The 237,370-nt window shown below is 41.0% G+C and overlaps 8 protein-coding genes and 2 long non-coding RNA genes across 20 annotated transcripts; 4 read left to right on the top strand and 6 right to left on the bottom strand.

Moving 5' to 3' along the window:
- Positions 1-445: 445 nt before the first annotated feature.
- LOC145455129 (EF-hand calcium-binding domain-containing protein 9-like) lies at positions 446-2,939 on the bottom strand. Its single transcript, XM_080333089.1, has 4 exons — positions 2,619-2,939; positions 2,395-2,543; positions 1,821-1,997; positions 446-690 (listed from the first exon to the last, which is right to left on the bottom strand). The coding sequence occupies exons 1-4, from the start codon at positions 2,749-2,751 to the stop codon at positions 562-564; spliced, it is 588 nt and encodes a 195-aa protein (XP_080189215.1). The 5' UTR covers positions 2,752-2,939; the 3' UTR covers positions 446-561.
- Positions 2,940-5,766: 2,827 nt separating this feature from the next.
- On the top strand, positions 5,767-26,009 carry LOC145455102 (uncharacterized). Of its 3 annotated transcripts, XM_080333055.1 has the most exons (19): positions 5,771-6,050; positions 6,670-7,195; positions 8,242-8,282; positions 9,187-9,308; positions 9,679-9,809; positions 10,371-10,527; positions 11,222-11,365; positions 13,044-13,202; positions 15,549-15,701; positions 15,844-16,025; positions 16,692-16,880; positions 17,726-17,915; positions 18,047-18,169; positions 18,878-19,087; positions 22,259-22,859; positions 23,581-23,675; positions 24,205-24,353; positions 24,412-24,463; positions 24,864-26,009. In XM_080333055.1, the coding sequence occupies exons 1-19, from the start codon at positions 5,987-5,989 to the stop codon at positions 24,903-24,905; spliced, it is 3,330 nt and encodes a 1,109-aa protein (XP_080189181.1). In that variant the 5' UTR covers positions 5,771-5,986; the 3' UTR covers positions 24,906-26,009. The 3 variants fall into 3 exon arrangements, with proteins under 3 accessions (XP_080189179.1, XP_080189180.1, XP_080189181.1); XM_080333053.1 differs by lacking the exons at positions 22,259-22,859; positions 23,581-23,675; positions 24,205-24,353; positions 24,412-24,463; positions 24,864-26,009 and adding an exon at positions 19,667-21,509 and having other exon boundaries at positions 5,767-6,050; XM_080333054.1 differs by lacking the exons at positions 18,047-18,169; positions 22,259-22,859; positions 23,581-23,675; ... (1 more) ...; positions 24,412-24,463; positions 24,864-26,009 and adding an exon at positions 19,667-21,509 and having other exon boundaries at positions 5,768-6,050.
- Positions 17,216-204,338, top strand: LOC145455100 (insulin-like growth factor 1 receptor). 3 transcript variants are annotated; one of them, XM_080333051.1, is made up of 31 exons: positions 17,216-17,231; positions 146,007-146,542; positions 149,484-149,607; positions 151,502-151,667; positions 155,614-155,721; positions 167,497-167,632; positions 179,102-179,271; positions 181,449-181,641; positions 182,948-183,052; positions 183,980-184,121; positions 186,189-186,403; positions 187,081-187,225; positions 187,872-187,925; positions 188,505-188,701; positions 190,527-190,697; positions 192,194-192,270; positions 192,335-192,441; positions 192,514-192,582; positions 192,652-192,716; positions 194,089-194,188; positions 194,250-194,436; positions 195,446-195,532; positions 195,896-196,188; positions 197,092-197,239; positions 197,624-197,718; positions 197,797-197,962; positions 198,978-199,200; positions 200,548-200,755; positions 200,912-201,049; positions 201,380-201,646; positions 202,225-204,338. In XM_080333051.1, the coding sequence occupies exons 2-31, from the start codon at positions 146,131-146,133 to the stop codon at positions 202,793-202,795; spliced, it is 5,139 nt and encodes a 1,712-aa protein (XP_080189177.1). In that variant the 5' UTR covers positions 17,216-17,231; positions 146,007-146,130; the 3' UTR covers positions 202,796-204,338. The 3 variants fall into 3 exon arrangements, with proteins under 3 accessions (XP_080189177.1, XP_080189176.1, XP_080189178.1); XM_080333050.1 differs by having other exon boundaries at positions 192,649-192,716; XM_080333052.1 differs by lacking the exons at positions 17,216-17,231; positions 146,007-146,542; positions 149,484-149,607; positions 151,502-151,667; positions 155,614-155,721 and adding an exon at positions 158,141-160,318 and having other exon boundaries at positions 192,649-192,716.
- On the top strand, positions 26,939-28,841 carry LOC145455122 (uncharacterized). The gene is made up of 2 exons (XM_080333081.1): positions 26,939-27,822; positions 28,335-28,841. The coding sequence occupies exons 1-2, from the start codon at positions 27,358-27,360 to the stop codon at positions 28,797-28,799; spliced, it is 930 nt and encodes a 309-aa protein (XP_080189207.1). The 5' UTR covers positions 26,939-27,357; the 3' UTR covers positions 28,800-28,841.
- On the bottom strand, positions 32,821-92,390 carry LOC145455837 (insulin receptor-related protein-like). 2 transcript variants are annotated; one of them, XM_080333854.1, is made up of 30 exons: positions 91,248-92,388; positions 89,982-90,105; positions 89,753-89,918; positions 87,434-87,538; positions 77,056-77,206; positions 52,629-52,801; positions 50,640-50,799; positions 50,466-50,567; positions 49,336-49,477; positions 48,739-48,941; positions 48,363-48,495; positions 47,633-47,686; positions 46,502-46,746; positions 46,005-46,175; positions 44,762-44,847; positions 44,540-44,649; positions 44,328-44,387; positions 43,886-43,944; positions 43,706-43,820; positions 42,707-42,947; positions 42,312-42,401; positions 41,561-41,699; positions 41,285-41,435; positions 40,792-40,936; positions 40,257-40,351; positions 40,022-40,187; positions 38,246-38,465; positions 37,515-37,722; positions 36,519-36,659; positions 32,821-35,665 (listed from the first exon to the last, which is right to left on the bottom strand). In XM_080333854.1, exons 1-30 carry the CDS (start codon positions 91,546-91,548, stop codon positions 35,038-35,040), a joined length of 4,884 nt encoding a protein of 1,627 aa, XP_080189980.1. In that variant the 5' UTR covers positions 91,549-92,388; the 3' UTR covers positions 32,821-35,037. The 2 variants fall into 2 exon arrangements, with proteins under 2 accessions (XP_080189980.1, XP_080189981.1); XM_080333855.1 differs by lacking the exons at positions 40,792-40,936; positions 41,285-41,435; positions 41,561-41,699 and having other exon boundaries at positions 91,248-92,390.
- On the bottom strand, positions 58,785-73,107 carry LOC145455839 (uncharacterized). Its single transcript, XR_013920431.1, has 2 exons — positions 61,803-73,107; positions 58,785-61,641 (listed from the first exon to the last, which is right to left on the bottom strand). It is a non-coding gene; the product is annotated as an uncharacterized LOC145455839 (long non-coding RNA).
- Positions 77,646-87,427, bottom strand: LOC145455838 (uncharacterized). The gene is made up of 2 exons (XR_013920430.1): positions 87,173-87,427; positions 77,646-79,876 (listed from the first exon to the last, which is right to left on the bottom strand). It is a non-coding gene; the product is annotated as an uncharacterized LOC145455838 (long non-coding RNA).
- LOC145455127 (large ribosomal subunit protein eL6-like) lies at positions 117,207-231,449 on the top strand. Of its 3 annotated transcripts, none has more exons than XM_080333087.1 (5): positions 117,207-117,211; positions 228,557-228,766; positions 230,170-230,362; positions 230,757-230,941; positions 231,264-231,449. In XM_080333087.1, exons 2-5 carry the CDS (start codon positions 228,572-228,574, stop codon positions 231,414-231,416), a joined length of 726 nt encoding a protein of 241 aa, XP_080189213.1. In that variant the 5' UTR covers positions 117,207-117,211; positions 228,557-228,571; the 3' UTR covers positions 231,417-231,449. The 3 variants fall into 3 exon arrangements, with proteins under 3 accessions (XP_080189213.1, XP_080189212.1, XP_080189211.1); XM_080333086.1 differs by lacking the exon at positions 117,207-117,211 and adding an exon at positions 144,550-144,554; XM_080333085.1 differs by lacking the exon at positions 117,207-117,211 and adding an exon at positions 228,274-228,374.
- LOC145455695 (TRAF3-interacting protein 1-like) lies at positions 127,078-143,029 on the bottom strand. 4 transcript variants are annotated; one of them, XM_080333676.1, is made up of 17 exons: positions 142,796-143,029; positions 138,407-138,475; positions 137,891-138,052; positions 137,731-137,828; positions 137,283-137,328; positions 135,730-135,811; positions 134,915-135,021; positions 133,849-134,028; positions 131,912-131,986; positions 131,421-131,532; positions 130,981-131,020; positions 130,649-130,738; positions 130,430-130,571; positions 129,288-129,437; positions 129,067-129,204; positions 128,414-128,499; positions 127,078-127,380 (listed from the first exon to the last, which is right to left on the bottom strand). In XM_080333676.1, exons 1-17 carry the CDS (start codon positions 142,916-142,918, stop codon positions 127,221-127,223), a joined length of 1,860 nt encoding a protein of 619 aa, XP_080189802.1. In that variant the 5' UTR covers positions 142,919-143,029; the 3' UTR covers positions 127,078-127,220. The 4 variants fall into 4 exon arrangements, with proteins under 4 accessions (XP_080189802.1, XP_080189803.1, XP_080189804.1 ...); XM_080333677.1 differs by having other exon boundaries at positions 135,736-135,811; XM_080333678.1 differs by lacking the exon at positions 133,849-134,028.
- Positions 209,553-217,635, bottom strand: LOC145455126 (aquaporin-1-like). The gene is made up of 6 exons (XM_080333084.1): positions 217,441-217,635; positions 216,880-217,053; positions 216,690-216,814; positions 210,840-211,004; positions 210,693-210,773; positions 209,553-210,366 (listed from the first exon to the last, which is right to left on the bottom strand). Exons 1-6 carry the CDS (start codon positions 217,517-217,519, stop codon positions 210,178-210,180), a joined length of 813 nt encoding a protein of 270 aa, XP_080189210.1. The 5' UTR covers positions 217,520-217,635; the 3' UTR covers positions 209,553-210,177.
- Positions 231,450-237,370: the final 5,921 nt, after the last annotated feature.

Raw genomic sequence — 237,370 nt, 5'->3', positions numbered from 1 at the left:
TCTTGTTTAAAACAAGTTTTATTATTGTTTTTTTTCCTAGCCATTACGTCAGAAATCTTTGATTGTGACGTCATCGCGGCTCGATATCGACAATTCAACACATAGGATTAAAATGGCTCCTTGCACGAAAAAGGCTTCCGACCCTGTCATAAACGGCGACGAATAAAAACTTCAACCCGGACTGCATCGATATGTATAGCATTTTTACGGTCCGCCGTCATCATCCTCAGAACACCCATTCCGTACCAATGATCTATATCTGCTTGCTATAACTGTTGAAACGACGACGATTTCGAGGATTACAACTATTCCATATCGTATACGTCGAGTCGTCGACAATATCGACTGCAAATTGTCCGTAGGCACCAACTTAAAACTTGGCCGCGGCCCGGTTGATAATACATGATAACTCATTGGTGTTAGAACGTGTAAGAAATGAACTCCATAAATCAGTGTTTGCTTTATTGGTTGGTTTCATGATCTTCACGCATATGTAAATGAACGTATGTCCGCCGGAATGTTGGCTTCACAATTTTTGCTGGCGTGATAGAAGGGCGCGCATCACGCATTCGTTACTTCGTGAGAAGCATCGCTATTACGTAGCAGTTTCGCTCTCTTCTTCGTTTCCAACTCCTTCTGTTTGTCGATACATGCCATGGCAAACATTTTGAATTCCTTGTAATCCAACTCCTGCAAATGGGCGAAACACGAAATCGTGAATAATGTAGTCATTGATGTGATGCAAGTGAACTATTATAACGTGCAGAGGCTGCTAAATCCTAATCTAAATGAACTTGGTAAATAATTGCGATTTCCTGCAATGCCGAAAGCACTTTACAAAGAAGTAGAAATCAAAGCATTGGGAAAGTAATCAAGCAGATTGTGACCATGTGGAGCAGACATGTCATTCGACCCATGATAATTGAGAAATGCATCGTTGTGATCAACACAGAACGACCAACGGTGTTTGAATCAATCAATCAATCAATCAATCAGTTTTACTAATATTTTCATCATTTCAAAACACCACAAAACTGCGATACAATGAAATGATAGGAAGGTGTCGAAACGACTTGGAGTAGTCAGACACACACCTTTGCCTAGGCGAAGTGAAGAAGAGACATGTACAGTATTGCACACTGAATAAAAAGTAAAGCAGAGAACATGAAAGGCAAGCGACATGATGAGATGAATTGGCTATAAATACGAAACGATATTATCAAACCTTGATGCCCATTTTACCCTACTATCACCTAGCCTTAACGAAGACTCCGTTCACAAAATTCATCCGAATCTACCGCAAAACAATTTTCCACCTAATGAAATTTTAAAACATAAAATGTAAAACTAATAAACAGTGGTAGTGGAAGGAGAAAGAGCACTTATGTACATTTATTGGAAAATAGACAAAATCTACCAGAGTACTCAAAATACTGTGATTTCTGACAAGTAACTGTGCTATTGGGTAGATAATATTGCCAATGACATCATGTTCTTATTTCGTGAGGTCAAAGTACAGGCAATGTCACCATTTCAGTCTCTGTATCACACGATGAGGTAATTATAGAAGTACACTTAATCGATCTGGGAGTAGTCGTGCCACAATATTAGACAAAAATGGCGCGTTTATAAGAATTGATGCAAACTCAAAGCTGCTATTTTGTTCTTATAGCAATTTACATCAGATTACATCGCGTCCGAGCACAGCACTATCATCATGTACGCTCTCTAACAGACCAATCACTTGACATATTTTTCGCAATTCGATAATACATGTCATTATAGTGAACAACATAAAATGCACCAATGTAAACACGCACCTCGTCTCCGGAAACGTCGAACTCGAAAAATATGTCTCGCACGGACTGATCCCTAAGATTGAACAGAAATCCGAAGTGTCCGAATTCCTCGGCCGATATCGTCCCCCCACCGTCCTCGTCCATCATTTCGAATACAAGTTTCAAGTGCCGGAACATAAACTGTTGTTCAACTTGATCCTAGAGCAGACGAGGTGTTGGATGACAGCTGTTAGCGTAGTTGCTGTTGCTCTGTATTTATGGTGTTTCGAGATGGTCATTTCCAGCAGGACGATATTCTTATTTGTGATTTCGGATATCCCGCCTTATAACACGGCCCACTTTCGTTGTAAGCGTTTGAAAGACACCCCTCATGGAAATCGAATCGCGATATCGGGCCTATAAGGTGAAGCTCCAACATTTACTTGTTAATGTTGGATCGACCTCGAAGGAACCTGCAACCCTGGGGCGTTGGCAACGCCGCGTTGCTGCAGTGGGACGTAGCACTACGCTACTCGCGAGCGGTCACAAGTTAGGCTATAGTAGTTTTCAAAGACAAGATATCCTCAAGCTCATATGCGATTTTCTTCTTACTTACCTTTAGTGCAATAAAAATGCACACAAGCAAGTAAAAATCTTTGAATTGAATGTACCCGGTGGCTTCCTGATCCAGCATGTCCAAAACGAGGAATATCTGTCGTTTATTCAAATTGGTCACATGCCTCATAAATTGGTAAAATTGGATATCTAAATGCAATAAACAAAGTACAGTTCTCTCGTTTTGCGTGATTGCTGGCCTAAGTGGTCGGACGATATATTCACCATTCAACTTTCCAAGTCCGTGAACATCCAGCGCATTGAAGTATTCAAGGATAAGTCGTGTGTTCTTTACGGTTAGGAGACTAAAAGACCGATCTAAATGCAAAAATTCCAGCACCTGAGATTTCACTTTCATATTCACTGACAATAATTTTTATCATAATCTGATAGCCGAAAAAATGATTAATGATTTTCGTCGCTTCAATGACGTCATAATGCTCGGAGGTGTGCTATCATTTCGTAAAATGTTACGTTGGGATGTTGTTTACATATTAATGAATTAATCACTTATGTATGGACCTAAAGCGCCAGTTTCGCCCGTTCATTACACTTGCGGCAAATCTTCACCGGTATATTGCTCAATATTGGTTTGATTGGTATTTATAACACCCGTGAGATTGGTTTTCAATTCGATTCCTCCCAAAGTCGTTTCGACTCAGCATTACTCGCCGTTTCGCAATGTCTCGGTTGTACCGTACGAACGTAGTCACATACAAATAGATGTTCATTGTTCAGATTTGAACCTTCTTCACATCTCGTGAGAGTGGAGTATCAGTATTATTTGGAGAATTTTACGTTATATATTTAAAAAATACAACAAAACGTGGTATTTTTTATGTGCATGTGTATTTTGTGTAAGTCAGGGGTGTCAAACTCAAATTACGTAACGGGCCGCATTCAAGCCTTCAAATCGCCCTCGGGCCGGATCAATCAACTGATTTCAGAATGTTACCCCGTGTCCAATGCTCCCTCTAAGCTACGCGTGCACTGTTGACAAAATCTTCGCGCACAATAAAATCTGTGTTGCGCACAACAAAAATCCACCTGTGACTCGAAAAATAATGATCGCTATCAAGTTTTGCAGAAAACGTATTAAAATGTGAGTCCGACGCAGCGAACGTCAGAGCTTCGTCAAATTCGGGGTAATCGGGAGTCAAGTCAAAGTGATAACCTTTTTTTAGTCAACTCATTGTCCTGTGTTTCGGATCTTAAAATGTTACGCACTGTTGTCTAAGGCACCGCACATTGAGTTAGTGAGTGCGCGCAGACTCGTTAAAAATTAAAGGGAACATTGCTCGTGTCCGCTTGTTTTTCACTTGGATACTTTATTATCAAGCATATATCGATAATACACGGATCATAGGGGTTCTATTCCAGCAAGTCGCAACACCTTTATTCGCCAACAAATGTATTGGCAAAATATGATGACGAATATTCCGGTTGAATAAATAGTTAAGAGCCGATGAAACAGTGGCGCTAACGACGATATAGGTTGGCATATTTCTATGCTACCTTTGTTGCAGTCGTAATCTGCCGCTAGCCCCGCGTATGCGCTTTGAGGAATACAAGATGTTTAACTGTAAACGCCGGCGTAGGAATCTAGCTAGGTTATTATTATTATTAAATCACAAAGCCGGTTTCTCTTCCCAGGTCCCGGGACCTATTGGACGGAAGGGACACGGCAGTTCGATCATATATATTTGAATTATATATTTGCGTAACCAATATATTTTCATTTTAAATTGTATGGAACGGTTCCGCATCGGCGTCTTTTCTTTTGCGAATATAGCTACTTTCTGATCCATTTTTCCATAAAAGTCTGAACCCAGTGTGCACTTTTTGCCTGCTGGAATCCAGTGTTGGGATCAAGTCACTACCTTCGAGTCACGAGTCATTTCGAGTCATTGCACATTTTGACTCGAGTCAAGTCAAGTCAATCGATTTTCAAAGGTGACTCGAGTCAAGTCAAGTCACTCGATTTTTGGAGGTGACTCGAGTCAAGTCACGAGTCAAGTCACAATTCAAGTCAAGTTGCCTTTTCGAAGTACGTATGAGGCATGATTACGTCATTCCAATTTGCTAGCCGTCTGAAATACAGTTTGAGTGGGCAATGGTCATTGATTCCGAACCGATGAACGAATATAGAGTTAAATATACAACACGCAAGAAGGTGCTGCATCGCTCCCATATACGTAGAACTGGTAAACTAATTGCATAGCCTTAGTTTATAGATACAAGCCAAAATAGAGAATCGAGAATCGAATTGATAAGATGCAATGCATTACCCATTTACAAATAGATATGATGCCAGTCGAGCCTGCGCCAATGGTTGAGGACTATATAAACTATATTCGACTTCAATTTCAATAAAACAAGAGGTTTGGTTAAGGTAAGAACAGAAATAGAGATTTTGCTATTCTATTACTTTACTACTAGAGTAAGCTTCGATCACTTCGTTTGCGGTCAACTTATTTGTGAGAGATAAATCGAGGCTCAGTGAAACGCACGGTCATTGAATGATTGGTCGCTCTCACGGGTTACACAAGGGTTTCGCGAACAATCCGAACATATGCAAGATACAGTGATTTTTAAAATCGACACCGATTCTACTTGATGACTTGAAATTGACTCGTGAATTTTGCTCCGAGTCACGAGTCAATCCACATTTCTGATACGCCGAGTCAAGTCAAGTCAAGTCATTTTAGCAAAGTGACTCGAGTCAAGTCAAGTCATGCGAAAAAGGTGACTCGAGTCATCCCAACACTGCTGGAATCAGAGAGATTGAAATCACAACGCCGTAGTCGGGTGGTTATAATGTGGCCTATGAACATAAACATGCTCGGCATTTGCTGTCTTGAGGGAATATTTAATGAAAGTAGGCTATTTCCTGCAAAAAATCTCAACATTTGTTACAAATGTGCTGGATAATACAAGAACTTTTCAATCTACTCAGAATTACTTCACGGGCCTGATGAAATCGTCTGGCGGGACGTATGATTGACACCCCTGGTCTAAGTCAAACATTTTTGAGGTTTCATTTGGCTACTATAGATAACTCAACGACAACTTACCAATACGGAAGACGGGACTGGCATCATCCAGTCGTCGAAGTTGGGCGTATATTGGCCCACGCTTAGGCTATCCCTTGTTATTCCCAATATGAAACAGAAATTCCAATTACTCTGAATGTCTTTTCGGCGCCACTGGGGAATTCTCGCGGCGCCTAGTTGGGAACCGTTTAATTTTATCTGATTCACTTGATGTGCTGAAGAGCGACGTATCAAATTACAGTTTCCAGGCGACACGACGCTATTTTCACGCATCAATGAATTTTCAATGATACTGCTTGTAGATGTAGATATAAAGAAGAAGTGGCGCTGTTAGCAAAAGAGTAATGGTTTGGCAAAGAAACTGTGCAACGACTGGTCTGTTTCCCACCTCATCCTGCAAAGTGGTGGAATTTACGACTCTTTGTTTATAGATAATAATAATTATTGCTATGACCAACCGGTACTCCTAGAGTTACAGATTTATGTGTCTTTGGGAATTCTTGACAAATATTTGGCTAAGAACCGGAACATTCAATCACAATGCCTGTGTATCAGTGGGATGGTAGCAACTGCTACGAGAGAAATTCAGATAGCGAGAATGAAGGTAAGAAATTTAAATCCCCATTGTAGTCTGAGATATGTTTATTAAAGCTGTCCAGTAGCCTACTCGTTAGGATTGTGAACTTGCAGTTTGTGAGTGAGAGTTGGGTAAATGTCAAAACGAGGTTCGTAACTGGTTATTTAAAGCTTGCAGTTCATTGCACTCGTTTTTTACGCTTCACAGTACTTTCCAGGTACTTTACAAGGGATGCATTAAGTCAAGTAACTTGCTGTAAACATATCCAGAACAGCAAATCATTTATGCTACCGCAACTCTTGATAAGCAGCACATTAATTTATATTTGCAATGAATGAAGTCCTGAGAGAAATTAAATAGGTATGGTACGAAGTCGTGCCTAGTGAGAACCGGGCCAGGGGGGTAGCCTATCGTGTATTTTCAATTTTTTCTGTCCAAATTTAATCTGGCCCGTGTTTGTTGAGTCGACACCATATTGACGTGTTATAAAACGCTCTCAAGTGCAACAGAAAGGCGAGAATCCAGTGGATTTTAATACTTTACCATGTCAGAAAAATTGAATGGACTCCAGCGATGCAGCTGCATAGTTTGTTACTTTTTCGTAGTGAGTACACCTTGAGCTTTAAATTTTCTCTTTTACACTCAGATGAAAACGAGGACGATACTGATAGCGATGGCGAGAAATCGGACGTCGAGGAAGACTTAAACGAGGAGGATTCCGACGACGGAAACACAATAGAAGAAGAAGACATTTGCCTCATATCCGCAGTCAACTCCTCGAGCAGTGTCATGGGAGACCTTTTCAATTCCGACATAAAAACGCAAAGCTCCGCGTTCAAAACGGCTAAAGAAGCAAACTTCGACACGAGTCGCAATAACCCGGTGTCAAACTCGACGTCAATGTCGAGCGCTACATCTTTTCCGTCAAAATTAAAATTAAACGACTACGTTGCTAACCCCGGTGAGGCAGACGCCGGCAGCGACAAGACTTTGCAGCCAGGAGACGCGGACGGAGGTGTGTCCACCACGTCTAATCTGTGTCCCGCGATGAGTTCATTAACGTTGGGCGAGAATGACGAGGAGACCTTGGGCGCCGATGGACAGATGGCGGACGACGCCGTGTCGGTAACTTGCTCGAGTCCGTCAAAAAAGAAGAAAAAGAAAAAGAAAAGGTATGTTTTTTATTCAAACGAGCAACTTGGAAGTGTTTAGGAAAACAAAATTGAAGGAGCGGTAAAATTTTAAAAATCAACGCCGTCGTTCCATGTAACATTTACATCAATGGTTGTTAAACTGTAGTATGCGTACGCAACAGGGTTGTAACCAATTGACAAAGTCGAGTCGTTTTCAATTCACCACCGAGTCAAGTCCGAGTCCAAGTCATGGATGAAAGGTTGAGTACGAGTCACAGTGTTGTGACTTTAGTCCGAGTCCGAGTCATTGTGTTCATTTTCGAGTTCAATCTTCTTCAACTCAGTTTTTTACAACTCTGGATGATAGGCTACTGATTAGGGTACCCCGCATTCATAATTATACTAATTTTCCACACGTTGCACAGTTTCTGGCCTTATTTTACAAACAGGAAATACCAATGATGGGATATCTTTGCTGTTCTTCTAAGTTACAACAAAATGTCTGTGTTGGTCGTTCGAGTCTCGAGTCATGCGAAATGACTCGAGTACACGTGGAGTCCAGTCATTTTCCATATTTTAAAGAGTCAATTCGAGTCACCAACAAATCGTGACTCGGGTCGGAATCGAGTCGAGTCATGCCTGAGTCATTACAGCCCTGGTACGCGAGAGCTTTATAAGTGCTACACGAAGAGTGTCCGTTTTGTAATTATATTTAGTTTACAATTTGCTGTCCTTTCAAGTAGCTGTAAATGCACGATTAAATAATTTAATTCAGCTGTGCAGCGGTTTCACATTGGTATTATCACTTTACAGCAGATTCACAACATTTATTGTATTAAATAGTGTTTCCTTGCTCTTTATTGGTGTTGATGTGTTATAGTAATAAGCCACCAGTTAGTATATCAATGGCTTCAAATGCTCGACAATCTTATGTCGCCTACACTACAGATAGATTCCTTAACGCCAGATGAAAAATGTCAACTAATTTCATGCTAATACATGTGAAAAGAGGCCGTGAATCCCACTACGAGATACTGTATCTTTGTCTCATAATTTGTATGCAACTGTTGTGATTACCATCACAGGTGGATTGGAATTTGTACGACAAATTGCAAATATGAAAGCGGTGAGTTGATCGTACTTTTTTGTGATATAATCTGCAATGATTCATACCACTCTATCCGTGCCAACTGCAACAAAAGCTTATCATGACAACCCATATGCCGTGTAGAAATTCATCAGTACCATTACCCCCGTTCGGTGCTAGGAATGTATTGTCAATTATTGTGTGGTTACAGCTTATCATTGTTCTTGTATTATTATGACACCTTGCAGTGTTTAATCGTGTGACGGACCACCAACCACCACCATCACATGGTTTGTTAATGGTTATGCTTCCAGCAAGAAAATGTTTTTGCTATTCAATTTAATTAGCATATGATGTAGGTCAGGGTATATGCTTTAGCCATTTAATATTCAGGGATCATTAGTAAAGTTCACGTGTTTTCCTTGGTTTCCCAGTGCATACACATTTAATTTGGAATACAGCAACCTAATTGGGGTAAATCCCTCACGATTAGCAGCAGGGGTGCTGTGACATAATGACAGAAGAAGACTTATTAAGTGAGTCATTAATTAAGAGAGAATTGATAGAAAGTTGAAGCAAGGTACTTGAGTCATAAGTTCATAACAATTGACATTCCGATTGACGTCACTGCAGAAATCTTCAAGGTATTATCATTTCTTAAAAGTCCTGCTGAGGAGAATATGAGATGTCTCATCATATTGTCCACAGAAGTACTTTACGTTAACTTGATACAAAGAAATGACCGTTAAGGCAGTTCACATTCGAATTTCGCAAAAATATGTTTTTATGATATTTCCTCGGGGTTCCTTGAGTCCAGTTGACTTGCACATGTTTTGGTTTACCCGAATTAAAGAGTGATGCCATTTCTTATCACTGCAGCATTTCATCAACAACGATAATGTACGTTTTGGCACTGGTTTATGAGTTTTACATATTATTTCAGTGAGAAGAGTTAGCCGGCGGTTTGGAATGCGTGAAGTAGCCGAGGATAGCGATGATTGGACCGTTTACTGGACCGATTATTCCGTATCTCTCGAAAGAGTCATGGAGATGAAACGGTTTCAAGTAAAATGAGCTGTTTCTTCGTTACAATACTCTATGCGTGTAATGCATAATTCATTATGTCTTACCCTTTGCTTAATTAGGGGTGATTTTCAGTGAATAATGGTTTACTTATGCTACTGGTGTGCTTGTGGGTTAGAATAACTCTGCATAAACGACATAGTAGGGTACACTACTGATATTTTATAGAATATGATATCACACTTTCACTGCCCATTGTAGTTGCTGGATAACAAAGATGTCTTTTTTTCCTTCCATGCCCCTTCCAGTCAACCTGACAATTTTACACCCTAACAAATGACTATTCATAGGAATTTGCATATAAATATAATGAAAACAGAGTGATACCATTGAATATTTGTTTTGTTTGCAGAAAATCAATCATTTTCCGGGAATGAACGAAATATGCAGAAAAGATCTCTTGGCGAGGAATCTAAATCGACTTTACAAACTCTTCCCGAAAGACTATTGTTTGTTTCCAAAGTCATGGTCGTTACCAGCTGAGTACGTATTTGCTTAATTGCTCGTAGATAATAATAAATCTGTAATCAGGGATGTTCCACATAGCCCTGTTAATATCATACAACATTTTACTGATGTGTTTCCGTTACACACAAGTGCAATTGAACACTGCTCAAAGCCATCTATCTATCATCTCCACAGGTAGACCTATGTGACCACAATTCAAAGTTGAAAGCCTATAAAAACTGTTATTGCTATAACAATTTACCTCATCCCAGGAAATGCAGTCTTACGATGTTTAAACTTGTTTAATGATAGCTTTGATGGTCCTGTTTTGGAACCTGGTTTCTATTAAAAGAAACACTGCAATATATTCTAACACTCCCTTTAAATGGCATTCAGCTCTCTGGTAGATGAACTTATACTAGTACCGTACAGTTTATTGGCAGTTCCACTATCAAACTTTTTTACGCTCCACTAAAAACATCAACAAAGTAAAGTTCCATGATTCATAAAATGTTGGCATGCGTAGACTTGATATTGCAGCGTAACATTTCGAAAAATTTGTGTAATCTGCTGAAACTCTCACGATTCTTCAAACAGCTACAGCGATTTTCAAGCGTATTGCCGAAGCAAGAAGAACAAAACCTACATATGCAAACCGGAAAGCGGATGTCAAGGCAAAGGAATTTTTATTACGCGAAATCCCAAGGATATCAAACCTGGAGAGCATATGATTTGTCAGCAGTATCTTACAAAGGTTCATTTACTAATAATTGTGGACTGCGACTGTGCATAATGTAAATAACGAGACAAAAATGCATGTTATCAGACTTTTGGCGGTGTGTTCAATCATTATTTTATGCTGTATTATTTATTGGACTCGCGATATCCCAATGTCAAATTTAATGTTGATCGATTCAAGCGCTTTGAGCAATTCGGTAGTAGGCCTATGTGGTACATGCTGAAGTAAGATTCCAAGGTCACAATCCCTTTCAACTTTGGGTTGAAATCACATTTACTAGCAATAGAAATTTTGACGTGGAAAAAACACACTTTTTCATAGTGTCACAGTCTTGTGGTGTTTTGAAATGATGAAATTTCAATGATAAACTGAACTGAACAATAATAATTCCAGATAAAGATACATACAGTAGTAATGGATCAATATGTCACCTGCAATGTGAGGCCTGGGCCTTGCATAGTTCTTATGTTTGGCACTGATTGAAAAAATCTACGACGTCCTTGATCTACACAAATCCATTTTTCAGTGATGTTTTTGCATTGAATTTGATATGGTGACAGCGTTTATCGTCCTTTCGATGCCAATCTATTTGTATCAACGCATCTTCCGAAGGAATCTCTAGACGAGATATTGAACCGTCGTTTGACTCCATGTGTAAATGGATTGTGACCTGTTTCATATATTTGATGTGTGATACATTTCCATTCAGTGTTTCACGATTGATAATTACAAGTTTGATTTGCGAATATACGTCCTTGTAACGTCGTGCGATCCGTTCCGGATATTCGTATACAAAGAAGGACTCGCCCGGTTCGCCACGAAGAAATACCAGGAGCCAAATAATCATAATATGGTATGAAATTGAGTTTGAATATTTCACAAATCGCCACTGCGCTCAATACTCACTTCATCTTCTCAATATGTGCTTTTGTATAATATGTTTTGTGGCACTTGTTTTTCAAGTAGTGTGTATTTGATAGCTCTGATGTTTGGAGGACTTATCTTTTATTTGACAAAAGTTGTTTCGTTTTGGCTTCATTAGTGCTGAGTCCTTCAAGAATACCTTTCTTCTATATTATATATTGATATAGATGTAGTTATATATCGTAGCGCTGAACTCATTTTTGTTCTTTCATTTGGTAGAATCAGTTCAAAATGCAGGCTTCTTTAGTTTCTGCAGTGTACGGTACATCGGTTGAGTGCATAAAAGAGAAGTGTGAGATAGGCCGCAAGGTATCTTGGGTACTTTTGTCGTGCTATCCATGATTTAGGTTTGATAGGCTTACTCTTAAATCTTCATGGCTAATGCTTGGATGAATTAGTTAGTTAGATTCACTTTTAATATGACAATGGCCAATGTGTGGTTGTGTCTGTTAATTTTGCGCACTAAACTTTGTGTGAACATTATCTCTATTTCGTTTAATCGCTAATGCTGTATTCTTATGAAATTGGACATGGACATTGGACATATATTATTACATTGAGCAGTATTTTTACAAAACATTTCATTACGCCTACATTTGTGATTTATAGAAATATTTCCACCCAATTATCTGAGCAATCATATTTCCAATACACACAATCCAACTGTAAATTAATCTCACTTCCATATATATCTAGGCAACGATATACAGTGGAGATTTAATAACTCGCAGATGTTTAAATACTCCTTTAAATCGTAAATCAAGCTTCTATTTAGATGTTGATGACATGGTTCATGTGTGGCAAGATCAACATTGACTTTACATGTTACAATTCTGCTGTCAATAGATTTACGATACGAGCCAATATTAGATATCGACACATAAAGTTTTTTTGGGCAATATCAGTATAATAGTAGGTATATTGTCATCAATATTGGTTGATATTCTCTTAAAATGTATGATTAAATACAATGAAGATATTGACGCAGAAGGGTCATCAATCTTGTAGTGACTAAGACGCTATCTGTATGTAGATTTATATTTCCAAGTAAGATTTACATTTTAAGATTTACTGTTAATGAAACACCCTGTTATGCTGATTGTAACCCTTATTACATATCCTAGTAGCTATGGCACGAATGTCAGGGCATTTAAAATATATGACGTGAGAGTACCATTGTTAAAATATACATTTTCTGCCATAACACAAATATGCAGCTGTGAATTGGCCATTACAAAGGCAATTGTACAATAGGTATATTTTGTTTTCCGTCACGAACAGCTTGAAAATCTCTCATATTTTTTCTAGACTAGCAACAATATGGTGGCAAACTTTGGAATGAATCGCACATGACATGCTAGCTGCTTAAATATTTAACTGTGATTTAAGCATTCGACTACTGTGGTGTATACAGAGAAGTAGGCTACAGTATTAGCACATAAGTTCAGGTAATAGTAAGGTCAATGATTCCCTGTTTTGTTCAGTTCGGTGCTTTGTTGTTTTATGCGATTTATATACTCAGTTGGCTGTAAAAGCCTATTTTTATGGACACAAACACCACTGGGTTATTTACCATCAACTGATCCTAGCTTTTTTTTCTTCTGCAGGATGAAGTATGCATGCACCTCACTAATTATGCCATCAACAAAAACAGCGAAGACTTTATCCGAGACGACGACACGGGAAGCAAACGCAAGCTAGCGTCAATCAATCAGTGGTTAGAAGATCATGGATATGACACCGTGAAAATGTGGGCCAATATCGAGGTGAATTTTTTGTTTCATACTGGAGCCCGGTTTTTTTGTGAAAATATGATTTCATTAATGTGCTTGTTGCGTTAGTGCGGGTAAGATTTTGGATTTTCAGCGGCTTGCTGACACGTCCTTGTACTGACTGTCATAGCCCATCAAATTTCTGCGATGGTTTTATTATCTGATGTAAATTTTACGTATTCTCCACGACAACATCTTTTTAGCATCACACTAGTAAATTTTAATCCTGGGTAAAATTGGATTAAGTGACTCCACCCATAGTCATATCAATCACCCCCTGTCCGACCCCTTAAGTTCCTTTTGTTATTAATTTCATGATTTAATTTTCTTCTTGTTTGGATGCAACAATCAAAATATACCTACTCTCTACAATGATACAGTCGAAGAAGGATATGATGGGAAATTCTATCAGTATTTATTATATAATATTTTCAAATCCAAAATTTTATATTCCAAGAACTTCACTTGTACGGGTTAGAATTAGCCAAATTTGTAATGCATCACTTTTCTAGACAACCAAACAATTTTATGGGGTAGCCGGTGAAATTTGAAAAATATTTATTTTAATTTAATACATACAAAACTTTGAGCCAAATTTGGTGTGCAGCGTTTTTTTATCAATTTTATCAAGTAGTCAGTCAAATTTGGAAACTTATTTTGGAACAGCCCAATTCTCTTTCAGTCAACCTTTTTCAACTGCAGCATTCTTAAAACTCTCATTGTATCCCTTTCTAGTCATTAGAATTAGTTTCCAATGAAAGAAGAGTGCATTACGGGTGCTAGCAGCGGTACAGTCACCTATACATACTTATTGGAGAGGGGGACTGATTCACTGTGATGAATATATACCATGACTTCATTGTATTGTTAGAATTACAATGACGTGTCAATGTTCTAATCATGAAATTTTGTTTGGACAAAGTCGCATTTGCAGCTGTTTTGGTCTCGTATAATTTCGAGTGTTTGAGTCCTCCCATTTCACAATTAGGAACCATTGGCATCCTTGCAGTTCTGCATTCCCGTTTCACTGTCAATTCAAGGACTTTGCCCGGTCTCCGGTCTGTAACATATAATATCGGTGATATGTAAAGGAGGACGATAATAGGAACCATTCATATAAAATGTTATTGTTTGGTAATCTAATACGCTAAACCGTTATAGTATAACACAGGATCTGAATCGCTTCCGTGTTGATTTCGCCCACTGCGGAACTTAATGAAGTTTGTATTGTCAGTCATCTCCCATGTCAAATTGTAATCATATGTGGTGAGTTCCGACGACGTAATAACTTTAATTGATTGTATGAGTAATTGGAATATCTTTTTGTGGCGCAGGCCTACTGCCGTTATGGTAGATACTTGGCTTGAATAGGATTGGTTATCTAATCACAAGCGCACTGTCAAGTGCCTCTGGATTCGGTCTCGCCCTTGACTAGAGTCAAGTTTGCCTTGGTACACGTGATACCGATGTCGTACGTTTTACAAGATTCAAGAAGAAAAGTGCCTTTATCTTTTCTTCAAAGTAGCCCGAGGTCATATCCAGTTGAAATGTGTGTATCTGAAGCGATCTCTGTGTATCTATGAAATTGCTTTCTCATCAATCCGGATATAATCCAATTGGACTTTATTTGCGCATGTGGGTTGATACATTAACGTGTAGATTTTCTACCATAGTGTGTGAACGCCAACACAACGTTATTTTAACAACACCTTTCAAGTTAACTTTTGGCGCCAAAGTCAATATGGGGGAATATCATTGATCTCGCGTTCGTGACGTAAATCCAAGTGAACACATTACTCTGAACGTGTCCTCGTTGAAAGTACACAATAGCTCTTTACAAACCAGATCTGTTATTCTTTCAAGAAAGATCTTATGCTTACATACATAGTGTTTTGCAGCTTTGAAGCTGCTCTAGTGATCCGCCCCTAGCTGCTTTCATGTATGTGTTGAGGGTTGTGGGGTCAATCTATCTCATTATAATTACCGGTATGTCAAGAAAGAGACACTTCAATATACATCACATAGTCCACGAAAGAATGCGCTTTCTAGTAATACCAACCATAGTCACTCCCTTTTATGCAGCATTGTATGCATACGTGTATGATGTATATTCCCTCCTCAACATACGAATATCATTAATTTTGTGTAGGCATACTGCATTTGGTGAAACTAGAACCGAATGCTTATAACAAGCAGACATTCGCAGATACTAATATACTGCTTGTGTAGTAGAAAAGCTTTGAAAATATTTCAATGCTGTCAACTTTTTTATGAAGCAACTCGGAAGGGCTGCTCTAGCTAGTTGATGACATAGCAAATTCGAATGCTTTGTTTTTGCAGGATGTAATTATAAAGACTCTGATATCGGCTCATCCCATTCTGAAGCACAACTACAGAACATGCTTCCCAAACCATCTCAAAGGGAGTGCTTGTTTCGAAATACTCGGGTTTGATGTTATGCTGGACAAGAAGTTGAAGGCATGGATTTTGGAGGTATGAATAACACGTCACTATTATAGTCAAAGGTTAAGCACATGTGACTTGAATAAACCTTAAACTTCTCCATTATCCAAATTTGCCAATGGCACCATATATCAGATATAGAGCGATAATGATATTCTCCGCTTTCTTCCAGGTTAATCACTCGCCGTCCTTCCATACCGACGCAAAACTGGACAAAGAAGTCAAAGAAGGTCTGCTGTACGATACCTTCAACCTTCTTGATTTGAGATCGATCGACCGGAGAAAGTGCCTCGAGGAGGATCGGAAAAGAGTGAAGGAGCGATTGCTTGCGAAACCAAAATCCAGAGAATCCAAGTATGGCTCACGATCATTTATCAGCTTGTAAGATTAGCATTTGGCGGAACAGTGTAACTCTTCCCTCTGATTGTTGGAATTTAGGATAGTATTCTTAGGATTTCTGGCTCTTCTGAATATCATATTTTCTTTTAAATTTCGAATCATTGAGATGCGATCCGTGCTTAAGATCTATTCCTAAAGTCTCATTTGGGATTGTACCGCGCCGGAGTGAACTTTGAGTAAAGTTACCGACTGGTGTAGACTGAAATGGGCAAATCGTACAGACGCCCGCCTAGTATGGATTACAGAAAATTTGTCTCTTGAGAAGGCAGAAATTTGAGTTTGATCATATTTTTCTGTAATATTCGGGACGATCAACGTCGTCAATTCGACCTACTCACCTAATCAGCATGTTATGGACATATGAATCCCTGTATTATGATTAAAATTGGGCCTCACGTCCTGACTGAGAATTTGGTAGTGAATTTGAACGAGATTTTCAGCAGCTAATTTCCGCGCAATCCAAATCCGTTTGCGTATAATTGGCGTCATCCTAGGCGCGACTCACCGGCGTCTTACTGATACCAAAATCGATACCGATGTACCTGTTCCGCTGTCACCTCAGATAGAGCTCCCATCCGTTAAAATCATCGCACAACATCGATCGTGTATTTGTATTTCCAGACTCGAAGAGCTAAAGACGAGTCAAGCTCAATTTTCCGAAATGATCACAAAATACGAAGACGAACACATGGGCGGATTCAGGAGGATATACCCTGTCGACGGCTCGGAAAAATACGACAAGTACTTCGAAAACAGCTGTTCGTTGTTCCAGACGACGGCGGCTTCAAAGGCCAGAGAAGAAGCAGCCAAGTAAGACAATGGCGTTGAAACGTAAAATTCCACAATCACCCGTGATTGTTTTTTGTAAGATTTAAACACTTTGGTTGAATATGAACGAATGTACGGCAATGTACGTTTTGTATTATGTATCGGGAATAATATGTACGAGATTACGTCTGTATGTGAATTTTCCTACCAGTAGCCTACTTATCTATGTACTGGCATATAAAGTTCTGTACAGTTCTGTCTGCACAGCAGACATGGTGCTATCCCTAAATCTCTAGTTCACTTAGTTTGACTTTACTGATGTTCGAATTGGACGTGTTAACGAAAAACACTGTTAATGATATCTAAATAATTGTAGCATTTGGTTGTATTAAGGTAATTACGGTACGTGTCATGGACATAAACGAGAACTCGAACAGCCATTCAGTGAACAGATAATGGTTATAAGATGCTTGTAAATGAAATATGACGCACATCTAATCGTGCAGTATAAGTTCTTAGATTTGACTCAACACCCTGGGTGGCTTGAAGGACATATAAAGAATTCTATTCGATAGCCAGTCTCATTGTAGATTTATTTGGCCTTTGAACAGCCCGTATAATCATTTGTTTTACGATGTTCAGTTTTGCAGAACACTAACAGGTAGGCTACAAATATGATTTCCACCAAAGTCGCTGTGTTATATTTACACTTAGCTTTTCACTGATGCCTCACATTTCAAGCCTACAAACTATATGCTGTCGAATTTCGCAGCAAAATCAGTTGTACTTCAAGCGAGAACATTTCGAAATTATGGCATGGAGTATATGCGCCGCCTCTGATTCGGGAATGTAGTATTGTTGACATCGCCCTCGTCTGTATACTCCAGGGCTCAGAGAGAAGAGATTCGAATCAAACAAGAAAAAAGAGAAGCGATGTTGAAAGGCCGGCCCTACCGGCCCGAAACTAAAAAAGAAGCAGGCGAAGCAGGGGGTGATAAGAAACGGCGTGGTATGCCGGGGATGGTTCCGTTTCGACACCGACCGGTTACGCGGCGCCTGACCACTGGCCAAAAAGAGGTTCGGGATATTTTCCAACCGCTCACGGCTGACGTGTTGCGAACGAACTAACCTCGATTTGTGTGTTTAAGTAACAAACACAGGCGTTCCCTGCTAATCGCTTGCTATCAGATAGTATTCGTTTGTGACAGGCCTCGGAAAGTTATTCCGGTTACCGATTTCTACAGAGGATGTCCAACTCCAACTTGGCAAAAACACCAGACCCGGATGTGTCGCCGGAAAACGATTGTGACGTCACAGGCGACCGCGAAACCGTAACCGATCTCTCAATACATTTGACACCGAATCTGTCATATAATTCTTTCTTAAAACTCACACGACACGCTTGCGAATTACGCACTCTTTTCTGGCACCTTGATTTCAACACTCTGCTATCGACATTTACAGCACGAACTTATGTTTATGTCTACAATCTCGTGGTCGCCTTAGGAACGCTACGAATCGCATTACCTTCGCCAGAGTTGGTCAAATATAAAATTTTCTTTTTCAAATTATCTTGGAATTATAATTATAGCCATACAGGTTAGAATTAGAATTCCTGAATTCGCAAAAACCTGAAAATTTATTGACAAGTTGGGAGAAACATCACTAAAATCAAGTTAAATTCAGAGCCTGGCTCGTTTCGCACTATACTGTTCACCTGTAGCATTTTCAGGAAAACCAGATATTAGATAGAAATTATAGCATGGATTACTTCACAAATTAGATAAGCGGCACTTCGCTCTAATTTAATCTAATGAGACAATTAGAATTATTGCAGTTGTCCAAGTCCGACCTTCACAGTGTTGCCCTAAAACTCACCTTTGTTGCATTCTAATCAACACTGAGAACGCACAGCGGTTTGCTTCACAACTATATTAGCTTTAATTTTGCATGCGTCACTTTACAATTTTACATCCTGTGAAGCTAATTGCCTCACAGTATCACGACATCTCATAATATCCCGTTTCTTCAATTTCCAGCTCCGGATGTTATCTCCGGACGACGATCTGCCTCCGCTCGACACGAGCAAGCCGCTCGACATCTCGGAAGACGAGGAGCTGGAGCGAATCAGCGCGCTACTGCAGCGGGACAGCCTCGTGAGGAGTCTGGGCATCGTGGAACAGGTCCACCGCCTGTTGCACAGCACGCCGGGAACAACCGGGCTGGTCAAGACCATGGTGCCTCACGGGGTAAGGAAATGTAGTGAATATAACTGGATCAGGGGTATCTGGACTATATATATAGATATCCATGTACTTGAGCCCGGTATACATCAGCTAGTTGACTATTGCTAGCCGACTTCACTTAGCATCGTGATAAATCGCGGTATAATGAAGAATATGACGTCATATTATGTGTTTCGTCACATGGTGTCATTACTAATACGAGAGCCAAGTTTGATAGGTGGCATAATAATAGATATATTCGGTCAGGGTAAGAAACTACACTAGGCCCCATAACCCTACTATGCATGTTATGGGGTTGTGTTCTCTTACATTTTGCACCTTGTGAAAGGCAATTTTCTGGTACCCGCATTACGATGTGGATTGACCTTGGTAGTTTGAGCCAGAGTTGAAAATGTTACGTAGAAAGTACTGTGTTCATATAAGGAAATATGTCAGTATAGCAAGTCAGATCCGGTGACAGAGCAACTTCATTTAGAGCTAGCACAGGAAAGAATATTCAGTATACCCGTGGCCTCGTTTGTATTTTGAGATGAATTTCCAACCGCAGTATGCATTAAACATTACCCCGTTACTAATTTTCAGGCCAGCTGGTACCAGGCCGCGTTGCACGGTGACTCGCTGAACTACGGCGGGCTGTCACACCGCGGAAACTTCACAAGCTATCTGTCGAGGCCCGTGGGCTCGCCGATATTCGACTTTTACCAGGGTCAGAGAAATTTAGAGAGGCCCAAGCAGCAGTACATATCAGGACCGGGGGTGTCGTCAGGCGATTTGAGGCTAGAGATATCAGCTCACAGCACAACGCAGAACTGCAATTCAGGGCTTAGAGTGTGGAGGCTAGGCTCGAAAGCGAGCAACGATCAGCGTACCCGTAAAAACCCTTACTTATTGAGAGGCAGCGGCGCGTCCGACGGGTTATTTTGTATGATGATACCTAGCGCCGCTAGGAATATCAACGGAGGCAGCAGGCAGAGCGCTTCCAGGTCGCAGAACGGATTCGGTAGGCTCTTAGGGCAGAGTTACGCGCCTTTGCCGCCAACCAAACCGCCGTCCGCGCACAAACTACCTCGCTCGCAAGTCAGCTTTCAATGGAACAACGGGCCTCCGAGAAGCACAGACGGTGACGCTGTCTCGAATTCTTCATCACTCAATTATATCCATCCCCAAACCGCTTCCAGTTCTGTCAAAGTTAACATCAACCGATGGCACAGGCCTACCAGTAAACCAAGCAAATCGATATCAAAATACAACTCCATCTGGCCTGTGCGAGAGAGTAGAAACCCTCTCACCGCTCCTTATCACAAATCCGAATCGGCAAAACCGCTGAAAAGACCAGGGGTTACCCGTAAGGTACTGCCGATACCGTGTCATCAGCGGCTCGACGCTTCTAACAACCCGTCGTTCGCGTCGCTCCCGTCGACTAGCTCCATAAATCTCTGCCCGAGACCACACTCTGCCACGAATCTCGAAATTCAAGCGCAGATCATGTCCGGCAAGAAGTCAGGCGCGTCTTCTGAGCCAGCCACGGTGCGAAAACCACCTCCAGGCAGCTGCACCAGCCAGGATATCATAGACGCGACGGTCTTGATAAGAAACAACCACAGGCTGGTGCAAAACAGCCTAGCGACTCACCCGCCATCGCGTAACGAGCCTTCTGAGGCAGACTCGTGCAAGTCAGAAGGTCCTCAGAACAAGACGGATCCGGATTGCGCTTTGTATCCGAGTTCCTCGTCGAGAACGCAGGATAAACCGAAGACTAGAGACACAGTGACCGTTGGTCGGCATCGCCTTAGACACGGCAGCGTAGCCGGTTTCACAACTCCAAGCTTAGTGACAGTTGGCACGCAACAACTGCCTGTAGCCATGTCGCGTATCAGGCGAGCGATGCCGCGTCCGCCGAAAGTAAACGGGAAGCGACCGGTTAGGACATATAACAGAGCAGTTAGAAGACACGAAAGTGCCGATCCTGCTCAAAACAGGCACCCTCAACCGGAAAACAGAACTCAAACGCGCGGACGATCGAATGCTGACTTCTCTATTCACAATCGCGGGTAACGGCTACCGATGCGCATGCGCGAACTGGTCCCGTGCGAAAGGTCGGAAATGTCACTTCGCGAACTTTACAACGCAGTGAAGCATTGACGGAATCCCAGCGGGAGATTGGGGAATCCTCATTTTGCGGAGTGTTACGTCACTTTTTGAAGCTTTTGCTTTTACCTCCATCTTTTGCACCCGTGTACCCTAATTTGACGTCGGCCCGTAGATATTTCGTACCGTCGAAATACATATGCGCGATTTGGATTTTCCTCTCTTACTGGGCAACTGATCTTTTAAAAATTACGCCGGTATCTCTATTGTTTCATTTATGTTCCATTGGCGATGTTCCTTATTTCAATGCGTAAAATATGAAATAATATTACGCGTAGCCTATATCATAAACGATTGAGAACCCAGTTTATAGTCAGGGCTGGCTGATAAATTATTAGCAGGTTCCGAGACCTCTGCAAGTTCAGCGAAGAGCAAGTGTGTATCTAGGTGATTATCGTGACACATGCAACGGAAGAATTGGATATGTAGCGAAGCGATAATTGGTTGAAAATCCATATCAAAATGAATACTCTAGTAGTCAGGCTCGTCGAAGGGCAGCAATATATCATTTCCGCGTTACCTTATCAGTTATCATCAGTCATCAAGTATAAAGATCAGTCATGGTAGTTGCTCATATTATTCATCAAGACGGGAATAAGTCGAGTGGCACAAGCGACTCTTCAGTAACATCTAGCTATTAAACGGAATAATCCACTTCTTTCTTGAATTCAATTAATCAATTAAAAGGTAATTTTGTCAGCCTGATCTATAATTGGCTTGCAACTATGTAATAGGTGTGTACTCGGTGATTCAATACCTTCATTTCGTACACTGTGATGACTTATCTATAGATTCGTTTATGGATTCTGTTGTGTCGGAACATCGCAAGATTCCGACAGTATAGCGAACATGTAGAAAGGGTGGGTGAATTCAGATCATCCTCGGCGTGCAATAGCAATAAAATACTTGAATTTCCACTTGTGAAAATAAAGGTTTCTTTAGTAATGTGCCGTTTGCTGCGATCATCTCTCCGAGATTTATTAAGGTAATGTGATAACTCAACAAAATCCATTTGCTCCGTTTCAGGATTTTGATGGAGTGCCGCGTCTCAACGGCATAGCTATACCCGGACTCCTCATGAACACCGCGTTGCGGGTGCAACCGCATCCTCCGGCCATGACAAGCGCTGGCGTTCGCCATAACGGCAATTCATCATACGGAATGATCACCATGACCCAATATCAAGCCAACTCACATCTCAACCCAACCCGTCAAAGAGTTTTAGGACAGCTGAATAACGTACCCGCCAGCTCGTCAGCTAACAACCATGGGCATTTATACTCCATAACCAGCCTAGCTACGAACAGCAATAACAGAAATACACGGTATTTGACTGTTGGCGGGTACGGGCAAAACTCAAATGGCTACTTCGGCAAATCAAAAGCTGGTATCAGTAAAGGATACGTGATACCAGATGGACAGATCAATCTGGCAAACCATAATATTATGTCGAGAAATGTCGGCAACCCCGTGAACGGTCACAATCACTCTAACCTACCGGCCACTAAATTCGCATACCGACAAAAACACGACGGTACGGTCGAATGGCGCTTGGACAATTCCGGAGTCACTGTGCAAGACAAGCGAAGGATATTCAGTGCTGGTGCTCGAAATCGGGAAAATTCAGGTATCATATATTATGTATTTCTAATTACAGTACATATAGCAGGATTGGCGTTTATCATACTGTGAGTAAGGTAAATGAATATAGGATTGTGTGACAGCCGGTCAGTAACGAAGAACGTTTACCATTCCGGAGTAATATAGCTAATAGGTTTGGCCCACTTCCGCTACGAACTTACTGGAAATGTATTTAGACTGCTGCCACTTCTGCTCCCAGTGTGATTAAAGCCGAAATAATTACTTTTATACCTGGAATTTTGTCATGTCAGGTCATGCATCACTTTTATCTCTGAAATTGTCATAACAACATCGTAGTGACATAAAACTTCGAAAATAATGCAGAAAAAAAAATGTGACGACGTTATAGCCATTCCGCGTTAGTCAGTAAGATGCATCTTGCAACTTCTCGTACCGGTCTATACTTGTTCAAACTTCTGTATTTACGATTGAGAACTTGTTTTTTCTGCTTTAATGCTTGAAGTAGGTTTGACATGTTCTGAAAAATGTCACTTCTAGTTGCATAATTGAGTAGAGATATACGGTAATGCCACTGTTTGTACTCGAGTATCATCAACCAGTACTTTAACCACCCCTGGATACTGCCGATAGGTATAAACGTCACTTTTTGGATAAAAAGTCATGCGCGGTGCACCTACAAATAGAATTGTAATTCTATACCATTGAAACGCCAATTATACTATTGGATATCGATACTCCGTTTCTAGCAACAAGAGGCAATACGACGCATCCCAATTCGGGCTTGGAACGACAGGCGACCTTCGCCACCGGTGATAATCCTACTGCCAACGGAGTGATAAAGGTAAATAAGCACCACGTTAAACATTCTCTCATTCAGGTAGACATATGAGATATTGAAGTGCGTCAATTACAGATTGTTAGCCTGTTGTGAACAATAAACACGATACGTTATTGGATAAGTTGGGTGTTTTCAAATTTTGACCGCTTTCGGCCCACACTTCATGTTGCGCGCGATATCTCCATCCAATAAGAAACCCAATAGCATAATGAGTATGTGGCTTGACTATTTATAAAAAATGATCTGTTCCAGCACTTGTTTTCGATGTACGAGCCCACCGCCACAAATTTCTGATGTCTACCTATCCCGACGCTCCGATAAGTTACAATGCGTATACAAATGTATCTTGTCACGTGTCGCAGTACTGTTGGTTTATTATCCCGACTCTCATATCCTTGCTCGTGATCAAATCGCATTGAAATTAACCTCATATTCTGTCTAGTGTCAGCATCAAATATATATTTCGAGCCAACCATGTTGGTCAATCCCATTTGACATAATTATTTATGTTCTCTTGTATACGTCGATTCAGGTGGCCAACAGCGACCTCAACTTGTCTGTGGTCTCTGGGCCTGCACCAGTGGCTCATCGGTCCGAATTCTTAGGAGGTGTTTTGGAAAAGGCCACTGTGATACCGCCGGGCAGTCGAAGTAATCTTGACAGCCCGATTCCGTCGCTGAGGTGAGTTTGCTTGTCGCGGAATCCCAGGATATCTTTCCTGAACCCTCTTCATTTGCAGGTCCACGAAGTCGGAAAGAATTCGCGGGGCTACTAATACGCTAAGAATCAAGGTACGCAGTTGATATTATCCTATTATAAAAGCGTACCAGAGTATATCTTTGTTGTACTTATTTTGTTTCTTCCTGTAATTTAGTGTACAATTCACTATTCATATCAATTTATATATTTAATAGATTTAATACTGAAGTTCTGTACCTCCAAGAGTCCCTTCCTGTAATAGCCTAGCCCTATAGATACAATTTTCAAAAGCGTCCTTGCATTTGCCATGTAGCTAGGCTAATCGCCAGACTATCGTAACACCCAAGACTAATGCGCGAAATGATGTTATTTTATTCACAATGAGCGAATTTAATCAACCGAATCTGAATCTTGATTCAGTATGATAATATTCTAAATTTGCACACCCTATGGAACACACGCTTCATATCATATGCGTACTTTATGTTGCAGCAAATCGAGTTACGCGAGAACCGTGCTACGGTCTTGAGCTGACGGGATATCGGAAGAACTCATATGCTCGCAGACTGATCCGTGGATTCATGGAGATTATATAAATGCGTCACAAGAGTCGGGATCACATCCACGCACTGCTGAAGTAGATACATTTTAAGCTAGTGCTCCGGATAATCTTCCGGCGTCATTATCTATGTGTTGCGAAGTGATATTCCCGCGCTTCTAGTGCAAATAAGTTGTAGGCGCGGAGAGATATCATCTTCCGCGCGACTTTATGAGGATTCCAGACATACGTTTATGACAAAACAGGATCCATCGCATTCTCCGGTTTCCGTTAGCTCGTATATCTTTTTCAAAGACGCCTTTCATGTACAGCGACGACATTCTTCGCAGTTATCTCATTCAGTGCCAAAATCAGTTGCTTCTCGGCTTATTTTTTTTTGGTATAAACAGCAACGCGGACGAATTGCATTATTGCCACCCGGATCTACTTTGAGATCGGATCAGATCTTATCTGAAATATACGATGTCATCGTGCGTAGGCTGGATAATGATTTCCTTTTATCGCTTTTAGTAACATATTTGAATATTCAATTTACGCTATCGCCGTGGAAAGCGGAAGCATGACGAACTAATTGCTGCGAATCCGATTACAAATTCGAAACCAAATCGCTTGTGATTCATTTCCCGGAATATTTCATCACCTGTTCGGCCAGTCTGCTGTGCTATCACTTTATATTAAATGTTTGCGACTTTATTATGACGCAGCGTGATTGAACTTAAGAGATCGCATCGAAAGACCCCCTCGCTTTGTCGATCTCCCTTGCATGCCGCAATGTTACCATTACCGAACAAAATCAGCGAGAGCATCAATATTTTTGTAATACTAACTCGACTTCTTTAAATTCACTGTGCGAACAGTCGGCGGAAGATATTTCTCATAAAATGTTGTCGACCGCTTCTTGCATTTTGAGATTATATTGTCTTTTGTGACTTCAGGCCTATACTGTGATGTTTACATATAGTTTCATGAAATATTTTCCGTTTCTCATTGCTATTTATGAGTCTAGACGTGTTTCAGTGTTTCGCGCTTCATGTAGAACGGCGTAATTTCAATTGCGAAATAAAGATTCCGTGATTCTAGCATGTGACCCGCACATTGTGCAGACAAGGAGTGTTGATTAGCAATTTAGCATCGTGGATTATAGAGTACGGTGGGCCGTGCTCCAAGTCGACAGATCAGGAAACAAACTAAAGAATATCGGCCAGGTGTAAAATACTGACCAGTGACCATCAATGTCGAGACGCCATGAATTATAAAACAACAACTTATATCATGCAAATTTCACGATGAGTTCAATGGTGAACGTGTACTTATATAATATATACGCAAGCAGGCGGAGGAAGGGTTTGCCTGCGTCAATTCAAAATAGGCTCGGAGGTTCTTGAGATTGGTACACCGAACATGTGATCAACAATCCGCTAAAATATTTCATTTCAGGGTCAGAGGTGATTCTCATACCTGATATTCATAATTATCTCTCTATGACATGTGTGTACCCTGTACAGTACATAAGTGCCTTGCATCAATATGTTCCACTTACAGAACAGTGCACAAATCTGATATAACTGAATGTAGGTCTCGTAGCAAAATTTTATACTTCGCGAGATTGCCTTTGTAATCTGTATCTATTTGTTTACGTTTAGTCCTATATTGTTATGTGTAGTGTGCACAGGCCAACGATCAGTAGTATTACGCTAAATTGTCTCTATATACGATCATTACGATGATCACAGGTCAATGGGGTGCTGCCTAATATCACTGGCCTAAAGAATAAAAGTGTTTCGTGGAGTGGACCATTCACAGTACTCTCAACGTACATTGCAATGTCCTCAATTGGCACCGTATTTGTTGCAATGGGTTTTCCTTGGTTTTGCTCCTCGGGTGAAAGACGAATTGCAGCTCTGACCATATTGGCGTTTTGTGCATAGCCCACGGCCACAAATGATACTTGCGCATTTGCGCAAAAAGTATAATCGCTACAAACGACCGAATTAAATTGCAGTTCAACCTTTGCGAGTCTATTTTTATTGGTGCACGATGAAGTGCTCGGAACTACAAAGGATGCAGAATTCAGGACTCGAATGTTACTGATAGCACAGAGGATTGTTTGGGGCGGGGTATCCGTAATCAATACAACAAAAAAGGCGACAGCTGTTGGATTTACTCAACGGCCGGTTCATATTTTAGTCTACAAGCATTTTTCTTTAGATACTGTAGCTAGGATGATTGAAAAAGTAGACATATGAAGGTGGCCATTATAATACCTATAGCTAGCACTTCACGGCGAGCGAAATCTGTAGAGTAATCCGCAAAGAAGTATCCATGCTGTACTACCTTTGATACCTTGAATTGAGATTGTACGATTGGAGGAGCCAACTACATATTGTTACATCAACCGATCTCGCACCTTCGAACTTGGAAAACGGTATGGAAACGATAAAGTGGCATTCATTTCTGTTGACCGGCGTGTTTCTTCTTCATGTGATCACTCCGGCGGCCTTTTCTGAAAAAATATCATATTTTGAATCGACGTCGGTGAGCCGGCTACTATGGAGTCGAATAGGCACAGTATGCATGAAGAGAAATCTGACTTTGAGCTACCGTATCGTGTACAACGCAGACCGAGGCTGCTGTCCAAAACTACTGCTTTATAGCGATCGACAATATCAAACGCTGGTTTACCAAGAAACTATCGACATGTTCAATGCAAAATCGCGCATAGGATTCGCGAAGACAGGTGAACGAAAGAAAAATTATTCTGCAATTGACATCATTAAAAGGTTGCACGATACTGAAGATGATCTCATGAGCAGAGCGCAAACTAAATTGGAGCGGACATACTCGTGTGCTCAAGTTAAGAAGAGTCGTATGCAAGTGCTCGACGAGTCTCAGGTAAATAGGTAGGTCTCTTTTATTCATGTAGGAAACTGGGTACGTTGTCAGTTACGATACGAAACTGCTGCTATAGTAACAAGACCAGCAAATGTCCATCTGATGGCTATCATTCATGGCACTTAATAAGAAGGTAACAAATCATAAAGACTTCCTGATATCATTGCTATCGGATTAATTTGCGCCTTCATGCGGGTTTGACAACATAGCTTATCCCTGCAATTATGGGATCGCCGCTACAATGATTATGAAGTGAAGTCAATTTATATACAGCTCTACTGCAACTATAATCGCCAATCAAGCTAAACGCGGCAGATATATTCTACCTCTTGTAGGAATGATGGTCATGTAACTTGATGAAAGCAGTTCCTCAACTGCATGATTGCGACCGCAAATTTGCTTATTCTGACTGAACAATGAGTGAACATGAACATGAGCATGAGCAATGAGCATATCAACAGGCTTCGTGAAACTCATAATACAGTGTTGGAAAAATGACCTGTACCTTTCAGGTGGTGAAGCTGTGTCAAAAAGGATCGATAACGATTGGAAATAATGGCAAGTCCTATAAAATGTGCGAAGGCAATATCAAACTAATGGAAAAAGTGTCTCTTCCGAACATGACTCTGACTGAATCTTGGTACGGTGGGGAGGCAGATCCTAAAACAGACAGAAACCCAGAAGAAAGCACATGGGTTGAAAACACGTGGCACATAGTGTTAACGAATTGTCCCAGCAACGGACCGCTGCAAATATCTTATGATATCGCAATTGATTCCATCGACAACCTCGGCAAGTCGGAAACAGGCATGGCATATCGTGACCCGTCATTGGAAAGCAGGTGCCCAACGATCATGCTTCCATATCAATTATCTTCAATAAAAGAGACGAGCAGAGGTGCCCGACAGTATGCGCAAGAATATGGAATATTTTGTTTGTGTCTTCTTTGTTATGGCGTCATTTTTTCGATCATATGATTACAATATCGAATTACCAAAATATAACCGCAGTAACACTCAGATTCGCACCATCGCGACGCGAGAAGAGATGCACTGCCAATAACTTGACAGGGCAGGTATTGCGAGTATGGTGTGAACGTGAGGTTCACGTTCGCGTTCTGTGTGTGAACCTCAGAAATTTAGAGGTTCACGTTCACAAACGAACCTTGGTAGGTTCTGCACTGTGAAACTTTTCATATATTACAATTTTCCACGTCATTATAACATTGTTGGTTAAAATCCATAGCATTTCAACTGCGGGCCACTCTATGCATGATGCTGGCAGCATGAAAGAATCAACACTAAACGAGCATGCACCTTGACCATCACAAAGATTTTACTTCCTTTGTTACAAAAGTTTGCTCTAAATATCCAGTTTTCCGTTTGTAAATATCTAGTGACTCTCTGCTGTGAGCTTGACCAGCAATCACATAATATCAAGAGCGGAATACGCAACAGTATAGTCAGCGAATGATGCTTATTCAACCAATCAGTGAAATTCATATAAAAGAATACATCGTTGTTCTGTCAAAATCTAGCAGGCGTACGGGGACCATCTTGATTTGATGTGTTTATTGTATCATAAAAGACAAATCTGTGTGATTGGGGTGTTAGCTACACCTGTATAACTTGTTAATGCGATAATGTCGGTAGCAAGTATAGAAACCCTTTTACACTCTGCTCAATAACAATGTAGCAATACTCTGGTCTGACCTCGACCGTTAAGGCGTAAGCTTATATTCCCTTTCCAGTCTTCGTCGAAATTGTTGGCAAAGCGACGGAAGGTATTGATTTTATGGGATTATTATATCATTTAATTGCTCCAGCAGTTGATATATAATAAGCGACGCTTAAAAGTCAGTATGCACTTCAGCATTGTGGCATAATGTGACCCGAGTCGTCGCTAGGTATCCTGTTGTACATTAATGATAGGGTTACCATATTTTAGAAAACTGAAAATAGGACACTTTTTCAGAATTGCAAAACCGGAGAAGAATTCTAAAAAAACGGTAAATTTTTCTCACTTTGTGGTCGGTTGACTAAAAAAAAGGCCAACTTTCCGCCAAGCTCCCGAAATACCCGCCGGAGCGTCACTTCGGTGCTGATTTACGCATTTCAGTCGCATTTTGCTATAAATATGACCTACATTCTCAAAAAAGAGGACACTTTAAAAAAAGTCAACAAAGAGGACAAATCCTCTTAAAAGAGGACGTATAGTAATTCTCTAATTAATAGATATATATCACTTCACTGAAATGTAGGGTTGGAATTAGAAAAATGACGTCACGTGACGTCATGAGGTTCACGTTCGCGTTCACACGAACCTGAACCTTTCTGAGGTTCACACCATCCCTAGTATAGAGTTCAACGACCTAATATTAGGTACATAATACAGGCCTGCATTCCAAAATCACGCCATACTAGGCTCGCATATCGAGTACGCCGGTCCGGTTTTCCACGAACAGCTTCCGTTGGGTTAACCTTTTTAACAAAATTTTGTCAACTTCCGCGTCAGTTCTAGAAAAAGCCTGTTTGAACGTGTACTTTGTGGCGAATTGACCTTTTAAGTCGTCTCCATATATTCGCCTATCACTCAAATCAAAAAGACGGCCGATTGCGAAAAAGAGGCCGTTCGGTTCGGTTTATTAGCAATTTTATCAGTTCAATACGCCACAAAATTTGGGATATATTGAAAAGATAGGAAGGTATCGAGATGACTTGGGAGTAGTCTTTGAAATCAGACACCCACGCCAATTCGGGCGAACATTTTTGTTTTATTGAAAATATAAGACAAACCCTCTTACAAGGGCATTTGGTATCCCTAACTAACTACGTGGTCCACCTTTCACTACAACGTGATGGGTCCATGTTCCGTCGCGTGCGACGGTATCGGACGAGGATAGCAAAATACCAGAGGTGGTCAGTAACGAAGTACTTCTACTTTTTAGAAGTACTCAAGTAGTTTTCCTCTACTTCTGGTACTTACTCAAGTAGATCTGATTTTCGCTACTTCTACTTCTACTTCGTAATATTTTGTGATCTACTTACTTACTTTTCGCTATTTTCAGTTTGTCAAGTAGAAGTAGTTCAATCTTTCAATCAGGAAGATAACCTGAGAAATTTCGTGGCTGTTTTCACGTATCAGTATCAACATTTAATTGTTATAAAGCCAAGAATTTTCGTCGCGCTTCGCGCGCAGTGGATACGGATTGTCCGGTATGATTCCACGAAAGTATCGGTGAATATAATTTAGGTGGCGAGTTGGCGTGGTTCCGTTCACACCACATTGTCGCCCTTCGCCCATATGAAATAATTCATCACAGTATATATGGCTCATAATAACGTTCGAAACTGATGTTACTTGTCATATCGTAATCTAGCATGTCCGTCCATGGCGTGTCCTAATCTGGAATAGTGGTCTCCGACTTTTTTTTTAGTTTTAGAGCTGTTTTAGCGTACCACCTTTGAAAAATTTCTGGACTAAAGGTATGAAATACATGTTCCGCTTTCAGAAGCAGTATTTATATTTCACTTTTAATTCCCAGTAACATAACATAACATAACATGGTTGGGTTATATTTTTATCTGAACAAGTCACACACAATGTACAATGCGATAAGACACAATGCGATGTCATGAACAGATAGGAGGGTGTAGAACGACACGCATCAGTAGCGATCCTTTACTCTAACATCCACCTCGGCCTAGGTGCCCGATGTCACAGTTCTTTTTCGATGTTGATCGATTTTGAAGCCGCGGCCCTTTCCACTAGTTTTTTTCCATTCTTTGTGAGTGCTTTCTTTCGTCGGGTCTTTTTTCAGGGCTTTTTTGTCGCCGTAAGAACGGCAACGGCAGGGGAAGAGGAGCCCAGATAAACCTCCGACGGGAATCGAGCGCGGTTTGCCTGCGTGCTGGGCGCTTATCGTAACCACTACACTATCTCCCCTGCTATCTCCCAGTATCATATACTTTGAGTTATAATTAATATCAGCTCTGTCTGGATAACATACATGTTGAAGTATAAAAGCAAGTGTATTATAATGCCTTTAATTTTCGGAAATAAAGCTACACGATATGGCATTTTTACGGTCCACCATATTTTCTATTAACATTTACTAATCGCGCGAAGTGTTTCCACCGTATCCTATATCACTTCTCCGTATTGCTCTTCGACTAAACTATGGGCCTTATAATATGGGGGATGGTGCCGTACCAAGCTATTTTATAAAACGTGCTGTTCGAGAAAACAGAGGATTAGTATCGCATTTCCATATCAATACTATCATTTTCATCCCATGATGTTGACGAATGATTATGCTATCGAAAATTGGATACCTGCTGGTATGCATCAATATGAATCAAGCTCGTCACCTTTCGCATAGCTCAATTTGCACCTTTTTACAATCCATGTGAACGAATTAGGATCGTCTTCACAACTACTTACTTACTTGAGTACTTTTAAAGTCAGTAAATTCTACTTCTACTTCAAGTAGTTTAGGTTGCTTACGGAAGAAGTACTTCTACTCGTACTTGAGTAGATTTTTTCGTCGCTACTTCTACTTCTACTTGAGTAGCTTTCTTGACTACTTTGACCACCTCTGCAAAATACCACCAATCTCACAACCTCATCTACTGCATTCACCCGCCGCAGAGTTTCCAGTTTTGAACCGAGCATAACGCTACTTGATGACCTCTTCGCTGCCTTGGTAACCTAACGAGGCTCAGCCTGGAAGCTAGCAAAGACAGCAATCGCTTTCGTCAGACCCAAATATAAAACTAGTTATAGATATCCCAGAATCAACACGCGATTTCGCCCATCCAAGTCTGCTAATATGATTTGCTGACATGACTTTTAAATCACTAATGTCTGTAACGTGACCACTGACCACCTGAAATATGTGCTCGTAAACCACACTACCCCTAACGTAGTTAACACGTAGTTAACCAGGCCCAGAAAATCGTAGCTACTCCGTCAATCAACAGTCAAAACCAAACGCAATCACGCCGCATTCGTCGTGTATTAAAGTTTACAATACGAAGGTAAGCGACCAATACAACTAAAGAGAGAAAGGAAGAAAAGCATCAGATTAAAACACATAACATAGATAAAACATGAAGCGGACATGACCGAAAAAAAGATATCACCAGAGCCTCGAAACGCGGCCCCGAGTCACGGAAGTCCCCAGGACCAGCTGCTTACGTCACATTCTGTGTTTCACGGAGTTTTGAGCACCAAACGAAGCACCGTTTTGTGAGACTTCAAACAAAATCAGATAATAGAATTTTTTTCGGTGTTACGCGACAGAATGAACTACAGACGCAGATTTTGGTTGCTTTATTGGGTTTGGACCATACTTGGACAACTAGAACATTTTCAGCTTTTCAGAATTAGATTAGAATCAGAATTACTGAATTCGAAAAAACTTGGAAGAAATACAACAGAAATTAAGGTCAGTTCATAATAAATCAGAATTCATTCTTATATAAATGAGAATGGCAAACGGCAAAAAATTAAATTACTGGGCATTTCCCCCTAATTAGTGTAATTGATATTAAAAGCATCTAGCCGTCCAAGTGTGGCCATTGGGTCGGGACCGTATTATCGAGATCACCTCCTACAGCACGGATGAAGAAATGAAAATAATAGTGAGCAGCATATTCGATGTAAAAAAAAAAGTGGAAATTTGACGATAGCAGCCTCGAAAGGAATCCCACACGAGGGTTAGTTACCGCGGTTGGTAACAGCTGTTCAGTGCTGGCGTGAGATTGGATGAGTGTGTCAACAACGTGGCCGAGCCCACTAATCCATCGATAGTTTTGTAGTTACAAAATAGAAAGCGGTAATTAAAATAAATATAATAAAAACAATAAGGAAAATGAGCAACCGAAACCGAATAAAGTGTCTCAAACACATTCCGACGAATGTCAGCAAACGTTCCGCTACGAAAATAAAAATACGTATCTTAGCGACGCAGAAGACGGGGCTGGTTTGCGTTACCGCGTAACGCGCAATTGTATCGCCGACGCGATTCGGCAAGTTTTTAAAAGCGGGATCATATCTGAGATGATGGCATCACGTTTGAATTCAACACCGATTTACAATTCAATCGCGATACAATTAACAGAATGAAACTGAAATTTACAATGATCAAAACGCGTTTGAGTTGTATGCAGACAAATACTGTCACGCGAATAATAATAATCGGGGCGTTCCAAACGATAAACACGGCACCGTGTACGATTAGAAATGAACCAAGGGATTATAATGGAGGCCATGGGTGAGAGAAAGCCGTGCACACACACGTCACAAGGCAGCGTAAAAAATGGCGCCAAAACGAGCTTAAAGAAAAATAATCGAGGGAACTTTTCGAAACAGTATGAAACCATCGGAACGGAAAACGCTAAAAAGGAGGCCCTTTTCGGTAAGGCGTGGCAGAGTAAGTGTGAGAGAATGCTGTCGGCGAAATTTGCATGCATGCATCGACCAGGCGTTTCACAGAATGCGATCAACAGTAGGCCGTCGTCTTAGTCGGAGGAATTTAAATAAAGTAGAATTTTGCTTGTGGAATTATACGCACCGGTAAAGGCGCATCCATAGTTTACAGTCACACCAAAAATGCGTCATCGTTATTTAAGGGGCTGAACATAATTAGTGATAGTCAGACATTCGACTCGAAGATAAATACTCAATACCGAATCAAATCACCTATGTACTTAGATTTTGCCCAGCATCAGTCATTTAGAGCAGTGTATCGCCGCCAGAGACACGCAACAGCCTAAAAAACGAGCCGATATTGCCATTTTCAAACTATTCCACGGGAACTGTACAGTGTACACCGTACAAGCCCATAGCGTGCCAAAGGCTCTCGTCTTGTGGTCGATACTCCGTAATGAAAAGAAAAAGTGCATGCGATCCGGGATGACTGGCCCATGGGGCTTGTAGCCTTGATGAGGTAGGGCCCGCAGAATACAATTCGGCCAGGCCGTAAAGTAATGGTAGTCAACCCGCCGGGAGGAAGTGTATAACTGTTTATGCAATACGTTTTTTCGCGAGGTAAACCACACGGTTCCAGGGCGGGGCTCCTGTAACTTGTCACATGACAAAGTCAACCCGTGTATCACCACCTTCCGGCGCGGGTAGAGATATGAATAGCACAGTGTGTTCCCATCGCCTTCAAAAACAAATAATTTACCGGGAACACCAGCCTGAACAGGGTCAGCACGTGGTCGACGCCGTGTGCAGCACATGACCCGTGTCCCGCCTGTCGAATGGCAGCAATCCGTGGGACTCGGTGGGCGTGGACGCGCTACTGTGCGACGTAGAGTTGTCGCACATGTTCTCCCCTAGCCCAGACTCGAGATCGTACTCGTAAGACTTGGATTTCCGCCGCCCGGCACGATTCTTGTGCCTGACCGGGGCAGCATCCCGTTCGCTTCTCACAAAAGTCCCAGAGTCTCTAGCGCTGACATACCCGCCTCTTGACAAGCTCTCATCAGACTCATTTTCATAGGAGCTATCGCTGCCGTATTCATTCTCTCTCGAAGACCGGGACAGCCCCGGTAGTGGAGACCGGGGTGCAGTGGTCGACATTGTGTTCATGGACCTCTCGTCGTTGCACGGGGCCTCGGCGCTCTCCCGTTCGAGCGGGATCAGGGGCCGGGTCTCTGGCGTGCCGGGCTGGTGATTTGAGTTTTGGTTTCGGTAATAGTCGTTGCCGTTGATGCCGATGCCGTTGGGCTGGGACGGTATTGGGGATGTCCCTGGGTCGTCGCACGCGTATGATGCGTCCATGTGTTCCGAGTAGGTATGTCCCGTCTGCATCGGCGGGTGGCTGCGGATCGGACTGCAAATGAAAATTGATTTTAACTGAGTATTCTGCGGACTAGTTTTCTGGGATCCAAAAAAAGCCATTGACGATCTTGGTGTTTTTAGTTCAAGGTCATCGAAATTTTGTCTATATCGCAGGAATAGGACGTTATAAATTTTTGTCCTTGATGTTTTTGCGGCATATACACTGGCTCATGATACACACACACTACACACACACGATCTGTACATATGCATACCATGTGCCGTTGGACGAGGAAGGTGCAGATATAGCCTTGTAAGGCTTATAACTCTTGCACCGCCCCTCCATGCTATCCTGACAATGCAGAGCGCTAAGCGGTGTACCCACGGAAACCAATCATATCTTTGGTCTGACCCAGTCAGGGATTTCAAACACATGACCTACCGATCAAGAAGCCGGACGCTCCACTACGCTATCTTGCATCAACTTAACTCAGAGAAAAGTAATTAGAGCGAATAATATAATGACTTTCATTTTGCTATCATCGCTCAGTATGCAAAATTAGTATTTCAGCATCACGAGCTGTTGACTGTTGAAGCAAAAACGACTTCAGTCAGCAAAACAAGTGGACTAAATCTACTTGAGTAGTATGTAAACTTACAAGCGCTTTGTTACTGATGACCTCTAGCTTTTAAGGGGGGATAGGATATCCCAGGCTTGATAAGTTTTGGAGCCACTGCTCTGAATATATGCAAATACTACTCTCTACTCTACAAAAACCAAGCTTCAAGAACAGTCGAGGCGGAAACAGTTTATAACCGTAACCGCTCAAGTAAGCAGTACAAGGAGACAAAATCTACTAGAGAACTTAACTCAATCAGAACAAGAAAAGCGCAGTGCTACGTACAATTGATCTTCGTTTCCATAGTAGCTGATTTCCAGGAATTGGTTGTTGACTTCACCTTCACGCAGCAGCAAGTTCACCAGCTCCCGAAATTCCGGCCTCATTCTCGGATTGTACTCCCAGCATATCTTCATGAGGTCGTACCTGCGGATAGAACGGCACAATTGAAATCGCGACTGCATGTTTTGTTGACGGGGGCTCTCGGTTGTAGACTGCGTTTAATCACACAAACTGAACTGATTATGTTGTATCTGTACGTGTACAGGTTACACTGTGTATCACGTTTTTATGAAAGTTTTCTTAATGATGTTATAGTCTTGCTAATTTGGGACGCTGAATCGCTATCGTCGATCATTTATTCATAGGCCCGTAGCTATGGGACGGCGATAGGGTCAGGGCTAAGCTATACTTTATATACAGACTTGACAGTAAACTAACTAACGGTTTTTCGAGTAGTTCTAGTTCCAGTTGCGAATTTTGAAAAGCGAGTAGTTCTGGTTCTAGTTGTAGTTGCGGATTTTGAAAGTGAGTATTCAAAGTTCTAGTTGTAGTTTTTAAAAATGTGTATTAAAAGTTGTAAAAGCATTTGCAGATTTTGAAAAGTGAGTATTTAAAGTTTTAGTTGAAGTTGCGGAAAGCGAGTAGTTCTAGTTCTAGATGCAGATTTTTAAAAGTCAGTAATTAAAGTTGTAGTTGTTGCGGATTGAAAAAAGTGAGGAGTTCTAGTTATGAATACACCAGTTTTTACAAGTCTGTTTGTATCGAACAAATAGGAGCTTTGGGCTGTGTTTATTCATGCACATGGAAATTGATCATGTTGTATCTGCAGAGGTTATTTAAATGCGGATCAATAAATCGACGCGAAATTAGGGCTGAGCATAACCAAAACACTCAGGTGCTTGATTTCGCCTGGGCCAACGCAACACGCGTGGATTCAAGTTCGAAATTAATATCATGGGACGGGGTCTATCTGTAACGATGAGTATCGACGCGACTCACAATTTAGACGGGCAATCTTTTGGCTTCTCCATGTACCCTCCGTCGATGACGAATCTCGTGACCTCGTCGTGCTGCTTGCCTTGGTAAGGCTGTTGCGCCAAGGTCGCAATCTCCCAGACGACAATGCCGTACGACCAGACGTCGGACCTCGAGTTGAACACCCCGTCTTTCAGCGACTCCGGCGCCATCCAGCGAATCGGAAGAAAACCTGCAAGATTTTTCGAAAATTAGGTAATCGGCCGACAGCGATTACGCCCCAGGTTCTTCAAGAACTGTTGTTCCCCACGTTCGGAATTCAAAAACTATAATTCCCTTTGCGCCAATTTCAAATAAATAAAAAATTCAACGAAAAACATCGGAAGCAGCACGCAGAGTTGATCATTGACCAAGTCCTACCTTTCCAGAGCATTAAAGCTGATTTTGCCGAATTGTTATGGTGTTTGACTACTTTCACCTGACAGTCTACAATTTTTGGGGGCAGAACTAGAGTTAGCGATTCAAGTTGTGGACTCTTTTCTATTTCTCCTCAAGCACTGATGATGAATACTCGAAAATTGAATAACATATTCGTAAGAATAATTTCGGATGAACTCGTTAGGGGTAATCGTCAGCAACTAGTAGATAATTCGGCTTTATTTCACTATAAATATACTATTCAACTGTTTATTGAAGTTCTGTACTTCCGAGAAGCTCTTCAAATACTCTGGAAGCATGCAACAAACCGGTCTCACCTCTGCTTTCCTTCCTGTAGTAGTCACATTCGTAGACCTCGCGCGCCAGCCCAAAGTCTCCGATTTTCACCGTCCCCGCGTCGTTGACCAGACAGTTTCTCGCGGCCAAGTCGCGGTGGATGAACTTACGATCGGACAGGTACAGCATGCCGTCCGCCACTTCCGTGGCCATTTGCAGTTTCGTTTGTAAGCTCAGCGGGTCCACCACGACAGGCTTGCCCTGCGATTACAGACGGGCGAAAAGGTTTACGGTGGAAATTTGACTTGAAAACCGCGGTTTTGGGCTCGGAGAGATAAAGGTGCTTCATCCCGCTTCTCAAATTGTTACGGGTGTGGCTGTCTTTTAATGCCGGAACTAATTTGGTAGTCGATATCGAGCCATGGCAACTTCATGTTCTTTCGATTATAATTAAATTTATCATATTTGGCACGTAACAATTTCTAGACCAGTGCTCTTCAACCTTTTTCGACATGGTACACCCTTTTAACGTTTGCTCAAAACTCGTACACCCCTGCTCATTAGAGGTCTTCAAAAATGACTTTTTTTCTGAAATCATACTGGCTACTTGATAAAATTGTTAGGTTAACTAACTTAAGCCTACACACCAAATTTGGTTCAATTCCAACCAGTAGCCGCCTTGCTACGGGAGAAGAAAGTTTCTATTTATTATATAAAGATAAATAACGAAAAATTTGAAATTTTTCTGTTCACCCCATGAAAGTATTAATTTGTCTATAAAAACGATGTTCCTCAAATTTGGTTCAATTCAGACCAGTAGAAGCAGAGTTATTGCCGTCAAAAAATTTGGATTTGAATAAAATAGTATTTGGTCACAGAGTCTATTCGCAGCCAGTTAGGCCCCCCGCCACGCAAATTGGAATTTATTTCATGTCAGAGCAAAAACAGCATGACATTACGAACGATAATCAACCTAAATGTAACAGTATTGGGGAGAGAGTAGGTAAAGCTACTGCTGCAGAAGCGGTAATTGAGATCAGCGCTGATAGCGGGCGCACCAGCCTACTGCGTATCAAGCCTCTCCCACACCACACACAGTCGATAATAGCACATGGGCTGCAAGAGATGTCAGTAACCTTAGATCGTATGCCGCAATACACAGTCTATTATCGCTAATTTACATCACTAATAACAAAATACTGAATTGCAAATGTATGGCGAAATATTGGACATACCATTGGCATTTTAAAACAAAAGGGTTTCGATTTCAACATGGAAACTGTTTCGACCCTGGCTGGCTACGTCACTTCGCTGCATTGCGGTATATATTAACGTCGGGTAGGAAGTACAGATTCAAAAAGTCCGAGGTACCGCGGCGGTTTCCTCAAAAAATCACTAAAAGACAAATGACTAGCGGAACACATGTTTGTTAACTGCATACTATCCAACACCAAACGGAACCATTGGTCTATTGCCGACGGCTAAATGAATAGAAGAAATATTTGCTTATGACATCACAATCAAGCGGTGTAAAGTATTACACTTGAGATAACATCGTACCATATTGCTCATTAACCTGTGCGTCAACCTGTACTGACCCATAAACCTGCCTTTGTGATAGCTAGCCATCGGCTCATTGTAATTCCGATCTGGTACACCCCTGTACACCCCATCCGAGTGGTACACCCTTTGCAAATTCTGGTACACCCTAGGGTGTACGACAACCCCGGTTGAAGAGCACCGTTCTAGACTAGTGGTTCTCAACCCCCAAAACCCACCCCCACGCAACAGAAATCGCAAAAGCGACTCAAAATTACCTCGACGTCCTCGCGTTGCAACCGAAGATAAGTCTTCAAGTCCCCGTTAGCCATAAACTCCATAAGCACCATCGGGTTGGGCACCTGGGACACGACACCCAGCAAGCGGACGACGTGACTGACCTCAAAAGCCTTCATCATGTCGGCTTCTTTCAAAAAGTCGCATCTGGCAGGAGAAAGGGGAGAAATTAGCTGGCGCGAAACAGCGGTGATATCGCTGGGCCGCTACACCCACCTCATATTCATGCTGGCGCCGTCGTGCAGCTGCTTGATGGCCACCCTCGTTTTTGTCTCTCCTTTCACGACACCTTTAGCGATTCCGACAAATACCTGGAATTCATGTTATTTTCAGCCACTGCACAAGACTGGAGAGCAGAATTAGACAAATCGATAATTATATGATTTGATACAAACTAAACTCTATTTTGGTCGTGTTTCTTTCTAATTCAGAAATCAGTTCAAGTTCAAAGTTTTTGCGAATTCAAATTCTAAAAGGTGAAAATTTTCTAGACGTGTAACTACGCCAGACATGGGCGTAGTGTCTTCATTATTCACGTCGAGCAGTGTGCTGCATGACCATCGCCAACCAACATTTCATGTGAACATGTCAAAATCTACAGAAAGTACCCTCGCGATTTTCACCATTTACACAGGCCACCGGTTAAAGTTCCATGGGGAGCAGCCGTCGGCTATGCTCATGGGGAACGTCTCTCACTGTCGACAAGGAAGCACACTAGACCCGGCTACGACGAAACAACGTCGCAGGTTACCTTGCCGAAAGCTCCGTGTCCGATTTCCTCCAGGACGTTCACGTTTTCGACCAGGACCTCGTACTCGTCTGGCTCGTACTTGTAGAAGGAGTAGTCTGGGTTTTTGTCCCCGGGGTAATCGTTGCCAGGGTGTTCTCTCTTTTGCCTGCGAAATCACAAAGTAATAATTTGTTTCACGGCTCGTGATGGCGTACTGCAACAGCAACAATCCGCGATTGTGATCCAATGAAGGTTAATACCGTGTGTGTATATCATGCCATACCATGTCGCATATAGCCCGCGTATGTACGCCAGTCACACACGCACATTACTAGAGAACGTTCATTTTACAAAGCTACCTTGCTAATTTCCGAATAAACTACACATGTCTGAGTAATATCTGGATTGCAGACCTCTCGAGACCTCAGGAAAACAGTATTCTCAAATTAAGTAGCCTTGACAGCTACTATATTATGTTAGCTCTACTTCTGCAGAAAACAACTGAAGTACATACCTGAACCGGACGTAGAACAATATGCAGACCACCGCCACTATGATCACTATTCCCAGTATCGACGCGACAGTGATGGTGATACGGTAGTTGTTTCGTCTCAACTCGAGGTCGGTAACTTCGAAATAGAACGAATGCGATGTGAGGCCGTCTCCTGCAAAAGAGATTTCAATTTTAAACATTGTTAACAATGTAGTACCAGTAGCAGTACCAGGCGCAAAAGCACGAGAATGACAAATGTCTAAGTAGCCACTTGCAATTGGGTAGAAATTTACAGACCTGCGAGCGACACGGGAGTAATCGTTCCTGTGTATTCGCCGCTCGGCAAGTCTTTGGGGGCCGCCAACACTTTCGACACTTTCTTGTCCTTGTCGGCCGTCGTGTTGACGTGAACGCAGAGCGTCTCCAAAACGTTGCTCTGTATCGACGAAAAAAATTGGGAGTCAATGCCGTGCAGAGAGATGCGTATCAATAATGCCAGGGAAATAGAAAAGTCAACACTTTGAAAACGACCGTTTCGTTGAAATAGAGACAAATGAGCACAATGACTTGAGTACCCAAATCCGAATCGTGCGTGTGTGTTGTGTGTTATGTGTGGTGTTATGTGTTGTGTTTCGTTTTGTGTTGTGCTATGTGTTGTGTTATGTTATGTGTTGTGTTTGTTATGTGTTGTAATGATTCAAGTCGAGTCGAGAGAGATATTTTCGAGTGCTGAGGGTATACACCTCTTTCCACTAATAGTTATATAGCAACAAGATCAGTCGTGTCACAGCATCTCAAACACAGCACAAAGCTAGGCACGAAAGTGAAAAATACATTTCCGTGAAGTCCTGATCGAGCCGCAACATTGTCAAAAAGTGCAATGAAATAAGTAGTACTTATTAAGTACGGTAGGAAATCTACCTGTTTATCTTTAACGCTATGCGTGACCGGCAAATTTTCTTTGCAGGCGCAAAAAGGAAAATATTTACACTTCTTGAATCATCCATACTGTCATCAAACTCGACTCGAAGCCGAACAAGGAACAAACCTCTTTGTCGCTGCTTTTTATTTCGATTTGAAAGTTTTTGATGTAAGCGTTCGGATCTGGAGGCATGTCCCACTCCAGCGCCACTTTGTCCTAGAAACAGAGGAAGATGTCACACTCAGCGATTCCATATCAGGGTCTTGGAAAAGTCCATTGCAGCCAGACTCGCTAGTGGCACTCGTAAATACTGGCATGAGCCATATTGACGCAATATAATCACAAAAACATAGGGCGATAGCTCAAGTTAAGAAAGCCCTTCTTCCAAAGGGTTTCCTATCACATTTACTCTCCGCAACAAAGCAAGATACAGATGTGCCTAAAGTAGCCAGCGTTGCTACTCTAGTAGAAGTAGAAGCAACGACGTAAATTTCAATGGGTATAAAAGCTTGGCGTCTCACATCGTTGTATCCCCTTTCCTTCCGCAAGACTCTCACGTCACCCGGTATTTTATCTTTGCTTTTGTCCGGCGCCGTACGTCGCATCACCATCGCTTCGATACTGCATGCCGTGTAGCTCCCATTTTTCTCTTGGCCTTTTGGTATTTCCTTGATCGGAAATGTCAGGTCCGTCCTAGACTTGGGGTCGGATGCGTGATTGCAGGCGTACACCTGGATGCTGTACTCCGAGAAATGGTGGAGCCTGAAATGCGATGGCGACATTCGGTCAAAATTTATCTCTTTTTGACAATGAAAATTTCGTATTTGAACGATGTATTCATATCAACATAATCCTGAAATTTCACACCGGTGACATCATATTTGATGATACAATCGTCCATATACATTATACCACGTTCTTTCCGATTCTCTACTAGTTGACGATTACCCCTGACGAGTGTCAGTGTCATGTTTATTTCAATATGAATATATTATTCAATTGAATATTGAAACTGCACATTCAAGAGTCGCTTCAATTGAAAATTAATGTAAAACCCAAGGGCTACATTTACGTCGAAAAAAAATCAGTTTGATGCCCCAAAGTAACTGAAATCATAAAATAGTCCTCCATAAGAATTGTCTCATTAGTTAATGGGCACAATGGGTCTGGTAATTTCCGAAGCATATACCGCGGGGGGTCTTTAACCGGGGTTCACAGACTAGTTTTAAGGGGTCTGTGCCAAGCCAATGTTGAGAGTACAATTATAAATTATAACACCATACCTTGTTATTTATAAGATATGTCCTCAGTTTTGACTTGATGTAATCGTGATGAGGGCTTATTTATTTTTTAGATAAATCCACACATTTTTACTCAAAGTTCAATAACTGCCACGCAACCACCCAAAACAATTTAGTGGTCCACGCTATAGAGAATTCAATAACCCCTGGCTAATGTCTCAAGTTTTAATTCGCCACGCCGCTTGAAAAATTTCAAGACATAACTTGAATATAACCTACCCTGTCAACGTGGCGGTCTGGCCCGATACAACCATGCGGTATTTGGGGTACTCTTTCACCACGGGCACCGACGCGTCACTTTCATTACCGGGAGGTGCGTCTGTCGCAACTGAATCTAAAAACATGATATCATAATGATACGATTCCAGCTATTTTTCTAGCAGTCCAGACTTGACTCACCTGTGGAATTTGCCTCGATGGAATAATTTGAAGGTCGCTCGTACAAGGACCTCTTTTTTCTGTAACAAAGCACGGTGTCGATGACGAGACGGTTTTATGAGGAAATTGAAAAACAATTCATTCATTTCATGTAATGAACTTGTCTTATACACATGGTATGTCATACCGTCCTTATTTCTTAAGATTTGTCCGTATTCTGAATGGTGATGTATGTCTTCTAAAACTACGTTCTCTTTATTTTATAAAATTCGTCTTTATTCAGTCATGAGTTTTTTCTTTTTTATTGAGCAACATACATAACGTTCCATTCGGCGGAAACGTTAGAATTATGCGTCTGAAATTTCTTTTGTTTTCAAGCCTCTGAATGTCCAGTGTAACACGGATTAAGTGAAAGAAGATCTCGCATACCTGAAAGGCACGTTAACTTGGATGGATAACTTACCTAGCGATATTGCCTTCCATGATTGGTCCGTCGTCATAAAAATCAATAGTTTCCGGGTCACTGAATACAGAAGGGATCAAATGACACGATTCATTATCAAAGACGGACCAGGATATCAACGCCGACAACAGATTTTGAGAATATCGTCAGAAAAAGGGACAAATAACGTTGTTGTAAATTTCAATGTGGGCCAGCCACTAGATTGTACTTACGGTCGGAAAAGGTGGTCCTGCAGAAAATTCTCAAACATGGTCGATTCCTTCGCGTGCTCCACCTTGTTTTCGAGCGGCACCTTGGCTTCGCAGTCGCAAGTCTTCGGACACTAGACAAAAACATTCGTTCGCCAATCAATTATTTAACAGGGAAATTTGCGCGATCTTTTCCGTACTTATTTCGAAATTCTAGAAACCACAACGCGATTTTAAACAACCGACCTGTTTTTCGTCGTCCAAAGCCGGCGTGCTGACGGTAGGCTTTACGGTGGCCGGGTTATGCTCCATCTCTACGCTGGGGGCGATACCTGCAGAGTTAACGTACCACGTTACACAGATTCCCAATCGTGTAGTCTTAGGGTTACAGGTGAATTCAACACTTGGTCAATTCAGGATTAGAAACGTAACACTGTTATTATTATGTAAGAGATGCACCGATATTGTATTAATAACTTCACACAAATTCATGTTTCATCGAATAGGCTAGGAACGTGAAATTGTGATATACGGCACCAAGTGAATTTGGCCTTGGAAATACAATCACCATTATTATATGGAAAAGAAGTAACAATATTGTCTAAACAATTTGTAAAATGATTGTCTCGTTGAATATGAATGTGAAATAAAACATTATTATTACAGAAGTGATGAATTCAAAAATAAATGTTGCACTAAATATAAGCGAGAACTATTATTATGCAAGCAATCTTGGGTTGACTTTTACTTTCAAACTGTACTGGCTACTTGATAAAATGGTTAGGTTACCTAAAAGAATGCTGCACAGCAATTTTGGCTCAAGTTCAACCTATTGTGGCCTTGCTACAGGACAAAAAGTTTTGGATTTATTTAATAAAAACGAATGTAATTTTTTTTTCAAATTCTACCGGTTTCCCATGAAATTGTTACATTGTCTGAAACAAACGATGCACAACGAGTTTGACTCGATTCGAACCAGTAGAAACAGAGTTGTCGATGTTCAAAATTTGAGATTTCAAATCATAGTATTTACGGTGGGCCGAACTGAAGAATTTGCCACCGTAAATACCGTACCATTTTATTCAAATCCAAATTTTTCAACTACAATAACTCCGCTTCCACTGGTTGGAATTGAGCCAAATTTGGTGAGCATTTGAGCATTGTTTCTATAGACAACCTAACAATTTCATGGGGCGAACAAAAATTTTTGAAATTTATCTCCAAATAAATAACTATCGGTTGGAAATGAACCAAATTTAGTGTGCAGCCTTTAATTAAGTAACCTATCAATTTTATCAAGTAGCCAGTACAATTTGAGAAAAAAGATCATTTTAGGACATCCCTACTGGGTATGTACGTATTGATGAATTCAGGTTAGGAGGCAGGGTTGTGTTAGGATAACAAATTTGGGTCCGTTGACTGCTGAATCACCAAAGTGATAATTCAAAATGCAGGATTCACTAGTGACCAGTCCTTGTCAGCAAATTACCTCTCCGACAGGTGTCCGAGGACCGTACGTTATCCAGCTCTTCGTGCTGCCGCTGCCACTCGATGATGTAATGCGTGATGTTGCCGTTGGGCGTCGCTGGCAAATCCCACTTCAAGTCGATCGTGGAATTGCTGGAGCCGGTAACTCTCAGAGACATCGGACTGGACGGCCCTGCGAAGGAACGCGATGTAAATTTCTACTCGATCACAATTAGGAGTAGCAAAATGCCAAAATGAAGAATGAAGATTTCCGAAACCAAGTTTTTTCATTCCCATAACGAAGTTTAAAAATTCCCAAAATGAATATGAATGAAAATTTGAAATGACATAACTACGAGGTGCAATTTTCGAAAATCTATCCAGTCTCTGAGATACGGGGGATGTATCGCCCCGTTGTCACGACAATTCCACTCAGGCGGGATTACGAAGGAAATCTTACGAAATACCGAATACAGACAGAATATAGAATACAGTTCCGCCAACATTCGAGAAACTTACGCGCTGGATTGGTCTTGAAATATTCAATCGCCGATATGGCGCCCGCGCGAGACGTGGTGTAGGCCCGCACGTAGTAAGCGTACTGCGTGAAGGCCTTCAACGCCGGCAGCAGCAAGTTGGAATCGGTGACGGGGCCGTCGAAGTCCAGAGTGAAGTTGCCCGTGAAGTTTGCGGCCTCAAAATCCTCCAGAGAAAAGTAACGCGGCGTCTTGCGAGACGTCTTGAGCAGCTCTATTACTGTCCAGCTAGACCAAGTAGCGAGGAATATTTAACACAGGGCTTCTTAACCCAAAAATCGTTGTGCGGACCTCCTAACCACGAAATTCGGGAAGCTGATGACTAAAAACTATCTATTATTATTAGTGTTCGTATTGACCGTGTGGCTATCGTGAGCTGCGGAAAATAAGGGACATAAGCATGGCTGCCTTAAACACCTTATTTCTAGGATCTGTTCTTATTTGTAAGGCGATGTCTTATAAAACTATATTGCCCTTTATTTCTGAGATTTGTGATTTCATTTGACTCGAGTCCTTAGTTCATCTTTATTTTTGGGAACGAGGTTGTGATTAGTAAAAGTGAAAGTGAAAACCTTTTTCTTTATTAGTTTACAAATTAACAATGCTTTGCAGTCAGGCTACTGGGAGTTTCTGGCGTAAGGACAGATCTCATAAGCAGATTAAATAGGTAGTTTTATAGATTTCAACATTGGCCTTCGCTGTTGTATCCCTTAAAACTAGTCTGCAGACCCACAAGGGGTTTCATATTTCCGATTCTAAATCTTGTAGACCGGTGGTTTTTAAACTGGAATCATCGAGCTAGTTTTAGGGGGTCTGTGAAACAGCAATGTTGAAATGCCTCAAAAAACTACACAGCTAGCCTGTCCTTCGACAGTGAACGTCATCACGTAGCTTTTCAGGCATCAAACAGCCTAAATAGAGACTAGGGTAAAATGATGACCTATTTTTAGTCGTTAAGCAGCGTTTTAGCCATTAACTTCCTGAATCTTGGGGGTACATGCAGTTGCCAAAAAAAAAGGAAATTAGGCATCCCGAAAACCATATTGCTCCCGCGTGCAACGCGGTTGGTAGCAGACATGAAAGCACAATTCGCAAGACGGCTGCCGCCCCTCACCTGTTCAATCGGCAAGCATCAACTCCGTCGTACATCTCCGCGTCTTTCTCCGGCCTGCAAATAAAAGATCGAAACTTGCTATCGTCACAGCAATCTCGAAAAGTTTCAATTCCCCATAATTCCGAGGCCGCTATCTTCGCCCAAACCGTGAGAATATTCCCGACAAAGCCTACCATCGACACAACTCCCGTGTTACTCGGAATATCTTCCATCTCAACAATAATCAATATGGCCGCGAAAAGGTGCACCGACACGCCTACCGCAAGCCCGCACCACGCCGGGTTCACGCCCGCTGATTTGCATTGATGGAAAGCGAATTAATTTATGCACAGACAAGGAGTTATGGACTCGAATAAGGCTAACGGAAGAGACATAAAAGACAACACTTACATTACCGCCATTTGAAATTTCTAACGCATAACGCCAAAGCGGTCAGTGTTTACCCTCAGTTACACGCCCCCAAAATGCGTCTGTGCACGCTAATGACAAACATAATTTAATCACAGGAGTGTTGCAACATGCGTTCACGATAATTTCACTCTAAAAGGCAATGCAAACTTGCTCCAAAACTAATTTCTACTATTTAAAGAGTGCAAAAAAACGCTTCAGAAGTAGAGAAAGTCTGCAAAACCTACTTGAGTGTCTCAAAAAAGTAGAAGTAGACCTACTTCATAACTGACCACCCCAGCATAATATGCAGTTTTTGATCAATTAACTGTAAATTGCTTACGATTCTTGGTAATAGACTTGATAGCCGATCAAAGTCCTGTCGTCTCTCGGAGTATAATTTTCCCATCTCACGATCGCAAAAGGCTTGGTGGAGTAGATCTCCACTCCGAGGAGCTTGATGGGCACAATGTCGCCTGCAACAACATGCGCAATGTAAGAAAAAGAGTGACGTTCGCGAGGGTTCGATGTAGCAATCATGGGGGTACATTTGAGCCTGGACATGATCTTCGATGAGCTGCAAGTAATTTTATACCCCGGTTGGACAAGCCTGTTAAGACGCAGTATAGTAAGAAAAAATCAGCGGCACGCAATCTGAAAAAACTTGGGGAAAAATTCGAAAAAAATTAAAAAACTAGGACCACACAATTTAATCTCACATGTTCCCTTGTCGCCGTTTGTGACGTTGCTGATGTCCATCGCGTCCTCCTTGTCGGGGGTCAGGCGTTCCAAGCCCGAAATGACGCTGCGGCACAGCTTGGGGTTGAAGTGGAAGAAGGCTTTACCGCGCTCTATCGTCAGATCGCTCATGTTCCACAGCTCCTTCAGGTTCTGATTCTCCAGGAAGTAGACGCTGAACACTCTGCGACATGGGGGGTCGGATTTTGAATTCAGACCATCAAAGCGGCCCGGACTTTTCGTCACTAGTAAATTTCTCTACTTGAGCACGTTGAAAAAGTTGAAGTACTTCATTACTGATCACTAGGGCAAGTCTTTGCAACTTTTTCTACAACTTCCGGCAGCTTCCTAAATACTCGGAAGTTATGTAGTATGGTGTTTGAAGCCGTTTGGTGGAATCTTATATAGCAACTTTTCTTCGTCTTTTCATGCAACTTTTTGCAAGTTTTTTTTCTCGATGCAATGTGCAATTTGTGAAAATTAAAGCCCTTGCCCTACAGATCACCTCCAGCAAGTACTGAATAAGGGATGACCTAATTTACCAAAGATAACTAGAAATTGAAGAAAACGTGTCTCACTCGTCCTGCATGTTGTCGCCGGTGATTCGTTTCAAATTTTTCAGAAACGACATCGTCACCAACGGAAACGACTGCCGAACGGAAATGGAACCCACGACCTCCAGATCCTTGAGCACCGAATCCAACCTTTCCACCACGTCGGCTGAAAGAAAGAGATCACGTTTTGCTAGAAAGAAACGTACAAACTATTGCAAGGGATTACACGGTATAGCGAGACAACACATCCTTACTACTTTATGCATTGTTAGGAAACCAAACTGCACTATGTCACAAACCGGCACACTATCAATACACAATAAGTGGTGCATACGGTGTAGATAACACAATTTTTAGTTCCTCAAAACAAGACCTACCCACTTTTGAGCCTCATTAGGACATAGGTCAGTTTGGTTCACAAATAGTTCTAAACTAAGAAGCATTTTCTCGAACATGATTCTTCTTCAAAACTGCTAATAATTGCATCAAACATGTAGTTTGACGAGATTTCATGACACAAAAGAGTGAAACTGAAACTACAATAGACCCATTCACAGTATATCGACCCATTCACGCACCGGAGACTGACGGAAAATCATCTTCAAGTAACGCTCGGATTCACTTGTAAAGATTCTAATTCAAGTTTGGCAACGCTAATCAAATACCCGTCTCACACCGATTCCGTAGTATGCAAATATAATCTCCCTGGGCGGATAGCAGTAGAAACATAAGCTTACACGTTTACACAAGCATAAAGATAACCCATTCACGATTAATACGGCTGTCTTGTACAGGATAGTGCCATCTGCAATACCCTTATTTCTAAGTCCGAGATCATAGCGAAAATTTACTGACGCAACACAGAGTAAACTTATAAACACGGCATACTACGACATTACACACCAGATACTTAACTGTATAGTCCATAGTATTAGGATTAACACAAAAATCCTCAGCTCAGCATATAACAGAATAACAGGATAATAAGTATGAGAAAGCATAACTTCTATTTCTAGCGTTACATAAGGATAAGATGTAGATCGATTTTGTGAGAAAAATTCGATCTTTTACAACGTACACGGACGCCTCACTAATATTTGTGGGGCAGAGTGCATTGAAAACGCAAACCAGTCACAGATATAAAACCAACTCACATCCGCCATTGATGGAGATGGTCAACATCCCGCTTATGGAACGACAGCCGTCCACTTGATGCAGGGACTCCAGCTTGTCGATTGTATAATCGCCGAAGCAGTCTGCAAGATCGTTCATTTGAAAATATTAATCCCGGATTTTTCAGGATTCCTTTTAGAATGTTCGAAACCCACCTTCTCCGCAGTCCTCCGTGGGACATTTGGTGCATATTCGGCGACAGTCGGTGAAGTTGACTTGAAAGCCGCTCGGGCACATGTCGACGCACGTGCCGTTGTAGAAGTTCCAGTCCAGTTTCTGACATTCCTCGCTTTCGATGCAAAGCCAGCCGTGGATCTGAATGAGGTTATCGACACACGATGACTACCTTTGCGTAAGGATCCCTTGCCGACTTCAGCTATCTCAAATACACACCACAAGGCTCCGAGTCACTAGTCAATCTCACTTTTATAGTTTCAACACCGAGTCAAGTCCGAGTCTAAGTCAGCGAGCAGAGGGTCAAGTCCGAGTCATGGTATTATTATTCGAGTCTGGGTCAAATTAATTGTGTTGACTGCTCAGTTTTCAGTTAAAGTCTTGTTAAACCCACTTTTTATAACTCCGTTTGGTTATATCGAATGGTTCGCATTTTTAATATACTAATTTTCCTCACTTTTAGCAGTTTCTGGTCGCATTCTCAATTACCAGTACCAATACAAAATCCTAATAGATGGTTACTTTATTATTATTCAAAATTGCAATGAAATGTCGGTCTTGGTCGTCTGAGTCTCTCGAGTCATATGACTTGGTTCGAGTCGTGCGTAATGACTCTAGTCCAAGTCGAGTCAATACACAGATTGACTCGAGTCGAGTCATTTCTGTATTTTGAGAAAACGACTCGAGTCAGGTCGAGTCACCAGAAAATCTTGACTCGAGACGAGTCATTACAACAACATTAACAACAACGTGACATAAGAAGCTTGGAACTACACCTCAAAAAACGAAAATTCAATCCCTGGCGACTCCCACTCTATTAGTCACGCCCCCTCCATCTGTCAGTACACTGTTTCGCTTAGACAAGGCCGAGATAAAACACCGAGATAAAACACCCGTTTCAAACAGTCAAACCACAGAAAGGCAGATTTTAATCCCGACTAATGGACCTTTCAGCCATGTTCACCGTTCAAAAACCCACGTAACTTGTTTAGAATCTAAAATGAAGCACTCAGCGTCTGTAGTAATAGCACGGAAAGGTGTACTACCGCACACAACAAAGTATTAAAGAGTGCATTCTTGAATTAAAATACGTCGCGACTATGATGCTAACCTAAATCCGCGAATGTTAACAATAACTATGCCTGTATTGATAGACAGCAAATAATCTTTGTACTTAATTTGTGACAAATCGATTCGTGATCATCATCGCGACATTACACTTGTTCATCGGTATATTGGTAAACAACATTGATAACGCAATCAGGAAGCGTTACACCCCTAGTTATACCATCAAAGGAGATCGAGTGCCCTGAGTAGCAGCGTAAATAGAAACGTTACCACACTCGAAACGAGCGGGCCCGTTAAAAAACAATGGTGCGCTCCTAGAGCTTCAAGTAGCGCCGTTGAAAAGAGTGGCGACGTCGAAAGTTTTACTTTTGTTTGCGGCGTTAAACTCGTCGTCCAACTGTCGTTAAATGTTTTCAAATATTGACCGTGAAAAAACATGGTCGCACCACTTCAAGCGCGTAACATCTGTTCATGCAATGCAGGTAGCTGCAGGGGACACACAAATAACTGTTTGGTAAACATTCAACAGCTCGTCAAAGTCCATGTAGATCGGCGACGCAATCAATGGAACGGATGCAGGGTTGTAACCAAGTCACAAGGTTCTGAGTCACAAGTCAATTACACTTTTATAGTTTTGACTCGAGTCAAGGCGAGTCATTTTCAATTCACCAACGAGTCCAAGTCATAGTGTTTTGACTCGAGTCCAAGTCATTGTGTTGACTGTTCAGTTCTGAGTTAATGTCACGTGAAACCCACTTTTTTATCCACTTAAAAACTTGAGAAAACTTTGAGGTGTTTCAAGGGCTCCAAAGCGTTTGCAAATGGAGAATTACCTTCATAAATTTTCCAATAAATGTCAAGTTAAAATTATGATTAAATCGGACACTAGTGGCATATCTTACCAGATATTTGCCTTTGGGACATTCGCTGAGACAGGTATTGTTGTAATACTTGTCTTTACACGCTAAGCAGGCGGAGGCATTGTTGGGACTCGTGCAGCCGGCCATGCACTGCTTGTGACAAGTACATTGGTAGTTTGTATCACATGCATCTGGACAGTTCGCAGGACACAGTTCTGTAAACAAGAGGAAAGTTGTTATTACATGACATAAAATAGTCAATAGTCTTGCAAAGCTTGAGATCAATATTGAAAACAATTCCATCATTCGAGAAAAATTTTCAGCCTAATTTTCATTAGATAGGAAAAGATGCAGCCACTGTCAAACAATCATGAGGTAGGTAGAGTGCATAAAATTTCATTTCCTAGAAACTGTCAAGACAGCACAGCAAGAGTAGAATTATCTGTTGCTACTCCACTGCTGTTCAAATTAATCCCTCATAGAATTACTTCCGGCAGTACCCAGGCACTTTTTGTGCATTCAGCGTTAATAAGTTCGCGATAAACCCCGCCGCCAGGTAACTAGCGCTGTATCATAACGTTTAAATGTAAGCGCATAAAGCTTTTTCTATGATCTTGTATGCCTCAATAAAATGAAAATATACCAACAAAAAGCAGGTAGCTCAGGAAGTGTGACAGCACAGATAGAACAGCAGACTTGGCGGAGTTCAAGAGCATATTAAATAGTACCATTGTGAAAGTGGCGAATTGAGACCTGTTTGTCGATCATGAAACACTAATTTAGCCGCATGTAAACCTTCCAAATGCTATCATAACAATAAAAGCAGACAAGAGAATCGAAGAGAGGATACAAAAGCGCTTAGCTCAGACGGAATCGTCTGGCGGTCAAGTTTCTGTTTTACCAGACCTGAACGCCCAAGTACTACCGAGAGCGAGAGTGCACGCTCAGCTGATTAAACACTGCGCGCGCTCGCCATAACGTCGAATTCCATATGAAAGCTGTTCGTTCACGCGCGGACTGGAGATGGATTATTCACTTCTGAGAACAGCCGCCGAGGCATCTACACGACACCGCTTCTTCCTGACTCGAAGGAAACCATATAGAGGCGTGTCAACACGCCTACATTAGGCAGGTGGAGGTGTGATGCTTACTGTGTCGTGCTAGTGGACAATGATGACACAGTATCGTCTGCTGAACGCATCATTAATTTACAACTGTGGAACAGCACATAACAGACTGCTGAAGCGCTGATTTTCGGCGGTGCTGACAATCTAGCTCAGGCGTGAGTTAGTTATAAAGGGATGTCGTTACCGCGTTAAAACAGACTAGCCGAACCGGAAAAAGTAAACTCTGAGTATTGACGCACTGCGCGTATTGTGGTACCTGCAACAAATCCGAATCATTCAGGCCCCGATACAATATTTCCGAAAGCTGAACAACGCGACACGAACGAGTCGATCGAAATTAACGTACAGAACTTACATACTATTGAATGATATATTCATTGTTCATATCGAAATATACAGGAATATTTACGGCTGACACTCGTCAGGGGTGATCGCAAGTCGTAAGCAACTAGCAGAAAATTTGGAAGAACTTTATACACGGTGCTTTTTACTTTGGCCCTGTCGAGTGTCCGCCGAAAATAGCAGGGTTTATTTCAATATGAATATATTGTTCAATTGTAACTTAACATTTCCCCACGTTGCAAAGCGCGCAACACATAACGGACTGAATGTCCTCGCTTTAACCTCGACCAGACATTGACGTAAGCGACACAAATGAGTCTTTGTTTTGCAAAGTCTTATTTTTGAATACTAATCGCCCGCGCGGATGTGCGTTTCGTCGTCCAGTGAATATTGGTTTATAGAGAATTGAGGCCGCTTTGTAACGCTCTATAATCGGGTCACTGACTGGTTTGTGAACAGTGAATATCCGAGTAATCGTGACTTACAAAGTACTTCTGTATCTGTATTGCATTTACAATTGATCAATGAGCAAAATACCGTACGTAAAATTGTACACGCAGTCGCTACACGAAAAAACTACGCAGTCACAACCCTGATGCCGTGACAAGCATAAGCGCAAATAATTGCCCGTTAGCCGGTGATTCCCGCGACCGCTGTGCGCCGTCTACGTTAAATCCGGCCCGTAATTCCGAAACACTCCAGGGAATCCGGGCGGGGAAGGCTTCCCAAAATCGATAACATATCTCCGTATTTATTACATCCTATTAATCGCGCTAACTTATCCCGCCTGCTCCATGCATAATGCAAGCGCGGGCGTTACGAAAATACATCGCGCAAAAACCCTACAAGCGGTGACGTAATCTTGGAATATAGAGGGTGACGCGCGCTTTAACCTGCATAATATCGATATTTACGTAACGCTTAAAAACGGTCTCCTTTTGGGGTGCGCGGAAAAAAAGGAGGATTTGCTATCATTTATCACATCACATGATATGGAAAGTGTCACGCGACCAAATGCGCATGCGCACACCGCCGTACAACTGAGCCTTGTTTCTTACATAACGGCGCCCTAGTAAATTTGCTCAGCGCAAAATATTTTTTTGATACCACAGGCCACAGGGGTTGATCCAGTTCATACTACGGGGTTGGTACGCACTTGACTTCGTGGTTCTACTTCTTTGCAAATTATTAAGAAATTGTCTGCCAGCCTGCCTGTCCGATATTCGGTGATGTAAAATATTCCCCATCAACATTTCTGTTATGAAATTATAGGCGTTCCAATATCCGTTGGGACGTCGGGAACATGTAGTAGTATTAAACTAATCATACTTTATAAGAGCATACGTAATCGTTGTATTAAATCAGAGTATGATTTGAAACGATTCCCTTAAGTTCCACTAAAAAGTGACTACTAATGAGTGTCAGCCGAAACTATTCAGGCATATTCCAATATGAATATATTATACAATTGTATATTGAAGTTCCGTACCACGTCTAGAGTCACAACGGAAGGCTGCATCGACCGGCATCCGGATCCGAGCCTCGAATCCGGAAATCCCCAGTTTACAAGCGGTAATTTTCCGTCCCAGCACAATCGCGGCCCCTAACCCAACAAACGCTATTCCGGCCGTCGGCTAAAGCGTGTAAACACGGCACGCAGGATGCTATCGGCATCTCCTGTGGGCGGCGCGTTATTAAAAAACACCATACGCCAATTGTTAAGCAAACAAGCCCGGCCGTGTGACGAATCCACAAAGCAAATATTTTCGACGCGAGACACTTTCGGAGAATCTTAACCCTCGGCGGGCGCGCACATATCGGCAGGGTGATTGATTGAGCCGCGCTGTTATCGCGGACTTATAACCGAAACCGCGCGGAAAAAGGCGGGCTAAGTGCCGGAATGCGGAAATCGAAATGTGCAAAAACAGCGGAGTACGCTTCGGCCAAATGAGACCGCGGTGTTGAGTCCGTCCGCCGCGATAGGGCGCTCTCGTAAGGGGCGCCCTACGCGTGAATATTCGAATGAGTAAGAGTCGAATATGAAGCGGTTATTATGCGCCAAAACGTGCAGTTCTGAGCGTACCTTTTGCTGAATGGAAAATCAGTGACTTTGGTTTTAAATTCCGGTTATTTGCAACCAGATTTGGTCAGTAACGAAGTCTTTACCTTTTAGAAGCAGTAGATATTGCGCACTTGCACTACTTAAACTCACTAGAGTGGCTATGATTTTAGAGCGTTAACTTTTACTTCCTCTAAACCAGCGTCTCCCAACCCTTATCAAGCTCGACATAAATTTTCGACCCCCCATATTTACGGATCCGACAGAGAGGTCACATAAACGGGAAAATGATTCACCCAACTCTGATCGCTGGTGAAATGACCGAAAAAGAAAACGGTTTCTGCGTCTACTTTCCGTTGAGTTGACTTTTTTTTAGTCAACTATCGCGTCATACGCAGAATAAGCCGTCTTCGCGGCTATATACTAGACGTTCATTTTCGCCTCCTTTTACCTTAAAATAGATATCACCCACGTGGTGGACCGCTGTGCTAAACAGTTATCAGTTTTATAAGCAAAACTAGGCTTAGAATTATGATTTTTTACTCGCTTGGAGATCGAGTAGAAATTTACAAAGCCATTTCTACTCCTACGAAATTTAAGTAAATTAAAAAAAAGTTATTGGCGGATAACTACACCTACAAATACGGATTCAACAATACATCAGACCGGTCTCATCCCATAAGCGTGTGTGGCGCAACCACGTATAGAGCACGGCCGGCTCGCGTGGACCCTGCCTGTCAATTTACGTTGAAACCGGGAGTGTCGAGACGGCGCTGTTCCCGGAATTGAATTGTTAACCGGTTTACTCTCAACAACTCCTCAAGTTTCGTAAGTATTTATGCAACAAACGCGATTCAAATTCATCGTCAGCGCATTATTATGATTACCAACGAATAACATCGCAATCACAGATCGCTGCTCTGCCAATTTGGCATTGCAAAGATAACCGACACGTCATCTCGTGATGTACAGAAATTACTGCGCTATCGAGCAGCTGGCAAACACAACAACTACGTCAAGTATCGCCAAAGCGGTTTGGTACGCCACACAACTTTTGCACAGACACAATACTCGCAAATACTGATAACGACGGTGCGTTGGTTTGCGGCCCTTGACCGCAAAATACTAGAAATCACCGAATTATACGAAAACTATCTTGCAGTTATGTGTCATAACGTGGCGTATACGGCTGACTTCGTCAACGATAGTAAGTAATATTAAAACAGATAGAAATAGCTGGGAAAAAAGTTCTCCCGTCTATTGACAGCAGAATCACCAGTTTATTTATCACGATATGCGAATCAATGCATTTGGCGTAGGAAAAAATGTCAGCTGGGATATTGCAATTAGATTGACAGACATACTGGACAATGGACTGGAGATTCATATAACTATCAGTTCGTACAAAGGCTTGATGTGTGATTTGTAAATTTCACTCTGCATCGCAGTGTCGAGTAATTATCGCCGTTGCAAGCTGCTGTGATCAACGAATATCGGCCATTTTCCTAATAGAATAACACCGATTAATTGGAAAAGGCGCGCTAGCCACCATATCCCGCACATTATGACAACACAAGGGGTCACATTGGAGCCGTCGTCATTATTTGCAAAACTTTCTATTCTCAGAATCGCGCAAGGAATTCCCGTATCTGCTCGAAATTCCAGATGCCTGCCCCGTCGGCTTTCGTGTCATTGAAGTATCATCCCCTTCGCTCGTCGCCAGGCAACGAGCCAGCGGCCGGATGTGTCGGAGCCGTGAGTCATACCCGAGCTATCTCGTCCGAGATAAACAACCTAGCTAGATATGCCATTCCACTGCCATTAAAGGCGCGCTATTTACGCTCCGGCCGTGACACGGCCGGAGAGAGAGCGTAACAGTGCGCAGGAGAAATCAAAACCGCCTTGCAACGACGCGCAGAGCACCCGCGATGCATGCAAGCGAATCGCAGAATGCTGCCATTTTGCGGTACAGTGAAAAAGGAAACTCTATCCTTGCAATGGTCATACTTTCACAACTAGATAATTCGAACTAATCAGACCAAAATGCTGGCAATTTGATTCTAACATAATTTGTGAAATGTTAATGACTAAAGACTAATTCTAATCTAACCCCATTTCCGGTTTACGTGAAAATGCTACACGGGAACTGTATAGTGCAAAACGAACCAAGCTTGGCGTATATACCTTAGCCATTTTTATGCCTACTATAATGAACTCTAATTTGGTATGAGCTGAACTGTATTTTTGTTGTGTCTCTCTACAAGGCTATTTCTGCACCTTCCTTGCCCAGCTGCATCTGTTCATATCTTGTGTAGGTATATCATGCGTTGCTAGGCTTCATGAGCCGGTGTGTTTGGCAAAAAAAAAAAAACAAGGACAAAAAACGTCCGATTCCTATTCTAAATTTCCTATTCGGAATTTAAACCAAATTCGAAGTTTTTGCAAACTCATAATTATAATTCAATCAGGAAAAACTGCGTAGCTAAAATCCCAATTATAATGGAATTTCGAAACGCTGAAAATCTCAAAGTCCTTCGTGCAACTAAGGTAATGGTCGCCGGGAAACTCCCGAATCGCTACAGCGGAAATCGTGATCCGCGCTACAGCGAGTGTTTACGAACAACGGCTCCGGTCACTTGGGTCTGATTCGCGGGCGCAGTTGTTTTTCTCGGTGTTTGGTTGCTTATTGGGCTCGGTTACAATGTTTGCGTGGCAGAGAGCGCACTTTGAACGGCATAGCGCGCCGTTTCAAAGGAGCACAAACGATACGCGCAACAGCGTCCACCGCAGACCCATCTACGTCGAAGAACACATCACTAACCAACAGAGGTGGTCACTGGTCAGTGACAAAGTACTCCTTACTTTTCCGGCGCATTCAAGTAGGCTCTCACTACTTGCACCAAAGTGGTTATAATATCACACTACTTTGATTTTCATGTAACAGTCTTCTTCAAAAAACAAAGCATAAAAACTTTTTCACTAATGAAGTCTACTCATCTTTTCTGGTCGGGGTCACATGATTTCGATACTTAGCTACGTGTGTACTCGAAATATCTCTGTCAACATAAAAGCGTCTCAGACAGCTATAAATAACTCCACGGCCAGCAACACAACAATTCCGCCAGATAACCGATTGAAAAGATTCGCGCGTACGAACCGCATTCGCAGTTTAAACGCGCCCCGGAATGTTACCAGGTCGCCGAAGTGCAAAACAAGTCACACCCGAACATCCGCACGCAGGTAAACGAACCTTCCGCTATAAATAGAAGCCGCACAATAACTCCAGCAGCGTAAACAGCCTGAGACACCAGAAAGAACCCTTTATGGTACGCTAGCAAACACGGTGACATGCGTTTGTCGCTAGCGGGTCAGCGAGTCGCGTACTTCCGTTCAAATTCACGTTACGCACAAAGGGAACACGCGGGCAATCCCAACATTGAGCTCATCCCATCAATCACGGCGAACGCGGGCTGCTACCGGGGCCTGCTTCTCGCGCTGCCGGCGTGACCCCCTGCGCTGCGGGCTATCGATCGTCTCATCCGTCAAATGGACTGGACAGAGGCCGAATCGAGCGGGGATTACATAATAGGAGAGACAAAGCAAATGGGTAGGTGTTGATAACGCCGGACAGTCTTGTGCGTAGAGTCGTACAGTACATTGCAGATACTACTGGTTTTCCAAAACCCGCATCTTATACTAGAACTGGAACTACAAATTTTTCGAAACTCACAACGTGAATAAGACCTAGAACCAACGACCTTCAGTATAGCCGCAACTAAAAAACTAAAACACAACTAATTAGATTCAGTTCCGAAGCAACTCATCCATTTTATTGGGCTAAAGATATTGGAGATAGAATAAGGATTTTCGTAACGAAGGTGTTACGACTTTCAAATGCGACGCCCAAAATACACCCCGCGCAAGCGGAGGCTACGCCACTGCTAGTAGCGAGGACTCCTAGCTAGCGATTGTTGCGCGAACATCACACGACAGAACACCTGTATCCCGAATCACGCCAAACGACGACACGTGTTTCTAGTTGTTCTGCGACAGATGGTTTTTTTAAATGCGCAAATAGAACTAATAGCACTCACTCTTCAAAATCCGCCAGTAGAACTAGAACTACTCCGTAGTTGGTTGGCTATCAACTAGTTCGGACAAGTCTGGCAGGGGTATCGGAAAGCCGTACTCGGCTTTATTGGTGGCGCGAGTGCGGTTACTGATTGCTCGCTCTCAAACTTTATACGCTGATATTGCGACAAATATCTTTCTACTCTTACGAGGATTTGAATTTTTATATTTTTAAAACTCGCGTTGTTAAGTCGTACTTTGACTAGATTATTTTTCGTCTGAAAACCATATCTCACGGCCACTCTCGATAAGAGGAACGCGGAAAGTTCACCCACTCTCGACGGAAGTTGTTGCGAAGGCTATTAGGTTCTGTATCGCAAATCGGACGTGAAAAGTCCAATTCCAATGACTTACTGCATATATTCGAGCAGCGACAACATGTTTCACATCAACGCAAAGAATCATTCAAAATTTGATTGTTTTACGACCGGTTCTCCTTACAAAGAGGCCTTTAGAAAGACGGAACTTCAATATTGCACCAAACTATATGTCTATATTGCCCAATTTATTTCACTCGATTCTTTTTTAGGAGCAAACGTCAGTAAATTCGATCAACCAAATTCGAAATGTTAAACCAATTGTTTTGTTGTTAAGTATATATAGACGAATTTGCATCTTTTATACCGTAACCGAGCGCTGTTATCTGCCGTTCGCAACTCTGCGTACTTGTTTTTATTATTGAATAGTATATTCATATTGAAATGTACCCGAATATATTCGGCTGACACTCGTCATGGGTAATTGTCAGCAATTAGTGTCAGCCGAAAATATTCGTGTTCATTACAGTCTGAGTGAATATACTATGTAATTTTATATTGGCGTTCTGTACCTCCGAGAAGCCCTTGTTTTCATGACTTCACAACAACATTCTTTCGATATTTCGAATTTGGTTGACCGCATTCACTGACGTTCGCTCCTGATGAGAGTCGGCAATAAATTGGCACTATATGAAGATGAACAACTGTCATTTGTTGCAATATTGACGTTCTAATGTAACCAAAAACGCTTTCTTTGACAACATATACCACGGCCGCTAAGAAGTTGCAATAACAGAAAGTTTGCATGAATAGAACAGGAAGAAGGAATAGGCAACCGGAACACAGCAAGCGCGCAATACAGAACAACTGTTTTGATAAACACAATCTTGCGTCACAGCGCAGCGTATCGCGTGGTCCGGACTTCCAGTCGCACATTCGGATCCGGAAAAACCGCGCGCTTACGTCACCCGGTGACGGATCAAAACATCCGAGCCATTCATTTCGTTCACCTTTCGATCGGGGGCGTGAGCGTGGGTGGGCGGGCGGTGCCTGGCAAAATCTTGACGATTTCGTGAGAATCTATAAGCCAGCACGCGTGAGTCACCGCTGAAAAATTTCACCTATATACCAATGAAGAGCTTCTTGGAGGTACAGAACTTCAATATACAATTAAATAGTATATTCATATTGAAATGAACCCGAATATTTTCGGCTGACACTCGTCAGGGGTAATCGTCAGCAACTAGTAGAGAATTGGAAAGAACATTGTATATCAACAATCGTATCACAAAATTTACACAAAACCGGCGCGTGGAAAGCGGACAGCGATATAGAACAAGGCCGAAATGGCGAGATCGTGCCGACACTGTTTTATTGCTTTTTCACCGAAATCGAACGCTCTTACGCCCGAGCTAGGGCTGGGAAAAGAAAAAAAATCATTGCAATCCACGGAAGATAATATCGAAACTTCATTGGGCCCAGCCCCAGATTCGAATTATAGTCCAACGCTCGACTCGAAGAGTAGCAATCGATTTTGCGCATCCCAATACGCGGTGCGTCCGAGTTTGAGACTGCAGTTGCTGATGACATCTCACACGGCGCGTATTCGTCGCAAACGAGGCGCGCGTGACGAATATCGATTGCGCTGCGTAAGTCTCCTTTAGAAAGTATGATCAATTCAGGATTCGGTCAGGTCATGAGGGCACGTTGCTGAATATCAACAACGTTTTTGAAGTTACGAGCGTCGGGGCTTTTCAAGTCAGGCCAAAACTACTCAAGCCTAGAATAAGAATTGGAAAAATTGTGAAAGGTACTAGGAAATGTAAGCAAAGCGCGCATTTCTCCATAAGTTCATAAACTAAATTAAACAAAATCTAGGAAATATTTTTACCTTTTTGACTTCAAAAAGCTTCTTGGAGGTACAGAACTTCAATATACAATTGAATGTTATATTCATATTGGAATGAACCCGAATATTTTCGGCTGACACTCGCCAGGGGTAATCGTCTGCAACTTACAGAGAATTGGAAAATTATTGTATATCAACAATCGTATCACAAAATATGACGTCACCAGCATGAAATGAAATCTCAAATAAGAGCGCGTTCAATGTACTATTTTACGATGGTACACGAACTCCTTTTGTAGACAAAGCTTAGGCTGATGTCTTTTGATCAAGGTCGACTCCAATGCACACAGATGATGTGCAATGTTATTTCCAATTCTCTACTAGTTGCTGACGATTACCCCTGACGAGTGTCAGCCGAAAATATTCGGGTTCATTTCAATATGAATATACTTTTTGACTTCATAATACCAAAACCAACACCTAGTAGAGAGTATGGCAAGGTGTTCCATAAATTTTGAATCTGATCCACCGTATTGGTGATGGTGAAGTTCGCTAATGATGAGAGTCAGTCGAGTAGCTTTTCCTATATTTATTATCAACATGAGCAATTTTTTCTGTAAATCTCAAGTTCTGTACCCTGATAGGAATGTTTAAACTAAATAATATACGCCGGTACGCGATATTGATACTCGATGTTAACGACTTGGAACCAACGGCTGCACGACAAAGTGGGTGTGACCCGCGCATAAATGTTGCGAATCCTTCACTCGACAAAATAGCATCAAATGTCCGACTGAATAAACAGACACCTATCACAAAGCTGTAAGATGAGCAGCGAAGATGGCCGAAACGCCACAGGAGCAAGACAGCCACTTTACCGCCTGGCTCAAGTAGCCCTCGTTTGCTCATTGGTAGTTACAATGGCGCTTCAAGTGTTACAGGCGTTGTTATTGCGCTACTGAGATCCGTCGTATATTTGCATGTTATATGACAACCATCCTGCTCCGCGCACTGGTCAGCGATCAGCAGGACAGCCCCGCATACCACAAGTACTTGGTGGTCTAACCCGGTTTGAACCCGTATCCCTGATGTTGAAATGCCAAACCAGATTCACAACATACACTGTCGGCTACTTCCGTACTCGATTCGGATCAATAATTTCCGGATATTTCAAGATGCACAACGCTGAGAAAATATCAGGAAGCCTGCCGAAACTCATGCAGAAAATAACAATCGCGTGGGCTGAGCGCAAATTGCCGAAATTCCCTGCCGGGTGGGAAGAAAAATCGCGCGGATTCCCGCTACAAAATGGCAGACAATAATACATAATTGATCTCGGTCGAATCCGTCGCTTGTACATGACTCAATACATTATCAGCACGGGTAAATATTCGCTTTCAGCTTCTTCCGATACGCTCGGGGATCAAAACAACTTACGTCACCGCCTGCGAGCAGCGCGATTGGTCGGCGATAACTGCCAGTGCTGTGCCGTCGCTTTACAGACAACGCTATGGTAAAACCGGGATAGTTTTAGATATCCCTGGGTGAAAAAAGCAATTGGTTCGCATCAAGGCTGATCAGAGCAGCGCTAAGGAATGACAGACTTTTCAAATAACAGTTTCTGTTACGTAATGCCCCCAAAACATATTCCCAATACTTTTTGTTGTGTCTCGTGCATGCTGATTATACAAAATTCACCGACATATTCCACTGATATCGTCCGTACTGATGAGTGATGATTGACGAAAGTGATGATGATTAGTAGGTTTTTCGTAGTTATGATCAACATCTTATTATGGCATATTAAATCGAACGAATTTTGGGTGACGATCATAGACAACATAGCAACTGCATAAGTTCACAGTATCTCTCAGTTCGTTCGGTAATAATATGTCCTTTTCGGAGGCCGAATATAGTACGTATTTATAACTTTTGTTAGTTCGCAAGGCGTACCTTGGGACATCGCCACGTCAAACGTCGTGAGTCACGGAATGAAAACGATACATATCAGAGATAACAATTCCGCGAAACAGCCTTCAAAGCCATTGCGATCCTGACATTACAGTGATTCACTAATAGGCGACAACAGATAGTCGCTCCAAAAGGCGCGCGCCAACGGCATCAGACTTTGCGAAACGACTCGAGATCAAATTAAACGTGACGTCACTATATAACATTAGCTCTCTCTAGTTTGTTGGGAGGTAAAATTTCAAAACAAAATTTTGTAACTGTTACACAGTCTGTGTATATCAGAAATTTAATTCTAGTAGATTTTCATGGATGCATGTGACATCGAAGTATAGATGCACTAACATACCCCAAGCCCTCAACCCCTGGGTCATTTCACCAAAGGCTTTTGCAATGTGTTACGTAATAACGGTAAACGAATGATTTTATCAAATCCATGTGGATCCAGACGAATAGCCACTGTCAACCAGTAAGAACTCCTCTACGTGGACAAAGAAGTCTATATTACATCACAGTGCCGCAAAGTACGCTATAAATAAGTTTAGAATCTTATCTGATTGACGGACAAGCCTTCAACTCATTGCATTTTGCAATTGTGATATACAATTAAAATATATTTAACGGACCGGTAGGAAATTGGAAGCGGGCCGGCATTTGACTGCCACTAATGCATCGAAACCTGCAATCCCAAGACTGGTACTGCGCAAATGTCGAACTGTCAAGTTGCGAAATTGCGATTTTCGCGCGCGTACCCCAGCTACGAGCCCGGTGCCTGGCACGGGCACAATTAAATTTTCGCTAACATCGAATTTAAAATTTTCGCCAGCCCGTTGCCGCACTGGTGAACGTTTCAACCGCCCGAGCAAACAAAACGATAATAGGCAATCCGTGACTCATTCAAATTCCAGTACAAAGGAACCGATCTGACAGTGTATTACTGTAATGACCGAACGCGATTTACAACAACAAAATCAGAAGGTCTGGGAGCGAGTTTGTCGCGGCGATCATCTCTATTGCAAGCGACGGAACTGAACAAAATCGCCAGACAATGTAGATATTGGAAATGGAAAGTTAGAAACCATCAAAAAAATGCATAGTACATCTAGATCATTCTTTCAAGAAACAAGTTCAAACATTACACGATGTCTTTAGTGCTGCCATGCGGTTTACCCCACGTTAAAACATGCAAAAAACGGTTTAAATCGAGAAAACAATCGAGTTACTCCATCCCAATTCATCGCAGCGGTAAGCAATTTCGCATAAGAGGGAGTAGCCTCCGATCAATATGACGTCATAACGGGACGGCGGATTAATGAATCACGCGGGCGACGGGAATTTCCAAAGCTTCAAGTCAGGATATCTCGAAATGCGGTCAGGTGACTAACTCGTATGGCGCAAGACTTGCATGTTTCATCAACGAGGGGGCTGTACCTTCTCCCACCGCGGCAGCGTGAATCAGGGGTCAGATAAAAAGCAGCCTTATGGCAGTTTTTCTTTCAATATATCAAGCAAGGGGTAATTGAGTATAAGGATGTTAATCACATCCTTGTCCTAAATACTTACATTTTCTATATCGATAACCTTATTGGGAGTGTGAGCTAATCATAGCAGCGGACCAGCGGTGTTAGCGTATTACCATCGCGATTTGAAAATGATCACTTATGAATGAACAATGAACATAAGCAAATTTTTGAACCAAATTAATATTTTACGGCGGCTAAGCACTTAGTTACTGAACAGTGAACACCCCCCCCCCCCCCCCCCCCGCTTATAGGTCACTTTTTCGGTGATCAAACTGCGCCACTTAAGCACACTAAACAGGCCCCGACGCCTTAACACGCGAATAGGAACTTCAACAGAGTCACTCGAACAAACCATTTGCGGAATTCCTAACATTGTCATTTCAAGCCGCGTTCGACAAGTCCAATCGGCGGAGACGTGCCTATGCGCGTATCGAGAGCCTGGCGAAAACATCGGCCAGATAAAATCAATCATGATTACGGAACCGCATACTCGGAATCGCTGGAATGCTTCGGCGCGGAAAAACAAGATTTTAGCTGGATAGATCTCGATACCAAAGGCAAAACGCGATGACATCGCACACTAAACTTTGAGTTTAGAAGGCCGTGTCGAAATGCTTTCGGTACACTATTGCAAAAAGCCACCGGAAGCAAACAAGTGAATCGAAAGTAAGCTTGATTTACGCGGAAAAACAAGGGTTATGTGGGTGGTGCACGGAGCCGGAACATAACACCGCGCGATAAACATATCAGAGAGGAGCCGGTATCTGGCTTCGAAAAAAATGAAGATTTTGACATGGAGTCGCAGGTGAATCTCAAATCCGGACAAGATATTTCCGAGTTAAAAATGCAAAATTCGTTTCTCTCTGATGCATATGGATCTGTTCGGCCCATTCACCGAAGGCCATGGCCGTGGATAAGCCTAATTTCGTACCATCAAGTGCCGATCACCGGCTTTGGCTTACAGCGAACGACATCGTAATCATCTCGACGCCTCGTTATTATGACGTCACACCGGAACCATAACTCCGATTCGTCACCGCTTTGAGTCATAAGAACTCCTCGCTGCCTGGCGAACAATAATCCCACGAACGCTGACGCAGGCAAACTAGGTGTTAACGCAAACGATCTTGACCGGTGCTCTCGGTCGAGACGGCTTCGTAAATATTGACGCTGCTGCGACACGAAGCCGGTGTGCCGACATCTTCCGAAACGGATTTGGTGCCTAATTTCGCTACAATCATCGTTTTTGAACGCGCCAGACGCTAGGCCGCCTTGCAGTAGGTCAGCAGCTTCGAGACTGCGACCAATACCGATCGATACCGGCGTAGCTTATGCACAAAGAGCGGCGTGACCCACCGGTTCAGTTCACGCGAACCGGCCAAGTCCAACGCCATCGTGTTTTTAGCCTCGAATGACACGCCTACCATGTAGCCTACTACAGATCCAAAATTACAAGCCGTCACTTTTAATACGGGTTTACGAGCGAGCGTGAAAAATCGGCGGGCTTTCCACGCGCTGTTTGGGCTTGACCTAGCGAAGTTCAAGAATGAAAATTTCCTTGCCATACGTCAAGAAAAACAATTCCTTGTTGTGTAGCCTCCGGTACTGCGGTTCGGAGCGATGGGATGATGTCAACACGCTTAGACAGTGTATCGTTCGGAAGACAAAGCTTGATATAAACTAGATGAACCCGCCTTCGAAAATATAGGAATATCGCAACGGCAGATCGGCAAAATTAACGGACACGAGATTATATCGCTCCAAAATAACACGCTTAGTCTCACCGGGACCAGTTTGGAATCACCGGTCCCCGACCGCGTCTTTGAAGCGAAATATAACGATGAAGCGAAATCGGCGTGCAGAAATGTTCTCAAAACTCCAAATACGTATTCCATCGGTGCTCACTGCTCAAGTCGAAGTAATAAAGGAACTGTGCTCTGTGCATCAGGCATTCAGAAAATTATGGCATTTATTTTTATGTGCTACATACGGTCTGTGGACATGAGCAACGAGCATATGAAATAGCAGCATGCATACGTCACTTGATCACGTGAGTTAAAGTCAGGGTTACGTTTAGGGTTGGGTTAGGGTTTGGGTAAGGCTAAATTTTGGGGTTAGGATCGGCGTTAGGGATAGTTGTGGGGTTATAAAGGCACATGCTTAGTTGCCGCATGCTAAAGTGCCGATGCTCAAATGTAGGATCCCTCGTAAGTTCGTTGATTATTATCACATACAAAGTTGATAACATCTAATTTACGTAAACAGCGATCAAGATGGAGTCTGAATTATCACGTAACGTTGCGTTGGCGTGCGGTCGGAATGTCGAAAAACAGCGCGACAATTTCGTAATAACATTGCGATCTAATCGCAACGAACACATTTGCATGCCGTCTCTTCAAAACCAACTGTATCGGAGAAATCCGACGTGGAGCGGCTATTCAAAAAACGGAGTTTCCGATAAAAATCGCGACGCTAACGCGCGACCCGCAGCGCAGACGCACGCGCGACGTAAGCAGCTTAACAACGCGTCAGCTACCGGATACGGCTTACACAAACCACATTCTAATCAAGGATGTTCCCGATTAAGGTTCGCGGCTTGCGCCTGACTCTGCGGGATTTCACCGCCGTGTTTACATCCATAACTTCCACAGAATAGTAACGATCTGCGTTAATACTGGAAACAGAAAGCCTGTTATTATCGTGTCATACTAATCGGATGTGCGGAGTCATTCATCAAAGCGCGAATCCGCAAGATTTGTTATGTGTTGGTGAAAGGGAAGCCGCGAAATGAAAGCCCGCTTAGAACGCGACGCATAATCAAGAAAGCTCCGCATTAATTTCGGCAGTAAATCGGAGGAGGTGTGTGACCTTTCGCAATTGCAAGATGTATCTTTGCGACGAAAGCAAAATGACTAATGACAGTATAGGAATGAGGTACGATCTTCGAGAATATATATTCAGTTGCTGTGATACTGGGACTCTTCGGTTCTTATGACAATTGCTGTAATAAATGTGATGCAAACTCTCCACAAAACTATTTTCTCTTTTTCAAAATCCAACGCGTAAAATGTAAAAAGTCCTGCATTAAAAGCTACTCGAGTAGAAGTTGAATTAGTCTAAAAATACACCACTTGGGTATGTGGTGTAAGTCGCCAAAACATACGTGAGTACTCCGAAAAGTTGAAGTACATCGTTACTGATATCGACAGGTGACCACATGTGGGAATTAAGAACGAAATTTGTTAGCAAGCTCTATGCTCCGACATTTCTCCTACAAAGGAGAATCGCAATCAAGTAATCGACCTCAATTCACAGCGGTCAAGAGCGAAAGTCCTATCTTATTATATTCTCTTCGCGTTCCCATTTCTGCGATTATAAGCGGGTTTAATACTGTCACGGTCTAGCGATTTCCCAAGAGCGAACAAAGACCTTGCTATGCTCGCGTTCTTGTGAACGATGTATCGGCGAAGACGCAAGGACGGGTCAACAACAAGCAAACGGTCCGGTCACTCGGATTGATCTTTGTTTTGGTTGAAATGTGAAAAACAGATGCGAAACGGGGGTCACGGCCTTTGATTTATCGCTTGATTTATCTAGCGATTCGCCTCCATTGCGAGAGTTCGTTGGCCGTGACTTGTGACCAAAGACATTTCGCAGCCGGTACGTTGGTTCATTTACATATTGCCTGTATTGTGATTCGGCGGACTTGAACGGTTGTAAAAACGGGCGGCGCGTCACGGAACAAAAGAAAGCCTGTCGTTACGTTGATAGCAGTGTTGCCAATTGGCACATTTGGGTGTAAGACTGTGACATTTTTTCAAGCTGTCTGGCACCGTAATTTGAAGTTTGGCACTTTCCGCATGGTTTTACTAGCACAATGAGAGCCTGTTTTCATTATATTCTGGTCGAGTAGAAAGGGCTTATAGAAGTAGGCTACCGTACAGAAAGTCTCTCTTAGTTCATCCCCGTAATGCTCGGGAGAAATGGGAACTCGGCCTGCCTCAACCCAATCAACACACACACAGAGAACATTTACAAATTATTGAATTCTCCCCGAGACAAACGCGAGCTTTTCTAGAAGCCCATTCTAGCGCAATTGAACTGTTAGAACTCATTCTTCTTTATATATAGGGACATTCCGAGTATATACAGTAATTCAGTACTATTTCACTCAATTTGGCACTAGTTTACAAAATATTTGGCACCCAGAGCATTTCATTAGCAGGCGAACTTGGTTGATAGTCGACACATGCAATGCACCCAATACCAGCCTCTGTTTCGCGATGTGCAACTGGGTTATCAATTTCTACCAACTCGTCGATGGCATCAAATTCCAAACAACTGCGCGCGCGTCACCCATCATAAATATCAACGTCTGACGTCAGCCGCCAGTACGCCAGCGCAGCATTCCCCGCAGATGGCCGACACCCTCGCCAATACACAAAGTTCATCATCTCTTACAGTGGGCGCGATTTCTTTAATGAGTCGAGGGATATTCAATAAAATCCCAATCATCATTTACCAATCAAAGCGGATTGAAGGCGACCGTGGCCTTTGACATTGTCAGTTACCGTAGTTAAAACTCAATGCCTTGCGGCGTATAGGGTTGCGCACCCTGCATCCCGGTGGCAGCAATTACCCGGCTCCCACAGGAACGGCTTGCAAATAGGCGCGATAAATATACCCTACTACACGCGCGGCGGTGGTCTCGGAATCTTTACGGCGGAAATCAGAAACCCTTCTTTACGCGGTTACAGCAGTCAACGAACATAGTCATCTGTTACAGTAATTAGGTGTTACGAATGGCAAGACAGCTTCGCTTGGCGCTTCTTGGCCGCACACACAGGTTTTCGGTATTGATTCTATCCGGATAAAAACCGGAGATAGCGATATCGGACCGTTCGGACCACATTCGTACAAGAAAAGGTGCGTTTCATATGATATCAAAAACTAGTACACCATTGCGATGTCAAACAGCATGACTGGTACAGACGGATAGGCAAACAAGATTTTCCGGATCCGGACGTATGAAACCGTTAGCCACAAACTCTGCCGGTCTCACGCGTTTCGCGATACCGCGAGTATCCACTGTGTAGTGTGTACCCTCGAAAGGTGATGCATTGGATTTTAATCTTGGGCGATGGGAATGTCTATTGTCCATCCCAACGGATGGCTCATAAACAATCGCCCCGATTCCTGCTGTTCGCAGCAAGCGACCGAATCGAAACTCGACACGGGCCGGCTCACGGGCGCAACATTGGCCGGCCTTTCAAGGCCACGCCAGTACGAAGCGCATTCCACCAGTTGATCACAAAAACGGTAGTGACCAAATGAAGGCGAGCCGGTCGAGAGACGAATCAAATTAAGCGTGGCATTCCAGACTTTCACCCGCTGCACCACCGAACAAGTGTGAAGTTATTTCGCGAATGTGGACAAAAACTCGACACTCAACGCACACAAAGGCAGTTGTGCGACCCAATGCGTACGCAATGCGAATTTCGGATGCTGGGAGAGTCTATTCCTGTTTTCTTACAGTGGATGAGCGAGACAAGGAGCTATTATGCGTTAATGTAATCTATTACCATTACCCCGTGTTGTACGTACAATCGTACATACTTATACGGACTTTCAACGCTCAATATCGCGACACGATTCAAACAGAGGTTGAGCCAGTTGGAATCCGCGAACGTGCGATGATACACCCAAAATATTCCCTGGAAGGCGTGTTCGCCAGACGCGGAGATGCGTATTTCCTGATTCACACCCTGGCGCGGCCATTAAATTCCAATTTTCGGTCCAAATTATAATCGAACTGCGTCATCTCTATATCTCAGATTGGAGCGCAACAGTGGCAACACTCATCACAAGTCAATATGTGCTTGATAATTTTCAGGGACGGGCACACCAGGGGTTGAAATTACGACGATGCGACTCTGGTCCTACACTATGACCTGATTCAAGTCGAAAATGTACCATGAAATATGTTGCCAAATGCACAAGAAGCCACCATAAGAATAGTGAAAATGAGAGAGTGCAATTCGGGATTCGCCATTGAATATTGAAGCAAATACGAGGCGTTAATATATTTCCCCGAGAGACGGTAACATAGATCATGTTCCAAACACAATTCTCGAAAAAAATCAAAAACAAAGATTACATTATTTAGGATAGGGCAGTGCAAACGCAGGTTCAATCAATACGGACACCTTGGCGAAAAGTCAATACCGTAAACAATACGGGCGCTGCAGAACAACACCAGAAGGAACTCCACAATACAAATTTCCAATTTGTAACCATTAGCACCCACGCGTACGGTTCTCACCCAGAATCGCCACATTTCAACACCGCTCATTACCGTTGTTTGATAAGTCAATATCGAAAAATTCACAACTACGGCAGCCATTCACATCGCAATAAATATCATTGTCGCATGATTTCGAATGCGCCGAAACCAAAAGCAGACTACGACAACCGTTTTCCGTTGTGTATATCACGCGCAAGGAAAATGATTGGACAAGTCAGTCACCCAGCGTCACAAGCGATCCGACATTCCCGGTCTGTGTGTTTTGCGACTGTTATATTTTGACGCTCTGCCGTGAACCCAAACAAACGACGGAGCTAGGAGCGGTTTTCGAGGAAACGCTTCCAATCCATTTCGTCTGCTGACTCACGCAGTCTGGCAGAAATTAAGATCCCATTTAGTCCGCGGAGACGCATCTGTCGCGAGATCCAGTGCCGGCGACAGAGGCTAATGTCATTAATTCGAGAATGCGCCAGCTGGTTTGCCGTCGGTGGTATCACGGCCAGGGTCGGGCAAAATCGAGGAGCTGAATGATTCTCACTCAGTATGAGATTATAACCGTGTATTAGGGGTCTTCAAAAATGAATTTTTTTTCTCAAATCGTATTGGCTACTTGATAAAATTGTTAGGTTACCTAATTTAAGCCTACACACCAAATTTGGTTCAATTCCAACCAGTAGCCGCATTGCTGCAGGAGAAGAAAGTTTCTATTTATCATATAAAAATAAAAAATAAAAAATTTGAAAATTTTCTGTTTACCCCATTAAAGTGTTAGGTTGTCTATAGAAACGATGTTCACAAAATTTGGTTCAATTCCAACTAGTGGAAGCGGAGTTATGGCCGTCGAAAAATTTGGATTGTGAATAAAATAGTATTTACGGTGACCAATTCTTTAATTATTTATTGCAGTGGTGATCACCGTAAATACTATTTTATTGAAATCCAAATTTTTCGACGGCCATAACTCCGCTCCCACTAGTTGGAATTGAACCAAATTTGGTGACCATCGTTTCTATAGACAGCCTAAAACATACATGGGGGTGAACAGAAAATTTTGAAAAATTTTTTAAATAATTTTTATATAAGAAATACAAACTTTGTTCTCCTGTAGCAATGCGGCTACTCGTTGGAATTGAACCAAATTTGGCGTGTAGGCTTAAATTAGGTAACCTAACAATTTTATCAAGTAGCCAGTACGATTTGAGAAAAAAAAGTCCTTTTTGAAGACCCCTATTGTGTATGGATGATTTTGAGAAGTTCAAATATGCATCTGTTATCGACAACAGACAAAATAAGCCCGGTTACACGCGACATTAAAGACAATTTCGTACTCTTTCGACCATACCTATCGCATTGCGCGTAGCGAGAATGCCGCGGATGTGGATTGATCGCTAATTCACAGAAATGACGTTTGCATTAAGGCGCGTTGTTTTGCGCTACATGTCCCGGATGCAGTGTTGCAACCAATCCAGATTCCACGGCTTGGGAGGAAAACACTGAAACTTAAACCCTGGTTGATATTGTGTAACTCTTACTGGCAGTGGCCCGAATCACAGCTCGGAACGGAGAATAATGCGAAACGGTGCGAGTTGAGTATACAATACAATACACCCATCGTCGCATGGGCTGATGGCAGGCAGGCTGGGAGATCACGAGGTCATCTCGATTCTCGAATGCCAGTGGACAAATGGACATCGGTCCCATAGAGCGGCACGCCGACACAAAAAACATCCGCTCTTGTCAAAAAACGGGCATAATCACCGGATACCGTATCGTGTCGCACAATGGAAAGGCGCTTTTGTGCTGCCCGTTCCGAATCGTAATCTGACACGCAAAAAAACAAGTTACATCCCAGCCGGGGAACCATCTATTCCGCGTAGTGTCGACGAAGCACGCCAATCATGTGATGCGACCACTACAGACTACTGAAGACACGAAATTCCAGGCGTATATGGACGAACAATGCGCGTCCGCTAGGAATGCGGATGCGTTTGGAAAGCTTCAATTCAACGCATAGCAGCATTAACTGGAATCCGCGAAACGCCGAAACATAACCGTGGGATCGTTACCTAACGGATACATTATATCTCGCTTAAACACACCGCCCCGACAAATTAGGCAAAACCAGAAACTGATATAGATATTATAACAGCGCGCCTCGGGAGATACGCTTTTCGCGAACCGGGACGCGCGCCAATTCCGGCAAACGCACCAGCTCGAGGCAGTGTTTTCAGACTTATTAGCGTAAATTGATCCCGCCCGACCGCGCTGCGCCGCTTTGAGCATAGCGCCGCCTCGCCACAATTAGCAGAAATGGCAGTTAGATCGCGCGCCGAAAACGGTATTTCGGCCTGGAATCTCGAAACCGGGATTACGTCAGCGGCCGCTAAACTCCGCGGTAATTGCGACTCTGTTGGAAAAGTGGGCGAAGTCTCATATACGGCAAACAAAACACTACGCGCATAGCTCCGGACGCAATGGCCCTTTGTAGCCCACGGGAGAAATGTATCAGACGCCAAGATTGGATTATTTTCAATGCCGTATTAACATAACCATTCTACCAACGGAGGTACGGGATAGCCTATTTGGACAATCGGCACGCCATAACGCCCGTGAATTTATTTCTAACACTTGACTACGCCATCCACAATAGCTCACTTGTGACCTACATACTACGTTGAGACGTACGTCATTTCGATGCGGACTGATTCCAACAACGCGTAGCGGCTTATAAGAGCAAACACGGCTCAGGCACGCATTCCCGGTACATGTTCATCGTTCACTGTTCACAGAGGATTACGGAAACACAACAAATATAACGGATGCTGTACCACATTGTGTACCACCAAGTACGACAACTGAAACAGACGTTGGTGAGCGTAATTATATCGCAACCATGTTTTGGCGCGATACTATGCATACATCAATATATGGTACAGATTTACGGGTTTGCGAAGAAATGTAATGTTTACCGCTATTATGTCCAATTCACTACGCATTAGAAACGTAAAACGCTTCAATTCACGTAACTTAGGGCCAGGATTTTGCGAACGACGTATGTAATGTTACGTCACAGATCCATGAACACTACGAAACTCGCATCTCTGTTACGCCCCGAAGCTCGCTGCGAAGCCGTCGAAATAACAGCAATAACACCAATGCAGAATTATAAAGAGCTAGGGATTTTCACTACTGGGAAATAGCCAACCCTGATGATCAAGGGCCTGGCGCTGGCATACATCCGCTGATTAGACTGGTATTTTGCAAGCTTCGCACTCCAGTAATAACCGAAAAACACCGAATTCTCCGGCGTGACCATGAAATAGACGACCGAATCACGGAATAACCGAACAAACCGCGAAATTTGCACAATAAGATTTCGTTAAGAGGGAAAGTTGAAACCCGGCCGCTTCAGCGACGAACACTTGACGAAGGCGCGCTAATTTTCCGTAACAGTTATTCGCCCTCAACAAGAGCGACTAAAAAGGCATGCATGGGACACGTAACCTAATTGTGAGCGTATACACTAGGTACATCCACATCATGCGCGCATGTGTGTACAAGTACACGTATGTGTATCAGTGGATGGCGTTGCTGAACTACACGAGCTGTATGATTAGACTTTGATAAATCTTACACCTGATGAGCGTAAAAAACTCCTAATATGGACAATTGGACAAGCTTATGGCAAAAACGTCGAATTTTTGGTGATACGCGAAGCAGTTACTAGAATCCAAAGTTGTCATAATAATTTTGCAACCGAAACCGGCTACCGAACACATTGAGGGGGCCAGCGAAAGCATTAAAGGAACACTATCACTACACAATGCTGTCACAGCAATCGAAACCGAAATTCCCATGTTCCTCGGATAAACTAACATTAGTGAGACTTTTTTCAATGCCTGTAATTACAACTTAATGACTTCGCGCCAAAAGCACGAGTGCGCGAAACGGTAAGGTCGGGTCAGCGGCAGCACCCCACCGTTTGGCGAATTCAAAGTATTTACGATGGCACGCAAATAACCTTTTTACGGTCGGGCACGTGATGTTTTTCACGGAAATCACAAACAGACTGTAAAAACATTGACGGACTCGAAATATTACCAAAGTCAAACAAGCCGCGGCGGACTTTGATAGGGTTCGCGAAGGGGATCAAGCCGCGCTTTTGAAATACAAGCTTGAATCATACACCCTAGGACCGGAATGAGATACAGAATCAAGCGTAAATGTGGCTTGCCTCCGGCTATGAGCGGGGATGGTGTAATTCAATAGGTGTGATCACACATAGGACAACTATTATTGATAAGCGCAGCTCATAAATACAAAATCCTCATAAAGTAACCACGCCACCATAACCAAACCAACTGTTCCGGTATCAATATTATTGAAATTCGTTCAGCGGTGGATAGTAGAATACCTAATTTTACGAACAATGACATTAACGTCTCTCGAAATGTCACCACGTCTCAATATTTCGTGAGGACAGTGCTCTCAGATATTTACTGTTTTCCACTGACTAACACAATGGTTCCTCTGTATTCATAAGCATCACCACTGCGAAACAGGATGCAACAAAGGTAGATTTTGCGGGGTTACACAAGTTCGGAAAATGACATTATTGTGACCTAGGTGAATCAAAATACACAGATAGGATCCTGCATAAACCAATAAACCCTATGTGTATTGTGTGTGCACTATACAATGTACAATTGTACACTGTGCACAAGTTGTTTTGTTTCTATCCTTCCATGATATACATTAGTTTACGTAAGAGGTCATAACAGTCAGCTTGTTAAGAATTATGAATCAAACATTTCTTACTGATTTTGCAAGGAGTAATCAATGGTGACAGAGCAGCACATAATTTTCGACAGTTTCATAACAATTCTCTAGGGCGCACTCGAACTCTTACTTTTCTGACAAGCTTTTAAGCCCCAGCATAGCTGTCCGTTGCCTCTTTCGGCATCATCGCACTGACTGTCTTCTCCGCACTGGTCCACACATTCAGGCGACTTTCGATTTTTATCCATGTAGACATTTTCTTCAATTTGAGGGTTCGAATACTGAAAAAGGGTAGCAGGTTACACGGCGCAATACCAGCAAGAAAATAGGGGTACTTAAAAAGTCCGAGGCTGAACATAAACTTATACCGGTAGTTAATTGCTGAGTATATTTCAAATTAGTAAATGACTCGGGCTCATAACCTCCGTAATGACACAGGCAAATTTCAGATGGGCTCTCAGTAATTACAAGTGCCACTTGAAGTAATATGGCATAAACTCGCGCAATTTCATACCACAAAGAATAACTCTCTAGAGTTTCTCTCTTGCAACGTGACTGGTGACTTCACAGGGAACATTGTCGGTGTTATTGATGCAATGGAAAGAGTGTTGATATGGAAATAATATTAGTAAAGAGACGACGATATTACGAAAATGTTTTCGTGCGATTGCGATGACGATAAAATGCCTTTGGCATTCAGTTCATAGAGTATTTTTAGGCGACGACCTGAATAATATTGATAAAATCTATAACTGGAAAATTGTGGGTTTATCAAAAACATACAGACTAAATTTCAGAGTTTACCAGGAAGATGAAAGTCACCATGAAGAAATGATAGGTTGCCTATAGCAGAACACATACAGTTGTGAACAGCATTGGCAGGCATAGTACTTTGAATATTAATTCGGTTGAACTATGCCGACTCCACTTGCGGCATGCACGTGTTCAAGAGGTTCTGAAACTGTTTACGTTTCTACTTCTATAACATACTCTGTTCAAAGATCTTCAAGTTCACGTCACATTTAATGTGGATTGTCAAGCAAGAAGTTTTGAGATGTGTTATCAGTAGGGCCATTTAAAGTCATTAAAGTCATATTTTTTTCTATGCATCAGTAAGTCGTGAAATCAATTTTAACGCGAAAACCACGTCCCTATGGGGTATATTAAGAAAGTTATAAAGTCATATAAAGTCATATTTTTCCTGGTTAGGTCATATTTGAGTTATAAAGTCATATTGTAGTATACTTTAAACAAAAAGTGCCAATTTAAGCGGTGAAGCAATTAAGCACTAAGAAAGTAAGGTAATTTCTGATTGAACGAAGGCAAGCTGCAAGGTTAGCCTACATAACACTTCAGTCACAGACCTATGAGGTCACACATTGCATTGTGTTGCTACACAATCTGTTTTACTTCTGTGCACTGAAATAGGACGTCATTGGAAGTTCAGTCAGTGGGTAGGCAGGCTAAAAAAGCTCTATTTTGGTCTACTTATATACAAATACATTTGGATATGAATAAACTAGTATTTACGGTGGGCACCACTATAATAAATAATTGAAGAATTGGTCACCGAGATATGCCTCCACTACAACAATATTTCAAACTTGATACTGAAAATGGAAAGTTGTACGTACACCATCAGAGAGGCTAATGCTGATCTAAATGCCCTTGATTTCAGAAAAGATCCGCTTGAGCTCAAAAATTACATTAAGAAGCGATTGGACAAAAACGATGTGAAACAAATTATGGAGCTAGAAAGGCAAGACATTTCACCAGCGCTGAATGAAAAACTGCAGAAGTGTCAACCCACATCAGCGTCTGTGGAGCGCTCATTTTCCTTACTAAAGTCATTTTTACGTCCAAATAGTCACTTTAAAGACTCCAACATTCCACACTACATGAAACTGTACAACAACAGTGGTTTAAAATAAAAATGGATGCGTATTACTGTTATGTTGTGTATGTTTTACTCGTCAGTTCCATGAGTGACGTTGGATACATGTAAAAATACACTATTTTCACATAAAGTCATATAAAGTCATATTTTCCATAAAATAAAGTCATATAATTGATTTTTTACGGTCATATAAAAATGGCCATAGTTATCAGCGTTTGAATAAAATGGCAAAAATTCAAAATCTAGAGCTGCCGGACCAGGACTATTAAATTTGTATCCACGCCATTTCGCAGTGCCAATATTGGCCACCCTGTGTCAGCTCAACAGGATTTGGTAATCTTCAAGAATTGTCGCCTGTCGAGTTTTTTAAACTAAATCTAGTCATGTCATAAAATTATCAAGTTATCAAATCCATTTCTACAGATTCAGTTTTCCCTTCTTCTGCTTGTATGAAATTTTAACAGTGACGCAATCCATAATATTTCACTTCACAGTTTGGGTGGTACCACTACCACACAATGTTTTAGTACGTGGTTTAAGTGTCTTATACGTCTCGAGTGTAATTGACGTAATTGACATTCTCATTTCCAAGACTGCAACTTGACAAAAATTAGTAATTACATCTCTGTTATGACTTTAAACTTAACCAAAGCACTCGCACTAGTTTGCAGCATGAGCCATAAATATTACTAACACAAGCAGGTGTGGAGCTAACTTGAAGTCTGGGAGGTACTATTGTGGAGGATTATCAATTCAAAAGTCACATCAGGAACCGGCTACAATGCTACATAAATTGATGATTTTGACAAGTTTAAAACAAGAGAGCACAAAATAGCGGTGTGTTGATATGAGTCATGTTGTACAAATCAGATTCGCAAAGGCGTCATCGTAGAAGTGGGCACAAAAAAAGGATGCCGTTGGCTGACAAGTCTGTGCATAACAGGTGACTCAGTATTGTTCGTCATATAATACAATAGAGGAGTACCACCACAGTGGGCTTCTCGCATGATAATTAGAAAGCTGCTATTCCGAAATGGTGCTTTTATGTGGGTGCCTTTATTTTGTACATGCAAGCTAATGAAAAGCTAATGCAGCTAATTAAGCTAAGGAAAAGCTAATTAAGCTAATGAAAGGCTAATTAAGCTAATGAAAAGCTAAGTAAGCTAATGAAAAGCTAATGAAAAGCTAATTAAGCTAATGAAAAAGTAAGCTAATGAAAAGTAAGCTAATGAAAAGCTAATGAAGCTAATTAAGCTAATGAAAAGCTAAGTAAGCTAATGAAAAGCTAATGAAAAGCTAATTAAGCTAATGAAAAAGTAAGCTAATGAAAAGTAAGCTAATGAAAAGCTAATGAAGCTAATTAAGCTAATGAAAAGCTAATGAAAAGCTAATGAAAAGCTAAGTAAGCTAATGAAAAGCTAATGAAAAGCTAATTAAGCTAATGAAAAAGTAAGCTAATGAAAAGTAAGCTAACGAAAAGCTAATGAAACCAGCTAATGTAAAAATGAAGCCAATGAAGCAATGAAGTAAGTCCAGATTAGTATTTTGCTCATATGATTCTGGATGTATCAAATCCGAAATTTTAAATCCAAGTTTAGAATCTGGATATTCGATTCTCAATAGGGATTTTTGAATTATGATTGCAATAGTGCCAATTCAGACCTAACTGCACCCTGCAAACCGGAAGATTTGACGGCACCGACAGGTTTGTTTTGGGGTGTTCATGGTGTGTCTCGACTACTATGGTCATGGTCATGGTCATTTACACCAGGCAATTTTCTACATTTTTATTCCGTAGCGGCCGACTTGTACAACGGCCCACATTCTTGGCTTTTATAAGACACCGCTTACACGGATGAGATGGCACCTAGGTCCTAGGTAGGAATTCTGGAGCCGACCTCGGTCGGACTCGAACCCACAACCCATTGGTGTTGCAGCTGTGGATTATACCACTACGTTATCTCGCCACTACATACAGCGGTGATCTCTGACGAAGTTTTTCTGCCTACTCGGTGCTAAAGTGCCAGCATGCCTAACATGATAATGTGGCCGGTTATGTTCGCAAACTGAATTTGATAGCGTGAACGAACATGAACATTGAACATCAACGACGTTTCAAAGGGAGTTCATTTCTTGATGGTAATTAGTTAGGAAGGCAAGGAGGATTTGAAAACAGCATTGTCTCACAAGCTCCAGCATGCCTGCTATCAATCAACGCATCATACAAAACTGGATTAACCCGTTTCGGAACGCGATATGTCTGGTAAACCGAATTCGCGAGGATATTGGTTGCGGGCTTGACAGTAATTTTTATTTTACAAATAAACTTCACATCATGATCGACAGATTATAATTTAGATTATTGATCGTTTTCTTTAGAACTGAATCATTCTGCGCATAATTTCAAAATTGGGAAGACTTCTTTTTCGTTACCTTTGCGAAACCTAAATGACGTACTAGTGAGACATCGGCACCATTGTCATCCTGATAATGAGCAATGAGTAAACTAAAGTTGAAAACGTCCGGATATGTACTACTTTGTAATTGCATATATTTGCTGCGCTGAATTGGGATATTCACGTATCATTTCTGCTTTATAATATTTCACAGGGAGGGGCAAGGTATAGCCTATCGACTAGCGAGTCGTAACGCATTCACGCTCGTGATCTTTTATTATAATATCCGACAAGAATAATGCTTAACTAGCGCGGAATATACTTGACTAGTTCCGCTTTAGTTCGCTTGAATATAGCCTATTCACAGCTCCGCAGCTGCAAAACGAATTGGTTGGGGGTTCGAATCAGGCCCAAGTCGGTTCCAGTATTCCTACCCAAGTGTTTCTGGTTTAGGGTGTGGGCTTGTACTGCTCGTACGATCCGCGTAGACGGTGTCTTGCAAAGGCCCCGACCCATAATAGTCGGTGGATCAGGAACCGTAATAACGAATACCAGCCTGGTGTAAAATGACCAATGACCATCCTATAGTTGTAGAAACACCATTAATACCAACCTACTACGTTAGTGTGACCACTGATAAGTGTGACTAATTGTCTCTAACATTAATTTTGTAATTCACATATCGATACATTTGTACGTGTACTTGAGGTAGAGTTGCAACGTCACCACGTCACCACAGAGTTAACATGTGTTTATCAAAGAACCTGATTGTGACGTCCCCTCGCTTCAGAAATTGTGCAAAATTTGCAACTTTCCCCGCGCGGCAGCGCTCGTAGCAATCCCATTGGGGTCATCATTTGAGGTAGCGAAGGACAGTGGAAAGGATAGCAATTCTCATTGTTTTTTCCGCAACAACGTTGCGTTTTCGTCTTGGATTATGTCTCATCCTTGTACTGTTTGCGGACTTGATTGTTTAAAGTCCGACGAGTACGTCGAATGCTACGAATGCAACAGATACTCTCACTGTTCTTGTGCGAAGATCGGTAGCTTCAATGAGCGGAAAATCCAGATTTTCATATGTCGTTGTTGCATATTCTTCGAAGGTGAATTCAATTATGAGTGGGCATTGCAACATATTAGAGCAAATCCGGAACATTGTACAGCTATAAAACGGATTCTTCGTTTGTATAAAGTACTCGAGCCTGATCGGAGCATGCCAAATGAGGCAGCAGTAGTGGATGAGGTTTCACTTATGATTTTGAAGCAGTTTCATTATATCATCACCACGGATCACACGGCCTTGCGAGTTGATGGCGATGGGAATTGTTTTTACCGCGCAATGTCGCTTGCCTTATACGGCACTGCGAAACACCACTTGCGCTTGAGGCTTCTGACCGCGCTCGAAATTATTGAGCATCCGAAATATTATGACGAAGACGCAGAGGGATTTGTTGACCTTATAGCTGACGTTAGAATTGTGTCATCGCCTTATGCCAGTCTGGTACAAAAAGCAAGCATTCCGGGGCATTGGTCCGGGTGTCCGGACAATACCGAGAAAACCATTACCGAGAATGCCATTACCGAGAATGTACACCACCGAGAATGGACATTACCGAGAATGGACACCACAGAGAATGGACATTACCGAGAATGGACACCACCGAGAATGGACATTACCGAGAATGCAATATATGCAATGCAGGCATGTTATGCATATGCACAGGTCGTGTGAGTGCATCACGGCGTTGCCTCATTCGGTATCGATGCACAGGTATGAATTTCTCGGCAACGTCAGTCCCAGTAAGCTATATTCTTGACATTGGCCATTCTCGGTAATGTCCATTCTCGGTGGTGTCTATTCTCGGTAATGACCATTCTCGGTAATGTCCATTCTCGGTAATGTCCATTCTCGGTAATGGCATTCTCGGTAATGTCCATTCTAGGTAATGGTTTTCTCGGTATTGGTATAGAACCTTGGTCCGAGATGATGCATATTTACGCATTGAGTGCCGCCCTTGGCTCCGCGATTCGCTCATATTATCCGTCAACATTGGCAAATGAATACCTGACAGAACCGTTCACGCGCAAATGTTGCGGCCGGGGTGTGTCGAAATTTGCCATACCAGTTGCGACTCTGATGTGGACACAAACTACCGTGCCCACGACAAGCAATCCATTTCGACCGAATCACTTCGTGCCAATCATCAAAATCACCGATCTGATTTCAAGTGATCCAAATAGTTTATGCGAATCAAAACTGAAATCGGAGGATCAGAAAAGCGACATTGATAAGCCGAATGTACGCGAAAAAGACGACATTGACAAGCCGAATATACGCGAACAAGACGACTTCAAAACGTTTCATAAGAGCGAACTTGGCGATGTGAATGCTAATAAACAACAGCATTCGCTCCTAGAAAGCAGTATCCTAAGTGAAGATTCGCCTATTGACCAAATGAATGGGGAACAGATGAATTCTGAAATAGGAGAAGTTGCTGACGGAGACAAAACCAAATCAGTTCTACCTAACCTGAACAATGAGCTGAACAATGAAACGAAGCTGCCCTTTAACGAGTTTTTGAAAATTGAGGATGTGGTGAAAAAAATTATGGATTGTAAAAACGCCCTTTCGAAGATTCCTCCAGGACGGAAAGACAATTGTTACATTATCGTTGATTTTAAAACAAACATACTTCGAAAGGCTGCTAAAATTCATCGCATATTTTATGATGACATGGGAGCTTGGACGAAAACCAAGCAAACATATTCATATTACTTGAAGACCGAGGACCGACTCAGGTATGTATACAAGCCGCGGTGCCACAGGGGTGCTATTTGTACCCTAAAAATGAAGGAGTACTTGCCGTTATCACCGCAGCCTTCTCCAGGTGACGTACTCATGGTTGGGCGATACTACGCTAAATCAAAGAACAACCCTGGTTACGAAAAACGTATAAGCTGGATTGAAAGCGGACCATCGGATCCATGTAATGTGTGTATCGTGGAGTACAAGGGTATATCTGGGGACTGCAGTCCACACGGAAACAGCTCTGTGAACTTTCAAAATTACATCCGCACTCCGCCCAGCACTATTGAGAAGATAAAGGAAAAGGTTACATACGGGACAGGAAAGCGAGTTTACGTTGATCTTCAAAATGATTCCGAAAGTATTTCGCAAATGCCTCGGAATATAAGTCAGATCCACCACACTAAGCACCGGGAAAAAGTAAGCAAAGAAGGGCACAGTAGCCTGTCGCGAGACTGTTATGCAGACGAACTTTTGGATGTCATAAACATGATGCACACGGAAAAATTTGTGAGAAGAGTCATCCATTCTCCAGCAAAAGCATCCAGCATAATTGTATACACCGATGATCAAATAACAGATCTTAAAAAGATGTGTTGTACTGGAAAAACTGTACTTGGAATTGACAAGACATACAACCTAGGCAATGTGTACGCTACTGTAGCAGTTTTCAAAAACGTGAAGATGATTAGCACCAGAACGCAGGAAAATCCGATTTTCATTGGTCCCATATATCTCCACCATAGGTCAGATAGAGGGACATTTAACGACTTCTTCAGTCATCTTAGCTCCGTTATAGGAGGTACTTTCGATCACCTTGTCGTGGGGACAGACGACGAAATTGCACTACACTCAGCAATAGAAAATTCGTTCAAAAACTGCAAGCACGTTCTCTGTGTCAATCATTTAAAGACAAATTTGGTCGACAAACTTCAGCACGGCATCGGTGCAAGCAAGCATTTGAGAAAAAGTCTGGTGAATCAAGTCTTCAATCTGTTGGATAGCAAGGACGAAATTGAATTTAATCGAAGAGAAGAAGACCTACTCACTAGGTGCCATAGCATATGCCCAATGCTGGTCACATACTTACAAAATAGATTGCTACCGTTGTTGCGAAAAAAGGTCTGGCAAATGCGTAGCTTTATCGGCGCCGAGCACAAATGGTTCACCAATAACAACTGCGAGAGCATGAACCATGTTCTCAAGCGATTGACAGATTGGAAAAAGAAAAAGTTACCAGATCTAATTAATCTACTCAAATCAGCGATCACTTCACAATACTTGGATGTACGAAAGAGTATCACAGGCCGTGGTACTTTTACCCTTGCTGAGAATTGTAAAAAGTATTTGGTATCTCCTTGGGATTGGGACGACATGCCAAAAGACGAGCAAGACCGTTCATTTCAGCAGTTAATGAATTTTCCCGCCCCGACAGCCTGTAAGCTGCCTAAATCATTATCACTCTCCACTGATGGGCAATTGATGGCGCATAATCCTTCGAAACGAAGTGGCAGCAAGCCAGGAGGAACTAAATGCAAAAGAAAAGTTCGTTGAGCTGTAACTAAAGAAAATCAAGTTCATAAATGCACTGTACATTTGCAGCAATTGTGCCTATACTGCCAGCATGAACAATTGAACATATACAACATGTACAACATTTTCTGTCTGCAAGTACTGAAATCCCTGTCCATATTGGCGTATTTCCTTTCGTTGTCGTAATTTTCTGCAAGTGAATGCTCAGTTTCGTTTTATATGTTGCTATATTTTTCAATACAGTGTTACGCTTGCTCGTGTTTCAAAACTGAAAATTATCACCCAATGACATGAACAGCAAGGATGAGATGGCGTATTTCGGTTTCTCCCGAATGTGAGGTTGCCTCAACGAACCGGTGATCCGCTAAATGAGTTGACAGATTTTTTCACGACGGATTCCTTTTCTGTCGTTATCGTACCTTTTTAACCAGACTGGATATCGGCACTGATGTTACGCGCCTGCGGCTATGGGTTGTCGGGACAGCTATCGTTTGGTAGAGTACAGGTTTAACCAGAGCAAACAGTTCGCAGGAGAGAAAAAGTTCTATAACTGGTCTAGTTAAGCAATGTAGGGTCAATATATTTTGTAAAGAGAAAGCTACGTTTTCATTGGCACAATGTTCAACCTAAAATCGGCGATGTGTAGTGGTTCCAAATATAATAATTTTCATAGTCATTGGGAACGATAAAGTAGCAACATTTTCATAGTCGTAAATGAGTATATCACGAGTATTTTCAATAATATCGCGAGATAGTACTCGCAGCATAGTTTATTTATAAACGAGGCTGGCATTGATGTCGGTTAATAATTATTATTTCAAAGATACCAATTCAGCGTCAATCAACAAACGCACACATTTAGCAATTGCAATCAGCGAAGTTTTTCGATGCGTGGTGTTCAATTAGCTTCCTTGTTACATTAGCTTCATTAGTTTTTCATTACCTTGTTTCATTAGATTTTGATTAGCTTACTTTTCATTACCTTAATTGCTTTTAATTAGCTTCATTAGCTTTTCATTAGCTTACTTTTCATTAGCTTACTTTTTCATTAGCGTAATTAGCTTTTCATTAGCTTAATTAGCTTAATTAGCTTTTCATTAGCTTACTTTTCATTAGCTTACTTTTTCATTAGCTTAATTAGCTTTTCATTAGCTTAATTAGCTTCATTAGCTTTTCATTAGCTTACTTTTCATTAGCTTACTTTTTCATTAGCTTAATTAGCTTTTCATTAGCTTACTTAGCTTTTCATTAGCTTAATTAGCTTCATTAGCTTTTCATTAGCTTACTTTTCATTAGCTTACTTTTTCATTAGCTTAATTAGCTTTCAATTAGCTTTTCATTAGCTTACTTAGCTTTTCATTAGCTTAATTAGCTTTTCATTAGCTTTTCATTAGCTTAATTAGCTTCATTAGCTTTTCATTAGCTTACTTTTCATTAGCTTACTTTTTCATTAGCTTAATTAGCTTTTCATTAGCTTTTCATTAGCTTACTTAGCTTTTCATTAGCTTAATTAGCCTTTCATTAGCTTAATTAGCTTTTCCTTAGCTTAATTAGCTGCATTAGCTTTTCATTAGCTTGCATGTACAAAATAAAGGCACCCCTTTTATGTACCCACAAAACTAAGACTACCGCATATTTACACACAATATCAAGTGTAATATATATTAAAAACATGACATATTGACAAGATGTTTAGCATAACATATTACTGGTTGTTTAATAATCACCACCAAGTAACAATCAACAAGGCTTGATATATCATCACGAAGTCACAACATCTGTCCTGCATTTCATGTTGTCTATCAACACTCTAGGAGAGTAAACGCTGACGTAAACGCATTTCGAAGGCGTAAATTGCACTCGACTGAAATCTTACCGCTCCAAGTCTTTTCCAATCGATCGTGTCTAAGTAACAAAGCATTGGATTTTTCTCTATTCTTACGCCGCCCTTGTTTATTAACCGCAGATTCTGCAGGCCAACCTGTTGCAAATAAAAGGACATTTCATTATCGGTCAGAGGGGTTATACGATGGTGCCACCGATAAATTGTCAAATTGTAACCAGCAAGCGGCAAACCCGCTAACAAAGCAATCCATACTAACTTGCCTATTAGCAAATGGCACGTTCTAATGTGATCAAGATTTTCATATTTAAGTTAATCGTGGAAATGAAAGACTATTACATTCAGTAACTGCAAATATGGTGTGCTAATCCAAAATATATCAATCCTCTCAAAATACACTGGAATTTTTTATCACAAGTTGGTTAAATTTAGGTTAACATATTAGAAGCAAAGCATGTTTTGTGATATTTTTGTGATATTTAGAAGAAAAAGGACTGTGAAAATCATCAGGAGTTGATAGTTAATTTGAGAGAGAAAAAACATCATCCAGCAGTTCACATTTCCAACAAATAACAACAGCGCTCTATATAAATGCTCATAAATAATTGATGATCGCGCAGAGTAGACACCAGGTTATTCCAAGAATCCAGCTTCTACTATTACATGGACCTGGAGGGGCTTCCTTTGTTTTAATATCAGCCAACACACACCCTTCCCATAGTATGCCTTTTATTCTTTGTTCTTGGCGTTTTTTGTGCTGATGCTAATCGGGTGAAATGGGTTGAGGTAACTAAGAAAACAGCATTCCCACAGCATGAACCACTGAGGGGAATACATTCCAAATACGATTACAAATTAAAGCAGTTAGCTTCTTGGCAATAGCGTGCTTCATGCCAACTTAAGAATAGGAAATGTGTTTGCTCTTGACAAATGCCAGTGAATGGGTGTGTTATGTTCTAAGACAGATATGTCTTGAAAAGAAGGAGAAAGGTCATGTTTTGTCCTAAAGAATGAGTATGGTTCTGCTTCAAATTAAAATATTCACATATCAAGTAAAATAGATAAGCTTATGCAGATGATATGAGTTTTTCACGAATTGAGCGTGCTCAGACTTATAGAAAATATACCAATGACTATCATACCTCACATAAAAAATGCCTTGTTATCCCACACTTGATACAAGGTATGCCAGACAGGCACTGCAATTAAGCCATTATGTGCTACAATAACACTTTAAGTCAATGATAATGACTCCGCATGTAGGAATTTAGACACCAAAATTGCATGTGATCGACCAAAAGTCAGTTTGACCAACCAAGTTCGGAGAAAGTCACACCTACATGTAACATTGCTCTGACAAAGTCAATGTACAAGCCCCAATTGGTAGTCAACAGCCATTCACACAAGATGATATGCTCTTCTTAATGCCAATTTCTATCAGAGATTTCCTGAATGCATGCTGACTAGATATTTTTATCAGAATTGCAATTGGAGCATTTTCAGTTTTGTTCACGTTCTCTATAATCCCAAATTCCCAATTCTTTTGCATAAGTGGTCGAAAATCTATACCAAAATAAAGGTGATGGAGCAAATGTATACTGACTCATCTTGAAAGGTGTCGAATATGATAGATTGCTGGCGCCATATAGAAAGTAACTAGTACCTGATGTTTGGCAAACAGATATCCACAAATGATGCCACAAAACTATAAGAATATTATGTAGGCATGGTTACATGTGATAACTGGTCAGAAACAATAATTTACTCGTGTCAACAGTTCCTAGATAACAACATTCCATGGTTGCTTCTGGTGGGTGAAATTATACATAAGCTTTTAATCATCACAAGGAGAAAATGACCGATACAGAAATCACTGAGATGTATTTATATTCATTAACCGAATTATCCCAATTGAAGAGAGGCTCCAACTTAAAAATGCGCTATACAAATTAGTATACCAGGTATCATGCCAGAATCGCGAAGACCAGGGCTGTGGAGTCAGTTCACTTTATCGCTAACTTCGACTCCTAATATTTTGTTCACATAATTGCTTCTCAAAACTTTATATCAATTCGCTCCGAAAATGTCACATTTTCTTCAAACCAATTGAACAATCGCGTTCATAATTACGATGGTGAGCAAATGACAATTCCTAAATTTTCACAGTGCAATAGCAATTAATTTGGAGATATATTTCTTTGCTTATCTATAATCAGGATGCAGAAATTTTATAACAGTCACCAGTAAATGATTCATTGCAACATTTATGCCTCCCAAACTGCATAGCTATATAGGAAAAGCGTTGACTAAAATCAAAAGATGCATCACTGCCATTAACAACTATTTCCATACCTCAACCATGTGGAAGTTCTCATAAAGAACTAGAGAGTAGCCACGAAATGTCTCCAGTCCTCCAATGACGGCAAGGTTGGGAAACATATATCTCAAAGTCTTCAAATTGCGCACACGGTATATAAGAAGATAATGAGTGATATATCGAAGCTTTGGAAATCTATATCTGGAGAACGGAGATTTTACAAGTTGGTCGGAAACGTTCTCTTGCAAACTGATAAAAACTTACTTTACTAGATCTTTCTCAGTCAAGTCGTGCATGAACACAATATGGACAAATCCGTTTACAATCGTGCAATTCTCAAGGTCTTTCAATGCATCAGCGGAATTCCTGGCCTCAATGATGTTGCAAACTAGGGAGGAAAGCAATAATGATTGATTGCAACATAAAACAAAAATTGGAGGCAAAGGATTGCCATTTGCAATCCATAATCATAGTATCATCAACCAGGGTTGCAGTAGTCTTCTGCCGGTAAGCACATATACAATAGGGGTGATCAAAAATTACTTTTTTTATCAAATTGTACTGGCTACTTGATATAATTGTTAGGTTTCCTAACTTAAGCCAGCACATCAAATTTGGTTCAATTCCAACGAGTAGCCGCATTGCTACAGGAGATGAAAGTTTGTATATTACATAAAAATTGTTGAAAAAAATTTTCTGTTCACCCCCATGAAAGTGTTAGGCTGTCTATAGAAACGATGTTTAGCAAATTTGATCCAATTCCAACCAGTGGAAGCGGAGTTATTGTCGTCGAAAAATTTGGATTCCAATAAAATAGTATTTACGGTGGGCACAACTATGATAAATAATTAAAGAATTGGTCACCGTAAATACTATTTCATTAAAATCCAAATTTTTCGACGGCAATAACTCCACTTCCACTAGTTGGAATTGAGTCAAATTTGGTGAACATTGTTTCTATAAGCAATCTAACACTTTGATGGGGTGAACAGAAAATTTTGAACTTTTTTTTTTATAAATTTTTATATAATAAATACAAACTTTCTTTTCCTGTAGCAATGCGGCTACTGGTTGGAGTTGAACCAAATTTGGTATGTAGGCCTAAATTAGGTAACCTAACAATTTTATCAAGTAGCCAGTACAATTTAAGAAAGAAAGTCATTTTTGAACACCCCTAATATACAATGATCTTCTGAACCAAGCATATCAGCTGAGACCAGATTGTTGTGATCAATGATCATGATCATCAACGCAATCCAAGATAAGACTGCAATCTAAGGACCTGTACCTACAATGAACAAACGATTCCATAATTTAAAAGGGTATTGCCATTAGATCAAATCGAGTTCAGATGTTTTTGATGAAATAAAACCAATAGCCTATTTATATTTCGAGTCTATCATGTATCTAACATAAAAACACAAAGCAAATTCCAAGTAGGGCCTACTATCACAACGGTAAGTTACAAAACATGGCATACGTTTGCAACACATTAACACTTAAAATCATGTAAAAATGAATACACCATACCTGGACCAGTATAAGACTCGTAGAAAATATCCTGCAGTTGGTATTTTAAACTCGGCGGGCAGTCATCATTATGATAATCAAAGTATTCATCCGTGCTTGAATTCCCAATGTCATTGTTGCCAGGGTCGAAATCCTCCTGGCTCGAAGATGGTGAAGCTGGTACACTCCTTTTGACATGTGTATGCGATAGTTCCGCAGTTTCATGCAATTCCTTGAGCTTATCCGTGAATGTTGAACATACATCATGCTTGAAGCACACAAGCACAATGCATATTGATATGATAGCCGATGTTCGTCCCATTGCTATACTTTAGAAGCTTTGTCTTCGCGTTGAACTGTATCCACAATAGCTTTCTGTTCTTCCAACTAGCCTACTGCAATCCAGCATGCTATGCCATTGCAAGGCATATATCAGACATCTCCTTATAAATATATATGTCTTCCTGAATGACTCAAGTTCGATACAGTAATGCTGTAATGATACTGTAACAAAAAAATGAACTGCTGCATATCGCAATATTTGTGAAATTGAAAGTGCTGACCCACTGCAAGCTTTAATAGGGCCCCTGGCATTTCAATAGGAAAACATATTTCAACCAACTTTTTGGGCTAAAGAGCAAACGGAAAAATTGACATTAAGAGCTACCGTAGCCTACATGAAATCCTCATTTCTGTCACATCTTGCAATTTCCAACAATAACAGTAACAGTAACTATATCATATGGCATTTGGGTTAAGTCTTGTAGTATAGTTGCAAATGCCTAGCTAATCCAAGTCAGGCGGATTAAATCGAGTAATCCGTTCAAAGTCGGTAGATCGAACAGTATTTAGCCTGCATTTTAAACAATCGTCTGAGTAAAATTCTCATCGTAGATACTGTTCTACAATAGCTAAAAAATAGCGGAAAATGATATGGATAATGCCGATAGTAAAATTGATCGAACAAGCATTCAAGGCGAAAGTAATACGCCTACGCTGTGAGAACAGCCATTCCGCACCGTCTGCACCTTCAAACGTTTCTACCCTTGACACTTTGAGGCTTCGCCATCATTTCTAAGCGATGACGTCATACTGGAATGGGCAGCTACGAGCACCACACGACTGCATGTGACAAAACTCCACTTCGCAAGAACTAACCTAACCTTACTCCGAGATTTACTCACTACCAAGCAGCGAGCGCTTACAACAACAAGCAAGACACAGTGCGAGTGGGCAAACTCTCTTTTTCTCTTCAAATAGAAAAAACGAACACGCGCGAATCAAAACAACCGCTGATAACGAGAGTAAAGCCGAGACCGTCGTGTACAGAAAGAGGTTGTGCTCGTGCCATCTTGTGTACCAGCGGCTCTGTAAAGGTTATAGCGACAGTGGGCGCTCTGTCATGGCGTGATATTTTGTTTTGTCTGTGTATAGATAACTAACCTGAGTAACCTCCGTAGGTTAGTTATCTATAGTCTGTGAGTGGTCGAGTTCCTCTGACCGTCATCAGCAGCAAAATGTTTTCCATGTAACCGGACCGGACGTATAGGAATCTTTCCTTTCCATCTGCCAAAGCTAGACTATGGCTACCATATTCGAGAATAAATTCGAGTATAAATATTTCCAAAATTTTCTTCTTATTATGGGGGATGCTAAGTGTAGGCTACTTGAAGTAGAAGTAAAATATGACAGCATTAATGAGTATTCAAGGAACTCATTTGAAAGATGTAAAATATTGGTAAAACTGGCCTAGAAAGCATAAAATACTTGAGTTATAATTACTTAAATAAAACAGAACCTACTTGATTCATTAATGTATTAATATGTTTCTCGATTCAAAACACCACAACTTTGCGATCAAACGAAAACCGGGTTAGGGTTGCATTTAAAACAATAAGCAATTTAAAACAAACATTTTTGTTTTGTTTTTTTAGCCATGACGTCACGGATATTTAATTGTGACTTCATAGTGGATTGACATTGACAATTGAATATATAGGGTAAATATGGCTCCTCGACGAAACGCGCTTGCGAACACTATTATAAACAGACCATTCAGTTTTCCATTAACAGACCAAAAATATCTTTAACCAGGACTACATCGGTATGCAGCATTTCTACGGTCGGCAGTCTTCATCATCAGAATACGTATTCCATACCCAGGGCCGTAACAGCACTTCGTCAGCCCCCCCCCCCCAAAAAAAAAACCTTGGTCTTGGGCCCCCCATAGGGTTATAGGCCGAACTTCTGGGGGGCTTCGCCCCCCAGACCCCCCTCCGGCGATACCCTGTTTACCGCTATTTGTCATATTGTTGGGAGTTTGTTTAGTGAATCAGCTTTTGACGCCGAAGCGCGCGAAGCGCGGAAAGTTTCTAGAATTCATGATTGAATCGGTCAGTATGATCGGGAATTGCATATATATTGTTATCAATTTTTATCTACTCTCTGCTCACGTAATCAGATTTGCCGGTAGAGCTGAGTGAGGTGTGTTTCAAAAGGTAGGACGACTCAATAATAATTAAACATCTTGGGGCGTATACCCATTGGCAGGAACGAAACAGTACCTCGTCGGGCCCCAAAAAATGTAGGTCTTGGGCTCCCATAGGGTGTAAAACGAGCCCCCCATCACGTTGTTCGCGTTTGTCACGAAATCATCTGTACTGTATTGTTAGGCAGCGCGAAGTGCGAAAATTTTCGATCATTTATGATAAAATCGGTCAATCAGATCGGCGATTGCATATATATTATGCTATCAATCTATTGTCCTCTCTACTCACGTAATTAGATTCACCGGTAGAGCCGAGTGAAGTGTCTTGAAAACGGGCGGGCCCGTAAATAATAATTAAACATCTTCGGCGGGCGGACCCGTTGATATGACTTCGTTACATGATGTTATTTCGTGACTTCCAGTCTGCTACAACAAAAAATATAGAATCGCCCGAACGTGAGCTTCTAAACTAAGAGACGCACACGATTTCAAATTGGTATTTCTTCACTGGCATAAATTTTTTCCCAGCGGGATGGTATTTGTCTTGTGAGGTTCAGATTGCAAAGACAGCAACATTCGGCGCCAGTCACTTAGGCGCCTATGGACAATTAAACCTATATGTATTTTGTATATATAACGAAGTCTTCGGTCAGCATAAGGGCATAGACCTTTTCGGCCAAGGTTTTCTCGCTGCCGATCGTTCTGGCACACTTCTTGGAGTCGCATGTTATATGGCCCAAAACTTGATTGTATGTCTTGGTGGGTCGTGGAGCGGTAATGGCCCAATACCCAATAATAAAGACAAATGGCCCCTTTCGAGCTCGCCCCCCCCCCCCCCCCCCATTGGGGGGTTTGGGGTGCGGCAGTTACGGTGCTGCCCATACCAATGATCTCTATCTGCAATCTGCAACTGTTTAACCGACGACGATTTCGAGAGTTCCAGCCACCCCGCATCGTATACATCGACTATATTGAGTGCAAATCGTCCGTAGGCTCATACTACATGTTTTTTGGGAGTATTGACACAAATATTGCATAATTAGACAAGGTTTGAAAAAAAAAATTTAAAGGGCAATTGTTTAAAACATTGATTGAAACATGTCTTGAACAAAATGTTTAAAACACCTTTTGTTTTAAATGCAACCCTAATGCCATTTGTAACCAGATTTGGAAATATTACGCAACATCATCGCCTGATTTGTACGTCTGATGTATGATACTCGATTTGAAATTGGATATCCGATTCCGAAACCCACCTCCGGACAGGGAACAAGATATTTTGAAAGTCTTTTCGATATTATATGCAACCGATATCGATCGTGACGTAGCGACCGTGTCCTCCGTTCAAAACACCACGAGATTGTGAAATGATGTGATGATAATGACTTCGAGTGGAAACTACATGGAATAGTCTTTAAGCTTCATATTGCATCCTAGTCAATCAAGGTACACAACATACAACACGTCGCGTACGCTCATCGGTGATATACCATTTACATTTTTTTTTCAGTCTCGTTTGCTGTTCAGCTTTTTCGTCACCAAGTGCGTACTAAATATGCAGCATACTGAATGCACCCCTTTAAATGTCGTCAGAGTAACATAATAACAATTATATTTAGATCATTTGTGACTGAAGGCTGTGACTTGGACTGGACTCCCGCGACGATTCGACCCTTAATTTTTCTTCGAAATTTGGAGTAAGACTGACTCGATGACAAAAATAAAATGACTCGATTTTAGTCAAATGTTGAAATCACGTATAACTTTTGACTCGGAACCTGATGACTTATGGTTATACAACCCAGATCTCAAGCAACCGTTGCGCAACGTTTTTGACAAGTAGATATTAGGGTTGTCCAAAATTTGGAAAATCTAAAAAAAGATGCGTATCCATGTCTCATTCTGTAGAGTGTAGATTATTGATAAAAAACGTCAATGAGCCTGCAATAAGCTTACAGGAAAGTCGTTAACATTTGTCTAAATGCGTTTGAAAGTAGCTGCCATGGAGTGGGCGTGTTTGCGACCATAGAACGGCGAGAAGACTAGTAATCACGAAATCACGTCTCTTGATTGGTTAATCAGCTATGCTTCAATGATCACGACCACGGCGGCTTGCTGATTATGTGCTTCTACTAGTTCAAGAAGTACGCTAACGGCAATGATGATTCTGTAAGCGCATTGTGCGTTGGTGATTAAGTACTAAAATGAGACACTTGGTCATTGAATTTTTAGTGTTGAAACTAGATAACGATAGGTTCAGAACAACAATACCCTCCTTCAGGCATGACAGAGGAGAAACAGCGAATGCTTGTGAACTTATAGATCCCAGAAATACCTATCTGATATGATTGCGATTACGCCAAGTGGTCCTGCCTTTCTGGGTGCAGTGCAGGTAAAGTATATTAGTTATCGCCAAACTGGTACAGCACACCATGTGAGATGGATTCTGGACACAATCCCGTATGCTTTGAAGATATATGGGCCGACCAGGTAGCTTACATTGGGACTCTAAAGAAATGTAACTACCGCACCGCTTCAATACATTCTTTTTTACGTCCATGTTTGGTTTGATTCAAGCATTAGTCGTGATGCAGCCGGTAATGATCTAAGATTCATTATGGACACGCTAAACAATGCAAGCGAACAGTCTTTTTGCTGGTCCTACCTGCATAGTTTATGCTTGCCTTTAGACCTTTTTCCGGGGCATCATTGAGGACTTAGACAGCACTCGCGGGTATGATTCATTATGCTGCAAGAATGTGAGTGAAGTGCCAAGCATAAATGGCTGATTCATCCAACCCGTACAGCTTTTAAGACTTCAACTATATAGGCTACCACGACAAGATAAGATCAGACACAGCAGTGTCAATGCCAAGTTTTATATTTGTATTCAATCATGGAACATCCCCTCTGAAACTAGAAGTTCGTTCGCCACTTGCATAAGCGCCTTTGCAATATTTGTTCTCGTGTTTTTGTGCTTTCCCTCGATGAAAACAAGGCATACAGGCTACAACGGTTGCCTTCACAATAAGCCATCAAGTCATGTATTTAAAGTTTTTGTGAAGCAGCTGCTCTTTGCTCATCATGTATTTCGTCACTCAACATGTTCCGAATTATTCTTAAATCATTATCTGCGGACCAACCTATAATGCGCTTACAGAATCACCGCCGTTAGCCGACTCCTTGACCAGCTGATCAGCAAGCAGCCACCGTCGTGGTCATTGAAGCATAGCAGATTAGCTAATCAAGCGCCGTGATTTCGTGATTACTAGTCTGCTTGCCGTTCTATGGTCGCTGACACGCCCACTTTACGGCAGCTACTTTCAAACGCATTTAGACAAATGTTAACGACTTTCCTGTGAGCGTATTGCAGGTTCATTGACGTTTTTTAATCTATAATCTATAAAATGAGACATGGATACGCATAAATTTTGAGATTTTCCAAATGATGGACAACCCTTTGAATACGCAAAACGCGACCCGCTTTTTTGGTATAGTTGCATCACCGTCTCACTGAGAAATAGTAACGATCGTTCGTTCATTTTGAAATTTCGTAAGTTAAAAACGCCACAAGAATGCGATAAAATGAAAGTTATATCTAGGGCGATTTTATTACTTAAAAACGGAAGATTTTGACTTAAAAAATCAAAATTTTGACCTAACGTATGCAAATTAGGTGTTTTCCCAAATAATGTTAGAATTGTACAACTTATCTTCATTTCTGGTTGGAACTGTCTGTCCTTAGGAAGTAGTTTGGACTGAAAAAAATTCTTTTTTTTGCCTCAAAAACTGACAAATTTTTACATGAAAAAAATTATTTTAATGAAATCTGGCCCTATGAAGAATTCCAGTAGTTACATTACGCACAATGCGAGAAATAATTTAAAAAAAATTGTAGTACAGCGAAAGATACTTTCCTACATTCTCGGGTAAAGAGTGTCTGTCCTTACTAAGTATAGCTTGCCAAGAATGGAGAAAGAACGTTCAACAGCAGCAGTTGTTGGCTGGTGACAAACCATATTACTTGATTCTGACAATGGTGTCTGTTGGCGCAGAATTTCACCCTTCAGTGAGTTCGCCATACACCACTGCTTCTTTATTGTGACGCATGAATGGTTTATTGTATTTCACAACTACCTACACGTGCTTGATTCATTTGGAACAGCGCGCTGTGCTGAAAGGAGTGATATTTGATGTGTATTAGTTACGGCCATATTGTTGTAGTTAGGGTTATATTTGGCTTTGATGTGTATTTAATTGTCGTATTTGATTGTATTAAGAATCTGGTATAAGTAATTCGGTCAGTTGTTTTATCGCTGGGAATTTGTATCATCAAAAAACCGTACTTCATCCAAGAAGACGCGTGCTTGACTTACAACCGAAGCGCAGACAGCTGACGGTGCAACGTGGTCGTGTACCCAGAATAGGCTTCAATTTCTGCGGTTACAGTGTCTGCGTCATAATTTTTCATAATGCGCTTCTTGATATAAGAACCAATGCCCAGTGCCCACGCAGTCTCGCTTCAGATATTGCGGTACGTTGAGCATAACACCATGTCAACCTATTTGTTTCATTTCAATGTTTATGACTCACAATGATTGAATAGTATATTCATATTGAAATGAACCCGAATATTCAGGGCTGACACTCGTCAGGGGTAATCGTCAGCAACTAGTAGAGAACTGGAAAGAACATTGTATATCAACAATCGTATCACAATGAGCAGACAATGGGACGTCTACAACGGCAGGCTTATAAACAGTGTTGCCATACCGTCCTTATTTCTAAGATTTGTATTTATTTTGAAGGGCCACGTCTTAGAAAACTCAACGCTCCTTATTTCTAAGAAATGTCCTTATTTTCGACTTGCGTCCTTATTTTCAACCACTACAGAACTTCGACCGTTTGCCTCTGGTATCTGTGTTGCATAATATTCTCAAATTTGCTTTTGCGTTGAGATGACGTCATAAATGAAAGGAACTCTCGTGACGTACACACACACCACAAGATTTGTCTTCTAAGTGGTGAGATAGTTAGGGCAGTGAGTGGTAGTATAGCAGTTTCGCCTGTACCAAGCTGCCGCAGCGGACGTCATATTCGAAGTAAACAGCAGTACCAGGTTCCTGCTGTGTGGTCTACAGTAGAATAAGCTCAAGCTGTGGCCTGTGGGGAAGGCAGCATTTATTGCGTAGTGAAGAAAGGCGCAGTGCAGTCGACGCATTGGTTAAAAAGTAGCAACGCTATAATTCATTGATAAATTTATCTAAATTACATTGCACTTGCGCATATAGTTTTAGCTACTAATAAGGCGAAATCTGATTAGTTACAATAAGCAGGCGTAAAAACGTTTTTCGAGACGAAAATGAGAGAGAATTCGAAGGTATCTACCGAAGCTCAACAAATGACTTTGTCTAAACTTGGTGTACGACCTTTTTCTATCTTGGTTGACGTCTCTAACCACAACGAGGTGAAGAAGTTTGGATTATCACCGTATGGGGAGTCCCTAGAGGCCTAGACCAACGTTTTTCTTTTTTTTTTGGGGGGGGGGGGGTTGACGAAGTGCTGTTTCGGACCTGAGTAAAGGTAAACCTAGACCTGAGATCTCGTGAGATCCATGAAGCACTTTCTAATAACAAGGAGTTGCTGGACCAGATTGTTTCTGGCTAAAATTATGGAATGTGACATCCCGCGGCTCGTATAAATACAAAGTATATTTACAAAAACGCCTTTTCATGCTAATCTGATTTATCGACTGTCCTTATTTCTGGCTCCATGTCGATGGCAACCCTGCCTATAAAGTAGGCTACAAGCTGTAAAACGTCAAATGATAAGTTCACCGACAGTGCAAAATCTACGATACAAACGAAATGCAGGCTGCAAAAACGTTTTAACTTTGTAAACAATTTTGACATTTTTTGACCAAACGCTACAATTTTGACCTAATTTTAATTTTTTTTGACATGTCAAAAAAATCGCCCTAGTAACATCCTATCTATATAGGAAGGTGCCGAAACGACTTGGAGTAGTCTTTTATATCATTGACACCCTGTTGGCCTGAAAATAAGAACCATACACAGTTGCACACGGAAGGAAAAGTACCACAAGATAGCATGAGAAGGACAATAAACGAAGAAAATGAGATTGCATACGTCGATGGGCGAAGAGATATGCCAGAGAGTGGTCTCGTATACTAGAGCAGTGCTCGTCGACATTTTTTGGTGCGTGGGTGAGCCCTTGCAGTTGTTGTGGCGAATTCATGCACCCTCGGTTCGGTTCGGTTTATCAGCAATTTGTATCAGTTCAATACACCACAAAAACTGCGATACAAGGAAAAGATAGGAAGGTGTCGAAGCGACTTGGAGTAGTCTTGGGAATCGAACACCCACCTTGGCCTAGGGCCTAGGCGATGTAAAGAGGAGGCATGCACACTTTGCACAGTGCACACTGAATGAAAAGAAAAAGAAGATAGTATAGAAAAAAAGCAAGAGACAAAAATAGGGCGGTATGTCGCGGATGGCGAGATCGATAGGTCAGACCGTGTTCCGGTAATCTTGAGGGCGGACTTATATAGCATTCATTAAGTAGAAATTGCTTGTATTTCGACTTGAATATGGACATAGGCTACTCGTCGACTGACGGATGGCCGTTGGATACTGTTCCACACGTCAGGTCCGGCATATTTGATAGAGCGATGATCTTTTCGGTCGATCATATGATATTTGGACGACGTGGACGCGCGTGTGTTGTACCTGTGCGCTTTTGATTCCGAGGTAAAGAAGTCTGGCCTCTGGCCTGATGTATAGGCTACTTAGATTACAAGCATTTCGCCCTAGGTTGAAAACAAATGCTTTGTATGATAAGTTTCGAAGTACGTCATGCACACTTGTACCTATCTCTTCGTACTGGTGCGCCGCATGAATATTTTGGTGCATCATACACACCAGTTGAAGAGAGCACAGCCCGATTGATCGATGAGGGATAATTGGATTTTTTTTACATACAAAACGGAAGATTTTGACCTCACGTATGCAAATTGTGTGTTTTATTCGCACATGTTAAAATTGTTCCACTTATCTTCATTTCGGGCTGGAATTGTCTGTCCTTACGATGTATAGGTTTGCCTGGAAAAAAGTTTTCGACTAAAAAACTGACCAATTGTTACATGAAAAAACTTGTATTTTACCGAAATCTGGCCCTATGACGAATTCCAGTAGTTACATCACGTATTATGGTAGAAATAATTTGAATTTGTTGTAGTACAACGAAAGATACTTTGCTACATTCTCAGGTAGAAAGTGTCTGTCCTTACTAAGTAGCTTGCCAAGATTGGGGAAAGAACGTTCAACAGCGGCAGTTGTTGGCTGACAACACTGATGTGCGACACTGCTGGGGACACAGCGTGTTGCTTCATTCTGACAATGTTGTCTACTCTACATCACATTTTTCATAATGCGCTTCTTGATATAAGAACCATGCAATGCCCAAGCAGTCTTGCTTCTGTTAGGATATTGCGGTGTTGACCACCACATAACACCATGTCAACCTATTTGTTTCATTTGACCGCTTATGATTCACAATGAGCAGACAATGGGCCGTCTACAACGGTAGGCCTATAAAGTAGGCTACCAGCTGTAAAATATCAAATGATAAGTTCACCGACAGTGCAACTTCTACGATAGAAATGAAATGCAGGGGAAATGCAAATTTGCCTTCGTACTTGTAAACAATTTCGACAATTTTTTACCTAACGATGCAATATTGACATGTCAAAAAAATCGCGCTAAATCGGACCCCACAAAACGCCACCGTTAATAGCTTAATAAAAATCGTGGAAAATCATCATCGTCATTGGTTTATTAGCAATTTTATCAGTTCAATACCACGCTCAATGTACCGCTTACTTTAACCAATTTACTTACTATGCCGCAATTATTTACGCCGGTCGCCGAGTTTATTATTGCATGTAACTTGTATATATAGTTTGAAAGTTTATATAGTTTGAAAGTTTATATAGTTTGAAACTTATTATAAGCCCATGTCCCAGAGCACCAAAACTCGATCCTTGATAACATATTTTGTCCGTGGTGCACAAGGGCGGAAACGGCGACACGCGCCACTTAAAACTCATCATTAATAATAATAATAATAATAATAATAATCAGTTCCATACACCTAGGCTTACCATATTTTGGAAATGTAAAAAGAGGACACTTTTTCAGAAATTTCAGACATGCAAAACTGGAGAAGAATTCTCAAAAACCGGTAAATTTTTCCCATCCCACCTCGTGATCGGTTGACTAAAAAAAAAAAAAGGTCATCACTTCCGCTCAGAGCTCAAAATAACGTTTTTCTCTCTACATTGCCAGGTGGATGACTAAAAAAAAAAAAAAGTCTTCTTTTCGCTCAGAGCTTAAATCACCACTTTTCCCTCCGAAATACCCGCCGGAGCTTCACTTCTGCGCTAATTTACGGCATATCACTCGCGATTTCCTCTAAATCTGACCTAAATTTTCAAAAAAGAGGACAAAAGGGCGTCCTCCGAGGACACTTTCAAAAAAGAGGACAAATCCTCTTAAAAGAGGACGTATGGTAAGCCTAAATACACCACAAAAATGCGATACAATGAAATGAAAGGAAGATGTTGAAGCGACTAAGAGTAGTCTATGGAATCAGACTAGGAATCACACCTTGGCCTAGGCCAGGGGTCACCAACACGCGGCCCGCGGGCCGCATGCGGCCCACGAGGTCATGTTTTGCGGCCCGCGGCTTGATTTGGAGAAATTTTGAAAGAACGCTCAGTAAACCATGCCGAAATTGATTTCAGTTTAAACATATTGTTGTTGTTGTTCAAAGTAAGCCATTCTACTGTGCCCAATATCACTATATTCCTTCGGTTCTGCATGGTATTATCATTCTATAGAGGATTAATTTGCTGCTATGAATGGGCATATTGTCTTGGCGTACAATGGCCCACCACTGCCAAGACCGGGAGGCTTGATAACCGACTTCGGGCTCACCAAGACAGCATGCTTTACGAGGAGATAGTAGGCTACCTTGCTTATAACTACTGTAACCCCAATATCGATTATTTAATCCTAGGGCGGCCAATCTGCGGCAGTAGAAGAAAAATTATGCGGCCGTTGACACTCAATTCAATCAGGATGAGTTGGCGGCTGTTAATATTATGCAAATTGAATTTACGAATTGACTCCCACATTAATGAGAGGTTTGAATTATTCTTGAAATTTTCTTCGCGCAACGTGCGCTTCAATGCGAGTTGATTTTAGATTTGAATACAGCAGTGTCCTTTGTAATCTGAGTCCCACAGTACATATGCGAACAGCAGAAAATGATGCGCCCCATAAAGAAATACCAATTTTTAATCGTATTGTCCTCATCCCGAATTAATTTTTTTTTTCTGGTTGTCTTGCGTTTGGGCGAATTCAATATACTTTCCCTATAACGACAATTCTAATGGGAGGTCAAGAAATAACTGCATGCAGCATAGGGCACTAATGAGAATTGACCCACCCAAAGATGTTGACCCAAAGTTTTTGAAGACGCCACCTGCATAATATCTACCGGTGAATATGATCACATGGGCCGAGAAAGGACGAATATTTGATAGTAATATGTGAAACTATACTAATATTTAATGACGAAATTCCCTCATGAACGTGAAAAATTTTTCGCGCTTGGGGCGACTACGGTACGAATCCCTATCAGTAGTGTGGGTTGAATCGTTTGGTACGCACCAATCACAGAAGGCCACGTCGCCTTAATTGCCACGCCTACATTGCCACATCATCCGCCCATTGCCGCACCTATAGGACGCCCCCTTGCCACATCATCCACCCATTGCCGCACCTATAGCATGCCCATTGCCACATCATCAGCCACACCCATTGCCACATCATCTGCTACGTCATCAGCCATGCCCATTGAACACATTTCTGTGAATGTGAATTTGAATTCAATTGATTGATGTGCGTATTTATATCTGCAATAACACATCGCTAACGGAAACCAGTTATTGTCATGATAACCAAAAACTATGATGTATATGCATGGCTGTATTCGCCAGATATATATTATCATTATGTGTATTTAGGACTTTGTATTTTCACGGATAATATGAGCAACGCTGAACTAGGTGTGGTTTTATGATGATATATCAAAATTCTACACATCAACACTAACTACTTAATATAAAATGCGATTTTGAGCGCAGCGACTTGATAATATTAATCCCTACGCTTCTGATGCATGATTTTTTGTGATAAGGACCTAGGTAACATTCAGAGTCTGCAACGATTGCTTGGATATACATTATAGCAATACCCCACTAAACTATGGGCGGTTATATTACTCTATTGGTCAGAGATAACTCATCCGTCCATATTTTTAAACTTGATTTATGTATCCAAGTTACGGTCTCTGCAGCCTCCACATTTTACGACTTATTTTCATTAGACGCAGGCAAGCGATTCTCAAGTTCAGAGCTACGGAAACAAATCACTAGCATGTGCGCGTTCCGAATAGTCTTGTATAATTTTCTAAAGTCGTAACAGCTTAGTAGCATATACGCGAATCCCAAGTCGAAAATAATCGAACGAACTATAGCCGCAGGCGTGCGATTCGCAGGGCTTTAATTTTACAAACACTTTCGATGCCTGTACGCGAACCCCAGCGTTATAACGATTAGGTCTAATTAGCGCGTTCTAAAGCCGTAAATTTAGTCAACATCATTGGGATAGCCATGATTTAAAGATGGTGATCGAGTGTGACAATAGCACTCGTCAAGGTTAGACAAACATAACCTTAAACTACTCTCTACTTCACAAAATATAAAGTTATAAAAGTACGCAAATTTCTATGAAAACCCGTTAAATAGAAGTAAAATTAGCCTAGAAACATAACTACTTACTGAAAAATCGTTACGTAGAAGTGGAGTTAGTCGACGAACATAACCACTAACTTTGAAATCTCTACTTGTACTTGTATTCGAGCAGAATTGCGACCGATGCATTAATGACTTTAATACTATGTACGTTGAATTATCCACACCTATGAGTCGAAATGTTGTTAAGTAACTCATGTTTTCAACATAACCTAAACGCAAAGTTGACGAATTTCCATGTTGATCAAATACCACAAACTTTTCTTGCTTTCTGAGTTGGTAACTAAGCGCATCACAGAATTTACCCAAAAAAGTCGGTACTCCGAAAATTTTGTAAAGTAGAGCTTTTGGCGTTGGACTTAAGTTCCAATGAACAAGTGTTCGCGTAGGTTCGAGGTCTGAATGAGTCTTTTAAAGTAGATAGAAACGAAAAAACTAATCGAAAAAATTTACGAAATTTTGATGCGGCATATTTAGGTTTTTTAAAAATAAATACGACTCGAAATATTGTTAACTAACTTATGTTTTCGACATAAGATATGCGTGAAGTGTACAAATTTCGATGTTGCGCAAATACCACAAACTTTGCTTGCTTTCAGAGCTGACAACTAAATGCAAGATAGACTTTACGCAAAAAACTTATACTTGAGCACTACGAAATGTACAAGTACTTTACCTTTACACGACGTTTTTTGTAAAATGAATACTAATTTTATTAAAAAATAAAAAATAGCGAAAAACTACATTTTATCCCGGAACGCAACATGAGAAATCGTTTCGATAATATCCAACATGCTGGTTCACTTCGAGGGTAATTTGTAAAACTCAAATATTGCAAGGTAGGACTTCGCAAATTTTCGATTTATTTTTGCTATTTTTAAATTTCGTTAGTTCTCCGCCTTCAAATATCATCCAATTTCGCGTAGGCTATGCATACAAATGAGGAACGTTACATCAATGCGTATTAACTAGTTGTATTATGTAGCTTGTAATTCATGCAAGTAAGTCGGACAAATTCGTCGCATGAACACGACTCTAATGGACATAAAGAAATGAAAATTTTGTAAAGTAGATATTTTTCGGTATGCTAAATTCGGATACGCGGTGCTAGTCTTCTTGACCGCATGAAAAAGGATGTTTAGCTTCAACCTCAACGCATTAGCACACCGAATTTAAATATAGGAGATTAATAATATACAGTAGCTCCAATTTTAATGAAAAAATAAAAAAGCGCGAAAAAATTGCATTTATCCTGGAACGCACCAAGAAAAACCGTCTGAATTTGTAAAGTAGTTAGAAAACTACACTATTCCGCTACACTAAAGACTTTGACAATCCGGATTTTGTATGGTGTATACTAATTTTACATTGCGGAGTATTCATTATTATGTAGCTTGTACCTCATGCAAGTAAGTCGGACAAATTCGTCGCATGGACACTACTCTAATGGACATAACGAAATGAAAATTTTGTCAAGTAGATCTTTTTCAGTATGCTAAATTTGATGTTGTTCCATACCGAATAGCACTCGTCAAGGTTATACAAGCATAACCCTGGTTTCAACACTTTTACAGCGATTCTTCTTGCTTCCTATAACATCTCACTCGAAGCCCTCGTTATTAGACTATGATCTCAGCCTGAGCTATGTCTTGAAGCCTACGGGACTCTGCAAATTGTTTCGATTTATTCTGCTCGTTTTAATTTAAGGAAGCCCATTTCACTTAATGTATCGATGCCTACGGTACTCTACAAAATTTTCTGATTAATTCTCCCTATGTTAATTTACCATAAGAAAGACAATTTGACTTCTAACGTCCGAAATACTTGTTCGCTTGAGCTAAGCCGCAGCGCCTGGAGTGGAATTTCATAGTTCTTGTAAAAAGTTGTTTGTACACAATATATGTTTAAGGTAAGTCCTACTCATTCATGATTTCGTCCGAGTTTGTATTTTAGTAGTATATACTAATTTACGATGTCGCGTTTGTAACTTATGCAAGTACAGGAATATCATAGTTCTTGAACCGTGCTCAATGCTTAATAGACCATTTTTGCTATTTTTCATCGCCATAAGTCATTCTGGACCGCGTAAACGCATTGTACGATATAGATGAAACTTATGCAAATTCTAGGATCCTCATTTTCAAAGTAGCTTAGATCTCGAAATAAGCTCTGACTCGCTATATTCGCCTCATAGCATGGAATTATCACGAGTATTACCTTCGATCACTGAAGAAAAGGATGAAATACTTTAAGTAGTTCTTAACAGTTTCGGAATATAAACTAATCGAAAAATTCGGTAATCAATTTCGCTTAGGCTATGCATACAAATGAGGAAAGTTACATCAACGCGTGTTAACTAGTTGTATCGAGTTATCGAATGATTTTTTCCTTACATCAAAATAACTAAAATGTGTAACTACATTAAAAACGTATCTGAATGAGCTCCAGGGCATTGCGATTATGCAGCATACCAAATTGCATCACACATTTCATGATGGAACAACTTTAAAACTAACGCAGTTCTATAGCAACTTTTGCCTAAATCTGTTTTCGGTAGCGTGTACATATACATAGACAGCTTTAATAACAGAATTACCATGCTAATATGTGACTCCTCACCTTGAAACTTGGTACGTAGTTGTAGGACATTGTGTTTATGCAGCATACCAAATTTCCTCATGCATTTCATAATGGAACAACTTTAAAACTATCGCGGCTCTACATCGACTTTTTGCGTACATCTGTCTTGCGGGAGCGTATAGCACGTACCTATACATACTCAACTTTAATAACGGAATTACCATGCTTAACATTGCATCCCAACTCTAAACTTGATACGTAGTTGTAGGACATTATGGCAATGCACCATGCTAAATTTCATCACACATCTAATGATGGAACACCTTTAAAACTAACGCAGTCGAATACCGACTTTTACGCATATCTGTTTTGCGTGAACATAGCATATACCTATCCATATTCAATTTTAATAGCAGAATTACCGTGTTAAACATTGAATTCCCACCGTGGAAGTTGGTACGCGGTTATAGGACATTATAACAATGCACCATACGAAATCCCATCACACATTTCATGATGGAACAACTTTAAAACTAACGCGGCTCTACATCGACTTTTTGCGTACATCTGTTTTGCGGGAGCGTATAGCACGTACCTATACATAGTCAACTTTAATAACGGAATTATCATGCTTAACATTGAATCCCAAGTCCAAACTTGATACGTAGTTGTAGGATATTATGGCAATGCACCATGCTAAATTTCATCACACATCTAATGATGGAACACCTTTAAAACTAACGCAGTCGAATACCGACTTTTACGCATATCTGTTTTGCGTGGACATAGCATATACCTTTACATAGTCAATTTTAATAGCAGAATTACCGTGTTAAACATTGAATTCCTACCTTGGAAGTTGGTACGCGGTTATAGGACATTATAACAATGCACCATACCAAATCCCATCACACATTTCATGATGGAACAACTTTAAAACTAACGCGGCTCTACATTGACTTTTTGCGTATACATCTGTTTTGCGAGGGCGCATAGCACGTACCCATACATAGCCAACTTTAATAACGGAATTACCATGCTTAACATTGAATCCCAACTCTAAACTTGATACGTAGTTGTAGGACATTATGACAATGCACCATGTCAAATTTTTTTAAGCATTTCATGATTGAACAACTTTAAAACTAACGCAGTTCCATACCGACTTTTGCGGGAGCGTATCACGTACCTGCATACTCAACTATAATAACGGAATTACCGAGCTAACCATTGAATGTGCAACTTGAAGATTGGTTCACAGGTGTAGGACATTATGACAATGGAACATATCAAATTTCATCGCACATTTCATGGTATCACCTTGACAAGTGCTATTATCAAAAACTGCTTTTGCTAAACTCTCACACTTTCACTAAACTTCTACACTGAATCTTGTAAAGTAGATAGAAAAGGAAAACTATTAACATAAGGTAAGTGAGAAGCACGCAAATTTCGATGGCATACAAATGTCACAAACTGCGCTAACTTCCAGAGTTGTTAAGTATAGTACTCGTACTTCTTGAGAATACCCAAGTAGGTTTTTTGCCTACATGCACCAAATACTCTCAAGTCCTTATGATATTGGAGTACATCAACTTCATGATAGCTAGAGTATTAAACAGAAATAGACCTAGAGTACTAACGTTTTACTTACTCGGAAATGACTACTTCTACCTTATTTTAAAGGATACCTCGTTCGAAGCGAAATTTTATGTGGTTTTTGGATAATATCCAAGATGTAGGCTCACTTTAAAGGGTACATCGTAAAACTCAGATATTGCGCAGTGAGAGTTCGCAAATTCTCGAAGTATTTTTGTTATTTTTATTGCGATAAGTCATTCTGCAGCGCGAAAATGCGTCGTAGGATATAGATGAAACTAGCAACACTCATCAAGACCGCTGAAAACAGTACATTTCAACATTTAGTAGCAGTAAATTTCTAATAAAGTACAAGAAGTGATGATTTCCGAGTGAGTTAAAAAGTAAGTATTGCAGGTATAGTTTTCCTGAAAACCGAATACTCTGAAATAGAAGTAGATGCAGTGTAAATAGTTAATCACTTGATTAAGTATAGTGCAAGCAGATAAAACCTATACTTGAGTACTACAAAATGCACGAGTACTTCGCTATCGACTCACTCCACGTAATAAGTGACTACGGTTTAAGACTGCTTTTACCGATACTCGTCAGTTTCAGTTTTAGATAGAATTCGGAAACCAAATAATTTCATAAACACAAGCTACTTAAATGAATTTACTCGAATGTATTATGCCGCGCTGATAAGATTAATTATAATATACTTATCATGTTACAGCGATTTTTCTAGCGTAGAAAATCTTCAAAATGTAGTAAGCAGGCCAATATGAAGATATTCGTTGAGCTGAATAAACATAAAAATACTCTAGACTACTTTATCGGTACTTTACAGTTTCAGTTTTAGATAAAATTTGTCCCTTTCACCTATAATTACAACTCCTCACTATCTAAACATGTTTAGAATATATTATTTGCGATGATACGAACCCGTAAAGTACTCAAGTAGCTTTTCGTAGGATATAGATGAAACTGACACCGCTCACCAAGACCACTGGTCCACTGAAAAAAGTACATTGTAGCAGTAAAGTCCTACTAAAGTACAAGAAGTAATGATTTCCGAGTGAGTTAAAAAGTAAGTATTGAAGGTATAGTTTGGTCAAAACCTAAAAACTCTGAAATAGAAGTAGATTCAGTGTAAATAGTTAATCACTTCATTAAGTATAGCGCAAGCAGGCCAAACCTATACTTGAGTACTCCAAAATGTACAAGTACTTCGCTATGTTCTCCCTCCTCGTAAAAAGTGACTAGGTTTTAGAGTACTTTATCGGTACTTGACAGTTTCAGTTTTAGATAAAATTTGGTAAGACTTTAAATTTTAAAGTAGTTTGAGCTTACGTTTGTATCACCTTGACAAGTAACATTATCAGACATGAAAATGATACTATCACCTAATACAGAAGTTAACACACGTCCATGTGCTTCGGAATTCACGAGAAATTGCTTACTAAGAGAAGTATATTCTTGTATACACAATAGTGGAGAGAATATTTAAAATGTAGTAAGCAGGCCGATGGGTATTCTTTGAGTTGTATAAGCATAAAAAACATTCCCGCGCGCGTGTCTTAGTATTAGGTGGTATAGGGTTAGGAAGAATTAGGTTAAGGAGCGCGCGGGAATGTTTTTTATGCTTATACAACTCAAAGAATACCCATCGGCCTGCTTACTACATTTTAAATATTCTCTCCACTATTGTGTATACAAGAATATACTTCTCTTAGTAAGCAATTTCTCGTGAATTCCGAAGCACATGGACGTGTGTTAACTTCTGTATTAGGTGATAGTATCATTTTCATGTCTGATAATGTTACTTGTCAAGGTGATACAAACGTAAGCTCAAACTACTTTAAAATTTAAAGTCTTACCAAATTTTATCTAAAACTGAAACTGTCAAGTACCGATAAAGTACTCCAAAACCTAGTCACTTTTTACGAGGAGGGAGAACATAGCGAAGTACTTGTACATTTTGGAGTACTCAAGTATAGGTTTGGCCTGCTTGCGCTATACTTAATGAAGTGATTAACTATTTACACTGCATCTACTTCTATTTCAGAGTTTTTAGGTTTTGACCAAACTATACCTTCAATACTTACTTTTTAACTCACTCGGAAATCATTACTTCTTGTACTTTAGTAGGACTTTACTGCTACAATGTACTTTTTTCAGTGGACCAGTGGTCTTGGTGAGCGGTGTCAGTTTCATCTATATCCTACGAAAAGCTACTTGAGTACTTTACGGGTTCGTATCATCGCAAATAATATATTCTAAACATGTTTAGATAGTGAGGAGTTGTAATTATAGGTGAAAGGGACAAATTCTATCTAAAACTGAAACTGTAAAGTACCGATAAAGTAGTCTAGAGTATTTTTATGTTTATTCAGCTCAACGAATATCTTCATATTGGCCTGCTTACTACATTTTAAAGATTTTCTACGCTAGAAAAATCGCTGTAACATGATAAGTATATTATAATTAATCTTATCAGCGCGGCATAATACATTCGAGTAAATTCATTTAAGTAGCTTATGTTTATGAAATTATTTGGTTTCCGAATTCTATCTAAAACTGAAACTGACGAGTATCGGTAAAAGCAGTCTTAAACCGTAGTCACTTATTACGTGGAGTGAGTCGATAGCGAAGTACTCGTGCATTTTGTAGTACTCAAGTATAGGTTTTATCGGCTTGCACTATACTTAATCAAGTGATTAACTATTTACACTGCATCTACTTCTATTTCAGAGTATTCGGTTTTCAGGAAAACTATACCTGCAATACTTACTTTTTAACTCACTCGGAAATCATCACTTCTTGTACTTTATTAGAAATTTACTGCTACTAAATGTTGAAATGTACTGTTTTCAGCGGTCTTGATGAGTGTTGCTAGTTTCATCTATATCCTACGACGCATTTCGCGCTGCAGAATGACTTATCGCAATAAAAATAACAAAAATACTTCGAGAATTTGCGAACTCTCACTGCGCAATATCTGAGTTTTACGATGTACCCTTTAAAGTGAGCCTACATCTTGGATATTATCCAAAAACCACATAAAATTTCGCTTCGAACGAGGTATCCTTTAAAATAAGGTAGAAGTAGTCATTTCCGAGTAAGTAAAACGTTAGTACTCTAGGTCTATTTCTGTTTAATACTCTAGCTATCATGAAGTTGATGTACTCCAATATCATAAGGACTTGAGAGTATTTGGTGCATGTAGGCAAAAAACCTACTTGGGTATTCTCAAGAAGTACGAGTACTATACTTAACAACTCTGGAAGTTAGCGCAGTTTGTGACATTTGTATGCCATCGAAATTTGCGTGCTTCTCACTTACCTTATGTTAATAGTTTTCCTTTTCTATCTACGTTACAAGATTCAGTGTAGAAGTTTAGTGAAAGTGTGAGAGTTTAGCGAAAGCAGTTTTTGATAATAGCACTTGTCAAGGTGATACCATGAAATGTGCGATGAAATTTGATATGTTCCATTGTCATAATGTCCTACACCTGTGAACCAATCTTCAAGTTGCACATTCAATGGTTAGCTCGGTAATTCCGTTATTATAGTTGAGTATGCAGGTACGTGATACGCTCCCGCAAAAGTCGGTATGGAACTGCGTTAGTTTTAAAGTTGTTCAATCATGAAATGCTTAAAAAAATTTGACATGGTGCATTGTCATAATGTCCTACAACTACGTATCAAGTTTAGAGTTGGGATTCAATGTTAAGCATGGTAATTCCGTTATTAAAGTTGGCTATGTATGGGTACGTGCTATACGCCCTCGCAAAACAGATGTACGCAAAAAGTCAATGTAGAGCCGCGTTAGTTTTAAAGTTGTTCCATCATGAAATGTGTGATGGGATTTGGTATGGTGCATTGTTATAATGTCCTATAACCGCGTACCAACTTCCAAGGTAGGAATTCAATGTTTAGCACGGTAATTCTGCTATTAAAATTGACTATGTATAGGTATATGCTATGTCCACGCAAAACAGATATGCGTAAAAGTCGGTATTCGACTGCGTTAGTTTTAAAGGTGTTCCATCATTAGATGTGTGATGAAATTTAGCATGGTGCATTGCCATAATATCCTACAACTACGTATCAAGTTTGGACTTGGGATTCAATGTTAAGCATGGTAATTCCGTTATTAAAGTTGAGTATGTATAGGTACGTGCTATACGCTCCCGCAAGACAGATGTACGCAAAAAGTCGATGTAGAGCCGCGATAGTTTTAAAGTTGTTCCATTATGAAATGCATGAGGAAATTTGGTATGCTGCATAAACACAATGTCCCACAACTACGTACCAAGTTTCAAGGTGAGGAGTCACATATTAGCATGGTAATTCTGTTATTAAAGCTGTCTATGTATATGTACACGCTACCGAAAATAGATTTAGGCAAAAGTTGCTATAGAACTGCGTTAGTTTTAAAGTTGTTCCATCATGAAATGTGTGATGCAATTTGGTATGCTGCATAATCGCAATGCCCTGGAGCTCATTTAGATACGTTTTTAATGTAGTTACACATTTTAGTTATTTTGATGTAAGGAAAAAATCATTCGATAACTCGATACAACTAGTTAACACGCGTTGATGTAACTTTCCTCATTTGTATGCATAGCCTAAGCGAAATTGATTACCGAATTTTTCGATTAGTTTATATTCCGAAACTGTTAAGTACTACTTAAAGTATTTCATCCTTTTCTTCAGTGATCGAAGGTAATACTCGTGATAATTCCATGCTATGAGGCGAATAGCGAGTCAGAGCTTATTTCGAGATCTAAGCTACTTTGAAAATGAGGATCCTAGAATTTGCATAAGTTTCATCTATATCGTACAATGCGTTTACGCGGTCCAGAATGACTTATGGCGATGAAAAATAGCAAAAATGGTCTATTAAGCATTGAGCACGGTTCAAGAACTATGTTATTCCTGTACTTGCATAAGTTACAAACGCGACATCGTAAATTAGTATATGCTACTAAAATACAAACTCGGACGAAATCATGAATGAGTAGGACTTACCTTAAACATATATTGTGTACAAACAACTTTTTACAAGAACTATGAAATTCCACTCCAGGCGCTGCGGCTTAGCTCAAGCGAACAAGTATTTCGGACTTTAGAAGTCAAATTGTCTTTCTTATGGTAAATTAACATAGGGAGAATTAATCAGAAAATTTTGTAGAGTACCGTAGGCATCGATACATTAAGTGAAATGGGCTTCCTTAAATTAAAACGAGCAGAATAAATCGAAACAATTTGCAGAGTCCCGTAGGCTTCAAGACATAGCTCAGGCTGAGATCATAGTCTAGTAACGAGGGCTTCGAGTGGGATGTTATAGGAAGCAAGAAGAATCGCTGTAAAAGTGTTGAAACCAGGGTTATGCTTGTATAACCTTGACGAGTGCTATTCGGTATGGAACAACATCAAATTTAGCATACTGAAAAAGATCTACTTGACAAAATTTTCATTTCGTTATGTCCATTAGAGTAGTGTTCATGCGACGAATTTGTCCGACTTACTTGCATGAGGTACAAGCTACATAATAATGAATATTCCGCAATGTAAAATTAGTATACACCATACAAAATCCGGATTGTCAAAGTCTTTAGTGTAGCGGAATAGTGTAGTTTTCTAACTACTTTACAAATTCAGACGGTTTTTCTTGGTGCGTTCCAGGATAAATGCAATTTTTTCGCGCTTTTTTATTTTTTCATTAAAATTGGAGCTACTGTATATTATTAATCGCCTATATTTAAATTCGGTGTGCTAATGCGTTGAGATTGAAGCTAAACATCCTTTTTCATGCGGTCAAGAAGACTAGCACCGCGTATCCGAATTTAGCATACCGAAAAATATCTACTTTACAAAATTTTCATTTCTTTATGTCCATTAGAGTCGTGTTCATGCGACGAATTTGTCCGACTTACTTGCATGAATTACAAGCTACATAATACAACTAGTTAACACGCATTGATGTAACGTTCCTCATTTGTATGCATAGCCTACGCGAAATTGGATGATATTTTAAGGCGGAGAACTAACGAAATTTAAAAATAGCAAAAATAAATCGAAAATTTGCGAAGTCCTACCTTGCAATATTTGAGTTTTACAAATTACCCTCGAAGTGAACCAGCATGTTGGATATTATCGAAACGATTTCTCATGTTGCGTTCCGGGATAAAATGTAGTTTTTCGCTCTTTTTTATTTTTTATTAAAATTAGTATTCATTTTACAAAAAACGTCGTGTAAAGGTAAAGTACTTGTACATTTCGTAGTGCTCAAGTATAAGTTTTTTGCGTAAAGTCTATCTTGCATTTAGTTGTCAGCTCTGAAAGCAAGCAAAGTTTGTGGTATTTGCGCAACATCGAAATTTGTACACTTCACGCTTATCTTATGTCGAAAACATAAGTTAGTTAACAATATTTCGAGTCGTATTTATTTTTAAAAAACCTAAATATGCCGCATCAAAACTTCGTAAATTTTTTCGATTAGTTTTTTCGTTTCTATCTACTTTAAAAGACTCATTCAGACCTCGAACCTACGCGAACACTTGTTCATTGGAACTTAAGTCCAACGCCAAAAGCTCTACTTTACAAAATTTTCGGAGTACCGACTTTTTTGGGTAAATTCTGTGATGCGCTTAGTTACCAACTCAGAAAGCAAGAAAAGTTTGTGGTATTTGATCAACATGGAAATTCGTCAACTTTGCGTTTAGGTTATGTTGAAAACATGAGTTACTTAACAACATTTCGACTCATAGGTGTGGATAATTCAACGTACATAGTATTAAAGTCATTAATGCATCGGTCGCAATTCTGCTCGAATACAAGTACAAGTAGAGATTTCAAAGTTAGTGGTTATGTTCGTTGACTAACTCCACTTCTACGTAACGATTTTTCAGTAAGTAGTTATGTTTCTAGGCTAATTTTACTTCTATTTAACGGGTTTTCATAGAAATTTGCGTACTTTTATAACTTTATATTTTGTGAAGTAGAGAGTAGTTTAAGGTTATGTTTGTCTAACCTTGACGAGTGCTATTGTCACACTCGATCACCATCTTTAAATCATGGCTATCCCAATGATCTTGACTAAATTTACGGCTTTAGAACGCGCTAATTAGACCTAATCGTTATAACGCTGGGGTTCGCGTACAGGCATCGAAAGTGTTTGTAAAATTAAAGCCCTGCGAATCGCACGCCTGCGGCTATAGTTCGTTCGATTATTTTCGACTTGGGATTCGCGTATATGCTACTAAGCTGTTTCGACTTTAGAAAATTATACAAGACTATTCGGAACGCGCACATGCTAGTGATTTGTTTCCGTAGCTCTGAACTTGAGAATCGCTTGCCTGCGTCTAATGAAAATAAGTCGTAAAATGTGGAGGCTGCAGAGACCGTAACTTGGATACATAAATCAAGTTTAAAAATATGGACGGATGAGTTATCTCTGACCAATAGAGTAATATAACCGCCCATAGTTTAGTGGGGTATTGCTATAATGTATATCCAAACAATCGTTGCAGACTCTGAATGTTACCTAGGTCCTTATCACAAAAAATCGTGCATCAGAAGCGTAGGGATTAATATTATCAAGTCGCTGCGCTCAAAATCGCATTTTATATTAAGTAATTAGTGTTGATGTGTAGAATTTTGATATATCATCATAAAACCACACCTAGTTCAGCGTTGCTCATATTATCCGTGAAAATACAAAGTCCTAAATACACATAATGATAATATATATCTGGCGAATACAGCCATGCATATACATCATAGTTTTTGGTTATCATGACAATAACTGGTTTCCGTTAGCGAAGTGTTATTGCAGATATAAATACGCACATAAATCAATTGAATTCAAATTCACATTCACAGAAATGTGTTCAATGGGCATGGCTGATGACGTAGCAGATGATGTGGCAATGGGTGTGGCTGATGATGTGGCAATGGGCATGCTATAGGTGCGGCAATGGGTGGATGATGTGGCAAGGGGGCGTCCTATAGGTGCGGCAATGGGCGGATGATGTGGCAATGCAGGCGTGGCAATTAAGGCGACGTGGCCTTCTGTGATTGGTGCGTACCAAACGATTCAACCCACACTACTCCTATCGCTCTTCGCAACATGACTATATTCACGATCTCGGTGCCCATAGTAAGCCGTCATGAGTAAATAGATTTGTCCGGGGTGTACCAGCAATGGACATGGTGACTTTAACGTGGATATTTGGCCCCAGTTTGTTTATTACCACTTATGTACCGAAATGCAGCCGCGGGCTACATGAGTAATCAAAATGCGCCGTGAACAGCAGAAAGGTTGGCCACCCCTGATTTAGTTGCTACAGAGTGTTGTCAAGTATCGTGCGCAGCTCATAGTTGAAAACATAATGAAATTGATGAGCATGATATTTTTTGTTGTATTAGTGTTTGTTCAATAAAATATAATTCATTTTGTGGTGGCTATGCCCAATGTAAGAGAGCCCAGCATTGTACTTACGTGGAGTTATCATACGTGGTTATTAAGCTGCGTTGGCTATGTTGATCTCGATATTGAAGTCATGCGGCCCGCGGCCTCTAGGAATTTTGAGTTGGCGACCTCTGGCCTAGGCGATGTAAAGAGGAGGCATGCACACTGAATGAAAGTAAAGAAGATAGTATAGAAAAAGTAAGCGACAAGAAATAGGGCGGCATGTCATGGGAAGCGAGATCAGTCGTGGTCCGGTAATCTTTAAGGTGGACTGTATTTATTTAGTAGTAATTGTTGTATTTCGACTTGAATGTGGACATGCTCGTCGACTGCCGGATGGCCGGCGGGATACTGTTTCACACATCAGGTCCGGCATATTTGATAGAGCGATGATATTTTCGGTCAATCATATGATATTTGGACGACGTGGACGCGCGTGTGTTGTACTTGTGCGCTTTTGATTCCGAGGTAAAGAAGTCATTGAAATATTCGCGGCAACGACCGCAGTGAAACTGATACATAAACTTGGCGATTTCTAGTTTCCGCATGTTTTCTATGTTTAAGACGCCGAATCTCTTCAGCAGCGACTTGTTGGATGGGCAGCCAGGCCCTAGCTATGATTCGGAGTACTTTATGCTGTAGTTTTTGCAGTGGCTTGAGTGCAGTTTTACTGGCAGCCCCCCAGCAGAGGATGCCATAATGTAACTTCGATTGGATTAAGGATTTAAAGAGTATCAGAAGAACCCATGCTGGCATGAAGCGCCTAAGGCTGTAGAACAGGCCGCACTTTGGTGATAATTTAGTTAGTTTCTAGGGACTGAATATGACTCTTCCAGGACATGTTCGAGTCCAGTAAAACCTCGAGATATTTGGCATTATCTGTGTTGGAAACGGGCTGACCAGTGATATTAACGGTTAGGTTATTTTTTGAATTCACTGTCAGCAATTGGGATTTCGAGGCGTTTATGCAAAGGTTGTTCTGGGCCGTCCACTCATGGACTTTAGGCATTTGGTCACCAGTCAGGGCATCCAGCTCTGTCGTCGAAGATGCGGAAGAGAGGAGGTGAGTATCATCAGCGAACAGTGTGGTGTTCAATGAGGAGGTTTCAAAAATGTCGTTGACATATAAGGTGAAGAGGATCGGTCCAAGTACTGAGCCTTACGGTACACCACAGGTCACCAGGTGAGGAGAGGACAAGGTGTTTGAGATCGCAACCATTTGTTGACGTCCAGTGAGGTAACTTTTCATGAGCTCAAGTTGTGGGCCCCGAAGTCCGTAGCGCGCCAATTTCGAGATGAGAATTTTATGATCTATACAGTCAAACGCTTTTTTTAGATCGAGAAAAATGCTACATCCCACATTTCGCTTCTTTGAGATATCGTAATACTGTTCGGCCACTGTTAGGAGGGCCTGTGCGGTTTGGTGTTTGTTTCGGAAGCAAAATTGTTGAGGGGAAATGATAGACATTTTGGCGAGGAATGAGGACAGGCGGGAGAGGAGCAACTTTTCGAATACAACCCCGATGCATGGGAGAACGGATATCGGACGGTAGTTGGTGACATTAGTTCTATCCCCAGCTTTGTGTACAGGGATCACTCTGGCTTTTTTTTTGATAGCTTGGGTAGACTCCATTTTCTATCATGAAGTCGAAAAAATGGGCCATATATTGACCGATATGCAGGCTTATCATTTTTAAAAACCATGATGGGATTTGGTCATAGCCGACGGCCTTGTGCGATTTCAGTTTGTGGATGGCTACTTCTACTTCGTATTTGGTCGTAGGTTCAAGCACAATCGATTAGGATATCGACCTCACCTCTGACCTGGCCGACACAGGTTTTGTAATAGAAGAGGCAATATTAGGGCCTACGTTACAAAAATATTCATTGAAGTGATTCGCGATGGCCGCCGGGTCTGAAAGTTTGTTTCCGGTATCCGAATTCACAATTTCCGAAACAGACTTATGGCCTTTTTTCCGATGTAGGAGAGAGTTAAGTCCTGACCATGTTTTTCGAGTGTCCTTTTTGTGTCTGTTGAAAAATCTCTCATTGTACTTTGCTTTTGCCTTTCTGACTAATCATGTCACAAATATTCATGTGCAAAGTCAGTGTATATACATTATGCATGTCCCAATGAATTCTGTTCCTTCAATATGAGACTCGAGATCAAATTTATTAAACGTCGCTAAACCGGAAAGTCATTTTGCAGGCCACAAACATTCGAAACTTGACCTTTCTCCACCGGCCACAAAGTATTCTTATGCGGGCCGCACCTTCCACGCTTCTGATGTAAGCACCAAACCAAATCGACCATTTTGCCATGTTCTATAATTATGCTACCCTCTACATATATAAGCAGGGTTGCCATCGACATGGAGCCCGACATAAGGACAGTCGATAAATCAGATTAGCATGAAAAGGCGTTTTTGAAAATATACTTTGTATTTATACGAGCCGCGGGATGTCACATTCCATAATTTTAGCCAGAAACAATCTGCTCCAGCAACTCCTTGTTATTAGAACGTGCTTCATAGATCTCACGAGTTCTCAGGTCTAGGTTTACCTTTACTTAGGTCCGAAACAGCACTTCGTCAACCCCCCCCCAAAAAAAAATAAAAATAAAAGAAAAACGTTGGTCTAGGGCAGAGGTCTCAAACACGCGGCCCGCCAGAGCATTTTGTGCGGCCCGCGACGACATTTTAGATTTTTAATAATTTGAAAATATTTTAGTTTCACATATATCTTTTCAGGTTATAAAGTCAAAATCCCCTCTTAAATTGCCCCGAAAGCCTGAAACTATTCATCAAACTTCACTATCACATCAATTGCAAACGCTACCATGCAGTGGAAGATTCACTATTTCGCAGAGGTGGTCAGTAACGAAGTACTTCTACTTTTTCGAAGTACTCAAGTAGTTTTCCTCTACTTCTGTTACTTACTCAAGTAGATATAATCTTCGCTACTTCTACTTCGTAATATTTTGTGATCTACTTACTTACTTCTCGCTATTTTCAGTTTGTCAAGTAGAAGTAGTGCAACCCTCCAATTAGAAAGAGAAACTGGGGAATTCTCGGGCTGTTTTCACGGAGTTTTAACTTTCAATTTTGGGAAAATTTAAGTCAAACCTAGAATTTCCGTCGCGCTTCACATCAACTAGATATAGAATTACAAATATGTTTTCACGAAAGTGAATATTATTTAGGTTGCAGATTGCATTGCACCGCATTGTCGCCCATATGACATATTTCATCACAGTAAATATGGCCCATCATAACCTTTGGTACAACCGTTTCGCAATCTAGCATTTAAACATCATATCGTAATCTAGCAGCCCCTGGCGTGTCCTAATCTGGAGAAGTGGGCTCTGACTTTTTAAGCGTTAGATCTGTTTTAGCAGACCGCTGTTAAAACTGTCTCGATAAAACAAATAGTATGCATTTTCCAATTTTATGATGTAGTATTGGTAGTTCTCGTTCAATTCGAGGTATAATTAATTGGAGTTCTAATTAGTTATATTTCTTTTGTCTGGAGAACATACATGTTTAAGTTTAAAAAAAAAGTGTAGCATCGCCGTCTACTTTCCTAAAATACAATTACACTATATGACATTTTACCTTACGCCATACTTTTTTTTTTATCATCGTATACGAATCGAACAAAGTGTTAACACCGTATTCATAAACTTCTCCGCATTGCTCTTCAACTAACTAAAGGCCGTAATATGCGTGCGCGAACAAGCTATGACATTTTCTAAAACGGGATGCTCGAGTAAACAAAAGATTAGTATCTCATTTGTATCTCATGATGCGGTCGAATGCTCAATGAGCATTCAATTGCTCATGCTGTCGGAAATTTACACCTTCTGGGATGCATCAATATGCATTGTACAAGAAGTTCTCTGCACCTTCCCCACGCAGCTCAATTTGCAGCTTTTGAAAGTCCATGCGATCGTATTATGACCGGTTTCAAAACTACTTACTTACTTGAGTAGATTTAAAGCCAGCGAATTCTACTTCGACTTCAAGTAGTTTTAGGTTGCTCATGGAAGAAGTACTTCTACTCGTACTTGAGTAGATTTTTGCGTCACTACTTCTACTTCTACTTGAGTAGCTTTCTTGACTACTTTGACCACCTCTGCTATTTCGCCACATTTCCAATTCATGATGACAAAACCTGACCCTTAAGGCTGCTGCGCACTGGCTCTCGCGACACGACAAAACGAGAGAATCGCGCCTGTCTGTGACAAAACCATGCACACCGCGTCGCCAGACTACGGAACAAAGCGTCGGCGAGCGGGCTGCTGAAAATTTTCAACTTTGTCGCGAGTTGCTGGTTCAGTCGCAGTAGAAAATGCGCACGCGCTCTTATTTCGACAGTGCTGTTGCAATCTTTTCTAATCGTTCAACTTCCTAATTTAACATTCTCGTGTACCAGATGCGTAATTTATCTTGGGTTACACGGTGAAGGCTGTGCGGGAATGACGCAGTGCGCTGTATGGTATCCAACAAGCCCAGAAAAAGAATGATTGAACCTCAAGTTGATAACTTAAAGTTGGAAGAACGAAATGAAGATATATTTGATAATTAGATTACTTATATATATTCAAAATACAAGATGAATAACTGAGAACATGAACGCTAGCCCACCAATCCCACTGATATGCTTGACATTACGAAAGTACCGGTAGGCCAACAAGAGTAGGCCCATATATTATGAAGATATCTGTTTGGTGGACTTTGTCAGGGCGTTTCAACGATTAGACACCTTCTTGTTCATATTCTTTGTATCTTGGGTACTGTATATTGTGCATTTGTGTCTTGAGTTGAAATAATATATAATATTCGAATTTGAGAATATCAGTGGCATTATGGTGTATTCCTTAACAAAATTCGAAGCATCAGCAAAATGCTGTCAGTACACATAGAAAACACGTATGGGTAGGAAGTATTTGATGTGTTCTTCAATAGTAATAACCAAAAACCTATACTGTTACGAAAGCATTAAGTTGGTACAGAACAGATCGTTACGACTCGGTGTCCCAGTGTGCAGCAGAACGCAACTACCGCGATCGTGAGCGCGACATGATCGGGGAATTACCTGTTTTAGTCGTGTCGCAAAGCCAGTGTGCAGCAGTCTTTAGACCAGTGGTTCTCAACCTTTTTTTTAGACACGCCCCCCTTTTTGATAGTGAAAAATTTCGCGCCCCCCTATCGTTCTATCACAAAATCCAACTGGGATGCTAGCAACCCCAACAGATTGTTTGGTGGTATGAACGGTTATAAATGTTGATGAGAGAATAAAAATATATGAAATTGGGTCTATAGAGAGAAACACGCGTGCATTGGAGGTAAATCGCGCATAGCGCGAAAATTTTTTTCAGGTGACCGCTTCTTCGCGCCCCCCTTCAAATGTTTCACGCCCTCCAGGTTGAGAACCCCTGCTTTAGACGATTCGTGACTGGAATTTGTGAGTTGGACTTGGCCGCGACGTTTCGTAGAATTGCTCAGACTCGGGCTAACTCGATGGTAAAACGAAAATGACTCGAGTGGACTCGGAGTGACTCGGAATGCCGTGAATTTGTTAGAACCACGGACGCTACAAACTGATCGCGTAACAGGGGAATAGTAATAGATCAGAAGGTCGCAGATTGGTATTTCGCTAACTAAGCAAGTAGTTATGGCAACCATTGGCAATCTGTCAGTTACATCCTTGGTCGCTAAACCATGTTGTTAAGGCCACTTACAGGTATACCGAGTACCGAAGTGGTACGCTCCAACGATGTAACAACAATGGGCCGTTCGGCGTTCCGACATTTCAATCACTAGGACACATTCATTAATACATTTATATTATATTCATATTTGTTTCTGCTCCTATATTTTAAGATATTTGGCCATGAGATTAATAGCCTACTTATCGAAAGTATACCCGAATCCCGGATTGGAATTACAATGGTAAACCTAAAAATGTTTTGATATCAGATCAGTCTCTATCATATTATAAATCTGTTAATTTCAAAATATTCATAGTAGCTGCAAAATTATAACCCGATAGCTTTTATGATGGCATCATTCATTTGTCCGCCCATATGATGTCTATATGTTATAATTAATATATATCAAGTACAACAACAATTCTATTCAAATAGTTATAAATGTGATTATTCTTTTCTTGCCAGGCCTAAATTTATACAAGAGTAAATCACATTTTGATGATGTGTGTTTACTGATAGTCTGCTGGATCGGCTCACTTTCAATAGGACAATTCATTCCCGCCAAATAAGGCATACTTGGAAAGACATAGAATTCCCCTATAAATGCTGCTGCCCGCGGCGTCGTCAAAACTGGAAAACTGGCCCGCGAGCACATTTGAGTTTGAGACCTATGGTCTAGGGACTCCCCATACAGTGATAATTCAAACTTCTTCACCTCGTTGTGGTTAGAGACGTCAACCAAGATAGAAAAAGGTCGTACGCCAAGTTTAGACAAAGTCATTTTTTGAGCTTCGGTAGACACCTTCGAATTCTCTCTCATATTCGTCTCAAAAAACGTTTTACGCCTTCTCATTCTAACTAATCAGATTTAGCCTTATTAGTAGCTAAAACTATATGCGCAAGTGCAATATAATTTAGATAAATTTATCAATGAATTATAGCTTTACTACTTTTTAACCAATGTGTCGACTGCACTGCGCCTTTTTTCACTACGCAATAAATGCTGCCTTCCTCACAGGCCACAGCTTAAGCTTATTCTACAGTAGACCACACAACAGGAACCTGGTACTGCTGTTTACTTCTAATTAGGGCTGGGCACAATGATTCGAGTACTCGAATCTGAATCGAGTATTAATTGTAATGATTCGAGTCGAGTAGTAAAACACGATTTTTTCGAGTATTGAAATTTTACGCTCCTCGGCACTGAAAGTTAATTTTTCCACGAGAATAATAGTTTCGACTGTAATTTCACTGTTGAAGCCTTGAAACCTTGATTGGCCGTATCGTAGCGTACAAAACATTTAGTACAAAGCTGCGAACGTTACTGGAACTAGCACATTTTCGAAGTCATGATCGTCCCACAACATTGTCACGAAGTCCAATAAAATCGGTATGGTCGGAAAAATACCGAAGTATCTTTAATATGACGGATAACAGGCATTATATTCTTTGTGGTGGCATTAATGGTAAATATTTGAACTTTAACGTAACACGTTCCGCTATGACGTCATAATGAGTGATACTCGATTACTCGACTCGAAGCATATTACGTGATTCAGAATCGAATCACTAAGGTACTCGATTTTGCCCAGCCCTACTTCTAATATGACGTCCGCTGCGGTAGCTTGGTACAGGCGAAACTGCTATACCACCACTCACTGCCCTAACTATCTCACCACTTAAAAGACAAATCTTGTGGTGTGTGTGTCAGACATGGGGTGATTACTTCATGATTGTAATCGATTGCGATTACGATTACTTCTGAATCACGCGATTACGATTACGATTACAGCAAAATCAGGAAGTAGTCGATTACGATTACGATTACATTGGAAAAGTAATCACGATTACTCACGATTACATTTATTTTGCATCATAGTAGTTATATTGGAAGACAATACATGAATAGCGCTGAAAAGGCCTAATCATATAGCAAATGTCTTTAGAAATGATGGGGCATTTCCTTGTTACGTCATAATGTACCCATTGCCCATTTTATAGAGGACGGTTTATCGCACACAACGTTTTGTATTCTTGCGCGAAGTCCGTAACTGCCGCATCCCAAATTCCCCAATAGGGTGGGGAGTGTGGCTGGAGGGTGCTCAAAAGTATTTCGTCAACCAACATAACTAATAGAGTATTTTCGAGAGATTTCATCAACTTGGAAATTCTCTTTGAGCTTTGTGATTTACATGTTTCTAGATAGCTTGATTTCGAAATGCATACGTCTCCCCCTCAAGAAATAAAGCATGTATAATTCATAGTAATAGGCATTTAGGTGCCAGTCAATACCGCTCCACGACACATCAAAAGACAGATGCAGTTTCGGCGAGCATGAGACTCTACGAAGTGTGCTACTAAAGAAAGACATTGGCCGAAACTTGGGGTATGTGTCCATTGTTAATAACCGCGCCGGATGGGCGTGACTAACAGTCCATTCCTTTCCATCTGAGCCCACGATGCAAATGCCACCCGGGCACCCACATAGCATTAGACAAGACAATTTGTGTGTGCGTCTCACTCAAGTTTTTCTTTTCGTCTGCTATGTTTTGGCCACTACAATCAATATCTTTTGGATATATAACAGACCGGAGGTCACGAATTAACAACATACAATAAAGTAATTATATTGCAAGATACCAGATGTTATAATTATGAATTACGCGCCCCTGCTCTTCAGATAAATCTGGCCATCGGTCGCTGAGATAGGATTAGAAATGAATTATAATGCAATTACCATTACTATTGATTAAATTAAATCTTCAACTTCAAAATTGACTACTCTATCGGGGCCCAAGACCAATGTTTGGGTGGGAGAAACGTTTGCTGTTTTGATCCTGATTCTAGCTACAACCCACGCTAACATGGTATGTATAAGCCGATGGCTATGGCGGCAGGTCCAAATGTTCAGTAAAGAATTGTGAAATGGCGATTGGCGCCCGTTTTGAGTAGAATAATATGAGAATAAGAGAAAGTGAACATAAAATTTTGCCTTCAACTTAATGCAGATAATTTAAGGCAAGCTGCCATTACGAAAACGGCAAAACAACGGCTCAGTTATGATATCAGCAGCTGTTGATTTGAATGCTTCGTTGTGGAAACCGTAATGTTTTATTTGACGAGTACAAAATTTCAAGCCTATGTCTGGTGTACGTTCGTACCATATAGGCCTACTGCTCGCCAAGCAGCAACGGTGAAACTGCAGTTAACTATAGAATTAGAACTATTGCATTGTATAGTTTAACTAAGCCGAACCAAACATCAATACAAAAGTTGCTATTTTAACTTAGGCAGAGAGGTGATTAATTATCCTGTTGCAAAGTAGTGGTGTCTGAAATGTGTTGATAACCCGATGTACAGCACGGTTGGTTTTCTTACAATCACATTAATGTATATAGAATATTTAGTATGTGTGGACCTGGATATTTCTTACGCAAAGACGAGCAAAGCTAATAGGCTACCTCTGACGTAATAATGAGCAGTGACATTTAAGAATCAGAAGTTTGTGCTCTCAATAACTGGTATAATACCTCTTCCTAGTTCACGAGTGTTCAGTTTATATCACAATCCTTTTACAAATGAAAAGTAATCGTTCTTTCACAAAGAAATCGATTAAATATGGGAAGTAGTCGATTGCGATTACGATTACTTCGGGATTTTTTCGAATGTAATCGATTGCGATTACGATTACTTGAAAATGCTGTAATCGTCGTAATCGATTACGATTACTAATCGCGATCACCCCATGTCTGGTGTGTGTACGTCACGAGAGTTCCTTTCATTTATGATGTCATAAGATCTCAACGCAAAAGCAAATTTGAGAATATTATGCAACACAGATACCAGAGGCAAACGATCGAAGTTCTGTAGTGGTGGAAAATAAGACAAAATAAGGACGTTTCTTAGAAATAAGGACAGTTGAGTTTTCTAAGACGTGGCCCTTCAAAATAAGGACAAATCTTAGAAATAAGGACGGTATGGCAACCCTGTATATAAGTCAGCCTTTCACATGTTCTATAAACCAAGATAAAAATAGATACTGGTACATAACTAGTATCTTAATACAGCCAAATACTTAAATTCCCGAGTCTGAAGTCACAGTCACATGCACTCACTGCGTGAAAACCTTTATTATAAAACATCAATAGGATTAAGTGCGAACATGCACAGAGGAATAAAACGATATATAAACCCACAAATCCGACGAAACACCGCTCGCGGAAGCAACGCGTCGCAACAAAACGGAAAGCTAATTCACGACTTGGCCGTGACTCCCGCGATCATCTTGGCGATCTTCTCTTGGTTCCTGATGACGTTACATTTGCTAGCTGCTATCATGTCAGTGTGTGCGGCTATGCTGCGGTCCAATTCGTCTAACTGCGCTTGGAGAGGCTTGATTGTGTCCACTGTGATGCTGGAAATTGACGGAAAAGGGCCGGTGTCAACGAGGCGGGTAGCAAGTAGAGTATAAGTTGAGAGGGTCAACGCGGAATGAATCAAAATGTTTCTTTATCACAAGCAAGCGCTAAGCGTAGCCAAAACAAAACATTTAATTCGTGTGACATCACAAACGTAATATAGTGATGTGTAGAAATAACGATGATTGACGGAGCAAAAGAGTAGTCTCCCCCCCCTCGGTAAAACCAAACCGACTCCAGGATGCTAGAGACAGCGTAGCGTTGCGTTCCACAGCTACGGCACCAACAGGTTGCGAGTTTAAGTCCGACCTCAGTCGACTCCAGATTTCCTACCTAAGCGCAGGAGGTTTACGTAGGCTACTCCTTGCCATCTGATCCGCGTAAGCGGTGTCTTAAAACAGCCTAGAAGTGGGCCATTCTGCAAGTCGGCAGACAAGGAATCATAATAATGAATATCGGCCTGGTGTAAAATGACCAATGTAATCGAAACACCATGAATGCCAAAAACAGCAATTCAATCAATTTTCAATCGAGTATCCCATTTTGCTTTACTTCTTCAATTTGGAAATATTCTTCCCGCTATTTACTGTCACAATAATTTTGCTTTTGCCTTTCAAGTAAAATTACACAGCATTTAGAGAACGCAGTCCTGTGTAATTTTACTTGAAAATACAAAATCAAAAATTATTGTGAAAGTAAATAGCAGGAAGAAAATTTCCGAATTCAGAAGGCATATTGATCATTTCAGTTCAGGCTTCCTTAGTGTTGGGCCACCTCCAATTGCAACCTGGGTCCTAGTGGCCATTGCACAAATGTAATGCAGAGAGGGCATCCCCTATGCCGTTCATAACCGAACCATGTAATTTGATGTAAGAGATCTAACTTGCTGAGGATGAAGGGGACTCACGACTCATATATTAAAGGAGGCCTGACATAATGTTGTTACGGCTCCGTCCTAGGGCCATAAGTGCCGAACAACACCAGATTATTGATGCAAAATTTTGCTGGTTTTGAAGCGATAACTCATACCTGTCTTCCTTCTGCAACTTCGCGAGGTGCTCCTTGTTTTCCTTCTTCCACTGGATCAGTTCGTTCTGCATCGAGTCCATGTCTTCCTGAATGCGAAAAATCAAGTTTGATTTTCGACACGCACATTCATTCCCTGTACCAGCGCTGCACAAAGCGGATTTTAGCGCATTTCTTTACCACCACAAACCAGATGTGGCCAGTAACGAATTTCTTTTTCAGAGTACTCAGTTATATTTTGCCTACTAGGTTACTTTTGGACTACTTCCGCCTCTTACTTATCAGTTTTGTCGGCAAAACTTCTTGCGTTCTACAATTTGGATTTTGAAAAGTGGAAGGAAATTTTATGTTAAGTTTGCATTAGCTTTTAGAGTGAAATTATTATGCATCACGATAACAGAATATACTTTCTGCGATTGTACATATTCGTACAGTAATTACATCATCTTGCTTTTGTCACAAAGATACATCTCATCAGCGCAATTCTGACGTCACAACGGAATCACATACACAAAGCAATAACTTTATATTGCTAATGTATTCACTAAAAACTTTTCGGCTGACTCTCATCAGTAGCGAAATATTCAGTCTTTTAGAATACTTCATCCCAATTGTTCCACAAAAAAAAAAAACGCCACACTCAATACACACGATACCTGGATATAATCTATAATCTTCCCGAGAGGAACAGCGCTACGGCATAGCTTCTGTACCGACGCCCGTAACTTCTCTATGTCTCGCATCACAATCTCCCTTTCTTTGCGACGCTGGGCTTCGTTGACGGGAGTTCGTTCCTGCGCAAAAACATCAGATTGTTGCGAAACATGCAGTGGGCGTCAGTCGACTGAGATTTAGAGATAAACACGAAGCATTTTACTATTTCCGTTCTTTTTTTCCGTGTCGCCTCGGCTCCCTTTGACGCCGATGATTCCAGTTCTTTTTTAGTTTCTAGAATCTTCCGGACAAGGCCACCGTGTTCTTCATCTTCAACTTCACCGTCCGCGTCGTTATTCCCCATTGGAGATAGCTGAGATGATATAAATTCGCCATTCAAACTTCATGTCGTTGTAATGCAGGGTTCGCTAACTCAAAACGGGTCGCGGGCCAGTTTTGAAATGTCGTGGGGCCGTTGGCAGGAATCGTGCAATATCGAGACAAAACAGGCCACACAATTCAACAACCACATTTTTCTCAAAACTTCACGTCAGTACGACGCTGTGATCTCTAACATGGGCGTAACATAGTTACCATAAAAAAAATAATATTTTACTACAGAAATACAAATACAACAAAAATATCATGATCATTACATTAATTTTCTTTAAACTATAGCGACGCACAGTACCTGACAACAATTTTCAGCGACTAAGAAATTGATATTGGGGCTAGCGAAACACGTTACTATCTGAAAGAATATCTCCTCGTAAAGATTGATCCTGTGTGGAAGACCTAAGCCGTCTTCTAAGCGTCTCGGTCCTGGCAGTGTCTGGGCCATTGCACGTCCAGGAAATATGCCCATTCATATCAGCTGATTATCCCTAGATGCAATGCCATTGCCATCACAGCTGGTGAGGAATAGTGATATTGGACACAGGAGAATAGCATATTTAAAAAAAAAAAATAATATTTTGAAACTGAAATAAATTCCAACATTGCAAAACTGTTTACTTAACGGTCTTCCGAAATATCAAATCAGATCGCTCGTTCAAATGACAAAATCACGTGTGTTTTTTTTGAGTGACATATTTAACTGCGCCGGTTTCATCATTCGACTGACAAATCCTTCTGGTGACACGTTTAAAAGTGCCGTTTTAATCATTGAGTGACAAATCATTTGAGTATCAGAATTGTGATTTTTCGAGTGTCACATTTGAGAGTGCTGTTTCAACCATTCAGTGACACATCATTATAGTGACAGAGTTGTGATTTTTAGAGTGAGTGACATACATGTAAGTGCCTTCTTGATCTTTAAGCAACGCAATTATAATTTTTCTAATGACACACTGCGAGGAAACACACCTTTTCCAAGTCGGGCGGCTCCACGTCATTCTCTTCCTGCACCAAAAACTGTTCATCCTCGTCGCTAGATGACATTTCGCCCGTTTGACGACCGCGGTCCACTATCAAAGGGGCGGTCCTGTTTCGACCGGCGCTCTCCATTCTGACGCCCGGGACGACGAAATATCGGGCGAAGTGAAAGAAATTTTCGAAAAAAGCGGCAAACGATAAAATCCTTACCTGGCTATTTCTTCTTCGGCCGGGTCAGGACGCTGACGGACTCTCGGGGCAGCGGGGCGAGCGCTTGGTGGTCTGGCAGGTCTGGATGAACTAAAAGATGGGAGATGGGATATGGTACTTGTCTTTCCACCATTATCTTGTATGGTGACCCGGAGACGAATATATTTTATCTGCTTGCGCACATTATAGAAAATACTACCAGTTTTTACATGGACACCAATGACAATACCATTTCTAGTTACCATGGTTAGGAGTGTGGCTTCCCATAAAATAACCTCTGACCTCAGACCAAAAATACATAGGCAGCACTAAAATGGTTGCAATTTGCTCACTTTTCCCGTCTGCTGGGCTGCTGCACCTCTGATTCTTCTCCTAAAGAGGAAAAAAAACATTAAAAGGTATTACACAATGTTTTCAAAATACAGGCTACTGGGCAAGTACTAGTAGTCGACGAATGGGCCGAATCAGAGTATTGCGCAACAGCAGATGGAGTGCGATTAGGAATCCGCAAAATGAAATTATAAATTGAGATAAAAACACAAGCCACATTGGCAAGATGAAATCGGTCATCGAAATTTTGCTGTCACAATAATCCGTTCCACAGGAATCCTGGACTTTTTCTAAGACTAAAGCATCGTTCTCAGTTTCATCACGGATTAGAATCTGCTGACTTTATATGAGGTTGGAACAAAATGACATAAATTGCTAAATGATAAACAGAGACATTCGATACGTAGATTAGGAAGCAGGAAATGTGAGCGACAGCACTTACTAGAGCTCCTATCGGCCGGTCTACGACGATGGCCTTTGGCGGAAGCCGGCCTCTGCGGTCTTCCGCTACCGCTAGGCCTTTCGCTAGGCTCCTCATCAGCATTTCTACGACCCTGAGATGAAGGCAAATTAGAGTCGGTTTTATAAAAATCCCTGTGGAAGTTTGGAAAAGAGTTTCACATGAGCGATTTTCAATGACTGCATTTCAAAATCAGGTAATGTTTTTTTCTTTTTCAGATTTTATAATTCTAATGATACGAGGCCTGCCATTGAAAGCGCCGCAGTGGCGGTGTAGATTGAAGCATGACGGTGTTGTAATCACTAAGAACTGGGGTTTATAGGAAAGTGACAATACTTTAGGCTGCTGTTTCTACTCAGCACACTATCTATGTGCTGGTTCGCTTGGTTTCAGAAACCTGTTTGCGTTTTCGGGATTTATCGGGGTCTGATTCGCGATAACGCTATAAAATCTAGAGCAGCATTCACACTCACCTCTTGATCATCCTCCTTTCCTCGGGAGTCTGCGCTGTCGGGCTTTTCATGGTGGTCTTCCTCTTTCTTTTTCCTCTACGAATATCCGATACACAAATATTAGCAATAGGACGAGTGGTTAGGATTTGGCGAAATTTTTCTTAAGATGCAGATTTTCCCATCGTCACAACGGATTAGTGACAGGAGAAATCCAGAAATTTACAAATCCAAATCTGTTGTTGATATTTGGATTTGGATTTGCTTTATCGCTGGCGAGTGACATGCAGGTACATGATACATACAAAGTATAGAGATTCGACATCAAGGCGTTAGAAGTGACATAAGTCAGCATGCGAGCCCCACCTTTTGGCGATCGTGAACAATAAAACAGAAAAAGCATAAATTTCATGCAGTTAATGCTGAAATATGTGTGCGAAAACTACATGTCCAAGTTCTACAATACCACGTTGGGAAACTCAGCTCAGCACATAAAGTAAGTTCAAAACAATAGCAAACAATTGTCCACTTGTCCGGTGCTGAAAGATATGTGAAAATAACCGTGACACAGACGACTACAAACATCCTGAAATTACCTACGGTAATACTTGATATCTCAAACCCCGATATCTATGTAATGTACATTGTAGGCCTATCAAGGCAACCTGAATCTGTCATGCCTGATGTGACTTAAATCGTGCAGAGAGCATAAATAGCTGACAAATGGATTTTGGGCCAGATTTTCGTCCGTTCGAAGAGATCATCCGAAAGTGTTGAATGTTTTTACAAATTTATTTATGATAAGGGTATTAAAAGAAAGGAATGAAAATATAGTGTCGTGTTATAACTGCCAATGTTATCGTGAAGATTTATTGCATTTCCGATTACATGCTCGCTACAGCCTGTAGCCTACAGGTAATCTAACAACGGATGGATAGCCAACTTGACAGTATCTACAAATGCTTGACCGTTACATAGCTGCACAAAAAGCTTGGAGTATAATTCTTTTTGTCTATGGTGTGATGGTTCGCCTGAGGTTCCATAGTTATACCTTGCGCACCGTGAACTATTCAACTATAAATTCGAAACACTACCAGAAGTATGTAGGTCATAGTGCTGACGCTGCTAGTCCTGACAATGGTCGAGTTGCATTACAAAATTACACAAAATCGTCAAAAATCACTGATGTCCAACTAACCTTATTCCAATGGTCGAGTTGCATTACAAAATTACACAAAATCGTCAAAAATCACTGATGTCCAACTAACCTTATTGCTTTTCGCAGTAACTTATTATAGAATGCCAAAACCTTTTACACTTGGTCAATTTCATTTATGTACTGCTCTTTTGTAGCAAAGTCCAATTTGTGGTGACACAGTCTTGTTGGGAGTCAAGGTATGCGGAACAAAGCAATCACTCACAGTTAGAAGTGGTTAAGAGCGATCTAGCCAATATTAGAACACCAATAATGCCATAGTGTGGAATGTGTCAAAAATCACTGCCACTAGGCTGATTGCTTGTTGCAGTTACTTATTGCATATAGGTGTCTATTTCATTTCCGTAATCATGTTTAATAGCGCAGTCCATTTTGTGGTGAGTCATTGTCCCTTGGAGTCCAGGTATGCGAACCATAGCGAATCATGAGCTACTTTCATCTTGTACAAGCCTAAACCCCACAGTGCCACAGCATTATCTGGAGCTTGGTAAAAAACTGTCTGTAGTAACTTGGACACATCTTATTAACTGTTACTCACAGCTAGATGTGGTTAAGAGTGGACTAACTAATATTAGAACACCGCTAACGTGAGATTGTAGAATGCGGATGGAATAGCTGCTCGATCGTCGTGACTAATGAAAAAGTAACGTAATGCAAAAGAACTCAACAAAGGAAACGGATGAACGCGAGCAGATGCGACAAGGTGCAACGCCAGCGTCATGCATGACCGCATGCGGTGCAATACCGATTTTCGCTTTTCATTGGATTGTGCATCCGTGCCGAGTTTATCTTTCGACTTCCTCTGTTTCGGAGACGTTTTCGATTTTTTGTCCGGCGCCGGTTGACGCGATTTGGCCGACCCGGCGCGGTTGGCGCTTTTTACCAAACCCTGCTGCCGAAAATCCTTCAGCATGGATTTGGAATCCTGTAGAATCGCCTCGTTAGAACGAAATCGCGACAAACCTCCTGACATACCGCTACAGTCCCATACCACGGTCTCAACTGCGCAAGTACTACGCTGTTCTGAATTGATGATGATCTATTTCTAGGCACTTTTCTGTCACGCTACAAACCTAGCATCAGATACGAGAGATGGTAAAAGTACTTATCGTCGGTAATCAAGTAGAAATAGTAACGTTACAAATTTTTACTCAAGCAGTAGAGGTCACAGTATTCTAAGACCGGTTTTTCTTAGAAAAACGAAAAGAGTTAAGAAGTGGAAATATTCTAAAATCATAAGAGGTAGTACGTCTTTACTGACAACCTCTGTCAATAACTATCCAGGAATATAAATTGTGGATGAAAAACAGATGTCGATAGCAGCGTGGCATAAGTGACGACATAAAAATATTAGGCAATGCAAGGCAAATATATCATAATCCACACTATGAAACAAAAGATTCTACTTTACAGGTTGCGGGGACAAGCATATTCCACTTTCAAAGTAATACAATGACTTGCATACAAACGAGTGACATAATTACATCCTTCTGTGTAACCAGCATAATTTTCTTTGAAATCGCATATCAGGTCCAGATGTAATCATTTTGCATGTTGTTTACTGCAAATACCACAATTTACGTGTGTTACCGAAAGGATAGTACGCAATCTGAAATCGAATATGTCAAGTCCTCACATCTGTCCGGTCTACCGGTCTATTGCATTGTACATTCGCTCACTACGGAAAAATTACATCGTAATTCAACCCGACGTTAAATTATCCGGTAAATGCCAATAATTATGCTGCATCAAATTACACAAGCCGGCAAATCACGCATTCCGATACGAAATTAGTTAAACCGTAGACTCACTCGTCGTTTCTCATCTCTGCGGTCAGAAGATCGGTCGTCTCGAGTTTTGTCGCGCGACGATTCTCCCCGCCTCCCTCTGTCTCCATCTCTCTCTTCAGTGCCTTCTCCTAACACAAATCGGCACAATGTTTTGCGTACACCCGAAAAAATTGGACGCAAGCACATTGATAGACTACAGACTGGTCGTCGATACATTTGGATGAGCTACACTTCAGCCCATCAAAACAAAACCCACTACACCCCTGGCACATATCTGCTTTGCACCTTCCAGTTTTCGATTTTAGTAGGTCTTTTCTATCACCATACTTATGATTAAAAATTGGACATACGCCCATTTCGCATATCAATCAATCTATCGTTGTGAAGGTTTTGTTTGACGAACAAGCACTTTTATCAGTTGCAGAATGTGACTGAGCCTACAGTTAAGTCTTAGCTTTGCTAGTTGGAGATTGGAGTCAGTAAATCCTTCTTTAGAAGTTCAATTGTTGTTCCTTTTGAGCATCACAAGCCCACTACCTGGTTACAGTTACAGTTAATGATGAAATACATGATTGCTAAGACTACGCATAAATATGCCAGAGCTTCTCGGATTATGCTTCTATCACCAATATCAAGCAACTGATATCTGACATTCATTATTTGAGATACGAACCCGAAAATCAATTTAAAAAAATCGTAGATTCCAGGAGAAATTCAAATCCAAATTGATCACGTCATATTCGCGAATTTTTCAGCAATCGACATTGACTGTTAGGAAGGATCGACGTGCTAAGATTTTCCGTACGATGATAATCCTATACAAGAACAACACCTACCCGCACCTTCTTCATCGTCGCGACTAGTCTCTCGTTTTTCTCTTCCCGATTTCCGTTGTCTGTCTCTGCTTCTCTCCCTATCCTGGAAAAAGAATCATTGTTGGATAATCTTTCAAATACACCGCGACATTGCAGACCAAGAAACGCACAGATCAGAACAAAAGATTTTTGAACCACGGTATGTGACTCCAATTAAATATAGCCCTCAGCGCCATTATAATAGCACCACCTGACCTTTTCGGCGTGTGAAGAAATTACTAGGGTTGGGCAAACTTTAGTACCCGAGTGATTTGATTATGAATCGTGGATAAGACTTCAAGTAGAGTATTTGAGTATCACTGATTATGACGCCATGACAGTATGAGAGATGTGAAATATGTACCGTTTATGCTGCCACATGAAGATAATGCCGGTTTTACATCACAATAAGGATGGTCTGGTATTATTACGACCAGTGCTATTTCATTGCACTTTGTGACAACGATGTGGGTTAATTGCGACTTCATGTGTCATTTCCACTACCGTGTGTAGCTTTGTAGCCTGCTATATGCTTCGATATGAGCAATTGAGTTTCCTAGGCTCCCACACAGTGGCAAATACTGTTAAAACTATAATTTACATCTGTAAATTATCTCTTAGTGGCAAGGAACTTACAATTTCAGCACCCAAAATAATCATCTCTTATTACTCGACTGGAATCACTATAATGAATACATACTTGATTCAGATTCAAGTACTTGACTCATTGTGCTCAGCCCTAGAAATGGGCATTGTCTCGCACCTATGGTCCTTTTAATGACGTTCTAGCAGTATGTGCAGATTTAATGACCCTTTTTCAGTCGCAATTTCGGACCTGATAACATTTTTTATACAGTCTTCTTGACCACTCAATTGCAATTTCTTACCAGCACGGAAAATTAGATGCCACCAAGCATTGCTGGAAGACATCAAGGGCATGAGAACTGTGCCAGATACGGAAACTGTGTTCGAATACAAGCAGCGAATGACAGACAACACACTTTGCTAGATAACATAACTATAAAATGGTACGGGAGGGGAGAATATAAAAACTGATTGAAAATGTCTACGCTTAGTGATATCTGTGGTGGTGTGTAAGAGATAACCCCAATCATTTGCGAACACTAGGATGCAATCCTTGTTGAATATCTTGATCAATACCGAACAATAACTTCCTGAATTACAGAGAATAGGAAAACGAGTAGATTAACAGCAAGCATTATTGCTGATGATGATACAAAGTACGTTATGTCACAGACACAAATCACAAGGTAAATAATAATATACCCAAGAGAAGACCCTTCTTACCTAGAGCCACAGTACTGTGCAACTAACATGTAGAAATTCATATAAAACCAGGTCAAAACTATATTGTAAAAAAGAACCGTTTCAGTGAGAAAAGATGGTGCTTCAGGTGGTTATGATGCGTTGAATTTGAAATTAAATGCAAGTTTTTCCTTCTCCATTAGGCAAGTGAATCTCAAAAATTCTAATTGAAATTTCAAGCACGCAACATAATATAAAAAATTGCATACCACGTCTTCATCGGCATTTTTTCTGTTCTTCCTCTCTGGCTTATCCCTGTTGATGGAAATGTGTTGATTATTGTCACGATACCAATATTTGTCAATTAATAGCGCAACAGGTGAATCGAAAAGAAACTTGGAAAGATAAAACAGCAAGGAATGGTACGCGGTTCAAGTATTGGTCTTTGTGATAATCTTGGAAATCAATGACGAACCAAAATTCCCAGTTACGCACTTGAAATTCGGTAACTGGTCTCATTAATGCTCAGCAGGCCAAAAGAAACACAACATAAATATACGATATAAAAGCTCTGGCGGGTACTAAAATGATATGAAGAACACTGGAACGTCATAGAATCCTGGAATATTATGATATTGGTCAAACTCCATAATACCTTCCATCGTTGTAGTGATACTCCATTTTGATAGCGACTATACATAGAAATGCGATATTTACTTGTCCTTTTTCCTAGATGATCCCGAAGGAGGCTTTTCCTGAACCTTTGACGGTTTCTTGCCACTCAACACTTGCTGAACCGCTTCATCCGACGACATCTGTATTCACATGATCAATTAGGATCTGCTATTAGGCCTAGCGAGTAGTGAAAACGACTTACATTCCTGTTGATGCATTTCGCCATCACTTGCAATAATTCATTTGTTTTTTCCGGTTCATGGCCCGCCACAATTTTCACCGGTTTCACAGATAACTGAGTGCCAGAAACAATCGATACTACGTCGATAATCTTTTGCAGAAATAACATTTTCTCTTCCTTCACCTAGTACAAGAATGTTATCATGTCACAGTAGATTTTGCGTAAAATTTATCAGTCAGACTAATATAATGAGTTAATTTTGGCAGGAAATCACTTTTTGATTAAATACTGTGTAGTTAGCTAGATAATACAACACCAACTATATAAAAATTGAGTTATCCACTACACATACGGCACTCTTCATTCAGTATAGCAGAGCTCATATTCTCGTATTTAGTATTATCAAATTTTAGTAACTGTAAATTATGTCACTCCGTCCTACAAACCTTACACAAAGATTACATTATATTTGTAAATGACCATCAACCAAAAATATATATAATACAGGGACTGGGATCTGCCTGAACTATCACTCACCGAAACATTCCGGGAATCCATTTCCTCAGGAGTGAACAATCCATTCAGAAATCCTGTTGTTCTTATGACCTTCGAATAAATATTTATTGATTAGCAAATTGACGCTAATCGCATCTGTGTTGAATGATATATGTCCATTAACGATTTTGTCATACCTTGCTTGTCTTTATAATCTCAAAAGTTGCCTCGGATTGTAATTTAGTTGTATTATCTGGCTATAGTTAAGAGCAATTACATTCATTGAAGATTCATCACAATTGAATGTATTGAATGGTTCAATGAAGTGTGTTAAGCAATATGGCCTAATTGACGAATGTCAGACCTATATTAGTGCTGTAACACCAATTGTGAAATCTGAAATGTCGATTTCACAATGAATTTTGAAAGTTGATGATAGTATAAGAGTCTTTGGTGATCCTTATATGCAATATGTACGCTATCTCATTTTATGACTCACAAATTTATCATCCATCAGATCTATTAATGTGTTAGCAAACAAAATTCATGCTTGTGTCCAAATGTTTACCCGTAGGATACATTTATGGTGATTGAATAAATTCACTAATTAAGCTACATTTTTATCAGTTAACATCACAAGACTGTGATACAATTAAGAAAAGATGGTCACGAAATGACTTAGTGTTGTCATGTTACCGAGCAGAAGTTGGCCTACAAATTCTCAGACTACAAATTACCAAACGTTACCAACGGGTTAGTCACCACAAAGGCCAAGGCAGCTACGTTACAGCCACAAATATATTCGATAAATACTATCATTATGATCAGCTAAATATATTTATTTGATTGATCTCGACACGGAATAATTTATAACGCCCTGCAGTATGCCACATCACAGGCCCAACTCAATAACCAGAATTGCAAAATGTGGCCGCTATACTGCTATCCTGATTCGCATATAGGGAACTTCCAGTCAGGATGCAATCCTTGAAGCGTGCCACTTTTTTTAACGTCATAAGCTTATATCGTTCAATTAGACAAATCCTAGAAACACTTAATATTTGATCAAACAATCCTGGATGATGTTGAAATTAGAAGATGAATGTCCCCGTATATAGAGAATCCTCATACAATGGGGATGCAGGATGGATACAATCCTTGTGACGCGCAACTTTTCAACGTCACAAGGTTATATAACAACACTAGGCGAATACTAGAAACACTATATGGTGGATGAAACGATCCCGAGCGATGTCCAAATTACAAGATGAATACAATCCTTGAGACGCGCAACTTTTCAACGTCACAAGGTTATATAACAACACTAGGCCAATACTAGAAACACTATATGGTGGATGAAACAATCCCGGGCGGTGTCCGAATTACAAGATGAATGTCCCCGTATATAGAGAATCCTTCTAAAATAAGGATGCAGGATGAATACAATCCTTGAGACGCGCAACTTTTCACCGTCACAAGGTTGTATAACAGCACTAGGTCAATACTAGAAACACTTTATGGTGGATGAAACGATCCCGGGCGATGTCCGAATTACAAGATGAATACCCCCGTATATAGAGAATCCTTGCAAAATAGGGAGGCAGGATGGATACAATCCTTGAGACGCGCAACTCTTCAACGTTACGAGGTCATATAGCCGCACTAGGACAATACTAGAAACACTGTATGGTGGATGAAACGATCCCGGGCGATGTCCAAATTACAAGATGAATATCCCCGTATATAGAGAATCCTTCTAAAATAAGGATGCAGGATGAATACAATCCTTGAGACGCGCAACTTTTCAACGTCACAAGGTTATATAACAACACTAGGCCAATACTAGAAACACTATATGGTGGATGAAACGATCCCGGGCGGTGTCCAAATTACAAGATGAATATCCCCGTATATAGAGAATCCTTCTAAAATAAGGATGCAGGATGAATACAATCCTTGAGACCCGCAACTTTTCAACGTTACAAGGTCATATAGCAGCATTAGGGCAATACTAGAAACACTGTATGGTGGATGAAACGATCCCGGGCGATGTCCAAATTACAAGATGAATACCCCCGTATTTAGAGAATCCTTCCAAAATAGGGATGCAGGATGGATACAATCCAGGAGACGCGCAACCTTTCAACGTCACAAGGTTATACAACAACACTAGGCTAATACTAGAAACAATATATGGTGGATGAAACGATCCCGAGCGATGTCCAAATTACAAGATGAATATCCCTGTATGTAGAGAATCCTTCTAAAATAAGGATGCAGGATGAATACAATCCTTGAGACGCGCAACTTTTCAACGTCACAAGGTTATATAACAACACTAGGCCAATACTAGAAACACTATGTGGTGCTGTTATACAACTTTGTAACGTTGAAAAGTTGCGCGTCTCCTGGATTGTATCCATCCTGCCTCCCTATTTTGGAAGGATTCTCTATATACGGGGGTATTCATCTTGTAATTTGGACATCACCCGGGATCGTTTCATCCACCATAAAGTGTTTCTAGTATTGGCCTAGTGTTGTTGTATAACCTTGTGACGTTGAAAAAATGCGCGTCTCCTGGATTGTATCCATCCTGCATCCCTATTTTGGAAGGATTCTCTAAATACGGGGGTATTCATCTTGTAATTTGGACATCGCCCGGGATCGTTTCATCCACCATACAGTGTTTCTAGTATTGGCCTAGTGTTGTTATATAACCTTGTGACGTTGAAAAGTTGCGCGTCTCAAGGATTGTATTCATCCTGCATCCTTATTTTAGAAGGATTCTCTATATACGGGGATATTCATCTTGTAATTTGGACACCGCCCGGGATCGTTTCATCCACCATATAGTGTTTCTAGTATTGGCCTAGTGTTATTATATAACCTTGTGACGTTGAAAAGTTGCGCGTCTCAAGGATTGTATTCATCCTGCATCCTTGTTTTAGAAGGATTCTCTATATACGGGGATATTCATCTCGTAATTTGGACATCGCCCGGGATCGTTTCATCCACCATACAGTGTTTCTAGTATTGCCCTAGTGCTGCTATATGACCTTGTAACGTTGAAGAGTTGCGCGTCTCAAGGATTGTATCCATCCTGCCTCCCTATTTTGGAAGGATTCTCTATATACGGGGGTATTCATCTTGTAATTCGGACATCGCCCGGGATCGTTTCATCCACCATAAAGTGTTTCTAGTATTGACCTAGTGCTGTTATACAACCTTGTGACGTTGAAAAGTTGCGCGTCTCAAGGATTGTATTCATCCTGCATCCTTATTTTAGAAGGATTCTCTATATACGGGGACATTCATCTTGTAATTCGGACACCGCCCGGGATCGTTTCATCCACCATATAGTGTTTCTAGTATTGGCCTAGTGTTGTTATATAACCTTGTGACGTTGAAAAGTTGCGCGTCTCAAGGATTGTATTCATCCTGCATCCTTATTTTAGAAGGATTCTCTATATACGGGGATATTCATCTTGTAATTTGGACATCGCTCGGGATCGTTTCATCCACCATATAGTGTTTCTAGTATTCGCCTAGTGCTGTTATACAACTTTGTAACGTTGAAAAGTTGCGCGTCTCCTGGATTGTATCCATCCCGCATCCCTATTTTGGAAGGATTCTCTATATACGGGGGTATTCATCTTGTAATTTGGACATCACCCGGGATCGTTTCATCCACCATAAAGTGTTTCTAGTGTTGGCCTATTGGTGTTATATAACCTTGTAACGTTGAAAAGTTGCGCGTCACAAGGATTGTATCCATCCTGCATCCCCATTGTATGAGGATTCTCTATAAACGGGGACATTCATCTTCTAATTTCGACATCATCCAGGATTGTTTGATCAAATATTAAGTGCTTCTAGGATTTGTCTAATTGAACGATATAAGCTTATGACGTTAAAAAAAGTGGCACGCTTCAAGGATTGCATCCTGACTGGAAGTAATTCCCTATATGCGAACCAGGATAGCAGTATAGCGGCCACATTTTGCAATTCTGGTTATTGAGCTGGGCCTGTGATGTGGCATACTGCAGGGCGTTATAAATTATTCCGTGTCGAGATCAATCAAATAAATATATTTAGCTGATCATAATGATAGTATTTATCGAATATATTTGTGGCTGTAATGTAGCTGCCATGGCCTTTGTGGTGACTAACCCGTTGGTAACGTTTGGTAATTTGTAGGCTGAGAATTTGTAGGCCAACTTCTGCTCGGTTGTCATGTTGTGTGATGTGTGATCTATCTATCACTATATCAAACAGTCACCTTGGCCAACGCTGCTCAACAGATAGTAAAAAATGAAGAAACATGTTCGAAAATACGGGTACGTAGTACGTATGGTAAGACATGTGGCTGACGATAAGGTACCACCGTATACCAGTATACTTGTGTTCAAATAGAATAAGTTATGAACTAACCTCTGTCGTAATGTCATGAAGAAATCTGAAAGGTGGCTTTGTAAGGAGTTTTTCAGTCAGAGGTGGTTTTTTGATAATTTTCCCGAGGGTATCTCGAGTTTTCCGCTGGAAATCATCAGACATCTGCACGGCAACAGTATTCTTCCAGGTTTAAATACAGAACTATAATGCAAAACAGAAACTTCTAAAACCCTATTTAAAAACAGAAATATACCTGTTACTAAAATATATTGTTTAAATGAGTATACGCATGTTCAATTGCCGGCCGCTGTTATATTCCGTCCGTCCTATTTTCCCTACTTACTTGAGTAACGATAGTACGGCAAGATTAATCTAATAAAACCATCGCTTATCTTCTAAACGACAAATTTCGCTTCTAGCTCCAAGTAATCGGAGTGTGAAGAGATGTTTTGTCGTGATTCAAGCGGTTATTGAAACAACAGAACTATTTTCCGGATATAGGTGTCGCTAATGAGTTTTAAGGCCATTGAAAATTGAAATCATAGCATTTGCAACGGCTATGATGAAAATATTAAATCGTCCCGATGTGAGCACTGGTTATATTCTTCAGCATCTAATAAATTGGATATCTTTTATTATATTTTATCTCTAATATATCGAAAAATCACATTGAAAAACTGTGAATTTGGAGAATTTACGATTGTGAAACCATTTCCTGCCACTAAACAATTTGAATATATCAAATAATAAAAATTTAGCTATCACATCATTCGAAAGGTCGAGATATTCAGCTTAAGCTTGACCCCGGGACATTTTCCGGTGGAGGGACACATTATATCTCCGATATGTCATTTATTTTCTTCCACGACGACGACGATCATCAATTCATCATCTATTCTCACCTGCGCTTCTGCCTACCGCTAGAAAGCTCGCGCCAGAGATCAGATGCCAACAATAGATGAGCGTCTTGACTTATTTGACATCCTCTATAACAGGGGTCACCAACCTTTTTGAAACCAAGAGCTACTTCTTGGGTACTGATTAACGCGGCTAGCTAACAGTTTCTCCCGCCGTTTATCCGTGCTCATGCTTAGTTTGATTTCGTCGCGACACGCTGGTGTCACCACATCATAGGAGGGTCAGCAATGCGATGCTATGAATCATTGCAATTGTTGTCATACGTAGGGTGATACTACGTCGCTACATTACCCACGGCCTATTGCGATATGTGAATTTTAATGAAAATCGAGACAGGTTGGTGAATTTATTTCGTATTATGAAAATTTAACGAGTGGCCGACCACGAAATTCGATAGATAAAGACTTAGGCGCAGCCAGGATGGAAATTTCGGGGTGGGCTGGGTGGAGTTTTGGTAATCCATTGCGGCGTAGTGAAAAGAATGACGTCATAAAGCCCAAGTCGAAATATTGGAGAAGGCATTGCCACCTCTCGCCCTCCCCCTGGCTACGCTCGTGGATGCCACCACTTAACACAGCAGCGTGCCTAAGATGTTGTCCTGGCTACGCTCGTGGATGCCTCCACTTAACACAGCAGCGTGCCTAAGATGTTGTAGCATTCCCATCTTCGTTATGCATGAGTACACTCTCTGCTTGAACGGCTGTGACCCGATCAAAACATGTCGGACCTCGAACGACTCCACCGGCGGGCGAGCGAATTGTTTACTACAATTCGAGAGAATGTTTTGTAATCGATATACCTGATGAAAATATTGATTATGTGAAACCAGCGAGTTACAGAGATTCGCGAGCGGATGCGGGAAGTTCAATGATAAGAGCTAGCAAATCACAATGAATTCTCATCAACAGATTAGTCGTGTGCCCAACAGCTTGGGAGAATGACCGTTGGCAACAGTTAAACTCTGCATTTTCCAATCAGTCAAAGCTACAGGCTCTTTTCTTGGCGTTAAACTTGAATGTATAGATCAGTCCACATCAGATAATAATTATAATGAAAACATCGAGAGAGTTGATGAAAATTCATCAAACATGCGAAATATAATTTTAGTAATATAGATAGCTGTTGTCATTGCCGTATTGTCACTCGATATTGTCATTGTCGCCGGGATCTGTCTTCGTTGGCATAAATACGAGTTCATAGCAATATTCAAATTGAGTACCAAAGCGTTAGTTGGAGATCATGTGTTGTTCGTCTCCCAAGTCAGGGTAATTGATACTTCTTTCCCTCAATTGGAATCGAAGTGTTTAGTGGCGCCTTCATCGCTTGTTTTTATCGCCGTCTCTGATTATTGGAGTTTGGCAAGTTCGACAATATATCACCAATTGATCAAATGCTTTGAAGGCGGCCTAGATGTTGAGCTAATTAGACACTGTGGAGAAGCCTGTATTTAACTTTCAGAGCTTTGCCAAGATGAAATGTCGATCTTCCGTGATGTTGAGTTTATTGCCCGAGGGAATGTTTGAACAAGCAGTAAGACATATTCTGGTGTGGGGATCTATAATGAGATTGTGACTTCAAGTCAGCACGTTGCAAAATATTCGGTAACGATAAGTTCTGGGGCATTGTGGTTGCACTTTCGGTCATTCAACATATCGACAGCAGATGTGGATGCGGATAAATTGGCCGTAGTATTGCTTCATGCTTCATTACTCGCTGCTGTTAATGAGAATGCCAGTGCCTTCGCAGTTATAGGTGTAAGCCTGTCGTGGTGTCATTTTGACAGCGTGGGAACATCATGGTCACCACTATCGGCTTGAGAAATGAAAATTGGTAAAGTCCTAGTTTCGATGCGTTATCTTGCTATCATTTGAATACAGCTGCCGGCTGGTAATTCATACCGCATTCAAGAATGCGACACCTCCATATTCAACGCGCTTGGCTTTGTCTGGTTACACGCGTAAGATATTCAGATATCTGGGAGTACACAGACCAGCAGTCGGGTCGATATGAACGTTGATAGCATTTGCGGCAACCCGATTTGACTTACCGCCGTGGGTTCAGGTATCAAACTTCAATCATTGAGCCTCGTCCTATAGGTAACAACTGACAAAGTGGCATGCTTTCATGTTTCAAGATTGTCCGAATTCGTCGTCGATGGTGGTAGCTTAACCATGACTAATATGATTCCTATATGGAATTAGTTAAGTTTCGTTTAGAATTATTTGATAAATATGTCATAATTGAGGATTACATTTGAATGCAAACCACCAACGTGTCCACAAGACTCTGCAGCAGTGAAAACGTATCATTCTGTTCTGGTTTGCTATTTCAGTGACGCTTACCTAAAATAGATGCACGGAGCGACATGTGCAATTGAATGCGCCGTACGATCGATTTGAGCTCGCATACGGCGGCCGGACAGTTATTAAGCGAAGTGATTGCGAAATATCGCCAAGATGGCTACCTGGTCACAGTATTCAAGGCGGAATAATTCGGTGACAAGGAGGACACGGTTCACTAATTTATCTTCTATCATACTCTGTCTCTATATCCTTCACAATGCAGCGTCGTATTGTGCGGCTACATCTGCGGATTTTTCTGATGATCCAAACGACGCATCTGTAGATACACGAGAACAAACGGACGGGAAGCGGGAAGATGAGTTGATATTTGATTCGAGGAAGCACCTCGCAGGCGGCGGCGTGCCGCACGATTTCGATCCTGCCGAATTCCCAACAGTTCCGGAGCCGGACCTTGCGACCGAAGTTATGGTGGACAGAGGAGGCTATGAATACCCATATTATGAAAATGACTCAACGAAAGAGGATCCGTACTTGAAGCTACTAGAGAAGTTTTACCGCGGTCCAGGTAATGCAATTTTAGCATTCGGCGATGTTTTTTGCTCAATTTATACCATTGGTTCTCGGTCTTTTTATCTCGGGGACCGGCATAATTTCAAAACAATTTTTCCGACCGGTGAACCGTCAAAAAGTAACATTAACGTAAAATGTAATTACGACTAGGGCTGGGCAAAATCGAGTACCTGAGTGATTCGATTCTGAATCACGTTTTATGCTTCGAGTCGAGTCGAGTATTCGAGTATCACTCATTATGACGTCACAACATAATGAACTATGTCAAATATCAAATATGTACCTTTTATGCCACCACAAAGAACATAACGCCTGGCATCCGTTACATTGAAGATACTTTGATATTTTTTCGACCATACCGATTTCATTGCACTTCGTGACAATGTTGTGGAATGATCATGACTTCGGAAATATGTTATTTCCAGTAACGTTCGTAGCTGTGAACAATGTCTCGTATGCTGCGACACGGCCAAACAAGATTTCAAGGCTTCGTCGGTGGAAAATAGTATGAAAACTATAATTCCCGTTAGTAAATTAACTTTCAGTGGCGAGAAGCGTATATTTTCATTACTCGAAAAAATCGTCTTTTACTACTCGACTCGAATCATTAAAATTAATGCTCGATTCAGATTCGAGTACTCGAATCATTGTGCCCAGCCCTAATTACGACATATGTATGCAACTCGACAGCAAATATTAGGAACTAATATTCTCTGAGAAATTTGCTGCTTCATTTTAGATATTGTACGTGTTATAAGTGGTATTATTGGAGTTTCTGCAGGGCGGCGTCCTGTTAAAAACCATGAACTTGATCTTGAATGTTCCGTTTATTTTGAAAGAACTGCGACTATGGTTTTGCTAACAAATTTTGTTACATTAGTCGTCTTAGCTTTCTCACATATCTGGTTTTGAACGGGTTGCAGGCTACGACACGCTGCAGAAAAGTACGTTCCGAATTTCTCAATCAATTGAAAATTTGATGTCACATTTCTCCTTGCAATCTACCGTAACCCATTTATACACATTACGCCGTCCACCCGACTTCCGATATTGCAAAGGATGTGCGGTACCCGGTAGGGATACTTTACCCGAATTTATTCCACGGGGTCAGAGGACAGAAATGTGTATTGCTGTATGCTGTGCCTTTGCTTTTGACAAGGCATGATTACCGTCGGTGTAATTCGGTATTCCCGTTAAATGATGCAACATAGCGTGCTGCCTTCATAGCTATCAATTGTCGGGATTAAACTTCTAAACTCGTTACGGCCAACACGCAAATTTTGAGCCAAGCAGTAATTATTGTCAGGGAAATTAACGATATAAGCCGATACGGCCGTACACTACTTGGATTCGTGCCGGCGCTGATCGCAGCACTTTCAAACAAGAAAAAACACCGTCTCACAGTCACGGTTAACAATTAAAATTTTCATTTCTCATAAATCCGTAATCAGGCCCAAGATTCGCCTCACATTTCAAATTAAACGGAAAATATGTTAATGATGATAGGGCACCATCTCGCCCGCGGTCATGCCTTTTTTGCGATATTGGTAGGATACTATCCATCGATTTTGGATATATGTTACATACAAATATAAAATTAAATCTCTCCACCATTTTTCGTGTCCTCACTGATTGACTGATTTCTGGAATCGGTATGCTAGTGACGGATTGCTAATGTGCACAATGCATAATGCACGTGCTGTAAGCTATCACCCATCGGTTATATACAGATGATGTGCTTGGGAATGGCTAAGTGTAATCGGCTGTTGAACGGAAGACTATGTGTTAATTTCAAATAACGGAACCCATGTCGGAATGTATGTATTGTAAAGACAATAACCGATTGCGCGTTGGTATAGATCTGAACCCGCGTCATAAGTTTGAAGTCGGCAGGGAAAATTTCAGGGCCAATATCACAAACCGCGCCACTGATAGTAATATCTCATCATATCGGCCAATATTTACGTACAGCATTTGTCCGAAAATAATTCTGATACACCCAGCGAAAGCTGTTTTGCTGTGTTTTTATCGCTGAATGATTTGGACCGAAAGTAGTACCCTCCTAATTTAGTAATTAGCAATCGCGAGTAATATAGTGACGTCAATGCGTGAAAGTATCGTTGATTGTGACGTTGTCGGTGTAGCTCGATGTTGTAAACATGGAATCCAATATGAGATGTGGTCAATGTATAACGTCACTTTATATGATTACTAGGGCAATTTTTTGCAACTTTTGCAACTTTTTTTTACAGCTACCGGCAGCTTCCTAAATACTCGTAAGATATGTAGAATGCTGTTTTAAGCTGTTTCAAGGAATCATATAGTGCAACTTTTTGCAACTTTGTCCATTTTTTCCATGCAATTTTTTGCAACTTTCTCGATTTTTCATGAAAGTATTTTCGATTTTGGTGAAATACACGGCCAAATTCGACTGAAACACCGTAAATCAGCACCGAAGTAACGCTTTTACGGGTATTTCGGGAGCTGAGCCGGAAAATTGACCTTTTTTTTAGTTAACCGAGCAAAATGTGGTCAAAATGCAACTTCTGCAACTTTTCAACTTTTTTCAAAAATAAATGCAACTTTCCACGGATTTAACTGCAACAAAAACTTGCCCTAATGATTAGCCTACCTTACGGCTTATGCTGTACGTAAACCTGATTTTATTAGTAAAATTCGCTTAATTGTCGAAACTCATCCTACAATAACTTTCGCTTTGACATGGCTTGGAGATATTACGTCACTACATGAAATTATCTTTAATAGATGATGATTGCTTGGCACTCTTGGTCAAAGGTATGCTTCGAACCAGAGTGGTGCTCATCTGTACTGCATAATAATCCTCCAATCAAAATATTAATGATCTCGTATGCAATATGGTCATTGGGCATTGCCCGCACATTGCGCATTCGTGAAACGTAAATTATTGTGTTCAGTTTGCGCTTTGGTGGATGTTAGAAATACCCCGGAAAACCTGAGAGACCTAGAAAATTGCACGATCGTCAACGGTTTCGTACAGATCACTTTCATGCCTGGAACTACGGAAAGCAGTTTTGAGCAGTGAGTAAATCTTCTATTTCCATATAAATGTAGTGTCGGCTGGTGGATCTATGCCACTCATACACTGGAGCGTTCATAAACTGTAAGATTTGATGGTCCCAGCGGAACTGTGTAGATATAAATGGATTTCGGTATGTTTTCCGAGCATGATCATGAATATATTAGAGTTGACATTGTACATTGTATAAATAGAAGCAATAACTTAGGGGGGGCCTACAGAACTGGCTCAATGAATTGCATGTCAGATATGATCTTGAAGCTAATTTAAATTTTAGGTGATGTCAGTCAGAACAGTTGTTGTTGCTTTATATTTAACAACGAACATTAGGTGTTAATCGCCTGTTGACCTTCCGCGCCCCACACGGTTACTGCGAGTGCGCATTATAATGAAAATAAATGAAAGCACGAGAAAAGTACTGTCCATTTTCAGAATTGAATATCACCACTCTAAAATCATATATGACGCTTATAAGATAGAACAAATTCGAAATTCGACAACGTATACTGGGTAATACGAGGATCCGTTTAAGTGCTAGCAACAGAAGAATTCATTTTAATTGAGTAACGAAGATGAATTTACTATGGAAGTCAAGTTATGGGCAAGTAAGTCGAATACTTGTTAGGCTTATTACTAATCATTGTATAGGATGTTAACTAATCTCAACACACGGCCTACTGTACGCGGGCAGGGAATAGGAGAATAAATAATAATGGATTACAATTTATGAAGCCTCGATTAGCCGAGTCCATGATACAACAAGCGGCGATTGTCTCGTCACAACACTTTGACGACGTAGTGGCAGTGATGTTATATAGAAACGGCGGCAACATTATCGAGCATCTGTTGCGGTCAAATGAAGATATTAAAAACATATGGGTAGCCAGTAGCTACCGACTGATGCGATGAATCACTCTGCGTAGTTACTAATTGCGTATCCTGCACGAACAGGCATTAGTATATATGAAGTTTTTCGGTCACATGGAGGAAGGGTTCTTAAATCAGAGTCCATGGACCCCTTGGGTATCCGCGGACTAGTTTTAAGGGCGCCCTGTAAGGCCATTGTTGGAAGTGCAACTATAACGTAACTATACCTTCTCCTTGTAATATTTCTCCTGTGTTATACTTATGTTCATATTGTTCAGATTTTGTTTTATTTTCAGTGTTCATCACATATCACAAAAACTACACTATGCACTCCAACTCGTAATCCGGCCAAGACAAGGGTTGGGCGAAAGTGATGACCTTTTTAGTGATTTGGTAGCGTTTTAGACTATATGGCAATGAGGCCGTGATTAGGATTGAGACTGGACGAAATTGATGACCTTTCGAGTTACTCGCTGCCCAAATAGTCCGCATTTAAGTTCAAAAATTTTTCTCGGGTTAGGTTACAATGGGGACTGCAGAACCATCCAAAATAATTTAGGCGTCCACGCGAAAAAAAGGTTAAGAAAACTGTCACAGAGATAATACCCTCGCATACAGTACATAAACTGGAGTAAACTGGAGCAAAATGGGGCGCTAGTATTTTTCTATAATGACATGACACGAGGCTGGCGTATTCCGTAGGCCACGCATGCCGTCAAGAATGTTGACTATGACGTAGTAAAAACGATTGACGTCACGGTTTCCAAGTCAAAATTTTGGAGAGAAGGCATTGATGCTTTTCGCCTCCCGCACCTTAGATACGCCCCTACGGTCATATTGTAACTGTGTACACTTCACACTGTGCACTGTGCAGTACATGTGATGTATGTTGAAATTGTTCACTGTTCATTGCCTTTACGGCTTTACCTAATGTATTTTGAGAGCGCCATTATCCGTGTATACTAACCAATAACCATGCGTGCTAACCGTGAGTTATTGCACTTAGCTCTTGATGATTCTTTTTCTTAGGTACTCTTTCCCAAAACTGCGGGTTATCACCGAATATCTGCTCATTTATCGGGTTTACGGTTTGCGATCTTTACGGAAGCTCTTCCCAAACCTTTCCGTCATCCGAGGTCGACAAGTGTTTTATAATTATGGAATGATCATATACGAAAACCCCCAGCTTCAAGAGGTATTTATATTATCTGCTTGTAAATTATAGTTCTCTGCGACTGTCCTTATAGTCGATTGCCGTTTGAAGTCGTCGGTTACCATTATTTATTTATTGAGTTATATGGTACTCTTATTTAGAATTACAAGCCTGCTAAGGTATTGATTATATTGATGAGTGTGCTACAGTGTAAGTTGTGGTGTATTGTATATTGCAACCCTGGACATGGACACGCTCCCTCTTGCTCTTACCGTTGTTTGTGGTATGCGTGGTGTTTTTCAACTGCAATACTCATTTACGCCAGGCCGATTTTCTCTATTTTCATTCCGTAGCTGCCGACTTGTCGCACGGCCACTTGTAGGCTGCTTCTTACCGTAGGTGTAGCCAGAATGAAAATTTGGAAGGGCCAGATTTTTTACGCACAACAATGCCATGATATCACATATCCATTGTGACGCAGTGACTACATATGAACAGTGAACACAAATGAACAATGAACATGAACACAGTCCGAAGGTATTCTAGAAGTCCACTGAGCGAATTATTGCGATTCCCGTGTATACCACAAAGTTGCTTCAGTAGCCCGTACTCATTCGCGCATATTTGCATCGCGAATCGACTGCATGGAGACGTCATTGTCACTGCATTATTTTCATTTGCACCCTGAAGCAAGCGTATATTTTGTTTTCAAGTGCGAAGTACAAACAGTCACATAATGTGCTGAAAGGCAATTAGCGACGCCCGCGTAATTACCTCCCGCTAATACGCCGATCTCCAAAATTACGTTTGCTGCATGTTTAATATAATCTGCACGCGTTCTTGCAGGCAGACTTTCAGAGCATACTGCAATCTTATATCCATAGTATCATGGCTCAGTATGGAACTGTAATTTTAAGTAGTGTCGGTTACAGTGCATCGATTACTAAATCCGGATCGAGTAATAATTGTAATGAGACATGACATTTTCAAGTACTAATACGGCTCTTTCCACTGATAATATATTTATCAACGAGAATTACAGTTTTGATACCTTTTTCCCGCCTTTAAGCCGCGATCAGTTGTATCACAGCATACGGAACAAGTAGTACAGAGTTACGCGCACGTCATTGAAAATGACACCTGTGATGTCTGTGTAGTCGTGATCGGCCCACAGCATTTTCGCAAAGCCCAATAAAATAGGGATGGTTCGGGGCCTCAGTATATTCGTTTTGCCTGTTATGACGTCATTCTGGCGCATTATGCGTGGTTCGGGTGATCGGAATGAGACCCCATGTGGCGAATTTAAATATTGATAAGTGCGCGGGATTACAGCGTTACCGCGCAATTGTACTTTTAATGATAAGAGACATCCGGTTCTGTTCGAAAGTAACAGCCATGTAAGCCGTAAGTGTTTGACATTGTACGACTTTCGACCTCTCTGTCTCTACTTCGGCCCGTACAAGACATGCGATATGGTAATTCCACTTGCGGTTTACCTGTTGGATCAATGAACTGCGCACCAACATACAAAGACACACTTCTGCTAAGTCCGACATTATCTTGTTAGCAATACGCCTCCAGGCGAATTCAAGCTCCTTTGAGGATATTACGTATTAGCTATAAGCTCTATCTATCCTCACTTCCTCAGCTACGGAGTGCGACCTACCTGAGGTTGGTCAGTAACCAAGTACTTCTACTTCTACGGAGCACCCAAGTAGCTTTTGCCTTTTGGTACTGCCGGGGACTACGATACTCAAGTATCGTAGGCCCCGGTAATGCTCAAGTGATTCGATTATTTGCACCATTACGCATTCATTTCTCTCACGAGGTGGATGCATTCGCAGTTCGCACTAGGCCAGTGTTTCTCAACCTTTTTGTCTTCACGGACCATCTTTGAACCTTCGATTTGATATATATGAACGAGTGCCGAACATCCATTTCCACATAGATAGGTGATGGCGAATGTAATAATAACGCGAAACGCTTCCCACGACACCTTTGGATATGATCGCAACATATATGGCACCGAAATTGAGAAACAAATTTTTAGTGAACATATAACGTCAAGCTTAGTCATTTTAGCCTAGCAGCTCATCTTGGAGTTATTATGGAATTGTGGTTATGTATATCACAAGAGAAAATGGATTTTTTCGGTGTCACCCCGTTTGACCTATGCATACTCCAACTTTTTTTTATTTTTCCGCAAACCCCAGCAAAACATCTCTAAACAGCAATATGTTTGTATCAGTAGGCTACTGTCATTGGCAAATAGAGTGAGTTTCACAGTAGGATATTGCATCTCAAACGGCCATTCTGTTGATGTGAGTCCTGAAGTTTCAACAGTTATAAAGCGAAAATGCCTCGTGATTTCCTCAATTTGAAGAAATACAAATTAGGGCATCAACCATTTTGCAAATTTAGAGGTTTCTCTGACCCCCGGCTGAGAACCACTGTACGAGGCAGTGCCGATAAATCTCTGGGAATACCAGAGTATCGTTTTCATTGGTCTGCGTGCGGCACTGGCTATTTCCATAGCATACAGGGTGCAGTTCGTGTTTCGCGGTCTTGGTATTTGCAACCGTTCATAACCTAGGGTTACCATACGTCCTCCTTAAAAGGATTTGTCCTCCTTTTTCAGGGTTTTGAAAATGTCCTCCTCCGAGGACGCCAAAATATTCTCCTTTTCGGGAATTCGTCCTATACTGCTTTTACAGCTAAGATAATGGATAGGTTCGAGTGAAAATGGGTATAAATGACGCTAAATAGGAAATTCGTGGTTCGATAGTAAGCGACTCCTTTTTTTTAGTCAACACCACTAATTTTAAGTATAGTTTGTAAATCGAGAGTCGAACGAAAGTGTGACTTTTTTTTAGTTAACCCACCAAATTTTTCAGCAAAATCAGCGAAGTCGACGGATTTCACATTTGATCAACTAACTTTTCTGATTTGATAAAAGTGTCATCCTTTCATGACTCCAAAAATATGGTAACCCTATAATAACCACTTAATGCGGTCTGGTTCCATACATGCGTTGAGTTTAATCCCTGTGGCGATTATCTGGCAAATGCAATTCCCGGAAAATATATGGCGGTTAGTAGAGCGGTAACATTGATAATAGTGATTCCTGATTGCAAGGCCTTTCGTAAATTGATACCTGGTAGTTTGCCTAGTCATTTTGATGCTTTTTCTCTCTGAGGCGCTTAGAATAAAATCATTGTGATGACCATTTGACTCTAGTGTAATTCGCATTGAAGAAATCAGCGTGCGTACAATTCATGCATTCATACGTAACAGATGTTCAGTTCGACATAATGACGACTTTGTTCCATTCGTTACTCCTGACATAAAGCTGACAGGATAACCTGGTTGTTCTATGCATAATCAGCTGTGGTCGAATCGGGATATTCTATTTCGGTATTTCCGCTGGTGCGCGCGTTTATCACGACCTTGAATGCGATGGAGAGCGCAACTGTGATCGTTATCTTTGACGATATTTCTAGCTCCCATAAACCACAAATATGCAACTCCCATTCTGCTGTTTCATCGATACCGGCATCCTCGGCCGGCACACTTAAAGGTGACCCCGGCAGTATCAAATGTATTATGATATTATACTGTCTGTTTAATTCCTATATTCCATCATTTATACCACTACAACTCAGACATCTTGTCTGCGCGTGTATTCAACAGCGTAATGTCATCGTCTCAATCTCTTACCAAGCCGTGAGGCTGCATTGGTTTTATCGGGGCCTACGATACTACTAACTATCGTGGGCCCCGGTTTTATAGTATAGGTTTCTCAATGATTATTTCCAAACAGAGCATCGTTTGATATCGGCATCAGCCCGCAAAAGTAGGGTGGAATCATCGTGTCAATCTGGTAATCTAATTAATACAAATTTAATTTATGGGATGGCCAGATAACAATTTATTCCTCATCTCTCTGGAAGTTGGAATGGTATCGTTAGTCGCTCAATATCTGTTTCAGATCGGCCTCGAAAATTTGCGTCACATCGAGAGAGGCGGGGTGCGCATTCAGAAAAACAGCAAGCTTTGTTACCTGGACACCATCGACTGGGAACGATTGGGAGTGACGGTAAGAAAACGCGCGACAGCTCTTTACGGCATTTTTACCGGAATTACGGTTCAATCCGGTGTAAACATTTACGTTCAATATGCGCATTCCCGTACTTTTGATCCGGATTATATGGCGGCGGCGCATTTTGTCTCCGGGTTCGAAGCCCGTATCGCGGTTTTATTTGTATGCACCGTTCAACCTTCTGTTCTTCATTACGGAATGCTAACTGAAAATTGGAACGTGAAATCCTTTTCAGAAATTTGAATATTGATTTATACGTTGCCGAAATTCGGCTACCGTTCTGTAGATACATTATACTATGAGTTGTCATACAGTCCTTATTTCTGAGATTTGTCATTATTTTGAAGGGCGATGTCTAACAAACTACATTGTCCTTAATATATCTCATACTTGTCCGTATTTTGGCAGTGATCACCTTTTTTAGTCATCAGCTCACCAGAAAGGGCATGATCAGGTGACATTAGAACTGGGCAGAAGTCTGTTGACCATTTTTGTCATCAGGTTTGTATGCCTCTCCTTATTTTTCCATTATGTCGATGGCAACTTGGATTTTACTTCTGGAATACATAGATATATAGCTCAGTGATCATTGATGTCGTGGTTAGAGTCGGCAGTATTAGTTACAGATGTGAAATCGATGCGAATGATTACCGGTATCACTAATCAGTGATTCGAATCAGCTTTTTTTATTCGAATATACAAAATCATCACTTTGCTTTTTCCGTTAGATCAGAGCAGGGATATCCCTGGATCAGAGCAGTTTAGATTGACCAATCACAGTGCTGACAGACTTGCGCGATGGTCAAGAATCCCCTAAATGTGACGCGCAGCACGCGGCACGCAGAAACACAGCAATTGTGCTCATTAAAGATTACGCTATTTTAGAGCGTAATGTGGCAATTCATTGAAAAATACGATTCAATTCGAGCGTGGATTTAGTAGTTCGATTCGTGTCGGTTGTGATCTACTAATTTGTTTGATTGCCGTAACCCTTGCTGCGTGTAGTTGGATGTGTGACCACTGACCAATGGTAGCGTACCACATAAGCATTCGTATTTTAATGGCATACAGCTTATTTGAATAACGATACAGTCGGAAGTTTCGGTACACTGCAGTTTTGAATTATCCCCGCGAGTTGATAATAATAATAATTAATTGATACCGCTAAGAGTTTCGTACTGTGACAGTTCGGCTGCGCGGATTAATTTAAGGAAATTATTTCTCGGAATATAAGCCGCTTTTTAGAGCCGATCGTATCAACACAACAGGTCTGGGCTGTAAATAAAGTAGCGTCCTCGTAAGCTTATTGGGCGCTTTGCTCGCGCGACGCATTAGACGCGTACGTGTTGATCTTAAAAACTTGAGAATCGCGCGGGTGAGAGGATTTTCTTACGGATTTGTGTGTCTGATTATTTTTTGTTTTGCTTCTCGCGCCGCATTTTTGGCTCTTCTATGCTGCGGGAAGCTTGTCTCTTGTTGTGATTACGATATCAAAAAGGTTTCGCTCCTACTAACTATTTATAGATTGCGCCGCTTACCTTATCCCGGTCGCTTGTCCGAATGCAGTATAGGTCTTGTGTCGCATTCGGTACAAATGTTTTCTATATCCACCCCGCTTATTGTTAGTCAAGAAAAATATTTAAAAATGGATTCACTCTCTGCGACGCACTGATATATGCAACCACGTGCCTTGGTAGTTCTTGAAAAATGCCCTGTTTGAATCGGTGTGACCATTAGATCGAATGGGGAGACACGAATCAAACGCAAACGAATCGAACGTTGATTCGAATGAACCATGTTGGATATGATAGGCAATTAATAAGTTTATGTTACGAGCGATCCGTCTATCAAAGTATACGAATTCTCAGCTCAATTTAGTGGTTGCCAACACGCGTTGAAGGTGATCCATTAAAAAAATGAGTTCAGATTGGTGAAATCTTGTGACCCAAACAATTTGTCGTAATAATTTTACTGGCCAAATCATGACGCGATTTTGACTGAAATGAGTTGTAGCACCCAGTGACGCTACTTGAAAATGGAAGTATATATTATCAGGTTTTGTGATATCTTCACGTTCTAAATTATATTTGTTGTCATTTTTTAGGTTTCTGATACAACATACCTTGAAACAAGCGCCCCCAAAATAGTTAGGTGATCCAAGTGTGGGTCGCGACCCATGCGTTGGGAACCATTGCTATACACTGTGTACAGTGCACACCGGACAGCTCTCTCATACGATTCGACTTATTTGGGATAATGATGTTATCTGGTGATAACGGATTATATCCGCGTTAAACAATGGGTGATGTTAACCGGTATGTTGAAATCTTGTACGCCTTTGTGTGTGTGTACTGTACAAACAGTGGAAGCGGAGTTATTGCCATCGAAAAATTTGGATTTGAATAAAATAGTATTTACGGTGGGCACCACTATAATAAATAATTAAAGAATTGGTCACCGTAAATACTACTCAAGTCATAATCCAAATTTTTCGACGGCAATAACTCCGCTGCCACTGGTTGAAATTGAACCAAATTTGGTAAACGTCGTTTCTATAGATAACGTAACACTTTCATGGGGTGAACAGAAAATTTTCAAATTTTTTGTTATTTATTTTTATAAAATAAATAGAAACTTTCTTCTCCTGTAGCAATGCGGCTACTGGTTGGAATTGAACCAAATTTGGTGTGTAGGCTTAAATTAGGTAACCTAACAATTTTATCTATTAGCCAGTACGATTTGAGAAAAAAGTCATTTTTGAAGAGCCCTACTGTACAGTAGGGCTGTTCAAAAATAACTTTTTTTTCCGGATTCCAGCCATTCAGTGATTAAATCGTCAGGTTACCTTAAAAAACGCTGCACACCAAATTTGGTTCAATTCTAACAAGTATAGGGCTCCGCGGATCCAATTAAAATTTTTAATTTATACAGGAAAATTGAAAAAAAAAATTTTTCAAATTTTTCTGTCAACCCCATGAAATTGTTGAGCTGTCTTCAGAGACGATGCAAATAAAATTTGACTCAATTCGGACTAGTAGAAGTGGAGTTATTGGAGTTTTTCGTTGATAATTCTCCAATTATCCTTGATTGGTGGATAATCCGAGAATTATCAACGAAAAACTCAAATAACTCCGTTTCTACTGGTTGGAATTGACTCAAATTTCATTTGCATGGTCTTTGAAGACATCTCAACATTTTCATGGGGTTGAGAGAAAAATTTGAAATTTTTTTTTTTTAATTTTACGTAGTAAATTAAAAATTTTAATTGGCTCTGCGGACGCTTAGACATGTTCGAATTGAACCAAATTTGGTGTGCAGCCTTTGTTGTGGCAACCTGACAATTTAATCAGTGAATGGCTGGAATCAGGAAAAAAAAGTTATTTTTGAACAGCCCTACTGTACAGGCATATCGACCTTGACAGATCTAGCAATTCGCGCTATTTAGCGAGCGCTCATAGCTGTTTTCGATGCAAACATGCTTGGAAACCTGGTGTATTTGTCCATCGTATTACGCGTGCGCAAAGCGCGCAATTCGCATACATCGAATTTACTTAATCCGTGAGATTTTTGGAATTACACACCATGCTAGTTAACCGACTCACGCAGACAGGATAAAATTCGTTGGTGGTCTCTCCGTCTCAGCACGGTGCACATCGTAAAATATCGGATTTGCGATACTACGAACGCGACGGTGTTAACGTCTCATTATCTTACGTGCAGTTTTGCATACTTTCATAGGTCAGGCCAGGATGAAAATTTAGGGAAGATGTTTGAAATTTTTTGTAGAGGGCGAAATTTGTTATACGGATTGATTGTGACGCATTCAAAACAGATGGCGTTGCAAGGTCAGAATCGCCTTTATCGATGCGCCAGGAGAAGTTTTGCTATGGCCGTGATGAATTCGGGTGGGATGAATTTTTATAACAATTACTTGACGTACTAAAATCGTTGTGACGCAATGAATAAACATGACGATACAATATATCAGTCGAAAATTTGGCTACTCTTGTTCTTGCATTTGATACAGCAGTGTTTTTTGCGTCAGTGTGCGTGACACTATACATCACCGCGTCTTGCACTATAAATGGTATACGCGTGATGCGGTCCCAGGATTGTAACAATGTAACATGTTACTATCTATGTCCAAGTCGAGAATGCGGCGTCTGTTCGGACGCAGCGTTGGGTTTGGCTTCCCGGAAAATCCTACCAGATATTCGAAACCAGCGATGGCTCTCGTAAACAGGCTTTGTAATCTCTAATTGAAATCTGCCAGGAATTTTTCGATCCTTCGGCGGCAATTGTTTGCCACTTCCTGTGTCATTACCGAGGCATTGTCGCTGCTAATTACAGAATAAGACGGCGAAAGGGGAATCCGGCCGAGATTTTGCAAAGCCGTGTATGTGTATGTATAATTCTGTATTCTGGTAGCGACGGGTGTAGATTTTACAGCAAATCTGTGGCCATCTGGCCAATCTTAAGTTCATGTTACGGTACAGCGATGTCAGTTCCGCGATCATCGTCTACACTACAGGACTCTTCATACCAGTGCTACGATACTTGCTGGGTGGTACGAGAAATCAATGTCATGCTGGTGGTATGTACGACTGAGTCACAATTATACGCGTCCTTGAACCCGAATCGAGTATTATTTTTCGTCCCTTTCCACTACAAGAATATTGGGTCGCAACCTTCGCGGGCGCTTTCAAACCATGATTGGTCTTATCACAGCATCCAATGCATGAATACATTGTATATAGCGCAAGGCTACGCATATTGGTTGAAACCGCATTTTTGTGAAGTGCTGAGTGACCCACAGCTTCTCCAAAAAGTTCTTCGAAATAGCAATGGTTAAGAAATAACAAATTATCTGGTGATGTGGTGTAACTGGCCTTATCTTCTCTGTCTGAGGTTCTGCAGATGGTGCGAACCCCTGAAAGTTTCAGGTTCGTGTCAACGCGAGCGTTTTTGAAAGGTTCTGTGTGAAGTGTGAACGCGAACGTGAACCTATGACGTCACGTGACGTCATATTGCTAATTCTAACCCTGCATTTCAGAGAAGTGATGTACGATATCTAATGACGATACTGCTGAAGTACATACTGACTATTTAAACGTCACCAAATGTATCAACTGGAGAAATCAAATGGTACAATAATCTCATAAAATCAATATCTTCCGTCGCGTTGCCAACAATTCCGACGAGAACTTGTAAGGGAATATAAGCTTACGCCTTAACGGTTTCGCCCAGACCGGACAGTGTATTCGGCTTCGGCGCCTGACTTATGCTACATTTATACTGAGCAGAGTGTAAAACGGGGTTCTATGCTTGCTACCGATATTACCCCATAAACGAGTTATACAGCAGCCAACACCCCAATCGCACGGATTTGGTTTTTATGATACAATAAACGTATCAAACCAAGATGGATCCAGTACGGCTGCTAATAGATTTTATATTAGACAACGATGTATTCTTTATAGCAGGGGCGGGCAACTTCTCCAGTCGGCGGGCCGGATACAGAAAAATTAAGTACTTGGCGGGCCGGATTGCTGAATTAATACATTATTCGTCCATTTATCCACATATACAAGGAATGGATGTATTTTAACGACAGCAATGTAACTTCAAAGCCATTTCTTGCCAATAATGACGAAGACAATGCGGGTTTCAGAACAGCATTATGATACAGGCACCACCATGTCTGCTTCTCTCTGATCAATCACTGTGCAGTGTGCATGAGCAGTCCTTAACGGGGACCCCTGGCATAAGCGGTGTCTTACAAAAGGCCAGAAATGTGCCGCGCTACAAGTTGACGGTTACGGAATCAAAAATAAGAAATATCGGCGTGGTGTAAATGACCATTGTAGTCGACAAAAACCATGATTACCACAAATGACGTTAGGGTTGAGTACACAAATGCCGATAATGCATGTCTTCTCGCTTCGACGGACTACGCGTAAGCTCCACCCTCGCTCGCTGCGCATACATGTGTATAATAACATACAGTCACTAAAATTTGATGCATGTAAGCAAGTAGTGGGGAATCTCTAAAGACTGGGGCCGCGGGCCACATTATCATGTAAGACGGAAAACTGTCCGCGGGCCGAACAAAATCCCTTCGCGGGCCGTAGGTTGCCCGCCCCTGCTTTATATAAATTTCATTCATTGGTTGAAAAGGCATCATTTGCTGACTACCTACATCGCTACATGCAGTGTATTTCATTCTTGATGTTGTGTGATTGCGGGTCAAGCTCACAGCAGAGAGTCACTACATATTTTTAAACGGACAGCTGGATATTTTGAGCAAACTTTTTTAACAAAGCAAGCAAAATTTTTGAGATCGGCAAGGTGCATGCTCGTTTAATGTTAATTTTTTTATGCTGCCCAGCGCCGTGCATAGAGTGGTCCGCAGTTGAAATGCAAATATTTTCAACCAAAGCTGTTGCAATCAATGAAAAGGGTTCACAGTGCAGAACCTACCAAATGGTTCGTTTGTGAACGTGAATCTCTAAACTTCTGAGGTTCACGTTCGCGTTCTGTGTGTGAACCTCCAAAATTTAGAGGTTCACTCTCACAAACGAATCTTGGTGGGTTCTGCACTGTGAACATTTTTCATATATTACAATTTTCACTCCATTATAACATCTCTGGTTGAAATTTATTGCATTTCAAATGCGGGCCAATCTATGCACGGTGCTGGTAGCATAAAAAAATTAACACAAAACGAGAATGAACTTTGGCAATCTCAAAAATTCTACTTGCTTTGTTGCAAAAATTAATTGCTCGAAATATCCAGCTTTCCGTTTGTGAATATTTAGTGACTCTCTGCTGTGAGATTGACCCGCAATCACACAACATCAAGAACGAAATACACTGCATGTAGCGATGTAGGTAGTCAGCGAATGATGCTTATTCAGGCAATCAATGAAATTGATAGCGTTGTCCGATGAAAAAATATAGCAGGCGTACGGGGTCAATCTTGATTTCAAATGTTTATTGTATCAGTAAGCTAATATTTCTTGGCTAGTCGTCGTCGAAATTTTTGGCAAATAAAGCGACTGAAGATATTGATTTCATGGTGTTATTATATCATTTGATTGCCCCAGTTGATACATCTGGTGACGTTTAAAACGTCGATATGTACTTCAGCATTGTGGCATTATGTGTCCCGAGTCGTCGCTCGGTAACGTGTACATTATTTTAGGCGATCACTTCACTGAAATGTAGGGTTGGAATTAGCAATATGACGTCATGAGGTTCACGTTCGCGTTCACAGAGAACCTCTCAGAGGTTTACACCATCCCTACTATCAATAGATCTTCAAGTCGTCCATACTGTTGTGATGTCATAATCAATAGTACTGGAATACTAGATCCAGAATTGTATCAGCTATCATTCAGGCACCGGATCATACCCAGCTCTACCGGCATGGTCGCCCTTTCGCATTGCTTTTTACTTCCCCTTCATCAACAATTTCACAATTTGGATAAAATAAAATTCCTTGTTGCGAAAAAATAACTTACATAAAACACAATATCGCGACATCTATATTTGGAAACGATTGGAGCTGAAGTGGTTAGTTAGGATTGTAAATCACCAATTGCTCAGTCTGACCTACTTCGTTGTATGGTTATTATTATTGATGTAAAAATAGAATGCTACTGTCAAACAAGAGACATTTTCGCGCTCGACTTGAGTGTGAAAAACAACACCGACCCTGAAATAGCCGCTGCCTTCGTGAACCACGGCTTGTTTCTTCGCGGTGTGAATTTTTACTAACCATAGTGAGAGATTGCGATGTGGAGCGAGGTGAACTTTCTCCGTAATCCACAGCCTATGCATTGATTATATGGATAATTCATCGCTTTTAGCAGTATATAGCCGATTTCGGGTAGCAGTGGTATAAGCTATGAGTTTCGGTGCTTCCTAAGGGAGCCTATGATAACTTAACTTATCGCAGGCCCCGTTACTACTTTCCCTCGGCCAGTTGAATTCGTGACTAATTATAATGCCGTCAGCTATATAATCACTCTACCATTCATACTTTGTAATATCAGTGCTATCAAAAGACCGAATCCGGAAATCATTTTCAATTCAAACCCAAATTCGCGCTCTAAAAAAGTATTAGCGCTCGAACTATAAAAAGTAGCAGGAATGCATGTTTGCTACGCTATCAGAAAGACGGTTTCTGGTCGGACCATCTCGCGATACATAATTAACATTCCTGGTTCGCCTCATGACGATATCCCTGATGTTGTGTGACGGCCTTCTCAAAATCGGACGTAAAATTCATTTTTGGTGGCTCATTACATCGTCGACAGCACGGTAATAATTATACGCATTGTCGCCGAGTGCTGCTTGCCGATAAGGTTACCGAGAAATTGCGATAATAACATAGCCGAGCGCGCTCAACGAAACTGATAGTATTTCGATGCAGAGTTCACGAGTTTACATGCAGATCTATTTGAATGTTCGTCATTTTTTTTTTACGCAAGTCTGGAGTCGCGTGAGCTACACTGTGAAACGGGGAAAAGTACCCAGTAGGCTACCACCCTAAAATGCGGTACACTTGAACAGAACCTGAGCCTCTCAGCGGAATATCCTCACATAATTTCGTGTATTAGGCCCATTTTCACTAACTAGCATGGGTCTGAAAGTAAACTTTTGTACCAGAAAATGCCGTTTACATGATCTGCACTCTGTAATACATATAGTGGAAATCGATGGAATGCAATATTCTACTTCACTGTGTATATTTGTCAGTGATTGATGTATTGAAGTGTAGTTAAGTCGTAGTATGCTGAGTTACTGACCTTACCCGACATCTTTGCCGCTCTTCTCCATACAGATAAGCATCTTCCAAATTTGAAATACACATTAGCACGGTTATATTTTGCAACCACGTATGGATTGCGAACTAGTATTTGTGCTCAACTGCTAATATTTTATGAGAGAACTTATCTGAGAGAATTTTAAACCGTACTACACTCTTGATCGCTTTGGACGCCTTGTAAGTGTAACCAGTAGGGATGGTGTGAACGTGAGGTTCACGTTCACAAACGAACCTTTGTAGGTTCTTCACTGTGACCCTTTTTCATATATTACAATGTTAACGTCATCATATCATATTTGGCTGAACTTCATTGCATTTCAACTGCGTGCCACTCCATGAATAGCGCTGGCACTGGCAGCGTAAAAAAATCAACACTAAACGAGTAAGCACTTTGACAATCTCAAAAATGTTACCTACTTTGTTACAAAAGTTTGCTCGAAATATCCAGCTTTGTGTTTGTGAATATTTAGTGATTCTCTGAAGTGAGCTTGACCCTCAATCACACAACATCAAGTGCAAAATACGCTACATCTTGATTTCATACGTTGATTGTATCATAAAAACCAAATCCGTACGATCGGGGTGTTAACTACTGCTGAATAACTTGTTAATGGGGTGAAACCCGTTTTACACTATGCTCAACATCAACGTAGCAACACTCAGACGCCGAATAAATTGTCCGGTCTGGCCTAAACCGTTAAGGCGTAGGCTTACCCTTGCAAGTTCTCGTCGAAATTGTTGGCAAAGCGACGGAGGAAATTGATTTTATGGGATTATTATATGATTTGACTGCTCCAGTTGCTACAATTGGCGATGTTTAAAAAGTCAGTATGTACTTCAGCACTGTGGCATTATGTAGCCCGAGTCGTCGCTAGGTATCTAGTACATTAATATATATCACTTCACTGAAATGTAGGGTGGGAATTAGCAATATGACGTCACGTGACATCATGAGGTTCACGTTCGTGTTCACACAGAACCTTTCAAAAAGGTTCGCGTTCACACGAACCTGAACCTTTCAGAGGTTCATACCATCCCTAGTAACCAGTATTTCAACCAAAGTTTGCGCCTAACTAATGTCGGCTAAAATTGCCTGGCTCAAATGAGAATAGAATTGTTGCGGTATGATAGTGATATGACTTCGCGGCTTGGGTAAGGCACACGACTTCCATTATCGTATTATATCTATAATATAATATATACCAGAAGAAACCACACTGCTTTTCGTTGCATTGGCGCATACATGTTTTAGCTTTCCTTTCGATCGTAAGAGCGGAAACACAATTAGATGGTAATATCGATGCGGCGAAACGAATTTCTCATTAGCCTAAAAGAGATTACACGAGGATATTGTGTATTGCCAACAAGCAGATTGAATTAAACGCAATCTCGTAATGGTTGCGGTTCGTCTCTAAACGGATTTTGTATTTGATACGGATTGAGGCCGGTTTATAGCGCATGCGCTGCTGTGCGCGGCGCTGATCGCCCAGGCGTGAAGCATCGGGACTCCGATACCCCTATATGCGCGCTTTTCCACATTATATATTTAGGCAGATAAGATGAAGTCTGTCCGTCATAACTTCACTTATTTTGAAGATGCGCATGTGCATTGCACATTGTGCAACTGTAAATTTAGATTTCTTGACTACCATTTTGCCCCGTTCGTGTTAGAAATATATATGATATATGCGCCCAATTCAAAATCCGTGTCAAGTTGCTTATTATATGTAATTTTGGGGTCGAATTTGGCACGCATCTTTAGTGCGAACAATCACGGCAATAACTGCGTGTAAGTGGTGTAGTCGGCGGTGTTAGATGAGCCATTCCCGATACTGTGGTGTACGTACATAAACCTATATATCCGTCGACGCGAAAACTTTGGGATACTACAACAGGGTATTATAAGCCCGTGGAGCAGTGTATGGGACTATTGGCAATAAATAAGCCATAAAATCTACACTACATCTTTTCCAATTGTATCCCAACTTTATTTTATTGCAATGCGCGGTTTCGTGTTGTGATGCGGAGAACCATTGTTACGTTCGCTGCGATATTCTTTTTGCTGCCATGTCCCATATCAAGTCTCGATAAAGAGGTACACAAAACGCCCTCCTAGTAATATTATATTTCAGCGAAAAGGCTTCACATTATTGCATCATTCGCGATACGGCAGATTAGATTTATCTGACAGCATATGCAAAATACACAGATAACTCGCAATTCATAGGTGGGCCTACTATCCTTGAGTAGTCCGTGAGCAATCTTCAATGCCGCTGATTACCCTACTGCAATGGTCATTTCTGCCTACGAATAGTCTGACATCCAATATTCCTTGCCCGTTTCCTTGTTGAATTGCGACAGGTGATGCATGATTAATATATAATACAATGATATTGGAACTTTGCTAATGCGATGACCCCGATCAGAATATCAGAGATGGGCAAAGTATAGTCATCGCAGGTACTCAAGTAGGAGTAGGAGTGATGACGTAAATTTCTACTTAACAAAAGTATAGAAGTAGTGATTTCCAAGTATGCAAAATGTAGGTATTCTAGGCGGGGTTTAAGAAACTGAAAACTCTTAAATATAGAAGTAGAAGTAGTATGAAAATAATAATCTCGCGTGGAAGAAGTGCAAGTCAGCAAAACCTACTTGAGTACTGCGAAACAGTAGAAGTACTTCTTAATTGACCACCTCGGAATTTCTCCCTTACTGGAAAACCAGTCAAACTATATAGGGTGGACCAATGCTGCCGGCCATACGTTGTAGCGATTGTACAGTCGTTATATCCATCCTGTAGAAAAATTGCATCCCGAATCCGGCGCAACGCTATACGCGTACATTATGAATGGCATCGCGATAATCCGTCGCTATACTGTCAATTCTCAAAGCAACCCACACAGAAGCGAGTTTACTCAAAGTCGCGAGCTTTTTTTCAGAGCGACAAGGTAATCAGCGACAACGCATTATCCAGGGAAGAATCTTGCCTTGATCAATGCAGCGACGATGGGAAGTGTGTGGACAATAGTGGCACTGTCTCCGAACACTGTTGGGGACACGAGATATGCCAGAAACGTGAGTATATTACGCAAATTTATATATACTTACATACTTTGCAGTGTTATGTAATGATAGATTCATATCGACGTGATGTATTCGACTTGAATGTTTATTGGACTGTCACTAGTTTATCCTTTGCGGTGCTGCGATTTTCACAGCGTTGTTGCGTAAATACTAAACCTAGCTGCCTCAGTGGTGGTCTGTCCCTTCCGAAATGAAAGCGCTCTTTCCGGCTCGATGCAAATTCGTTTCTTTCGGTGTACCTATACACCGGCCGATGTTAGATAAATATTTAGGTTTCGATTTGCACAAGTTACCTCCGAAAATATTTGCGTGTTATCTAATCGTCGGCATTAGTATCGATACTCGGAATTTCGAGGAAAACATTCGAGTTGAAACGGGGATAACTGCTTTGCGGAATGTAGCATGGAGGGGTGATGCGAGACAAAGAAATCCTTACAAAGCTATATGTCTTCAGTCTTCACCTTCATTGTCCAACGGCATATGCCCATCATGTTATGCATATGCGCACAGATCGTGCATCATGAGTCAGCGTACATGCCGCAAAAGAAACATCAAAGACAAAAATATATAACGCCCTATTCGCATTCTCTGTTCCACTGTTTGATTCTACCTCTTATGCATTTTAGAGCATATTTTCGGCAGACCATCTCTGCAGGGATATCTAGAACCCCTATAGGCTATATCTCTGCCATCTGTGTCACGTCTAAATATGACGTGATTTGCCGCTAGTTGTGTGTGCGTTTGTCCTGCACACAACTGACGACTTTGTCAAGTTCTAGGTACTCTTTCCAGCAAAGCCCAACTATTGACCAGTGAGTATAGTCATTTAAGTACAGAGGTGCCAGCACCACCGCAGGGGCGCCCGGGAAGGGGCTCAAACTTGGCGATCGGGGTCGCTGTGAACTATTATAGAAAACTGTTTGCAAAATTTAGCGATGAAGTTTCTAAACAACCAATCAATCAATGAACATATTTGTTAGCCAGTGAGGCTTCTTGAGCGCAAATTCTGAACACATACGATATTGAAGTTGACTGCTCCACGACAAAATATCATGGACTTGGAAGGGAAATTGCCTTGCACGATATTTTTCCCTGACGGTGTCTGCATTTTCTACGAAGATAATTGTAAATTGTGTTGAAATCAGCACTGTTTAAGGTCAATCGCTCTGTATCAGCTCAATTTGGCTTGGTCTGAATATTTCTAATTCTCCAGTTTGTTACATCAAATAGATTTATACCAGTGATAAAGGCTTATTTGCTGCTTATGTACGGCGAACATTTTCAAGACCTTCTCGAAGGTATGGTGGTTCGATTCTTCATGCTAGTCATGTATTCCAATAAAGTGTCCTTACTGTGTAATCGATCATAGCAATACATTTAGTTTGATACCTTGGGCGTTTCGCAAAAACAGTTTCGTAAACATTTCTTTATCCGCTGACTTAGCCAATGTGCGTCCGTGATCTCACAGTAACGTGAAGCCGCATTTCGCGTGACGTCGCAACGATAGACATCTTTTACGGGGGTGCAAAAGTCCATTTCACACCTGAGCTGCTGTGCGGAATTAGCCGTCACTTGATGGATTCCTAACTATTTCTGCTACGGCAGTTCGATAAGACCGACCGCAGATGAGATCAGATATGGTTAGTTATGACGATAACATCGTACACATGACTTTGATTTCATGGTGGCTGTGCGTGCGGCTTCTAATTTCGATTGGCCCCGGTTGGCTTCGCTGGCGCGTTGTTTTCGATGGAAATCTCGAAATGAATGCATTGTGATCGATTATTATCGTAGTACGTATGGTGGTATAGGTTTCCATATCTTGCGTCAGTAATATGTAGCAGCGTAATGCAACACACTTCCATTTACAAGGCCTGATATCGATCTATCTACGTGTGTGATATGCGTTTTCTCACAAATTCGGTTGATGTTCTTGGAGTTATTTGTTTGATTCTTGGATACTCTTGCGTATTAGTATCCATTCGTTTTGGTGGGTTCCCATATTTACTTTACAAGCTTTCACCATTTCCAGGCCGCAGCATATAGTCAGGGTAGGGTGTGGCAAATACCTTTGTTTTTGATATTGTGACGATATATGTTCTCACGGCGTCACAATGCGTCCGTCACATCACACTGGTTTTCCGTTTTCAATTTTTCAAATGCGCCTCCCAAATTCTGACTCCCGCCCAAGCCTATATTTTACGTACGAAAGGCTGCCTCTAAGGTTCCTATCGTAATTGTGAATCACGATCGTTATTTAATTAACGCGGAAAGCGTCTCGGTCGATGACTGGGTTCTATCGTTTGCGTCTGGATTTCATTTGTCTGCATAGTGAGATGAGCAACCCTCAGACACGGCACCCTTGATCCATGCTACGTATTTTTTGCGTCTTTTCGTGGTTGGTATACGCGTGCATTGTGCATCGTGCAATCACAATCATAGACGGAAGTATCATATATGCCATTTGAATGTGAAGAGTTGGTGCATGATGTCTCCCGCAGTGTAACATGATGATTGATGATCCATTCGTTGCGGTATCGAAGATTTGTCTGCGTTGCTGCGCAAACACCTTTCGGCGAAAAGCCGTAATTGCTGGTGGAATTCGGCGAAAATACGACGCTGTTCAAGATCATTTTCCATCTTACGCTTCCCCCAAATGGCAACGGGCAGGGCTTAGTGCGGGGTGTCGGGAACTGTGGGTATAAAACTAAATGTAGATATCCTTGAGAATCTTTGTGTTCTGCTTTGAGCATCGCATTTTCTCCTCGTAGATATGGATATGGAGTCGTAATAGTAATCGTTTCATAGGCATTTGACCACATAACGATATTATTTGTAGTTCTAGTTACTCTTTTTGCATTCGTCATATTCGTGACGAGAGCTTATATGTTTTTCCCGGTACCGATTTTTTTATAAGTAGCGGTTAACCTATAGATATAGAATTGATATTAGTGATGATATGATTTCGGAATGCATGTGGGTAGCAAGTGATGGGTGGGCTCGCTTGTTTATCGGGACTGTTGGGATGTTGGGATAATGGAGATTACCATCTTCAGCGCATACGCTCTTGTTAGAGCTTGAGAATATGCAAATGTTGTTCACAACACCTCTTACGGGATTTCACTTTCATCTGCGAATTCCAATGAGATCAAGTGTGGCGCATGAGTCAAAACGTTTTCCCGCTTATGACGATTGTCTGAACCGCGAACCAATCGCATAGCAATTAAAATTATGGTGACCTATATTTTTTGATGCGAAGATGCTATTATCCCGTAAAAGTGTTCCAGTATATATATGCTGTCCGTAGATAACAATATACATTTTACCATTTTTGGGTTGGGACTTAATACCTTGCCTCCTCCCTCTACACACACACACACACACACACACACACACACACCAAGCAACAAATACCGACGCCAGTACCTCCATTTCTTCCAAGGATTCGTTTTGATGTTGACATTGGTCAGATCGGTGCCCTTTTTTCAGCTAATTAACGTATTATTTTTATTTCTTCTGCGCCATTCAGTACTGGTCTGTATGGAATGCGGATCGCACTTTATTTTTTCATTCCCTAAGCCTTACATGCGACCGCCTCCAACCGTACTTATGCGCCTTTTAATATTTGAGACCATTGTTAACGGGAATTTGCCTCGTCTATCTGCGAAAAAATAACGACGTTAGATTGAAAGATGACATGCGATTGATATGGGACAAAGGATTGTAATTGCCGACACGTCGGGTCTGGCGGTATTTACGTTCGCAATTCGAACAAGTGCGAGGCGTTTGACACACCTCTCGTGTGAATCCGCGTGGAGTCCGCAGTGATAAGAGTTTCGGGCCATGCATGCAATAATTTCAGGTGCGGCGACCGCTAAAGCGGGACACGTAGATATCATTGGGAGTTATAAATTTGACTTACATACCCGGCGAGATAGCGTAGAGGTAGATTGCACACCTGCAACACAACAATGGATTACGAATTCACGTCGGACCGTGGTCGGCGACGGAATACCTAAGGAAGTGTTGGAGGTTTATCTATATAGGCTCCTTTTCGCGATCTAATCCGCAAGATCGGCGTCTTATGAAAGTCTAGAAAGGAAGTCCGCCGTGCAACAAGTCAGTTCAGGAATCAAAATTATCAATGTATCCCTGGTTGTTGTTCTTGTTTGTGGTATTCATGGTGTTTGTCGACTATACCATGGTCATTAACTCTTACATCAGGCCGAAATTCCTTATTTTTGATTCCGTATCTGCCGACTTTAAACACGGTCTACTTCTAGCCTTTTTGTAAGACACCGCTTACACGGATGAGATGGCGAGGAGGAGCCTACCTCCAACACCGAGGTAGGAATTCTGGAGTCGAACTCGAACCCACAATCCATTGGTGTTGTAACTGTGGATTAAACCTAGGATTGCTTTTAAAACAAAGTGTTTTAAACAAAGGCCTTTAAAAAAAAAAATTGTGTTTTTTTAGCTGTAAAATTATGTCATAACCGTGTAAATACTCTCCAAAAACATGTTATATGAGCCTACGGACAATTACCACCGATACAGCCGTCGTATATTGATATGGGATGGTTGGAACCCTCAAATAAAGGGTTCAACATAGTACAGATATTTCGTCAAAGGAGCTATATTTACCCTATATTTTCAATTGTCAATGTCAATCCACTATGACGTCACGATTGAACATTCGTGACGTGATGGCTTTAAAACAAAAAACAAAACAAAAAACAACAAAAACAAAAACATGTTTTAAATTGGGGCCTTGTTTTAAACATGTTTGTTTTAATTTTATTTTTGTTTTAAATGCAACCCTAATTATACCACTACGCTATCTCGCCACATACAGGTCTGGTGTGGAAATACCAATGCAGTAGAAACACAAAGAACTGCCAAAGACAACATTAACCACATGCCGAGCATGCACAAAGAATCATTGATGCACACTTGTCCCCTTTTTTCGAAAGTAACTCTAGGAATCGCACCCATGCAAATTTGCCTTGGACATGGGGACATATCGAAATGGGCTACACATATGTTCACAGCGCGAGCGGTCGACCCGTTTTGAACTTCTTTCTGGTTTTGGCAAGTCATTATTGACAAGCGGCAAAGGACCGCTTGCCTTCGCCTTATTTAAATGATACGAACTGCGCGGTAATTGGCTCGATTGGTTTACGATCTCCGATTGTTGGCCGCGATTGTAATTGCTGTGTTGTTTTTCGCCACATGCGGAAAAATATACGCTTCGCGGTAGTGGCTCGGAAAAACAACCATATTCTGGTTATAGTTTAATCCAAATCAGTTTAGTCATGTCCGACATAACACTTGAGTCTGTTCCGTTAGCAACATATGATTCGCATCTATATACACGAGCCGATGTCTTCAACGCACTTTGGGCATGGTCTGTCAGGAAATTTTGAATACTATGGCGTATCTGTGGCTCGTTTCGTTTCGCTGGAAAGCAGATAAACAGAAACTCGCCCGAGGAGAGGCATCTTCGAACCATTCCGCCCGTCTATATTTGTACTGTAATATATAGTCAGGACGCGGGTCTTTGTTGGCGGTCGGCCGCACTATGCCAAAGGTGCTATAATTAAATTAGAGGGAAATGGTGTTGTATCCGCTGAAAACGCAATGTTTGAACTTGTTTTGAATTTGTTTGCCCGTAGCTTATTCATTTCGTGCCTGGTTGGTATTCTTCTGTAATTTCGATATTTTATCTCATGCCGATACCAATCGGGGACGTCCTCGATACCTGTTTTAGGGGGCGTCGTGTAAAACCACCGGGATTTAATCCATCAGAGTTATGATATAGTCAATAATGTCGCAACTATAACAGCCATGGCATTAGTGCACTAATGAGATATAGCAAGGCTAACCTATTTTGAGATCTGTAAAGTGGACACTGGACACTTTTTACAAGCTACAATAGCGGACGACAAAATGAGATACATATTGCAATTCCGAAAGTATAGTCACATCCGATTAACTTCTAAAAGTATGCGATCCCTCATCCGAATGTACTTTTTGAAACTAGTTACCTCTGAAGTTTCCAGGCCTTTCCTTCTCTACTAGTAAACTAAAATTAGTTCTGACGTTCTTTAAACTTTGATATTTGCGGTTCTACTTGAGTAGCAACGCTGACTGCTTTCACCATATACCTCTGAATTTACTCCTTCCACCCGTGGAAGTATCAAGAATGATAGGCAATAGGCTTATGGCAGAGGGGGGCAACATTAGGCCCGCGGGCCGGAAAGGATTTTGAGCGTCCCGCAGAGATTTTCCGGTCTTGCATGATAATATGGCCCGCGGCCGGTGAAAGATAGTCACGTAAGTACTTGCTCTGTTCGGGCGGGTCTTCATACATTTGCGAGCAAACATTTTCGACCATTAAAATGAACAGGCAAAGGTGCGTTCCAATCCAACTGATCCTCAAGTGCAGTATTTATTAAGGTTGTCTACGGCTGCATGCAACCAGAGTTCAAAGAATTTGTTGACAACTTTGATCGACCACAGATCTCATTGACTGCAGCAGCTATTGAAGTACATTACGTCAATAAATTCATTAAAATATACTGTTTTCGGTCTCTATGCTCCCAAGTTAAAATTCACGTTAAATATGATATATTGCCGGTATGGGTGGATGAATAAAACGATTAATTATAGATTCAGGAATCCGGCCCTCCGACTGCAGAAGTTGCCCGCCCCTGGCCTATAGTAATGAGTGTGGTTCACTATACACAAATTATATTCTGCAAGCTTTACATTGACTGGCGCAGCCGTGGCGAACACTGGAAATGCGTAACCACGTGCCGAACAGCAACCGGTTTTAATGCAGTATCCTTAATCCGCATCCCGTAAAGGATGCGGCCAGATTTCTGTCGACCAGGTAAATATTGTGATCACGCTGTCGCGAAGTCTTAATTGATAAAACGCGTCTTTTCGCGCTACTCTGAACTTCCCGTTTCCTGCCCGATCCGGATTCCAAAATTATGCTATACGGTTTAATCTCTGCAAATCGTATTTGCCGATATATCGCCTGAAATATGTCCGAATCAAAACAAATACAAATGTACCAGAGTGATGTGTTTTCCAGTTAGGGTCATCCGAGTTTGGTTCAACTCGCTCGGCTTATGTTTCGGCTATTGATTGTAGACGCGAATAAAAGAGCGAGTGCGATTGCTACGTGGCGCTATAGTAATGAGTAAATGACTAATTTGGTACTGGAATGTTTGCTCCGTATACCGACGAAAATGGAGAATATCACAATACAATTGTACCAGGATCGTTGATAAAAGTTTATATAACAACTCAACGCCGTGGCGTGCGTTTTGAGTTGGCTGACCGCATTCTAATTTCGTAGAAGCATTCCGCGATAATGGCCATCAGTGGCATGTCATCCGAATATATTCTCCTTAATCCTACGATTATTACGTTTTATCAGCGCCTTGGCTCTAACGAGCCCGGGAACGTTTTCGTACGAGGGGTCTTCGATATCCTTGACACCGATAACTAGAGATTATCGCGATCGCGGTATTATTGTATCAACATGAATGACATTTTGCATGATTGCATCTTCTGAGTAGACTGCCAATATAATCTATACCAGTCTAACAATGACCAGGTCGATGTCGCTGCCTTTACGCGTAATAACATGACGTGAAGTGCCACCGGACAATGTCGGGTGTTTCCAATGTTTTCCGATAGGATGTCAGTCTGAAATTGGGTCCTATATTTATTTCAACTGGATTTATAATAGGACCCGAAGATCATCTTGCTTAACCGCATCACGTGCGAGCGCTGTTACTGTAAACGGCAATTTCTCGGATTTGTTTGTTAAAAATCAAACAAGAAAACTTTTTTCGCTTTCGGTCCACCAAATTTACGTGAAAGGAACACCTTATTGTAGCGTTGGCGGATTAAAAATATGCTGAAGGGCGTCGTCTCTTGCAGCCATTTTGCAACGTTCTCTTTCAAGTGTGCTATACATGCTGTGTATCATTGGCCTCTGTAAAATGGCGGGAAGTTATTTTGGCGCTGTATCCTCAAAATCACGTGACCCCATAACCGCCTTGGATGGATTTTACGGCACTGGGACCATTATTGAGATGAGATAAGGAGAACCATTGCACAGCGAAAGAATATCCCATTAACATGGATAACTTATCGACTTACACCAATGTTTTACAGGATTTAATCGATTTTGTAGTTGCATCAAGAAACCGTATATTGTACAATAATTCATGCCAATTAGCTTAATGTTGTAAATGTCTTATAGTACTTAACAAAATTAATCAATTTGCTGGTGTTGGTTGGTGAAATTAATAGCTTGTGATGTAAAATACCTTGTTGTTGTTTTGGTATTTATGGTGTTTTGACTGCTATGGCCATTTACACCAGGCCGATACTCATTATTATGATTTCTGATCTGCCGATATGTAGCACGGCCCATTTTCGTTCTAGAGTTTTTCTAATACAGATACTGATTACGCTTTACGCGTATCATAAAATACCTTCTTTGGTATAAGCAACACAACATTATTTTAATACTTCTTTAATTCCAACGTATATGAAGTCTTGTACTGTTTTAGTTTGGGTAATTGGAGATATACATGATTGTGACTTGGTTGGAATTTCGTTGTGATGTAACAACCGTCGAACGTGTCCTGAGCTCCAGCCTCCGGGTGTCTTTATTTTGTACATTGAAGCTAGTGAAAAGCTAACGAAACGAGCTAATGAATAAATGAAGCTAATGAAAAACTATTAAGAATCTCATCAAGCTAATGAAGCTAATGAAAAAAGAAGCTAATGAAACTTCAGATATTGTGCACAATTTGCTACTTTGACTAAGATCAACTATGAAAGCCCCCACACATCGAAAAACTTCGCTGATGCTCAAGTGCTCATCGCCACCCCTGGCCGCTTTTTGGTTGAATCATAGTGCACTATATGATGTCGACACAAGCAAATCTCGGTCGAATTTTGGCATGTGTCTAACCAAAATTCTAAAAAAAGAGAACAAAATCCCAAAAAGGAGGACAAATCATCCTAAAGTAGGACGTATGGTAACCTCTAACTATGAAGCGGTGTGTAGATGTCGTTCCCCACTAAGTATGTGAAACTTTAATGAATGTCGTCAAGATAGAAATAGACTCTCGCTTCATACCTTGGTGAGGTTTGAAACACCCAAATAATTCAAGAGTAATATCTACGATAAAATGGTTATGGTATACTAACATAATATTAACATTGGTATTACGTTGAGATAATGTCTGATAGTTGGCAGATAAAAGCAATTATGATGCTTACATACCGCCGATATCGACATTTCCCATGTCACAATGTCTGTATATTTATTGTAGCCGAGTTTTCATGAATTCGCGCGATTCAAGATCAATTGATGGAATCTCTTTTAAACACATCAGTCGATATGACTGATTATTTAAATGCCAATTGCTTATATAAGGTACATTGGTCTCGTGTTTATGTTTATTTTTGGAAACTTGACTTCGGGAATGAGGTAATTATTTATTTGAGATCATTTTTCTCCATACTTACGGATGTCCATATTCTTGTCATACATTTCCGCAAACTATTATTATGAAACATAGTTCGTCCGTGTTATTGTCTTTGTATAACTACGCTGCATTCTTGTCGCATGTTCAATGTAAATTGCACCAGTGCTGGAGCGATACGAGTCATGACTAGAACCGAGTATGACTAGAGTCACCTTTTTTGGAATGGTTTGGCTTGACTTGATTTGAGTCGCTGCTTTAAAATGACTTGAATTGACTCGAAGTCCAATTTACGATTAATTTTTCAAGTCATGAAGCATTTTGAACCTCTCAGCCGCGTTGAGAATCGAATGCGCCATCACTAGGGCGATTTTTTTGACGTGTTAAAAGAAGTCAAAATTTTGTAAAAAACTGTAGCGTTAGGTCAAAAAATTGTCAAAATTGTTTACAACGTCTGCATTTTTTGCAACCGGTATTTCGTTTGTATCATAGATGTTTGCACTGTCGGTGAACTTATCATTTGACATTTTACATCTTGTAACCTACCGTTGTAGACGGCCCATTGTCTGCTCATTGTGAATCATAAACGGTAAAATGAAACACATAGGTTGACATGGTGTTATGCTCAACGTACCGCAATATCCTAACTGGTGCGAAAACACCTAATTTACATACATGAGGTCAAAATTTTGTCAAATTAAGTTTTTTTATAGTAAAAAAATGTTAAAATTTTGATTTTTTTAGTTCAAAATCTTCCGTTATTTAGGTAAAGCAAAAATCGCCCTAGTCATCACTTGCCGTCACCGGCATTATAAGATCAATACAACCATGTATAAATTTGTACAATAAGTGACTTTTCTTTGAATCCATAGCTGAAAATCTGCGTATCATACATGTATGAATCAATCTTGGGCTATCAGCGAGATTACTTATAGGATTTACGAACACCCATAATGGCAGATCGATTCGGAATAACGATATGTACTTTTCGATGTTTCAGAAGACGGTCGTTTCTTTCAAATCGATAGAGAAGGCGTACATCGATTTTGTATTTAATGGTGAAGCCATAGGATTATGGAGTATGGAGCATTGAGTATTATCCTTGCATTCTTAGTAACGTATTTAAATAACCCGCGACTCATACCGTCGTAGTTGGTTTAATACGACTAAGTTGACGCGGTCTAGCCTATATGCACTGGATCCACACATTAACTCGAACCACTCAAACTGAAATCATTTAATGACTTGAAATTGACTCCAAATCGCAAACTTTGAGATTGCTTGACTCGAGTCAATATTTGCGGTGACTCGAATTGACTGTCGACGCGACAGTGACTTGATCCCGACACTGCATCGCAGATATATAGTATACAGGCCCACCTCCCACTTGCCTGTTGCTCGCCATACTTTTGGGTTGCGATTGTAATGTAATCTGTGCCGCATCAATATTTGAATGCAGCAGACAGCAGTTTTCTCTTTGTTGCATGAATATGCGTCATGACCAAGGTTTTACCCTCAGGAATATAGTTTGAAACAGTTGCTCGTGAAAAATCAATATCGCATACTTACAATACGATAGTGCCGAGCTCGCGGATTATAGTTCTGTGAATGTCGCAGATCGTACATATGGCATACGCCCCTTGCCGAGTTCACAACCAACCTAAATCACTCAAATTGCGATTTCCCCGAACTCAAAATGCTGAACCATACAGTAATTGCCGCCGACATTATCGTATCATGCGTCAAAATTGCCAACGCAGTCGGGACGGATGTGTTCGAAACCATCAAATACTCATTGAGCCTTGGCGCGGTGTGATTCACCTTCACGGTAGTGCCATATCCACCTTTACGATGGTGTCATATCTACGTTTAGGGTGGTGTCATATATACCTTTTAAAGCATAATAAATGCTGAGAACGCTGGCGATGTGTGATTTCAGAGGCTTGTCCCAAGGAGTGTCCGAACGCTTGCGAAGACGGGCAATGCGTCTGTCACGAAGAGTGTCTGGGAGGATGCATCGAGAGGAATAACGCGTCTGCGTGTCGTGCGTGCCTACACCGGTATCACAACGGAGAATGCGTCAGAGATTGCCCGGAAGATACCTACCTTGTGAGTTCGTGATTATACGCGGCTGTTATAATAAATTTATCAAGCCGGTTCGGGTTGCGCGAGAGGTAAAAAAGTCATAGTCGTGACGATATAGTGACAATGTCAACGAGATTAGATCTTACCGATCAGTTTGATATATAGATAAGATAACCGATTTCTTGATTCTACTAGCAACACCTTGAGTGTAATGTTAATGGTAGTGTAGTGGTAGGTAGTAATGTAGAGTTAAATGGACGCTTTGGAGTACCTGACCTCATAATACATTTGAATTACATGTTCATATTCACATTTGAATAATATATTCATCTTTCATGAATATATTTTTCAAATGTATTATGTAATGCAGAGTTGCCCAGTAACAGATTACTTCTACTCTTTGGGAGTACTTCAGTAAGCTTTGTCTTCTTGTACTGCTACTCAAGAGGTTGTGTTTTTAAACTATTTCCACTCCTACTTTAGTAGTTTTTTGGCAAAACAAGTTACTTTTTTGGATTTCGAAAAGTAGGAAGTAGTTTTGAGATACGTTTGCGTCATTTTTATCTGTGAAATTGTCGTAAGGACCGCGTCGCATAAAACCTGTATCACCTGTATTCTATCTATTTACAGGGTTATTATTCCTTTTGCGTTACCCTCGAATATACATCTTGCGATTTCGGAAGTTTACACGCCTCAGATTAAATACCAAGTAACTAAGAGAATGCGACCCTCCGGCAAAATCTACGCTTTGAGACTGGCACTCTTAACCCTTACGAGGTGGGCGTATCATATATGATATGGCATGTCTCCGACACCGATTTCTCCATGTTGACACGCCCTAGACATCGGGTACTACATTTTTTTAAAAGCTGAGACTTTTCCGATGTTTTTGGTACCTTACTCAAAAATTTTAGTTTATAAAAATAAACAAAAAACTATAAATAAAATACAATATGGGTATCACCTAAATCTTCCGGATATTTTCCGAGTGGGAAATATTGTCGGAAAATCTGCCAGAACATCAGAACTCGACACGTACGGTTTTCTGTGTAAATTTTCACCGTTTCAAACATCAAAACGTTTTCTGGGGAGTTTTCTGATGGGGATTAGTAAATTTTGGTCACGCTTCAGTGATTTTCAAGATCTAGGTCAAGTTCAAGTGCAAATTCAGTCGGCATATGAGTCATAAACAGGTTTACTATGCCTGCAAATGGTTGGATATGACACAAGAAAGCATATCGCGTTGTTTTATCCCATAAACCGGACTGTAGGGGCAGATTGAGTCTTGATCATGATCTTGACCTTGATGACCACTCACTGACCACGCCCATTTGTAAATTTTATATGTATTTTCCATTTTTCGATATCTGAAGAACCGCGCGGTTTACAACCATGGTTGACGGCTTGTTTGAAACCAGGCAACAGTGGCTACGCACTGAAGCATCACATTCCCCTCTCTGACGCCATCCTGAGGGTCAGCCTTGAAAATTGAGAGAGAGAGAGATTTTTTTGGGGGGAAGCTTGTTTATTTAAACTTATTAAAAAACCTCAGACATGTCATGCGGTGTCGATCAAGGGTGGAATCGGTAGAGGGCTATACTCCGCCCACTTTTAAACTGGAACGGCCCAGATTCAAGACTTTGTGGGTTCACGGTGAGAATTTGAAAAGTGAAGGTCAATTCTGCAAAATATGGCCCCACCTCGTAAGGGTTAAGCGAAAAGAGTGTATTCCAAGTCGTGTATACCACCCGTGATATGCGGGTGTGAATATACACCCACCCGTGCCACACCAAACCAGAACCTACCTCAGACTTACAACAATGTATAAATCAAATACAATATTTTAATCTAAATGATGCATGCATCAGGGACGTGGGAAGGTATGCACGTAGGCACGTATAGGATTCATAGCCTCGATATAATTCTGAGTTAGGTTGTGTTGTCGTGTATACCACCCTTTTAGGTGTGAATAAACGCTCTTCGCTACGTGTGTACCTGCTTGAGTATTTGTCAGACCTTTATTTTGCTACCTCCACCATAGTTGTGGCATGTCTTGGAATGTTTCGACGTGTGTCTACTTAAGTATCAACACTGACTATACATTGACCTTGACCATAGGTGTGAACAAATGTGACTAATATATCTCTGACATTTTCTATACTTTCTCGGGTGATTTTAATCGTTACTGTGTCCCATTTTAGGAAAACGAGTGGAAGTGTATCGCGCGGTCCGAGTGCATAGCGCTGACTTGGATCCCGCACGACTTTTACGACGAAAAGTCAGGGACGTACACGAAGAAATGTATTTACAACTGCCCGCCCAATCATCACGACGAGTTTGACCCGGTCGCCAACGAGACGTATTGCAAGGACTGTAAATCATCGTGCAATTTAGGTATGGCGACTGTGTACTGTACCATCGCCGCCAGTGCTTATATGATTTACTGCTTTACGACATCACTGCTATAGAGCGTAAATCTTTGCCTAATGCCCAACTGCGAAACACGGTGGCGAGATATCGTAGCGGTATAATCCACAGCTGCAACATCAATGGGTTGCGGGTTCGAGTCCGACCGTGGTCGACTCCAGAATTCCTAGAAGTGTTGGAGGTTTATCTATAGGCTCCTCCTCGCCATCTCATCCGTGTAAGCGGTGTCTTATATAAGCCTAGAAGTGGGCCGTGCTACAAGTCGGTATTTACGGAATAAAAATGAAGAACATTGGCCTGGTGTAAATGACCATATAGTTGTCGACGAACAGTAAACACCATGAATACCGCGAACAACAACGACAACATCTGTGACACAAAGAGTGTGTAGGTCAGTGATTGTCAAAGTTCCCAATTGCGAAATGTATGAAGTTACAGGCTAGTCCCTCAATCCGAGAATTGAAACACCATATATTTAGCAGATCTAGGGTTATAGAACGTAATTTAGAACGCCTTTTGGCTTGATATAGATCTCATGGTCGACGTCTCATAATGCTGCAAGTCCTCGACCTATCTGATTAAAAGTAGCATGTAACTCGTTTCATGCAGTAGGGATTGTAGGCTGATATGTGGACGTTAAGAATGCATTTTGAACAAAATTTGACGAAATTCAACGTTACAATTTACCGACAATTAATAATAATAATAATAATATAATAATTTATAGAGCGCCGAATATAACAATATATCATTACTACACTAGGGCGCTGTACATAAAAGGCAATAAAATATAAAAGTAAAGCATATGTATAAAAGACGAATTATATTACAATTGACATTGTAATATAATATATGGCTCACAGTCAAGTCGCGTTTCTTTCAAAATTTACCCAGCAGTCAAGATTGAGTTGGTGGTTTTAACGGAACGTCGCGTTGCAGAAATTTCAATCGAACCATCGCATAACAGTTGTGATATGAAACAGCAAGCCAAATATTCTCGCTCAATTGAAGTTCAAATTATTTTGTTTTGAGTTTCATAATTATGTCGCGATTGCGTTCTGAATTGATTTTGATTTTTGAAAGTTTACCGGTTCGCAAAATTGTGGTTGTAATCTTCCGCAAATATTCCGAGACTAAGTGGCCGATACAGCGGTTGTGTTTCAAAAAAATTTCGCATGCGCATACCTTCTAAACGACACTTGGCCGGGAGAGTCTTCATTTTCGTCTTACGCGTATAATTTGCGCGCGTCATGGCAGTCTTGCGTTTTCTCAGTTTGCAAGGAAGACGAATATACGATCACTGATTCGAGGTCGACTGACGAAGTACGCGGGTGCACCAGCATTCCAGGCAAATTGGTGATAAATCATTTAGTCGGAGGTGAGTTATGATTTTTGTCGATGTCAGGATTCATGTCTTCCTCAGAGAACTCTTCGGTTCAGAAGAATTTGCTAATTCCCGCTTCGCTGTCAGATAAAACATGGTCACAGGAGACATCGGCCGTGGACATTATACTATATACCAATCTTGCTGCACTGTTTTATGTATTGTTGCGAAACTTGTGTGTCCATCGCATCCATATATTTTGTATACTCGTGCACGTGCATAGACAACTGCCCTCTATAATGCCAACGGCTTGCAACATCGCATCAGTTGAAAATTGATAAAATATAGGTTATGGAACTACCTTAAATACTCCCAAATAGGGTTGCATTTGAAACAAACGGTGTCTTAAAACACTTTGTTTAAAACATGTTTTAAACAGTGTTTTGAATGTTTGTTGTTTTCAAGTTGTAAAATTAGGCCATAATTGTGTAAAGACTTTCCAAAAAACATGTTGTATGAGCCTACGGACAATTACCACCCGATTTAACCAACGTATATCGATACGGGATGGTTGGAACCCTCAAAATAGTCGGTTCAACAGCAATAGTACATATATTTCGTCAAAGGAGCTATATTTACCCTATATTTTCAATTGTCAATGTCAATCCACTATGGGGTCACAATTGAATATTCGTGACGTCATGGCTTGAAAAAAAATTGAAAACTGTTTTAAACAAGGGCCTTGTTTTAAAGATGTTTGTTTTAAATTGATTTTTGTTTTAAATGCGACCCTACTTCCAGACAATGCTGACTATTTTGTGTGGTATTTGGTTATATATTGAATTACATTGCGGGCGCGGGCGGTGATACTGTGGATTTACGGCGTAAACCTGTCACGGAAAGATGTGGAAATCAGTTTTTACGCGTATTCTGACCGCGGTTTTCTACGATTCGTAAATTTTTGTGGTGAAAATATTTCAGATGGAGTTTTGAAAGAACTCGATGACGCCCTTAGCGGGTTGGAGGAAGTCGGGTCGTTGTCAATCCGTCGCGCGGACACCTTGGTGTCTCTTAACTTCTTGAAGAAGCTGAAGCGCATAACGGGGAGGACTCTAGTTGACAAGTAAGTATGAGGACGTCCGTTAGACTCCAAAGACGTAAATGAACAGTGAACTAAGTCAATTTTTCAGTCTAATATTCCGGTTTAATTCCCTACATATATGTGCTGTAAACCCATATTTCAGTCACCTATACACACACACACACACACACATAGATAAATGTATGAGTATTTCAATATAACACAGTGCAATCGTTCTTTACATTTTCAAATATCCCGCAACAATACCTTTCGAAAATCCACAATAGATTGTAAGGTGTAAATCAGACCGTAGCCACATTCTGGTACAAAATATTGTTTGCGTGTACAGTAAAGCACTGTAAACGAAAATTTCGACCATTTCCACCATGGCATGGGATGTAAATCAGGTAAATGGCACTTTCAGGTACCAAATAGTGCTTTCATACCCATCCAATGGGTGAAAATGAGTAAAATACACCAACCCTTATGGAGATATATCTCAGGGCTGTATAGTGGGCTCTGTTCACGTGCAACACCGTTTTGGGATTTCTTGGTAGGGTACACGGAAACAATTAAACAATCCACTGCACCCCTGGCATTTATCTCCTTGAGAATGCGTGTATTTTATTCCTTTTTGTCTATTGGAAGCATAATTTAGTACCTGAAAGAGCTGTTTACCAGATTTACACCGTACACTGGAGTGAAAGTGGGTCGAATACGCCATTTTTGTTTACAGTGTGCAATGTACATGTAAACGGAACCAGAGGCCGACCGATTATCGACCTGCTGGCCGATTACCGCGGCCGATATTTTTTAACAAAAAATTTCAAAAATATCGGGAATTCAATGCCGACAGTCCTCAATCTCCAGAAACCGACGACGTGACGGATTTGCGCTAGCCGGACAAATTTAACTGGGTGATGATGCAGAGAAAATGTCCTTCCTGCATTGCAATCTATACCTCTACCGGACTGATCTGCAATTCTGTATCACGTTTTGCTCTTTGGGTTCGCCTAAATTTCAATGAATGTGCACAATTCAGCAATAATTTTAATTTCAGCTCACTTGTTTGTTGTTTAGCTTTCTGTAGCATGTACAATAGGGCTCTTCAAAAATGACTTTTTTTCTCAAATCGTACTGGCTACTTCATAAAATTGTTAGGTTACCTAATTTAAGCCTACACACAAAATTCGGTTCAATTCCAGCCAGTAATCGCTTTGCTACAGGAGAAGAAAGTTTCTAATTGTTATATAAAAATAAATAATAAAAAATTTGAAAATTTTCTGTTCACCCCATGAAAGTGTTAGGCTGTCTATAGAAACGATCCTCACCAAATTTGGTTCAATTCCGACCAGTGGATGCGGCGTAATTGCCGTCGAAAAATTTTGATTCGAATAAAATAGTATTTACGGTGAGCACAACTACAATAAATAAACAAAGAATCGGTCACCGTAAATACTATTTTATTCAAATCCAAATTTTTCGACGGCAATATCTCCGCTTCCACTGGTTGGAATTGAACCAAATTTGGTGAGCATCGTTTCTATAGACAGCCTAACACTTTCATGGGGTTAACAGAAAATTTTCAAATTTTTTATTGTTTATTTTTAAATAATAAATATAAACTTTCTTTACCTGTAGCAAAGCGTTTACTGGCTGGAATTGAACTAAATTTTGTGTGTAGGCCTAAATTAGGTAACCTAACAATTTTATCAAGTAGCCAGTACGATTTGAGAAAAAAATTCATTTTTGAAGAGCCCTAATGTACAATGTACTTGTACAAGTGCCATCTTGTCTAATATATAATATTTTTTGGCGAAATGGCTCTCTGCTCCATCCATATTAATATCGGCCGTGTGAGTGTGTAATCGGTATCAACATCGGGCGACATGTAAACGGAATCCACTACACCCCTGGGATATATCTCCATAAGAATTGGTGTATTTGACTCATTTCCACCCTATGGAAGGGTGCGGAAGCACAATTTGGTACCTGAAAGTGCCGTTTACCCGATTTAAGCCTCACGCCATGGCTGGGAATATGAAAATACACAGTGTATACGACTATATCACTTTCGATCGAGTTCACGTAACCCGCGACCGTTTTCAGCCGGTACAGCTTGTTCATCATCAACAATCCGAACCTGCAGCGGTTGTTTCCGAACGACAACTCGTCCGGCGGTCTGCGCATCGAGAGCGGGAAAGTCTTTTTTCACTTCAATTCCAAGCTGTGTATGAAAGAAATCGAACGCGTCAGCGCTTTGACGGCGGAGGAGGAAGACGACAAGGACATCAGCGCGGTGACGAATGGCGACAGGGGAACGTGTATGCTTGCGTTGCGTTTTTTTTTGCGTTTAGGAAGTAACATTGTTTGGTGAAATGATAGGGAAAGGGATGAGCCGTGCTGTGGTATTGGCGATGTCGGAATAACGGAATATATATGTTTCGTTGTTTGACGTCATCTTGATAATGAACAGAGGTTATGAAAGCAGTTATCGTTGGTACTCGGGTAGAAGTAGGAGTATCGTCGTAGATAGTAGTGAGTATTCTGGGCATAGTTTTACCGAAAATCCAAAACTATAAATTACAAGTGGAAATACTCTAAAATTACACTGAAACTACTTTTCGTGGAGCTCATGTAGGTGTGGCCTACTTGCGTTACTTACTCAACTTGTTATGATTTTAGGCTACTTCGACTCAACAGTTCTCAGGATTTTTCGCAAAAGATATAGGCCAAAAATACTAACATATAGGCCTACACTTACTTGGGAATCGCTACTTCTTCATTAGGATGTCGCGCGTTAAAATTGAAAAATAATTGAAATTCCGCGTTCGTGTCCAAATCCGGTTTTGCGGATACATCGTTAATGTTAATCCGTCCAAACTTTTTCAAATCGCGTTTTGCTTCGATTCCAAATCCATACTCATCTCGACTATTCTTGCCGAACAAATTTCTATGTACGCTGCGTACGATTTGCGCCACTATGTCGATTTTTGTCCAGGTGATATGATGCCCCTGATCATCACATCCATAGAACACATGCCGATGAAAAGTAACGAGCTCGCTTCCGTCCGGATTCAGTGGGATAAAGTCGACCTGCCCGACAAGAGGACGTTGATCGGTTATCAAATTTTCCACAAGGAATCGTAAGTCGGTTTATGGCCTGTGTGTTTTAGGAGTTACAAATCAAACTTCCTGTCGTTGAATACGGAATAGGCTCTACGATATTGCACAATCTTCTTCGATTTCATCAGTCGTCTTAGGGTCTTACCTTATACAACCGCCATAAGTGATCAGTAACGAATTAATTATATTTGTTCGGAGCACTCAAGCACTCGCCTTGAACTGTTTTTGGCGGCAAAATTCGGATATTGAAAAGTAGAAAATAGTTTCGGGATCAGTTTACATCAGTTTTATGAGCTGAGTTTTATGTCACAAGAACCGCCTGATATAGCTCCTGTATCACGGCAAATGATATTTCCGAATTTTCTACCTATTTACATTGTCGTTAGTGATTTTTCACTAAGCCGTACGTGGACTGTCGCAATACCCGGGCCAGCGCTGCCTCATATGTTTCGACGCATGAGATCTCTTTTGCCCACTATGTATCCTTGAAGGACGTGCGTCCCCAATATAACCACAGAATATACCGTTTTGATAGGACGACCAGAAACCAGCCATGTCGTACATTACGCGAAAGAAATGTCGGCCAAATGATACCGTTTCTTTGCAGTCTGAATTTTGTTATATGTTTGCCCGCCAGACGATATATCACATTATTTTCCATCGCAGGGAACATCAGAACGCGAAGCGATACGAAGGAAGGAACGTCTGCTCTCAAACCGGGTTTGTTTACGACGTATTCTTTCACATTTTATGGCGATAACTTCACTCGACTAATCAATATGAAGTATTTAATTTAACAAATATTTGGTATGTACTGAAATTACATGCTCCTTGATAGGAAGAGTTGATTTATCAACGACAATAACAGTTTCGATGCTTGAACTTCGATTGATCATATTCCTACTAGAAGGCTAACGCTAATGGAAATCACATATCTGTAAAGTCATGATCAACTCGCCGCATTGTCGCAAAGTGCAATGAAATAGTAGGTATGGTCGAAAAATACCAAATTATCTTCAATGCGTTGTAGAGCTGGTATTAGATTCTCTTGTGGTCTCATGAAAGGTAAATATTTAAAATGTTCACATCATTCATACCGGTATGACGTCATTGAATCACCCGGGTCCTCGATTGTACTCAAACCTATTTGTGAACTGCTGATATGGGTTCAGGCCGTCTCCTGGCCCAATGTACCCAGCCCTTTGTTTTTCGCAGTCCATGCAACCTAAGTCTATTAAATTTTCTCCAATCGCTGAATATTGTCGCCAATCACACGCTGACTCCGGTTACGCCGTACAGGTCCGGTTGGGAAATCAAGGACGCGCTGTTCGGCCTAAAAAAATCCGCCACCCCCGAAGACGGCAACTCCATAACGGCGCATCTTCACAACCTGAAGCCCTACACGCAATACGCCATGTACGTGATGACGTACACCACCTCGAGCGTACAGAAAGGAGCTCAATCCAACATCACCTACTTCACAACCATGCCTTCGAGTGAGATGCCTTTTCTTACGAGTGAAATTTCGTGAAACTCCCTGGAAATTTGCGGAGGCGATATAAGCTTATCCGCAAATGTATAGCACTTGACCTTTCGAGAGTGATGCTCGGCTTAACGCATACGCCAATCTCTTTTTCTAGCATTGAGTAATGTGTTTGCGGCCGATAGGATGTTTAGTGACATCTGGATTATGATGGTACTCGCATCTTTGTGATAACTATACGTAAATCCCATTCAACGCCATAGTTACCCCACCTGTTGCGTGTATAAACGAATGTGGTACCAAGCAGATTTTACAACTAGAACATTTTCAGAATCTCCAAATTAGATTAGAACAGGGGTGGGCAAACTTTTGAGCTCGCGGGCCGCATTCAACATCTGAATCCATTTGCGGGCCGCACTATATAGAATTGGGATTATAAACCAAAACGCAGTATTGGTATTTGATTACATAGCGAGGACATGGAGATAATGTAAGTGCTTATTTAAAACAAACCAAATATTGTGTTGATGATATCGTACACGCGTCAGAAACATAGTGGCGAGATTTCATAGGCTGGTAGACCTCTATAACCAATTTGTAAAAACTATAGAGATGAAAGTCGGTTGTCCCGCTTTTTAGAACAGGATCGAAATTTAGATCTGTGAGCAACGATCTGTTCATAGATTTACTAATTCCAGTTTTGGTTCTGTTCCATGACACACAATGCTGACAGCATCATAACCATGTTTGCTTCAAACACGCTTCTTCTATGTGTAGATATAATATATTATTACCCCGATTCTACGCATACAGAGAACGAATCTACCTAAAACACGCGCGAATCGTTTTTATAAGCACATCACTGAAGTAATTAAAACGGGAGTGGTCAATCTGAAATCACACTCGTGATCCGAATTATGTCAATCTCGTTTAGGATTTCTGTGATGTTCAGCAGTTGAAACGTTTCAAACTGCATGGGTCTTGAGATCGGGCTGTCGCGCCAGAAATTAAACATAAAAAAGAATATAGGAAGTGTTTACCCTAGAATAGTGGTTCTCATTTTTTTAAGACACAAGCCTCCCCCCTTATGATGGTGAAAGATTTCGCGCCCCCTTATCGTCACAGTACAAAATGCAACCACGATGCTAGCAGACCTAACGGATAGTTCACTGGCATGGAAGGTTACGACTGTGGATGAGATATTTTGAAACATGAAATTCAGACTAAATACAGAGCAAGAATTATGAATTTGAAATCAATCGCGCGGAGCGCGAAAAATTTTTTCGTTTAGCTCAGCTTCGCGCCCCCCTTTCAGATGCTTTCACGCCACCCAGTTTGAGAACCACAGTCTTAGAATTATCATGGTCAATAAGTTTAATCAAGTCCCTGCATTAATTCGATTTTTTGTACGCATTTTATCAATATTTAAAAGAAGTTTCCATTGACTGTCGCAGGCCGCACAGAACGGTGTTGCGGGCCGCATGCGGCCCGCGGGCCGTAGTTTGCCCACCCCTGGATTAGAATCAGAAGTATAGATACACAGTTTGTTTTCAAATTAGATTTAAAAAAAAATTGAATTATAGCTAAGTTTTTTTGTTCAAAATTGTAGATTACAATTACATAATTCACGAAAACTTGGAAAATTAAGTAAAATTAAATGACAGCAGTCTTAAAACCTGACCACGTGAGTAAGTATTGCAAGCAGGCATAAGCGCCTGGAGTACTCCTAAAGTGTAGAGACGTACGTCGTTAATTACCTACTACTACAGACGTGTGGACGTATCGCTGACTGGGTATGGCGCTACCTGGTTTAATTTAACACCGTGTCAATTTTGTAGAACCGAGCGAGCCGTACGGGCTGAGAGCGCGCGCCATTAATTCGTCGGCGATCACAGTGCAATGGAAACCGCCGGTGTCGCCGAACGGCCGGATAACGCATTACGTCGTAAAATGGCGGAAGCAGCTGGATGATGAATTCTACGTCACCAAAGTCGACACTTGCGAGAGAGGTATAGTGTGTTCCGGCCAGAGGTGGTCAGTAACGAAGTGTTTCCACCTTTTCAGAGAACTTAGTAGATTTTGTCTACTACTTGCTCAATTGATGATGATTTAGGCTATTTCCACTTTAACTTACTTTAACCTACGCTTTTAAGTTTGCAGAGCAGAAATTGGTATTAGGGAATATCCTCATCACAGATGTGTGTGAAATTGTGACAAGAACTGCTGGGCGAAATACCCAGTCACGGTAACTTGATATATTTTCGAAAATGGCATCTATTTGCAGTCCCATATTCATTTTGCATTGGTCGCTAAGACACATCCTGCGGTTTGAAAGTAGAAACCACCGATTATATGATAAAAGTATATGCGACCCCTCGACCAGATATACGATTTTTGTATATACTTCCACTTTAAGTAGTTTTGTGATGCCTTGTGTTACGTCTACTTATACTGCAGTAGTAAAGCTGATTACTTTGACAGCCACCCATTGAAGCTGGCCCATATTGATGCTCATACCGGGCCGTACGTGCTCATGCTCATATTGGGCCGTACGTGGACTATTTGCTAAAAAGAACTGGCCCTTTAGGCGATCGTTAAGACCATAATTCTCTGCTTGAGTACGAACACTTTGGCCACATCTGCTTTCGGCTTAATGCGTCGGTGTCATCATTATAACCCTGTCCATTGGAAATCTAAACGCGCTTATACATCTGGAGTTTTATTTTACATTCGCCATAGCGCGCGTTAAGTGCAATAGAACTAGTAGCTACCACGATTTCGGAATTAATACTCTCAAGTGTAACAGATGTGCGATTGTCGATTTGTGATTGTATGCAGGTGATGGGTTAGGATTATATGAAGGAAAGCTGCGGATGGTTGGATTGCAATTAATACAAGCTAAATAGGGTCACTGCGGTCGCTGGTTGATTTACCGGAACGAAATTAGCTTGCGCAAGGCTACTGCGATGGTGATGATACTGTTTCGCTGGTATACATGTTTGAATTATTAACGCCCCTTCATTTTTCCTGGCCTATATAGGCATTTGTGACTCGTATTACAGTGCGACATTGCCTATAGAGTGGATGGGCGTTATTTTGTACTTGAGCACTCTTGTGTCTGTAAACACATGGTTGGTAAATAGGTGTATTAACCCAATTTTCACCACTTTTATGAATCAAATCACTAAATTATGCGACATAGCAACTGCATCTGCTTGGTGTTCCATCTGTCATTTTGAATTAGTCGCGAAGATGCATCTTGCAATCTCAAAAATAGTCGCCTTCGCCTCTGATTTACTGCTGAAAGTATACCAGTCCTAGCTAGAGCAAATCTACTTGCAATCTATGCTTACTTGAGCACTTTCAAAAACACCATTTTCTGGCACGTCTCGGAGAACGCTGCTTCCCCTGTAATTGAGTAGAAATTTACGTCGTCACTGCTAATTGTACTTGGCTACCATCTTCGGCTAGTACTTTTAATGAACCTTTAAGTGTGATTTTACAGAAAAGCCGAGACATACCTACAAGAAGCCGACCATTCCCCCAACGACAACCACTTCTACTGAAAGTGATAAAAATACGGTTAGATCGTATTTATACAGCCTTAGAAGACTTCGAGATCACTAAATTTTCAAATTTCGCTCAGAACTGCGAATGTCCTCTCGTGGATAAGCCGGACCGAGAGGCGCTGGTGAGGAGAGCCAACAACGAAGTCGATTTCGAAAATTTTCTGCAAAGACAAATCTTCAGCTCGTGAGCTTTTTGCGTCTTGTTGATTGCTTATCGCGATTTTGACATTTTTTTCGCTTTCTTTCTAAAAACAAGTCCGGGACTGACGTCGCTGGACGAGGATTGGAGAAAACGGAGGTCTGTCAATGACGACCCAGCGTACAAGTAGGATTTTATTCCGTATAAGCGATTAGTCCGTCAGCGTGCACTATCTAATGAATGTGATTTTAGCAGCTACGCAGAAAGCGGGGAGGTTTCGTCCTATGGAAACAACTCGGACGGTTTGGAATTTTTGGCGGGTGAGTTGTGAAGTTTTTGTTATCGATGGAATGTACCTGTCAAGTCATATTTGTTGTTGTTTGCGGTATTCATGGTGTTTGTAGACTACTATGGCCGTTTACACTAGGCTGATATTGGTTATTTTTGATTGCGTATCTGCCGACATGTAGCACGGCCCACTTCCAGGCTTTTTGTAAGACACCGCCTAACGCTAACGCGGATGAGATAGCGACGATGAGCATATATAAACCTCCAACACATAGGTAGGAATTCTGGAGACGACCCCGGTCGGACTCGAACCCACAACCCATTGGTGTTGTAGCTGTGGATTATGCCACTACGCTATCTCGCCACACCAGGTCATAGTTACTTTTTACGCTACTTTCGACTTTGAAAAGTCGAAATTAGTTTTAAGATAAGTTTTCACCACATTCGCGCCTGGAAATGTCACAAAAGCCGCGTGAAATAGTCCCTCTATCACTGTAACTAAATATAGGTTCGAACATTGCCTCTATTAGAAGTGTTTTGTTGCACTAAAATCGCGGGAAAGTTGCACTTGATTTGAGAATAAGTTGCAGCGACAAGTTGAAATTGTAATTTTTTTTAATTATCAAGACAGGATATACTCGAAGGGTTACTTTTTATAACATCACGGTGTAAGATTTTCATCCGTGAAATGAGACATTACCTCAAATTTAAACTACATACAATTGATCAAACGATCTGTTAACAAGTAGCTCGGACACAGTAGTGCTGGTCTGGGGTAGCTCAACTTCTAGCTTGCAAGCCATTGCGTCCTAGATGACATTGAGGTGCAGCCAGTCCATCACATAACTCTTTGTTATACAAAACCACGCCAGAAATTGTTTATAGCATGTTTTTAAAACCGCACCTTTACATTTTGCGCAATATTTGATGAAAGTTGTGCAGGGAAAATTTACATGAAAAATAGAAAAAAAATTTGCGATATAAAGTTATCACAAACAGCTTAAAACATCACACGACATAAATTTTAAGTATCTAGAAATCTTCAGGAAGCTGTGAAAAAATGATCCAAAAGTTGAAAAACTTGGCCCATGTCATCAGTTGTTTTTCGTCGGTTGAGAAGATAGCCTACATATTGCAATTTCGTAATAGCCGCCACCGATTGACAGCTGAAAATATGCTAATTTTCGACCAAGTCTACTCTTGCAAGTACTTACGAAGTCTCGTAACCCTTGAAGTAGTTTTTGAGATGCCTTGTCAATCGCTACTCCTATACTTGTAATAAATAGGGTATAAATGTACAGCGTTTCTTCTACTTCTTCCTCAGTACAGCAACCTTGACTAATTTGAGCACCTCTGCCTACGCCTATACGACTACAGCGCTTTACCAACAGCTTAATCATCCAGGTTTGAGCAGCGGTCTGGAAGAATATTTCCCGTCTCACTATTACACTGAAGACGAATTTCTCGAAGTCGAAGCGGAAGGCCAGGAAATTGTAATCTCCGAGTAAGTTCTCAATTGATATTCTCCCTATTCCACGCTATCACGCCGATCCTCTTTTCCGCAGCCTTCTCCATTACTCCGAGTACGAGGTGCGAGTGTACGCTTGCAATCACGCGGCGATCAACGACTCGTCGATGTGCAGTTACGACGCCATGACCGCCGCGAGGACGTATTTTCGCCCGGGCGTCGACGACATAGACGACAGCACGCTGAAGGTCGCGGGGCGCGAGCGTGCCGACGGAGAAATGCAGGTCGGTCGGCTGAGCGGTGCTTGTTGCGATGATGCGATTTTGAAAAGGTGTAGTTGAATGGAGACAGAAAATATCGTAGAAGCAGTGCTGGTCTAAGTATAGGACTTGTACGAACTGCCAATCTTGTTAGTTGACGGTCAACTAAATACTGTTTTCGAGTAGTTCTATGTCTAGTTCTAGTTGCGTTTTTCGAAAAGTAAGTAGTTCTTGTTCTAGTTCTAGTTGTCCATTTTGAAAAGTAACTAGTTCTAGTTTTAGTTCTAGTTGCGGATTTTGAAAAGTACCATTCTGCTTACCAATTCTGCCTCGAAGTCGACATTTTCATGGCATTTTAATACTTTTTCTGAAAAAAAGAGGACAAATTCCCAAGAAAGAGGACATTTAGGCGTCCTCCGCGGACGCTTTCAATTTTTTGAAAAATAAATAGGTCAAATCCTCTTCACATAGGACGTATGGTAACCCTGCCTTAACACAATGAAGCCGCAGGTGGACGTCGGACATAGATAACTAACCCACGGATAGATACGCAACACCCGTCGTCACGCTTGTTTGCCAACTGTGATTTACTGCCCAGCAAACTGAAAGCAACGGTATTGCTAATCCCATAGCTGACGACCCGAGCGCTCAAATTAAATACAGTTGATCTTATTAGAAAGCTACTGTCGTACTGATTCCGATAATATACGCCAGCTATAGGATTAGCAATTATGTTGCTTTCGGATTGCTGAGTAGTAAATTACACTAGGCAGGCAAGCGTGACGACGGGTGTTGCGTATCTATCCATAGATTAGTTATCTATAGTCGAAACACATTGAAGAAGAGTTGAAAAGAGATGATGATATTGTCAATGTACCGAATCACGGCGTCGGTGGTTTTGTCATCCGCACGCACACTGTCAAGTTTACCTGCTGTATTTCGAATATATGTACGGTTGCAAAGATTTATGTGTCAGAATATGCCGACTATGAACTCTCCGTGTAAGTGTGCAAACTTCTAAAATTCCGTTTAGCCTACTCTACAATGGGAGCCGCCGCAGAACCCTAACGGCTACGTGAAATCGTACGACATCGACGTCAGAGACGACAGTAATGCAAAGGTATTTTTGACTCCCCATCCTTTCATTTGGTATTATGGTTTTGTGTAACGCTGGAAAAAATCGAGAATCTTTGTGATTCGGTTACAAATCGAGTATCAAGCGTTGAGCCCAATATTCTAGTACCACATACTATGACGTCATACCCGTAATAATGAAATTGAAAAAAACTATAGAAAGAATGTATCGAAACCATATTTTTCGTTGAAATCATAGTATCAATATCGTATATTTTAGTTAATCGAAACTATATACTCTCACTGCCTAACCCGAATCCATACAATCGATGAAATCGACTCGGATTCGAGTCGTTGTGTCTCTAATTTTGTGACAATGCACCTCACAGCAACACAAATCGGTTTACAGCTTTCCCACCCGTCAGGACATCTATTCTGTTACTCCGTGCTGAAGTACAGAGAAAACAATGGAGCCTACGTCATCCCGTCCGTGCTCGCGGTCGGGCCGCACAGGGCCAGAATCAGGACTGTCACGCTGGCCGGCAAAGGAAACTGGACGAAATACGTCAATTTCGATATCCCTCAGAGCGCCGCCGAGAGGGCGAGAAGCAGAAAAGCGAACCTGGAAGTCGGAATCGCAGGCGGAATCGCTCTAATCATCATCGTCGCTGTGGTGTCGGTTGTGTTCTACAGATTGAAGAAGTGAGCACACGTTTTCTGTAAGAGCAGTAGTACATGTGAGGTGTTTTATGGCCCCATTCAGCGAGTGCAGCGTCATCAACTTTCAAATTCTATCTGTGAGTAAAATCTCATCAACCTTCAAATCGTGCCGCAGAGAGCTGACATTATACCACGTCATACCAGTTCGAGATATCCCTGACATTATACACTATTTATATACACCTTTGCGGAAGGTGGATATTTTTAGGCACACCTACAAGGGTGGGATGATCGCCTGGCTTTAGTTGCGTCACATGGGTTAGTGTGATGTCTTTTTTGGGCGTCGGCTTACCGCTACAATGATTTCTCGCGTCACTGGAAATATCTCAACGGATGTTCGTGCGGACTGTCTCGCGCGAAATTTGGATATCCAAAATTAATGTTGACCGACGTCATAGAAATATTTGTTTCAATTGCCTTTCCAGTAAATGTAACTGCGTTTTTGCTTTGGGCATTTTAACGGTACAACAAATTGAAAAGTAGCTATTACCCAGGCAATAAAGTTGCGATTGCGGCGTCGCAAGAATCTCAGAACTTCAATTCTATGCTAAAGGTCGATCGTTTTTACGAATTAAAACTCCCACAGAGGCGAAGATTTACTCGCGGTTCATTTTGAATCGTTGTGACATTTATACAGCGCGATTATCGGTGGATTATGTCACCACCAGACAAAGTACCTGGCGCCATAGGCGAACTTGCGCTGACTCGCGTCAATATTTCATTGTGTTTTTAGCAATGTGTGGTGAGAATACGTCTACTGCCCTAAACAAATGCTCCAATATTGGTATGCGCTCACGTTTGAATGTATTTGATCACGCGACTCTGCCAATCGCTTTCACGATATTTCATCACAAAACTGACGGTGAACCCTTTTGCTTTCTACAGGAAAAAGGACGCCGCCAAAGCTATGATTTATTCCTCAACGAATCCCGAATACGTGAGCTTGGCGGCTAACTACATACCCGACGATTACGAAGTTGACGTTGACGATGTCGAACTGACGAAATTTATCGGGAACGGTAATTTCGGCAAGGTACGATGTCGCCCTATGCTTGACATGGATGTTTATTGGGTTATGTTGCATATGAGGGTGCGTAGCCAGAGCGACTATCTTCGCCAATTTTTCTCTGATACACACTATGACGTAATCTGATTTCTAATTAGTAATCTGACCTCGCGTACGACGTATTTGTCGCCATCAACAACAATATATATATATATAAATATAAATGAAAATCAGGTTTCCGGGTGCTCCTATCAAATTGGCCCTGCGCATCTGAAAAACCACGTTAATTGAGATATATTCTGGTATATCCGTTTTTAGCGTTAATCCTGCGCTACTGAGATCTTGATAGAGTCAAGCCGCGTTATGTCTGCTGCATGCAGTGAGTCTTGATTCCGCTCTTTACACATGCAGGTTTACGTGGGGTATGCAAAGAACGTGATAAAGGGAGAAGACCGCACCGTGGTGGCGATCAAGAAACTCCGCGAAAAGTCGGGAATTCAAAGGAGGTACGAATGGAGTTCGCATACATGAGACATACATGTTCAAAATTGCTTCGTCGGTCTCTAAAGTTTGAAATTTTTCAGATTCGAATTCCTCGAAGAAGCCAAACTGATGAAAGCCTTCAACGCGACGCACGTGGTCCGTCTTTTAGGCGTGGTCTCGCAAACCTCGGATCCCATGGTTATCATGGAGTACATGGAGAAGGGCGATCTGAAAGCGCATCTCAGATCGAGAAGGGAAGACGCAGAGGTAAATACAATCTCCTATGCTGCTCAGGAAGGCAACTTGTGCGGTGCAATAAGGCGCAATCGCAGCGTGATGCGTGCTTCACTGTTGAATGACTCGACCCGATAAGTGATAATACGGAGAGGAACCATTTCCAACAATCGCAATCTGTTCGTATGTATAAAGGTCAGAGGACGTTGTTGACAAAATTCCCCATCATTAAAAGTTAAAGCGGCTAACTTTTTCATAAACACCTGGGGCGTAGGGGTGTTAAAAATGCTTTTTTCTGCAATTTGTACTGGCTACTTCATAAAAATGTTAGGTTACCTAAATAAAGGCTGCACATCAATTTGGGTGCGATTCCAACCTATAGAGGCATTGTTATAAGAGAAAAACGTTTTGAATTTATTTGATGAAAATAAATATAAATTTTTTTCAAATTTTGCTGGCTACCCCATGAAATTGTTGAGTTGCCTGAAAAGACGATGCACAGCAAGTTTGGCTCAATTACAACCAGTACAAGCAATGTTATTAGAGTACAAAATTTTGGATCAGAAAAAATAGTACTTACGGTGGCAAATTCTTATTCATCATAGGTCTACCCACCGTAAATACTATGATTTGAAATCTCAAACTTTGAACGTCAATAACTTCGTTTCTACCGGTTCGAATTCAGTCAAATTCGTTGTGCATCGGTTTTTCAGACAATCTCACAATTTCATGGGGCAGATAGTAAAATTTGAAAAAATTTATATATTATTATTAAATATGTCCGAAACTTTTTCTTTTATAGCAATGCCACTATAGGTTGGATCTAGCCAAACTTGGTGTGCAGCGTTTTTTTTAGGTAAGCTTACAATTTTATCAAGTAGCCAGCACAGTTAATAAGTTAAAAATTAAGTCATTTTTAACAGCCCTACTCTGGCACCGTTAATGAAAATGACTTTAGCACAGAGAACGGAATGCTCTGCCTCCCTGTCTGTCTGTCCTTTCCCATCTCGCGTCTAATATTGGCTACAGCGTGTCACTCATTTCGCAGCCCCAGGCCGAAGACAGGCTTCCGCCGCCTACCTTGCAAGAGCAGATTCAAATGGCCGCCGAGATCGCAGACGGCATGGCGTATCTCGCCGACATCAAGTACGTGCACCGCGATCTGGCCGCGCGAAACTGCCTGGTCAGCAAGGACGGCGTGGTGAAAATCGGCGACTTCGGCCTGGCGAGGGATGTCTATGAGACCGACTATTACAGAAAGGACAGCAGAGGTGAGCGGTGGTGGTTAACGTAGTCAACATTGCTACTCGAATGTAGGTATAGAAGTGCAAGCGCGGCCATGAATGTATATTGTATACTCAATTACAAGTAGAAATACCAATTCTCAAGATATGTCAAAATTACTTACAAATCCCCAAGTGTAACAGTGTTCGTAGTTTTTGGTAAAAAAAAACTGTGAGGTAGAAGAGCTTCTTGGAGGTACAGAAATTCAGTATACAATTTAATAGTATATTCATAATGCAATAAATCCGAATATTTTAGGCTGACGCTCGTCAGGGGTAATAGTCAGCAGCTAGTGGCGAAGTGACCAAAACATTGTTAAGTAGCCTATAGAAGTGGCTGAAAACATGACCGCTTGAATAAGTTGTGAAAATAGGCAAAAGTACCACTAGACTGAAAAGTACTTCGTTACTGGCCACCTCAAGAAGGAGGTGATACACCGGGCTTTCTACGTTTATAGTGATACGTAGGGTTGCAAAACAACTGGTTGTTTAAAACACTGTTTGAAACATGTTTTAAACATAGTGGGAACCATGGGAACACAGTGTTTTAAACAATTACCTTTTAAAAAAACAAATTTTTTTTGGAAGTTGCAAAATGATGCCATAATTGCTTAAATACTTTCCGAAGACATGCTGTATGAGGCTACGGACGATTACCCCAGATATAGCCGACTTATACGATATGGGATGGTCCCTCAAAATAGTCGGTTCAACAGCTATAGTACGTAGATATTTCGTCAAAGCAGCTATATTTACCCTACATTTTCAATTGTCAATGTCAAGTCACTATGACGTCACACTTGAAGATTCGTGACGTCATTAATTAAAAACATGTTTTAAACATGTTTGTTTTAAATTGATTTTTGATTTGAATTCAAACCTCATGATACGGCACCATGGAATTGATTGATTGACGACAAAGACTTCAAATGTGACATTACGCATTGTTTAGCCCTTCACACAAATTCCCAGTCTGAGCCGCGGCAAGAGATTTGTCCTTGTCTAGACATTTCCGCGTCATTTACCATTGTTACGTCGCTATGCAATACATTGTTGGAATTCTTTTGTCATCCTGATTCTAAGTGTACTTTCTCGGTGATATCTACATAATATCTATTTGCATTGCCACGCTAATCAATGTTAGTACCGGACGTTATGAAGCACGATTTGATGCTATTAAAACAGTGGCAGAAACAGTTATAAATGCATGGTAAAATCCTTGAATTTTGTCCGTAGTATGTTCCGATCGTGGTGATATTACATTGTCATGGTTTTGCAATCATGTAACCTGTCTGCACCAACGACAGTGAAAAACACGACACCTTTGCTTCAAAGGGCTTCTGCCGATACGATGGATGGCGCCAGAGTCTCTGCGCGACGGCGTATTCGATTTTCGTACCGACGTGTGGTCATACGGAGTCGTGATTTGGGAAATCGCGACCTTGGCGGAGCAGCCTTACCAGGGTCGGCAGCAGGATGAAGTAGTCCGTTACGTCATAGATGGAGGCTACATGGAGCGGCCGAAACGATGCCCGACGAAATTGTGAGTTCCGTATATATTTCGTTACTGATGCCCGGTTATTGAGCGCATTCTTGATCCGTGAAAATAGAATAAACTATAGGCAAGACCTATACTTGATTACTCCGAAAGTTCGAAAGCGCAAGTGTCGACCAACTATTCGATTTCTTTCATCGACAGATACGAATTGATGTTGAGCTGCTGGGAATTCAACCCGGAGATGAGGCCGAGATTCGAGGAGATTTTATGTTCACTCGCCAGCGGCGTCTCCGAGCGGTTCAAGCAGGAGTCGTACTTTTACGAGGAGAACACGCTGTCGTAAGTGCTCCCTGGCACTGCTAGCGATGCGTCGTTACTATATTAATTTGAAACTTAACATGCAATTGCAGCATAAAAAATTACATGTATAGGTTTGCAAGCAGAAAACTTGACGAAATTGATCGTTTGTGAGAAGTTATGGTGGTTTAACTAAGATTTTTCATGCTTTTTCGGCATAAGCAATCATAATATGGCAAGTATTAACCAAGGACCAAGAATTTTTTGTTTCATGATGTAATGCGAGTCCTTCGGGGTCATCGTCACGGCACATTTCTCCGCAGTTGATTTTAAATAAACCAGATCTCACCTCTCTCGCTATTCGTTTCACAGCAAGTCATCAAATCATTCCAAAGCCCAGGACAGAGGCGTGGAAGAAGATCTCTCCTATTTCCAGTGCGACGATCACTACGTAAGGGAGCCTTTTCGCATGGTGCCGCCGGCCAGAAGCGGCACGCCGACCGCGCGATATTCAAACGGCTCGGGCAAGGCTGTTGGCGAAATGCTGGCGCATTGCGATCACATCAAACGGATCGATGCCGGCGACTTCCAAAAAATGTCTCCTTGCGCGCGTGTTCCGGCATCAAAGGAGTCCGCCAGGTTTGTGTGTGTGCATTTGGTTTATTAATAGTTTGATTGTGAAATTTTGCGCGATGGGCGCGCGACATCGCGCTGGTAAAACTGAGAGTTTATGGTCTCACAACGTCACAAGAATGAAAATTAGGGGTGCTTAGACTCATTACACTGTGACGTGTATTGGTTTGCTCGTATTATTATTACGTCATGAGACGGAAATCTTTTATAGTTCAAATTCACCGCATCCATGGCATTCGCTATACCAATTAGTGTCGGCCACAAGGGTCTTAGTGAATGAATCACAAGCCATAGCTTCGATTCTAGATCAGTACTCAGATGGGTTATCACTAAATTTCGCATTGTGTACATTATGCGCTATCAACGTACTACCGAGTCTCGCTCGTTGATAAATCATTATTGGCCAAAGAGCAATACCGTAGGAAGTGCTTTCCTTTCCTTCCAACACTTACCGACTCCGTTGGCTGGGATCGTCTCTTCCAGCTGTCCGACACTGTACCGCTACCATTCTAGGTTTCTAGGTGTAAATGCATTTTCCACCCTCTATTTCGTTAGACAACCTCATTATGGCCTTGTCTCCGCAGAATGAAGAGCCTCGCGAAGAGCAGAAAACACTCTCACGAAAAGCCAGACACTTGCCCGCGTCGAGCCTCCGGAAACCCCATGCCGCGCGCAAAAATATCACCGTCCGTCGGCCTGCGGAAGAAAGGCGACCGCGTCTACTACTCAGTCAGCACCGGTTCGTTAGGCGCCAACGACGCGAGATACTCGAGCGACAGCGAAAACGCGCGTACTCAATCAGGAGTGAAAGAAAACGAGAGAGCGCCGCTCTCTCGAACGCAAAATAAGAAAAAAGACGATCCGTTCCAGTTGGCTACTACTGCATCCGACGCGGACAAACCGTACGCTCTCATGAACGGTTTTGCCAAACGGCTGGACAGTGTTAGTAAACTGTACAACAGCCATTTTCGACGTCCCGGAGTCAGAACCACGTCGACCAATAGCGACGAGTCGTATTACGTCGAGTCTAGCCCGCTGAACTCCGGTACATACCCGGACCCGAATAGATTCACGAATGGTTCAGTTGAAATGAAATCAGCCCCACCACCACCCACAAGTCCGCCGCCTGCACCACCTGTAGGCGTATCGCCGTGAATATAGTTTCATCTATGTACGTAGGGTGGAGATTGGTACGAATACGCGTTAATAAACGAGATTGGTCTTTGGTTGAGGCGGGTTCAGGACCGCGGTGGAATCAGTATGAATCAATCTGTCGGCTTTCACTGTAAAGTTTGGTTTGAGACTGGATTACAATCTCCGTGATAATATTATGATGCAACTGCTTACCTCAATTGCTGGCGGTCGGAATACCGCACCATTAGGCCAATGCTTTAGCGAAAGTGTTATGTTCTATGATTTGGGGGTCACGAACGGAGCACTTGAACTTTGCAGGCATGTTTTCGCAGGTTTTCAGTGTTACTATATTTTGAGATTTGGGTTTGAATGTATTCTTTTATCCGTGAAGAAGGGAGCAATAATATATATTATTGCATTGGTTTATACAGTACCACAGATACTTATGTGATTGACCGCTGCGTAGTGAAGCTTCCGCGCCTTCGTTCATGTCTTGATAGACCTGTGATAGCGCACGCAATGCTTTTATTTTTTACGAAACGCAGTTCCTTTGATCATTGTACGTACTGAAGTATCATTCTGTATCATATATTTGCTATACGGTGACGTGACATCGTGTAAGCGTTGATCACCAAGCTGCTGAACTTGATTCAGGCAGCGTAATTTTTTTTAACTTTGCAAGCGCTTGCGCAAGACTGTTCTTCGACATTTTTCGTTTATTCTGTCATGTGTACACTTCCGCTCGCTGTCATTCTCGACCAATCATCGCCAATGAGTTATCACATAAAGACTAGAAGATATTTTCGTAAATTTGAGCACCAATTTATGCAACCTTCATGCGGTATAGAATCATGTATGCATCGCTTCGATAAAACGATTGCTCCTCACGATGCTTTAAACGCACAACCCATCCGGTGCTCGCTACTGCTACTGTGTTAATAGAGACATAAAATGTTTATTGCAAGTTATTCCTAGTTCTACTGTACCTTCCGTATTTGAACATGTTCTTTTGAGTTCCCAGTCACGCGTACTACAAACTAGGGTAGGTTCGCAATAACCCTGTCATCCGTAGAATGGGGTTTGCTTTGAAACAATTTTGCGCACACGATCAGAAGAGTACTGATACCGAGGTATGCTAATTTGAAAGCGCGACGCATTTGCGGTCAAACGCGCCAGCTAAGTCTTGTACGATCTGCCGAGGACACCAAACGGTTTGCTGGTCATCGAGCGTGTCTAGCTATGTGCTATTGTAAGCGGTCCTTTCCTCGACAAATTCGCGCCTCTATAGATTACTAGCCCCCGTCGGTTAGTAATCTATACTCTTTCTGTCGTTCTGTTCTGGCCGATTTGCTTGGTGCGCTCTGTACAGTTTGGTGAATCTCGCGATCTTATCAGTTCCCTATTCGCAATTGTTATTTCTCTCGTTTGTTCCCGCAGTGTCGCCGTATTTTGCCATTGCCGCCCCGCCCGTACAGCGGCTTACTATGCTTCTTATTTAATCATCACTTTTCTACACTGGTATCGATATGAATTTTGCAATAACTATTAACAGTGCGAAGAACAAGGCTCTTTCATTTGAGGGTAAGGTATTACCTGCAAGGTTCTCGTAGATCAGGTCATGCTCTTGCCGTGATACTAGCCTCAGAAACTGGTATTGATTTGCGATTGTTAGACTTAACTCGGCGAATATGTAAGGAGCTGGCGATTCTTCGTTTACAATATACCATTTCACACTCCTTTATAACATACTTCACATAACGTTGTAAATAAAAGCCTCTTTTGGCAATAGTTGTAGTACGACTCCAGACTTGCTGCGTATCTTCGTGACTTGATTCTATCCTATATCCTGTCAAGATAACGCAGTGGTGAAGCGTCTTACTTCTTGATAGGTATAGGTAGTGGGCTCGATCCCCGGCCGGGTCAGACCTAAGACCTAAGTAGTAACACTGGTATCCATGACTTCACTGCTTGGCGCTCATGCATTACTGGGATAGCATGGAGGGCGAGTGCAAGACTTAGAAAGCCGTGAAGGGCTATTTCTACACCTTCCTTGTCTAGCGGCATATGCACAATTGCACATCATGCACTCCTGGTATGCATATTGCATATGCACATGCACACTGCACAGGTCATGCATACCTCAGACTCACACCACTTTATGCCTGCTCGTGGGGACGCAGGATTTATAACCGCGATAACCTTCTTGAGTTACGTTCAGTTGTCGTGACGTGTACCACCACCATTTGGGTGTGAATACAGCACATTCTTTTCGCTACGATTGTATGCAGCATGATTATAATTATTAATGAGTCTGCATGCATTATATCAGCAACATGCAAAAACATGGCATACAAACATGTGTCAATTGATGTATCAGACCTATATTTAGTGTTTATGACGAATTACGTATTGAGAGGTGAGCGGCAACTCGCATTCTACTCCATTGGAGGACGAAATACTCAAAAAATATATGAAATGTATGATAAAGACACACCGGACGTATATTATTCGTTTTGTATTCTAATTCACTTATAGATTTTATATTTATAACGACAACAAGTTAAATTTCGCCTTCCCTTGCCGAATGACCTCAACGGAGTTTCATTGCGTATCACGTTTATCATTTTCGGCAACTTCTGGCAGCGTCGCTCTGCATCTGAGGTTAGTTCGCGGTTCAACAAGGCGCATACAATATCTGCGCAAAGCCTTTGTATTGAAAAACAGCGTAGAGCTTTCGAGCGGTAGCCTTTCTTCCGTTGAAGTCTTTTAAGCGCCACAAATTATCATGCCAAAAGTTATAAGCCCTGAATGTCGCACGTAATTTGAGAAAATTACGCTCCTACAAATATTCGCAAATCAACCCAAGTTATACCAGCAGTCAATTTGTACCGTCGCTTATGCTAACGGTAAGCGTATGTTAAATAGGCATACGGGCAAATAGTCATTTTACTCATTTTTCACAGACTTCCGCCTGATTTATTATCGTAAAATCGGTTTGCGTTGTAGACGTTTCACGTCGGTACAACCTAAATTTTTCATCGAACAGTGACTTAGAAGTGGCTTAGAAGATTATGTGTTGTCTTACATTGATCTACACACGAAAACGAAAGCGTATAGCATCGCTTTGTCGTAGTCAATCATGACGTCGATCTCGCCAATACTATATAGAGAGGGATTGACTGCCCCGCGGTCTCGGCACGATTGCATTCGAAATGCACTGCAAGAACGATGTAAAGGTGAACTTACAAACAAAATTTGGAATCACGTGGACTGTTCCAGTATATCTACGTATGAAGTCTTGTAGCAGGGTTACCAGAGGTGGTCAAAGTAGTCAAGAAAGCTACTCAAGTAGAAGTAGAAGTAGCGACGCAAAACTCTACTCAAGTACAAGTAGAAGTACTTCTTACATAAGCAACCTAAAACTACTTGAAGTAGAAGTCGAATTTGCTGGCTTTAAATCTACTCAAGTAAGTAAGTAGTTTTGAAAACGGTCATAATACGTTTGCATGGACTTTCAAAAGCTGCAAATTGAGGTATGAGGAGGGTGCAGAGAGCTTCATGTACAATGCATATTGATGCATCCCAGAAGGTATAAATTTCCGACAGCATGAGCATTCGACTGAATCATGAGATGTAAATGATTGTTTTGCTTTGGAAATGAGATACTAGCTTTTTGCTTACTGAAACATCCCGTTTTAGAAAATGTCATGGCATGTTCCCTCACGCATATTACGGGCTTTAATTTAGTCGAAGAGCAATACGGAGAAGTTGTATGGTTACGATGTTAACACTTTGCGCGATTCGTATACGATGATAAAAAATATGGCATAATGTTAAAATGCCATATAGTGTAATTTTATCGTAGGAAAATAGACGGCGATGCTACAGTTGCTTTTAAACGTAAACATATATGTTCTCCAGACAAAAGAACTGAAACTAATTAGAACTCCAAGTAATGATACTGCGAGTTGCGAACGACAACTTCCAATACTACATCAGAAAAGCGGAAAATGTATTTTATGCCTTTTGTCGTGACAGTTTTAACGGTGGTCTGTTAAAACAGATCTAACGTTCAAAAAGTCAGAGCCCACTTTTCCAGATTAGGACACGCCATGGGCTGCTAGATTACGATATTATGGGTAACTGCGAGATTGCGAAACGGTAGTTTCAAACGTTATGATGGGCAATATTTACTGTGACGATATATGTTATATGGGCGACAATTTGGTGCAATGCAGCCTGCAACCTAAATAAGATTCACTTTCGTGAAAACATATTTGTAACTCAATGTCTACTAGATATGAAGCGCGACGGAAATTCTGGGTGTGACATCAATTTTCTTGAAATTGAAAGTTAAAACTCCGTGAAAACAGCCCGAGAATTCCCTAGTTTCTCTTTCTCATTGGAGGGTTACACTACTTCTACTTGACAAAATGAAAATAGCGAAAAGTAAGTAAGTAGATCACTAAATATTATGAAGTAGAAGTAGAAGTAGCGAATATTCTATCTACTTGAGTAAGTACCAGACGTCGTGGAAAACTACTTGAGTACTTCGAAAAAGTAGAAGTACTTCGTTACTGACCACCTCTGAGGGTTACCATATTTTGGAAATCTGAAAGGAGGTCACTTTTTCAAAATTTTCAGACTTGCGATACCGGCGGGTAGTAAATATTTTACCCTTCGTGGTCGGTTGACTAAAATAAAAAAAAAGTCAACTTTCCGTCTCAGCTCCCGAAGTGTTACTTCATTGCTGATTTACTGTATCACAGTCGGATTTTGCCCTATATTTAACCAAAATTCTCAAAAATTAGAACAGAATCTAATAAAAAGAGGACATTTGGGCGTCCTCCAAGGACACTTTCAAAAAAGTCGAAAAAGAGGACAAATCCTCTTAAAACCCTATCTTCTAAGCCGTCCATCTCTTCCGGAGTTTGAACAGTTTCAATGCTTCGACGGGTAACTGCCTAATCTTTCAGAACTTCAAGTCTTTTCCACACCTTCCTTTTTTCATTGTATCGAAGTCTTGTGGTATGTTAAAATTATGAAATTATTATTAAACTTATACTGATGCTGATACGAACTCAAGAAGAATCTGCAAAATATCATGCTCTCAAAAGCTGCTGGGAATTTAATGCAACCCCGGGATATCTAGACAATCATGTGCAATCACTCTTCAGTCAAGCTGTGTAGCTTATACGTCAGTGGTTCCCAACCTTTTTCGGTGTCGGGGCCAAATTTAGAATTTCAGAGTACGGTCGGGGCCGCACGAATACCAGGACAATGAAACGGACCCAAAATAGTAATCAAAATGTGAAAATTGGCATTGTTCCGACCAATCGCTCTAAGCCATTGGCCATTGTTATGGTCATTGTGTTGCTGCGCTCCCATTGTTCAGAACAATCGATCTTTGGTGGCTATTTCGGAGCAGTTTTATTGCCCTGGCGAGATTTCAATTCGTATTTTTGGAATCAGTACGACAGTAACTTTCTAATTACTCGGACGCTTGGGTCGTGAGCTGTAGCCGTAGGACTACCAATTATGCTGCTTTCGGGCCGTTTAGTGAGTCAGCTTTCATTGCCCAAACGCGCGAAGCGCGAAAATTTTCTGTAATTCCTAATTGAATCGGTCAATATGATCGGGAATCGCATATATATTGCTATCAATTTTTATCCTCTCTCTGCTCACGTAATCAGTTTTACAGGTAGAGCCGAGGGAGGTGTGTTTGAAAAGGTAGGACCCCTCAATAATAATTAAACATCTCCGGGCGTATATCCGTTGGCAGGAACGAAAGAGCACTTCGTGAGCCCCCCTCCCCAAAAAATACTCAGGTCTTGGGCTCCCATAGGGTGAAAAACCTACCCCTATCACCTTGTTCGCTTTCACCGCGAAATTAGCTGTACCGTTAAGTGAGCCAGCGCCAAGTGCGAAATTTTCGATAATTTATGATAGAATCGGTCAATATTATTGGGAATTGCATTATTGCTATCAATTTCTTGTCCGCGCTGCTCACGTAATCATATTTACCGGTAGAGCTAAGTGAGGTGTCTTGGACATTGTAGAACCCGTTGGTATGACCCCGTAATATGATGTTATTTCGTGACCTCCTGTCTGCTATATCAAAAAATATAGAATATCCCAAACGTAGGCTACTAAACTAAGAGACGCACACAATTTCAAATTGGTATTTCTTCACTGAAATATAATTTGTCCGTGCGATATGATATGTGTCTTGTGAGGTTCAGATTGCCAAGACAGTATTTTGTATATATAACGAAGCTTCGGTCAGCATAAGGGCAGTCCTTTTCGGTCAAGGTTTTCTCGCTGCCAATCGTTCTGACGCACTTCTTGGAGTCGCATGTTACATGGCGCAAAACTTAAGATGTCGTGGTGCGTCGTGGCGCGGTAATGGCAAACGCCGATATGCCCATTTCGATAAATATATTTTTTTCGGGAGATAAGTACCCAAAAGTCAAGATATTTGGCAGCATGAAATCACGCCCAGAGTAAAAAGATGCACAAATTAAAAAAAAAATACTCCATAATTTATGCTTATTCACGAAATAATTTTGAGCCCCATTCGAGCTCGCCCCCTCCCCAATTGGAGGGTGTGGCGTGCCGCAGTTATGGTCTTGTCTATACCTATATCTATAGCTACTGCTCGTTCAACTGGAAAGTTAGGGCACATTGCATTAAACAGCAGCGACGAACGTTAGCAGTCTACTTACGACATTCCTGCAATCCTAATTAAAAACTCCAGACTCCAAGCCAAGTACGTGCATTTTATAAATATAAAATTTTATTTTTTGTCAATACTCGATTTCTTAATATTTTGTGGGGGCCGCAAGAAGGCTATCTGCGGGCCGCGGTTGGGAATCACTGGCTTACGTGATGATCTCCCATCGCCTCGACAAAGCCTCGATCAACATCATTGTTCAATGATCACTTCACTTCTATATTGTGAAGCCCACGTTTTGTCGAACCGAATCAACAGGATTCAAATTTACTAGTATAGTATCAGGAATGTAAAACTGTCGTCAGGACCAGACCAGCATATTGATATTAGGGCCGTTTTCTGTCAGCAATGACGCGAATTCCCCGTTAAAAATTCATCAATCAGTTCTTGTAAAACTTAATTACGAACAACAATATCTGCGGGAAAAGCTTCTACTAATTTACTGGTCACTAGAACACAAACTGCTGCCATGGACCCGACCAATAATTTTTAATATATTATAACAGCGGAGGGGCGTTGTACGTTTCCTCCACGTTGATACATACAGTTTATACCTTATAATAGCGGTCCAGTGTCAAGGTACAGGATACTATTTATCCCTTCGTTAAGTTAACAGAAGGCCAGAAAGGTTGGGAACCACTGCAGTGGACTCTAAATGATTGCGTCCTCGTTAGTTGACCGTTGTGCCGGTTGTCTCCTTCGTCATTTCCACGCTCACGGGATTGACCATGACGGCCGGCGCTCCGGAATCGCAACAGATGAATTCTCTGAATCGTTCCCGAGTCGCAGTTGGTGCCAAGAGGAAGTCGTACTGTATTCCAGCCAGAACTGCTCCGAGCAGAGGCCCGACCCAAAATACCTGCAATAAAATGATGGAAATTATTTGGTTTTGTTTGAAAACTGAATACCGACTCCTATATGGTGTGCCAGAAATACGTTTGTCATAACAATGGTCTTTGTGATAGATAGAGGCTCGTCCACTAATATAATTCGCTTTTTTAAGCTATATCGAATTCGGCCCGCTTCTATCATTTGCTGGAGCTGTTAATATTTCTTTTTCCCAAACATTTCTGTCACCACCCAAAATATTGTAACGCATAGCCTATCGCAGGCTTTATCAGCGAAAATACTTACCGTTCCATTGAGTAATTGCCTACACAGGAATCGGTGCATATTATTACTTACCCAATGATCGGTCCAATATCCGGAGACAACAGCGGGTCCGAAAGATCTTGCTGGATTGAGCCCGCAATTTGTGTATCCAATCTACCAAATATTCACCGTGATTGCATCTAATCGGTCACCGATAACTATTGATATTTCGCTACTCACTGCCAGCATGTGTCCGATTGCAATAGATATGCCTATTGCCAATGCGCGAGATCCTTTCACATCAGTTCGTTCATCATCGGTAGTAGCAAACACGGTCCAGATGAATTGAAAAGTAATAAGAAGTTCCACTCCAAACCCTTGTGCTGGACTTACTCCATTCATCATCTGTTACGGTTCGCATAGGTGTCAAGCAGCGCCCTACTTCAAAGTGTCACGTGTAAATTTCTACGAATTTCAAAGGCAAAAGCATCGCTGGTATCGTTTGTTTTCTCTAATATTCATGGTGTTTCTATATGCTGCTACAGCTTTGTAGCGTTACCATATTTTGGAATCCGGAAAATAAGGACACTTTTTAAAAATCATTTTATCGCAGTTTTGTGGTGTTTTGAAATGATGGAAATAATTATAAACTGACACTGACTGATCATGAAAGTCAGTTTAGGCGAATTCCATTATAACTTAACAGGGGCTGTAATGCATACCCTCAGAATTGTCCAATATTTACAAATGTTGTTCTTTTTTGAATTCTGGGTACATTAAAAAAAATTGGATTGAAAAATTTCCAGCGGTTAAAAAGATAATGCAATTCAAAATTATCATGTCACTAGGTGGCGCTGCACGCAAAATTCTCAAAAATCCATATTTTTTGCTGTAATGATGGTGGAGAATCACTTAAAATGTCTAATTATACAATTTTGGGGCCAAGGAATTAAAAAAAAATCAACATTTTCGCTCTAAACTCGAAGAAAAAAAAGTTACGGACAAAACAAAATTGGGGGGGAGCGGACTTGAAAATCCATGTAGGCTACCGTTTACAGAAAAAAAAATTATTGCAAAATGTACTCTGAAGCAGTGTGATCGATAAACAATTGGATTTTTAAATTAATCTCTATTCCTCATGGAAATCACGAAAAAATATTATCTTTGCTTTGAGTGATTGATTATAATAGTAGTTGTGGTGGGCAGCAGTGCATATCTGCTCACCGTAACTACTATAATAAGCAATCAATTAAAGCAAAGATAATTTTTTTTCGTGATTTCCTTGAGGAATAGAGATTAATTTAAAATTCCAATTGTTTATCAATCACACTGCTTCAGAGTACATTTTGCAATAATTTTTTTTTCTGTAAACGGTAGCCTACATGGATTTTCAAGTCCGCTCCCCCCAATTTTGTTTTGTCCGTAACTTTTTTTTCTTCGAGTTTAGAGCGAAAATGTTGATTTTTTTGAATTCCTTGGCCCCAAAATTGTATATTAAACATTTTAAGTGATTCTCCACCATCATTACAGCAAAGAATATGGATTTTTGAGAATTTTGCGTGCAGCGCCACCTAGTGACATGATAATTTTGAATTGCATTATCTTTTGAACCGCTGGAAATTTTTCAATCTAATTTTTTTTAATGTACCCAGAATTCAAAAAAGAACAACATTTGTAAATATTGGACAATTCTGAGGGTATGCATTACAAATGTCAGAAAATTTGCTAAATTATAATGGAATGAGTCTTTACCGAAATTGAAAACATCTGATTTTGAAATATTTACTGGCTATCTTGCTGTGTTGGCTAAAAATAAAAGGTGATCACTTTGACCCGACTCCCGCATTACCCACTTTTTGCGATACTTCTGTGCGTGTTGACTAAAAACAAAAAGGTCATCACTTTGACTCGAAGCTTCACATCATTAAATTAGCGTGTGTTGGCGGCCGTCAACATGCAATTTGACTTAACGAATTGGTTCCCTAATCTTTGAGAGGTTTTAATTCAACCTGGAACTTTTATTAACGTTTGGCGCGATACAGGGTGACTTGGATTATTCGTTTTTAATATAATAGTGTAGTCTGAGTCCCACGCATACAAATGCGAATCGCAGAGGAAGATAATACGCCTCATAACAAATGCTATTGGGGAACAGCCAGTGTTAGCGCACTCAAGTCACTGCAAAAACTTCAACATCAGGTCCCACGCATCATAGCCAGGGCCCCGAAGCGGCCAGGTTGTGCGTCCAACAAATCACTGCTCAAAAGATTCGGTGCTCTAAACATAAAATATACGCAGAAACTAGATATTGCCAAGTTTATGTGTTAGCTCCATAGTGGTGACCGCCGCAAAAATTTCAATAACTTATTTACCACGGTATCAAAAGTGCATAAGCACTACACACGCGCATCCTCGTGGTCTAAATATCATATAATCGACGCGAAAGATTATTCACTGGTCAACACAGTTTTTGTTGACTTTGATCAGACAATTGAATTTGACTAACTTTTGGGCGCTGAAATAAAAAATGACTTCCGTTTTTCTCTATCACGTCAATTTTTTGGGTTAGGCACCCACCACATTGTCTCAAAACCCACATAATAGCACTATTTTTAATATTTTGTGTTTATTGTATAAAACGTTTCAAAAACCACAAGCAGTCGAAAGTAAATCAATAGACTTCAAATAAACATTTTCACTGCTTTATTTGGTTTTGATTTAAGCTGAGTATTGAGTTTCAGGGTCCAAATTTAGGTTAATAACCTATAATTCTAAAGGTTGTCTAGTTTGATCCTCGAGCAATAGTCAGCTAACATAGCCTACGTAAGCTCCAATCTACTCTGGTATCTTACCCCCATCATCTTCAGATGTTGGGGGACATTTTCTCCTTGTCCATCTCTGACTATGTCGAGGTTTTCAGGGAAATTATTTAGATATTTTAGCTTTTTTGAATGTCTACTGTCCGACATAAAGATATGGCAGTGACACATGTGTATAGAACGGTTACATGCGCATCCTTATTGTCTGACCACTAGAAAACACCATATATTTTAAAGCTGACACATATGATCCAATCGTTCTCGTGACATTGCAACAATTCAATGTTTCTGTATTACTCTTAATGTTTCTGTATTATTCACGAAGACTAACTGAGTGTGCAATTGTTACTGCACCTAAGACTTTGCCATTTTGGAGAATGACACACTTTAGGATCCTTTTTTAGCTACCTGTAGGCATTTACCATTCATTTGACATGTAAATCTGGATTCCTAACTCCTCCAGTAATCCATGGTAACGGTATCATGCCGATGTCAGTATCACCACAATACACCAAGCTACCGGAAGTAGGCCTACGAAGAAAAGGCTATTTTTCTCCTGATCAAAAGTGAGATACCTTCCCCACCTTGCCAAGTAATCTTTTTTCACTTCATAAGGATGTTAAAAGTTCCAAAGATTTCTATTCCAAGTCCCAAAGCATATGTCCGATCAATAACTCGTGTTAACCCTACGTTCTGAATCAACTTCGATTTCAAAATCTTCATCATTTGGCCTGCTATCCCTAATATCTTCATCTTGATCCAAATTATCGAGCGTATAGGAGTTTCAGGTTGCACTGGATAAGCTGAATGGGGCATTGGACCTATGGCTGATAGTAAATGTCATGTTTATTTTTCTTGCCATATCCTGCAGTTTGCATCAAATATGTGTGTGAAATATCCTCGGATGATTGCATCCTCTAACCAAAAATGGGTGAAAACATCGGCCTAGATCGAAACTAGTACCTTTTTCCTACATAATTCAATAGAGCCCTTGACTATATAACTTATGTGGTAAAAGTGTGGATTTTTATAAGATATGGAAAAGTAATATGGCTAAGTTCGTGAGATATCGTGAAAATTTGCATATTTTGGGCATATGTCGTAGAGCAAAAAGTTGACGTGATAGAAGAAAACCAGAGGCATTTTTGGAATCGGCACGCCAAAATTAGCCTAAATCAAATGCAACATCACAGTCAACAAATTCTTCGTTCAAAATTGTTTCCCAGTGTTATCCTTCTATCAAATATGCCGGACCTAACGTATGGAGCAGTATCTCGCCGGCTATCAGTCAGTCGTCGAGCATGTCCACATTCAAGTCGAAATACAAGCAATTTCTACTGACTGAATACTAGTAAACCCTCTACTTTACCGAACCACCTCCTGACGTATCGATCTGGACAACCGTGGTGTCCGGTCAATACCGAGAAAGCCATTACCGAGAATGCCATTACCGAGAATGGACACCACCGAGAATGGACACCACCGAGAATGAACACCCCCGAGAACGGATATTACCGAGAATGCAATATATGCAATGCAGGGAACTTATGCACATGAATAGGTCGTGTGTGTGCACCACGGAGTTACCACATTCGGTATCGATGCTCAGGTATTAATTTCTCGACAACGTCAGTCCCAGTAAGCTATATTATTGACATTGGCCATTCTCGGTAATGTCCATTCTCGGTGGTGTCCATTCTCGGTAATGACCATTATCGGTAATGGTTTTCTCGGTAATAGTATAGAACCGACAACCGTTACATGCCACCTCATTTTGTCGCTTGTCCTTAACATCTTTTACTTTTCATTCACTGTGGATTCCTCCTCTTTACATCGCCTAGGACCAGGTGGGTGTAAGAAGAATACTCCAAGTCGCTTCGACACCTTCCTATCTTTTCATTGAATCGCAGTCTTGTAGTGTTTTGTAATGATAATATTTTACTGAGCTGGACTGAACTGAACCAAGTCCGTATCGTATGCGTCTCACGAATGAAGGTCTTTCTGCCACGTTCGACTCATAGACTATATATACTGTAGGTCGCTTCGACACCTTCCTATCTTTTCATTGAATCGCAGTCTTGTGGTGTTTTGTGGTGAAATGATAAAATTGTACTGAACTGAACTGAACCAAGTCGGTATCGTGTGCGTCTCACGAATGAAAGTTTTTCTGTCACGTTTGACCGATTCCAATATCTGTGTCGATCGTATGCCTACAATCCTATAATGGTATTGGTCAAAAGATAACAACATGCAACACAGTGAATAATAAAAACCTCTAGATGCAACATCATTAGTTTTCTGCCCAAAATTTTCGAAGACATCTCCTCCCCCTGCATCATATCTACAGGTTAATCTGATCACGTGGGCTAAAAATGGATAAATAATTGACAGTAATATATGAAACAATCAAGATTATCGACGAAGTTAATTTTCCAGATGGAATTTTTTTTTCTCGCTCTGCATCACTAAAATAGGAATCTAGGTAATTTTTCCTGGCATTTATACTAGCGATTTTGGTACAAATATAGTAAGCCTGCGGGGCGGAGGGGTTGTGTGTTCTACTTCTACGGGTTAAAACTTTTATTCGCGAGGTATACAGAACACCACAAGAGCTCTCGGCGGTGCGAAGATCCCAGTTGTCAATTTTAACATGAGTGTATGACGTCCAGATGGGCTATCACGATTCTTCGCTTGAATGCAGCCGCATGCTATATATTTGTAATCGAAATACGTCCGTGATTAGCAAAAAAGATGAGCACCCGTGGATTAGGCTAACTATACGGTGTCAGTGTGTTATGAGGTCAGGGGTGTACGAGTTTCGAGTAAACGTCAAAAGGGTGTACCACGACGAAAAAGCACTGGCCTAAAGCGTAGCGGTTTGCGCACTGCAAGCGTATTGCCAATTTTCAGTTCATCCTGTCCATTAACCTAGCTGTAAAAGAGGATGAATCGCCGAAAAGAAGGACATTTAAGCGTCCTCTGAGGAAATTTTAAATTTCGTGTAAAAGGTGGACAAATCATCCTCCCTAATAACCCAATAGTTATGGCTATATTCATACGAGGCCCGCAGACGATTGCTTTCAAGGTTAAGCACCCTAAATCTGACATTAGGCGTTTGCAATACGCTGCCCATAAGGTACTCAACACCAGGACGTAGTTCAGCGAGGAGGCGTTAAAAGCGTTAACCTCCAGCGATTCGCTGGTAATTTTGAGGTCATCCTCCATGCCACTCGTGTGTGTAAAGAATTAGAAGTAGATCTGTTCTGGTTACCTTGTTTGCTGCGAGGTCTCCTTCAATAGCGTCCGGCGTGATGCCTCGCAGAATAGCAGACGCGCAAATCGCACCGACCATTTGAGCGACAACATACAATACCCCTCGCAGCAAAGTAATTCGCCCTGCAAAATTTGGCAGAATTTGTCATACAAATGCAAGCATTTCCAGGAAAGCTCTGAAATCGTACTTGTTACCATCATCGCCACGGATACTGCAGGATTCAGGTGTCCCCCAGAAATGTGCCCCACGGCTTGAATCATGGTTGCTACGGATAATCCGAAAGTCAACGACACGTGGAGATAAGAAGGTTGATTAACTGACATTGCGCTGCCGGTTGCCATCAAGATGAAGAGCATCGTCGCTGAAAATCGAAATGCCATCGTCAATCGTCAAGCCAGTTCGGTAAAATCTCGTCACGGACTGATCTATTGACCTATTCTATACTGACCTATTCACGACATTTTCATCAGACTTATATATTCTGAATAATTGTATATGATATTTGCGTGTTGAACTGTTAGCAGACAATGCCATGCCGTGCTCCAACATTAACTATTATAGAGATAATACGATTTAAGATACATTCTAATATAATTCAAATATTATTCTATGAGCTTCCTACAAAATGTCTCACGATGATGCTAGGCCAACACCATCGTCTTCTTAGGAGGTGATGGAAACGCTGTATTATTGTATAATGTCTAAAATCTTAACCTAAAGTCAAGGTGACGGCAATGCATTCGTTTACCTTGAAACTCTCCATAAACAGCAATCCAAAAGGATTTCAGTGTAATTTCAGAGATGTCCAATGGTCTTTCTCTCTTCATTCTCGATTCCGTCGTAAATGCAAGCAATTCTACTGTATCATAGGCTATTACCCGATCAGAGAAACGGAACTATACTGCCGAAATAAATACCCTGTATATTACAGAAAACTTAGTACTTTCACGAGAGAAGTTTACAAAACCTGAATTCTCTTTTATCTTGCTGCTCTATGCTTTTCAAAGGATACTAATTTGTGAGTGCGTATCATAGACCCGCAAATATATAAACAATTAATTCTTGCAAGACCAACCGACGGTCAATTGGAATAATTGCATCGCATCACTTTATTACTAATGTCCCCCTGCTGCAAGCAATATATCCTTGGTGCCTTTCGAGCATACATACTTGTAGTCTGTGTAACGCGCAGTTATGAAATGAATTGAAAATTCTCACTTGCTGGGTGCATATTGAATGAAATATATCTGTCGCGACTGAGATTTATAGGCCTAATGCCTATATTGTAATGCCGAAGACTGGTGTCAAGCTTCACACCAAGTACCATAACTGGCTGTTTAAATGCATTGCAATTATACGTACACGTACATATGGTAAAGTTTACTGTACAATGTACAGCACAATGTATACACTATACATATGCGATGCAAACATTTCTCGTGCAAACTATAGTTTACCGCCAGGTAACGAAAGACGTTGAAGTCGGCACCGTTCTGATTAGTGATGAATTCACCGTGTCGACAGGGCCATATTTAACCAGTAATTGACGATAAAAAAGAACAAGAATATCACCGTATACGCCACTTGAGAGCGAAATACTTCTTCTCGTGGCACTGCTGCTGTGATCGTTAACTTCTGTGCTCATTGCTCACCACTTCGGAAACTGCGTTAAATGAAGCACTAGTTCGCTTTGGTTCACCATGAGTTGATTTTGTTATGCCAACCATGACTTTTCAGATCCTTGAAAAACTCAGTCATCGGTTCAACTTAAATGAATGCAGTTGTTTCCGACCTGAGAGTCTGAATAATATCTCGATTGTTCTCAACAATTTCCTAATGGATCTGCTATCGACTTCTCTACCAACAAAGCGCTGCATAAAATCAATCGACTCGTTTCGTGATAGTTGACAGCATACTTCGTAGCCGATAATATATTTATATAGTAGCTACACTGCAACAGCATGAAAAACAGTCGAAATGCGTTTGGGCTATCGTGTTAAACTCTACTTAGAGACTATAGTGACAACGGTTTTATCGATAATATTTGATGATTTGCTGATAAATGTCATCTAATTGTTACACTTAGCACAACCGAAACAGCAGGTTAGCGCACGCGGTGCTAACTTGATTACTCATGAGTGACAGATCGATATCAAATGTATACTGGACTTGTGATGCGATCATAATTATATGGAATTCCAACCCGGACGACGCAGGGCATTGCTGGGTCAGGTGTCGATTTCACATAATTCAAAATGCACAGACAACCGACATAGGCTACAATCAATCGAGCACATATATATTGTACAAAAGGATGCGAAACAGTTGTACAGTTAACTCCCGGTTAAGTACGCACCCGTTTAAGTTCGCATCCCAGATAAGTACGCAAAAATTCTTCACAAATTACGGGTTCAACTTTTTCAACAATTCATTCATTTCAAGGAAACTGGAAGACGTGCACGGCGCATGCTATCAATCCAAATATATAGAATATCTTTCGGCTCAGGAAACCGACCAACGGATGCTCGAAACTTTTTGTCTCTTCAGACATCAAAGCAGAACGCTTTCAAATAACTACCCGGTTTTTCAAAATCTTTCGGATAGCAGCTTCACTCATGCCATACTCTCTTGCCATACTTCTTTTACTCGGAGAGGACGGCACACACAACTTGGGCGATGACTTTCAATGTTTGGAATTCACTTTAACGCTTACCTTTACCTGACATCATGCGAACGAGAAAATTGTACCCAACAAATTACTTGTGGTGTACTGTACACTAGCAGAAAAGAATGACATGCAAAATTTGTGCATTGCGTAGCCTAGGTGGCTGTTTAACTGCTAAGTTTGCCCTACCACATAAGTTAGCAAAAACTACTCAGGATCAAGTTGCGTACTTAACCGGGAGATGACTGTACAATAAATCACCCGACAGCACACGTCATATAGTCGTCATCATCATCCTGAACTAGAACTACGAGAGTCCGGTTGCTTAGCTTATATGATAAACATGCCGGCCAGAGGCTCGCTAGTATAGGGCTGGGCACAATGATTCGAGTACTCGAATCTGAATCGAGTATTAATTTCAATGATTCGAGTCGAGTAGTAAAAGACGATTTTTTCGAGTACTGAAATTATACGCTTCTTACCCCCGAAAGTTAATTTATCAACGAGAATTATAGTTTCGATACTAATTTTCACCGTTGAAGCCTTGAAACCTTGCTTGGCGGTATCGCAGCATACGAAACACATCGTTCAAGCTACGAAGGGTACTGGACGTGGCACATTTCCGAAGTCATGATGATCCCTCAACATTTTCACCAAGTGGAATGAAATCGGTATGGTCGAAAAAATACCAAAGTATCTTTTATGGGATGGATAACAGGCCCTATATTCTTTGTGGTGGCATATACGGTACATGTTTGAACATTAACGTATTGCACTCTGTTATGACGTCATAATGAGTGATACTCGATTACTCGACTCGACTCGAAGCATATTGCGTGATTCAGAATCGAATCACTCAGGTACTCGATTTTGCCCAGCCCTACTCGCTAGCCACCTACGGCTCTTTGCTTGTTTTCATGCGGCTCTTGACTTCGAACTTTCGATGTGTGTTTTTCACCTCTTTTGACGCCGTGTTTCCCCTTACGTTCGTTATGGATATTAAAAAACAATGGTATCGGGCCCCCATAACGTGATCAACACAAATTCTGGGGCTTTCACCCCATACACCACATTTTTCTTTGTGGAATTTCATCACTGCACTCTATTTCTGCGATTCACAAATACCTACACGCAGCCTTTGCGTGACGAACCAAGTCTGGTATTAGCATCTTACGCGATTCACAAACGAGACGGATTAGGTAACGGCCAATGCAAGACTTTTCTGCTTATATCTGTCGTCTTGCTACGTTGCAAAATTATACATCAGATGGTATGTTCGGTCACAAGGCTAGGACTATTCATGCGGTTCTCGTGGATTAGATTCTCGCGGGACCATTATTATTAATTACTTTGTTAAAGCATGTTGGTATTTCGTGACCTCCGGTAAAGATTGTCGCTTCTCAGAACTACAAGTACGAGTGAGAAGCCATGCAATTTCACATATTTCGTATATTACACGAGGTGCCATATTTTCCTCTCCTTACTACAGCGGGACTCCCGTTGTAATGACAAGACTATTCGGCGCCAGTCATTTCGGCACCTGAGCATATCAATGACGAAGATTTCAACCATCATGTGTAGGTTTGCGTTTAAAAATCTATTTAAAACAAGCATGTTTAAAACAAGCCCAATGTTTTTATTTTTTTAGTTTTTGTTTTTAAGCCATGTCGTCACGCATATTCAGTTGTGATATCATAGTGGATTGATATTCACAAGTTGAAATATAGGGTAAATATAGCTCCTTCGACGAAATACGCTTCCAACTCCTGTCACATATACAGACCAAAAATATCTTTAACCGCAGGACTACATCATCTCGCAGCATGTTTACGGTCGGCGGTCATCATTAGCAGAACATTCATTCCGTACCAATGATCTAAATCAGTGGTTCCCAATCTTTTTCGACTCATCGCCCCCTTTTCAAGCTCTACACCGATCATCGCTCCCCAAATATTGGGAACCGAAAATGGGCATACAAGCTGTAATCACCGGCGAGTTGACTAACGAAAAGGTCAACTGTTCGGTTCGACCTCGAAATTAAACAGCTAAATTTTCGTGAGGTGACTAACGAGGTCATTTCTCCGACTTGACTCCAATATAGCCTTTTATCGCGCCATCGACCCCCCATCGCCCGCATTTCTTTATTTTCACCCCTATCGCCCCGTTCGTCCGTTTTCGCCCCCTATCGCCTCCTTCGTTATTTTCGCCCCCTTAGACCGCCAAATCGCCCAGGTTGGGAACCACTGATCTAAATCGACGTATTATAGCTGTTAAACCGACTGTTTCGAGGGTTCCAACCATCCCATATTGTATACATCGGCTATATCGAGTGGCGATAGTAGTCCGTAGGCTCGTACAACATGTTTTTGGAAAGTATATGTTTAAAACAATTGTTCTTAACCTTTTTTCCTCCAGCGCCCCCTTTCAAAAGTTATCGTGCTCCAGCGCCCCCACCTCATATTGTAAGGACTGTAATAAAGACAATGGGTAAGCCCCCGTAACAGCTCTTCGTCAGCCCCCCTAAAAACGATTGTCTTGCGCACCCATAGCGTGATACATCAAACTTCTGAATTCTTCTCCCAAGAACCCCGTCGCGTGATTTCGATGGTCAGCAAAGTTTATGTGACCTAGTCGCCCTAGGCGTCAAAATTTTTATATAATGCATGAATGAATAGGTGGTAATTGCATATATATGTCGCTGTAAACTTTTTATCCTCTCAGCCCACGTAATCAGATTTACCAGTAGCGCTGAGTGAGCTGTTGTGTTGGAAAATGAAGCCACGTAATTAATAATTGAAAATATTCGGGCATGCCTGTTGGTACAATTAATTCGTTATATGTTGTAATTTTGTTACCTCTTGTCCGCTATATAGTCAAAAGATATTGACACGCATAAACCTAATAAACTAAAGTAAGCACACGATTCTAAATTGGTATTTCTTCATGCACTGGAAAATAATTTTCTCTGATGGATGTTATTTGTCCTGTGGGGTGCAGATTGCGACGACATGATAATTCGGCACGAGAGATTTAAGCACCTATGGACAATTAGACTTATATACATCGAAGTTCACGGTCAACATAAGGGCAATCCTCTTCGGCTAAGATTTTCTAGCTGACGATCTTTTTGACACACTTCTCGGAGTCCCATATTGACCGGAACTTCATATGTCTTTGCGCATCTTGGCGTGGTAATGGCCTTCGCAATCTGACGTGATGGAGAAATTCTGAGCACAGAATTGGTTTCAGCAACCTTGCATTAGTTTCAATCAATCATTAAAGTTTTTGGCGCTAATTATTGGTACGGCTTGAATCTGCTCTTTCGTAAAACGTAAAAGTTTGCAAACAACAAACATTGTATTGTTGGTATATTATGTAGAATAGAATTGTTCACTCTGGTACATGACCCGAATATGTGGCCCTTTAAGCTTGTTTTGAAACATTAAAAGGAACGGGATGTATGCTTTTCCAAAGAAAAAAGTGCATATCATGATAATTTGAAAGAATTTATCATCATTAAGCTCCACCCGTACTTATCATGCTAATTCTTCTTCTACAATTTCCATATATTGTAACATTTTACCGAAATCTAGGAAAGTTGCTTCTGAAGTGTTTTTCTTTTGGTTTATTGCCATGATATAAAGGGCTTCTTTTGCATAGGCCTGAGGATTACTAAAAGTAGTAATATGTAAGTATATTTGGTCGGGGGAGGGTGGTCTCATACTTTCAACAGTTAGTCGGAGGTGGCTACACACGAAATCGCAATATATATCGCGCATATGACGCAAAATGACCATAGTGACGCCACCCACGTGTAGAATATTGGACAAAATATACTCAGTTACCGTAATTCAGAGGCTATTTTACGCGCTTTTTATGACAATTTAACTAATGATAATGGTGCAATATTATCCAGGAACTACTTTTTACTTTACAAAAACGAAATTGCAAAAGTAATTAGTTCATCTAAAACACTTTTCATATAGATGCTGAAGTAGTTGTAAAACAGTACCACTTCAGTAAGTAATACAAGTAGCCAAAATCTACTTGAGTACCTCGAAAAAGTAGAAATATTCGACATATGCAATATCTCAAAAACGTGACGTGGTGGAGCATAAATCAAGTCAGATTCGTATTCAGCGCCCTCAAATTAGGTGTAATGTGGAATAAATTGGAAAATACCATCGAAACCACAGCCGCTTCTGACAAATCAGCACCAATTTGTTTGTTGTTTTAAAAGGCATTAAACACCATTTGATTAAAAGCCTATAGCTGCAATCATGCGAACATTATTTTTCACGCAATTAGTTAGTATGAGAATTACTGCCAACCACGTTATCGTTCAGAATCGGCATCATTTACATCAGGGGTCACCAACACGCGGCCCGCGACCTGATTTTGTAATTTCGGAAGAACGCTTAGTAAAGCATTTTGAAATGCTGAAATTGATTTCAGTTGAATTATATTGTTGTTGTTCGAAACATGCCATTATCCAGTGCCCAATATTCCTATACGTCACTAGCTGATACGGTTTCGGCCATAGTAATATCATCCATGGAGGAAGAATTTGCCGTTATGAATACGCATATTGCCTTGACGTACAATGGCCCACCACTGCCAAGACCGAGACGCTTAGAAAACGACTTCCGGCTCAAATGACTGAGCTTTACGAGTAGATAGTTTTCCAGCCACTAGCTAACCCCAATATCGATTCATTTAGTCCCGGGGTGGCCAATCTGCGGCAGTAGAAGGGAAATTATGCGGAGCAAATTGAATTTACGAATTGAATCCCTAATTAATGAGAGGTTTGAATTATTTTTTGAATTTTCCTTGTCACGGTCCAATGCGAGTTGATTTTCGATTTTAATATAGTAGTGTCCTTTGTAATCTGATCCCCACAGTACAGATGCGAACAGCAGAGGAAATTGATGCGGTTCATAAAGAAATCCTAAGTTGTAATCGTGTTCTCCTCATCACGAAGTAAATTTGTTTGTGATAGGCCTGCGTTTGGGCGAATCCAATATCTTTCCACTATACTGACAAACCTGATGGAAGGTCAAGAAATAACAGCATGCAACATATGGGACTAATAACAATTGGTCCACCCGAGGATGCAATACAGCATTAATAGCTTCCCTAAATTTTCGAGGACACCCCCTGCATCAACGCTGCCGGTGAATTTGATCACATGGGCTGACAAAGGATAAATATTTGATAGTAATATGTGAAATTGTTTGTTTGTTTTGGGTATTCATGGTGTTTGTCGACTACTATGGTCATTTACACCAGGCCGATATTCTTCTTATTTTCCGTAACTGCCGACTTATAGCACGGCCCACCCCTAGGCTTTTTGTAAGACACCGTTGACGCGGATGAGGTGGCGAGGAGGAGCCTAGGTAAACCTCCAACACTTAGGTATCGGGATTCAGAAGTCGACCTCGGTCGGACTCGAACCCGCACCCATTGGTGTTGCTGCGCTATCTCGCCACATGTGAAATTGTACTTGTATTAATGACGAGATCAACGCAGGAATATAAAAAAAAAATTCGCGGTTCGCGCGACCAGTCAACGAATACCTGTTTTTATTCATAACATGACTACTAACGATTGTGGTGCGCATAGTAGTAAATAGATTGGTCCCGAGTTCAACGGCAATGGATATGGAGAGTTTACCGTGGGTATTTGGCATCCAGTTAGTTCATTACGACTATGCACTAGAATGCGGCCATAGCTAACATAAGTAGATTAATCAAAATGCGGCCTTGAATAGCAAAAAGTTTGGCCACATCTGCTTTAGTTGCCGAAGAGTGTTGTCAAGTATCGTGCGCAGCTCGTAGTTCAAATTAGAATGAAAGTGATGATCATGATTTTTTGGTTGTATTTGTATTTCGTCAATAAAATAGTATTGCTTTTGCGGTAACTATGCCAGTCGCCGATATAAGAGAGAACAGCGTTGTACTGACGTAGAGTTATCACAACGTGGCTGTCAAACTATGCGTTTCCTATTTTATCTCGACATTGAAGTCATGCGGCCCGCGGCCACTACGAATTTTGAAAAGTGGCCCGCGACCCGTTTTGAGTTGGCGACCCCTGATTTACATCAAATATATATGGGCTATAGATTTGAATACGTATAACAAGTTAATCACTGATTTCCTGTCATAAATGCAAAATATTGCGAATAATGATTTCCGTGCCTGTATCAATGTGTGTGTCACAGGTCTGTATAAAGTAAAATTTAAAATGATAATTCTAGAATCTCATCTGCGTAAACGGTGTCTTAAAAAAGCCTAGATGTGGGCCGAGTGACAAGTCGGTAGCTACGGAATAAAAATGATGAAATTCGGCCTGGTGTAAATTACCATAGCAGCAATGTTCCACCTGCACGTTTGAAATTTAATTGCTTATTGCACCATATTACTCGCTAATTGTGAAAGTGCATAGGCTATACTTGTATATTAGTACATCCTTAACATACGTAGACATATTATAACGACAATGTCGTATAATATTTTTTTACGTACATATTTATTGCCTTTAATTTTCATTTTTTACTCGTGTCTTGTTCATCGATGTAGTTATAGCCTCAACATGCATATGTAATATACAATCAAAGTACCTTAGCCAAACCGTCAGCTTTTGCTAATCTGTAAATTATGTACCTTGGTATGGCATGACATCATAATGCTGTGGGTGCGCAACATTATATTTCCTACTGCGGAAGCTAGACCTGCTTGATTACCTCTTATCGTCATAAACACTGTTGCCCAGCCTAGCCAAGAAATTACCAGTGCTGGGATCACTCGAGTCATGACTTGACTCGAGTCCGACTATAGTATAGATAACTAAGGTAAACCGGTTTACCTTAGTTATCTATAGTCAAACTCGAGTCAACTTTTTCGTATGACTTGACTTGACTTGACTCGGCGCTTAAGAAATGTGGATTGACTCGTGACTCGGAGCAAAATGCACGAGTCAATTTCAAGTCATCAAGTAAACAGTGTCTATTAAATCACTGTACCTTGTGTATGTTCGGATTGTTTGCGATATGCCAGTGTCACTTGTGAGTGAAATCAGTCATTCACTGATTGTACGTTTCACTGATCCTCCTCCATTGTCACATCACAAATAAGTTGATCGCAAACGAAATGATTCGAGCGTACGTTGTCGTAGTAATGGATTAATCTAATAGCAACGTATCTGTTTCTTAAACGGCTCAGAGCTTACATTGCACAGGGCTTCTGCGTTTATATTCTCACGAATGTGTTGCTGTGTATAGGTAGTGTATTGCACCATATCATTTTGTTTCAATTTCTCGAGGGTTCGTAATCGTATTCGATCCCTAATTTTGTATGATATAATTACAGACTGTCGCATGCAGCTATACAGCGATACTCACGTATTTATTAGCAGTTCTACGTGTGCCTGAGTGATGCAACGCGTTTTCGCACGTATTTAACTTTATATTCGTTATTTGATTCAAGATAAATGGCCAATTAATCTGTCTTTCACGCAGCGAGTTAAATGTAATGACTTTGAATTATCACTCATACTTCGAAAATTCAATTTGACTTGAATTGTCACTTCACTCGTGACTTGACTTGACTCGAGTCAAAATGTGCAATGACTCGAAATGACTGTTTTGACTCGAAGGTAGTGACTTTGATCCTAAAACTGGAAATTACTTCATTGAGTTGCTACTGTATTTTAATTATTTTTAACAAATCATTCGTTACAGCCAGATTGTGTAGAATTAATGTAGCCTACCTATGTTTGATGCGGATTTGATCAGACTATAGTTGACCTCAAAGGTCGTATCGATCATTCCCAATCGATGCCGAATACACGAATGACACTTTGCGATGTCACACTGGCTGTCCGTCGCCACCCGCAGTCACATGAAACGTGATTTTATTGTGGATATACACCAATGATTGGGATGGACTTACTGATTTGAATTTTCGAAGTCTAATCCGAATATTGATTGAAAGATTTCGATTTGAGTAGTAGGCCCTAACCAATGATATATAGCCTATATATATCATTGGCCTAACTCTTGATTTGTATCAAGTTTTGAAAGTACACACTGTCTTTTTCGTTATGGAAACGAGTATTACCACAGTATATAATCCATCGACTGAATATTTTATCTGTACGAGACACACAAGGCACGATGTCGAAACGACCATGTGCGATCTATTTTCAATAACTTATTTGCATTTCAATTTTGATTGATAGGAGTCACCCTCCTTTTCGTTCAATGGCAGTTCTTGTGTTATTTTGTAGTAAAACTCAGGACGCGCATATCGAGCGGACCACGACTGACCTATCGATCTCGCTTTCTATGACGTGCCGCCAAATTTCTTGTCGCTTTCTTTTTTCTATACTATCCTCTTTACTTTTATTCAGCGTTGATCCATCCTCTTTACATCGCCTATGGCAAAGGTGGGTGTCTGATTCCATAGACTACTCCAAGTCGCTTCGACATCTTCCTGTCTTTTCATTGTGTCACATTTTTGTGGTGTATTGAACTGATAGAAATTGCTAATAAACCAATGATGATTGTCACAAAATAGTTTCCAAGGTTTAATCGTTACCTCAACACTATTTACCATCGCTCAAATTTGACTATGACGATACCGGACCACGAAATGACATAACGATCCCGCCCTTCGTAACTGTGCCATCCCTTTTTGCCGCCTGTCCGTTTATATTATCTTCGTTTACTTTTTATTCAGTGTGCATGTCTCCTTTTTACATCGCTCAGGCCAAGTGGGAGTCTGATTTCGAAGACTACTCCAAGTCGTTTCGACACCTTCCTATCTTGCATTGTATCAAAGTCTTGTAGTGTATTGGAATGATGAAGTTATTACCAATAAATTGAATTGAATTTTAAATATTCATTGTCATTTTGATGAATTCTTAAATAGTGATCCAAGCGAACCGATGCTACATCTGAATTTATCGCTGCAGCGAGATCGACACGACGATTTCTTTCTCAGGTCTGCTAAGAGCGCGTAAGTGCTTTTGTGGATCTTGTCGTGAATTCTGATTAATCTGTTGAAATCCGCTTTCCGCCAGTTGTTGATGTCGAAAACATTTTGAGATCTGTTCAGTCAAGTTATATTTTATTCCGTAATTAATATGAGAATGAAGGCAAACCACTCTTCGAGCTGAATTTATTCTCAACTTTTAACAGCCTCGCCAAGTCAAGATGACGTCGGGTAATAAGCTGCTCCCAGGCGGAGTGCGTAGATTCTCCAGGTCTCGCATGTTTGCCAAAAAAGCGCTATACAAGAAGAAGCGAGTGGTCTCAAAGGTTGAAAAGAAACGAGATTTCATGACCAAAATTAAGCCTATTGGTGGCGAAAAGAATGGAGGCACAAGAAAAGTCAGGATTAAAAAGTTGGTGAGTTCCTATACCAATTCTCTGCTATTGCTATTGACTGTCGCTAGCCCATTGTGTCTCCACTCGATATCTAATCGGACTTTCAAAGGGCACCCAGTGACCAGTGTAACCTGACGTACATGTTGTAATTCTCAATCCGTTCAGTAAAATATTTATTTCTCGTTTTCAAATTCATTTGTACAGCATTATTGATGTATTAATTTCCTAGTATCGACGTAATTTACATTTCTAATGCTGAATTCTCCAAGTAGGCCTACTGCTGTTGATCACAGTCAATTCTTCGCTTCCAGTGAAATGTTCATTCCCGAATTTATTATGCTAGGCCTATTCGACAAAGGTAATTGTAAAAGCTCAACATAGTGTCATATGAAATGCTGGTGATAAGTAGGGCTGGGCAAAATCGAGTACCTGAGTGATTCGATTCTGAATCGAGTATTTTGCTTCGAGTCGAGTAATCGAGTATCACTTATTATGACGTCACATCGGTATGGAAAATGACAAAGTTCAAATATGAACTTTTATCCTACCATAAATAATATAAAGCCTGTCGTACATCATGTAAAGGTAATTAGTAGCTTTGCAATATGTGTTACGTAAGCTTGTTTATGACCAATCGAAGTTTTAAGGTTTCCTGAGTGGAAAATGGTATCGAATTATAATTTTTGTTGATAAATTCACTCTTATTGACATGGAGCGTACAATTTCAGTACTCGAAAACCTCACCTTTTACTACTCGACTTGAATCATTAGAATTAATACTCGATTCAGATTCGAGTACTCGAATCATTGTGCCCAGCCCTAGTGATAAGTCGAACTTGATGTTGATCAATTTCTTGAAGCTTCGTATCACCATAAATTGTAGTGGCACACAGCAGGAGAGCGAGAAGATGACACGTCATCCCAGGTTTGGGATTGTGAATTCGTCAATGTTATGTAACACGCGAGTCATGCTTTTATGCCCCGAATTGAGTAAAGAAAAGATATAGAAGAACTACACAGGCAATTTATTCAAATTGTCTATGAATCCTAAAAGTGGAAGCGAACTCAAAACTATGAATTCACTGATAATTATGAAAAGGATTTCCACGTGTGGCTCTACAAATGAAATGTGTACAACCGTACATCCTGTATGGAATCCGTGTCCTGTGCTCACTGTTTCATTTCATTTTTTTCATTAAATTATTGTAACTTGGAAAATCATCGCTGCTCACCTGATATATCAGGCAACACGGCCAGCGATTCCAATCAGGCCATACATTGTGCAGTAGTGCACATTTAATCCAGGACAAATTAGTACCTCAATTTTTCTTGTGCATACTTACATCATTTCAATCTGACAATATAGTGTTGATAACCGTTAAAGAGATTTTATTTTCAAACAGTTATTTGTGTTTTTCTTTCAGCCCCGTTACTATCCCACCGAGGATCGGCCGCGTAAACTGAAATCTCACGGCAAGAAGCCCTTCAGCCAGCACAAACGAAATCTTCGAGATTCCATCACCCCCGGAACGGTTCTCATCATTCTTGCTGGCAGACACAAGGGAAAACATGTCGTCTTCTTGAAACAGCTGGCCTCTGGCCTGCTTCTGTGCACTGGTGAGTTCAACATACTTGCATAAATAGCTTTGTTAATAATACATAACTTGAGGATTGGCTTTGTCCATTTCATTGCTATTGTAATGTATACATAGTTCATTTTTGTCATTGCTATATCATACTTGCTGCATTGGTTTTACTGTTGTGGTATCTTACGAGCCATCCGGATAGTATTGTATTAATGTTTGACAAAAGTATTCTTGCAATGGATGTAATGAGAGAATAGATACTCCTTTGCTGAGGCGAAAAACCCCCAGCATGCTCTGATCCAAGTTGATGAATCCCACCAACGAACTGCATCTGTATGCTAGTGTATATTCCTAATGCCATGCTTACAAGATCTAACCTATGTAGCACCTGATATGTCGATCATGATGAGTGTGTTTTTGAACAGGCCCGCTTAAGGTGAACGGATTCCCAATGCGAAGGCTCTGTCAGAAATTCGTCATTGCGACCAAGACGAAAATCGACATTTCCGGGGTCAAGATACCGCGTCACATCAATGATGCGTATTTCAAGCGCGCGGCCAAGAAGAAGAGCAGGCATGGCGAAGGCGAAATATTCGACACCAAGAAAGAGGTAACCTGATGTGTTTGATATGCTGCATGATTATGTTTTCATTCTTGTTATGGTGCTGTCAAGGTAAGGAGGTCAATTTCTATCATTCTCTTAGTGGGCTTGGCTTGCATACCTGTGAATGACATTCATTCCAATGATGCTACATGTTTCAGCTTTGGTTGATTATACAATGATAAAACAATCATGTTCTGAGGTTTGGCAACATATTTGCAGGTATGCAGCTAGCCAATCTTCTTCATTCATTACGAGTATATTGTCCATTGAGGTCCAGTTTACTCTGTTAGTTAGTTCACGACAATAATATTATGTATGTTTTTGCCAGGAGTATGTGGTGTCGGATCAACGCAAAGAAGACCAGAAAACGGTCGATGCTATGATTCTGCCTATCATAAAAAAGACGGAGTACCTCGAAGGATATCTTGGATCCAAATTCCGACTGCAGACTGGCCAGTATCCCCACACGATGGTCTTCTAATGTCCTTGTCGAATAAATATCTGATCCATATGATTTTGGGTGATTTGCTTGGCTTTTGGCAGGTAGCTGCTTCATTACTTACGTTAGGATTACCATACGTCTTCTTTCAAGCAGACTTGGACAACTAGAAAATTTTCACCTTTTCCAAATTAGATTGGAATTAGATTACCGGCATTTCGCTATAATTTGGTGAAATTAGACAACTAGAACTATCTAGTTGTCCAAGCATATACTTACCAACTAGAAAATTTTCAAATTAGATTAGAATTAGATCGGTGGTTCTCAACCGCCGGTCCGCCAGGCATTTTACAATTTTATACCGTAATTTCAAGATGCAGTATGTTGAAGGCTTGTCCATTCACAAAATAAATGAAACATCAACAATTAAACTGAGAACTTCGTGAGGTAACAGTAGGTCTGGAAATATTTGACTTGAAGTTCAAGCCGTGTCATTTGACGACAAGTACGGGATGACTCGCAAAAATGCGCAGTTTGCACGATGATTCGTTTTCCATTCATTCATTTTCTGCAGTAGCCCAGGCCCTATCGCAACTGCCGCACCACAAACCCCCAATTCAAGGGTCCAAGCTTGAAGGGGACCATAAGTAATTTCTTGAATGAACATAAATTATAGAGTGTTTTAGTTGAAACTTCATCCAACTCTTGTCAATTTTCTTTCACGCCTTGTCCGATTTTATGGCACTAATACCGTGAATATTGGGTGATCTTCCGCCAAGAAATAGGCTAAGCATGATTTATAAGATTAGGCATTTTCGGAGTCAACCATTGCCGCGCCACGACGCACCAACACGTGATGAAGTTTGGGCTAACATAAGACTGCGTTAAAACCTTGGGCGAAAACAACTCCCATTTGTAAGTAAAATTGCCCAAAGGCACATAAATGAATGGAGCCGAATTTCTCTGTCCTGGCAATCGGCACCCCACAGGAGAAACGCCATCCCACAGATAAAAGTTATTTTCCAGTGAAGATATGGCAATTTGAAATCGTGTACGTTTTTTAGCTTAGTACGCGTGGGCGATTTCAATTCACTATATAACAGACTATAAAAAAATATAGCAATATGTACGCAATTACCAATATTATTGATTGATTCGGTCATGAATTAAAAAAAATTTCTGCGCTTTGCGCGATTAGGCCATGTAAACTCTCTGCTGCACTGAGTAGAATGGATGTGTTCACAAGTACTGGTAAAAGCATCCATCTAACTGTGGGGGGCCCTAAGACCAACGTTTTTCGGGAAGTTGACTGACGACGTGCCTTTTCGGCACTGGCTTTGCGTATGGCCAATTGGCCAGGTATAGCTGTTGCCAGGAGTTTTCGTGCGGCGCATTGTATTCGTAGTCGCCAGAGTAGCCTACGCCTGGTGGTAGTGGGCATTAAACATTCAGCAAGGTAGCACGACAAGGTGCTTGGTTCGACTCCGAAACACTGCTTCTCTCGATATTGTCGAAGAGAAGAATATTGTTCGAGTTGGCCTGGTCGGTTAAATCCACGGCATACGGCGCGAAAGAGTGCAAAGGTAAACGACTCTCAACGATAGCACGTTTATCTGGGAAAGGCAATTTCACCTCGACTCCGCAGACTCACTACTTTAAAATCACATGGATGCCTTCATGAACATATAATTAATTACGATCAAAACCCTAAAAATGTCACTTTCTTGCACCATATGCTCGCAAAAAACGGCTTCATACTTTACATTTTGGGTTGATATCGATTTCTGAAAGTCCACTGGTCCGCCAAATATTTTTTGAAATTTTACCGGTCCGCGAGGTGAAAAAGGTTGAGAACCACTGAATTAGATTACTGGCATTTCGCTCTAATTTAGTGAAATTAGACAACTAGAAGTCTCCTTTCAAGAGGATTTGTCCTCTTTTTTTGAAAGGATCGTCTGAGGACGCCCTTTTGTCCTCTTTTGAGAATCAAAGTAAAAGTAATATTTAGAGTACTGTGTGAGAAAGTTTGACCATTTTTTTTTCAACCAACCACGAAGTGGGAAAAATTTACCATTTCTTCAGAATTTTCCTCCGGTTTTGCAAGTGAAAGAGTGTCCTCAGATTTCCAAAATATGGTAACCCTAACTTACGTGATCTATTGCAGTATTCTAATATGAGGTGAGCATTGAAGGTCATGCTTCGACTGCTAAGACTGCAACTTTGTTATTTTTTGAAGTCGTGTCTGAAGGAGATTCAGGAACAACGATTAAATCAAACGCATGCTCATTACTCAACAGCAGAAACTTTACTTATGAAAGCGGTGTAGCGCAAGTAACATTGTTTACTTGATGGAAAACTGAAGCAACCCCTACCACTATCGAATGGTGGTATTTCATTTCACGTCGGGAGTGCGGGCAGCATAAATCGGTGGTATGACGTGAGTCATCGAGTGATTTCGTCATCAAATGAGAAAAACGAGCAAATTTGCGGCATTTTTAATCTAACAATTTGTAATGAAGATGATGATGAATATGACAATGCAATACACGATTGGTATTGTCACGTTCATTTCAGCTTTACAGTCGCGTCAACCCATAACCTTTTGGAAGAGCATGCTGCGTTCGGTTTATTAGCAATATTTATCAGTTCAATACACAAAAAAAATTGCATTTGAACAAGTGATTTGTGGTACAGAACTTCAGAATAACGCGAAACAATAACTTCATATTGTTAATTTATTCGCTAAAAGCTTTTCGACTAACTCTCATCAGTAGCGAACGTTAGTGATGGGGTGAATCAAATTCGAAATGTAAGAACTATTTTGTCTGTATGACGTAATAATAACAAAAACAAAAAAAACAAAAACAAAAAATTGCATTGCACACTGAATGAAAAGTAGAAGATACTATCATAGGACAAGCGACAAAATGAGGTGGCATGTGAAGGAAGGCGAGCTCGCTATATCAGGTCGTGGTCCGGTAAACCTGAGGGCAGATGTTGAACATTCGTGCTTTGTCTCCGTCGTCTACTAAGCTTTCTGCTCACGTCGATTAGCATTTCTTCGTCGACATTGATATTTTAGCGGCACTCCCAACACGTTTGTTTACAAAGTTTGTTGTTACTTTACAAAGGCCCTGTTGATATAAAGCTGTATCAGCTGTATCAGCTGTATCACCCTGTGGATATAAAGCTGTATCAGCTGTATCAGCTGTATCACCCTGTGGATATAAAGCTGTATCAGCTGTATCGGCTGTATCACGTCTATACTATGTCTGGGATGCGCGAAATAGTCTAGCTAGTAGTTTGTCACACATTTAGTGAATCAGCTCTTCTTGCGTAAACGCGCGAAGCAAGAGAAATTTATATATTTCATGATTGAGTCGGTCAATATATGATCGCGAATTGCATATAGATTGCTATCAATTTTTTTCCTCTCTCTGCTCACGTAATCTGATTTAGGCTACCGACCGGTAGAGCTGAGTGAGTGTGTTTGAAAAGGTATAAGGACCCCTCGTATAATAATTAATTAAACATCTCCGGGTTTATACCCGTTGGCAGGAACGAAAAAGCACTTCGTCAGGCTCCCCAAAAAAACTTGAGTCTTGGGCTCCTATAGGGTCATAAACAGAGGTGATCATGATCAGTAACGAAGATCTGATTTTCGCTACTTCTACTTCGTGATATTTTGTGATTTACTTACTTATTTTTCGCCGCCCCCTCCTTCTGGTGCACTAGTATCCTAATATTGTCGTCATGGCGTAAGTCCAGGGCCGTAACGGCACTTCGTCACACACACACACCCCCCCCCCCAAAGTTGGTCTTGGGCCTCTCATAGGGTGATATACCGAACTTCTGGGGGGCTTCGCCGGTAATTGAATATATATTGTTATCAATTTTTATCCTCTCTCTACCCACGTAATCAGATTTATCGGTAGAGCTGAGTGAGGTGTGTTTGAAATGGTAGGACCCCTCAATAATAATTAAACATCTTCGGGCGTATACCCGCGTTTGCAGGAACGAAGCAGCACTTGACCAGGCCCCCAATAAAACTAGGGTCTTGGGCTCCCATAGAGTGATAAAAACGACCCCACCCCATCACGTTGTTCGCATTTGTCACGAAATAATTAGGGCAACAGTTTAGCGCGAAGTGCGAAAATTTTCGATAATTCATGATAAAATCGGTCAATAATATGAGGAGGGTTGGTGCGATGACATGCAAAATAAGGTCAAAAACATGCAAAATAAGGTCAGTCGCGACATGCAGAATAAGGTCAGTCACATGAAAATAAGGTCAGTCACATGCAAAATAAGGTCAGTCACATGCAAAATTAGGTCAGTCGCGACATGCAAAATAAGGTCAGTCACATGCAAAATAAGGTCAGTCGCGACATGCAAAATAAGGTCAGTCACATGCAAAATAAGGTCAGCCGCATGCAAAATAAGGTCAGTCGCGACATGCAAAATAAGGTCAGTCTCATGCAAAATAAGGTCAGTGGCATGCGGAATAGGGTCAGTCGCGACATGCAGATTGCAGAATAAGGTCAGTGGCATAAGAAAAAGTAGGGTTTGAAGTAAATATTTGGATTTATACGCGGACTGTTAATATTCTACATGCGATTCACCCCGTAATCGTAAGAATCGTCTGATTATATTTTGTTGAAACACCTTCAGATTTAGGATATAGATGGGGAATGTCAATCATGAAATTACTATATAGGAAAGATATTTTGAATTTATTTTTCATAAAAAAAAGAATTGGATTTGTAATTGAAGTGTGGATTTGGATTTATGCGCGGACTGATAATAATATTCCACATGCGACTGACTTCGTAATCAAGATAATCATGATTATCTTTTGATTGAAACATCACAGGATTTAGGATAGAGATAAGGAATTTCAATGTTGAAAGTAGGCTGCTATACAGGAAAGATATTTTGAATTTATTTTTCATAAGAAAAAAGTTTGATTTGTAATTGAAGTATAGATTTGGATTTATGCGCGGACTGACCTTATTTTGCATGTCGCGACTGACCTTATTTTGCATGTGACTGACCTTATTTTGCATGTCGCGACTGACCTTATTTTGCATGTTTTTGACCTTATTTTGCATGTCATCGCACCAACCCTGTAGAATAATATCGGGAATTGCATATAATTGCTATCAATTTCTTGTCCTCTATGTTCAGTTGTTCACGTTATCAGATTTACCAGTAGAGCTGAATGAGGTGGCTTGGAAACTGTAGGGCCCGTAAATGATAATGGAACATATTCGGGCGGGCGGACCCGTTTGTATGACTTCGTTTCATGATGTCCTTTCGTGACCTCGTGTCTGCTATATCAAAATATATAGAATCGCCCAAACGTAGGCTACTAAAGTAAAAGACGCACACGATTTCAAATTGGTATATCTTCACTGGCATATAATTTTTCCCTGTGGAATGGTATTTGTCTTCTGAGGTACAGATTGCCAAGGCATGAACATTCAGCGCCAGTCATTTAGGCGCCTATGGACAATTAAACCTATAGCTATGTAGTTCGCATATACACCGAAGTTTTCGGTCAGCGTAAGAGGGCAGTCCTTTTTGGCCCAGGTTTTCTCGCTGCCGATCGTTCTGGTACACTTCTTGGAGTCGCGTCCTAAAACTTTAAATGTCTCGCCGATATGTCCATTTCGATAAAGTTTGCGTATTTTGTCTTGGGGAAGAGTACCAAATAATTAAGAAACTTGGCAACTTGAAATCGCGCCCAGCGCGAAAAATTTTTGAAAAAGTTGCATAAATTTTCAAAAAATACTTTATAATTTATGCTAATTCGCAAAATAATTTTGGGCCGCCTTCGAGCTCGCCCCCCCAATTGGGGGGTTTGAGGTGAGGCACTTACGGTCCTGCGTAAGTCCTACACTATGTTAATTAGATAGCACTAGACTAGACGCGTCTAGACTATATGAGCCTCCAGATACTACACCTCCACCTAATACACTCCTACAGTCACAGAC

The sequence above is a fragment of the Botryllus schlosseri genome, chromosome 14, assembly GCF_051294905.1.
Source record: "Botryllus schlosseri isolate E-star chromosome 14, Bs_hap1, whole genome shotgun sequence".
NCBI classification, from domain to species: Eukaryota; Metazoa; Chordata; class Ascidiacea; order Stolidobranchia; family Styelidae; genus Botryllus; species Botryllus schlosseri.
Note: the sequence above shows the minus strand (reverse complement) of the source record. Positions and strands in the feature narration are given on the sequence as shown.

Bases quoted from the DNA above. Each gene is read 5' to 3' on its own strand.
- LOC145455102 (XM_080333053.1), top strand. From the start codon at position 5,987: ATGCCTGTGTATCAGTGGGATGGTAGCAACTGCTACGAGAGAAATTCA. The intron at 11,366-13,043 runs GTATGAAATTGA...TTTCTTCTGCAG, and splicing joins AGCCAAATAATCATAATATG to GATGAAGTATGCATGCACCT. The intron at 19,088-19,666 runs GTAAGGAAATGT...ACTAATTTTCAG, and splicing joins AGACCATGGTGCCTCACGGG to GCCAGCTGGTACCAGGCCGC.
- LOC145455100 (XM_080333050.1), top strand. From the start codon at position 146,131: ATGGCTACCTGGTCACAGTATTCAAGGCGGAATAATTCGGTGACAAGG. The intron at 181,642-182,947 runs GTATGGCGACTG...GCGTTTTCTCAG, and splicing joins TAAATCATCGTGCAATTTAG to TTTGCAAGGAAGACGAATAT. The intron at 186,404-187,080 runs GTATGCTTGCGT...ATTTTTGTCCAG, and splicing joins GAATGGCGACAGGGGAACGT to GTGATATGATGCCCCTGATC.
- LOC145455126 (XM_080333084.1), bottom strand. From the start codon at position 217,519: ATGAAGAGAGAAAGACCATTGGACATCTCTGAAATTACACTGAAATCC. The intron at 210,774-210,839 runs GTGAGTAGCGAA...AATATTTGGTAG, and splicing joins CAATCGGACACATGCTGGCA to ATTGGATACACAAATTGCGG. The intron at 210,367-210,692 runs GTAAGTAATAAT...ATTTTATTGCAG, and splicing joins GATATTGGACCGATCATTGG to GTATTTTGGGTCGGGCCTCT.
- LOC145455129 (XM_080333089.1), bottom strand. From the start codon at position 2,751: ATGAAAGTGAAATCTCAGGTGCTGGAATTTTTGCATTTAGATCGGTCT. The intron at 2,544-2,618 runs GTGAATATATCG...TATTGCATTTAG, and splicing joins CGGACTTGGAAAGTTGAATG to ATATCCAATTTTACCAATTT. The intron at 691-1,820 runs GTGCGTGTTTAC...GCCCATTTGCAG, and splicing joins TCGACGTTTCCGGAGACGAG to GAGTTGGATTACAAGGAATT.
- LOC145455122 (XM_080333081.1), top strand. From the start codon at position 27,358: ATGGAAACGATAAAGTGGCATTCATTTCTGTTGACCGGCGTGTTTCTT. The intron at 27,823-28,334 runs GTAAATAGGTAG...TGTACCTTTCAG, and splicing joins AAGTGCTCGACGAGTCTCAG to GTGGTGAAGCTGTGTCAAAA.
- LOC145455695 (XM_080333676.1), bottom strand. From the start codon at position 142,918: ATGTCTGATGATTTCCAGCGGAAAACTCGAGATACCCTCGGGAAAATT. The intron at 137,829-137,890 runs GTAAGTCGTTTT...ATGTGAATACAG, and splicing joins CGAAATGCATCAACAGGAAT to ATGTCGTCGGATGAAGCGGT. The intron at 130,739-130,980 runs GTGAGCAAATTG...CCCATCTTTTAG, and splicing joins CAGCCCAGCAGACGGGAAAA to TTCATCCAGACCTGCCAGAC.
- LOC145455837 (XM_080333854.1), bottom strand. From the start codon at position 91,548: ATGGGACGAACATCGGCTATCATATCAATATGCATTGTGCTTGTGTGC. The intron at 50,800-52,628 runs GTAAGATATGCC...AACCTCATTCAG, and splicing joins GTCCCAAAGGCAAATATCTG to ATCCACGGCTGGCTTTGCAT. The intron at 37,723-38,245 runs GTGAGACCGGTT...AAAATCTTGCAG, and splicing joins CTACAGGAAGGAAAGCAGAG to GTTTTCTTCCGATTCGCTGG.
- LOC145455127 (XM_080333087.1), top strand. From the start codon at position 228,572: ATGACGTCGGGTAATAAGCTGCTCCCAGGCGGAGTGCGTAGATTCTCC. The intron at 228,767-230,169 runs GTGAGTTCCTAT...TTTTTCTTTCAG, and splicing joins AAGTCAGGATTAAAAAGTTG to CCCCGTTACTATCCCACCGA. The intron at 230,363-230,756 runs GTGAGTTCAACA...GTTTTTGAACAG, and splicing joins TGGCCTGCTTCTGTGCACTG to GCCCGCTTAAGGTGAACGGA.